This window comes from Carcharhinus amblyrhynchos, chromosome 14 (assembly GCF_965287045.1).
Source record: "Carcharhinus amblyrhynchos chromosome 14, sCarAmb.v2.hapA, whole genome shotgun sequence".
NCBI lineage: Eukaryota > Metazoa > Chordata > Chondrichthyes > Carcharhiniformes > Carcharhinidae > Carcharhinus > Carcharhinus amblyrhynchos.
This window is the reverse complement of record NC_137337.1, coordinates 39,830,766-40,119,123: the sequence shown is the minus strand read 5'-3', so window position 1 is coordinate 40,119,123 and position 288,358 is coordinate 39,830,766. Positions and strand designations below refer to the sequence as shown.

The following is a 288,358-nucleotide window of genomic DNA, read 5'->3' as shown; positions in this document are numbered from 1 at the left end:
ACCCTGCTAATCTCTCTAACACTAAGGGACAATTCAGCATGGCCAATCCACCTAATTTGCACATCTTTGCACTGTGGGAGGAAAGCGGAGCACCCGGAGGAAACCCACGCAGACACAGGGAGAACGTGCAGACTCTGCACAGACAGTCACCCGAGTTGAACTCGGGTCAAGTCAGGCTTGCAAGAAATTAGCTTAAACAAGCAAGATATTGTCCAATTTTAAAACCTGCTTTTAAACAATGATTGCAGGTAATACAGAGATGAGTTAGAGTTTGGATATAGGTTGCACAGCATGGACAGGGCGAAAAGGGAGGCACTGGCTTTGTCCACTAATTGTAAAGTCTCTGCTGGTCCTGGAAGACGCAGTGTGATTTTGTCTCTGGTGAGGGGAATAGGCGATTGAATGGTCAGGGGGAGATTTTTCAAAGTGGATCACAGGGTCTCCATTCAGTGGATACAGGGTGTCCAATGGGAGGGAGCCCTCCCCCTCGAGCCCTGGCAACCTTGCCACATGCGGCCAATCCTACCCCTGGTAAAATACCAAAGAGGCAGGAAGAGGCCCTCCAGTGGCATTATCATTGGTAAAATGCCAATTTTACCAATGATAATGCCCTTGACACTCCCAGTCCACTCACGTCCCATGCTTTTAAAGCTTTAAAAATATTCCAGAAAATAGTTGCATGGTGTAATGACACAGATTTCATTAGAAACACAAAAGGTATTTATTAATAAGAAAAACTTATTTATTAATAAGAAATACAGAGACCAGCAGCAACATAGCTGCAGGAAAGTCCCTATATGTCTCCTGTCTAAGTGAGGATCCCACCCACTGGGGTGATTAGCCAGTCTCAATCCTAATTGGGCTTCCACTCCAGGTGAATCTTACTCAGCTGTGTTGCCCTTAAAGGGACATTCATCTCACAAGGAAATGCTTCCTTTGCTGAGTCACGAGCTTACTATGTGTACAGCTTGCAAACAAAGTTCATCTCAAAGGCAAGAGTGCGCCTAATGCATTAAGGCTTGCATCTCAGTTGATGGTTGCTGGGGAAACAATATTATAAAATGTTGTTGGGCATTTCATCAAAGAAGAACCAGCTCGACTACCACAGCTCACAGAACACTCTGGGTGATTTCATTAAAGTAAGCAAATGAAGCAAATCTCCAGATATACAAATGTTGTACAGGCACATGGCCTTTATTTCGATGGATTTTAGAATAGAACATTGATGAATTTATGCTTCAGTTTGATGGAACAGTGATCAGAGTCCCCATTTAAAGTGCTACTCTCCATTTTGGGTATTGCATCTCAAGAATAATTTACTGCCCTTGGAGGGAATGTAAGGTAGAATATGAACAGATTAGAAGAATACTTTTAAAAAATCAGCAAGGCATATCGGAACTATAAAACTAAATTCTCAAGCAACATTAAAACAAAACAGTAAAATATTCTACAGGCACATAAATAAATAAAGGAAAGTCAGGTGGGAATAGAACAAACAATATAAAGGGATGGGCAGGATGAGATTCAAAACAGTGACAGCAAAATGTCAGATGTATTAAAGAATTATTTTGGCTTTAATATTTATCCCAGAGATTGTTTAAGTTTATTTATTAGTGTCACAATTAGCCTTACATTAACAGTGCGATGAAGTTATTGTGATAATCCGCAGTTGCCACACTCCGGTGCCTGTTCGGGTACACTGAGGGAGAATTTAGCATGGCCAATGCACCTCACCAGCCTATCTTTTGGATTGTGGGAAGAAACTGGAACACCCTGAGGAAACCCACGTAGGCAATGGGGAGAACGTGCAGACTCCACACAGACAAGTCAGGAATCAAACCCAGGTCGCTGGTGCTGTGAGGCAGCAGTGCTAACCATTATGCCACCGTGCCGCCCTGGATTAGGTGAACGTGACATCGGGTGATCAGGTTAGAAATAATATAACTGCATTTATCATAAAAGGAGGAAAAATATTAATTGAACTAATTAAATTCAGGATAAGACCCCTGCTTCAGGTGGTTTGTATCCATGCATTTTAAAAGAATTTAGGCAGAAGAAAGCAGAGGCATTATGCATATTTGACAATCCTTTCGAAAAGATATAGAGCGGAGGATTGTTGACACCTGACATTATATCTATATTTAAGAAAGGCAACAGTATACACTCAGGAACTATAAACCAGTCAGCTTAACATAAATAGTAGAAAAGATAGAAAGATAGAAACCAAGAAACAGGAGTTGGCCATTCAGTCCTTCGAGCCTGCTCTGCCATTCATTATGATCATGGCTGATCATCAAAATCAATATCCAGATCCCCCCTTTCTTAAGGGGGGACATTTTTAATATCGATATTGGGTTGGATTACATTTCATGAACAAAAGGGATCACATATTACTTGGAAAATAAGAGTAGGAGAGCAAAGTGGGGTACAGATAGATAAATCACTATGAGTAGCAACACACATTAATAAAGCCATACAAAAAGCAAACTAAGCAGTTTTGTTTTTAAAGAGATAGAATTAAAGAGTAGAGAAGTTGTACTAAAGTTGCATTGAAACTTGGTCAGACAACATGGAGTGCTGGGTGTAGTTCTGGTAGCCACGTTATATATACAAAACCATGTAGAGGGATTGGACAACGTGCAAAAAGCTGCAAGATTAACATGAGAACTACAAGGTCATATTTATTAGGAAAGGATAAACAGGCTGGATCGCTGATCTCTTGTGAATTAAAGCCTGAGCGTGGCAGAATAAATGTCTTTAAAATTACTGAGGGTTTTGATTGGGTACACATGGAGAGAAGTATTTCTACTCAGCAAAACTAAAGACAATTAATATCATAGCCAACAAAAGATTAAACAAGGTTAGGTGAACTGGCCATGATCAATGTGTGACGTTATGGAGATTGAGAGGGAGAGTGAGCTTAGGTAGTGTGCTCTTTTGGAGGGTCAGTGTAGACACGATGAATGCTCTCCTTTTGCACCAAAGGGATTTTATGAGATTTACGGGGAAGCTTTATATTGTTTTTATTCCCTTCTTAAAGTTACAAAGCCAATGCTCAGAATGGACCAGGCAAAGACAAATCCATTCCTTCAAAAACCAAATTCAAATTGAATCCAATTCATGATCCCCAAAAGAAAGACAAACAAGATCCAAGCTGACAAGATGAGGCATTGCACCCCATCTCGGGTTTGATCTGGCACTTGGTCTTAGCTAAAGGCCAGAGAGAAGAAAAGAGGGTTGTTAGAGTTAGACGAGGCAAGATGGGAGGAGGTTTGAGTAGAACATAAATGTCAGCATGGTTAGGCTGGACTGAATAGTCCATTTTGTGAATTGTTTTCCCAGCTTCTTTTCCCAGTATATTATTTTCCTGGCTGCTTTTCCTGGTATGTTGTTTTTCCAGCCCTGCTTCCTGGTACATTATTTTCTATGTCGCATGGCCAATCCACATACCTATACACATTTTGGAGTGTGGGAGGAAATTAGAATACCCGGAAGAAACTCACGCAGATTTGGGGAGAACATGTAAACTTCACACAGTTACCCAAGGCCAGAATCAAACCTGGGTCCCTGGTGCTATGAGGCAGCGGTGCTAACCACTGTGCCACCATGTCGCCCAAGTGATGGGGTTTCCTGGGCCACTTCTGGCCCGCGGACCATACTTTGGACAAGCCTGGTTTAGAAATTTAGAAAATTAAAGGATCATCTAATCAAATTGTTTAAAATTATTTTTTAAAAAAGAATCAACACTTTATATACAGAAAAACTATGTCCTCTGGAGGACAAATCCAGACAAGGGGACATCATCTTAAAATTAGAGTTCTGCGATTGAGATGTGATATCAGGAAGTATTTCCACCCAAAGAGCAATGGAAAGCTAGCTGGAATCCTCTCTCTCTCTCTCTCTCCAAAGACAGGATGATGGAAGTCAATTGAAATTTTTAAAGTTGAGATCAATAGAGATTTTGTTAGAGAAGGATATCAAATATATGGATCAAAGATAAGTAAATGGAGTTGAGGTGCAGATGAGCCGTGATTTGATTTAATCGCACAGTTGGCTGTGGAGGCTGTCTGGTCTCTTCCTAGTCCATTTCTACAGGTTTGTCTTTCCTATTTCTGTAATGATCTTCCCTATTTTTATATGCTGTCAGCCATGTGCTTGGCACACAAGGAAATTTACCACTGCGCTAAAGAGTGTTTTGGAAACAAAACACAAAAGAGGATTCTGCCAAATTAATGCTTCCAATTGGCTTATAGGTATTAAGTTTTGTTTTGCATTTGGGAACATATACACGTACGAATTAAGTTGAAAGCATTTGAGCACAGGTTGGTAAGAGTCAAGCCTTGGCGAATGTAAGAAGTACCTATGAAGTTTAACCTGCTAAAGCTGAACAGATTACCAGCACAAAACCCTGGTATGCTTCCATTTGTGTCCAGTCCATGAGGGCATTGACTTACAAGGTTAGCTGGAGCCAGTGGCAAGAATCCCAGCTCCCATTTTCTGATCCACAAATCTTGGATTCAGTTAAGCATTCTATTGTCCAGCTAGTTTCTCTGGTATCATTTGGATTATGGGCTGTTTCGCCTGATGAGTCTTGTTCCCACTAGTCGCGGAATGAAACTGCTCAAACTCATTATGCAAACAATTAAGGGAGGAGTCACAGATGTTACATATTGGATGACATTACTGGTGTCCAAGGTTAGAAGTGGTCACAGATAATCCTCCCGTGGTATTTTGCAATTAAAAATAATTAGTACATAAATTAAGTAATTGAATACTCATTATAATAATGATGAACTTTAATATTAAATAAATGTAGCTTCACTTGTCCATTTCTTTGGTCTGACAGAGCTTCTGTCACTTTATTAGATGTATCGATTTACTCCTGGATAATGGATTTAACCAAAGTAAATTACATGCAATTGATTTGGGTTTTCCCTTGTTACCTGCATACATATCAAAATCAGAGCTTATGTGATGATGTGTAAACGCCAAGACCACAAAATCTGACAGCTTAATGCCAAGTTTTTTTTGGTGCTTTGAGTGGTGTTTAGACTCCAAAATGATGTCTGCGATGCTCCTGTACACTTCTGGTGTGAGTAATGTCTGACTCTGTGTTAGAACATAGAACAGTAAAGCTCAGGAACAGGCCCTTCAGCCCACGATGTTCTGCTGAACATGATGCCAAATTAAACTAATCCATTCTGCCTGCCCTTGGTCCATATCCCTCTATTCCTTGCATATTCATGTGCTTATCTAAAAGGCCCCCTATCGTGTTTGCCTGCAATCCTGGCAGCGCACTCCAGACCCTACCACTCTCTGTGTAAAAAACTTGCCCCTCACATCTCCTCATCTGCATGCCCCCTAGTATTAGACATTTCAACTCTGGCAAAAAGATTCTGACTATCACACAGATCTGTGCCTCTCATAATTTTATAGACTTCTATCAAGTCTCCCCTCAGCCTACGCCGCTCCAAAGAAAACAACTCTAGCCTCTCCTTATAGCTCATACCCTCTAATCTAGGCAGCATCCTGGTGAACCTCTTCTGCACCGTCTCTAAAGCCTCCACATCCTTCTTGTGCTGTAGTGACCAGAATTACGCAACACTCGAATTGCGTAATACTCCAATAATTCTCAACACTTTGGTGAGGCTGTTGTTGCACAAAGCTTATCTGTTATACAGAGGGGGTAGACTGGAATGTTATCCAGTCTGTGCTGCTAATCTGATGCCAGTACTGTTATTTTGGAGCTCAACCCTGCATCTAATATTCTTTTTCAAGCATTAACAGTATTCAGCAGCAAGAAGAATCCCCCGTGAGTGCTGTTAAAAAAAATTATCAATGACTTTTAGGATAGTCGCCAATTGATTTCTGCTGCTGCAATTGGAAAAGTATTTGGTGGCTTCAGGAGTTCAGTAGTGTTGCTAAAGTCTACAGGAAGCATGCCACCTGCTGGAGGACTTCCTTATTCTACACAAACCACATGCTCCCTGTCCTAAGTGCATTAGTAAGAAATTGCCTTGGACTACAGCTTAACAGGGAGAATAAGAATGGACACACCACCAGCTATAACTGCAACCCCAGAGCAGGGTGAGAACAGCATTGCCAGTGGCTATAAAGGTTACTCTGTAGGAAGTCTCGCAACACCAGGTTAAAATCCAACCAGTTTATTTGATATAAATAAACTGGTTGGACTTTAACCTGGTGTTGTGAGACTTCTTACTGTGTTTACCACAGTCCAACGTTGGCATCTCTACATCAAGGTTCCTGTGTCCATAACTCTTATACATCAGGCTCTTTCAAGGCTGAATCAGGTAACATTTGCAACATTAATGGGAGGTGGTGTGGTAGTGGGCTTGCCACTGGACTAGTAATCTAGAGACCCAATGTGATGCTCTGGGAATCCAGGTTCAAATCCTAACCAGAGCAGATGGTGAAAATGGAATGAAAGTTGGAATTAAACGCCTGAAGATGATCGTGAAATTAATTTACGGATGGCACAGCGGTTAGCACTGCTGCCTCACAGTGCCAGGGATCCGAGTTCAATTCAGCATCGGTCTGTGTGGAGTTTGCACATTCTCCCTGTGTCTACGTGGGTTTCCTCTGGGTGCTCTGGTTTCCTCCCACAGTCCACAGAGGTGTGGGTTAGATGGATTGGCCATCCTAAATTGCCCCTTAGTGTCCAAAGATGTGTAGGCTCGGGGGATTAGCAAGATTAATGAGTGAGCTCCTGACACTTATTGTTGGGGAAGAGGGGTTTAAGAAGATAATCTGCAGCAGCAAAAAGAAGCCAAGGATTATCTTTGCATTCCAGGATGATCTTGGAATAGTGAACACTTTTGGCAGATGAATGGCTGAGCCAGCTGTACACCATAGCCTTCCAAGTCTGTGTCACCTGGATTTGAGGGACAGGAGTTGAGGGCCATGCTTACTGTTGAAATCAAGTCAACGTGACTGAGTGCTGAATGACATGGTGGTCACTAATATTGAAACATATCACTAGGTAGCTGGGAGGTCCCTATCTCCCCATCTTTGATGGCCAAGGACACAAAACACCACTGATCTCCTGTACCTCCTCCTCTGTGGTTCTGAGCTTCCAGGCTGCATCAAGAATCATAGAAGCTCTACAGTACAGAATGAGGCCAGTTGGCCCATCGCTTCTGCACTGATAGCAATCCCATCTAGGCCTTATCCCCATAACCCCACATATTTACCCCAGTAATCCCTCTAACCTGCGCATCCCAGAACACTAAGGTGCAATTTATCATGGACTGTGAGGGGAAACCGGAGCATCCGGAGCAAACCCACACAGACACGGGGAGAATGTGCAAACTCCACACAGACAGTGGCCCAAGCTGGGAATCAAACCCGGGTCCCTGGCACTTTGAGGCAGCAGTACTAACCGCTGTGCCACTGGGCCTCTCCAAGTACAGGAGCATCCCCTGGAACCACCAAATCAACTTTTTATCTTGGGAAAGCTATATAAAAATAAACTAATTTGTAAGGTTAAGGAGGGATATATGAAAGGTAATCATAATTTAGTGGGGTAAGGAATCTGAAGTAGTTCTTGGCTATTTTGGGAACATTAATCAAAAGACAAAATATTGTAACATTACTGTGCCTTTAAGAAAGATATTTTAAGCATGTTCTGTTCAGCTATTAGCAGCTCTAGGGAGCTGCTTATAACATGGAACAGGTGTATGTTTGTAAGAGTGTTTGTTTGGAACAGTATATTGAGCTGTTAATATATATACAGTAGCAGGGTTTTTCCTGTTTGTTATTGATAGAAGTTATTGCTAATTGTCATATTATATGTTAACTGTATTCTTAAATAAACATTGATCCCTGAAAGTTGGCACCCAGGTTAATAGGGTTGTTAAGAAGACGTACAGTGTGTTAGCTTTTATTGGTAGAGGGATTGAGTTTCAGAGCCATGAGGTCATGTTGCAGCTGTACAAAACTCTGGTGCACCTGCAGTTGGAGTATCGCGTATAGTTCTGATCGCCACATTATAGGAAGGATGTGGAAGCACTGGAGAGAGTGCAGAAGAGATTTACCAGGATGTTGCCTGGTATGGTGGGAAGGTGTTATGAAGAAAGGCTGAGGGACTTGAGGCTATTTTCATTAGAGAGAAGGTTAAGATGTGACTTAATGGAGGCATATAAGATGATCAGAGGATTAGACAGAGTGAACAGTGAGAGCCTTTTTCCTCAGATGGGGATAGCTAACATGAAGGGACATAGCTTTAAAGTCAGGGGTGATATAGGACAGTTGCCAGAGGTAGGCTCTTTACTCAGAGAGTAAAGAGGAATGCCCTGCCTGCAATAGTAGAGGATTCACAAAAATTAAGGGCACTTAAATGGTCATTGGATAAACATATGGATGATATTGGAATAGGTTAGATGGGCTTTAGATTGGTTTCACAGATCGGCACAACATTGAGTGCCAAAGGGCCTGTACTGCGCTATAATGTTCTATGTTCTATGGTCTAAACTTTGTTTGATACAAGCACCCTAGCTTTTTTTCATTGTGGCACTGACCTGTCTGGTTAGATGTCCTTTTATTGCTGCTTAAATGGTTTAGATGGGGTTTTGTTTATTTTAATCTGGGCCTAACGCACTCTCAGGGAGTTTACGACCCTTTTTGCATTGTTGTGGGAAGATTGTTTGATAGGTCAGGTGGGTCACTTGAATCACATTTGGAGTGAAACGTCTCATCCTTATCCATGCCAAAATTCAAAGTGCAAAACCTATGGTCCAGGCTGACTTCAGAAAATATCTTGGAGTTTCAGATCTGGATTATAACAATATCAATTTGCATAAATTTGGAGAGATTTTCTAAAACAATGATAAATTCTAGAATAATGTAGCAAGGCACTTGAAAAGGCAAGGTATAAAACAATTGTACATTTGGGTTCTGAATACTGCTCTGTATATTAAATCAATGAAGATTTGATTTTAAAATAGAATAGAATTCTACAGTGCAGAAGGAAGCCATTCGGTCCATCCAGACTACACCAACCACAATCCCACCCAGGCCCTACTCTAGCAAGTCCCCCTGACACTAAGGGGCAATTTAAGTATGCTAATCGACCTGACTCGCATATCGTTGGACTGTGGCAGGAAACCGGAGCACCCGGAGGAAACCCAGGCAGACATGGGGAGAATGTGCAAACACCACACAGACAGTGACCCCAAGACAGGAATTGAATCCGAGTCCCTGGCGCGATGAGGTAGCAGTGCTAACCACTGTGCCACCGTGTGCCTTAGTGAAACTCAGTGAAAGCATCAGGAAAAGCTGCCTAAGGCCAGTTTTTCCTTAACTGATGGAGCTTACAGTTTGAGGGGAAATGAATATTCAACCAAAATGCAGATCAGTGCCTATCCCTTTAATCTTCTGTTGGGTCTGAGTCATGAAAAGGCCAGTGAGAAATGCTGCTTTCAGCTGTCACCAGTGTTAAAACAGTGCGCCAACCCCATGTTTACGCAAACAGATGTAAAGCTCAGATCTGAGCTGCTGACTGTGAAGGTGAACGGTGCCATAGTACATCTCTCTCTCTCTCTGTCTGTCTGCCTCACTGTTGCCCCATCACTTCCCTTCAGGCGGCAAAAGGCTCATAGGTGACTGCTGTATTAGCAGCGATCAGCATAAAAGTTCAAACACTTAGCAGGGCATTAGTTTTTGTTATTATTCATGTCTTGTTAATTTGAGCAGAAACAATCATCGTATAAGCGGCCCTTTTCCCACAGAAATGAATGGCAGCCTCCGGAGAGAGACAGCAGCTCCAAACACTTGTGCCACGGACTCTGTACGCTTCACCGGGACGAAGCAAGGGCCTGATTCCAGCTTTCTGTCTTCCTAATTTTTTATTTGCGCGGGGCAGAAAATAAAATCCAATATTTCTCATCCCATGCTGAGATGGGTGTAGAGCAGTGTACATTCCAGACTGCAGCATTGACAACTCCTCCCGTGGAGGCCACACAACTCATGTCTCAATTTATTTGTGTGCTTCAGGATCACCTGGGCAAAGAGCAGAGGCATCTTTCATCGCTTTCATCATGCAAACTTGACAGCATCTGGGCATTGATCTGCAGTACACGAACGGGGTCAATACTCATTGAGTTCACTGAGTTTTTAATAATATTTTCTGTGTTTTCCTCCTTATTGATGTATTTAATTATCGAATTGCTTCCCTAGTCACTTTGTGGAAGATTTGGCAGCCAGCACAGCATAGCAGTTTGTGTTGTACCTTTTAATTATCCTCCTGGAGATAGTGACAACATATTTCAGCTGGTTCCTGTAATGTTCTCTTAAAGGGGCAAAGCATCTCTTTCAGTATTCAGCACTTGCTTTTACTTAAACACATTTGTTCCACTAAACCAGAGATTCTTGCTAACTGCTGTGGTGAAAAGCCACTCACTGTGTACAGAAAATATAAAATCACTCTGGCTACAGGGTTTCCGATTTACATAAACTCGCAGAGTGACTTTGGCTTCACTCACCGAACTTGCAGACCTTGATTGTTTCTTCTGGTTTTGAGCTAAGATGAATGCCCAGTTATATTTAACACTCCTGGAAATGTGTGATCTTTATTGTCAGGCACACAACAGGGTACAGTATAAATTGTTTTGCGTTCTGCTACTGAAATACACGGATCAGTATTGCATAATTCTGGCTGACTTTCTTTTTGAGCAGTTTTGGTTTATATCTTCCCTGTTCTGGGGTGAATTAGGTAATATGGATGCAGTCTGTGGAATGACACACGTCATGACGCAATGTGAAGCTCTTGCCATTGTTCTGGCTGTGATGCATATGGTGTTTGTATCTATGAAAAAAAGATTCAAGCATGAGTTCAGTGGAGACATAAAACAATCGAGTGCTTTTTTTCCCCCGGAATCTGCTGCCTTCCCTGTAACCTAGAGATATGGTCAATTTTCTTTGCTCCTCTAATCCTTTTACTTTGAAAACCTATGTATAGATCTGAATAAATTGCCTCCAGGGTGACACAAACTTCTGGCAAAATTTGCACTGCAACTGTTCTCCGTGTCGCTGTTAACCTTTCCTGTGTGTGGATTAGAACATGTGCACAAATGGAAAAAAATCATGAGTCAAAGTCTTCAATGTTAAGAGGACTAAAGGGAAGATGTCATTGTTCGGAATGTGTCAGTGATGTTGCTGCGGAGGGATTGTGCGTTGAGATGTTTTTATATGCTCTTGTTATCAAATGTTAATATTGCACTTGCACTATCTTTCAAATAAAATAGCGAACTTGCAGACCCTTTAAAATACTTTTAAATTGCACTTTGTGTAACATTTCAGTTCTCACACCAAGCTGTGTATTCCTGCCCTTCTGTACCCAGAGCTGCTTCCAGGGCTGACAGATATGATAAACCCACCATCACATCTTCACACCACCTGATCGGAGTTGCTGGATTACAAACTCAATTTGTTCATCATCTAAATATAAATTAGGAAATCTTCTGTGTTGTTACTCGAGTAATGGAAATTCAATGTTTAAATATTAATTAGCACATCATTAACGAGTCCCAGATGCCATCATCCAGGTTCATTTACCTCTACCACATTGCTGGCTGAGCTTCTCCCCGGTGAGAACACGAATGGTCACTACCAACAGGACCAGATGTGATGGCCTCACCAGGAGGATCAGAGGCCATTGAAGCCCCTGGGTGGTTAGGGGCAGGCCTGGGCATTTCCTGCCTGGCACCCTGGCACTGTCTACCAGGCACCAGAACTATGACAGGGACATTGCCAAAAAGGTGGGAGCCAGGGTGGGGACAGAGTCAGGATGGGAGGGAAGAGGGGGACTCTGCCAGGGGCAACCGCAATTGGGAAGGGAGGGGGGGGAGCTTTGTAGGGGGTGATTCCCCAGTGAGTTGAGGCTCCCCCCCACTACTGGCAAGAATCTCATCCTGACACTTTTCTGCACCAGCTACCATAAGATTGCATTTTAAAATTCACCCAAAAAATAAGAACATAACATAAGAACATAAGAAATAGGAGCAGGAGTAGGCCATCTAGCCCTTCGAGCCTGCCCCGCCATTCAATAAGATCATGGCTGATCTGTCGTGGCTCAGTTCCACATTCCCGCCCTCTCCCCATAACCCTTAATCCCCTCTCTTATCAAAAACCCATCAACCCGCGTCTTAAAAATATTTAGCGAGGCAGCCTCCACCACTTCAACGGGCAGAGAATTCCAGAGATTCACCACCCTTTGAGTGAAGAAGTTCCTCCTCAACTCTGTTCTAAACCGCCCCCCCTTTATCTTGAGGCTGTGCCCCCTAGTCCTACTATCCTTTCTGAGCGGGAAGAGTCTCTCCACCTCTATCCTATCCATCCCATTCATCATCTTATATGTCTCAATGAGATCTCCCCTCATTCTTCTAAACTCTAACGAGTACAAGCCTAGTTTATTCAGCCTCTCCTCATAGCTCAACCCCCTCAACTAAATAAATTTCTGCTGAGCACCAAGAAAGATCTCCTTAAAGATCCTCCACTGCTCTTCAGCAGACCTACCTTCCAACGCGCTCCCCCAGTCCACATTCGCCAATTCTTCTCTCATCCTACCGTACTCCCCTCTGTTCAAACAAAGGATGCGTAAAATGTGTCTGAAACTCTCCCACTTTCTCACCTATTCAGCACTTAGAATTTTTCTCATAAAATTCCGCCCATGGATTAATGAAGGGACCAACTGAAAGGGGTGACTGTAAAGAGGATAGGCATGGAGAGATGCTTTAGGAGGAAAGAAGTGAAGATGCAGTGAGATTGTCAAGCAGGTAAAAGGAGGAATAATGTACAAAAATCTAGAATTGGTGGGGTTACTCAATAGAAATTGAGCCAAAGAGGATTTTATTTACCATCATGCTCTTTACCTATTCAATCCTGACCGGTTGTGTTGTAGTTAACCAAGGAGGCTATTCCTGGGTCTGGGTCACCTGGGCATAATGAATATTGGAAAATAGGGCAGGCTAGAGGGCACACCTATAAAGAAACCTTGCTTTCTGTGCCCAGAGGGCACCTTGAGGATTGGAGCGCTTTATCGACCCCTTTAATCACATTTAGGTTTGATTTTTTAAGTCTCCCTTGAAATTCTGTTTCTTTTCTGCAGTATCCCTCTAAAAGGACTGCTCTTTCAGTTTGACCCTGAATTTTTTGATTAAGTTTAATTGGTTGTTAGTTTTACTCAAAAGAATATGAAGAAACCTTCCCATTTCCCTTGATTAATTTAAATGGAAGGAATGCTGGACTGGTTCCTTTACAGGTTTTGATTACAAGTTCAGTACAATGCCCGGACAATCTTTCTTTGTAAAATCTTTCCGTTCTGCCCCTTCTAACGGACACACTTAAATATTTGTCCTGTCATGTTTTTCTATCAGCTTAAGTTTTATCTGTCTTAGCTGAATATTGATTGAATATACTCTATAATTCTCTATTATTTTTGCTGAGGATCGCTCGATAGCAGACATCACAAAATAAATGGCGGGATTCTCCAATTTCATCTATACCTGTCCTCAGTGAGCGAGACAGGAGAATTTGGCACTCAGCCAAAATTCCATTTATTGACTTAGAACCGGAGAATCTAAGTCTTGGATGAAGTCAGAGGTTTTCGGTGAAAGTTTCCACTTGTGCACTCCATTGCATTCTTCACGAGTGTGTGGTGGGGAATTATATGCTACCCGCAACCATCCACCTATTAATGGAGTGGAAATCTCAGGCTGCATATTACAGTTAATATTATTACCTGATTATGTGCTCCAAACAAGTCAGGATCTGTGTCAGGAGTGCTGTTTTCTGTGGTTCCTCAGCTCTAATGTACACAACCATTTCTTTAAAATCTGGGGCTAATATTTTCAGAAATTTGAAAATATTTCAATTGATTTTCTAAGTGAAAGTTAAAATGTTGACTATGTGAAAGCTATAACATCTGACGACTGGAGTAATGTTTCTCTATTATGAATAAGGAGAAAATGACATTTTATATTTTCTTTAGAAGATAGTACCATGAAAGAAATCAGAAAAGCAGTCAACATATTCAAGGACCCCACGTTCCCTGGACATACTCTCTTTCACCTTTTTCCGTCGGGAAAAAGATACAAAAGTCTGAGGTCATGTACCAACCAACTAAGAACAGCGTCTTCCCTGCTGCCATCAGACTTTTGAATAGACCTATTTGCATTAAGTTGACCTTTCTCTACACCCTAGCTATGACTGTGACACTACATTCTGCACTCTCTCCTTTCCTTCTCTAGGTATGGTACGTTTTGTCTGTAGAGCGCACAAGAAACAATACTTCTCACTGTATACATATGACAACAATAAATCAAATCAAATAATTTCTGAAAGTAGCATTTGCTTCAAGATGTGATTTCTTGAGAAAATACTCAGGAAAGCATGTTCAAAACCCACCGGCTGTATTACCTCCAAGCTTCCCATTAATTTATACACTCCTGACTATCTTTTCAAAGCACAGCAACATAGCTTTCGTTAAATTGAAAAGCTACTAAATAAACTTGAATAATCACTCCAAAAATCATGATCATAAAGTAGCCATTTTGGGATAACGTTCCTCTTCCTTTAATGTTACAACAATGCCTTGCTTCCTCTTATATTTTCTGAACCCATGTATTTAATCCCATGTACTGACCTGGAGTACAATGGTGATTACATTCAATGCATTGTCAATTGATTTGTTAGCCTTACAGTTTCTCCTTTATTGGAATTATCCATTTCTTAAGAATGTCTGTGCATTTATTTGATCTTACTAATAGGATTTTACATTTCTTTGTAAAGTAGGACATCTTTTCAACTTTTACATTACTGCTTGTTCATTAGCACACATGCCTATAGGCAATGTTGAGAAAAAAATTAGGTTAAAAGTAACAAAATTATGTCCATGCAGCTCACAGTAATTTATAGTATCGTGATTCATTAATTTTACAGATTTAAAAGAGCAAGGGCTGAAATGAGATTGGATTAGGTATATCTTTGTACACATTTGTTCTAAGTACCCTAAAGGATTTCTTACTAAGTTGCAGAGTATATTATGTAAATTTGAATGCATCCGTCAGTGCCTTGCAGGCTTGATGAGGTAATGATTTTCAAACGTGACTGATTAAAATATTAAGTACCCAAGGCCTAAAGATTTGACCTTTCTCCTTTGTAAAGATGATTCGCAACGATGAAGGAAAAAATAAGATGAGTTGCATTTTGAATAATCCTGACCATGAAATGTGGAGTAGACGTGTTTTTAATCGTGGAACACTGGATTGTGAATGAAAGTAATAAACGCGGCGCACATTAAGTGCTATTCTGTACCTAGCGAATACAGCTTTTTTTTTAACTGCTCACAGAACAACACTGTAATACTTTAAACATAACCAATCCAATACAACTGTTTGTTTAGTTAAGTCAGCATTAGCCGACTGGGAAAGTGACTATCAATGTTCCATAGGAAGGTAATGGTTAAGGCAGATGTCTAAAACAACACATAGCCCACATTATTCTGAGCAACATCCAATGAAAATACAGGTGAATGTTTCTTCTCCTCCCCTCCCCACCCGCCTCCCCCCAAAAGTGGTTCATAAGTATTCAACCATTCTACTTAATGGAGCATGTTAGCCTTCAAATTGACAAGGCAACACCTAACTTCTGTACACAGCTTCTAGCTGCAGACAGAGGAACAAATTCAGCATTCCAATCTGGATACGTAGATATTCCACTAACTGATTTACATTTTTGTGAGCCATGCTCCCCGAAACTGCAGCAGGATATTAATGAAATCTTGCTAACGTGTTACTTTGTTTTGGGTTAAGTGGCAGCTGGTGAGGACGGAAGAAAGGTTGATAAATTTCTGCAACTAAAAGGGAATATAAAGTTTATTTATTGGTGTCACAAGCAGGCTTACATTAACACTGCAATGAAGTTACTGTGAAAATGCCCTAGTTGCCACACTCTGGTGCCTGCTCTGGTACAACGAGGGAGAATTTAGCATGGTTAATGCGCCTAACCAGCATGTTGTTCGGACTGTGGGAGGAAACCACAGCATCTGGAGGAAACCCACGCAGACATAGAAAGAACCGTGTGTTCTTCTAAGTGACGCAAGCCAGGAATCGAATCTGGGTCCATCTGGTGCTGTGAGGCAGCAGTGCTAATCGCTGTGCCATTGTGCAGCTCTGACGAAGGGTCATCCAGACTCAAAATGTTGGCTCAATTCTCTCTCCACAGAAACTGTCTGACCTGCTGAGGTTTCCCAGCATTTTCTGTTTTTATTAGTAATGGGTAGGTAAGGTTTGTTTTTAAAAGCTATGGTTCTATCTGAAGAATATAAAGTATCCTTGTTCATTGATTTTTTTTTGCACCAATCTGGATGAAGGGTCTCAGTGTTGAAATTTTGCTTCCAATTTTGACATGGAAGGGAATATTTTATATTTTGCTGAGAAATGGAAAGTTGTTTTTGGTAGGTTTAGTAACCACCAATCACACATTATTTATTTTCTGGTTGACTCCACAAAGCACTGAACTTAGCCATGGGAATGTTGGAGATCAAGACAATCCTGTCACACCTCTACATATCCCTTACAGGCTCCCAGCCAGCAGTGGAACCCCTCTGCTGAAATAAATGATGAAAAATGCCCACAGTCAGCTGGGAGTGAGCCAGAAAGAGCAAGACTTTGTTGTAAAAGTTGACCGTCCAGTTCGTAAAGGTGATTGTGCTGACAGGGATAGGAAGGTGATAGGTGAAAAAGTGATCAACAAAAGAAATGATATATTTGAGAACACGGCTGCCATATATCCAGGGCAAAGTTCATGACAAAACAGATTGGAGTAGTTAAGTCCGTCTTCAATTAAGTTTATTTATGCGTACATTAACACTGCAATGAATTTACAGTGAAAATCCCCTAGTCGCCACATTTGACCAACTGTTCGGGTACACTGAGGGAGAATTTAGCATAGCCAATGCACCTAACCAGCATATCTTTCGAACTGTGGGAGGAAACTGGAGCACCCGGAGGAAACCCACACAGACACTGGGAGAATATGCATACTCCGCGCAGTCACCCAAGCTGGGAATCAAACCCAGGTCCCTGGCACTGTGAGACAGCAGTGCTAACCACTGCTTCACTGTGCCACCTTTATGAAAAATTGGCAGGAAATCCAAAACTTCATAAAAATTCATTTTTTAAAAGGCCAACAAGGAAAGGCTCCATTCTTAATGGAAAGTGTCAACACCATGATGTGTTTGGATATAAATTCAATGCTTTTATATACCAACATTAGAAATGCTTGAGATTAGTGTTGTCAGATTCCTATGGCTTAATGTTGATATGATTAACATATTCAAAACACCATGAAATGTAAGGAGCCAGTTTGTCCTCTATAGTTTCTGAATTTCAACTTGTGCCTTAATCGATATTGCTCTCATTATAAAAGGTAAACATCATGTAGCTTGCAACTGGTGATGAAGTTTCCTAGAAGAAGGTGTTAACTGAATATGAAAACAAATTTGTTCTAATACGATGAGTTTGAAGACATCAAAATGTCTCTCTGAAATGTTGCTTTAGAGTGCGATTATCTGTTGAGTGGGGAGCCATCTACACTGATGCATCTATATTCTGTTCTGAAGAGGGAATTCTGCAGAGGCATTATAAAACATGGATGTCATGAATAACCCATCGCTCCAAGGAGCCCAGCCTCCATCAATCCTTCTCTTTCAATGATTCGTACTACCTCTGATACCCTCAGAATGAAAGCATTATGCATACTTTGTGACAAGCATTAGTTGCTGGTGGTGTTCATAGTCACTTGCATGTTCAAGGAATTGCTATTGCAGTAAAGCACTGTTGGTGGGAGCACTTGTGATTAAATGAATAAAGACATGATGACCTTAACATCGGAAAAGCCATCAATAATGGGAAAGGTCTCAAAGCTTCCATTAATGCATGCAGGCAGATGTGTGATATAACAGAGCCTTAGTTATTGGATTAATACATCAGTAAATGACATGGTGACTAACAGTAAGCTGTCCGCTATGGTTGTTTAAAAAGTGCCTGTGGTAGTGAATTGTGGATGTCTGACTGAGGCTGTATGTCTTAATGCACCAAGTTTTATAACTCAACCATGGAATCCTTGGTGAACCTGGGCCTCATTGTACACTGTCTCATGGCTGAGATGACAAGGTGTTATATTAGATCTGCTCCCTATGATCACTTGTTCTTCCAGCACTGCATACCCCATGGTATCTGTGCTCTACACTGTGGAGATAGCTAGCTGTCAGTGACAGCTGTCCCCAGATAGAGCTGGAAAATATTCTGTGTTGGTCCATCCAAATCTTTCTTTCAAGCAGTAGCAGAGTGATTAGCATTGCTATTTCACAGCGCCAGGGACCTGGGTTCGATTCCTGGCTTGGATCACTGTCTGTGTGGAGCTTGCACATTCTTCCGATGTCCGTGTGGATTTCCTCTGAGTGCTTCAGTTTCCTCCCACAGTTTGAAAGATGTGCTGGTTAGATGTATTGGCCATGCTAAATTCTCCTTCCAAACAGGTGCCGGAGTTTGGCGACTAGGTGTTTTTCACAGTAACTTCATTGCAGTGTTTGTAAGCCTACTTGTGACACTAATAAATAAACTTTAATCTTTGCCGTGGGAGAAACTTTGCAAAACATTTTTGTTTCTATTATTCAGTTGTTATTTTGTCACAAGTAGGTAACCAGAGGAAACCCACATAGACACAAGGAAGAACGTGCTGACTCCACACAGATAGCGTCTCTAGCTGGGAATCGAACCTGGGTCCCTGGCACTTTGAGAAACCGTGTTGACCCACTGTGCCATTCTGCCACCCCACATGGTGCACCTTTCTGCTCAGGTTTATTTGGTGATTTGTTTAACATGGTGTTCATAATTCTCTCAGCAATTTTTCTAGATTTTATTTGAATAATTTATTTGCATCAACTTTAGTTTGTACCAAAGTCTCAGCTAGTCAATTTGGTGGACAAAGAACTGTCCTTTCATCTTACGTGGCTTGCTGCCTTGTATATTCACATTTAAAAAAAAATCCTGAGGGAAAAGCAGACAATCTAGGAATATCATCAAATACTCCCAGGCTACCTGGCAGTGGCTAACTATCCTCCCTTAATTTGTTCCAGAGCAGCATCTTAATCACAAATTCTGAATAGTACACCCTGATGCACTGGTGTGTGTGATATTTATTTTCCCAAGCTCCATCCGTACTTATAGCATTGGTAAAGCATGTGTTGAGATGTGAGATTGGGGTTGAGGCTCAAACTGTGTTCACCAAGGATCCTCAGAGTCAGTAAAATGGATGTTTTAATCCTATTGGTCTGGGTTGGATGCTAACTTTAATACCAGCGCAAGTAAACTCCAACAATTGACTTTAATTTTAACTGAGACAGATCTAGAGGAAGTCATAACATGCCATTCTGCAGCACGTGGTCAATAGGATGAATGGACTAGGATAGAAAATGAGAAAACTCAAAAATTAATAATCGAGTGACACCAAATGTGTGTTTTTTTTATCTTTTGAAAGATTATGTGAGGAAGAAAGGTTGAAGGCACTACCGGGCAGCTTGAATTGAGGCATTGAAGAGGGCATTAGATGAATAGAAGGTACAAAGGGGAAAAGGCAGGAGGCTGGCACAGACATAATGTTCATTCTGCACTGTAATAATTCTGTGATCCTGAAGTGAGATTGAGAGTTTTTAGGCACTAGGTAAGATTTCATTAGGCCAAGAGATAACATAGCGAGCTGCAATGCTGAGTAAATTGGACCTATCGCCTCAGGAGTGGAGAAAAATGAGAGTTGATTTCATTCAAACTGAAGGGGTTTGACATACTGTTATTCTTGGCTGGGGCACCTAAAACATGGAGATACTGTCTCAAGAAAAGGGATTGATCAATCAAGGGTGCGATAAAGAGATGTTTGAAGAGATGTCTCTTCTCTTAAAGGGTTGTAATGCTTTGGAATTGTTTACCCCAAAGAGATGTGGATGCTTCATCACTGGGTATATTTAAGGCTGAGATAGACAGCCCTGAGGGAATCAAGGGATATGGGAAGCGAGTAGGAAAATGGAATTGAGGGAGATTAGCCATGACTGTTTGGAATTGTGAAGCGGGATAAAGGACCGATATGGCCTATCCCTGCTCCTATGCCTTATGTTTCATTTCAAAAGTGTGGATGCAAAAGGAAGCAGAATGTTTAGAAACACGTAATTATAGATGATAGTACAAGCCAGTAATGATCTGTTTTAGAATGTGATTAATCTGCCCTTTGTGTATCATAGTCAAAGCTTTGCTAAGCAGCTGTGGTTCTTTATTTGTCAGCTGTCCGTTTCCAGTTGCTTAGATTGGAAAAAGAGTTACTTTGTACAGAGCAATGGTAAATGTATTTCACCTCTTTTGCAGCATAGTTGTCAGGACCGATGTATTTATATTTTAAAAGGTGCATCTGGTGAAAATTCCATTCTTCAGCATAATGTACCATTCGAAAATGTCTGGTTGGTTTGCCACAGAGATATGAAGGGAATTTCCTGCCCTGCCTTGTCTTTGGTGGGCAGGAAGGCAGGAGGGAGCGGTGTATCCAACGGAAGTCCCGAACAGTTTTTATATCAGCAAGATTTCCCGTTGAGATTATCCCTGACGTCCACTAATGATGTAATGAGGTTCCTGCTATGAAAAGATGGCAGATCTATTAGCACACATTACCATATAGTTAGTGAGCCTTCCTGCTGGGTGATCCCCACACGTAGGGAATTGTGGAATTCGTCCAAATTGCCCCCCACCCCACACCCACCCCTAGTCCCTAGTCCCCACTCCACTGGGGTGATGTTAGATTTGTAGGATTTATAACAGGTCTTGACATACGGGGACCTGGCAAACAGAACCCACTGGGGTGCACAGGTAGGCACAGCCCCCAGCTGGGAGAGGGTCATGCATGGAGAAAGGGTAATGATTTGTCTGACCTATCCCAGATAGCTTGTCAATCAAAAAAATCTGGCAGCTAGTGTTTTAAACTCTGACAGCTTCAGCCTTTTTTTTGCTTTTAAAAGGCTAGGGATTTAAAAACTTCAGTCAATGACACTTAATTAGACCTTGTCCATCTTTCAAGAGCATTTGAGTCTACTTCTTAACTTTATGACTCCCACACTATAGATTAAGGTCCATGAACAAATGGGCCTTAAATAGGATCTGTCTGAATTTAACTCTAATTTTGAATGGCCCTGCTAAATTTGAGTGCTTCACTGGTGTGATTCATGACCCACCCCCTTTGCCCTGCTGGATGAAATGGGATCTGTGAGATGTGAAATCGGGACATTTGTGTCTTGATATCACCCATTATTTTTAATGTTCTCCAGATGCAACTTGACTCCACAACTTATCTTCCCAACTTTTCCTCCATGGTTCATGTCCACTTCTTTATCAGATATGTTTTTCTCTACTCTTTGCAATATTTTCTACATTCATTGTGTAATTGTAAATTGCTGCTTCTGTGCTTTGTGTTGGGTCTGCAGATCTACTGTTCTGTGCTCAAGAATTGCACTGCTAGCAATGGTAGGTGATGACATGGAACTAAATACCTTTCTGCGTTACCACAGGTTCATCGAGGGCATTTTAACACGTTCATTCTCTGACACATTATCAGGCAAGGATACAGTTAACTTTGGAAAGCAAAGAGGGTAAGGTTGAAAGACCTAAAGTTGGAGTGGGCTAGAAGACTGGCCAGAGTGAGAGTCATGGTGATTGGAACATGGGGTGGTATATTTCTGCCCCACTGCACTAATTGAGCACTAATTGGACAGGAAACATGAGTGAGAGGCAAAAAATTAGGCTTGCGCCATTGTGCTGGCATAATCAACCTCACACCCACTACACTAGTAGATTGGGGCACCTGTGCAATGGTGCCCCTAGCAGTCTGCAGCCAGCTCCCTGGCATAAATAGTCTCCATTTCCTCCACTGGCGGGAATCAGATTATGACTTCTGTGTTACACAGAGTGCCATAAACTCATGTAACTTACTTTGCTGGAAAAGTGAGTCAGAAAACCTCTTGTTTTCTCATCTGTTCAACAGTGAGAATTTTTCTGAGAAAATTCTGCCTATGGTATGAAATGGTTGTGAGACATATTCAGTAATGATAGACTCTAGTGGATGTATTTTTTTGAAGAAGTATCCTCAATTGTGAAGAGGTGCCATTATCTTGTCTATGCTCATTACCTTCTCCATGTGCTGAATAACATTTCCTCATATCCCATCCATTCTTATTTTAGGCTGTGGGCTGACTTGGTTTTCTAATAAATAAGTGCATCATTCAAAGGATTCCTTGGAGGTTGTAAAAAAAATAGAGACTGCCTTGGCTTTCCAAAGGGCCCTGTGTCTGAGGTTAGGATACAGCTCATGTGACAGCTAAAACATAGCATTATATTGATGCAGCTACCTTCATAGTTGGCCTAATGGTATTATTGCTAGACGATTGTTCAAATCCCGTTATGACAGATGGTGGAATTTGAATTCAATAAAAAAAATCTGGAATTCATAAGCTACTGATGACCATGAAACCATTGTCGACTGTCGAAAAACCCATCTGGTTCACTAATGTTCTTTAGGGAAGGAAATCTGTAATTCTTACCTGTTCTGGCCTACATGTGAATCCAGAGCCACAGCAATGTGGCTGACTTTCAACTTCCCTCGGGCAACTAGGGATAGGCAAAAATTGCTGGCCAGCCAGTGACACCCACGTCCCATGAATGATTAAAAAAAAGTAAACCTTCTTTGGCAAACTTGCTCCCCTTATTAAAATAGATGGCATGGTGGCACTGCTATCTCGCAGCTCCAGTGATCCTGGTTCAATTCCAGCCTTGGGTGACTGTGTGGAGTTTGCATATTCTGCCCATGTCTGTGTGGATTTCCTTCGGTTTTCTCCTACAGTCCTAGGATGTCCAGGTGAGGTGGATTCCATGCTAAATTGTCCCTAGGTATCCAAGATGTGTAGGTTAGATGGAATAGACATGGGAAATGTGTGTGAGGTTACATGGATAGGGCAGGCGGAAGGATCCGGATAAGAGATTCTGTCAGAGAGTCGTTGCATACTCAATGGGCTGAATGGCCTCTTCCTCTGTAGGGATTTTATAATTTTCTCATCAATGCTGCTGACCTTACCCAGGTCATGCATGGGGGCATGGATTTACCAATTATCCATGGCTAAGTCAGCACCCCTGAGAGGGAGGGAACCAACTGAACCAAAGATAATGGCCCTCTTTTAATGCAACTTCCTCAGCATCACCTTCAGAGTGCTCTGACCTTTTGTTTTGACACTTGAAGATGCGCAAGTAACTTGCAAGTCAGAAGTGCATCGAGCTGACGTCAAGATTTTGCAAGTTCCACTTATTTAAATAATTTTTTAGCGTTCCTAGGGCAGGATTTCTGGCACAGCAAAGGATTTAACAGAACATTTTCTGCTTCTGAGCCCTTGCACAGAGCTTTTCTCTTGGAAAGCGATTCTTCTGGATTATTCTGGACTATCCTCAAAACATCTGTGTCCATTCTAGCACATTTCCTTGCCAACATATTTCAGCACTAAGATTGCAACTGTTCTTTTAAGGCACATGTGTGAGGTTTCCACTCCTACGCTCCTGACCTGGATCCCCACCCACTGTGTGAGCATTGCAGCAGCTCCAATGGGCACAGGCCTGAATGTTCTACTTGTTAAATTCAATGAGAAGAAAGCCAAGAGCTGTGCCTGTGTAACTTTTATATTAATAATCCCAATGAGAAAAGCTCTGTGCAAGGGCTCAGAAGCAGAAAATGTTCTGTTAAATCCTTTGCTGTGCCAGAAATCCTGCCCTAGGAAAGCTAAAAAATGATTTAAATAAGTAGACCTTGCGAAATCTTGACATCAGCTCAACGCACTTCTGACTTGCAAGTTACTTGTGCATCTTAAAGTATTAAAACAAAAGGTCAGAAAATTGTGGACTAGGAACAATGGATTTGGCAATTATCCACGGTTAGCCCATACGAAGAGGACCAAAATAGAAAATCATGGATATCCATAAAGCTCTTCTCAGACTACTCTTCCACTTTAAAACAAGAAGAATAAGCTCACCAACTTCTACAGATGCACCATAGAAAGCATTCTTTCCGGTTGTATCACAGCTTGTTAGGGCTCCTGCTCTGCCCAAGTCTGCAAGAAGCTACAAAGTGTCATGAGTGTAGCCCAATCCATCACGCAAACCAACCTCACATCCATTGACTTGGTCTACACTTCCCACTGCCTCGGCAAAGCAGCCAGCACAATTAAGGACCCCACTATCTTCCACCTTTCTCTGTCAGGAAAAAAAATACTAAAGTCTGAGGTCAGGTACCAACCAGTACAAGAACAGCTTCTTCCCTGCCACCATCAGGCTTTTGAATGAACCTACTTTGCACTAAGTTGATCTTTCTCTACACCCTAGCTATGACTGTAACACTACATTCTACACTCTCTCATTTCCTTCTCTATGAACGGTATGGTTTGTCTGCATTGTGCACAAGAAACAATTCTTTTTACTGTATGCTAATACATGTGACAATAATAAATCAAATCAAATCAAAAAATCAAAAGGAAGAATAAGTTTGTCACTTGATAGCAGGGCTAGAGGGGGTTTAAGAAGGTAATGAATAGCCAATCAATTTGAGATAACACAGCTTTGGAGAAGAGTCTTCATTAATTCCCAGGAATGTCTGTCACACATTTTAGGCATGATGTGGATGTGCCGGCGTTGGACTGGGATATACACAGTAAAAAGTCTGACAACACCAGGTTTAAGTCCAACCGATTTATTAGTGAGTGTACTATCAAATAAATCGGTTGGACTTAAACCTGGTGTTGTCAGACTTTTTACACATTTGAGGCACCAGGTACGAACTGCAAGTCTGTGCAATTCCTTGCTGGGCTTTTGGGCTAGGTAAAATAGACATAGTTCCCTGTTGTAAGATTGTTTGGTGTCTCACCAAGAGATCTGAAGGCTGTATCAAGTCATAGAGTCATACAGCGCAGAAAAGCCCATTGGGTTTGCACCAACCAAAAACTACCATAAAGTCATATTAATCCTGTTTTCCAGCATTTGACCCATATGTTTGAATGGCCAGAATTTTACTGGCACGCCCGCCCCAATTCTGGGGCGAATAAGACATGTAGAACAGCATTCTCTGTTGGCCTCGGACGGGATCTTGTGAGCCTTGGGCAGGTGAGGCGGTAAAATTCTGGCACTGATGTTTCAATGCTCATCCAAATGCTTCTTAAATGTTGTAAAGTTTTCAACCTTCACTGTGCATTCCAGATTCTCACCACCACCTGAGTGAATTTATTTTTCTCAAATTCTCTCTGAAATTCCTGCCCTCATGATTGAGCCCTCAACCAAGGGGAACAGCTGCTTCCTATTCACCCTCTCCATACTCCTGATAATCTAATACACCTCAATCATGTCCCTCTCTGCTCGAAAGAAAACAATCGAAGCCTATCCATTCTCTCCTTATAGCTCAAATGTTCCATTCCAGACAACATCCTGGTGAATCTCCTCTGTACGCTCTCTAATGCAATCACATTCTTCCTATTGTGAGGTGACCAGAACTACACACAGTACTCCAGCTGTGCCAAGCCAACATTCTGTGCAGCTCCAACATATCCCCCCTGCTCTTACACTCTATGCCATGACTGATAAAGGAAGTGTCCCATATGCCTTATTAACTATCCTATTCACCTGCTCTGCAGTCTTTGGGGATCTGTGAATAAGTACCCCAAGACCCATCTGTTCCTTTGAGCTTCCTGGTGTCCTACCATTCATTAAATACTCCCTTGTCTTGTTTCTTCTTCCAAAGTGCATCACTTTGCACTTATCAGGGTTAAATATCATCTGCTACTGCTCTGTTCATCCGACCAACCCACCTAAATCTTCCTGTAACATACGACCTTCTTCTTTACTATTAACTATCTAACCAATCCTCTGCAAACTTACTTATCGCTCCCCCCGCATTCTCATCTATGTCATTTATGTACATAACAAATAATAAGAGACCCAGCACTGAACTTTGTGGTACACCACTAGAAATGGGATCCAGTCACTCGACTAACCTACTACGATCAGTGTGTGTGTTTTATTACGAAGCCAGTTTTGGATCCATCTCACCAAGTTTCCTTGTGCTTTAACCTTCTCAATCAGTCTCCCATGTGGAACCTTGTCAAAGGCTTTGGTAAAATCCATTTAAACTACGTCAATTGCACATCCCTTGTCCACACATTCAATCACATTTTTGAAAAATTCTATCAAGTTTGTTAGGCTTCCCTTGTCCACACATTCAGTCACATTTTTGAAAAATTCTATCAAGTTTGTTAGGCTTCCCTTGTCCACACATTCAATCACATTTTTGAAAAATTCTATCAAGTTTGTTAGGCTTCCCTTGTCCACACATTCAGTCACATTTTTGAAAAATTCTATCAAGTTTGTTAGGCATGACCTCCCTTTGACAAAGACATTCTGAATATCACCAATCAACTGGGATTCCTTTCCAAGTGGAGATTAAAGGTGTGAACTTACTGGCTATTCATGCCCCACTGCTGCTGCCAGTGAGGATGGAGAATTTGGTGCCTGGCCAAATCTCCATTCACTGCAGCGGGACCAGAGAATCCTGCTGAGGTGAATGTCTGAAAAATCCCCCCTTATTCTCTACTTCAGAACTTTCTCTAATAGTTTCCCTGCCACTGACGTGAGACTCGCTGGTATAATTCCTTGGTTCATCTCTATCATCCTTCTTGAAAAGTGGAAGCACATTAGCCATCCTCTAATCCGCTGGCACTTCCCCTGTGGCCAGAGAGGAATTAAAAATTTGCACCAGACCTCCTGCCTTGCCTGCCTCAGAGCCTGGGATGCAATTCATCTGGGCCAGACAATTTGTCCATTTTTACTCCTGTCAGAGCTCTAACGGGCCCTATTCTTTCCCTGGTTAACCTCTTCCCCTTAATGCATTTATAGAATATCTTAGGATTCTCCCAAATCTTGTTCACAAATCCTTTATCATGCCCCCTTTTTATTCTTCTAATTGCTTTTTTAAGTTCCTTAAAAAAGCATTTCTTACATTTCCTACATTTCTCTAAGGCCACTGCTCAGTTGCTTTCTTTGGACCTGATAAAAAGGCGAATGGGATGCTGGCCTTCATAGCGAGGGGGATTGAATATAAAAGTAGGGAGGTCTTGCTGTGGCTGTATAGGGCATTGGTGAGGCCGCAGCTGGAGTACTGTGTGCAGTTTTGGGCACCGCACCTGCGCAAAGATATTTTGGCCTTGGAGGGAGTGCAGAGGAGGTTTACTAGGCTGATACCGGAGTTGAGGGGGTTGAGCTATGAGGAGAGGCTGAATAAACTGGGCTTGTACTCGTTAGAGTTTAGAAGAATGAGGGGAGATCTCATTGAGACTTATAAGATGATGAATGGGATGGATAGGATAGAGGTGGAGAGACTCTTCCTGTTCAAAAAAGACAGTAGGACTAGGGGGCACAGCCTCAAGATAAAAGGGGGGTGGTTTAGAACGGAGTTGAGGAGGAACTTCTTCACTCAAAGGGTGGTGAATCTCTGGAATTCTCTGCCCGTTGAAGTGGTGGAGGCTGCCTCGCTAAATATTTTTAAGACGCGGGTTGATGGGTTTTTGATAAGAGAGGGGATTAAGGGTTATGGGGAGAAAGCGGGAAAGTGGAACTGAGCAGCGACAGATCAGCCATGATCTTATTGAATGGCGGGGCAGGCTCGAAGGGCTGGATGGCCTACTCCTGCTCCTATTTCTTATGTTCTTATATTCAGTTCTGAATTGTCCTAGACATCCTCAACATATTGCTCCTACATTCCCCCATGCTGGGAATATGCTGCACTCTCCCCATTTTTGTTTTGATTACCCCCACTTCTCCGCTGTAGACTTTCCCACAACGAATTGTTCCTAGTCAACTTTGGCCAGATCCTGCCTTATTTAAATAAAATTTTCCTTCTCCCAACCCAGAGGCATCTTTTGTAGGCCACTTTTCCCATTGTCCATAACAAACACAACTGTGTTGTGTTCGCTATCACTTAAATGTTCCCCCACTGCCAGATTGAACACTTGTCCAGCTCAAATACCCTCATTCCTGATTATTATTTTTACACACCTCACTGAATTGTGTACACATCTGCTCCTCTATTTCCCACTGATCTTTTGGGGGCCTATAATACACTCCTATCAATATTCCTAAGCTTTGTTTGAAGATCCTTCTAAGTGTCTTCTTATTGCACTAATTGACTCCATAATTAATAGTGCAACATCACCTCCTTTTTTATACCCTCTTCTATCTTGCCTAAAGATACAGTAAGAAGTCTCACAACATCAGGTTAAAGTCCAACAGGTTTATTTGGTAGCACGAGCTTTTGGAGGGCTTCATCAGATGACTCACCTGATGAAGGGGCAGTGGTCTGAAAGCTTGTGCTACCAAATAAACCTGTTGGACTTCAGTCTGGTGTTGTGAGACTTCTTACTGTGCCCACCCCAGTCCAACGCCAGCATCTCCACATCACCTAAAGATCCTATATCCTGGAATGTTGAGTAACCAGTCCTGCCCTTCCCTTAACCATGTCTCTATGATGGTAACTATATCACACTTCCATGGGTCAATCCATGCCCATAACTCATCAGTCTAAACTATTACACTCCTAGCATTAAAGTAAAGACCATCAGCCTTACCTTATTCTCCTGACATTCAACAAAGCTGAACTTATTCTGATTTGCTTCCTTTTCTCTTGGATGATGTGTCTCTATTTTACTAAAGTTCTGTGTCCCCTCCCCCAGCCAAGCTAGTTTAAACTCCTCCAAACAGCACTGGCAAACCTACCCACAGGGATGTTGGCCCCCATCTGGTTCAGGCACAGACATCCTGTTAGTACATGTCCCACCTTCCCCAGAAGTTCCCAGTGATCCAGAGATCTAAAACCCTCTTTCCTGTTCCAACTCTTATGGCGCACATTTATCTACCCTATTTTCCTGTTTCTATACTCGCTAGCATGGGTATGGTTGAACTTTCTTGTGAACACATAACTGTATACATCGCCAAGGTACAGCGCTGCCTGGGTGCTGCCTCCTTGCTGGCTTCTTCTAGGTTCATCTACACACATAAACAGTCTACATACAAACATATGAATTAGTAGGAAGAGTAGGCCACTCGGTCCCTCAACCCTGTTCTGACATTCAAATAGATTTGATTGCAATCTCAACCCCACATTCCTGCCTAACCCGCATAGCCTCTCACTCCCTTGTCTACCATCATGCGGCTCTCTACATTACTATGTGGGCGGTACAGTTGCCCCTGTCCCACACATATCATGGTTGCCAACTTGGCCCCTTTGTTTCCTAATTGGGCAAAGCTTCTGTTTAATGTCTGCATCCTCCCACTTGTAACGGCAGCTCAGCCCCCAATCAGCCAAACCTAATTCAGGCCTATCTGATCTCTCAGATCTAGCCCAGCTCCAAACACATGCACTCTCTCTCTCTCTCCCTCTCCCTCTTTCTCTCTCTCTCCTTCTTTGTTAGCCTTCAAAATGGTGCCTTTGTGTATTTGACCTTCCTTCACCAGAAACAAGCTATTTGCTAATTATTCATGTCTACGGCTATTTTACAGAGATTTCAGTAAGTCCTTGCAAACAATAAAAATGTGATTTTTAAAAACAACAAGTCCCCAGTTGTATTTGCGAAACAGCGTGCTCTAAATTCAACTTGGGACATTGACGGTATCATTTATTTTCTCTTACGGATTTAATCAGATTCAGGGAGCTTTGATGAGAAAATAAGAATCAAGAGCTGAGAAATTAGATCATTCCCAGGAACAGGAAGACAAAGATTTTGGGTCAAGGCAGGATCAAGGTAAATTATAATAACAATAATGTAAGCCAGTGGAATGACATTGATTTAATATGTAAAGATAAAATACTCGTATCTTGCTTCCGTTAATCAGTGTGTGTTAAATACTCCATATGTTATCCTTTGAGCTACTGACATGTACCCTAAGCTATTTAATTGTGACACAACAGTAGCCAGTGCTATTGGTGACTGAATTACAGATAAGTGTATGTTGGTTTCAGAACCGTAAATCACCACCCCTTTATCAAAACAGATATTAGAAAAAGTAAATGACACATGAGGTTTTTATGAGAATTAAAACTCTTAATTTTTGTTTTGAAATTGTGCAACCAGGTTTTATATAATCACGAATAACTGCTGTCGTGACAGTTTCTTGTTTCAACTTTTTCCATCCTACAATGTATATGTACCTTCTACACGCTGAAAGATAATTTCCTGGGAAACAGCCGGCATTATTCATACATTCATAGAATCCTTACACAACAGAAGAAGCCCATTCGGCCCATCAAGCTTGCACTGACAACAATCCCACTCAGGCCCTATCCCCGTAACTCCCATAAGTTCCATAACTCGTATTTATCTGGCCAATTCCCCTGACACTAATGGCAATTTACCATTGCCAATCAACCTAATCCACACTTCTTTGAGGAAACTGGAGCACCCAGATGAAACCCACCCAGACAAGGAGAGGGCATGCCGTTATCCCATGCATTGCTGGAACCTTGCAGTCCCCAAATTAGTTGCCACATTTCATAAATTACAGCAGTGACTCCCCTTCAAAAGTACATCATTGGCTATAAAGCACTTTGGCGTGTTCCGAGGTTGTAAAAGGCAGGATATAAATCCAAGTCTTTCTTTCATTATTACAAGCCCAATCCAGCATCGCTCGTGTGAATATTCCCTTCTTTTCACGTAACGTACCGTAAAATCAAGCAAACTTAATGCGGGATTAAGTATTTAATGACACTGGTAAAACTGCATCCAATTGGCTCAGTTTCCTTGTTCCAAACACTTTTGTAACTCTTTGAACTATACTTGCATGATTCCATTCAGGACCCTTAAGTATTACATTTCATAAAACATTCCCAGCATTGTTCCTTCTCTGTGTAGTACAAGGGGCTTTTAGCAAGTAAACATAAGCTGTCAAGTAACATATAATTTAATATTCACGTTTGAATGACATGGAACTGGCAATCTCAAATTACTTGGTTTAAAAGGACATTGCTATCTAGAAAATAAATGTAAGATAGCTTTCTGGTTTAATATAGTGAGCTGGAGTGTGTGTTATTTGGACAGAAAGATTGTTAAGAGCCAAAGTTCTTATTTAGGAAATTTATCAAAAGTGTCTAATGATAATTAGACAAATTTTTCTTGTGTAGGAAACCAGAACTTACTAGGATATGAGGACAAAAATAAATCTAATAAATCACTCTGGCCTACATAATGTGGAACATTAAAGACATCCTGAATGTAGTAAGTGAGCATACCTCAGATCAGAAAAATAAAATAGCTAACTGCCCTGTAGACTTGTGAGGTACTAAATGATCTTTGACTGGACTTAAAAAATAATATCATCGTTTCTATCAAATAAAAATAGCATTTTTAATACCGATTTACAATGAGTTGGAACAACAAGGAGAGACAGCATTTTGGAATTTTGAGTGATTCCTAAGTGAAAGATTGGAAGGACATTTTACAGAAGACGGTGCTCCAGTCTAAGAGTGATAGTCCTGTAACTCTGGAGCACAAAAGCTCTCTGAACATTTTCATCACGAATGAAAGAACAGTTGGAACACATCCATCAGACTGTATGCTAATCTATTTCTTCCATGACCATTGTTCGCCTGGTGCTTAAGATTGTTCTTGGACACCGAAATATTTGGGGATGATTCTTTTTCGCATGGATGCAAAATCATTTTGTTTGCACAAATGTGAAATATCACAGTTTGGATTTGTGGCCCAGAGAGTATCTGCAGTCAAGTATTTCTTTTTCTCTGTACTGAGAAACCACTGTGTAACTGAAAGGGTTAAACCGTTATGGGTACAAAGGAAAACTTGTGTGCAGATAACAGGCAAATTAAAGATGATGCAAAAACAGGCGAGAAGCAAGATAACCAGAATGCTTATGTTGCAGTCCTATCAAATCTACTCTTTGAACACTAACGGATCACTTGGGTTCCTGGGTAACAGATGTGCTTGACTGCTGTGTCGGCTCCTTCGGTGTCACCAGATGATCGTAGTCACCAATCAGAGCTTACTTTATGCAGAAAATTCTAATTAAAGGAGATTCATTCAAGATGATCCAACTGGAATGACACCCATGGCAAAATGCATTTTTTTTTACGTTTTAAACAAGCATAGCAGTACCTCAAAGCTGCACAAACAATGATACTGTGAGGACTTTAAACACTTAAGTGATATGTTTCCAGCATCTCGTTATGCAAAAGTGTGCTAAAAATATTAAAGTGCATAATATCATGCCGTATTATACATGGCTGACGAGATACATTACATCTGGAGCAAAAATATAATGGCGCATGGATTTAACCCTTTCTCGACCAGGCATTTCAGAAATTTCCATTATTTTTCGTGGGACCCAGTTTCAGGATGGCTTTAATGCTTATGAGTTTACTAAATTAATTTTAACACACCATCCTGCTGTCAAAAAAAAACTCTTCTCACTCCTGTGCTATGAATTTTGACAAAATGATTTATCTCTCAGTACTCCAGTAATGAATTAGTTTCTTCAGGTTCTGTGCCTCTGTGCTCTGGTGATATTTTCTGATGAATCAAAGATACTATTTACGTTCAGCATGGAATCACTGGCCAAACTACTGTACAAACATTGCCTTTTCTAATGCATCCAAGACCAGTGTTTACATTGAATGACTGTGAAAATGCCAATGCTTTTCACAAGAATTCGATAGAGTACTTGTAACATCCGGATGTTCCACCTGTGCTAAAACTAATTTGGTTTATGATATTTTTTGCCTAATGTTTATACTGTTTCTCATTGAATCAAATTCTGTGCTCTAGAACATAAAGTTTTGTCACAAGGAATGAAATGCACTGAAACAAAATATGCAATTTTGATCCCAGCCGTTGAACTGAAACTGCTCTGCCTAAAAACAAGTCCCTTTTGTTGTGGGTAAGGTGTGATTGTTGTGGAAGGAGAGGGGTGACAAACTTTTTTTAACGCCTGTGCTTGAATTGGTCTGGAAGATTGGCCTGTGTTTCTTGGAGAGCTGCCAACTTTTTGACAGGGCTTCCCTGACAGCAGTTTCAGATTCATGTCCAGGACTTAAGCTTTCAGTTGGCTCAAGGTAACGCAGAGATCCCTTGGAGGGGCATCTTGTCAGCGAGCTCAGATTCCTGCACCCTAAGCAGCATCTCTCAGTCACACACAAAAAGAACCTCTTTGCTCCTTGCCCTCCTTGTGATTGACAGCCTTGAGATGCAGGTCTCTGTTGGTTGGACTTGTTTGTACCCAAACGACAAGTTCATTATATGCTAGTATCTGGCTGTGTAGTACGGCAGGCCTGTCAGTTGTACTTACAGTGCTTTAGACAGTGAGGAGGAAAACAGGACAGAAGGCTATAATATTAGCCAACAAATTGGCTGTCATCCATTTGCAGGTGGGGGAGTTCTCCAGTGTCTGTCTAAAATGTTTCCCACAGGCTTTTTAGATGCCATTCAGTTGCATTGGCATCATTAAAATCATTATCGATGTATTTCCATAAATAATGTGCTGACAAATCTGTGCTAAATAAAGTTAAGTGCAAATTATATTTGAAAGCGACATTCTTTTTGTGATTATAAGGGAAGGAAGGAAAAAGGCATGATCACAATATGCCAATTGTTACAACAGATTATTAGATTCCACTCACTAATTTATTAGAATGGCCCTCAGAAAAACAGCAAATGAGATTTTGATTTAGCTCATTCATATATTTATTCTGATTTTCTTCATTATCGTTTTATTTACAAATCTTCAGCTAAGGTTCAGCCAACTCTTTGTGTTAACATTATAAAACTTTGATACACTGTTCCAATCTGTATGTCAGGGTTAGTAAAACATACACTGACTTTTAATTAAATGTTGTTGCCGTTTCTTTCTCATTTATGTTCAATAATCGTGCATCAGGAGTATAAATATTAGTTCTAACATGGCTCTTGCCATGTATTAGCCCAGTTTTTTGGAAAGGTGTATTACTATGCCTTGGGGGTGTAAAAATAAATCAAGCAAAAGCCTAATTTTACATCAGGATGCAATAAAGTTATTGATTAAGATACTTTGTTTTGAATGTATGTCTAGTTGTGTGAAATGTTGTGGAGATGTTACTCCAGAATTATGGTTTTAGAAAAAGATTTACAATAATGGTCTTGGTTGGATTGTTCTTCAGTTATTCAAGCAATTGAAATGACTTTCTTCTCTATCAGAAGTCTTTTCAGGAAACTAAAATTATTTTACATGGGAGCACAATTGGACGTCTTTCAAGTTAAGATTCAGGAAAGCTTAGATATTGGTGTTCATAAAATGCTGAAGCTGCTGTTCGTGGTGCTCAAGAATTGATATTTCTCGATAATGACTGTATTACATTGCTGACATTTCAATGTAAGAAGCATTGCTAAAACACCCGCAGTGAAGACCTGCCGAGGCTGCTGAACCTACTGGCTAAATTTTAAACAGTCAATATATTTTCTCAAATGTAGCTTATTCTACAGAGACTGCTCCTGATCATTCAATCACTGTGCACAAGTGGTTATCTCATCGAGTACACTGAAAGAAAATATTGAAGATAACTAGAATATCGTTGTAAAGGTTGTTATGCCAGTGATGTATTTGATTCACTAGAGGCTTCACTTCTGTTTTTTTTTGTGAAGGAAAAAGGAACAGACAGTGCATTAAAGGATAGGGGATATGGGATGGGAAATATAACAATGAAGGTATATAAATGGAAGCCTGAAACCTGCCAGCAAATACTGACACTTCCGGCCCAATTTTACCATCAATTTGTGCCCATTTTCAGGTGCGCAAACTTGGTAAAGTCAGGCATGAGGCGAATAGTACAATCTGTGACATCTCCGCAGCCATTCCCCCTTTACCAATGGCTGAGAATGGCAGCGATCGGGACCACACCCAAAACGGGTGCAAAAGCAATTTAAATACTGCCACTCTGTGTGCAATTGATGGGGGGGGGGGGTGGGCGTTGGAGGTGGTAAGGGGGACAGGGGGCTGGGATTGGTCTGGGTAGCAGGGGTTGGGAGGGAGGTGAGGGGATTGTTGTGGGGGTGGGCAATGCTTGTGGGGGCTGGGGAGGCATTATCTGATCTTGGAGTAGGGGAACGTTTTTCTATTTGTTTTATTGCACATGTGTGGTTGGAGGCGCCGATCAGAGCTGCAGGATTTCAGGCATGATAAACCCTGCCCACAGGCACCTGCAGCACGATTCGGAATCACTGTTTTTTTTTAGGGAGAGTGCGCATGGAGGCATCGGAAAATGGGTCTAAAAGTCGGATCTGAAACACTCCCAGATTCAAGTCCACCCAGCACTTAGAATTAAAGTGGTAAAATCGGGCCCTTCACTGAACCTATCAAAGCAAACTTGCTAACAAAGACAAAATCAAAATATCATGGATGGTGCAAATCTGAAATGAAAACAGTAAGTGCTGGGGAAACTCAGCAGGTCTGGCAGCATCTGTGGAGAGAAAAACAGAATGAATCTTCGAAAATCTCCATTCTCTTTCGTGGCTGGGGTTCTCCAGTGCCAGTGAAAGTGAATGGAGTTTTGGCTGAAATATCAAATTCTCACTTGCAACAGGAATGAGATTGGAGAATCTCACTTAATGTTTTGAGTCCAATATGACTCCTTCAGAACGCTGTTGTTAGCAAAGACATTACTTCAATAATCTTACTACCTTTGAGTTTCCAATAAAATAATTTAAGAATAAACATTTTTAAAATTGAAAATAAAGTATGGTAAATGTTGATTTTTACTTCTTGACTGTTCAATACTTCCTGGACAAACTGTAGAGTGGAAAATGCAGAGGGTGGTGTACACTCTTGAAAGGGAGCTTGTCTAATTTTCCTTCCATCACTTTAGGGGTTTGTAGAATCCTTTTAGTGAGGAAGAGGCCTTTTGGCCCATCAATTCTGTGACTCTCCGACAGAGCATTTTACCCAGGTCCACACTTTGCTCTATTCCTGTAACACTGCACGTTTACCACAGCTAATCCATCTAACCTACACGTCTTGGGGCACTGAGGGACAATTTAGCGTGGCGAATCCACCTAACCTTAGGCGAATCCACCTAAGTCCATCTTTGGACTGTAGAAGAAGACTGGAGCATCCTGAGAAAACCCAAGCATACATGGGAAGAATGTACAAATTCCACACTGCTATCCGAGGCTGGAATTGAACCTGGGTCCCTGGTGCTGTGAGGTGGCAGTGCTAACCACTGTGTTGTCGTGTTACCCCTTGGGAGGAGCAAATGTGAGGAAAAGCAGGGAACTTCTATTCTTGCATCCGATCCTCTCCACATTATTTACCTCTTTGTGCTCCACTTTTAATGAAAGTGAAAATCTGCCTCACTAATTCTTTTCAGGGGATTGGATGGAACTGTTGTCAAATTGTTGTGGAAAGATTGTCCTTCATGAATCTGTCGGAAGGAACACACTTTCATTTTGTTACAACAGGAAGCCTAGAGAAGAAACGAAACTCGGGTATGGAGATGGCTGAGATCCACTGGGGTGATTAAGAGAGATTAATTCTCTGAAAAGATGCAAGGAAACAAAAGCAGTGTGTCATACCAATCATGATGGGTTACTGAAGAACCTTCTCCCTCTGATAAGTAATGGGTGAAGTTCCTTTCTTAGCAATGAAGTGCCATCGGTAAAGTAGTCAACATATCTATAAAATAAAACCATAACATTCCTGACACTGCACAAACTTCAATCCAAAGTGAATAAATGTTTGGCAGGGAGAAGCACAATAGGGCGACACGGTGGCATAGTGGTTAGCACTGCTGCCTCACCGTGCCAGTAACCCAGGTTCAATTCCGGCCTTGGGGGCATGGTAGCACAGTGGTTAGCACTGCTGCTTCACAGCTCCAGGGACCTCAGTTTGATTCCCGGCTCAGGTCACTGTCTGTGTGGAGTTTGCACATTCTCCTCGTGTCTGCGTGGGTTTCCTCTGGGTGCTCCGGTTTCCTCCCACAGTCCAAAGACGTGCAGGTTAGGTTGATTGGCCATGCTAAGAAATTGCCCCTTATTGTGTAGGGATGTGTAGGTTAGAGGGATTAAAGGGTAAATGTGCAGGGATTTGGGGATAGGGCCTGGGTGGGATTGTGGTCGGTGCAGACTCGATGGGCTGAAGGGCCTCTTTCTGCACTGTAGGGTTCTATGTTCTATGTTCTTGGGTCACTGTCTGTGTGGAGCTTGCACATTCTCCTCGCATCTGCGTGGGTCACCTTTGCGTGCTCCAGCTTCCTCCCACAGGCCAAAGAAGTATGAGTTAGGGTGATTGTCCATACTAAATTTACCTTAGTGTCAGTGGATTAGCAAGGTAAATATGTGAGGTTACAGAAATAGGGCCTGAGTGGGCTTGTGGTTGGTATAGACTCGATGGGCCAAATGGCCTCCTTCTGCACTGCAGGAATCCTATGATACATCCGTGTTTTTTTACACTTTTTGTTGGTTATGTTATAGTGGTTATTACAAGTTTGGAGACTCATTCCTTCAGGTTTTCATGTTATTCTAAATTTTAAAAACATATAATGTAAAGAAAATAACTTATTATTTCGGTCTTGTGTTTCACTTTTTCTCTCTTGATCCAATCTTGTTTTCCCTCTCTAGATTTCTCTTTCTGTACCTGATTTGAGTTGAAGGCACCCATTCTAATTTAGACTCCCCTCTCAGCCCTTGTGTTGTTAATTTCACAATTCTTTTCTTGGATTGGTTAAGCCAATACCCTGTGGCTTACCCTGTTCACTCAGGTTCTAGATGCACCATTATCACCTCACACTTTCAGCAATTTGTCTTGCAAAAATATTGTTAAAACTTAAAAATGCGAGAGAAGATTTAACTAATGGCAGATAAGGTTAGATTTATTCCCACAGGAAATGAAGGTTCTTTATATAATGTACTTAATACAAGGAAAACCATTGGACCCATAAACCCTTGCCCCAGTTTTTAATGCACTCACCTCTGTGTGTCTTCTATTCTTTCTTTGCACCCATCTTCTAGGAGAAATGACGAACACAGACCAGCAAGCAACGAAGTCAACTTCTGTCGGAAGTGCCTCACTAACTCCTCAAAGATAATCAGGCAAAATTCAAAAGGCTCAATATCAAAAATCATATTTCCCTTCTGCAATGATCACACAGTTTTACAAAACCGTGTCTAATACCTTCTTGAAGGACTGGATCATAAAAAGCAGGAGTGGGAGTAGGCCATTTGACCACTTGAACTTACTTCCCCATTCAATATGATTGTGGCTTTGGCACTAACTTTACTTTCTTGAATTCCCCATAACCCTAGACTTCTTTGTTGATCAAAAGTCTGTCTAACTTGGCCTTAAATATATTCAATAAACCATGCTCTTCTGCTCTCTGGGGATGAGAATTCTAAAGACTAGTGACCCTTTGAAGAAGAACTTTCTCCTAATTCTACTGTTAAATGGGAGACCCTTTATTTTCAAACTGTGCCCTCCTAGTTCTAGATTCCTCCATGAGGGGAAACAGTATAGGCTGTAGAGTGCTGTACATTGTTCAGCAGGTCTGAATGAAGTATTTGTAATGTTAAGTAGGTTAACTTATGTATTTATTACTTAAAAGAACAAACATATACAAAAAGAGTTCAAGTTAGGAGTTATATCCATGCTTGCTTGTACACAAAGCCCTATCCAACACGAGGCTTATCCCTAGTGCGGGTCATATGTTCTCTTACATGATTGTATGGGCAGTACTGTACTTAGTCCCATGTTAACCCTACATATGATGTGGAGATGTCGGCATTGGATCAACCCTACATGTGCCAGACCCTTATACTATACCTCACCCTCCATTCTTTGTCCAATGTATTTCAAGTTATTTGAATGTACTGCATTTATTTCCATTGTTATTACTACTTTATTTTCCTCCTTCAAGTCTCCACATTCATGGGTTTAGCCAGCCAGGAGGCTTTATATTTCGTCCATATCTCATTCACATACTGTGTAGGTGTGGTAGGCCCTGTTGTTGGAGGTAAACTGTTGATTTGAAGGTTGCTCTAGGATCTGGGTATCCTTTCATCTTTTTCCATTTCTTGGTATTGAACTGCTTTTTGTCAATTTGTATTGGTAAAAGGGTACTGATTTATTCCATATTTTTCCCAGGTGGACAAATGCTGTGCTTGGCACCATGACTTTTTTTTCCTCATCTTTCATTGTGCGGTTTGTCATAACACATGTAGAATTTCACCTTTTAACAATGGAACAGTCATTCTCACTTGTCTCTCACCTTTAGCCAAACATTTGATTACTTTATCCTTTTCAAGAGTTCCTTGAGCTTATGAATCTTTTTGTTCAGCTCCACAACCACTCTGGTAAATTGGGTTATTTCAGAGTTATCTGTGGAACTTGTATACAAGTTTAACAACTGCACCTGGACATTCACAAATTTTTGGAATCTTTTCTGCATGGTCACTGATTGAAGGAATTTGAGAAGCAATCTATTTGTCAATCGGTTTTGTATAATTCCTCTTTCCTGCTTCTAAAATATGAATTTGCTTTTCAGTACTACATCCATCATGTTGCTCAGATTTGACCGATGTTCAAGAATTTCATCAGTTCAGGTTATTAATTCTGCTTTCAAGCAACTGTTATCATAGCATCCCGACAGTATGGAAGTAGACCATTTGGCCCATTGAGTCTGTACCAACCACAATCCCACCCAGATTCCATTCCCGCAATCCCATGCATTTGCCTTGCTAATCTGCCTGACACTAGGGGCAATTTAGAATGGCCCAAGCAAGCTAACCTGCATATCTTTGGATGGTGGGAGGAAACCAGAGCACCCGTAGGAAGCTCACGCGGACACAGGGAGAATGTGCAAACTCTGCACAGACAATGACCCGAGGCCAGAATTGAACCTGGGACCCTGGAGCTGTGAGGCAGTAGTGCCAACCTCTGTGCCACCATGCAACCGTGTTCTTTCTCCTCAGCAACTCTGTTTCTTTTCCCAGCATTTTATATGACGCTTCTGCTGCATGAAGTCTATCAAGCTTTGATTGAAGATCCATTTTGGTGAAGTTGTTTCTACATGTTCATCAGTTAAGCATTTCAAATCCCCTTTCAAGTGTTATATTGCGGTGAACGACATTCCACTGTTTTCACTGGTTCATCAGTGCGCTGCATTAGGATTACTTCATTTGAAAATTCACTAAACTAGTATTAAAAATGTATTAATATGGGTTTTTTCTGACTTTCTGCTTAGACCAGTACTTTAAAAATTCCCTTCTCCAGTACATCAAGTTTACCACTAGGCTTGACCCTTGGATGAGTCTGAGCTGATTGGATAAATTAGATCTACGGTTAAAAATGTTTAAAAAGTAGTGTCAGCTTTAAGAAGTTGCTGACATTCAAGGTGGTGTTCTGTTTGTGTGAAAACAAAGGTTTTTCTCACACCTGCCAGTTCTGGTGGACTCCCATTGTAATATGATTTGTGCACAGCCTTGGAAAAATAGATATAAAAATGTTGCTTGGATTGACTATCGGCAGACCTCTCCATTTCAGTGCTGTGCTTTACGGTCACAGAAGCATCGAATCCTGGTCTTTAAATCTAATGCTTTAGTCGTGAGTGTTCTGCATTCATTTTTTTTCTTTTTGGAGTTACATGTTCAGGCATTTTCTGACAGAGTTTTTAAATGAACTGTCTAACTGCTGAACTTTTGCAAAGTTTCTCAGGACTGGCTGTATCCTGGAATGTAAAAGTTATAGCTCACCCTTCTATGTCTGCTGACTGTTTAGTCTGAGAATTGAAGCTACTCTTCTGAGTGGTACTTTGGGATTTTCTGCTGCAATGAGGAATTTCATATTTCTACCTTCAGCTTCCAAGCCTGTCTTTGGAACTTTCCCCCGAGGATTTTCCTCTGCATGAGTACTTCTTGAGCTTTTCTTCAGGTGAGAATAGTTCTTTGAATTTTTCTTTAGTCTTGCACGATTTTAGGTATATGCTGTGAGATTTTGTTTTTTTCATTTGCTGTCACCATGTTGTAGATTGCTGGGTATCATTTGGTAGGTCTTAATGAAGTCTTCATAATCTTAAGTTGAGTATCTATATGTACTAATAAACTACAAAAATTCTGTATATATATATATATATAATAGATTGAACCCATAAGAGCTATATCAATGCTTGCTCATGCACATATCTCTCTCCAACATTAGACTGACTCCTAGATCTGGGTTATATGTCCTCTTATATCACTGTGTGTGTGGTACTGTACTCAGTCCCGCATTAACCCTTTCTCTGCCAGCCCCATATACTACAAGCATTTAGCCTCAGGCCCCCAGACAGGCCTACAGCCCATTAACTGCCAGCAGTCAATCCTCAGTACCAATTCTGGAATAGTGTTCAACACATTGATTACCATCTAAGGAAAATAAAACATTCACAATTTCACTCATGTTGTCCTGTTCTACATTCAAAGAGGTCAGGGTGAATTAGTATTGTTGAGACCCCATTAATAGGTGATTTAGTGCTGTCACTGGTCTCCACTACATGTGGAGACTATCAGCCCATTGGAGCCAGCCCCACCCTCTCTTCCCCCGAAGCAGGCTGGCTGTGAGAGGATTCATACCCTAATAAGGGGGCTTTAGGGACAAGGAGCTGGGATTGTGGCCACGTCTGATCCCACAGAGGACCTGATAGCCCTGCCAGTTTCTTTAACCATTATCTCTTCTGGAGGCGAGTGAAGGTGCCCCCTTGTTGAGGTACTCTTGTGGTTCCAACCTACCTGAGCAACACCTATCTACCCCAGTGGGGGTGTGCTGCAGTTCCAGAGCTCCCAGCCCTCTGATTGAGCGTGCAGCCCTTGGGAACTGCTGGCCACCCTGAATATCTGTCAAGTGCAGAGGTGGTCAAATAGAAGGCTACATCTCAGAAGATTGAACCGTTGGTGTTGCCACCAGCACGTATAGGCTCAGAATCCCCAGTGAGTCCCGACATCAGATTCGCGAAGCCTGCGGTAAAATTCTGTCCTTTGAATCTGCAGGCTCACTCGTCTGACACTCAAAACCTGAACGTTCCAAAGAATGTTTTTATTTGTAGCTGGCATTGTCTAATACATTGACTTGCTCTGAATACATCTGTCCCCCATCCTCCAACTCATATTCCTTTTCATTTCAAACATTCAGATGGATGGGTGGTCAAACTGATATGATAAAGACACATATTTACAGTAGAAGTTCAAACTAATTTGACATTAGTTAGTAGTTGTTGGATGTGAGCTATACCTTTGTATTCACTGTTCTTATAGAGAATAGATGGTGATGATTAAGCAAACTGCCTCATCTGAAAATAGAATCTAAAGGGAGACATTTGCACAGAATGGAGCAGACCTTTAGCTTTATTTATGGAATATATTCCAGAATTACACAATTTAATCAAACTGTTTTTCTCTGAGTCTGGACTGTTGGAAGTTTAATTTTGCAATTTGAGAAACTTAAAATGCGAGGTGAATTGAATGACGATGGCTGTAATGTGCAATAATATTTTGCATTGTAGTAAATCAATTCTGGATTCCAATTAGCTACAATTAGTATCTGACATATCAGACAATATTGAATTAGAATTGGGAAGTTACAGCCATTTGGCCCATTATGCTTGGACATAAAGTTGCCCTTTTGGACACAATCAGTGAAGCAGATGCAAAAAGTGAACAAAATTGCAGCCCCAATTACTGCAAATTTTGAAAAGTGTTTTTTTTTCTCTCTCATATTTCCAGTTAACATCACTACACTGTGACACAGTGGCTAGCACCCCTACCTCACAGCTCCAGAGACAATTCCAGTCTTGGGTGAATGCCTATGTGGAGTTTGCACATTCTCCTCATGTCAGTGTGGGTTTCCTCCCACAGTCCAAAGATGTGTAGGTTAGGTGGATTGGCCGTGTTAAATTGCCCTTAGTGTCCCAGGAAGTGTAGCTTAGCTGGATTAGCCATGGGAAATGTGTGGCGTTACAGAGATAGGGCAGGGGGAGGGCCTGTTCAGTGTCAGTGCTGGAGTTGATGGGTTGAATGGCCTCTTCTGCACTGTAAGAATTCTTTGATTTCACTGAATATTAAATCTACCATGAGCCATTGCAAACAGATATTTAAACTTCATTTTTTAAAGGAGACATTCTGCTTTTTAAAAAAATCCCTTAATATATTTAAAAGTGGTATTTTGGTTCAGTTTGTTTGATCCAGCTGTAAATGGGTTTAACACAAAAAGTAAGCATTTTTAATCAGAATGTCTCCCCTGCCTGTGAACAACCCAAATTGAAATGATAGGAAATTACTTCAAATAACTACACATTTGCTAGTTATATTGGTGCACAACCATTAGTTCCTTCATAAATTGAAAGAAAATTATACTCAAATGCTTGTAAATGAATACCTCAAGGACTTACAAATTACATCATCAGCAGAAACTCACAATGGTGTCTTGTACACCCCGGGGGGTATAGCCAGCTTTCTGGGCTGGGCCAGATTCGAGCTCAAGGTTGTTGAAATGAGTACAAAAGTTCACAGAAACATCATTCGCATGAACGTAGTGTAAGCCAGAAATTCCCTAGTCTTTTGGTAACATGGAGAGAGGAGCTTCAAACAATCATGGGGCGAGATTCTCTGGCCTCCCAGCTGCGTGTTCCCCGCTGGCAGGAAATGGCGTGTTGTTACTCATGGCTGAATTCTCTGGTCCCACCACCGTCAATGGGAATTCCCATTGATGTCACCTCACGCCGGCAGGGCTGTGCTGCCAGCGGGACCGGAAAATCCTGCCAGCTTGTCCAGCGGGAGGCTCTCAATGTACTTATGTTGGTACCTATTCCTGACACTGTCTGCATTCGTAATCAGTAATTTCCTATTAGTGATTATTTAAACCATCCATTTACAAACGCACAAACACATTTGGGTTTGTTTTGCCGGCAAATAGTTTACAATTCTCACCAGGAGTTTACGGAAAGGATTAAAGTCACCTTAAATAAATTTGCAAAAGAGGAGGCGAATGTCACAAAGATTATGCAAAGTTTTCAGGCCGGTGAAACATTTGAGCAGAAATGGCCAGTTATAAATGTCATGAAAAACATGTAGTGGGGTGGGGGGGGGTGTTGTGCAAGCAAAGGTTCAGAATGAAAGAAGAAACAGGCAGGGGAAAGCAATTTGGCCCTTCAAGCCCGATCCCACCAATCAATATTATCATAACTGATCTTATGGTTAGCACTGCTGCCTCACAGAGTCATTGTCTGTGTGGAGTTTGCACATTCTCCCCTTGTCCGTGTGGGTTTCCTCCAGGTGCTCTGGTTTCCTCCTACAGGCTGAAAAATGTGTGGATTGGCCATGCTAAATTGCCGTCTAGTGTCAGAGAGATTAACGGGGTAAATGTGTAGGGTTACGTGGATACGGCCTGGGTGGGATTGTGGTCAGCGCAGGCTCGATGAGCTGAATGTCCTTCTGCACTGTAGGGATTCTATGATTATATGATCTCCAAATTCAACTCCACCTACCTGTATTATTTCCATATCCCTAAATGACCTTTGTATCAAAAATCTATTGACTGAATTTTTCCAGCCGTTCCCACTGGCAGGTTGTCCTGATCCTATGATGGCCACCAACCCCCGCCCCCCACCCCCGCCAACTCCCGGGCCATGGGTTCTACGGTGGTGGACCAGCATATCCTACCACTGGCCAATAGCTGGCAGCTTCCACCACCTCTAAACATATTGCAGGGGTATGTGGAAAACCCCACCTTTAAACTTTTATCTTGAACATACTCAAACACTGAGATAAATCTGGCCAGAAAATGGTGGGGATGGGGAGAGGGGGAGGGAGGGGGGAAATGTGTCATGTTTCATAAAATATTCTAAGCACTGAACGAGTGTGAAAATGGGAGAGTTTCAGACTTGTTTATTTGGTGAGTTGAAAAAAGAAATCTTATGACACTCAGTCAGAAAACCCACAATCAAATCTTGCCAGCAGGGGGAGGGAGTGGAGCCTGGTCTCACTGGGATGCCAGCTGCTGAACTCTAGGGGCGCATTGCGCAGGTGCCCCAATCTCCGAGAACAGTGTGTACACAATGTTATGGGAGATTTACTGTCACTCCCTCCACCCACTCAACCTGGCTTATGCCAAGGGGAAGTGCCAGGGGCATTGCCTGCTACTGTCTGCCCATGTCCCTCACCCCCAGGGTCTTTTACCTTTTGCCCCCAGAGAGACCCTCACATCAGATTCACATCTGTATGACATCATGTCACCACAGTGTCAATATACAGTGGGGGGGGGGTCAATATCTGGTGGGATAATAACAATTAAATATATTAAAATTCATGATGTCATAGGCAATGGGGCAGGCAAGGATCTGAAATCACATTCTCGCCATGCTGGTATTTGCGCAGAGTGTAAAACTGGTCTCAAAATCACCCCCTGAGTATCTACAGCCCAGTATAGAAGAGAATTTCAAAGATGTACAACCATTTGAGCGAAGAGATTTCTCCTCTCCTCAATCCTAACTGATCCCTCATTCTGAGACCGAGGCCTGAATTTTGGCTCCCAAGCTGCGAACGCAGAGTAGGGAAAATTCCCAACTCCATAAATCCGACCCAGGCAAAAGTGACATCAAAGGACAAGCTTTGGTTCTGGGTGGGTGGGGTGCAGGGGGTGTGGATGTCAATGGGAGTGGGTCCCATCGATCCTGTAAACAGTGCAGAGGCAGGCACAGGGTCTGCCAGGTGCAGAGGCGGGCTGTGTGAAAGACTGATCTTTCTGCTCTGGCACTTTGTCCCAGCTGTAAAAAAAACATGAAATCAAAGAAACAGCCCTCACCTCCACATCCCCTACCCCCTGCACATTTCCCATTCCCTATCTATGCCAATTAATGGCATCTCCTACCCCTCTACCCCTTGCCATGACCCTTCATGCCCTCTATGCTAAATTATGCCCTTTTATACACCCCATTCTCATTAAAGCTCCTATGCCAACTTATTGTCAACTGATGATGCCCATGCTGCTCACCCTCCACCCTTTGCCCTTACACTCTCCATGCCAACTCACCAGTTTCCACCATGGACAGATCTCAGAACTTATGCTGAGACATGTCTATTGATGACTTCATTATTTTAAAAATACACTCTGATAGCTAAAAATCTTTTCCACTATATTTGAATCCCTTCAATTACTTAGTCCCTTGTAAAAATCAAACATTTGTATTAATTGCCTCACATCAAAGTTTTATAACCTCTTGGAACTGACAGTTAAACTGTAAACTGACAGACACCTCATTGTGATAATGATAGGATACTGAAGCAGTAATGCAGCACAAATTCCATAATTGTAGCCCTCAGGCTTATGTCAACAATTAAATAAAAGAACAAGCACAGATCTTTTTTTAAATGACAGACTTTTAAAAAAATAATTAAACATCAGGAGGTTTAAATTCCCTGACAAAGTTGCAGTTCCTGGGGGATTTAAATGCCTTGACAGTTCCAATAAGCATATCCATTTTTGTGCACATTCATGACCACTTTTAATCAGCCCACAGAGCACTTAACTTCTCCCAAAACTATCTCTGGCCCTATCCAAAAGGGCGCCTTATCTCTCCAAAGAAATTCTGGTAAATTTAGACCTCTTGCAAAAGGTAGAGTACACAAGTCGTGTTTTGGACATTCTATGAATAAAAATTTAATCTATTTGAAGGCAACTCATCTTTACGTGGAAGTGCAAACTGCAGTCTACCCCTGTTCTCCGTCTTGGAGTTCCAGATTCGGGCGAGAGCCTTCTGGAATCAGGGCTCTGGCACCATTTTTGGCTGAGGCATGAATCTTCCCTGCCATTGCAAAAATTCAGGTTTATAACTCCAGACTTCCTAGTCAGGGGAAATATACTGCCAGCATCTAGCCTATAAAATTCCTTAAGACTTTTAAAATATTTCAATGACATCATCTCTAATTGAATCCTCAAGAGATTCAAGATGGCGCTGGAGCGAGGTGACTTCTTAAAAGTTGTGCCCAGCGTACCTTCTAACTCTTTTCTCGTTCTATGCTTCTAAAACTTCACTCTAACTCTTTTAAACTCTTTCTTTCTCTACACCTAGCTACAATTGTAACACTACATTCTGCACTCTTGTTTCCTTCTCTATGTACGGTATGCTTTGTCTGTATAGCACGCAAGAAACAATACTTTTCATTGTATGCTAATACATGTGATAATAATAAATGAAATCAAAATCAAATCAAATCAAAAAAATTGTAGCTACGCTACAGTAGCTTAAAGTATGCCCTTTTATACACCCCATTACCCTATTCTAAGCTAGTATTCTAAGCTACTCAACCTCTCCTCATAGGCCAGTTTCCCTCCCTCTAGAAATTAATGTTGTTAACTTTCATTGCCCTCTTTCCATGGCATGTATATATTCCATAGATGAGGTTTGTATTTCCTTAGATTTCCTGCAGGGAAAAACCTGGGCATATAGGCTGGTGAACCTCACATCTGTAGTGAGTAAGTCTTTGGGAGGTATTTTGAGAAACAGGATCTATAGGCATTTAGAGACACAAGGACTGATTAGGGACAGTCAGCATGGCTTTGTGAGTGGAAAATCATGTCTCACAAATTTGATTGAGTTTTTTGAAGGGAGAACCAAGAATGTAGATGAGGGCTGTGCAGTTGATGTTGTCTACATGGATTTTAGCTTGGTCTTTGACAAGGTACTGCATGGTAGATTGTTGCATAAGGTTGAATCTCAAAGGATCCAGGGTGAGGCAGCTAAATGGATAGAAAATTGACTTGATGATAGAGGGTGGTTGTAAAGGTTTGTTTTTCAAACTGGAGACCTGTGATCAGCGGTGTGCTTCAGGAATTGGTGCTGAGTCCACTGTTAGTCATCATTATATTAATGATTTAGATGAGAATATAGGAGGCATGGTTAATAAGTTTGCAGATAATACCAAGATTATTAGCATAGTGGATAGTAAAGAAAATTACTTCAGATTGCAGTGGAATCTTAATCAATTGGGCCAGTGTGCTGACAAATGGTAGATGGAGTTTAATTTAGATAAATGTGAGGTGATGCATTTTGGTAGATTGAACCAGGGAAGGATTTACTCAGTTAATGGTAGGGTATTGGGGAGAGTTATAGAACAAAGAAATCTAGGGGTACAGGTTCATAGTTCCTTGAAAGTGGAGTGGTGAAGAAGGCATTCAGCATGCTTGGTTTCATTGCTCAAAGCATTGAATACAGGAGTTAGGGCATCTTGTTGAAGTTGTACAAGACATTGATAAGGCCACATTTGGAATATTGTGTACAATTCTAGTCACCCTATTATAAAGAGGATATTATTAAACTAGAAAGATTACAGAAAAGATTTACTAGGATGCTACCGGGACTTGATTGTTTGAGTTATAAGGAGAGGCTGGATAGACTGGGACTTTTTATCTGGAGCGTAGGAGGCTGAGGGGTGATCTTATAGAAGTCTACAAAATAATGAGGGGCATAGATCAGCTAGATCGTCAATATCTTTTCTCAAAAGTAGGGAAGTCTAAAACTAAGGATGTAGGTTTAAGGTGAGAGGGAAGAGATACAAAATGGTCCAGAGGAGCAATTTTTTCACACAAAAGGTGGTGAGTATCTGGAACAAACTGTCAGAGGTAGTAGTAGAGGTGGTACAATTTTGTCTTTTAAAAAGCGTTTGGACAGTTACATGGGTAAGATGGGTATACAGCAATATGTGGGCAATTGGGACTAGATTAGGAGTTTAAAAAGAAGATGGCATGGACAAGATGGGCCGAAGGGCCTGTTTCCATGCTGTAAACCTCTATGACTATGACTCTATGAGGTAACAAAAAGTGTAGCCTCATTAAGACTATACAATTGCAATGAAATGTCTTCACTCTTATCGTCCATTTCTTTTGAAATAAATCCTAAGGCCCAAGCTTAATCCTTGTGGTACACCCCCAGCTAATCTGAAAATGTTCCATTTATTCCTGTTCTATTTTCTGCTCATTTACCAATCCTCAATCCATGTTAATATATTACCCCTAATTCTATGAATCTTACTTATGGGCAATAACCTCTTGTGTGATACCTTACTAAAAGTTGCTTGAAAATTCAAATACACCGTATCCTCTAGTTTCCCCCTTATCCACCTTACTGGTTATGTTTTTACAAAGCTCGAAACAGATTTGTCAAATACGTTTCCCCCCCCATAAATAAATATTGTCTCTGCCTAATTATATTAGGATTTTCCAAGTACCCTGTGACGTGTGTCCCTAATAATAGTCTCTAACATTTTCCCAACTGTGGGGCAGCACGGTGGCACAGTGATTAGCAGCTGAAGGTGCTTGGGTTTTCTGGGCCAGTACTGGCCTGCAGGTAGGGTGGTCATGGTTAGAGGGGGCAACATTGCTGCCTCACAGTGCCAGGGACCCGGGTTTGATTCCCGGCTTGGGTTACTGTCTGTGCAGAGTCTGCACATTCTCCCCATGTCTGTGTGGGTTTCCTCTGTTGCTTCTGTTTCCTCCTACAGTCCAAAAGACGTACTGGTTAGGTGCATTGGCCATGCTAAATTTTCCCTCAGTGTACCCGAACAGGCACCAGAGTCTGCCAACTGGGGAATTTTCACAGTAACTTAATTACAGTGTTGATGTAAGCCTACTTATGACTAATAGATAAGCTTTAAAAAAAACCTCTAATTCAGGCTAGTTGATCTAGTATTCCCGGATTTCTCTCTTCCGTGTTTTTGTATAACAGGTTTATGTTTGCCATCTTCCAATCCATGGGGATGGTTCTAGAATCACCCTAATGCTTTCCCCATAGGAGAGCGCACTTAGAATTTCACCCCTACTCGTATTATGTTCCTTTTTGTTTTACTGTCAGTTTTGTCAAATATCAGGTTATGTTGACAAGATAGTGATGACATCAGGGTCAGATGGCCAAGGATCTCTAAGGGAGCAAGAGAACATTTTGAGTCCATAGCACAATGAGGGTCCTGAGTGTAAACAGTGTAAATAAATATTTTTGAGGAAACCAAATTCCAACTATCTCCGAGACTAAATGAAATTTCATTGAGCTGGAAGACAATACAGGCCAATGGCAGCAAGTCAAACTTCAATTCTTATGCATTTTCTAGTCTAATTTCTTCTTGCATTTAGTGGTGCGCTTTGATCTGTTTCCATAGCTAGTAACTCCTGGAACAGGTTGCTAGTCTGTTGCCAGGGACTTATATGGGGCATCACTCCATATCAAGCATAGCTGAGCAGGAGACTCTCCCACTCTTACCCCCAGCCATTGATGTGTTTAGGAGGATTCACAGGTTGACACACTCAACTTGTTTGACTACTTTATGAACGCATCTTCTCTGGCCATCAAGTCCTGGGTGGGACTTGAACCTGGACTTTCTGGCTCAGAGGCAGGGACACCATTGTGCAACAAGACCTTTTGTCACGCATTGCTGAATTCTAAAATCATCCCAATCTTCAAGCCCACAACTCCTTTCGGCAACATGATAAGTCTGTTCTCTCATATTACATGCTAATAGTAATCTCTCTTGATGGCCACAGTTGGACCACTTTTACTATGAACTTTTTATTCTTTAAGGGATAGTATATTTCTTGCAAATTTAGAATTAATTCTTTAAATTTTTAGCTTTGTTTATCTACCATCATGAGTTTTAATCAATTAATTTTAAAGAATGGTGACATCCCTGGTGACACGCAACAGAAAAAAAAGAGGGGTGAACCCTAAAAGGATTTTTAAAAATTCTTGGATATAGGGGATACAAGGTCAAAGTTTGTGGATGATACAAAACTTCAAAACCGTCATCATAAATCTGACTAAGAACTGCGTTAGTGCCTTTCAGACTATGGACGGAATTTTCCCATTGCTCCCACTATGGGAATTGTAATGGGCGGGACAAACCATGCAAAAGTCCGTTGACCTCGGGTGGGATTTTCCGGTCTTGAGGCAAGAGTGCCCGGAAAATCCCGCCTTATGTCTGATCCAAAGACAAAGAACTGAAGAGGACTGGTTCTTTATAACCCCCTGTTTATAAATATTCTAGATGAAGACCAATCCTGTTACACTTTCAAAGTTACATAGTGCTAAACGGTGGTGACTACACAGAAATATTGGAGTTGATTTTATGTGAGTGAGTTTGATCTAACCCTCGCAGCAGCACAGAGGTTTGGCTGCTTTAACAGACTTATTTGGATGCCACTTGCCAACATTCAGTCTCAAAGGGTCAGGAAGTCTACAGGAAGTAGTTGTCTGGTTGTTACAATCAAATGGCTCAGAGCCGACTGCGAATGGGGCAAAGGAAACTAAAGGTTTTATTGTGGGGCCCAAAGTTTGGCTTTCTAAAAGTCTCTTATGACTCCGGCTCCCTTTGCCAGCAAGTGTCGGCTGGTGAGAAGCCAACATGCACCCCCCCCACTCAGGCTTTGGACAAAAATAGCCATTGGATACCAATCATTTAATCAGAGTCCAACTGCATATTTAAGGAGAAGCCTTCTGGCTTTTGGGTGGGTGTTCTTGCTGCCCCCCAATTTAAAATTGCAATTGGTCAAACGAGGGCATGAATGGTGTAAGCATATCCCCTGCCTGGCTTACATCAGGCAAGGGAATTAAATTCCAGCAACAACACCCACCCCCAATTGATTCTAGCTTGTTTTGTTTTAATTAAGAATGTAGGAGCCACAGAATTAGTCCATAATGAAATAAATGACCTTTACTGGACGAGGGCTGTTATTATTTAGCTTTTAGCAGATAATATATTTTTCAATGTAATGTGTCGAGCTAAGTCTCCAGCACTAGCTTGAGTTTAAGGTGACATGTTCTTGCACTGTGAGAGGGAACTGATTGCATATTCAGCTGCAGATGTTCTGTGCTTGTAACAAGGAAGTGAGCTGGCTCCAATATTAAAGGAAAAAACATTTAACATAAAAGAGCTGTTGCAGTTGAAGGATTGGATAATTGGCCCCATGGCAGTTCTGTGCAGAGAAACGTTTGTTCATTTCAAAACCAATAAAGATACATTTTGGAGAAACCTTTTGGTCTGAGGCAAGATATTTGACAAATTAAAAAAAAAGATGAGGTGTGTGCTCTTTCTCATTGTTATCATCTTGTTGGTGTAGCCATTAGTGGAGTTAATATGTCTCAGACCAGCACAGAATGCTAATGCCTGATATAATGTAGTGAGCCAGCATTGCTGCAAGTGATTTATTTATAGTCTGAATTTGGTTAATTCCGTTATTTAACTGTTGTGAAACAAGGAATACTGGCAACTGAGGAAATGTACATAGGTAAAAATAATTGCTGATCCAGATTGATGACTGAAATCATGCTTTACTTTCTTTATACACAAAAAGTATTATATTTAAGAAATATTGTGTATAATAAAAACACTTGGTTGAAGGTTATTTACTGCGCTACAGGCAGAAAATCCAAGAAATACATGACAGGTCCACTGAAACGATAAACTTTTCCAATTTTGAAGGAAATGCTATGTCCATATTTTGGAACATTTATTTCCATTGGTGAAGTTCAAGTACAGATGTTTCCTTCTGTGTCATTTTTGTCAGGAGTTTTAAGCAAATGGATTAGAGCCAATTGCTGAACAATGTTTCTCGAGACAGCAACTGTATTAGCTTTGAAGGCCAAGGAAGAAATGACTGTGCTTTGTTTTGTGTGAACTTGTCATTACTGGACACATCTTTGGTGTGGATGTGACTTGTCAGTCAGTGGGTGGCACGGTAGCACAGTGGTTGGCCACCTCACAGTGCCAAGGAGCCTGGTTCAATTCCAGCCTTGGGTCACTCTCTGCATGTTGTCCCCGTGTCAGCGTGGATTTCTTCTGGGTGCTCCAGTTTCCTCACACTGTCTAAAGATGTGCAGGTGAATTAATCATGCTAAATTGCCCTTTAGTGTCCAAAGATGTTTAGGTTAGGTGGATTAGCCATGGTAAACGCACAGGGTTATGGGAATAGGGTGGACATGGGTAAGATGCTCTCTTGAAAATTTGATAGGCCGAATGGCTCCTTCTGCACTATAGGGGTTCCATTCTATGGTCAAGCCTAGATTTTATCTAGGTCTTGCTATAGGTTCACATGTGCTGTATCATTATTGGAGAGTTATGGATGGACCTGAACACTCTGGAATCATCAATGAAACAGTCCAGCTTCCTGAAAAAAAACAGAAAATGCTAAAAAAAAAACTCAGCAGGTCTGGCAGCATCTGTGGAGAGAGAAACAGAGTTAATGTTTCAAATCCTTGTAACTTTTCCTCAAAGCTGAAGAGGTGCAGAAATGTGATGGATTATATACCTTTGAAGATCAGGTGAAGCAAAATAGAAGGTCAGGGATATGTGTGAGCTCAGAAAAGTTTTGACAAAGATGCCATGGACACAAGGCAAAGGGAGTGTTAATGCTAATGTTAAAAACTATGGAAGGTGCTAATAGTGGCATAAAGAACAGATAGCAGAATGTCTGAATACAGAAGAAAGGCCAGAACTCTGTAAAAGCAAAACATAAAAACACATGGCCCTGTAGAGGAAGGGGGTTGGGGAAGAAAATTGGGAGAAAAAAAAATCAAAATGGAGGACTGAATTCAAGATCTAAAGTTGTTCAACTCAATGTTAAGTCCTGCTTCTTAACATTTGATAGAGGGAGGTAATTGATGAAGCAACTGAAGATGATTGGGCCAAGGACAATTACCTGGAGTCCTGCAGTGAAGCCTTGGGGGATGTGGTGTTTAGCCTCTGACAACCGTAGCTATCATATCACCTTATCATCAGGTATAACTCCAGCCAGAGGGCTGGCCTCCTGGAAAACCATTCCCAACAGCTACAGATTTCAACAACACTAGGGATCAGTTGAATGCTGTCTTAATGTCTTGGGCAACAATACTCATCTTTTCTCTGACATTGGGTCAATGTCTGGACCAACGTTTATGATACCAAGTTAAAGTCCAACAAGTTTATTTGGAATCACGAGCTTTCAGAGTGCTGCTCCTTCATCAGATGAATAGCGCTCCAAAAGCTCATGATTCCATATAAAATTATTGGATTTTAACCTGGTGTTGTGAGACTTCTTACTGTACCCACCCCAGTCCAACACCAGCATCTCCACCTCAAGGTTTATGATGCACGAGAAGGGTTTATTTAGAAATCTCAAATTGCAATTTACTGTAGAACGATATTTTCTGTTGGCCTCAGACAGGATCTTACGAGTTTTGGGCAGGCAAGGCAGTAAAGTTCCAGCAAATGAGTTCTATTCCTTGCTAAAACTATCAGTTGTAAAAAATTCATTCAGACCTCCTATCTTTATGGAATGAGTGACATTTTGTCTGGAAATGGTTTGCAATGACAGGATTTTATACTTTAAAAGTTATTCTTCAATTTGGCACAATACCTTTGTCAACTGAAACATAATTGAACACAAAAGTATTGGTGGCACCTATTCAAATTTTAAGATAATATATTAGAAAAAAACTGCAATACTTTGTGACTTGTGGACAGGGCATCATTGCAATTTTCATTAAATTCATAAAGTATTGCAGTTTTTTTCTAATATATTATCTTAGAATTTGGATAGGTGCCGCCAATATTTTTGTGTTCAATTATTTTCAGTTGACAAAGGTATTGAGCCAAACTGAAGAATAACTTTTAAATTAGAGTACAAAGTCCTGGCACGCATTGTCTAAAAAATTTTGGGGGGGTACTTTTCCAGTCCTGCCCATCATGGGAACTGTAGCGGGCCAGGGGAGGGTGGCAGACCATGCATAGGTTCCTCAGGTGGGATTTTCCAGTTTTGGGGCGAGTGCATGTGGAAAATCCTGCCCTTAGTCTATTTTGAAGTAATATTTCATTTTGCCAGTTAGTATTTGAAGTAGTTTAATTCAGCATATTAAAAGAACTGGTTAATTGCATTTGCTAGGATTTTATATTTTAAGTGGTTGAGAATTAGGCTTGATCTATCAAGCAGCACAGAGCAATGTGCCAATGGATACTGGCTTCTGAGAATGATCAAATTTCCCTGTATATATAAATCTAATGATCATCAAGCCTTTTGACAATAAAATGACACGAACAAAGGCGATATGCATCTCACAAATTCAATGTGCATCTAACTGCTGCAGATTGCTTTTTGTTTCACTGATTTAAAATTGTTTCAGTGGAACATTGCAAAGGTAGTAACGAAGATTATACTGAAACTCCACAGTCAATAAAACAGGGGTGGAAAAAACTTGCACAGCACAGCACTGCACAAAAGATGAAACTGAATGGGGGTGGGGATTGGAATATAAGGCGACATAAATACACCATCTACCTAATGAGAATAAGAAAGTACATGCACTTATAGACATAACTGGAATAAATCCAACTAATCAATTCTGGTCTGTAGGATGATGAGGTTCTCACAGTGTGCAGTCGCCATAAAACAAATAAAGGGAAAAATGAAAGCCCAATGGGGATCCGGAGATGAAAGAGAAATATTCACTTCACCGTTTTTTTTTATCCTGGAGAATGGACTTTGCTTTTAGACATCTTTCAATTAGAACTATCCTACATTAGCACAAAAGTTCCTCACAGGCCTCTGTTAATTGTGAATGCTAGACTTACATGTTGCCTGGCTGGTCTCATGGTAGTAAAATGAATCTCTCTAAAACCATGTCCTCAGTTCTTTCATTATTTTAAACCTCAATGCTATCTAACAAGCTACAGCCATATATTAAATTAAAAAAACAAACTTACCAAATCATATATTTAACCACTTGCAAATAATCTGGAACTTCTCAACAAATAATATAAATAAACTGACTTTCTACAGTTTGCCTTTAATTTTTTAAGATTATTTTTAGTCTCACTAATAAAATTTACTTACCACTGTAATCTAAAATTTAACAGTTGAAAGTGAAAACTCATTAAGTTACTCATTTTGGTAATAAGACAAGCTGTAGTTAATGGTTCTCAGAATATTTATTCCTGATCCAGTGGTGAAATTGCACCTTAGGTAAACACCACAATTTCAATAGGACATGATGGCATGATGGTGCCGTGGTTAGCACTGCTGCCTCACAGTGCTAGGGACCTAGGTTTGATTCCTGGCTTGGGTCACTGTCTGTGTGGATGCTGTGTCTGTGTGAGTTTTCTCCAGGTGCTCTGGTTTCCTCCCACAGTCTGAAGGACATGCTGGTTAGGTGCATTGCCCATGCTAAATTCTTCCTCAATGTACACAAACAGGTGTTGGAGTGGGATGACTAGGGGTTTTTCACAATAACTTCATTGCAGTGTTAATGTAAGCCTACTTGTGACATTAATATTTAAAATTTGTGTTGATTTTGCTTATCTGATTAGAAGATCATCCTTAGAAAGAACAAATGCTTCTTGATCGAATTACTTGTCTCCCTTTACAATGGCAATGTCACCATGTTTACACTGTTAAATTATGATTCTATAGCTTCATTAAATATTTTGATTTCCAAACCTAGGCCAGTGTTTATCTTGGGTATCTCTTTCCATACCAAAAGGCTTCATCTAGAACTTTTCTACTCGACCTTATTTTGGTTTTTAAAATTATTAAAAATCTTATTTTCAATCCCGTTTGGTAAAATGCAGTGGTACATAAATGGCTGGTAGAACGAGGAAGGATCAGTATAGGTCTGAAGGGAATCACTGGTGAGATCCATGTGGGTATCTCCAGCCTGCTTTCAGATCCATAGTAACCTTTATTCCTCACCTGTTTGCAGCCTCTCCACGATGTAACTTGTAAATAGGGGATTAAAGGGACAGTAGCATACTGGTAATATCACTGGGTTAGTAATCCAGAGGCTCAAATTAATGCTCTGGGGACATGGGTTCAAATCCAACTGCAGCAGGTGGTGAAAATTAAAATTCAATTAATAAATCTGGGATTAAAAGACAGCAGTCTTAGTAACCACAAAACTATTGAATTGCTGTTTAAACCACATCTGTTTTACTAATGTCCTTCAGGGAAGGAAATCTGCCATCCTTACCCAGTCTGGCCGACATGTGACTCCAGAACTACAGCAATGTGGTTGACTGTTAACTGCCCTCAGAAATGATCCAGCAGTTGTACCAAACAACTCCAGGCTATGTGGATTGGCCATGCTAAATTGCCCCTTAGTGTCCCATGATGTGCAGGTTAGGTAGATTGGCCATGCTAAATTGCCCCTTAGTGTCCCATGATGTGCAGGTTAGGTAGATTGGCCATGCTAAATTGCCCCTTGGTATCCCAAGATGTGTAGGTTAGGGGGATTATCAGGGTAAATACTTGGGGTTATGGGGAACAGGTCTGGGTGGGATTTCCCTTTAGCGTCAGGGGAATTTCATGGGGTTACAAGGATAGGGCCTGGGTGGGATTGTTGTCAGTGGAGACTTAATGGGCCAAATGGCCTCCTTCTGCATTGTAGAGATTCTATGATTGTATTGAAAGGGAATCAACTCAATGGAATGACATTGGCGCATGACACCCAGTTGCCCTTGCAAAGTCCTCCTTACATCTGAGGGTTTGTGTTAAAATTGGGACAGCCACAATTCAGCATCGCCTTACTCGTCGAATCATACTGACAATATCCAAGCATCTCCAACACCATTTCTATAAGCCTCCTGCCCAACTGGTAAGACAGAAATGGCAAAGATATACAATCGGGAGGGAGTGGCAATTGGAGTCCTCAACAACAACGCCTGATTCCATGAAATCTCATGGCATCATGTCAAAAACATGGGCAAGAAAACTCCCGCCAACTTCAGTGAATGAATCAGTACTCTTCCGTATTGAGCACCACTTAGAAAATGCACTGAGAATGTAAGGACACAATAGGAGCTTGGTAGCACTACTAGTGATGAGCTGGCGAAGTCCTGAAGGACATGTGGTGAGGGAAAAACCAACATGACCTTGCCCTCACCAATTTATCTGTCCCTGGTGCATCTTTCAAGGAGTGAATTGGCAGGAATGAGGATACTGTCCATTGTGTTGTGTGACAACGCCACAGTGTTAAATTGAAACATTTCAGAACAACTCCAAACTGGGTACCTATGAGAGCCATGAGAGTAATGTGAGCCATCAGCAACAGCTGAATTGTATTCAGCCACAACCTGTAACCTGATGGCCTGGTATTTCCCCCATTCTGCTCTTACCAAGAAGTCACGGGATTAGCCCTAGTTGAAGTAGGAATGCTGGTGAGCATGTCAGGCAGGCTAAAAATGAAGTGCTAACCTGGTGAAGATACAAACAGCATGCCAAATAGCAGAAGCTGCTTGCAATAGGCAGAACGAAGTGGTCCCAGAACCAACAGGTCACATTCAAGCTCTGTAGTGCTGCCATATCCAGTCATGATAAGTGGTGGACAATTAAATTAGTAACCAGAGGAGGAAGCTGCATACATCTCCGTCCATGGGGAAGCCCAGTAAAGGACAAGGCTGCAGTATTTGAAACCACTTTCAGCCAGGTGTATTGAACGGATGATCCATCTTGGCATCATCCTAAGGATCCCAACATCACAAATAGCTATCTTCTGCCAATTCTGTTAATTCCACCTGATATCACACAATGGCTGAAGGTGTTGGATACAACAAAGGTTATGGACTCTGACGATGCAGCACATTAGTACTGTAGTATTGGAGACTTATGCTCAAAAGCTATCTGCCCCCCTAGTCAAGCTGTTCCAGTACAGCTACAAAAATGTGGAAAGATGTCCTGCCCAGAAAAAGCAGGGCAAATCCAATCCAGGCAATTAATGTCCCATTGGCTGCCTCTTGATCATCAGCAAAGTGTTGGAAGGTTGAAGGTTGAAACAGCTTCTACAAAACAATAACCTGCTTCCCAATGCTCAGTCTGCATTCTGCCACAGCCACTCAAGTCTCGACCTCATCACAGCTTTAGTCCAAACATGGACAACAGAGCTAAACACAAGAGGTGAGTTGAGGGTGATTGCCCTTCACATCAGGGCTGCAGTTGATCGAGTTTGGCATCAAAGAGCCTTAACAAAACAAAAAAAAGGTGGAACTTAAACCACTTAACTTTGTGCAAAGAAACATTGTGAAATTGACAGCTGAGATCAGAGAGCCTGAGCTATAATTAAGACAGTGTTTTGGGGCAGAGCCTGTTGGGAAGACTATCCATCACATTTTCACTCACTCCCTCTTACAATATTTATTTAGTTTATTTATTTATTTGTCACAAGTAAGCTTACATTAACACTGAAATGAAGTCACTGTGAAAATCCCCTTGTCACCACACTCAGCACCTGTTAGGGTACACAGAGAGAATTTAGCATGGCCAATACACCTAATCAGCACATATTTTGGACTGTGGAAGGAAACTAGAGCACCCAGAGGAAACTCATGCAGACACGGAGAGAATGTGCAGACTCTGCACAGACGGTGACCCCAGCCAGGAATTGAACCTGGGTCCCTGGTGCTGTGAGACAGCAATGCTAACCACTGTGCCACCACTTTATCAAGCTTAATGGATGTCTGGGAGCCCAGTCCAGCTCAATGGCAGCACAATGGCACATTGGTTAGAGCTGCTGCCTCACAGCACCAAGGACCCAGATTTGGTTCCTGGCTTTGGTCACTGTCTGTGCAGAGTCTGCACATTCTCCCCGTGTCTGTGTGTGGGTTTCCTCCACGTTCTTCGGTTTCTTCACACAGTCTGAAAGGCATGCTAGTTATGGTGTTGGCCGTGCTAAATTCTCCCTCATGAATCCGAATGGTCACTAGAATGTGGCGACGAGGGCATTTTCACAGTAACTTCTTGCAATGTTAATGTAAGCCTGCTTATGACACTAATAAATAAACTTAGAATGCTAAAATATCCCAGAGAAAACATTGGGAGAATTTCACATTTACCTGCAGGTTTGTAAGCGGGAGTGAGTGAAAATATGATGGATGGCCTTCCCAACAGGCCCTGTCCAACTTCTCTGCAATTTTATACTGGGATGGGCATGGCCCCTTGCCCCAGTGGAGGTCTTTAAGTGGTCAATTATTAACCAGTCGGGGGCTGTTTTCCATCCAATCTCATTTTCAGGCTGGTGGGTAAAGATGGAGGCTGAAAATTAACCCTCGGGCAAGCCTCAATCAGCAGTCTCTATGTAACGGTGGGCACCCCCTCATCAAAAGATCTGACTCTTGTGAGGGCTCCTTCCTTCGCCCCCCCCCCCCAACGACTCTGGACTCTCGACCAACACCCAAAGCCACCTCTGTACCAACTAATGAAACATCTCCGTAGTTTTCTTTTGCTTCCAATTGCATCATTGAATTCCTTTCTGAGGAGTTCTCTTCAGTTTTATTTTAACAGATCCAGTAAGTGTGCAGTTATGACAGAAATGCCTTCTGAGGATTATACCGTCATTTGATCACTTAATCTATTCAGGAAAAGTAATAGCTTTTAGCTATGAAAATAGACAGCAGCTGAAAAGAGCATTAATAAGCCAGGGGGACGTTGTGATAGCACTTTAATATATCATTCATAAAACTGATTTATCACTCAGTTTTGCCATCAGGAAACCAAATATAGGAAAGTGTTTGCTATGTAAAATACTTTAAACCTGTCATTGCTTATTTTATTAACTCAATTGCTCCATATTTTATTATTTTCTCTTCATTTTTTTCTGATATATTTCTCAGTGTTTTATTCTGAATATAGTGTTAGTTGTTTCAATATTTTAAAATTTTCTTAACCAAAAGGAGTACTTTTCTCTTGTGTGATTTTGGTAGGAAGTGCTAATAGAATCATTGAATCCCTACAGTGCAGAGCGAGACCATTCAGCCCATCGAGTCTGCACTGTCCTCTCTGTCAGAGTGTCTTACCCAAGCCCTCTGCCCCAAACAATCACCATAATCCCCTAATTCAATTAACCTGCATATCTTTGGACTGTGGGAGGAAACCAGAGCATCCAGAAGAAACCCATACAGACACGGGGAGAATGTGCAGACTCCATATAGACAGTCACCTGAGGTTGGAATTGAACCCGAGTTCCTGGCATAGTGGGGCAGCAGTGCTAACCACTGTGCCACCTGAATAAACTCTAGTTTCATGCTGCTCTGAGGATGTGTAACTTCCAAATACATACTAGTGAGAGCAAAATAGTAGTGGGAGAAAATAATTTTTTTTAAGGTTTTTTCTTGGTCATTTTTAATAAAGCACATAGCATTCCACATTAGTATGAAGTATTTTTCCTCAACCCAATACTGCCATTTGCTAAACCACGGGGAACTACCTTTACATCAATGAGAAATGCACAGAAGATGTCTTAGTAAGAATTTTGGTGCAATGATTATGAGCAGATATATAATAAAAGAGGAGGGCTGCTAAGTGTAGAGTGCACTTGACTCAAGCTGATGTTACCAGAGTTAACAGGTTCACTGTGGCAGAGACGTATCTCTGAGAAAATTCAGGCTTATCTGGGAAACTGTGACTGAAATGTCCCATTGGCTTCAGATGTGATGGCAGATACATTTGATAATACAAATTGTTCAATAATTGACCAAGGTGTAGATGACCATTACTACTTTTACATATTTGGATGCAAGCAATGCCACAATGAAGTCCTGGATGAGAAGAAAGGCCCAGTAACATACCTGTTTCTTTGTAATGTAGGAGGCAGTGTGCTGCACCTTCTCCATGTCATAGTTCCCCAACATTTACCCTCAAAGACATTGGCCCCAATTTATGAAGATCAACATCCATCATCATTGCCCCACTGAATTAGATTACAAATTCAGGATTTAACGCAAGTAATGGTAATGTCATAAAAATACAATCTGTTATTTACTGCTCCACCACAAGCTACACTGACCCTGTGAGGTTCATGGGACAGAAACAGCTAGAAACACCCAGAATGTATAACTGCGCAAGAGAATAGTGGCTTCCTTTTTTTATTCCAGACTTCTTTTGCTAGTAAAAGTGTTTATGGTGACTTCAGATGAATAGCAAGCACAAGCACATTGCAATTTTCAATTCACTACATCTCTCATTCATTTGTAAAAGAAACACATAGCAGCTTTCAATTATTGCACTGTATGGTAGAACAGCCTCAAAAGGCTGAATAGCCTGCCCTTGCTCCGAATCTGTATGTTGGTATGATTTGTCTCCAAAATGTGATCCAAAATCTTAAGCATTCCCTGATCATTTAACTCATTACATATTCTAATTTCTGTACCAATTCAACAATGCACTCGGTCACATGCAATGAAATGAAAGATTTGTTCACCAACTGAAAATAGTTCATTTCATAACAGAATCACATATGGATGCTGGCCCTTTTCTCTCATGAGGAGGAGATTATCTAATATTAATTGTGGCCTCATTTAACTCATGTTCTTCTATGTTAGTTAGCAGGACAGCTGCTTTGTGATACACAGCTATTCCAACAGTGCAGGATCAAATCCCGTGTCAGTTGATGTTATTCATGAAGGCTACACCTTCTTACCCTTCACCTGAGGTGTGGTGAGCCTCAGGTTAAATCATCACCAGTCAGCCCTTCCCCTCCAAGGGGAGTGTATGGTCGTCTAGGACTATGGCTACTTTACCTTTAGATGAGAATGTCATTACTGGTGTTCAGTGTACCTTCAAATTCTTGAAGTGCGGACTGAATCATGGCGCTAAGATGCTGAATTGACTCGAGTTCAGTCTCTTGTATCAAAAAAGTCCAATGCGAGTGAAGAATAGCACAGGATATCTTGATTCTTCTGCAAGCTTGATTTGATGGTAGCCTGTATTGTGGTCAAGTTTAGCAAAAAGCTTTATGTTCACTGTGGCACGAGGCTGAGGAAGTATGATAGGTGGGCTAGCATTCTCTCAGTTCAATAGCTCACAAGTTGTTCAAATACAAAAAAAAAATTTAAAGGTCTTCATACGCTCAGCAAAAACAGCCTAACATATCCCTGGACGGTTAAACCATTTTCCAGGAAAACTCAACACAGTGACTCCTTCGGGATGGCACGGTCAAAACATGGGTGAAGAAGGTCAGATTACTACATTAGTGTTTTCATACAGTCTGGGATCAGCAACAACTACACAGCACATTCTTTACTCTCCAAGGCATCTTCCTCACATTCACCAAGTTGGCCTTATCCTTTAACAGGACTCAGTGTTCTGCTTATATAGTCTAGCAAGGCTACACAGCTGATCTCATTGCACTGATTCCTCATAGGGGTTTTCCATCAGTCTGCCATGTGACTTCCAGATTGACTTCCTGTGGCCATCTTGGTGGGGGGTAACTCTGTCAAGAAACTGAAGAATATTATCAGAACAGTACTGTCCTTTCAGCACCCAGCACCTGGTGACACCATAAAGGATAAAGGGTCTATTAGCACTCAATATTATCAAGATTAAATAGACACGGAAATTCCTTCTCTGTTTACTTTCTGACATTAAATGATATTCATCAGCAGTGATGCACAACTGGGAGCACATTGGTGCCTAGATGTAACTCGCATGCAGCACCTTTTGGTTTGCTACTGCCAGTGAAGTGGTCAGCAGACAATTCAAGATGGTGTATGTAAATATTGTGTATATGACCAAAATCATGTGCTGATCCATTACTATGTGGAAACTGAATACATGTCACATTCTCCAGATATGATATCGAATACAGCATTCATTCTCGTATCTTTGAATGAGACTGGTGTTTCAAAAGGACTTTTGGTGGTTTGTCACTGTTGTGAGGAAAAATTTCTGTAGTCCTTGCTTGTGAATGGGGCAATCAACATTTGTTGAATGTTTTGTCACCCATAACATTCTCCTGCATCAGTGAAAGTATCTATGTCCAAGCAGCCAATGGTCACCGTCACACTTAGCTAGTTGCTGTGTCCAAAAGAGAGCACTAAAGCATACGAAGGGTCATTCACTTTACACTGGCTAAATTCTCTCACCCTTTTTCTGTTGGACACGTGCGAGGCACTGTTCTGTTGGAATTGATCTTAGAACTTGATTTAGTGGATGAGTGATAAATGTGAGAGGGAGTGGAGCAATATGGGAAGTCAATAATAGCACCATAGAATCTATACAGTGCAGAAGGAGGCCATTTGGTCCATCGAGGCTGCACCAACAACAATCCACCCAGGCCCTATCCCCCTAACCCCACATATTTACCGTGCTAGCACCTTTGATACTAAGGGGAAATTTAGCATGGCCAATCAACCCAGTCTGCACATCTTTGGAATGTGGGAAGAAACCAGAGCATCCAGAGAAAACCCACACAGACTTGGGGAGAATGTGCAAACTCCACACAGTCACCCGAGGTCGGAATTGAACTTGGGTCCCTGGTACTGTGAGGCAGCAGTGCTCACCACTGCCATCATGTCACCATAAGATAGTTGGGTTTTCCACAGGCTATATACTGTTTGCCAGTAGCAGGACATTCTATCTGGTGTGGGTAAGTGCTGCCACAGTAGAAACATTCTTTGTATAAGTCACAAGTCTGCGAGATTGCTGTTGTTGCTTTGCAGGTGGTTTCCTGGCACTTGAACAATGAATAGCATTCGCTGGCATTGATTTTGGATTGCGATAGTTACTTTTGGCAGCTTTAATTTCAGTAGCTCTGGACTCTGAAAGCAATAGTACCTTACTAGCTCCAAAACCTTTGGCAGCTCTCTGTCTTTCTCAAATGCTTTTCAAACTACTTGACTGGACAGACAACATTTGATTATTTATATTTTGATTTCCCATTTGCCATGTTCAACATCACTAAACATGTGTAATAATGATCAATTATTTTGTTTGCTTTGTGATAGGTGGGCCAGATGATGGCTGTTTCATTTTTTTTTTGGGCATAAAATATGTTGTTAGTGCATTTTTATCTCAGCCATCATCATGTTGCTTAGTGAATCAAAGATGTATTTGAATTCTTCATTGTCATAGTGAAGGCATAAGGCCTTTCTTTCATTCTCTCACTTGTGAAGGCAAAACTCGCCATTGAACCTTTGATATTTCACAACCAGTTATGCCAATGTGCCTGTACAGATGATAGACAATGACATATTCAGCAGCAATGCAGTGGTAAAACTTCTCTGTAAAAACCCAAGACTAATGAATTTTTCTTGATCAGAGTGGTTAATTTTGTAATATCAATGTATATATGCACATGTTGTAAACTTTCCTGCTCGAGAGATCCAGGCTTGTGCGCATTTAATACAGCCTGTATATACCTCTGATTCTGCAACTTAAAATGCTGTCTTCTCTGCAGGAAGAAAAGGTTTCATATCTGAAAGAGATGTTTCTTATTTTACATCAGCCGTGTCATCATTGTGAAGTTCTTGGAATAGAACAGCCAGAGACACCCAGAATTTGTAACTGCACAAACAGACAATGGCATCCTTTTTTATTTATCTTGTTGCAGACTCCCTCTTCTGGTACAAGTGTGTGTGGGTAACCTCAAGTGAGCGCAAGTATGTGTGGTAGCCTCAAGTGAGAAAAATGTACATTGCAGTTTTCAGTACACTACAGACCCCCCCCCAACAGCTCCCTCCCCCCTCCCTCCACCTCACCTGCCTCACACTCAACCCCATCATCACCATTGCCAGGAGCTGGCAATCAGTGAAATCAAAAAGTTTGGTGAATAATTGTCTTTTTTTTGCTCTGATATTGATTCAAAATGCTAAAGGACGCTCAGTCTTTTTAAATAAGATATAACTGTGTTTTCAACAGTAAACTGAGAAATAACTATTGGTGAACAACTCATCTGACCCTGAACAAATTATTTTTATTTTTATTTTTATGCAATGTTGTTAGATGTCCCATTATGATTACTTCCTGGATTTTTTGAACATTTTTAAACATTTCTTCATGATATTTCAGATTCTCCTTAACTCCGTATGTATGTCCCAATTTCTATATCACTTGCTATATATTTTTAAATGATTTGATTTCCATTTCCTGGTTGACTGTCTGTAAGGATTGTTTCACATGATTGGTTTCTTGGACAGCTTGATAACATCACTGTAGCTCAAAGTTGGGATCCCCATTAAGCTATGTTACACTAGCATGTCAAGAGACTTAACAATATTGCAACAGAAGGACCAGCGTCTATGAGTGCAGGTCTTGCTTCAAATAAACCTTCCTGAACATCATTATCCACTTCTTCCTCAGTGTCTGTATCTTTAGTGGTGTCTAATGCAAGCAGGGGTGGTGATTATTGATGCTGCAATGAATTTACCATGGCATGATTAGAAGGCAACTATATTCTTCTCAAGCAATTAATATGTTGTGAATAAATAAACATACTTATTCAGTGGGTACTATTTTGCACCTCGGGAAACATCGGGCCTTTGCATGGTCCGTGAATTTTCTGTCCCGCCCGCTACAATTTCCACGCTGGGTGGACGGAATGGGAAAATTCCACACATCATGTCAAATATATTATTTTCATTGTGCTCTTATTTTCACTTACTTCACATGCACCGTATTTGCGAACATTTTTTGTTAGTATAGTATGTTTGCTACATATATATTTAAAAATTATACTTCCCTGCACGTGCCATGTGCTGGTCTGGTAAAGTAATATTGATGCCTTATTCCTGTTTTTTTTTAAAACAATCCCCTAATTTCTGTACCTTCCACAGATTGCCTTGGATATTTCTATGATGTATTGTTAAACTTGTGATTCTCCCATCTTGCTGCGCTAATTATTTTGCATGGTGGACTGGGAGAATCCCGGGCCAGGTGATTCGTGCTGTTTGCAGGTGTATTCACGTCCTGCCAGCATCTCCCAGTGCTGGATTTCCGGTGGTGTCTGCTCCGTTTGAATATAGTCATTTGGATATATTTTAAATTAGGTTAATGGACTCGGGACTGAAATCTCCGGGCCTGCAAGCTGCTCCCAACTGCCAGGCTGTTTCACTCTAGCGGGGACTAAAGTAGCTCCCCACTAATGGGGAACTAATGGCCTGATCCTGCTGGAATGAAGGGGGTGCAATCAGGGCCCCCCTGAGGGTCAGATGGTGGGCATGTGCCCCCTGGGCATTGGCATCCTGGCACTGCCCAAGGGGGCAAAGTGCCAATGCTTCTTGGGCATGGGGCAGTGATAAGGGACTGAGCATGTGGGGGCAGGACCTAAGTAGTGAGGCCTGATGGAGGCAGGGCCAAGGGGGGCCATCGGTGGGAGGGGGGGTCTCGTTGCCCCTCTGCAATTGGAATCAGTGGGGGATGGATGGAGGCTAACGATTGTTGGGGGGGGGGGGGGGGGTGGTCTCAGCCTCCTGGGGCTAGTTGGTACTGCGGTGGGGGGGGGTGGAATCATTGGGACTGTGGCAGGGGGTTACTGTCAGAGGGGGAAATCAGTGGGGTGGGCTTGAAATCACAGTGGGCCGGGGGGAGAGGGAGGACGGCATCAGGGCTGGGCCCTGGGAATGGTCAGGGGGCCAGCGGTTGATCTGTATGGGGTGGAGAGCAGGCGTTGCGGGGTTCACTGGGTCGGTTCTGTCTCAGCAGTGACAGATCGGCACGTGTGCAGTGGCCTGCTCAGTGCACTGATTTCAGCCTCTCCAGTGGGGAATAGTTCCTACCCCCTGAATTTTAATGATATTCGTGCTAGCAGCTTTTACAGTGCACAGAGTGTCGGAGAGTCTTCTCTGAATTCTCACTGAAAGTAACAGTGTGAATTACTCCAGTTTTCACACAAATTTGACCCTTAGAATTTTTTTGGGAGGATTCCACCCACAGCATCCTTTGCCCCTTGGTGTGTCAAGATGTATAGGTTAGGGGGATTAGCAGGGTAAACATGTGGGGTTATGTGAATAGGGTCTGGGTAAGATCCTCTGTTGGAGAGTTGGTACAGATTTGATTGACAGAATGGCCTCCTTCTGCACTGTCAGGATTATGATTGTTTTCCATGGTTCACATCTAACTTTCCTCACCAAGACTGACTCATCCGTCTCCATTGTGGCAACAATCTATAAAAAATCAGGCTTTGCAAACTTAGCACTTGAGCCATTTTTGGTCTCCCATTAGTCAAAGTCATAAACATTTACAATGGTCCATTATACCCATAACTGGCCAGTACCTTCTCAGGCCAGCCAACAAAATTAAATTCTTGGGAATCTCATTAATGTAAGATTTCAAAAGCAAGAATTAAGTTGCAAGGAAGAAATGGAATTTTGAAAGTAGCTTTATAGAGACAGAAGGAAACACACAATCTAGAATAACTTTGGCTTTCATTTTGGATATAATTATCCTCCAAAGGAAATAATTAATGAGCCATTTTATTTCACTGGATTAAGTTGTACTGTGTTTGCAGAAAGATGGCATTGGTCACACCAAAGAGAACCAAGCCCAGCTTCCTTTCCTGTCTATTGTTTTTTAGAATGTTCATTGAAAAATCTGTTTGGGAAGAAATGGAAGGCTTGGGAATGAGGACTGTATTTCTAAGGAAAGGAGGGCCAGGCTTTCTTACAACTGGATTTGCTATGTAGTTAACTCGAAAGAGCAATGTGCAATTTCTTACAATGCATTAATTAATCTCCAGTGAGGACAGAACATTGTTCAATAAAATATACCTCACTAATTACATGGTGCAGTAATGAGCTAATCAACTTTAATTGACAAACAAAACAAACAGTTTTATTAAACAATGCCTCATTATGATCTACCTAGATTTCACTATGCATATTTAAATATATAAATATTCATAACTTGCAGACCAAAATAGTGCATGTCTTTTTTTCAAATTGCACTGTCAATTTGATAATTTAACATATTATTTCACACAGATACAAATGTACATATGTTTTATTGCATTCTCCTAAATCTTTGTTCTTTGTTTACAAGGAGGCTGGTCTATATGAAGTGGAATCCTATGTGATTCCAAGTGGTGTGCTGAGTGGGTCTATGACAGCGAGGCCAATGTTGGGTGGACAATGCAGTGGGGGTCATGCAGGGGTGAAGCATAAAGGAAGGCACAGTGAGGGGCATGTTAGGGGTCATGATGGGGATGTCAGGGATCTAGCAGGGTGATCCATTGGGAGGGCCATGATACTGGTGACCCATGTTGGGCAGGGTTGAGGAAACACACCATCAATGAGGGGAGTGTCCTCATGTCCATGGGGGAAGGGAGGGGATCTCCCGGTGCACTGTGAGACCAGGGAGCCCTTGTGAAATGGTGCCTGAGCGCTCTGCAGCAAGGCTCCCCCTGTACCGGCACGCAACTTACCACTTTCTCACAAAGTGACTGAGTGTGGGACGATTGCGATCCTGAGCGCACCTGGCTGTATAACGTGGATTAGTCTGGTTTTCTCACTGTTATGACAGTTTTTTGGGAGGAAGGTTCTGCCCTTGTTCTGCTAATTCTGTGCAAGTATCCAGAGTTGTATGAGGTTAAATCCATGCCTAAATTTGAAGCTGATTCCAACTTGGTCAGCTCTGTCGACGCAAATCAAAATTGGAACATAGGAATTAGGAGAAAATGTGGGCAAATTCAGCCTTTTGAGCCTGCTCCGCCATTCAATCAGATCATAGCTGATCTCACCCTGGTCTCAATTCCTTCTTCCTACTGGTTCCCTAAATCCCCTTATCCCTTTTGTTATTAGAAATATATCTATCTCCTTCTTGAAATCATTCAACAATTCAGACTCCACTGTGCTATGGGGCAGCAAGTTCCACAAATTCACCACCCTGTGTGAGAAGCAATTCCTCCTCATCTCAGCATTAAATTTACTGCCTCTCAACTTGTACCTGCGACCCCTTGTTTGAGATTGCCCCAAACGAGGAAATAAAACTTCAAACGGCCTATGATACTGTTTTAGGATCATTGAATCCAACAGTGCAGAAAGAGGCCATTCAGCCCATTGAGTCTACACCAATCACAATGCCATCCAGACCCTATCCCCATAATCCCATGAATTTAGCCTAGCTAGTCCTCCTGAACTTAAGGGGCAATTTAGCATGGCCAATCCACCTAACCTGCACATCTTTGGACTGTGGGAGGAAATCAGAGCACCCAGAGGAAACCCATGCAGACACAGGGAAAATGTGCAAACTCCACACAGTGACCCAAGCCAGGAATTGAACCCAGGTCCCTGGCGCTGTGACGTAGCAGTGCTAACCACTGTCACTGCCACTGTGCCTTACCACCCTTTTGCAAATGGAAATTTGGAACAGGGCCAACATTTTATGACATTGCCGATTTGTAGCTAAATAACAATTTTAGACTATCCAATTTCTATAAATTGACCTGGAGATGCTTGCTGACTGCAAACTATTATAAAGCTAATACTTCAAGAGTATGTTTGTGAGTGTGCGCAGCCACAGGCAATTTTGCTTGAGAGCAGTGTATATCAGATACTAGGAGGTATATTGCCCAACCACAATGGACAGATAATTGTAGACCCATTATAATATAAGGTTCCACTCAGCAAAGCCCCATTGGCAGTATGGAACTCTAAGATCAATTCTCTTGTCTTAATTTCATAGCTATCCAAATTGATTGGCATTTAACACTTCCTGAAAGATTCTGTTAGATTCTACATATTGCTGGGATTTACAATCTTTCTCATACAGTATGGTCTGATTTCTTTTTTTCAAGTATGGCTTGTGCTCTGCCCAAGGCTGCAAGAAACTACAAAAGGTTGTGAATGTAGCCCAATCCATCACACAAACCAGCCTTCCATCCATTTGCTCTGTCTAATCTTCCCGCTACCTTGAAAAAGCAGCCAGCATAATTAAGGAGCCCACGCACTACGGACATACTCTCTTCCACCTTTTTCCATTGGGAAAAAGATACAAAAGTCTGAGGTCAAGTACCAACCAAATCAAGAACAGCTTCTTTCCTGCTGCCATCAGACTTTTGAATGGACCTACCTTGCACTAAGTTGATCTTCTTCCTCACCCCAGCTATGACTGCAACACTACATTCTGCACTCTCTTCTTTTCTTCTCTATGAATGGTATGCTTTGTCTGTATAGCATGCATGAAACAATGCTTTTCACTGTACACTAATACATGTAAGAATAATAAGTCAAATCAAATCTAAGTTATTTTGCAAACTTTGAAATATTTCAATAAGGTGTTTAAGTATCCCTTAATGTGTTAATAGAAATCTGGCTATGTTATTTTAAGCAAAGTATAGTGTGAATTAACTTTTTTTTCTATCCGTGTTTTGAATATACAGGTGGGCTAATGTGATCAAACATCTTGAGTAAGCTATTCATCAAAATTCCCCTGAAGAAATGGCTTTTTCTCTACTTTTATTACAAATCCTTACATGCCACACTTTACCACAATTAGCCCGATTTTCAACAGAAGAGTCAGCCTGTTTGTTCACTTAGTAATGCCCAAGACTCAGGGCAAGGATTAGTATCTGATGGCTTCCTGTATACCCATACTACCTGAAGGTGCAGGTCAAAGCATCAGTTAGCCTACAAAAGGGTTTAGAGGTTTACTGTTAAGTCTTTGCCCCCCAGACAACAGATTTGTTTAACACAAATTCTTATTTCCCTGTCCACTCTAGCAGAAAACATCCAGCGGCTTTGCCAAGGGGTAACACTATTGGCACCCTATCACTCCATTCCTGCTTCAGAGAAATGACCAGAGGCTACCGCATAATAGAGTCCCAGCATTACAACTTCTTCAAAGAGCTTTCTGACCACACCACAATGTTTTTTTTAAATCTACAATTATCCTTGTATAATGTAACATTTAAAATACATATATTTTGATTCAGGCAGATTGCAAATAGAATCATGTTTATGCAACTGCATTTTAATTTTCACTAAATGTATTTCTTTTTGGAGAAAAAATTGTGACAGAAGCCTTTCATTTAGCAAAAAAAACCCTCACTTATTACACACTCTTTTATAAATTGATGAGAAGGATGTGACAGATGAAGCCTCATAACACAAGCCTATTTCCTCAAGGTGAGATGCATTGACAGCAAACCTGTCAAGTGATTAAAGTTGACTCTCCTTTGCTTAATATTGCAAAAACAGATATACATCAGTCGGTAGCAATCATTTAAATGTTCTGGCATTTTGCTTTATTTTCAATGGGGATTTGAAGTCTCAAATCCTCAGGATATCAAGGAGAATAAAACAAGATATCTCACCTTCAGTTAGTCCTTTCTCCTCTTATCTGAACCTAAAACATCATACTGTCTAAGCAATCCCCCTTTGATCATGCATAAGACACAACTGAGCTTGAGGCACACATTAACACTGGGGAACATTAAATATCATTACAGGATTTTGACAGGCGAAAGCTTGTCAGAATTAACATTGTCTATGTAATTGCCAAATGTAATGTACAGTCTTGTGTTTGAAAGCTATTTTCAAACATTAGTTAATTGTAATAAAGTTCTAAATATCAAGCTACTTTTGGTGAAAAAATAAAGTTGATTTAATAGCAGTAACAAGAAATTAAGTTTCGTTTGTTATAAATGCTTCTTATTTTGTCAACACAGAAAGTGCAAGTGCTCTGGTAGTAAGAGGAAGACAATAAATCAATTGTCTGTACTTGTGTATAGTCCTTGTTTGATGGTTGTTTGATGTCGGAAAGTATCTGACCTAACACATTGCTCCACATGAGCACTTGGCTGTTTTAAGGGATAATTGAAAATGAGGGAATTCTGAGGCAGAGTTTAGCTAATATCTTCTGGAAACAATATTAATCATTGATTACTGTTGAATTGACTGGGATAGAATAATAGAATCCCAGCAGTGCAGAAGGGGGCCATTCAGCCCATCTCCAACAGAGCATCTTACCGTGGCCCTATTCCAGTGACCCATATATTTACCGTGGTTAATTCTCCTAATCTATATATCTTGGGACACTAAGGGCCAGTCCACCTAAACTGCAGATCTTTGGAGTGGAGGAGGAAATGGAGCAGCAAGAAGAAACCCACGCAGACAGGGGAGAATATACAAACTCCACACAGTCACCCAAGACCAGAATTGAACTTGGGTCCCTGATGGCTACGTGCCATCACGCCACCCCAGAATGGCCTTTTTTTTGCTGTATATTTTATGTCATACTATGCAAATGGGCAGCACAGTGGCATAGTGGTCAGCACTGCTGCATCACAGGGCTAGAGACCTGGGTTCAATTCCAGCCTCAGGCGACTATCTGTGTGGAGTTTGCACATTCTTTCCGTGTCTGCGTGGGTTTCCTCTGGTTGCTCCAGTTTCTTCCCACACTGCAAAGATGTGCAGGTTAGGTTGATTGACCCTAGTGTCAGGGGAATTAGCAAGGTAAATATGAGGGGTTACAGAAATAGGTCCTGGGTGGGATTGTGGTTGGTGCAGACTTGATGGGCTCAATGGCCTCCTTTTTCACTGTAGGATTCTATTCTTATGACAACGTAACTGATCCATACTGGTGATTATGGCCCCCATAAACTTTCCACCCCCTACATCTAACCCTATCAGTACAACCTCTCATTCCTTCCGCCCTAATGCTTTTCTTACTTCTTCCAGATGAATCTCCAGCTTCCCTTTAAGAGAACAAGGATGGTAATTGGGATTAAATCTTAATATATTGCGCAAAAATATAGGTTGCTCCTGTTTTTGGGTGCAGAGCTCATGGTTCATGATCATCCTGATCCCGGTGCCACCTCGGCACCCACACTTTGTTCAGTCTCTTCATTTCCATGACTGCAGCTTTCAGCCAAATGCAACCCACGCCACTGGCTGGGGGAATGATCAAGAGAGGACCAAAAAGTGTGTGTGCCACGCATATGTTCCAGATAGCCCGCACCTCTTGAAGGCAGCATGCCTCTATTAAAGGGCAGCTGCATTCAATAGAAGGAAGTTGCTATGACTATCCCTGCAGGAACTGGCTGTAAAGGGAATTAGAAAAACCTCCAGCTGCCTGAATTTGATATTGGAGACTTTGGAGTTTAACAGGCTTAGACAAGTTCTGCTTCTGTGGGTAGTGAAGGGGAGCTGGGGAGAGGTTCAATGGGTGGGGAGAAGGGAGGCTTTTAGTTGGCCCTCAAGAAACCATCCTGAGAAGTGAATGGGGGCAGCTGGCCATGGGGTTTTGCTACAGAAGACTCACATGAGGATTTTGATGGGACGGCATTGATGAATGTGTATCCTGAGATACTTGGTGCATTGACAGGATTGCCAAACAGTTACTGTAAAAAGCACAGATGATTCTGCCTCCAGCTTGGCAGAGGGTTTAGACAGAACTTGGAGCCAATCTTTTCCACAGCAGAAGTAGCACCCAGTTTCAAGGCAGGATTTGAAGACTCAAAACTGATGCCTTGTCAGGAAGTTGTTGCCTCAGTTTCCACTGAAGCGTGGGTAGAAGCACCTCTCAGTGCTGCGGAGGGAGGAGACGGTAAATTCCACGCTTGTTTCAGTGTAACCTCAGATTTTCTCTATCATGGCTGCAGTTTCTCAGTGGGACATGTAGACTCACACAGCAGACCCACAATCTGCCCTCTGTCAGATTATGAGGATTGCTGCCCTGGAGGAGGGAGCACCAGCGACTCCATGGAGCATGAACCTGCTGCCTATCTGTGGATCACAGCTCCCATTACTGTCACTCTGCTAGCGCCCCTGCTGTTGCCTCTCAGCCAGCCAGTCCAGACTGCCTCTGCCTGTGCCAACTTTGTGTAGTCCAAAACCCAGAGCAGCTTGAGGTTGGCCTGCCAGACCATCTGCTGCCTCGCCCAGTGTAATTCAGCAGCCTATCACCAGTCATGCTTCAGCCACTGGGTAACACTCCAAAGTAACAGGTCAGACAGAGGCACCCACAGAACAGGCACCTGGGGGAAGAGTGAATAATTTAATTCGTAGAATCCCTACAGTGCAGAAGGAGGCCATTCGGCCCATCGAGTCTGCACCGACCACAATCCCACCCATGCCCTATCCGCACAACCCCAAGCACTTACTTTAGCTAGTCCTCCTGACACTAAGGAGCAATTTAGCATGGCCAATCCACCTAACCTGCACATCTTTGGAATGTGGGAGGAAACCAGAGCACCTGGAGGAAACCCACACAGACACGGGGAGAACGTGCAAACTCCACACAGACTGTGACCCAAGCCAGGAATCGAACACAGGACTCTGGAGCTATGAGACAGCAGTGCTAACCGCTATGCCACCGTGCCGCCCTAGTTTTCTTTGTATAATTGAACGTGTTGTTGAATAAAGTTGTTATGGAAAACTTTAAGTTGGTCACTTTTACTGCAGGATTAATGCATAGATGGAAATGGATGGCAAATTGAGAAGCAATGATAATCAGGGGATGATATCTTAAGGAAGTAGGAAAATGTTCCGAGTGAAGGTGTCCTGGATGCCTCCTCTTTACCCCTTCTGTTTTGTGTGTTCTTTCGTGTGGAGTATTGTGAGCATTTTGGGCTCCGCATCTAAGAGAGGATGTGCTGACCTTGGAAAGGGTCCAGAGGAGGTTTACAAGAATGATCCTGAAATGGAGATCTTTTTGTATGAGGAACGGTTGAGGACTCTGGGTCTGACTTGTTGGCGTTTAGAAGGATGAGGGGGGGATCTTATTGAAACTTACAGAATACTGCGAGGGCTGGATAGAGTGGATGTGGAGAAGATGTTTCCTTTAGTAGGAAAAGCTAGAACCAGAGGGTTCAACCTCAGGCTGAAGGAACAATCCTGTAAAACAGAGATGGGGAGGAATTTCTTCAGCCAGAGAGTGGTGAATCTGTGGAACACTTTGCCGCAGAAGGTTGTGGTGGCCAGGTCATTGAGTGTCTTTAAGACAGAGCTAGATAGGTTCTTGATTCATAAAGGGGATCAGGGGTTATGGGGAAAAGGCAGGAGAATGGGGATGAGAAAAATATCAGTCATGATTGAATGGTGGAGCAGACTCAATGGGCCAGGTGGCCTAGTTCTGCTCCTTTGTCTTATGGTCTTACCTCTCCAGAAGTGGCCTGGTGGTGATGGCTTCACTCACATAATAACAACATTGTGAAGGACACAGCAGACCCGCCATGAAGACATCATGAGTGTTATAGGGCCTCACTCCCATCTCCCCCCCCCAACCCCCCGCCAGCCCTCAAGCAATGAAAGCAATGGAACCATTGCTTGGGAACGTTAATGGTCTTTTCCACTATGCACTCCCCCTGGCAGCATAGCCACTGTAGGCCTTCAGTCCCCACATTGTTGGGTATTTGAAGACAGTCGTTAGCCATGTGTAGAGGGGTACCTCTGTCTCCAAGCAGCCAGCCCCGCGTGGCCTAAAGAGGCTGCTTCAGAATGAAGACATGTGTCTGATCCAGATGTGTGCAGTCAATGACTCTCTGCACCACTGGAAATTTCATGAGCCTTGCAGAATCACATGTCCACTCACTCTGACTGACACTGATAGATAGAAAACTTCAATATGTTTGCAATGTCACCTGTTCCAGCCTGGACACATCTGGTCATGTCAAAGTTGAAAGCAACAATGATCATGATGGCCACTGGCAGGTCCTGCTGAGAGGTTGCAGGTTCTGCTGTGGTAGATAGCACATCCTGTGAATGCACCCCACTCCTTAGAGAATCTCAGGGCCTTTGGGCATTGTTCCTGGCTGAGGAAGGGTGGAAGAAGTGGAGAGCCCACTTCCTTCACCCTCTGCACACAGCTTCCCCTCTCTGTAGTCTCAGCTTCAGTTCCCTGCTGTGCTCCAGACCCAGAGGGACTCCAATTACCATCGCCAGGATTGTTGCAGTCTTTCTGTGAATAGGTCACAAGACTCCTCTGACCTCCCTGTCAAGATACAGAAACAATCTCATTCAAACCCAGCAAGTCACCAGAACCTCTCTATAGCACATCACAGTGCTTCCACAAACTTTGGCTGGGATCTAATGGCCCTGTTTGCTGCAGGTACAAATCCAATAATGGTGGCTAAATCTCATAAGCAGCGAAATCTCAATTTGAAATCTTTGCCAGTGATATGATGATGCTCATGCCCAGAAAGGGCGTGAACCTGATTTCCACACCTGCCTCACTACTGCCCTATTCCTTGTTAATGCCTTGCCACTTTTACTTGAGACGAGAAGTTTTGAAAGGCGACTTATCGAAGTGTTCAAAATCATGAAGGGTAGATAGGTCAGGGTAGATAGAGTGTAACTGTTGCTATTGGCAGAAAGGTTGAGAACCAGTGGATGCAACTTTAAGATGGTTGTCAAAAGAACCAAAAACGACATAAGGCAAAGTTTTTTTTACTGCAACAGGGGCTTGGGGCCCTCTATGAGTGTGAGGTGGAGGCAGATTCCTAAACAAAATGGAGAAGCCCCTGGAGAGAAAAGAACTACAGGGCAATGGGGAAAGAGTGGGCTGTTAGACTGGGAGAAAAGAACTTCAAGCCAGTGGGGAAAGGGTGGGCTGTTAGACTGGTTAAATTGCTCTTGCAGACAGATGGCATTGACTTGATGGGCCAAGTGGCCTTGTTCTGTGGAACCATGCTATAATTCAATGTTTAATATCCCACTCCTTCACTGTGTAGTCATCTGCCTTTGAACAGTCTCCAACTGTTGTCCCTATTGTCACTCCTCATTTCCCTCTCTCGCTACAGGAAGTTCCCTTGAGCTGTCTGAATTTACACCCAGAGGTGTTGCACTTAATCTCTTGAGGTACATGTAACACCGTTTCTGATCTATTTCAAACTGTAAACAAAAAAACTGTAAACTGTAAATGAAATTGTAATTGTCAAGCTTTGGTAAAATTTTACTTAATTAGGTTCAGAGTCAACAGGCAAGAGAAACAGTTTATTTAGCATAGTGAAATAACATCTTCAATTGAGTAAAACATCTAAAAAGAAAGACTGGCATTTATATTGTAATTTTTACAACTGCCACACATCTCAAAGCACTTTACTGACCCTGAAGTACCTTTGGAAATGTGTTTACTGTTGTAGTGTAGGGAAAGGTGACAGCCGATATGTGTACAGCAAACACCCTCAAGGAGCCATGTGATAACGACCAGGTAATTTCTTACTGTGGTGTTAAGTGAGGGACAAATATTGGCCTGGAGACTGGGGCTAAACCAGCCCCCCTCCCGAGAGACCGGTTCAATTCCAGCCCCGGCTGACTGTGTCAAGTTAGCATGTTCTCCCCATCCGGGTGCTCCAGTTTCCTCCCACAGTCCAAAGATGTGCAAGTTAGGTGGATTGGCCATGCTGAATTTCCCCTTAGTATCCAAAAGATTTGTAGGTTAAGGGGATTAATGGGGTAAATGCATGGGGTTATGAGGATAGCTCTTGGGGTGGACCTGGGTAAAATGCTTGGTGCAGACAGGCCAGATCTGCACTGTAGGGATTCTGTGAGAAGCAAGGTTCCAGAAACAAGGATAAGAAACTAATGATACTGGAAGGAATGTTGACTAGTGGGCCTTGGTTTAGCATTTCACCTGAAAGACAGGTGCTCTAAAACAGTGGCATACTCTTGGTACTTTGTTTTAGTGCCTTTAACATAGATGAATCTATAGCTGTGCACTTCAATAAGAAAAGCAGAAGCAACACTTACATATTCAGATTCAATAGTAATAATTCAAAAGGGAATTGGATAAATATACAAATTTTAAAAAGTGCAGAAATATAGGGAAAGATCAAATGATGGGACTAACTGGATTACACTTTGAAAGAGTTTCCTCCTGTGCTACATTCTTGAGTGAATCTATCATTCCATAAGTGCAATGGGATCTAGGGATACAAATGGACATGTCATTAAAAACAACACAAATTAACAAAGCAATTAAAAATTCCAACAAAACACTCAAATTTATTTTTGGCGAAATAAGAGTTAAATCTAACCAAGTTCTGTTAAACTAGTGCAGGACCCTGGTCTCCATATTACGCAAAAGATGTAGAAGCTGTGGAGAAAGTGTAAAAACAATTTGCGAGGATGATACCAGCAGTGGGAGATTACAACGATCAGGAAAGATTGAATAGATTGGGGCTTTTTCTCATAACATGACAAGAGAAGGCTTAAAGGTCACTTGATAGGCAGCTTTGAACTGCTGAATGATTGGACTGGGTACACACAGAGATATTGTTCCCACTTGTGGAGAATTCAAAACTAGGGGCTATAAATACAAGATAGTTATTAATAAATTCTTTATTTATTAGTGTCATAGGTAGGCTTACATTAACACTGCAATGAAGTTACTGTGAATATCCCTTAATCGCCACACTCCAGGTACACTGATGGTAAATTTAGCATAGTCAGTACATCTAACCAGAACATCTTTCGGACTGTCAGAGAAAATTGGAGAACCCAGAGGAAACCTACACAGACATGGGGAGAATGTGCAGATGATAGTGACCCTAGCCGGGAATTGAACCCAGGTCCCTGGCACTGTGAAGCAGATGTGCTAACCACTGTACCACCAGAAATAAGAAGAAATTCCTTTACTCAGGCAATAGTTTAAATGTGGAACTCATTCCACAAGAAACCATTAAGATGAATAGTTTAGATACTTTCAAAAACAATAGGCCTTAGACAGATCTGCTGAAAGACAGATGGAATGAGAGAAGACTTGTGTGGAATATAATCACCAGCACTGTTTAGGGCTGAATAGCCTGTTTTTGGACTGTATATTCTATGCAATTCTATATTAAGAACTGAAATGCAGCTATTACAAATAAAAGTGTTACCGTCAATCCAAAATATTGCTGTGTTCATTCACAGTAATATTCAAGTCCAACCTTGACACTTTTCTTGTAACTTGTCAATGTTTTCTTAATTCTTACAGATTGACTCAGTCCTGCAGACTGCGTTTACCAATGACACAAACCTCATTCACTGCTTATCTGCAGTCTACCCTTGCCAACCAAGCATGACTTAATGCTCCATCACAGTGTCTATCACCATATGAAAGGTCTCAACTGTGGAAAAAACTTTTCTGGTTTTCACTCATTCATGGATACAGTTGTGCTCTAAACAGCTGCTATAAGAAAGTGTGGAAGGTAGCATTTGTTCATTATTTTTCAATGAAATTACATCTTGTGGAATTATATGATTGCAAAAGAAGACAGGCTTTAATTAAACCTATTAGTAAAGAAGAATTTCAGTTAATCTGTTTGGCTTCTTTATTTATTGAAATGCTATTAACCTTTGCCAAGTGGAATCATCTCTTTTTGTATGTGTTACATACAATGTAAGATGTATGTCCAATGCTTAGTGTTATTTTCTGTCTGTAGTATAGTAGTACGTGCGTGCTGGACTTCACAGACTCTGTCGAGTTGTTTTAGAAGTTATGTTTGGTGGGTGGTAGGTAAGTCTTACTAATCCGATCTACATCAGTCAACTCAAAACAAGGATTAGGGTAAGATTCCAGACTATGTTAGTTCCTTTTCACAAAAGTAAACTTTATTCCAACCATCACCAAAAACCCCCTGCACCCCACCTCCCCCACTCCCCGCAACAAAGGTACTTCTTCAAGCCATGCTTCATGTTGATTGATGTAAAAATGAACATCTTAGGATGACACAGCCTTTGTAATGTAAGCAGCTGTTCTCTGATTTTGCTTTTGTGTGTTAATTCTTACCTTCTAAAATTAAAGAAAGCACGGCTTTTAAATAGACATACATTTATTCATATATATCATTCCCATAATGATTGAGATACTATCTGATAATTTTTAATTTCTTACTTAACAATGCACAACTTAACTGTGAAGCAAACAGATAGAGCCAGTTTTTGAAAATCCATATCAAGCTTAATTTTACTTGACAGTTAATTTTCGTACATATGTCTGACACAAGTAGAATTCTAATCCACAGATTACTTCCCAGGCTGGTAGAATTGATTGTATAGCGCCCATGTTTTCAGTGCTACAGGTGCCTTTTTGGATCCAAAATGGTGTCCTCACATTGTGTGCATGCTTCTGGTGCTGGCTGCGCCAGATGCCATTTTGGGCAGGTCATTTGTGCTGGAAGTAGGCCGATTAAGACATCACTCAGCATGTAATGTTAATTTGACTGTAGCAGAGCCATTTTCAAAGAACAAAGAACAAATAAAAGTACAGCACAGGAACAGGCCCTTTGGACCTCCAAGCCTGATGCCCTAACTTAACTAAAAAAAACTTCTACCCTTACTCGGTCCATATCCCTCTATTTCCTCTCTATTAATGTACCCATCCAGATCTCTTTTAAATGTGGCTAATGTGCCTGCTTCCAACACTTCCTCTGGCACCACATTCCAGGCATCCACTACTCTGTGTGAAAAATGTTCCCTACAGGTCTCCCTTAAACTTTCTCCCTCTCGCCTTGAACCTGTGCCCCCTTGTAATTGAAACTTCCATCCTTGGAAAAGGCCTCTGACTACTCACCCTGTCTATGCCTGTCAAAATTTCATAGACCTCAATCAGGTCTCCCCTCAGCCTCTGTCTTTCCAGTGAAAAAATAAAATCATAGAATCCCAGAGAAGGAGGCCATTTGGCCCATCGAGCCTGTACTAATAACAGTCCCATTCAGGCCATATCTCCCTAACCCCACATATTTACCCTGCTAGCACACCTGACATTAAGGTGAAATTTAGTGTGGTCATTCCACCTAACCTGCACATCTTTGTAGTGTGGGGGAAACCAGAGCACCTGGTGGAAACCTATGCAGACACTGGGAGAATGTGCAAACTCCACACAGTCACCCAAGGTTGGAGTTGAACCTGGGTCCCTGGCATTGTGAGGAGGCGGTGCTAACCACTGTGCCATCCTCCAGCTAATGCCCTTTCTTCATCTCGCAAAGCTGAACATGTGTGCAGCAGGAGAAGAGATGCCCAATACCAGCACTATTTAATGGAATAATCAACTACTTTGAGGGCAGCATGGTGGCACAGGGGTTAGCATTGCTGCCTCACAGCACCAGGGTTCGAGTCCGACTGTGGGAGACTGTCTATATGGAGTTTGCACATTCTCTCTATTTCTGGGTGGGTTTCCCCCAGGTGCTCTAGTTTCCTCCCACAGTCCAAAGATCTGTAGATTAGGATTGGCCATGGTAAATGCATGGGGTTAGGTGATAAATTGGATCTGAGGCTTGGGTAAGATGGTCTTTCGGGAAATCGGTGCAGTTTTGATGGGTCGAATGGCCTCCTTCTAGACTGTAGGAACTCTATCACTCTATGGTACCTTCTGATTAGTTGATTTTTGTTCTGCTAACTTTAGGTTTGGATGGTTATACTGCTACTTAACGTTAGTGAAGTCGACAGAAAATGGTGCAGCATGTAATGGGGGCTTTGACCTCACCTCAAGGATTCTGCCCATATCACTCGCTCCCAGTCAGGTTTATTGAAATTTCTAACCTCTGGACCTGCAGCAGGGTAGGAGAGAATGAGCAAAGGTGACACTGGAAGGGAACAAGCTTCTTAAAGAGGAAGGAGAGGGAGGACAAGGGTTCTCATCAGGACATCACATCCCTCCAGACTCTTTGGGAAGCAATTCTCCTATTTCTATCTCAGCAAGGAATGGTGTGTGTGCCATTACCATTTCACTAAGCATGGGTTCACTGAATCTGTCACCTGCTGCAGGTGGAACTGAATCTCAGAGCTGGGTGAGGATGGCATTGCCAGTAGCTGTAAAAGTGACCATAATCTTCAATTTCTTCATGTTGAACTCCTTCCAGGCTAGAACAGGCAATGTTTTAGTATCTTGCAGCACATCTTCTACTTCCATATAAGGGAAGTCGCTGACGTTCTGTAAGTAAAGAGAGGGGAAGATATTACATTCTCTCTTTCCAGGCAGATACAGGTGGAGTAAGCACTTGGCAATGCCAGGATAACAAATTCCCATTGTGTAAGGTGCCCATGACTGCATATACATCACTTTTTGGGTGACGTATATAAATTCAGAGATATACAACAACTACAAAGGATTCACTCTGTCAAAGCCCAACTGGTGAAGAGGAGGAAGAAACATGGAAAAATAGGAACAGGAGTTGGCCATTTGGCCCTTTGGGCCTGTGCCACCAGTCATTTTGATCATGGCTGATCATCCAAATCAATATTCTGATCCTGCCCGCTCCCCCATATCCCACGATCCCTTTCACCCCAGTAGAAATATAGAAAATATGGACAAGTTTTTGGTTCTGCCAACTATGGATTCAATGAAAGTGATTGTAATTCTCCATTCATTCTTTACCTTACCTTCCTTCTGTTATTGACCCACTTGGCCACAATGCTGAAATAAAAATCACTACAAACTGAAACCAAAACAAATCACTTTATCAATCAAACCATCCAATATTCCATGTAAAAGTCAGTTAGTCACCTCTGTGAGTGCCCTCAGTGTCTGCCTTCCCTATGCTTTTGCCTATCCCAGTTCTCCTCGGCAGTGCTATCCAATAGCTGAAGCAGGGCTGAAGAATGCTGCCAAACCTCAGAATGGAAGCACGCCATTTGTCTTGGAGGACAACCTCATGCAGCTGTGGTCAGACAAGCCCCAGCTTTGGACTGCACTACCTTGGCATGGGGTGTCTGCATAGTTGCAGTGGTGCAAGTTGAGAGAGGTCAGTGCAAGTTCGTGCTTCCTGATCCCTCTGCCAATCCCAAAAGGCAGCACCTCAGCAATCCTAGTAGTTGGTGCTGAAAGACAGATTGCTGGACTGCTCTTTGATGTTGCAAGCCTTTTGTTGTGTTTGGGGAGGGGGCGTAGCCCCTTTAAGAGGATAGGTCAGGTGACCCAGAGGGTGAAGCGACCTGCCTGGGAAGCCGCCCCTACAGCTGCTTGGGGGCCAGAGTGCGAGGAGCACAGTTCTTCAAGTAAACCTTATTGTGCCTGTGGATTGTCTTTGGCGTGACTTCTCTGGGAGCTACTTTCCCAGTAGTCTCAGGCCTTTGTCTACAGGTAACCGCGGCCAGGATGGCAGTAGTCTGAGTAATTGTAGCAGCAAGCTGAGCTTGCAGGAGTAGCACATAGATATTATTTGACTTACACTGCGATGGAAGTTGAGATATTACCTCTCAAATGCTGCATTATGGTTTAGTCTGCAATCATGGTAATGGATCAAAAAAAAAGCTCAACAGAGCTGGCAGCATCTTGTAGACAGAGAAACAGAGTCAACAATTCCAGTTGATGGCTTATCATTTTCTGCGTTTAATTTCAGCTTACCAGCATTGAGAGCATTTGGCTTTTGTGTTTCCAGTGGAATTGATCACCATTTCCACACTGGAGAGGGTGGCCTTTAGTTTCTGCTCAAAGCTTTTTTTTCTAATTTTTTATTTCAATTTTAAAGTTACAAAATCAGTTTGCAGAATGGACCAGCCGGAATCCATCTCTTTGTTTGCTCCAAAATCCAAATTCAAATTGAACCCAATTCATGGTCCCCACAAGAAAGACAAACAAAATTCAAGCTGTCAAGATGAGGCATTGCACCCCATCCTGGCCTTGATCTGACCTTCATTCTTAGCCAAAAGGCTGAGAAGGTTCCACATAAAGCCTCTGCAATTTGGTGCTGGGTTCCTCAATGCCCGTTGGCAGTGGGTAGAAACATTTTGACAGGTCTGCCAATGCATCAAACACTTCCGTGTTCCTATCTGTCAGTTCTCTACAACATCCTGTCAATTCCTCACTAGAGGCTGTTGTAGCACAGTTTGCAACCATACCCAGTGGTGAGCTGGAACCTATGCTTCCTTTTCTCTTTGCCCTGGATGCTGGCCCTTCAGACTCTGTGACTGAGCACATTCAAATCCCACCTCTAAACTGCTCTCTAAAATTCTCACTGTGTCATAGAAGATAGGACCAGGAGGAGGCCATTCAGCCCTTTGAGTCTGCTCCACCATTCATCATGATCATGGCTGATCATCCAACTCAATCGCATAATCCTGCTTTCTTCCCATAACCTTTCATCCCATTTGCCCTAAGTGCTAGATCTAGCCATCTTTGGATACATTCAATGTTTTGGCATCAACTACTTCCTGTGGTAATGAATTCCACAGGCTCACCACTCTTTGGGTGAAGAAATGTCACCTTGGTTCCATCATAAATGGTCTCCTCTGAATCCTCAGGCTGTGAACCCTGGTTCTGGACTACCCCACCATCAGGAACATTCTCCCTGTATCTATCCTGTTAGAATTTCATAAGTCTCTACGAGATTCCCCCTCATTTGTCTGAACTCCAGCAAAAACAATCCTAACCTAATTAGCCTCTCCTCATTAATCGGTCCTGCCATCCCCGGAATCAGACTGGTAAACTTTCACTGTACTGTTTCGCAGTGTCAGTTCCAAGCTGGGCTGCGAGTCTGAGAGCAAATGACAGTGTTTTATGATCAACATTAACACTGAGCAGTGCACGAGGCTAGTGATTCAGATATAAGGACTGCTAGAAGCATTCACTGACCTTAATCATTTGTGTGGTCATTAAATGCCTTGCATCACCTTATCCAGATTCTTAGGGCTAGACTGCTAGCACTGACAGTGATTGGCTTCCTGCTCCCATTGACTTTACAATGTCTGTCTGGAGGGATCTCCATTCCTCTGTGGATAGGAAACCTCTCATTTTCTTTGAACATCCTGCACTAAGGCCTTCAGTTCGACGTTGAAAATCTTAGAGCCCACTCTGCCATTCTAGTCTCTTTCCCTTTGGGATCTTCCTGCTAAAATGATGCTCAGTCAAAATGCACCTCCCATTTAAGTCTGCCTTTCATTCTTTGGGTGAAGAAGGCTAACGTGTAGCTAATGTGAACTTGTGATGGCACTGACAATTTTGCCCAGGCACGCAGCCACATGCAACTTATCACTGGTTGCATGCTACTGTTGTATACGTGAGCAGGTAGCACATACTTTGCATGCTCCCTGTATCGGAACGAATGGACACAGGCTGGTCACACCCTATGACCATTTTCAGGTCACTTGGCACTATGGTGCAAATTTTACAGATGCATCATAGAAAGCATTCTTTTTAGATGTATCACAGTTTGGTATGGCTCTGCTCTGACTAAGATCGCAAGAAACTACAAGAGTTGTGAACATAGCCCAGTCCATTATGCAAATCATTGACTCTGTCTACACTTGCTTCTGTCTCAGAAAAGCAATCAGCATAATCAAGGACCCCACCACACCCCTGGACAGACTCTCTTCCACCTTCTTCCATTTGGAAAACGATACAGAAGTCTGAGGTCACATACCAACTGAATCAAGATCAGTTTCTTCCCTGCTACCATCAGACTTTTGAACCTTTTTTAAGCTGATCTCTACATCCTAGCTATGACTATGTAACACTATATGTTATAATGTAACCAATGACAACATTGGCATTTGTTATAATGTAACCAATGGTAACATGCTGTGAGGGTCAGCTGACTGGTTGACCCTGTATATCTAGAAAGCAGATGGGAATTGTGGGGAGCTTCTATGGCTTATGGTGTAGCCCCAAGTGCTGGAATAACAAAGTTTTTTTATTAAATCTTTTGGCTTTCTGGCTAAGATCAAGTGTAGTATCGACATGGTGTACTTGGTTGAAGTCGTTAGGTTACATTTTAGCTTCATTTGAAGCAATTTTTAAATGCGGCATCTTGGCCTTTTAGCTAAGATGGAAATGAGATCAAGACTTGGAAGAGGAGTTATGCCTACTCCAATCAGCTTGGATCATGTAGATCAAGCTCAAGACAGGAGACTTGTTGAGACTCTGAATTGGACTTGATTTGATTGAATTGGATTTTTAAAAAATTAAAAAACAAAGTTTTTTTATTAAACATTTTCCTTTGATTTATTCTCTAAAGTTAGTTATTTTATTGCTTGCAACTGAAGTTTCCCTACTGCTGGCTGAACACTATATTCCTTTCCTTCTCCCCAATGTACTCTATGAACAGTATGTTTTGTCTGTATAACATACAAGAAACAATACTTTTCACTGTATTCCAATATATGTGACGATAATAAATCAAATCAAATTACTTGAAGATTTTTAAATGAGTTGATTTGCCAACCATTACCCAGAGATAGAAATGCATTGAAAAGTTTCACGAGTAAAACATATCTTTTGTCACCTCGTTTGTTTTTTGTAATGGATATTTGCAAACATTTGAAAATATTTGTTAAAATATTTGCAGTGTTAAACTCAGAATAGGTCAAATGTGCTGTGGAGTTGATGGAACTTGATGTTGTGTTTCTCCCTTGTTTTTGTCCTGGTTGATTTGATGAATGACCATGAAATATTGGATGGTGTTTTTTCAAATATGTTTTCATCTGGAGTTCAAAGAATTCATAATCTAAACTTAAAATATCTTGGGAAACCACTTTCTCAGGATTCAGTTGCACCTCTGCTCATCATAATCCCTACCCACGCCATCAGTGAAAAGTGAGAGCCAGTTCTCCCTCCTCAGTGCCATTCATTTCTATTTAATGTTTATATTGCACCATGGTCTCTACATCTATAAATCTGATGTTGTAAATGTCACTCAGATTAAACAAGGTTGATCAAACCTTTCCAGCACTTTTTAAAAATATACATCTATAAAGATCAACAGCAAAAAAAGTGACACAGTTTTGAATAAATCTGGATCAAGATATGTAGAATTTTAGTTAAACCACAAAACACAATCTCTGTTGTTGTGTGATCCACTGCTGGTCTTGTTTTGTTTGCATCAGTTCTATTCTAAATTAGATGTGTCAATGTGTTGGTTTGCAGCTTTTGAAAGCCACTGTGTACTGGGTTTGTTTCTAAGCAATGCCTGAAAATATTTATGACTAAAGCCTAGTGCCCTGTTCATGTGTATGTTTTTATGTAAATATGTTTGGTTTCTATATACATGTAAATTACAATGGAAAGTGATTAGATTGTAGCAATAATAACACATCAACTCTGGCATTTAAAGAATTACTTTATTAAAACTATTGTGTTGAATGGTGCTTGTTGCAGTTACAGGTGAAAGACAGATATAGGCCATGTTACCCTCTTTTTAAATATATATTAGTTTAGTGTGAGTTCAGGCATTGTGTGACTGCTTGGACTCTCAGACGTAGCCTTGTTGGTCATTGCAGACACACTACATGTTCAAGCTTCCTGCTGTCTCATCTGGGTGTGTAATTTTGTGCTGCATTCAAATACATTTAGGTCAAAATGGAAACTCCGAAGTGTCATCAGGGAATGAGGAGATTTACATTTACACTTCAGTTGGTGATATGAAAGTTTAAAAAAAAACACTTTTCAAAGGGAAGACTGTCAAACTGCGAGACCAGCTCAGCTTTTGTTGGTACTGATCTGGCTGAAATATCTAGTCAAGCTTAACAGGTGCATGATAAAGGAGCAAATGACAGATATCTTTCTGCCGCTTGGAATGCTGAGAAGCAGGGAAACTAGGATCAGTACACTTTAAACTCCACAGACACTTCAGTGTCTACAGAAGTAACTCACACTTTAATTTGATTGATTATTGTCACATGTATTGATAAACAGTGCAAAATTTCTATTTATTAGTGTCACAAGTAGGCTGACATTAACACTGCAATGAAGTTACTGTGAAAATCCCTTAGTCGTCACACTCCAGCATCTGTTCAGGTATACTGAGGGAGAATTTAGCATTGCCAATGCACCTGACCAGACATCTTTCAGACTGTGGGAGGAAACCAGAGCACCCAGAGGAATCCACACCAACATGGGGAGAACGTGCAGACTCCACACAGACAGTGACCCAAGCCAGGAATTGAACCTGGGTCCTTGGCATTGTGAGGCAGTGGTGCTAACCATTGAGCCACCATGTTGCCCCCTAGTATTGTTACTTGTGCGCTACACAGAAAAAGCATCCTGTTCATAAAGTACATGGGGGAGAATGAATGGAGAGGATGCAGAATATAGTGTTACAGTCATAGCTAGGGTCAGCTTAATATATGGTAGATTCATTCAAGAGTTTGATGGCGGCAGGGAAGAAGCTGTTCTTGAGTCGAAAGGAATGTGATCTTGAGAAGTTTGGATTTTTTTGCCGAAGGAAGAAGGTGGAAGAAAGTATATCCGGGGTGCATGGGGTCCTTGGTTATGCTGGCTGCTTTCCTGAGGCAGTGGGAAGTGTAGACAGAGTCAATGGATGGGAGGCTGGTTTGCATGATGAGCTGGGCTATGTTCACAACCTTTGTAGTTTCTTGCGGTCCTGGTCGGAGCTGGAGCCATACCAAGCTGAGGAAAGGAGTAACTTATGATACAATAATTTTATAGTAACAATCATAAAGATTGACTTTAAGGGGCATCTTGAAAATAGATGAATAGATGGGAAAAGGGATATGGTCCCCAGAAGGGTAGGGGATTTTAGTTCAAAAGGGGCAGCATGGTTGGTGCAAGATTGGAGGGCCGAAGGGCCTGTACCTGTGCTGTAATTTCCTTTCTTCTTTCTTCTTTGATTGAAAATTGTGATGTTTAATTTATGATCAATCATCAAATGTTTATTCATGTATTGTCTTTATTCCGTAATCAACTATTTTCAATATTTTCGAATGCAAACCACTTCATTCTATAAAAAAATGAAATTTAATTAAGATTATGGGCTGTGTAAGGTCAAATGTTTAATCAAAGAGTGACCTCATGTTTCTGGCTGTAGAGTTCACGTAAGATACCATTTGTAATTGTTAAAGTTATTTGCAGCATCAGTTACCACATTACTGTACAGAAACAGAGAAAAAAAGTCCTACTTTTAAATATCCCCTAATTATAGAATACCCCCTAGGATTACAAAGTGTTATCTCTCCTTTCTGGTTATCAGGTGTGGTAACGGCAACTGCAGCAAAGCGTCAATTGCAGCACAGATTATATAAATAAATGCAAAATATGCCCTGGCCAATATCCATTATGGGTAAATGATGCAGCCACAATTCAAACAGCGGACCATCCAACATTACTGCTGAGTGCCACATAAACAAATTAGGTGGTGTTCAAGCCTTTCCATTTGCACAGAGGATGGGCCAGCGTTTACCAACACAATCTGAAATAGAAGTTCCAAGAGCATGAATGGCTAGTTGAGATGGCCAAGTGTTTGGAAGTCCTTATACATGAATTGCGGGAAAGGAGAGTCCTGTACAAACCATAAGAACAACATTCTCAAAAGTAACTGGTTCAGCGAGATTGAAATTGCAAGCAGAATAGTGAACGTAGTCAGAGATTGGAAATACAGTAATGAGGAGGGACTTGAGATATTGGGGTTATTTCCACCAAAGCTGAAAAGGCTAAAAGATCTAAGATTTTATGAAACTTAAAAATTTGATAGAGCGATTAGTGAAAGCCTATTTCCTCTGGTGGGGAAGTCAGAGACCAGGGGTCGTCAATTTATATTTATTACTGAGAGTGAGGAGAGAGGTTATCTAAATCTTCTTAATGCAGATAGTAATCGGAGCTTGGAAGATTTACCATTGAGAATAGCTGAGTCAATTTAATATTCTTATTGTCGAACCATCCTGCACAGAATGGGGCCAGTTGACTCACTGTTTTGTTGAAAAAGATTGTCCAATTAATTTTACTTCTCTGCTTTTTCCATATAGCCTTACAACTCTTTCCTATTCACGTATCTGTTCAATCCCCCTTGGAAAGCTATGGGGTGGCACAGTGTGCAGCACTGCTGCCTCACAGCGCTAGAGACCTGGGTTCGAGTCCCAGCTTGAGTCACTTTGTGTGAAGTCTGCACGTTTTCCCTGTGAGTTTCCTCCGGGTGCTCCGGTTTCCTCCCACAGTCTGAAAGACGTGCTGGTTAGATGCATTGGCCATGCTAAATTCTCTCTCTGTATCTGAACAGGCGCCAAAGTGTGGCAACTAGAGGGATTTTCGCAGTGATTTCACTGCAGTGTTAAAGTAAGCCTACTTTGTGACACTAATAAATAAACTTTAAAAAACTACTTCTTTTCTCAACATCTGTATCCTTTGGTTACAGCAGCCGGAGAAAACAGTTTCTGTTCATCCACTCCGTCAGAACACCTCACAACTTTGATCAGTGCTATGAAATCTCCTGCTAACGTTCCCTTCTCTCAGAAGAACAATGCCAGCTTCCCTAATCCCTACACATAACTGTAGCTCCTCATCCCCGATATCATTCTGCTAAATATCCTTACACTCTCTCCGAGACCTCGACATAGCTCCTGAAGCGTATGGCCAAAGTTGGACTCAATTCTTCCGCTGAGATTGGCAAGATATCCCGGAACGAGGTATCAAAGTAATTTGTTTGCTTCTAGTAAATCCATGAAAACCACAAATCTGGATTGAGAACAAAAGTAATTCAAACGTACAGTGGATAAATCAGCATCTGCAGAGTAGGGCAACTTAATTTTTCAGAAAGGCCCCTTTGTCAGTGCTGACTGTCTTTTTGGAGAATGTGTGTCATTAAGATGCATCCAGGGGGAACCAGCAGATAGAACCGATATTTGCAGCCTCTTATCTCATGCCAAGAAAAGAAGCTGATATCAGACTGAGGTGGTCTTCGCCCAAGCTGTACAGCTTCACTGAAAAATTCAAGCTCAGTCCGATTTGCAATGTTAACATTATTATAGCTGAGTGAAAATGAGGCTTTGTTACAGAAGGAAAACTTATCGTCTCATGTAATTATCTGCATTGAGTTACAGGTTGTATGAAATATCTTTCCATATATACCCTCAGGGAAGTTTTTTTATTAAAAAAATTAAATTTCATGCTTCTACACGTTTCTAGGATGTGGAGCTTGTGTGATCTTGGAGTTGTTAAAGAAAACTCTGCAAAATAAAAAGGGGGAAGCGATTACATTTCTACTCGGCTGACTGATGTTCTCTTCAACAGCCTGGATCACTTCACTGTGATCTTCAAACTATTGCAATTGAAGTGACAAGCATTACAAAGAAGCCTCTTGGTGGCGCCCTCTGTCTACACGGCCCTTAGCACATAAGCTTGTATTAGTTCAAGACGCTAGAACTGCTTTTACATTTAACATAAATGTTTTGCTTGGTTGTAAAGGACAAATGTTTGACCTCCCAGAAACCGCGTTACAAACTGCAGCCAGTCGATAGGATCCATTTGCTGTTGTGTGGAAAGCCACCAGAAACTTCCTTTTTTTTGCAGTTCCCGGATGACTTTCAACCATCCCAGCCCAGCCCTGCCAATATCATATAAACGTTATCTTCCCTTCATTGCCCCCTCACCTCCCCCTGCGTTTGATTTTTTTTGCTGGAGTTAAGTGGATATCAGCTAACCCAGAAAGATTTTCAGCTCCCGGTTTGTGGCAGCCACAGGAGATGAGTGCTTCATTCAGGAATCTCCCACACATGCACACAAAACCTTGTAAAACCAGGTAAACCAGCTTGAGGGCACTCACTTATTATAATAGCTTAATTACCGGCTTTTTTGATTTTTTTTACAATTTATGCAAAAGGCAGCGATTTCTTTTATGTTGCACAGCCTAGCACCTGCCTATAGTTTCGGCTATAGTTTCACTTTAGAAGCCACGTAGGGTCTGTATCCGAAGCTGAATGTTACACGTCCCTACTTAAAGAGAAAGAAGTTGTGGGTTGGAATGGGTTCTGGTATTGCTATTGGTGATGGGAGAGGGTAGAAGCACATCAAACATTTCATTTGCATGCATCACTGCGCAATAAACAGCTTCCAGATAAAAATAACTTATCAACTGCTTTATGTGCCTGCATTTGGCTGGTGCCTACAATCAGTGATCACAGAATTGTGTGCTTTTTCTTTCCATGTAAAACAACAACAACCTTCGATGCTTCCTCCATGTGCACGGGTTGTAATGGGTTCCTTTTCACTGGCTTCATTTGCCTTTTACTGTGAAGTAATGACATTTCATTACAGCAGCATAATCAATATTAGGTTCATTTTCAAAAAAAAACCCATAAACCTTATTGCTCTTTAACACGAGGCTTAAAAGATATCTTTAAGCATTTGATAAGTTTGATGGAGCTTGACTTCCAGATGCCAAACTGCTAGCTTTTTGCAGTGTTTTAAAGTACAAGTCAAAAAATTATTTCTGTCAGTCTCATTATCACCTTCCTCCTCGACTTCAGTATCATATGTAACCATGTGTAGAATCATAAAATAATTATGCAGTGTACAAGCTTTCTGGGAGCATGTAGTACTGTTTTCCTAATTCTTTATCGCTCACATTGATCATGGCATGTGTGCATTGATCCAAGCCCGCCATCTGGTTGTGTGAGATAAGCATGGTAGTGTCTTTTGCATTTCACTGTCAGTCAAGGAGGGGGACAGTTTGGCTGTAGGGAATTATGGGGGTAGGATTAGCCCTCTTCCTGCGAGTAAGCTGAATTTTAAATGGTACTATTGCAGCTGCTGAGGCCACATTACAAACTCACACTTTTTGCTTATGGCCTGGTGCAGACTTTAAACTGGTGTCAGATGGAGGGACATGTTTGCAAGCCTTTTTTTAAAAAAATAAACGCAGATGCCAGTCACTGTCACTTGCTTGTACCTTTGGATGGAACCCTGTACATGCAACTACTTTCGGAGGTACAATCAACTCGTAAAACTTCTGGCGATATCATTTTGAGACCATTCAATGTTTACAATAATTAAGAACTGATTTTGTGTTTTTTTTGAAGGAGGGGGGGTAATTGTGAGACTGACAAGTGTTTTCATGCAGAAGGTCTCCATTGTTGATGCATGTGCTTGGAGTGCATTGAGTCTGTAGCAAGCCATTCCCTGAAAACGAATAAATCTGTCACAAAAGATTAGTTCCGTTTTGTCTGTTGATGCTGACTATTCATAGATCTTCAGTGTGAGGGCCAGTGTGTCACAGTAAGTTGCAGGGTTTCTGCTTTTGACTTAGAGGCGCTGTATTCTGTCACTTGCCTACAAAAGAGCAGCCAGAAGGAGAGGAGAAAAATGGTCTGCCATGTGTTGGAGCTGCACCTTCTTAGCTGCGCATTTATTTTCTTTGTTGCCTCAACTTTTATTGTTGTACAGTGAAAAAAAAACAATATTAAGCACAGGCTCCAGGCAGCAGCAAGCAGAAAAGGGGATTAGCATATCGCTAGGATCATCTTACACTGAAGCAAATTCCTTTCACAATGTATAATTAGTGAATTTGGCCCTTTTGGAACACACAGACAAAAAAAATCATTCGTTCAGATGTTGAGTCAGAGTGTAGGAGGAGAAAGGTGGCTTGCAGATGCAGCAGGCATTTTGAACATTGTAAACTTTATTTCTGCAAGTTTTAGATTACATTTTGAAGGACAAAAGCAACAGAGTACACAGGTAGAAAAGGAATTGAACAGTACAAAAATAAAACTGGAACAACGGCTTCAAACATGCAGGGATAAAATCAGCAGTACTGGCAGAGAGATGTCTACAATGTTAAAACACTTAAATTCTGTAATTGTTACATCTAACTTTTGCTAAAGATTTGTAAATTATGCACCCAGTTCCTCATTGCACTGTCAGGCATTTTAAACAGATAATCAGGACATTTTGGGATCATTAAAAAAATGTAAAATAATTTTAATTGCAGTGGATTTTGAACACAAATGTTGCTGAAAAGAATATTTGCTTGTGATAGTTGCAAAGGCGAAGACTTATTGATCTTTCGTTTGCTGAAACATCGCCTAGAATAAACTACTAGAGTAAAATGTTACTGGGTCTGGTGTGAAACTGCCATTGAGTAATTTGCCTCTGCTCCCTTCCCCCAATGTAATATTTTAAATAAATATTTGTATAGGACGTTCTTACCAATCTTACTACAGTTACAGTTTTTGTTCAGTTGGGAATATTGCAGAGGAAACAGATAATTTTCATTGTAATTGACTAAGTCCTTCAGATAAAATGGATTGTCTAGTTTTATCTTATTGACAGCTTTCCTACTGTAATCTTTACAATTACAATAACCCAGTATTAACGGGGAGTTTTGAACTAAGAAACACATCAACTCATATCGAGAGCAAGTGTTTGCAAATTTTCGAGTCAGATTTTCTTGCCTAAGTGTTCATTCCTTTAATGCTTTGTAATCAGTAGTTTGAGAGCAACTTAAACAGCAAACTACAAATAATCTGAAAAATGAAACAGTATTGCACTATGACTTCAATGACAACAGCACTGCAATAGTCATGCACCCCATTTAACAGTGTTCCCCCACCCCCCCATTTTGTGGGATAATTTGGTGCACGAGCAAAGGATCTCGTTAAATGAGGGTTTTCAATAACACAGTTCGCACATACTAGGCTCTTAAAGAATGTTTTCTTTCTGTTTGTCTTGCGTCAAATTACATTAGAGGTAGTGTTGCCAACCATTCAGAATTTCCCCAATGACTTCAGGAATTATACATTTACCTCCTGGACATTGTTACGAGCAACCCAGGAGAAAAAGACATAGAACATTTTAAAAAAACAGTCCTTTTTCATTTTCTTTGAACACGTTAATTTATTGTTCATAAAAAATATTGGAAGATGTTGGGATAGGGAGGAATAAATGCTGGACAGGAAGGGTGGCTGAAAGCAAGAGGCCATTTGATTAAATTCCAGACCTAAATCTAGTGAGAGTTGAGAACTCTGACTACTGGAGTTTTTGCTAATTCATAAAGGATACAAAAAACAGTGAACCCTCATGCAAAACTTAAAGTGCTCTTGATTGGAAGTCTTGTTTCAAATTACCCAGAACCTACCATAACGGCAAAATACTGCGGATGCTGGAATCTGAAAGAAAAACAGAAAATGCTGGAAAATCAGCTCTGACGAAGGGTCATCCAGACTCGAAACGTTAGCTCTATTCTCTCTCCACAGAGCCTACCATGTCTGCTCTGGAAATGAATGGCTGCAGCAGATTAACTGAGACTAAACTTCCTTGCTGGGCATTGCGCAGTTGCTCTGTAACACTGCTGGAGCTACAGCTGCTGAGGGTCATTTTCAAGTTAAATAAGGGGGAAAAAAACATGATTTTTGAAATGTTTATTTTTCTGTTTAATCAGAGTATATTTTATCAGTTTGTGATAAAGGATCACGCCCAAAACATTAAGCCACCTTTCCCTCTCAGATGTTGAATGGCCTGCTCTGAATTGCTAATGCTTCAAATCTTTATTTTGGACTTCCAGTATTTAGAATTTTTCTTATATCTACACTCCTCATCCAGTCGTGTAATTTTATCCACTGTGCACTTAAAGATTTGGTCGTATTTGTGCTATAAAATGGGTGCTGCAGTGTTAGTGTGTCAGATTTGGTTCAGCTGCTAGCACTCCCGTCCCTCAGTCTGAAGATCGTGGCTCTGAGGCCCACTCCAGAGACAAAAATCAAACCAGTGCAGTGCTGGTGGAGTGCTGCTTGTTGGAGGCGCTATCTTTCAGATAAGAGATTACACCAAGGCCCTGTCTGCTTTCTTGGGTGAACCACAATCGCTACAGAGCAGAAGGAGGCCATTCGGCCCATCGAGTCTGCACCAACAACAATCCCACTGAGGCCCCATGCCCGTAACCCACATTATTACTCTGCTGAATCTCCTCACACCAGGGGATAATTTATCATGGCCAACCAACCTAACCTGCACATCTTTGGAATGTGGGGGGGAAACCAGAGCGCCCGGAGGAAACTCACGCAGATATGGGATAAAGGTACAAACTCCACACAGACAATCACCCGAGGCCAGAACTGAAGCGTGGCAATGCCCAGCAAGGACGTTTAGTCTCAGTTAATCTGCTGCAGCCATTCGTTTCCAGGGCCGACATGGTAGGTTCTGTGGCGAGAGAATAGAGCCAATGTTTTGAGTCTGGATGACCCTTCGTCAGAGCTGATTTTCCAGCATTTTCTGTTTTTCTTTCAGATTCCAGCATCTGCAGTATTTTGCAGTTATAATCACGAGCAGATTAACTTCTTTGTGAAATGACGATTTAGGGATATATATTGGTTCGGGCACATTTTGTGTTGCTCTGTACTGAAAATGTGAAATAGGATTATTTATGGATGGGCAGCAGGGTGGCCTCCTGTGGTCAAAGTTGCCAACTCTCACTGGATTTAGGCCTAGAATTTAATCAAATGGCCTCTTGCTTTCAACTTTCCTGTCCGACATTTATTCCTCCCCATCCCAACATCTCCAATATTTTCATAAACAATAAACTAATGTGTTCAAAGGAACTAAAAAGAAATCATTTTTTAATGTCCTATGACTTTTTCTCCTGGGTTGCAGCAATGTTAACCACTACGCCACTGTGCCACCCACCCATAAATGATCCATCTCACATTTTCAATATAGAGCAACGAAAAATGTGCCCTGACCAATATTTATCTTTCAATCAACATTTCATAAAAAAAGGTTAATCAGCTCATGATCATGTAGTAGTTAGTGGGAGTTTGTCTTGTGCAAATTGACTGCCATGTGTCCTGCATTACTTTATTGGCTGTAAATCACCTTGCAATCTCTTGAGGTTGTGACAGATACTATATAAATGCACGGCCTGGATTTCTGCCTGTAAATCAAGCGCACAAAGTCAGGAGAATTCCGGGCTCTGCAAAACCAACTGCTAAAATAGTTGCCCAAACTTCCAATTTTTGGTCGGGGGGTGGTGAATTGGAGAACAGAGGTGGAGGGGGGTGGGCAATCTGGAAATAGTTAGAGGTCGGCGGGATTCCTGGCATCGATTGGGCAACTTGGGCACAGTTAATCTTTTTTTTCCTGTTCATTCGTGGGATATGGGCATCACTGGCTGGCCAACATTTGTTGCCCATCCATAGTTGCCCTCGGAGGGCAGCTAAGAGTCAATCACATTGCTGTGGCTCTGGATTCATATCTTGCCCAGACTGCATAAGGACAGCAGCTTTCCTTCCCTAAAAGACATTAGTGAACCAGCTGGGTTTCTCTGACAATGAACAATGGTTTTGTGGTCATCTGTATATTCTTAATTCCAGATATTTCCTCATTGAATTCAGATTCCACCATCTGCAATGGCGGGATTCGAACTTGCATCCCCAGAACATTAGCTGAGCCTCTGGATCAATCGTCCACGATAATACCACTAGGCCATTTTATCCCAGTGATAAAAATGGGCCTTCTGAAAGGCTCATTTGAAAAGTTGGTTGTCAATGACCAAGCTCCTTGAGCAGACATAGTTGACTTGTCAGGTGAGGATCAAAGCTGTAAATGTTGTCCAACTGTTAGCTGACCCTGGAAAGGATGGCCAATCATGGGCTTTCCCTGTGGAAGAATTGTCATTGTTGCTGCCTGTTCAAAGTGTTCTCAACCAAACACTGAAAATGTGGAGTGGATTCTCAGGATACAGCCATGAGATAGCATCATCCACCACGACTGGGTACAGTTATTCTGTGGTCATGTAATTCATTGCCAAGACTCAATTTTCTGCTCAGGACTGCCGTGGAAGAGATCCAGAAAAGGAGACCAGTCCTGTGCCCAGCTGGCCAACGTAATCCACTTGTAGCAACCAAGAAGGCCTGGATTCAAATTGTGGCTGTGGTGAGCGCGGCAGGAGACCATCAGCCCAAACTGATACGCTGCTATACTATTGGAATTGGATTTTGCTCCACTATTAATGGTTTAACAGTCCATAGTTGGGTTGTAAGAGTAAATCAATAGCGCCATGTACAAAAGCTGTGCTCTGTTCATAAACTGAAAACGTGTAGAAACTCACAGAGTATTGTGATTTCACTAATCTCATTAAAAAGTTCAGAAAGTTACAACTTGTTGCAATAATATTCTCTGGTTTAGCTATGGTAGGAAGGTCTTATGGTGCAGTTGTAGTGTCATTACTTCTGGGCCGGAAGCTGTGGGCTCTAGTCCCACTTCAGGACTGGATGGCCACGGAACGTGCATTCAGGATGTGGCCTGACACATTGGGTGGAATTCTGCTCGTGGCTGGTTTGGTGGCAGACAGGAGTGGAGAATCCGGTGGGAGCCAGAAAGTTGGAAACCCACCAGCATAGGAACAGTTTGAAATTCTCCTGATGTAATGGCCGCTCAGTACTCCTGCTGGTGGCATGAATGTCATTTGCATCTCACGAAAGTTCATTAAAACACCAGATTGCCAAAATCTTGGCAGGTCTTCCAATCTTACCAGCAGGGAATCACATTGGTGTCAATTCCATCTGGAAAAGAGTTGCATGCACAAGGTGGATCTCAGTTTGCTTCTGACTTTGAGGTGATTGCAACATACATAGCCTATCTACCATAGCACTGTGCTGCTCCTGTAGAGATGAATACCACTCTGCTAGGGCAGATCTCTAGCTCCACGCCTTGCTGTGGGACTGAAGGTTATCCGGAGGTGGGAGTGAGGTTGGAGGGCTGGGGGTGTGTGTAAGAAGGCAAGGGGGACAACCTGGAAGTAGATGAGAGCGCACAATCGCAGGCAGAGATTCTTTTTTTTTAAGTTTAAGTTTATTTATTAGTCACAAATGGGCTTACATTAACACTGCAATGAAGTTACTGTGAAATTCCCCTAGTCACCATGGTCCGATGCTTGTTTGGGTCAATGCACCTGATCAGTGGATGTTTCAGATTGTGGGAGGAAACTGGAGCACCTGGAGGAAACCCAAGCAGACATGGGGAGAACGTGCAAACTCCACATAGACAGTGACCCAAGCTGGGAATCGAACGTGGGTCCCTGGCGCTGTGAGGCAGCAGTGCTAACCACTGTGCCACTGTGCTGTTTGAGTACATGATGCCAAGCTGAAAATTTGATAATAGAGGGAGCTAAGAGGGACTTACTCTGGCAGAGTGGATGAAATCATTCATCTACTTCCTGTATTGTGTGGCACTTCTGCTGTGGTCAATCACACTGACCTCTCGGGCAGTGGCCTCTCAGGCTGGAGAGGTGAGGTTGATTTGATGTGCTTCCTGGAGCCTTCCTTAGGATAGAGGACATGCCTCTGTCCCCAAGCTCCTTAAATCAAGGCTTTGAGGCCTGGTGATTGAATTGGGAGGCAGACTCTTTCTTGAGCCTGCAAGCTTTCGGGCTCCAGGCATCTTGTACAATCCCAAGAAGACAGCTAGGCTGCAGAGAGTGATCTGAGTGTGCTGGACTGGAGGTTAAATCTGGTTCCTCCACTTTGAACCTGCCAGCTGATGACAGGCAGACGAATCAGCTCCTGACCCATCAGGCGATTCAGAGAGATGCTTACTTGTGCATAATTAATGAGGCTGCAAGCGCGGAATCGCACAAGGGTTCACGCCGTTCCGGCCAATGAGAACAGCACCAGCGGAACTGCCCGCCACCCAATTCCACCCATTGATTTTCAGCCAGAAATCCTTCCAATATATCTGGCAGCGGGTGGCAAGGGTGGGAGAGATTCTCGGTCAGCTGTACTGCAGAAGTAGCAAATACTTCTCCAAGCGTGATCATGGACCAATCCAATGGAAGTCCATGATCACTAACACTTCTTAGGGCCTGGTACCCGCGGGGGCAGAGATCAGATATAACATTCCTAATTCTCACCAGAATGCAAATTATTCAATTTTCAACTCATACTTGTTCTGTCAAAAAATATACTTAAAGGCGAATATCACTGATGGAAATTTAGCCTTGCAAAGTGTTTAATGCTGAGTTTTCGAATTCATTCCCAGGATATGGATGTTGCTGGCAAGGACTACATTTATTTCACCAGCTCTATTCTCTAGCTTGCTGTTCGAAGCTATATTTAACCACTCGTTGGGCCGAAGGGCCTGTTTCCTGGGCTGTTTTTGTTCTTTGTTCAGTCCTGTTTGTAGTGGTATGAAACTCAGTGCTTGCTAATCCACTTCAGAATAGTATAATCATCATCAGAAAACTCACGTGTCAAGATAGATTCTTCCTTGTGGATGACGGGACAGAAGTGAGATGCCACTGGTAATTGTGGGTTCTCAGATGGCTTATGCACCTTATCTTCTCCTTGCTGACTTTCACACAGGTGATTGTGGTTTGTTGGCTGGAGAAACTGTCCTCTCTTTCTGTCTCTGGTGCTGGTGATGGATGGCAATGTAGATTATGATTGGATGTGTGAATTCCATCTGTTGATATTATTGGAGTAGACCTTCATGGAGGTTTTGAGATTGTCTTTAAAATGTTTTCTTAGGCCCGCATCCGAAAGGGTTCCCTGATGTAGCTCTGAGTAAAACATCTATTTGGGCAGTCTGATGTGAGATTATCATAACCCCCATTCATTCCATGTCTGTGTCGTGGAGGATTATTCTTTTGTCATCAACTTGATTCACAAGGTTTTTCGAAGATAGGTTTTTTGATTCTGTCTTCATTCACTATGAAGGACACAAGTAACATCCAGAAATAATCTAGAGCAGAAATTAGAAGGGAGGAGGAATTCAAGAAAATTACAGTCAGCAGGGAAGTGGTACTAAGGCGACAGCTGGATCTGCAAGTTTACAAGTCCCCAAGTTCTGATGGACTTCATTGTGGGGTCTTGAAAGAAGTGGCGAGTGAGATAGTTGATGCGTTGTTTTTAATTTTACTAGATTTGGAGAAGGTTCCACTTGATTGGAGAATAGTGAATGTAACTCCTTTATTCAAAAAGGAGGGAGACAGAAAGCAGGAAACTACAGGCCAGTTAGCTGTCACTGGGAAAATGTTCGACTCTGTCATTAAAGACAATATAGCAGGGCACTTAGATAAATTCAAGATAGTCAGGCAAAGCTATTTCATTGGATGCAACTCATCTCCGTTCCCTTAAGCCCAAGGGGCCCAAATTTGAATATCTTTGGCAACCAGCTTTTTAACCATCTATGGACAGATCTGCCTGGACCACTTAAACTATTATTGGCTCTCCATTGCTAACAGTGATCATTACTTAAAGATTATCTAAGAATGAAAAGTTAATGCCTCGCTTTTTTTGTCCAGCACAATCCATATTCTTAAGCCACCCTCACCTCCGACAATGTTTACGAGGAGATCAGGGAACTTTTAGTCACAAGGGTGTCTATTCAACTACCTCTGCCACTGCCCTTCCACTCCTTGTCCTTAAGTAAAACTTGCCCCAAATGTTCCCTAGTACATACGCAAGCCCTGAACTCACATCTTTCTGTGGATTCTATTCATCTACTGCAATGTTCTTCCTGATGTCACTTCCTGCTTTCCTCAATCCATTTCTGAAACTGTTGACAACTAAGCTTCCCTTTGCGAGCCCTTTAATTTCCTTGCACCAACATTCCCCCCCCCCAGCCTCCTTTCAAATTTGCTTTCATCAACCTTCTCCCAAAAAAAACAATGCAAGTGTCCACTATCCTTGCAAATTACTGCTGCATCTCTAGTTTCCCTTTCCTCTTCAAAGGTCTTGAACTTGTTCTTGCTTTCCAAAGGTATTCACATCTTTTCCCCAGTTCCATGATTGAATCCCTCCAGTCAAATTTTCAGCCACAGTAATAGTGCTTGGTCAAAGTTACAAATTCTTTGTGACCATGATAAACCATCTCTTCTATTTTATCTCCTCCTCTAATGCCACTTTAATTCATTATTTTCTGTCTCATTGTCGCCAGAGAATTACCCCCAATGTTGTCCCTTTCTTCTTCTGCACTGTTATCTCTGGAGTACAGTCAACTTCCAGCATTCGTGGCCCCCTCTATCGTGAATTTATTTACCCGCGCAAATGTGATTGTGCACATAATCGCAGGTTGGCGGGCCCAAAGCTGCAGTTTAGAATGTTAAACTCTCACCTTCCCCATGTCATTCCCATGTAGAAAGCACACACTGTCCATGTGCCAACTCTGCGCGTGCACAAGTTCGTCGTTTGTGATTTCACACTTTGAGAGAATTTATGGGGATGGGACCCCTATGAATGGTAGAGTTGCCTACCGCAAAGACCTACCATTGGCTTCCTTCTGTTTCTAAAGCACATGCTACCACCTGGCAATATCATCAGGAAATATAACATCTGGTTCCACATGTGTGCCAATGGCACTATAGTCTACCTCACCACGAGTTCTTTGGACTCTCCACTAGTTCTGATTTATCATGCTGCTTGTTTGACATCCAATAATGGATTGGCATGACTTTCTTCTAACTATTGGAATATTCTAATCTTCTCCAGACTGAAGCCACTGTCTTTGTTCCCCATCATAAGCTCTATTTCCTGACCACGGTCTCCATCCCTACTTCCACTGAACAAAACTGATTGCAGTTTCAATGTTATGTTTGACTCTGAGAGGATTTTCTGACCACATATCCACACTGTCATAAAGACTGTCTACTTCTAGCTCCGTAATGTTTGCTTTTACTTCGAACCTGCCTCAGTTCATCGGCTGCTGAAACATTTGTTTTTGCCTTTGTTACTCTAGATTTGAATATTCTAATTCTCTCCAGCCAGCCATCCTTTTTTCGATCCTGCATGAACTGGGCTCATCCAAAATTCTCATTCGCCGCTCACTCCAGGGGCTAGATTTTCCCATCTAGCCCGCTGTGGGAATCATAGTGGACAGAACATGGACCACGCACAGGTCTATTGACTTCGGGCAGGATTTTCTGATGTCAGGGTGAGCGCAGTCGGAAAATCCCGTCCCTGAGCCGGATGGTCTTGATTAGTTCCTGCTCCAATGATGTCTCAGCTTTAATATTCCCCTTCTTGTTTCATGGCTTTGCTCCTCCTAGCATGAGCCTCCTCCAGCCCCACAAGCCTTTGAGATCCCTGTGTTTGTCTCACTCTGCCGTCTCCAATCTCAATCACTCCGCCGTTTCCGATCTCAGTCACTCCGCCGTTTCCGATCTCAATCACTCCGCCGTCTCCGATCTCAATCACTCCGCCGTCTCCGATCTCAATCACTCCGCCGTCTCCGATCTCAATCACTCCGCCGTCTCCGATCTCAATCACTCCGCCGTCTCCGATCTCAATCACTCCGCCGTCTCCGATCTCAATCACTCCGCCGTCTCCGATCTCAATCACTCCGCCGTCTCCGATCTCAATCACTCCGCCGTCTCCGATCTCAATCATTCCGCCGTCTCCGATCTCAATCACTCCGCCGTCTCCGATCTCAATCACTCCGCCGTCTCCGATCTCAATCACTCCGCCGTCTCCGATCTCAATCACTCCGCCGTCTCCGATCTCAATCACTCCGCCGTCTCCGATCTCAATCACTCCGCCGTCTCAGATCTCAATCACTCCGCCGTCTCCGATCTCAATCACTCCGCCGTCTCCGATCTCAATCACTCCGCCGTCTCCGATCTCAATCACTCCGCCGTCTCCGATCTCAATCACTCCGCCGTCTCCGATCTCAATCACTCCGCCGTCTCCGATCTCAATCACTCCGCCGTCTCCGATCTCAATCACTCCGCCGTCTCCGATCTCAATCACTCCGCCGTCTCCGATCTCAATCACTCCGCCGTCTCCGATCTCAATCATTCTGCCGTCTCCGATCTCAATCATTCTGCCATCTCCGATCTCAATCACTCCGCCGTCTCCGATCTCAATCACTCTGCCGTCTCCGATCTCAATCACTCCGCCGTCTCCGATCTCAATCACTCCGCCGTCTCCGATCTCAATCACTCCGCCGTCTCCGATCTCAATCACTCCGCCGTCTCCGATCTCAATCACTCCGCCGTCTCCGATCTCAATCACTCCGCCGTCTCCGATCTCAATCATTCTGCCGTCTCCGATCTCAATCACTCCGCCGTCTCCGATCTCAATCACTCTGCCGTCTCCGATCTCAATCACTCCGCCGTCTCCGATCTCAATCATTCTGCCGTCTCCGATCTCAATCACTCTGCCGTCTCCGATCTCAATCACTCCGCCGTCTCCGATCTCAATCACTCTGCCGTCTCCGATCTCAATCACTCCGCCGTCTCCGATCTCAATCACTCCGCCGTCTCCGATCTCAATCACTCCGCCGTCTCCGATCTCAATCACTCTGCCGTCTCCGATCTCAATCACTCCGCCGTCTCCGATCTCAATCACTCCGCCGTCTCCGATCTCAATCACTCTGCCGTCTCCGATCTCAATCACTCCGCCGTCTCCGATCTCAATCACTCCGCCGTCTCCGATCTCAATCATTCTGCCACTGGTGACCATGCTTTCAGCCAGCTTTCCTGTCAGCTTTGCATGGGATTCTCTCTCGGATCCTCCCCATTTCTCTACCTCTCCGCCTTCTTTAATGATGCTGTTTAAAAATCTACTTCTTTGACCAGGTTTCTGGCCACCTATTCTGATAGCTCCTTATGTGACTTGGCAACCAAAAAGGTTAAAAATATTTTTATTGCTGTCACTCTTATTAAGCACCTTGGGATGTTTTGACCTGGATTCGATTCCCAGCTTGGGACACCATCTGGGTGGAGTCTACATGTTCTCCCCATGTCTGCGTGCGTTTCCTCTGGGTGCTCTGCTTTCCTCCCACAGTCTGAAAGATGTGCTGGTTAGGGGCAATGGTCATGCTAAATTCTCCCTCAGTGTACCTGAACAGGGGCTGGAGTGTGGCAATTAGGGGATTTTCACAGTAACTTCATTGCAATGTTAATGTAAGCTTACTTGTGACAATAATAAATAAACTATGCTAAATTCAATACATAAATACAAGCTTTTTTAAAAAAAAATTGTTCCTGGGCATCTCATAGAATCATAGAACCCTACAATGCAGAATGAGGCCCTTCGGCCCATCAAGTCTGCACCGAACACCATCCCACCCAGGCCCTACCTCCATATCCCTACATATTATACTTACACATCCCTGGACACTAAGGGGCAATTTCTTAGCATGGCCAATCAACCTAACCCGCACATCTTTGGACTGTGGGAGGAAACCGGAGCACCCGGAGGAAACCCACACAGACACGAGGAGAACGTGCAAACTCCACACAGACCATGACCCAAGCCGGGAGTCGAACCCAGGAGCTGTGAAGCAGCAGTGCTAACCACTGTGCTACCGTGCCACCAACATCTCTGGCTGGGCCAACATTTATTGCTCATTTCTAATTGCGGGGGCAGTTAATAGTCAACCACGTTGCTGCGAATCTGGAGTCACATGATGTAGGCCAGACGAGGTGTGGGGCGGAGGGGGGAGGGGTGCAGAATTCCTTCCCTAAAGGACAAGTTCCACCGTCTGCAGTGACGGGATTTGAACCTGACCATTACTCTGGGTCTCTGGATTACTAGTTCAGTGACAATACCACTATGCTATCGCCACTCCTAGTTGCAGTGTGGATGACTGGAGTTTCCTGATGCTACTGAGCTCTGCTCCTGTAATTGTTTCTGCTGGGCCACTTTTCAATTGCCTGCCCCTCGCTCACTCCGATTCCCGTGATGGGCAGGGTGGTAAAATTCTAGCGTGTGGGTTTCTCAGGAAGAGGGGGGACCTGCTACTGATACAAGCAGCAGGTCCATACCACCAGCAGCTCTCCTTGTGAGAGAAAGGTCATTATTACAGTTCCACATGCTGAACTCCCACATCCCAAAGTCAACAAATGCACAACCCAATGGCAATCAGGATTCACCCAGACAAAATCTAACCTCACCTACGAATTTGTAGTAGATTTTCAGTGTGTGTAGGATGGGGAATAGGCCTTATAGCACAGTTTCTTGAACACACTGCTTGTACATGTGCACAGTGACACTTTGAGGTTTGGTGGAGATTCTGCACAAGTACAACCCAAAGTGTACAAGCAAACTAATACGCAAGAAACTTACTGCCCCGACCGCCACGGGAATTGAAGCGGGCGAGGGCCAGGCAATGGAAAGGTCTGTTGACTTTGGGGAGGATTTTACAGTTTCAGGACAAGCGAGGCCGCAAAATCCCACCCATAATGTTTGAGAAACCTCACTCCTGTGTACCAAAGCGAAAAAAGAGAGAGACAGAACTAGCTGGGTGAGCTAACAATGAGACTGACCTGAGTGCCACTGCATTTCTACATTTGTTGACTTTGGGATTTGGGAATCAGCACGCCGCTCCATAATTAATAAGGAACTTCCTCTCACAAGGAGACTGAGTGCTCAATAACATGCTTGGTAACATCACCTTGTGGAAGATCTAACAGAGTGGGTCAGCAACGATCTGCTAGTCTGTGGTGATACCTCATAATATCAACAAAAATATGCAAATATAAGCAGCATAATACTAAAACTTCAAGTTAACTGTATGGAGAAGGAAGTGACGTTGTCACCTGGTCCAGGTTTAAGCCGAGCTGCGCAGTTTCTGAGTATCTTTCCAGAAATACCCAGAATGCAGGCTTACAAATCTTTTTTGTGTCTGATACATAGGACATTTAAAAATTTAAAAGGTATTTTTTTAAAGTGCTTAATTAATTATTTTTAGTAGTTTAAGTCTAATCCAACATCTAGGGTGGCATGGCAGCACAGTGGTTAGCATTCACAGCGCCAGGCACCCGGGTTCGATACCGGCCTCGGGTCACTGTCTGTGTGGAGTTTTCACATTCTCCTCATATCTGCATGTCTTTCCTCTGGGTGTTCTGATTTCATCCCACAGTCTAAAGATGTACCAGTTACGTGGACTGGTCATGCTAAATTGCTCCTTAGTGTCCCAAGCTTTGTAGGTTAGGGGGATTAGCAGGCAAATACTTGGGGTTATGGGGAACAGGCCTGCGTGGATTACCCCTTACTGCTAGGGGGATTATGTGGGGATACAAGAATAGGGCAAGGGTGGGATTGTGGTCAGTGCAGACTCAATGGGCCAAATGGCCTCCTTCTGCACTGTAGGGATTCTATGATTCTATCTTGCCCAATTCCATAGATTGAGTAAACTGTGGCAATCCTGATCGAAAATACATTCCCCCAAACTGACATTCCTTTCTCAAGTTACCAGTGATAGGCAATGTATCAGGAGATATTTTCAAATATGTACTTCTGCTTTCAAAAGGAGCCCATTACTCGATCAATTCAAGGTGGGAATTTTTGGTCTCACCCACATCATGTGTAATGGCGGGCAGGAGGGAAACCATCACTAGAGCAAAGAAATCAATTTCCCATCAGCGTAAAAGCGGGTCGCGATTGTCCACTCCTGCCCTCACTAGTGGCATACCATTGCTACTGAACCATGTCAGTTAGGCTATTTGAATATATTAGAATGTATTAGAATATCAAGGCAGCTTGCAGAATCATGCCCCCATATTGGGTCAAAAGGTCACGTCAGCGTCTAATTAGATCAACATGATTTGCAATGGTACATAAATGATGCTACATAAGAGATGTTTGTTCGCCCACGTTGCATCACACAATGCTCACAGCACATTGGATTTTGTGCCAGTTTCACAGGCAACACCACTTTATTTTCGGGAGGGTGGGGAGGGGGATTGCAGATACAAGGCTGTATATACAGAGCAGCGTTAAGACGGGATGGATTGTAATGTGCTGCAGGGCAAGGGCTCAACTGGGATGGGGCAAGCGTGACAAGACAGAGGCAAGGGAAGGGGCAGGAGGGCAAGGGCTTGACTGGAGGCAGGGGGAAGATTGGGGAAATTTGCACTGACACATGACCTGGGGGGGAATGAATGGAGGAAGCATCCTCTGGGTCAGAACTGCAAAAAGAGTCTCTTAGAGAAGGCCAGAAGCAAGTAGGGGCCAGAGGATTGTGGAGTGAAGAAGCGCTTCAGGTTATGTTGCTGAGCTTCCAAAGACTGACCTTGCCCCAGTCCACTGTCATATTAATTCTGATACATCCCTGCAATAACACATTGTACCAATCGTAGTAATTTCCCAGTGTGATCATGACTCCAAATACAAGTGAGTGTCTGGACAAACAGGAGGAACCTCCTGGAAACCCAACCTTAGAAGCTTGCAGCTGCCTGGAACTCCCAGGCTCCCTGAATAAAATCCCATCCACTCACAGGGCATGTGCCCTCACCTAGGTTCCAAACGAGTTAGTTATAGAGTTCACTGAATGGGTAATGTTTGTCTTGAATAAATGCAGGACATCCCAGCCACTGACTGAATCCATCTCCTAGCAATAGATCTACTGAAATGGATGGGGGGGGTGGTGCTAGGGGGAAGGCATGCTGTAACATTGAGAGTGGTCACTGCAGTGGCCAGCATTGCATTTGCCAATAGGTGCCCATTCTGTAACCAAGCCCTTAAAGGCACAGTCACTCATGAGACAGTGACAGGGAGGGCTGATGTACAGTCCTATTTTCTTTCAATGTTCCTGCGGGGAGACAATCTTCAGGAAGATGGAGTGTGCCTTTAGTATTGTCTGCATCATTACATGCAGACAAGAAGAAAAGCAGAGTGCTCACAGAAGGAGTTTCACCTTTATGAGCAAGGGGCAATAGGGCCCCCTCTGGATCCAGAGGCTGAGACTCACAGAAACGCTGCACATAGGTGCCTCTCGAGATGACTGTTGTGCACAAGATGCATTTCCTTTCTAAAACTGAGTGAGAGACATTGTCATCAACACCTCTGAATGTCCACGGATCTGGTGGTTCAAATCTGCCACATTCTCCAAGGGCTGGTGCTACAGGGACATCCTTTGATGCTGGCTCTGAAAGTCACTGCAGCTCTTAAGAATGAGCAGGAAGCATGCCAGAGCAGATGATAAGGATGCCTGTGTGGGTTTTGAGTGGAGCCGTGTATGAGGTGAGGATGCAAAGTGTGCAGATTGTGAGCCCAGGCAGATGTGGGAGAGTAAGTGGTGAAGTCCCATGAGCTGGTATCATGTGATATCGCTGTGAACTGTCATCCTGCAAACCTGTGAGGGGCATGTGAGGGCGTGAGCTTATAGAGAGATGAGAAGGTTGATTTACCCTGGCTAGGTGGATGAGATCATTCATCTGTTTGTGGCGCTGTTTCACTGCTCTCCTGTGAGTTGAGATTGCACCACCACCAACCAAGGTGGTTGGTAACTTTGTTGAACCTCTGCAGGCCATCCCCAGGGTAGAGAAGGTAATGGCAGGACTGGATAGTATGCAGTAGGTGACCCAGCAAGGCATCACTGTGGTGTTAGTGTATCTTTAAGAGTTTTCTTTTAAAAAGTCATGGCTGCAATTCTCCCATCCCACTGCATTAATGTGTTACTAGGCTGGCTCACATTGGCCAATTTTGCAGGGTTCTCACGTGCGTTCTCACTCCGATAGCTCTCCTAGCACCAGATTTCTGGCAGTGTCAGATCCACACCGGAAATCGGCAGGGAGACATGAAGACCATTTAAATTATCATTTAAATATAATGTAAATTTCATTAGCAGGCCTGGGACTGAAGTTTCCGGGTCTGCTAGTAGCTCCCCACTAATGGGGAATAAATGTCCCTCCCCCGCTGGAGTGAAAGGGGGCAATTGGGGCCCCCAGAGGATTGGGTGGTGGGGGATGTCCCCTGGGCATTGGCATCCTGGCAGTGCCAGCCTGGTCCCCCCCCAGCACTGCCCAACAGCAAATTGCCAATGCCCAGGGGCCACCTTGGCACTGCCCACCAGCTTATTGGGGCATGGTGTGGGGGGAGCCTGATGTGGCTGAGCCTGGTGAGCTAATCAGTGGGTGAGGGGGGGGTCCTACTGCCATGCTGCAGACAGGATTGGTGGGGGAAGGAGGGAGGCTAGTGATTGGGGCAAGCTGGGGGACCATCAACCTGCTTGGGGGCTCAGGACTGCGAGGGGAGGAGGGTGGTCAGGAGAATTGGCTGGGTGGGGTGTGCCTGGAGATTGGGGTGGGCAAGAGGGGGGTTTGGAGCTGGGCCTGGGAATGGTCAGGGGGGCCAGAGATCAGGTCCTGGAGGGTTCAGAGGGGCGGCAATGTGGTGATTGCAGGGCTGGCTAGCAATCGGGAGGACAGCAGTGTGGGGCTACTGCGCATGCACTGATCTCGGCACTGACAGACTGACACATACACAGTCAGGAATAGGCCCTGCCTCCTGAGTTTTAATGATGTACACACGAGTGTGGGAGAGCCTTCGCTGAACTCCCACAGAAAAAAAGACATGAATTTCTCAATTTTTCATGCAAATTCATCATTTAGAACTTTTTGGGGAGAATTCTGGCCCATGTTCTCTGTAGCTCACAGCCTTAGCTGATGTCATTGTTGCTGAGCTATCTACAAGGAGTCATTTTATTATTCCTTAAGTGGATTAAATGGGGGGTGTTTATTTTTACTTTGGGAATTACTTTTATAACTCTGCATTGTCAGGAGGAAGAATATTTGCAGATTGGGTGATAGGCGCTCCTTCATTTTCAGTTCTGAGCTGCAGGCTTTCATTTTTAGAAGGGACATCAAGCCGGAAAGAGGTTTCTCTCTCCCTGGTTTTGGGAAATTCTGCTGGTTAGCTGAAAGCCTTCCTGGAGTAGAAAATCTGCTGTTGGTGTTTTGACCAAAGTCTTTCCCTGGTGTTCTGGGAAGCTGTTCTGACTTCAAACTGTTTTGAATGCATTAATAGAACTGCGGCATTCATCCAAAGGACTCCGTACCAGTATCACGTGAGCATTAGTCTTTGCTATGTTCAACCTATGGAAGGGTTTTGTATAAAGGAAGCTTTTGCATAATTGAAACATCTTAGGTATATTTGTTCAGTGTTATACATTATCGTGGTTTGTTTTTATTTGTAAATGGAAAAAAAATTGCTAATCTTTTTACCATATATGTTAACTATATTCTTAAATAGTGGAGCCCGCCTGGATCATAAGTTTTGCAATTTGAACTTGATTAGGATAAGCATGATATTTCACCTCAGGTATGATTCAAATGACCTACTGGGGAGCTTTTACCATGTTTAAGAATATAGTTAACATGTATGGAAAGAAAATTAGCAATAATTTTTATCAATTGCAAACAAACAAAATGATAGTGTATAATCCTTAATAAATGTATCTATGATATTCCAATCAAATGGTGGAGGCAGCGTGGTGGCACAATGGTTAACACTACTGCTTCACAGCGCCAGGGAGCAGGGTTCAATAGGGACCCAGGTTCAATTCCAGCCTTAGGTCACTGTCTGTGTGCAGTTTACACATTCTCCCCATTTCTACCTGAGTTTCCTCTGGGTGTTCTGGTTTCCTCCCATGGTCCAAAGATGTGCAGGTTAGGTGGATTGGCCATGACAAATTGACCCTAGTATCAGGGAGACTAGTAAGGTAAATATGTGGGTTTATGGGAATAGGGTGGTATTGTGGTCAGTGCAGACTCAATAGGCTGAATTGCACTGTAGGGACTCTATGATTATGAATTAGTTTGTAAATCAAAGTTTGGTTTCTGACATTAGTTTGAGCCTGTGAGGGATAGGAACTGGGGAAAAGAGAAATCTCCAGGTGGTAAAGGAGATCTTGTGGGTGATAATAAAGACAGCATACATCAGGTTAAAAAGGAGGTACAGGAGGGTGGAAAAGAAATGAAAAGCCTCAGATTTTTTCACTGTAATAAATTAGGCCATGCAAAGTCACAGTGCTGGTGGTTTAAGAAAAGCACTGGGAAGACTGATGTGGTAAAACAGGATAAACCAGTGGAGATTGTTAAAGTAGTAAAGGAAAGCCCAACTGAAGCAAACGAGGTGCAAAAGAATGTACAGCCCAGTCAGGAGTTGATTGATAAGATGATGCCAGATCTCTTTAAGGAATTTATTTGTGTGGGTAAAGTTTACTCACGTGTATCAGGAGGAGTAGGTAAAGGAGTTATAATTTTGAGAGATACGGAGCAAGTCAATCTTTGATGGTAAGAAATGAGGAGTTATGTTGTTTAAAAAGAGTATTGTCAGAAAAGCTGGTAATATGTAGGATTCAGGATGAGAAGAGTGGTGTTCCATGATATAAGGTGAGGTTGGAGAGCCCAGTGAAGAGTGGTGAAGTGGTAGTAGGAGAAATTATCTTGTCCAGGAATACAGTTTATTTTGGGTAACAATATAGCTCAATCATAGGAGGGTGTAATGCCTACTGTAATTAAAAAGAACATAAGAAAATAAGAAATAGGAGCAGGAGTAGGCCATCTAGCCCTTCGAGCCTGCCCCGCCATTCAATAAGATCATGGCTGATCTGTCGTGGCTCAGTTCCACATTCCCGCCCTCTCCCCATAACCCTTAATCCCCTCTCTTATCAAAAACCCATCAACCCGCGTCTTAAAAATATTTAGCGAGGCAGCCTCCACCACTTCAACGGGCAGAGAATTCCAGAGATTCACCACCCTTTGAGTGAAGAAGTTCCTCCTCAACTCCGTTCTAAACCGCCCCCCTTTTATCTTGAGGCTGTGCCCCCTAGTCCTACTGTCTTTTTTGAGCGGGAAGAGTCTCTCCACCTCTATCCTATCCATCCCATTCATCATCTTATAAGTCTCAATGAGATCTCCCCTCATTCTTCTAAACTCTAACGAATACAAGCCCAGTTTATTCAGCCTCTCCTCATAGCTCAACCCCCTCAACTCCGGTATCAGCCTAGTAAACCTCCTCTGCACCCCCTCCAAGGCCAAAATATCTTTGCGCAGGTGCGGCGCCCAAAACTGCACACAGTACTCCAGCTGCGGCCTCACCAATGCCCTATACAGCTGCAGCAAGACCTCCCTACTTTTATATTCAATCCCCCTCGCTATGAAGGCCAGCATCCCATTCGCCTTCCTGACCACCTGCTGCACCTGCAAGCTGGGTTTTTGCGACTCATGCACAAGGACCCCGAGGTCCCTCTGCACTGTCGCCTGCTGCAGTTTTTCGCCACGTAAGTAATAGACAGAAACTCCAAAAAGACAGAAACTCCAATCAAACAACTGAATTGTTGAAGGGCACATATCCTGGGATTTTTCCTTACTGTTACAAAGGTCACAAAGTCATAGGTTAAGAGGAGAAATCAAAGGGTAAAGATAAGAAAGTTGAAATCCAATGATCAGAAATGAATTTTGATCAGATGGTTGGAAAAGGACAAGAACAGGTGGAGGACGAGGTGGATATTTTTAGGTATCTCTTAGAATTTTTTTTGGATAATTGGCAGAGTTACAACAGAGAAACATAGAAATAAAACAGTTGTACCAGAAAGCATACATGGAAGAAGAACCAGAATGTTATTCCCTTAATGAGAAAGTGGAGACCTTTACATATTCAGGCAGATGAAAAGTGGGCAGAAGTTCATCAAATGGTATTGCCAGTAGGGTTTAGGAAGGAGGTAACACATGAGGCACCACTAGCAGGTCATTTGGGGGGTAAGGAAAACTCAAGCTAAAATACAAAAAACATTTTTATTGGCCTGGACTGAGTAAAGATGTAGTTAAATTTTGTCTGTCATGTCAAGTGATAGGGAGACCTCAAAAGGTGATAAAACCAACACCCTTAATACCCATTTGAGGACCCCTCTCTAAAACAAAAGGAGGAAATCAGTATCGTTTGACTATAATGGATGTGTCCACGTTATGTAGTATTACAGCTAAAAGGATTGCAGAGGAGTTACTTCAGCTTGTCCAGATTACAAACAAACTGTCCTGGTCCCCCCATGCCGACACTATAGTTAAGAAAGCCCACCAATGCCTCTACTTTCTCAAAAGGCGAAGGAAATTTGGCATGTCAGCTATGACTCTCACCAATGTTTACAGATGCACCATACAAAGCATTTTTTCTGGTTGTATCACAGCTTGGTATGGCTCCTGATCTGCCCAAGACCGCAAGAAATTACAAAAGGTTATGAATGTAGCCCAATCCATCACACAAACCAGCTTCCCATCCATTGACCCTGTCTACACTTTCCGCTGCCTCAGCAAAGCAGCCAGCATAATTAAGGATCCCAAGCGCTCTGGACATTCTTTCTTCCACCTTCTTCCTTTGGGATAAAGATACAAAAGTCTGAGGTCACGTATCAACCAACTCAAAAACAGCTTCTCCCTTGCTGCTGTCAGACTTTTGAATGGACTTACCTTGCATTAAGTTGATCTTTCTCTACACCCTAGCTATGACTATAAGACTACATTCTGCACTCTCTCATTTCCTTCTCTACGAACAGTATGTTTTGTCTGTATAGCGCACAAGAAACGATACTTTTCACTGCATGTTAATGCATGTGACAATAATAAAACAGATCAAATCAAATCATTTTTATTAGAGATGGACTACCCTCAGAAATACAATCAGATCAAGGGTTAAATTTTAAATCAAAGTTATTCAAGGAAGTTATGGATATCTTTGGATCAAAACAATTTCAATCAACTGCATACCATTCAGAATCACAGGGAATGTTAGAGCGGTGACGTCAAACTTTAAAGACAATGTTGCGGGCTTATTATCAAGATGATCCAGAGGATTGGGATGAAGGAACTCCATCTGTATGCTTTGCAATTAGGGATCCACCTAATGATTCAACCAAATTTAGTCCATTTGAATTGATTTTTGGTTATGAGGTAAGAAGACCACTTAAATTGACTTAGGAGAAATTGATAAGTGAGTGTTCTGAGACTACATTATTGGACTATATGTCAAACTTTACGGAAAGATTGAATAGAGCAGGGGAACTGGATAGACAACATTTAAAGTGGCATAGCACGTGATGAAACAGGAAGTGGATAAGAAATCAAAAATTCGTAGATTTGCTAGTCTTAGTATTGCTACCAGTGGTAGATGAACCTTTGAAGGCAAGGTTTAGTGGGCCTTATCAAATTGAAAGGGAATTGAGTGAGGTGAATTATTTGATAAGAATGCCAGATAGAAGGAAAACTCACAGTATGTCATGTGAATATGCTTAAAAGGTATTTTGATCGGGAAGGAGAGGAGAGGAGGATGTTTTAGTAGTTATAACTCAGAATGAAGAACTAAATCCAGATTACTCTGAATTTGGCATTCCTCAAATTAAATTGGATATTGAGGACGTTATTAAAAAATGGGATAAATTATTGAGTTACATTCCTGAGGAAAATCAAACTGACCTGAGTTATTCATATCACGTGGAAAACTATGTGGGACTAAGTTGGGAAGTACTAGAATGATTATACATAATGTAAATGTGGGAAATGCTGTTCCAATTAAACAACATCCTTATATACTTAACCCTTTAAAATTGGCACAGATTCAAAAGAAGATTGAAAATATGCTTGAAAATAACATAATTGAAGTGAGTGGAGCTTATCCATAATGATGGTACCAAAACTGGATGGTACCCAATGATTGTATGTGGACTAGAAGAAAGTTAATGCGGTTACAAAATCAGACTCTTATTCTATTCCATGATTGGAGGACTGCATCGAGAAAGTGGAACAATCAACTTTTATCTCCAAACCGGATTTACTGAAAGGTTACTGAAAGGTACCTTTACCCGAAAGGGTGAAGGAGATTTCAGTTTTTGTGACATCAAATGGTTTATACCAGTTCAAAGTTGTGTCATTTGGAATGAAAAATGCCCCAGTCAAATTTCAACAGCTAATCAACAAGGTCACTTCAGGATTACCCAATTGTGCAATGTACATCGATGATTTGATGATTTTTACTCAGGCATGGGAAGAACATTTGAAGCATCTGGTGGAATTATTCGATCAACTGCAGGAGGCAGGCTTAGTGGTAAACTTGGCTAAGTGTGAGTTTGGAAAAACACAAGTCATGTCCCTTGGCCATACAATTGGACATGGGCAGATATCCCCACAGTTTGTAAAAACAAAAGTTATTGGGGAGTTCTGTAAACAAGAAGGGAAGTAATGAGATATCTGGACCTGAGTGGTTTTTACCGTAAATTTGTGCTGAATTTTAGTTAATGGTTGTTCCACTGACTGACTTGCTAAAGAAGCTTGGCAAATTTTAGTGGATGGTGGAGAGTCAACAGGCATTTGATGGCCTGAAGGCTATGCTAATCACTGCTCTTGTGTTGTCCACACCAAATTACACAAAACTATTCGAGGTACCATGCTTTTACAAAAAGACAACGAAGGACTAGAATAGCCTATTGGGTATTTTTCCAAAAAATTGAATGATCACTAGAAGAAATATTCAACGATTGAAAAGGAGACCTTGAGTTTGGTGCTGACGTTGCAACATTTTAACATTTATGTCATCAGTAATTTGTCTGAGAAAATTGTGTATACTGATCATAATCTGTTGACATTTTTAGAGAAATTTAAGACTAAAAATGCCAGACTGTTTTTATAGAGTCTATTATGGCAGCCATTTAATTTAGAGATTATATACGTGGCAGGAAGGGAGAATGCAATTGCTGATGCTTTGTCACAAATGTGTTGAGAAAAGGAGTGTTTGATGCTGGAAGAAAAGAACTGAAGTGGATTAGATCACTGTTATGTTTACATATTTTGATTTTGTAAAATTTATGTATATTTATTGTTATGTACTAGTAGTGTGAAACTGACAAGGATTGAAAAATGAAACCAATTGTGAATGTTGATGGTTCTTTTTTTTCTTCGGGGTGGGCTGTGATGTTAGTTACCTTTAAGAGTTTTCTTCACATCATGTTCTCTGTAGCACACATCTTAGCTGATGTCATTGTTGCCGAGCTGCCTACAAGGAGTCCTTTTATTGCACCTTTAGTGGCTTAAGTGGGGGTTGTTTATTTTTACTTTGGGAATTAGTTTTATGACCCTACATTGTCAGGAGGAAGAATGTTTGCAGGTCAGATGACAGGAGCTCCTTCATTTTCAGTTCTGAGCTGCAGGTTTTCATTTTTAGAAGGGATATCAAGCTGGAAAGAGGTGTCTCTCTCTCTCTCTCCTTGGTTTTGGGAAATTCTGCTGGTTAGCTGAAAGCCTCCCTGGAATAGAAAATCTGCTTTTTGGTGGTTTGACTAGTCTCTCCCTGGTGTTCTGGGAAACTGTTCTGACTTCAGACTGTTCTGAGCTTTGAATATTTTGGCTTTAGCTTGTTTGACTGATAATTGAACATTTAAACTTGGAAATATCAGTAGCTACTCTGCATCCTCATGGGCTGACAGGTATTTTCAATAGATTTTTAAGAAAAAGTCAGCAATCGAGCTATAGCACTGTTCAGTGCTCACTGAGCTGGTGAAAGAAGTTCAGGACGGTGTGATGACCACCTTTTCTTTTATTATTGGTGACAAGTCTGCACCAGAAATGAGACAAGTTAACCAGCAGGAGAGCAAAGCTGGACTCGACTCAATCTCTGCTCCCCATTTCAAATCTAACAGCACAAGAGGGGGACCTTAAACAAATGTTAGCAATTAAAAACAGATTACCGTTTTACCTTTGCTGGATGTGCACAAAGTGCTGCATCAAAATCTGAAATAAAGAAACTTGAAGGCAGCTATATACAAGACTGTTGATTTTTTTAAAAAAAACTCCCAAACCAAATGTCTTAGAGGGGTTGGTCTCTAGCCAGGAAATTACAATTATTGTCACTGTTAAAATGCAAGTTCCAGCTGGAGACAAGGTTCTCCTCCAGAAGAACGTAGAGATAACAGCACCGAGTTAGAATTTACAATGCCTGTTTGCACCAGCTACTGTATTCAGTCCAAAGCCAAATTAGTTTGAGTTGGTTCTTCGAAACTGGTCTCACAACATTTGCCAAATGTAATGCTAAGTAAATTTGAGGGCTTCACCCTGTATTGATGTATTTTTATGCTTATATAATGTATAATTGTGCTGCATCAGAGCAGAAGCTGTTGTATAACTATTGTGTGTGTGTGTGGCCATCTCCAATTCTGTTGGATAATATCCAGTTTTGGAAATGTACTGAAAATATTTGCATGATTTGAAAGCTGCAAAGAATATTCAGATAGTTCATTATGATGCTATACAGTCCAAAACAGGATAGATTAATATACTCACTCAATTGTTGCTGGATAGATTAATATATTCACTCAATTGTTGCTTGCTAGACTGATTATCTATAATGTAAATATAAAAATAACAATTGCAAGGAGATTAAGAAGTTATCAAAATCATTCTAGTATGAAAAATTAGTTCAAAACTACACAAAGCAATTTAAACTATGACTGAACATGATTGGTTTTGCTTGATACAAATAATATTTTTAAGTATGTGAATGCCATTGAAGAGAAAAATAAAAGATTAGTGATTTGAGTCGGGGTTATAAAGCGATACGTTTGAAGTTTATTTATTAGTGTCACAAGTAGGCTTACATTAACGCTGCAATGAAGCTGGTCTCCACACTTTGTTTGGGTGCACTGAAGGAGAATTTAGCACGGCCAATGCACCTAAACAGCACATCTTTTGGACTGTGGGAGCAAACCAGAGCAACCGGAGGAAACCCACACAGACACAGGGAGAACGTGCAAACTCCAGATAGACAGTGACCCAAGCTGGGAATCGAACCTGGGTCCCTGGCGCTATGAGGCAGCAGTGCTAACCACTGTGCCACCATGATAAAGTCTTGCAATTGCTACTGAGGCCCAAAAACAAGTAGGTGCGACAAAGGAAGGATTTGTTACATAGTTTTAATTAAACAAATCAATTATCATTTAAATCTAATATGAGTGGTCATGAGGAAGGCTTTAAGGGGGAGAAGCAATTCTGTTATGTAGGAGTTTTACAAATGTAACTTTTTACTGCCATTCCGGGACTTTTAGACCCATTTGAAATCATTGATAGAAACTGATTACTGCTGGCTGCCACTCATTTCACTGTCCTGGGTTTACACCTACCTTGCCATTAGGATTGGTCAGAGGGGTGGGAAAACAGATAAGCTAGTCTTATAATGTTACACTGGGGGGTTGTTATCTTAAACAGAATTAAAGTAGTAGTGGGAGGAAAATCATCAGCACGTAAACTCTCGGCATCTGATGACAAAATTGTTTCAGCAGCTTAGCTATTGTTTCTCGCCCCTGCCCCAAATTCTTTGTTTACTCTCAGGCCAATGAGTTGTGGACTCTGAGACTTTAGCTGCTAATGGAACTAAACATTGACGCTAACAGATTAAGCCCTGCAAAATCATTAAGAAAATTGGCCCAAACAGAGATAGGAGCTTCTTGTTTAGATGTCAACTCTTTTTGCATAAAACCAATTGTCTGATGGACAATGGGCATGCTGACATCCCCAAAAAGAGAGTAATTGTGTGAAACTGCTGCGGAGTTTTTCATTTTTTCTCTTCTTAATCTGCATGAACTGGGGGATGGGGCAGGGGAGCAAGAGAGAAGAAACAAAATAGAGAATTATCTGGCAAGAGAGTTAAGTCAAAACTCAAACAGGCAGGTTGTCAAAAAGGCAGTCAAGGTTCTGTTGTATTTAATCTAACTCTGGTATAAAAAGGAAAGGACAACGGAAGAGTACTGTAACAAAGGATTGTGGAGATGTTCACTGAAGCAACTGCTAATTGGTGCACGAAGGGATATTTTTTCCCCTGAATCCTTCAGTATGTTTAATAGGATAAAATTAGCCTTGAGTGGCTTGGTGTTTTGAGAGGTTATGATATAATTGGAAGTGCCTCCTGGGTTTGCTTTTGGACAAGGCAATCAGGTAGAGGCATGCAAGGGCATGGGAACCTCTGAAGTACAAGGCTCAGCTCCCACCATACTAATTAGCCTGAATTAACCATGCCAGTTTTCTGCTTCTTTTGAGCTTTGCTAATAATGCCACTATCAGCACTTAAAGCAAAGAAATAGCAGACATCGTGGCACTTACTGGTACAGCGCAAAGAATTTGCAATATGTTAAATTGAGATGGTCTTGTGGAAATCTGGATAATGGATTGTAAAAGATTTTACATAAGAAACCTGTTATTGATAAAATAATTAAAACATCTTAATCAATTTAGAGACAACACCTCTATTGATCTGTTTGGCCCATTTTAAAGGCACTGTAATCTGTCCTTCAGGACAACTTGCAAAAGAACTGTGTGACAAATGGAAAACTATTTAAATTATTAAGATGTTGAAGTTAACAGAAGCTCCTGAAAGAATCATTTATTATATTCATTTACAGGATGTGAGTGTCGCTAGCTGGGCCAGCATTTATTGCCCATCCCTAACTGCCCTCCATTTCAGAGGGTATTTGCGAGGGGTGGCACAGTGGTTAGTACTGCTGCCTTAGAGCGCCAGGGATCCGGGTTTGATTCCTGGCTTGGGTCACTGTGGAGTTTGCACAATCTCCCCATATCTGCATGGGTTTCCTCCCACAGTGCAAAGATGTGTGGGTTAGGTGGATTGGCCATGCTAAATTGCCCCTTAGTGTTAGGGAAACATGCTAGAGTAAATGCATGTGGTTATGGGGCTATGACCTGGGTGGGATTGTGGCAGGTGCAGACTCGATGGGCCGAATGGCCTTCTTCTGCACTGTAGGATCTTATGATTCTATGAATCAACTGCACTGTTGTGGATCTGGAGTCACATGTAGGCCAGACCAGATAAGGATGGCAGATTTCCTTTTCTAAAGGACATTAGTGAATCAGATTTTTTTTTAAACAATCAACAATGTTTTCATGGCTATCAGTAAATTCTTAATTCCAGATATATTTTGAGTTCAAATTTCATCATCTGCCATGGTGGGATTTGAATCCAGGTCCCTAGATCTTGCACTGGGCCTCTGGACTATTAATCCAGTGATAATACCAATATGCCACCAACTTCCCAGCAATATTGGTCTAGTTGGACCAATGAGTGGCGCAGACTTGGAGGGCCGAAGGGCCTGTTTCCTGTGGTATATTGTTCTTTGTTCTCATACCTCCATGGCTTGCTTAATATTACAAGTTGACATACTGTTGGCCATATTCCTGCTGTTGGTTTTTGATTCGCAAACTGTTTAAAACATGGGATTTCACAAAACAGCTCAAAGAATTCCCTCTGTATAACTCCTTTAGGGTTTATACTTATTGTGAGTTACTAGTGGAGGAACCTGGCTAGAGAAATCACCAGATTCTGAGCAAATTATCCGTGAACAAAGCAACAGATTTTGTGGTTTTCGTGAAAAATGGACTGAAGCATGAAGTACTGTCCCCAAAGTCCAGATTTTTAACAGTTTGAAAGTAAATCAAGTAATTCCTTGTAACAATAATGCAACTTGGCTTACTCAACTACCATGAACCAATGGACCTAATTTTACATCAACAGAATTGATCCTGTAACCAGATTTCAGAATTCTAGGTAACAAAAATGAAAAGCAGCAACTAATAAGACCAGTTTCCTCAGAGGGTAGCTGAACCATATTGTCCAAAATGTGCCAAAGTTGTTGCATTTGGCTAACAGTGTGGTAAAGGATGTAGAGGCTTTGGAGAGGGTACAGAAAAGATTTACCAGGATGTTTCCTGGTATGGAGGGCCATGAGGAGAGGTTGGAGAAACTTTGTTTGTTCTCACTGGAATGACGGAGGTTGAGGGGAGACCTGATAGAAATCTACAAGATTATGAGAGGCATGGACAGAGTGGATAGTCAGAAGCTTTTTCCCAGGGTGGAAGAATCAATTACCAGGGGGCATAGGTTTAAAGTGCGAGGGGCAAATTTTAAAAGAGATGTACGAGGCAGATTTTTTACACAGAGAATGGTGGGTGTCTGGAACTCGTTGCCAAGGGAGGTAGTGGAAGTGGAAATGGTAGTGCCTTTTAAGGGCGTCTTTACAAGTACATGAATGAGATGGGAATAGAGGGATATGGTCCCCAGAAGAGTAGGGGATTTTAGTTAAGTTGGGCAGCATGATCGGTGCAGGCTTGGAGGGCCAAAGGGTCTGTTCCTGTGCTGTAATTTTCTTTGTTCTTTGTAAAGGTGCGACAACCGCCCTTGGTTAAGGAGGGAAAAATCCCCTCTGAATACTTCCAACCACTCCAAAGATGTGTGGGTTAGGTTGATTGGCCAGGCTAAATCGCCCCTTTGTGCCGGGGGGATTAGCGGTGTAAGTAAATGAGGATAGGGCCTGGGTGGGATTGTGGTCAGTGCAGGCTCAATGGGCCGAATGGCCTCCCTCCACAGTGTAGCGATTCAATAATTCTATGATTCTGTGCCACAAGCATTCATGCAGTGGATAGAGGAGAGCCGGTGGATGTGGTCTTTCTGGATTTTCAGAAGGCGTTTGACAAGGCACCTCACAAGAGGTTATTGCAGAAGGTCAGGGGACATGGAGTTGGGGGTAGGGTGTTAGCGTGGATAGAGGATTGGTTGTCAAATAGGAGGCAGAGAGTGGGGGTCAATGGGTGCTATTCGGATTGGCGGTTGGTGACTAGTGGGGTGCCCCAGGGGTCGGTGCTGGGGCCTCAGCTATTTACCATTTATATAGATGATCTGGAGGAGGGAACCGAGTGCAGGGTGTCGAAATTTGCTGATGACACCAAGATTGGGGGAAAGGCAAATTGTGCGGAGGGTGTGGAGAGTCTGCAGAAGGATCTAGATAGGCTGGGCGAATGGGCCAGGAAATGGCAAATGGAATTTAATGTTGGCAAGTGTGAGGTGGTCCACTTTGGTAGGAAGAATGGTAGGAAGGACTATTACTTACGTGGCGAAAAACTGCAGCAGGCGACGGTGCAGAGGGACCTCGGGGTCCTTGTGCATGAGTCGCAAAAACCCAGCTTGCAGGTGCAGCAGGTGGTCAGGAAGGCGAATGGGATGCTGGCCTTCATAGCGAGGGGGATTGAATATAAAAGTAGGGAGGTCTTGCTGCAGCTGTATAGGGCATTGGTGAGGCCACAGCTGGAGTACTGTGTGCAGTTTTGGGCGCCGCACCTGCGCAAGGATATTTTGGCCCTGGAGGGAGTGCAGAGGAGGTTTACTAGGCTGATACCGGAGTTGAGGGGGTTGAGCTATGAGGAGAGGCTGAATAAACTAGGCTTGTACTCGTTAGAGTTTAGAAGAATGAGGGGAGATCTCATTGAGACGTATAAGATGATGAATGGGATGGATAGGATAGAGGTGGAGAGACTCTTCCCGCTCAAAAAAGACAGTAGGACTAGGGGGCACAGCCTCAAGATAAAGGGGAGGCGGTTTAGAACGGAGTTGAGGAGGAACTTCTTCACTCAAAGGGTGGTGAATCTCTGGAATTCTCTGCCCGTTGAAGTGGTGGAGGCTGCCTCGCTAAATATTTTTAAGAAGCGGGTTGATGGGTTCTTGATAAAGGAGGGGATTAAGGGTTATGGGGAGAGGGCGGGAAAGTGGAACTGAGCCACGACAGATCAGCCATGATCTTATTGAATGGCGGGGCAGGCTCGAAGGGCTAGATGGCCTACTCCTGCTCCTATTTCTTATGTTCTTATGTTCTTATGTAGGGGCAATGATGAAGACTGAATTGGCATTGAGCCTTCCAATAACTGCTCTCAAAACTCAAAAATAAACGGTGCTTTTGTAAGGTGTCAGTGCCATCAGGAGAGGAGGAGAGAGAAGGCAGTTTGAAAGAAAAAAGGAAGAAAGCGGCCACCACTAACTAAGAAGATTAACTGAGGAATTCCGTAAACTCTGGCCTGTTAATATCAATTACAAGTAGGCCTTTAACTAACATAGATTTCAACTGTTTCCTGTGATGTGTCATTAATTGATTATAGTTAAACCAGTGGGGAATCTCGGCCATCCTCGGTGTGGTGCTTATTTGATTGTAGGTGCTTATTAAAACCAAGATTCATTTCAGATTCTTCTGAAAAGTACCTAATGCAACGGACTATAAAAAGGCAGTAAAAAGGTGGAATCCCAAGACAAATACTCTGCAATTTAGGCTCAGCTGGTAGCAGTTGTGGGGGGAGGGGGGCAGATTGATCAGATAAACACAGTAGCTGTGTCCAGTGAAGAAATATATTTGAAACTCTTGAGTTTTATGATGGGATTTTAAAGGAAACATATTCAACGTATTACGGTACTAGCATCACCATAATATTACCTGAGAGCACAATGGACTGTTTCGGCAGGATCGATGGTGTAAAGAGTTTAATTGGCTCACTTAGTTCTGTGTCGTTGCTTGCAAGCAAAACTGGAAGGAAATATATTTAGTTAAAAATCACAGGCATCGATTTGCATTTCGACATGAAGAGGCAATAAGAAATAATTGTCATCAATCAGTAGATTTCTACTAGGCTTAGTTAACATAATTCAAGTTTGTATTTACCAATATTTTAACTCAAACCTTAACTTTCTTCCCCCGCCTGGTCTCAAAGTTATTCTCTGCAAATATTTCTGGTTATCTGGGAGTCATTTTAAGCGCATGATTTCTCCTAACTCCTTCCCTCAGATGGTTTGTTCTGCTTTCTTTCCCGATGGGATGGGCATGTTCTGGGAGGAACTCGGGACTTGATTAAGGTGGACTTTCACTTGCTGATCTGTGGAACAATCTAAGCGGACTTAAATTAGCTGTTTACAAGCATGAACAAAGGTATTTCTGCAACCGCGGTTTCCAGGGGTTTCATGCTGAGCCAGTAATCCTGCTTTCATCAACTGTGAAGTGAGTATTATTGAAAGAAAGCTCCAAACTGGCATGCCATGCTCCTCAGTCCCTTCTCTATTCAGCAATGTCCGCATCAAAGTCTGGAATTAATGGTCGATGCCATCAACATCTCTAGAAAGAAGGCAATGGCAGTAAACTGAGAGGGTGGGATATACTGTGATGGAGAAGTCAGAACCTGTACATGGGTCTCACTTGCACAAATTGAGGGCAGTGAGGCCTTGAAGGAGCATCAGGTGACTTACACATGGAAATTCAGGAGAAAAATCAGGGTCGATCGAAGGGAGGAATATATGAGTAGAAGCTTGGAAAGGGGGGGAGGCAAGGGAGACATCAAAAAGATCTTTTCCCTATTGAACAATAAATGGATTAACTTATTGATAAGCTTTAATAGGTTCTTTAGAAAATAATTTTGAAGTGTTTACCTCATAAGTTTTCTTATAAGAATGTATCTTTGTCACGGAGGGAGAAACATGTGTCGAAATTTATTAGAAATTAGTTTGGCAGGGCTGCTTTCAGAGAAAATCTTTTGATCCAGAGAATTGCAGGTTAGGTGGATTGACCATGATACATTGCCCATTAGTGTCTCAAGATGTGTAGATTAGGGGGGGTTAATGGGTAAAATATGTGGAGTTACGGGAATAGGGCCTGGATGATATGCTATGTCAGAGAGTCAGTGCAAACTCGATGGGCCGAATGGATTCCTTTTGCACTGTAAGGATTCTGTGATTGTCTTTCAAACCTGAGTGATTTCTCAGACATATTCTCGCTTTCTGCATGTAAATCACAAATAATACAGGGAATATTGTTCTGTGCATTTGTTTCCCATTCTCCTTTCTGTGGTAAATAAATGTGAACAGAGATCCCTGCAGCATGTTTCGCGATGGCAGGGGCTGTCTGGCTCGCTGATCCTACCGCTGTCAAAGTGGTTTTGCATTGTATACGCCCCCCCCATTCGCTGGGAAACTCGCGGTGGGGGTTCTCACCGAAGATCTCACCGACAGCAACAGAGGAAAATTCTGGCCTACGTGACCTTTAGAAAAGGAAAAGGACTTTAGAACACCCAAGCCTCTTTTTCTGGTTGATCTCAATCCCAGTTTTTCACATTCTCATCATAATACTAAATCTCACTTTTCTCCAGCAACATCTGTTGCTACTTCCATTCTTAATATTATTTTCTAATCTTTTTGATTACCCTGTCCAGTTCTTGAACTTGCACAACTTTAATGCATTAATGTTACCCAGCCACTTCAGAATTTCCAAAACTGTGTTAGTTCAAATCCTCTATTTCAATGAAATCCAGTCCTGTTCTTTAACCTTCCTTTGTCACTTTGGGGGGAATTTTCCCATGCTCCTGTGGGGTTGGTGGGCAGAGGGGAACCATTCAGCAGGAAGCCCAGAAATCGGTTTTACGCTGATGTGAACTTCATCATGGGATCTTCCTCTGGTGTCCATCATGGCGGATGGGGAAACCTGCTGGAGTCCGGTATGAAACTCCTTTGCGTCTTGCTAATGGGATGCAGATGAAAGCCCAACCACCCACGCCTGACTCGCCATGGCGCCAGCAGGAAAACACACTGGTGCAAAACACATTTGGAACAACGTGGCATGCAGATGTCAGGACTCACTTGAACAATGCCTGAAGCTGCCTCCGGAGTTCAGGATGGAGGCTGCCAGCAACCCCGGACCCTGGGACTCTGCAGCAGCGGGTAGGGGAGGAGGTATCTGCAGGTGGGCCTACCAGATTTGATGGCCTGGATGACATTTAATCAATGCCTTGTACAATAGCAACATCATCTCTGCCTCTTTGCATTCTATCTCTTTGTGAAGATGGTGGCATAGTGGTAATATTACTACACTAGTCATCCAGAGGTCTGGGCTAATGCTGTGGACACATGGGTTCAAATCCCAACAGGGCAGTTGATGGAACTAAAATTCAATCAATTAATTAATCTAGAATTTTTAGGGGCTGCACTGTGGCACCATAGTTAGACCTGCTACCTCACAGCGCCAGGAACCCAAGTTCAATTCCAGCCTCAGTCGATTGTGTGGAGTTTACACATTGTCCCAGTGTCTGTGTGGATTTCCTCTGGGTGTTCCGGTTTCCTCCCACACTCTAAAGATGTGTGGGTTAGGTTGATTGGCCATGCGAAATTGACCCGTAGTGTCAGGGGTGAATATGTGGGGTTCCGAGGATAGGGCCTGGGTAGGATTGTTGTTGGTGCAGGCTCAATGGGCTGAATGGCCTCCTTCTACACTGTATGTGTTCTATGTTCCACATTACTACAACCAAGCTTGCTAATTTCACAGCCGCCATACACAATAATTGGTTTTCTACAGTACTCTCTGAATGCGTTTCCTGAACTTTGCCTTGTTTATGCACTCTGGGCCTGTATCCATTAGAGTTTCGAAGAATGAGGGGCAAAACATATGAAATCCTGAGGGAACTTGACTGGGTGGATGCTGAAAGGATGTTTCCTCTTGCAGTCAAGACTAGAACCAGGGGATAAAACTGAAGCGTCTCCCATTTAAGATGGAAATGAGAATTATTATTTCTCTCTGAGGCTTGTGAATCTTTGGCAATCTCTTCCCCAGGTGCAGGCAGGGTCAATGAATAGCTTTAAGACAGGGGTAGATAGATTCTTAACCAATAAGGGAGCCAAAGGGTATCAGGAGCAGGTGGAATGTGAAGTTGAGGTCACAGTTAGATTAGCCATGATCTTATTGAATGTTGGGGCAGGCTCAATGGGTCAAATGGCCTACTCCTGCTCCCAGTTTGTATGATTGTACGTATGTTTGTATAAAATAGGAGTCTGTTTTAGATGAGCATTCCTGATGCCTCTAGCCTTAGACAAACTTTGGGTGAAAAAAAATCTTTGATCTGTGTTCTGGTCTCAGCTGACTGATTCACATTGGTGATGCAAACAGTGGCGATGAAAATGAACAACGTTTAGGCTAGGAATAGGAAGAGCACAAGAATGAAGGCTTAGGACACATAGACTGGCTGCCATTTGTTAAAGATCTTTGGCCAGTGGGGATTTAACTGTACGTTTTAATCTCCAATTCATTATGCTTTAGCCTCTGCTGCTTGCTATCAACCACTGTTGCAGGGAGAGGTTGAAATCCTGTCAGCAGATATATAGCTTTGAAAGTGTTTCTTCCAGTCAGATAGGGCGACACTGTGGGGAGGCATTCTATCCTCAAGTTATATCTTCTGTTTTATGTAATCTGATGTTTGTCCCATGACCTTATGTTTCTTTAGTACTTTGCATTCAAATTAGCTGTGTCATGTACCATAAAACACAGTGATGAAAACCTGCATGTAAATGAGACACTGAAAAATGACATTATTAGATAACAGAATAGAATCCCTACAGTGCAGAAGGAGGCCATTCAGCCCATCAATTCTACACTGACCACAATCCAACCCTGGCCCTATTTCCATAACCCCATATATTTACGTTGTCGATCTCTGCTATTGTGATTCCTTTATCTAAAAAGAAAGATTAGACAGTCTAGAAACCTAAAGTACAGTTTACTTATTAGTCACATTAAGGCTTACATTAACACTGCAATGAAGTTACTGTGAAATTCCCATAGTCGCTACAATCTGGTGCCTGTTCGGGTCAATGCACCTAACCAGCACGCCTTTCAGAATGTGGGAAGAAACCAGAACACCTGGAGGAAACCCACGCAGACACAGGGAGAACGTGCAAACTCCACATAGACAGTGACCCAAGCCGGGAATCAAACCCGGGTCCCAGCACTGTGAGGTAGCAGTGCTAACCACTGTGCCGCTATAAACCCATCAGTTTAATGTAAGTGATAGAAATGAAAATGTAATTTTCACTCAACAATGTAATAGGAAAACATCTCAGGTGGGAATTTTCTCCCTCTCTATGGCATGTTTGCTGGTGGCAGGAGGCGGCATACCCCTCGCTGGCGATGGGATCTTATGGCCCCGCTGTTGTTAACCGGGTTTCCCATTGAAGGTGCCCCTCGCTGCCTAAAAACCTACTGTGGGAGTGCACCATCAATGGGACATGACGATCCCACCGGTGTGAACAGGAACAAGATTTCGGTGATTGAACCTAAACATTATAACACAGAATAGTCAAGACGGATTTCAAAAAGGGAAGTTTTACGTCAGCAGCCATTTTAAATTCTTTGAAGAAGGAACAGGAAGAATAGACAAAGGCAAGGTAGTTGATGTAATATATTTAGATTTTGAAAAGTACCACATTGTAGACTCATGACCAAAGCTAGAACATGTGGAGTTAAGGGAGCAGGAGCTAATAGATAGCAAGTTGAATACAAATGGAAAACAGGAGCTAAGCAGAGTTACTCAAACTGGCACAGGTTGCGAAGTGGTGTTCCACAAGGATCGATAGTGGAACCAGTGTTCCTGCTAAGCTGTGCAGGGGTATGGTTGACATACAAAGCATATTTCTCTATCTTTGTACTTCAATTTTGCCAACTGTTGACTTAGGACATTCCGGATAGCTGTACCTGGACTCTGTAACTTGATAAATGATGTCAGTAGTATAATGTGCTTGTTGCCATTTTGCTTCATTGGATAAGAAAGAAACTTCTGCCTCCCTGTCTAATTTAGTCACTGTGGTATATTTATCCACCTCAGTTTTAATATTCCTCTATTTATTCCCCATTTCATTTAATTCCCGTAGGAAAGTTAATTTGTTTCTCCGTGATCCTTTTTATAATTCTTGTATGCGGTTTGATTTTAATATTTCTCTCTTTTTGCAGGTTGTCAGTGTTTTAGATCAACATTCTGTTTTAGAATGGTAAATTTTTTCACACTAATGGCAGTTTTCTCCCTTTGCTTCTCACTTGTACAGGTTTTTCCGGCCACACTGAGAGCATTTCAAGATGGCGGTTAGCGTGATTTTTCCACTTTCACGGGCTTCTGTTTTTACACTTTTCCTCTTAAGTCCTGAGTACTGAAAGGCCTCACTCATTCTTTTCCATAGGACCTTGCCTTCTCTGCGATACCCTATTTTGTTTTCTGAGCTCGGTTTGTCTCGCAATTTGTGCTGTCTTAACTAGAGTTAAATCCTCTCTTGACTGCAAGAAATCTGATCGAGCTTCATCTGAGATCTCAACAACTTTTTGATCACAAATCAATTCATCCCACAGTATTCCACGGTTATAATTTTCTGCTCACCTGTATAGCTCATTGATGACCAAATCTGTGCTCTCACCTGGTCTTTGCTTACACTTTGGTTGATGCAGGCTTGGAGGGCCAAAGGGCTGTAATTTTCTTTGTTTTCTTTGTACTTGTTAAAGTTTTCCCTTTCTATAATTAAATTTTTACAAACACTGAAATATTAATCAATTGCTTGTAAGACTTCTTCATTAGAAGTTGAACTCTCATCTACCCTGCCTCACCATTACATTGTTGGCAATAGCTCCAACTGTATAGAGTAGTGTACTGACCTGACCCTTTTGTTTTTTCAGGTTCTATATCTGGAAAACCTCTTTCTCTAGTCATTGAGTCATTGAGGTGCACAGCACAGAAAAAGGCCCTTTGGCCCATTGTGTCTATGCTGGCCCCAGTGCTGAGCCTAATGTGAGCCTTCAGTGCTCCAAAATTATTGCGGGAGTGCTAGTGTGAATTCCATGCTTGCACTGAATCCTGGAATTATTACTGCTTTACTGGTGTTATTGTTTTGGGCCTGATACTCACTTCTGTGTTAAAACCTTTACATTTTATTTAGGGCGATTATATACATATTAGGATCTCTGCACAAAGTTAGAACTTCTGCTACCCCCCAGATCTGTTACTTAGTCATGTGATATTACATCAGCAACATGTGCTTCTGATGTTAACCCTTAAATCCTTCATCCACCCTCAAGTCAATATCTCAATGCTTTACATCCTCCTACAGGGATTCCTATTGTTCACTAAAAATGTTTTAGCTTTGGCAACTATAAGTATTTTTTCATATTTTTTATTCATGGGAGATGGACATTGCTGGCTGGCCAGCATTTACTGTCCATCCCCACTTGCCTGAGGGTAGTTGAGAGTCAACTGCATTGTGATTAACACCAAATTTGGTGATATAGTTACTATGGAGAAAGACTGGGACAAAAACAAGAAGGGTTGATGGGCTATGGGAAGAAGGCAGGAAAATGGGGATGAGAAGCATATCAGCCATGATCGAATGGTGGAGCAGGCTCAATGGGCTGAATGGCCTAATTCTGCTCCTATATCATATGAACTTAAGACACTCAGAAATTTGTACTATGGGTGTGTAAATGACAAATTCATTTTAATATAATCATATAAACCCTACAGTACAGAAAGAGACCATTCAGCCCATCGAGTCCTCACTGACCACAATCCCACCCAAGCCCTACCCCCATATCCATACATATTTTACCCACTAATCCTCTAACCTATGCATCTACAGTCAATTTAGCATGGCCACTCAACCTAACCTGCACATCTTTGGACTGTGGGAGAAAACCAGAGCACCTGGAGGAAACCCACACAGACACGAGGAGAATGTGCAAACTCCACACAGACAGTGACCCAAGCCAGGAATCAAACCCAGGTTCCTGGAGCTGTGAAGCAGCAGTGCTAACCACTGTGCTACCATGCCACTTTAAGGTTATTTGACATTGCTATAAGGTTATTTGACATTGTTATTAGAACTACCTCTCCAGGGACTTTCCTTCTGTCCAATGCCAACGTTATTCCCTCCTCAAAAATCAGCCATGGTCCTTGCAAACTGTTACCCAATCTTCAAGCTTCCTTTCCTCTCTAAAGCCTTTAGTTGTTATCTCACAAATCAGTACGGATCTTTCTCAGAACTCCTAGATGGGAACTGTAGCAGGCGAGACACGGACCCATGCAAAGATCCATTGTCCTCGGGCGGGATTTTCCAGTCTTAGTTACTATGGAGAAAGACTGGGACAAAAACAAGAAGGGTTGATGGGCTATGGGAAGAAGGCAGGAAAATGGGGATGAGAAGCATATCAGCCATGATCGAATGGTGGAGCAGGCTCAATGGGTAACAGAAAATCCCACTCCATGTTTGATTTTCTGCAGCCTGGTTTCAGACCCTGCGTGTGTTCTGAAATAGCTCTTATCGAGAAGTCACAAATGACATATGTGGTTGTAAGTGTAAAACATATCCTTTCTCAGTCTTCTTGACCAGACTTCAGTGTGTGATGTGGTTGACACACCACCATCCTCCAAAACCTCTCCATTGTCATCCAGCTGGGTGGATCTGCACTCACTTCATTCCATTCTTATCGATTGCAGTCTAATGGTAGCCAGATTATCATCTACACCGTTAGCTTTGATGTTTCCCAAGGATCAAGAATAAATCAGCTGGCCTGAGTTGGTTACTCTGCCGTCCATTCTATACAATACGTAACATATGTAGGTATCTAATCAAATAATCCTTTGCCAGTCAAAAAATTTAATTTTATTGAAAAATAATCTTTCTTATTTCTATAATATAGTCAGGTCATTTCCAAATAAACAAATCTTATTTTTTTCTTAAATGTATTCCTAACCGCTTCACGTTGTTCTGAACTTCCAGCATATTAATGTATAGCATGGGGAATTCTATGCAAATTTCATTTGCCGAGCTAGTAAAGAAGCATCATCCCTACTGAAGCAAAGTTTCGCATGTTTTGTTTCCATGAAGGTTATTTTCATTCACTCACTTCATACTGAAAACTCTTTGCTGTATGCGGAATGTCCTCTACTCGTTTGTTACTTCCAGATTCTTTCAGCAATGTCGTTAGTTTTTTGGCGGTTATGCAGCACGGAAGGATGCAATTTGAGACAATATTTTGACTCATTGGTTTTACTGGTTGGTGGCTATTCTTAACCCTGGAGCAAGATGAACAGCACTAGTTGTATAATAAATGGGGGAACAAGCTTGCATTGAGTTAACAAGTCTCTGCAATCTAATTATAATAAAGAAGTACCTGAAAAGTTAAGGAGAATGTCAAAGGCCGCAACTCATAAAGTATCTACAAAATTAATTGCATTATAATTGCATTATGAAAGGTCTGGATCCATTATAGATGAGCAGATTTAAAAGAAACCACTGAGCTGCAGTATTATGTTCTTCAGATAATTTTTAGTAGGCTTTGGAGAGTACTTACCAATAAAATCCAATTTGGCTGATGCAATTTATTGACCTGTAGTGACTGAGACTTAATCCTCATTTCTTAACACATTTTCTTCCCTTAATGTTATCATTCAAAGACACTTAAGAAAAGAGACACAGCAAATCGATCTGCTTTTTTGTTTTAGCAGTAATATTATACACTATTAGGGTAACATCATTTCAAGATCAATCAAAGATGTTACTTTGATTTTTTTTTCTGATTTTAAAACCATTTTGATCAAAGATTTTTTGGTAGGAAGGAGAACCAATTTTTCTCTCTTGTGTGAAATGGTGAGACGTGCCATAATGTGTGATATGTATGGAAAAGTCTGTTGGTGAAGGAATTGGAATGGTGCAAGAGAGCTCTGGTTTATATTAGACTTGAGGGGGTCAACCGTGCAACAACTTGAGATATCAAATGGTCAAGGGTCCCAAAGCTCCCAGCGATGAAGGACTTCAGCTATGCAGAGGGGCAAGACGATCTGGGATTATTCATTCTCCTTAGAGCAGAGAAGGTTAAGGAAGGATGCAACAGGGATGTTCAAATTGTGAGATAGGTGTAGATGAGGAGTAAATGTTTCCATCGGAAGGATGCTGGCAACCATGGGCTTGAGGTAATTGGCAAATAGACCAGGCAGGGAACATAAGAACAGAGGAGAATCTTCTATATGGAATGAATTGTTCTGATTTAGGGTGCGTTATCCAAAAGGATGGTGGAAGCAGAACTTTTAAAACAAATTCAATATAGAAATATTTGCAGGCAATGGGAAAGGAACAAGTTGAATGGAATGAATTGTACAGATCACTCAAAGGACTTGCATAGGCACAGTGGAATGAACAGCTCTGCTGTAAGCTTTTGTAATTCTCCATCTTACGATCAAACCAGGTCAGTAGAATGAAGGATGTGGGAGCACTTCAGAAACTTTATTCAGGCATAACTAACCTCCTAATGATCTACGTAACTCAGGATAAAGGCACCAAACCCTGGACTCTGCTGAGTTCCTGATGTTTTGCAGTTCAAGCATAGTAGACTGCAACGTATCGGATGCACAACTGCTTTAACCATCCACCGCCAGATCTTGTAGAACCATGTCACTTGAAATGGGATCTAATTTTCCTCTGTGAGAACAGTCAGCTTTTATAGTGTCATTTTGGAGATGAAAGATGGCCTCAATTTCCTTCCTCTACAATGAACAATTTCCAAAGATCTCTCCTACCTGCCCTTCTACCCACACCTTCAACAGTAGGTACAGAGGAGCGTGTGGGCCTATTTGTTATTAAGGCCAAGATTGTGCATTTCAACTTTCTACCCAGACATAAAACTGGTGATGCCAGACTTGTGGCTGAGCAGGGCATTGAAAACTATCCTCTTTTGTCCAGTTTTGTCTCTCCCACATAAAGAGGAGAATATTGAGCTCCCAACAAGATGAAGAAATGGCTGACCAGCATGGTCCATATTTATTTTTGCAGAACCTCATCACTCTCTGACCATGTGATTGATATGGATTCACTGCAGTTCTTTAATAAGGAACTTGACAATTTTGGGACATTTCAAGTTAAGCAGGTTGGGTTCTAGCTAGCTGGGATTAAGGGGAGTTGTGGCCCAAGGAACCCTTGCCTTAGACAGCCGGAGAGGATTTCCACAGAATTTCTCTGGAATTGAGTCCATTCTGCTTTTTTTTGCCTATCCCATGAGATTGCAAAGTTAGGAGGTGGGTCCCCTGATCTAAGTCACTGATGTAAATTGTAAAAAGCTAAAACTCTAGCACAGACCCCAGCAGGACTCCACTCGTCACATCCTGTCGATCAAAGACCCATTTATGCATACTCACGGTTTTCCGCCAGCCATCAAATCTACTCATGCCAATATATTATCCCACATATCATGAGCTCCTACTTCGCAAAATACTTTGCTTTTACATAGCACCTTATGAATTGCCTTCTGGAAATCTGAGTACAGTACAACTACAGGCTCCCCTCATTCACAATGCATGTTATTCCTTTAAAGAAAGCTGATAAATTGGTTAAACATGATTCCCTTCTCAAAAAACCATGCACACCATTCCCGATTACCTTGAATTTTTCCAAGTTAACACACAATTAACCTACTTAAGACTCTGAAAACTTGGAGAATGTACTTTTGTTGAGGAATTATTCTCCTTTTTATTTTAAATTTCCATGTTTCCATCGACAGATTCAATTTTTAAACCATCATTCATTTGCTGTAGGCGTCATAGCATTTATTGCCCATCCCTAACTGCCCTTGAGAGGGTTGTGGTGAGCTGCCTTCTTGAGCACAACTGGAAGGCTTGCTCGGCAGTGATGCTCAGAGGACACTGAAGAGTCAATGACATTGCTATGGGTGTGGAGTCTGGAGTCACATGTAGGCCTGACCAGATGAGGATGGTGCATTTCCTTCACTGAATAAATAAACCAGAAGTGTTTTTCCTGGAGTTCTACGGTCACTGTTAGCGATGCCAGCTTTTTATTCCAGATTTCATTTAATTAACTGAATTTAAATTCCCCCTGCTGCCGTGGTGGGATTTGAACTCATGGCTCCGGATCGTTAGTCTGGGCCTCTGGGTTACCAGTCCAGCGGCATAACAACTCTGCTATTGTCGCTCTAATGTGCTATCGTACCCGTTACAGCAATAATTTTTTGAATGGTAATATATATTTGACCTTGTGATAAAATATTATTGCTGAGTGTTTGACGTCTTTTACATTTTAAACTCCATTTTCTGCAGTGGATTCATTGGCACTGGGGCGTGCATTCGCTTCATTTAGTAATTCAATCATAGGTCAGGATTTGAATTCCTGTGGCAACACTTTACTTGGTGCAAATTATTATCATGTAGATGCAATTTTTTACACAGTACTTCACAATTATTAAGTACTGTGTTAAACTGAAAATGTATCTGAATCTAAATTATAGTGATTTGCATTAAATAAACAGTTGGCATCAGGTCAACACACATTGTAATGACTCTTGGGCCTTGCCATCGTATTAGTGTGTGAGCCAATCGATAAACAGAATAAGCTGAGAGACAATTTGTAACGTGTGTGTTTTGTCCTCTTGCACCTGCATTAATGTGCCGTCGAAGACCAACAGACTTGGAATTTAGGCCTTTCCATAACTATTTAAGCATTGCTATATTTTATATCACTCCACCAAGAGGTTGGTTAGCTCAGTTAGCTGATTTGGCTAGTGTCTGGTTCTGAATAATGGCAAGATGGGTTCAGTCTTTATACCGAACCAAGATAGCTCTTGAGGCCTGTCTCCAGAATACAGAAACAGGGATCTACTGCTAAGGCTTCATCCAACTCTAATCAGACCACATTTGGAGTATTGTGAGCAATTTTGGGCCTCGTATATAAGGAAGATGTGTTGGCCCTGGAGAGAGTCCAGAAGAGGTTCACGAGAATGATCCCAGGAATGAAAGGCCTGAAGTGTGAGGGGTATTTGAAAACTCTGGGTCTGCATTCAATGGAGTTTAGAAGGATATGGGAGCATGCTCATCGAAATGTACAGAACACTGAAAGGTCTGGATTGAGTGGACATAGGGAAGATGTTTCCATCCAAGGGCGCAGCCTCAGAGTAAGGGGACAACCCTTTAGGAACAAGGTGAGGAGGAATTTCTTTATTTCCCCAGGTTGAAATGGTCGCTACGAGAGGACACAGATTTAAGGTGCGGGGAGGGAAGTACAGAAGTGATGTTAGGGGTAAGTTTTTCACTCAGAGGGTGGTTAGTGAATGGAATCGGCTGCTGTCAGTGGTGGTGGAGGCAAACTCGCTGGGGTCTTTTAAAAGACTTCTGGATGAGTATACGGGGTTTAATGGGGTTGGGGGTTATAGATAGGTCTATAGATTGGTAGGTGTTGATGTGATCGGCGCAACTCGTGGGCCGAAGGGCCTGTTTGTGCTGTAGTGTTCTATGATCTATGCTCTATGTTCTTCAGCCAGAGGGTGGTGATTCTATGGGACTCATTGCCACAGAAGGCTGTGGAGGTCAGATCATTGAGTGTATTTAAGACAAAGATAGATAGGTTCCTGATTGGTAAGAGGATCAAAGGTTACAGGGAAAAGACAGTAGAATAGGGTTGAGAAACCTATCAGTCATGATCGAAAGGCAAAGCAGACCTGATGGGCTGAATGGCCTAATTCTGCGCCTAGATCTCATGGTTGTATGGCTTCCTTGCCTTGCTACATAGTGGTATCATGGCATGAAACATGGAGAGAACAGAGAGAGTGCCCCACCATGGGTGTCTATGCCATCAGCTCCTAAGACCCTTAGCTCTGGAATTCCCTCAGTAAACTGCTCTTCCTTCTTTATGATGCTCCCTAAAGCTTTTGATCATCTGCTCTAATATAACATGTGACTATGCGTCAAACTTTCCTTCATAGCAACCCTGCCAAGTGACCTGAGATGTTTTATTACAGTAACGGCACTATATAAATGCAAGTTGCTATTGTCAATGCACATTTATTGATCAATTTTAATTGATTTTGATCATTTTATATAATCGGGTAACAATGATAATAAATAAATCCTAATGACAGCTCTGATATGAAAATTTATAACTATGCAGAGAACTCGATACCTCCTTTATCCAGTTTCAATTTGGTCTAATATCCTTCTGACTCACTGACTTGTGTTGAAGTACCCACCCCTTCAACACTTTGCCAAAATGAGGCCCAGCAAGCTATTTTATTACTGCTGAGTTTAATTCTGTCTTCAGCTGACTTCCAGACATGGGCACTTCCCAGCACCAACAGATCACTGGATCGTGATCAGGAGCCAAAGCCTTGACTTTTCCCAAAATAATCTCAGGATTCTGAAGCCAATTATAACATCGGGCTGAGATCAGCAAACTCGGCAGTGAACTGGGATCAAAGATGGTGGGTGGAATTTTCCCACTGCGCCCGCCACGGGAATCGTAGTGGGCAGGACACGGACTGTGCAATGCTCCGTTGACCTCGAGTGGGATTTTCCGGCTTTGGGGCGAGCGCGGCCGGATAATCCTACCCAGTGTTTTCCAGGTTGGCATCATTTAAATCAGTGCCTTTTTTTAAATCGATTGGGACAGTTAAGGTTTGAGTTTGATGGAGGAGAGTAACCTGGTAATTTCCAAACGTGAGCTTGTGATGATCAAACTCACAATTGAAGTTTACAAACCTTATGTAACTAACATATTTTCTGAATTCTGCTTAGTCATATTTTAAATTCATTCCTGGGATGTGACTGTTGCTGGAAAGCTCAGTAATTATTGCCCATTACTAATTGTTTTGAGAAGAAGGTTTTGAGCTGGCTTCTTGAACTGCTTCAGTCCATCTGGTGAAGATAAATCCACAGTGCTGTTAGGGAGAGAGTTCGGGGATTTTGACACAATGAATAAAGGACAATATAGTTCAAAGTCAGGATGGTGTGTGGCTGAGAAAGGCACTTGCAGGTAATTCCATAGTCTGGTGCACTTGTTATTCCAGATGATAGAGATTGCAGATTTGGAAAGTGCTGTCAAAGAAGGTATGGCATGTTGCTGCAGCATGACTTCAAGATGATCCACAGGGCAGTCATGAATTGCCAGTAGTGGAGGGATGAATAAGGTGGTGGATAGAATGCCAATCACACCATTTACTTTGTTTAAATGGTGCTGGGCATCTTGGAGTCGTATTCATCCAGCCGCATGGTGCGTGCGTATGCCAACATAGAATCACAACAATGCAGAAGGAGGCCACCCGGCCCATCGACCCTGCACCAACAACAATCCCAGCCAGACCCTACCCCTGTAACTCCACGTATTTACCCTCCTAATCCCCCTGACAGTAAGGGACCAACCAACCTAATCTGCACATTTTTGGAGTGTGGGAGGAAACCGGAGCACCCGGAGGAAATCCACTTCTGACAATGGGGGTCGGAATTTTACTGGCCCGTCCACCACTGGAATTGGAGCTGACAGGGGACAGAACATGGGAAGGTCCATTGACCTCGAGCGGGATTTTATGGTTTCGGGGCATGTGAGGCCATAAAATCCTGCCCGGGGAGACCATGCAGACTCCACACATACAGTAACGAAGGAATTGAACCTGGGTCCATGGCGCTATGAGGCAACAGTACTAACCACTGTGTCACCGTGCCGCCCGTACTGATTTGTGCCTTGTCTCTGTTGAACAGATTTTGGGGAGTCAGGAGGTGAGTTACTTACTGCTATGAGTTTCATTTATTTTCTTAAAAGTCCAGCTCCTAATGATGTTTTAATGGCGAGCTTTGGAAAACGATTGTGTTGAATCTGATTTTTATTTCTCCAGTGCCAGGAAATACGAATGTTATAAAGCTGAAATCTCATTAAAGTTCTATTGTGTTCAGTGATTCTGTAATCTGCCACTGATGGAAGCAAAGCCTGCTGTGTGATGTGCTAAATGTATGTTGTAATGTAAACACCAAAATTCAGAACACTCGTGCCCTTTTTCCAGCTTATGAATAAATCTGCAATAAATGCAGACATGAATAATAACAACATTAAAATTAGAACATTATCTCAAATGACAGACCATTGCAATTATTTTAATTTTTGCAATTGACTTTTTCCCTCAGTTCATTTGTATGTGCTGAAGAAATTGAAAATTTGCTCCAGAATACTATTTATTTTAAGATGATAATTTTAATTTGAAACTACTTACAACAAAATAACAAGTATTCTTAAATGTGACAGTATTCATGAAGATCCTGATGTTAGGGAGCAAGTATTTATTGATATATTTCCCATTTGGAATAGGCTGTATGCCAGTATTAATCTCTCTCCCTCTCTTTCTCTCTCTCTTTCTCACTCTCTCTCTCTCTCTCGATGACCATGCACCTTGTTTCTGCAGTAAACCTAACGCGTACTTTGCAAAACTGTATCTATGTCGAGTCTGAAGATTGCTGGAGAGGTAAGGGGGATTAAACGTGTGTTTGGAGGTTGGAATAGTGATCCTACATGAGTGCGAATAAAACATAGACACACGCATGGGTATTAAATTGTTTACAACTCAAAATCTTGTCACACATACACAATTCCATTTCATCCCTCTGAGCATAAGTGCTCTTTGTTTTTATTGTAAAGAAAGGCAGTGTCCAGGCCCAAAAATAGTATACTCAGGAATTAATTGGATAATCTGAAATTGTTCATTTTGGGTCACTTGAGCTTCTTAGCACAGCGTTCACTCCTACTGATTGGACCATTTAAAATATCTGCAGTAGGTGAACACTGGGAATAATATACACACATGACTCTGACCATTTTGCAGCTTGTACTGTCAGGCCTGTGTTGGAGCTGTTGTGATTAAGCTGCCTGCCCTGTGCATTTTGATTCATGTATGATCTGTAATTACTTCATTAGTTTTCCCAATATAGCAATAAATATCCCAATCACATTACATTTCATGAAACTAGGTGCTCTGTTGAAATATTAAAAATGCCCAAGAATATAGATATGGGCGGCATAGTGGTTAGTATTGCTGTCTCAGAGCGCCAGGGACCCAGGTTTGATTCCTGGCTTGGGTCACTGTCTGTGTGGAGTCTGCATGTTCTCCCATGTCTGCATAGCTTTCTTTCTGGTGCTCTGATTTTCTCCCACACTCCAAAGATGTGTGGGTTGGGTGAATTGGCTATGCTAAATTGTCCCTTACTGTCAGGGGGTTAGCAGTGTAAACATGTGGGGTTACGGGGATAGGGCCTGGATGGGATTGTTGTCAGTGCAGGTTTGATGGGCAGAATGGCTCCTTCTGCACCATAGGGATTCTATGATTCGATCAATATAAATCACATTTTTATTATGCTGGCACTTTAGTCCAGAGGTGTGTGGATTAGGTGGATTGGCCATGCTAAATTTATCCTTAGTGTCAGGGGACTAGCTAGAGTAAATGAATGGGGCTATGGGGATAGGGTCTGGATGGGATTATGGTCAGTGCAGACTCAATGGGCCAAATGGCCTCCTTCTGCACAAGAGGATTCTATGATTAGGACAATATACCTTATATTCATATCCGTATCAATCTGTACATTATGATACACATTTCAGGCACAAACATTACCATCCCTGGATTTCCCGGATTTGATGCGCTCATCCTGTGTCCTGTGATATTTGCAACTAAAGTCCCCTATTCTTGACGATTGAATTTTGTGTATGTACAGTACCTATTCCTTCAACCCTGAGTCCTTCAACCCTAGTTCTAATGCCAAATTGTCCCTAAATTGATTCTCGGAGAGTTGGTCACCTTTTGGCAGGGGCATTGCAACATCTTCAAGGCACACACCAAGAATGTGATGGAATAGTCTTCACTAGCCTGGGTGAGGGTAGCTCTAACACTCAAGCAGTTCAACACAATGAAAGGTAAAGCAACCTATTTGATTGACAGAACCCATCACCTTAAACCATTAGGGCCAGAAAGTTACTTTCCTCATAAAATTATAGAATCCTACAGTGCAGAAAGAGGCCATTCGGCTCATCGAGTCTGCACCAACCACAATCCCACCCAGGATCTACCCCCATAACTCCATACATTTACCCTAACTAGTCCCCCTGACAATAAGGGGCAATTTATCGTGGTCAATTCATCAAAACCGCACATCTTTGGACTGTGGTAGGAAACTGGAGCATCTGGAGGAACCCCTGCAGACATGGGGAGAATGTGTAAGCTCCACACAGTCACTCAAGCTGGGAATCGAACCCTGGTCCCTGTTGCTGTGAGGCAGCAATGCTAAACACTATGCCATCATGCCGCTTCCTTTTCAGGTCTGCGGAACAGGAGCGTGCATGAGGGTCACAATTTTCAGTGTGTCCACTCTTGTTCAGATAAAGGGTGGCCACACCCAAAATACATGTGAACACATCTTCTGAATGATTGTGGCAATAGCTGATGTGTCTGTAGCATGTTCTCCACTTCTCAACGTTGCCAGCAAACTTTGCACACAGTGCAGGAGACCCCAGCAGCATTGTTTGTCAGTCGCATAGTGTAGACAACCTGTCCATCTTAGAGGCAAGCTGGATGTTAAAGGGAAACTGCACAAGTAGCATGCCGCAATGGAAGTTCTTGTGAACTGAACATCAGGGAAGACAGAAGGATCCAGAATGTCAGATGTGGTGCTGGAGACATTGGTGGTGCAAATCAGCATGAGGAGAAATGCTTCCTGCTGGGGAGCAGGAGACCTGCAAGGACCCTCCTCAGAAGAGAGTGGGAGCAGGTGACCAGAAGGATTCTTTCCCAGGGCAGAATCTCTATTTTGGGGTCACAAACTTGACATTAAGACCTAACAAATTTTGATCTTCCATCGAACACAACTAAAAGTGTGCATTTGAATCGTTAGTCTCAATGCTCTTTTTGAAACCTTTCCATGGGCAAGTTGGCCTTGTGTAGCAATGACTAGACTTCACAAGTACTGCATTGGCTGTAAAATACTTCAGGGCACCTGGAGGATGCAAAAGCTGCCACGTACATGTAACTATTTATGCCGTGGTTAGCACTGCTACCTCACAGCGCCAGGGACCCAGGTTCAATTCCGGCCTCGGATGACTGTCTGTGTGGAGTTTGCACATTCTCTGTGTGTCTGCGTGGGTTTTCTCCAGGTGCTCCAGTTTCGTCCCATAATCCAAAGATGTGCAGGTTAGGTTAATTGTATATGTTAAATTGCCTATTAGTGTCAGGGAGATTGACAGGGTAAATGCATGGGGTTAAGGTAATAGGACCCGGTTGGGATTGTTGTTGGCACAGGCTCAATGGACCAAATGGCCTCCTTCTGCGCAGTAAGGATTTTATGATTCCAAGTTCTTACTTCCTGTTGTGTATGAAACTGACAGAATGTTGACCAACAAGGTCATTTTAGGCAGATGTGGAAATGGCACATCAGTGAAAGAAAATTCAGCATGTCAATAAAATCATAGGACATAACAACAGAAGCAGGCCATTCGGCCCAGCGAGTCTGCTGTGCCTTTCAATGAGATCATGACTGATTAGTTACGATAATCCAAGTCCACAGACATGGAATGAAAAAGAAGGATAAAAATCACATCAATGAAGAATAAATATCCAAGCATGTTTTGTACGTGCTAGCAAAATTAGTACTTACTTCCCAATACCCAAAGAGTTGGGGATATGGAAAAGGAATTTGTTTATTGAAAAGTAACAGGTATGTTACAGTGAGTTCAGAGCTAGGATGTTAACTGACGAGTGTAAATGTCATTACAAGCCACAAGATCAAAGTTCAAGTCATCTGAATGTTGAAGCCCTCAATAATATTGATGCCGTTTATTACATACCACAATGACTTTCATATGTTTAATAGACTAGTATTTATTCTCAAAACACAGAAACCGCTGGTGACCTGCTACATCAATAGGAGAAAGGGAAATTTCCAGAGGACCTTTTGTGAGCTTGCAGTTTCTTCAAAGACGCCGAGTAGGCCCCGGCTCAGGTTTACAGATAGGTCAATACCAGAAGCTGGGAAGAAGTGGCTGATAGGAGAGCATTGGAGAGACAAAGGATTGAATTTTTGGAGGCGGGAGAGCAGGAAAATAAGGAAGATCCACATTGGGATGATTCCCTGATGCATTCCCCTCTTTCCCATGGATGAGTTGGGAACAGGATCAGCTGCCCACATGACAGTCCCCAGTCCAAAGATACCATAGTCCAAAGATGTGTGGGTTAGGTGGATTGGCCATGCTAAATTGCCCCTTAGTGCCAGGGAGTCTAGCTAGGGTAAATGCATGTGGTTATAGGGATAGGGCCTGGGTGGGATTGTGGTTGGTGCCAATTCATAGGGCCAAATAGCCTTCTTCTGCACTGTAGGAATTCTATGAGTCTACAACAGGGGCCACAGCCAACTAGTCCTAGTAAGACCTCACTTAGGGGTCACTTTGCAACAGCACTGGAACTTTAATGTTTCAGAGGCTCTCTGTCATGTACTGCGGCCACAGGCCTGGGGACTATAGGAACTTCAATATCGGGCACTGGAGAGGAAAGGTCACAGCTCCATCAGTGAATACACCTGCAGAGAGTTTGCTGATATCCTCATCAGCTGCTGGAGTCCAGTGCAACCCTTCTGTGCTGGTCAGTGAGGATGCCACCGTGTTGGTGATCCCACGCAGACCCGGACCAGGGTCCCACCTCTGGCAGTGGGGCTAGCAAGGCTCCAGAGCGGCTGGCTATCTGACTGAGCTGGTAGCAGCGGCAGCCTGCCAGCCATCCTGAAAAGGCCAGCCAGCTCAGGGGCAGCTAATTAAACTGCACCAGTAGTCGCAGTGCAGACAAGTGTGAGCTTGGGACCCCCATTTGTATCCAAAGCCCAAGAGAAAATCCAGCCAAACCACTGACAACAGGAAAAAGAAAAGTGAAGTTTAAGAATTAGTGCACCTCAAGTCTTATCTTCAAGCTCTGAGATTACTGCCTTCATGCTCAGTAGCAGAGACTGTCAGTCACTGTTACTCATTCATGGGACATGGCCATCACTGGCTGACCAGCATTTATTGCCCATCTCTAGTGGCCTTGAGGGCAGTTGAAAGTTAATCACATTGCTGTGGCTCTGGAGTCACATGTAGGCCAGACCAAGTAAGGACGGCAGATTTCTTTCCCTAAAGGACATTAGAACATAAGAACATAAGAAATAGGAGCAGGAATAGGCCATCCAGCCCTTCGAGCCTGCCCCGCCATTGCCAACCGCCAATCCAAATAGCACCCGTTGACCCCCACTCTCTGCCTCCTATTTGACAACCAATCCTCTATCCATGCTAACACCCTACCCCCAACTCCATGTCCCTCGACCTTCTGCAATAACCTCTTGTGAGGCACTTTGTCAAACGCCTTCTGAAAATCTAGAAAGACCACATCCACCGGCTCTCTTCTATCCACCGCCCTAGACACATCCTCATAGAACTCCAGTAAATTTGTCAGACAGATGGGTGTTTCTGACAATCGACAATGGTTTCACAGTCATCAGTAGATTCTTAATTCCAGATTTTTTTAATTGAATTCAAATTCCAATGTCGTGGAGGAATTTGAACCTTGGTCACCAGAAACGTTCACTGAGTCTCTGGATTAGTAGTCTAGCGATAAGACCACTAGGCCGCCTCCTCCCCAACATGGTGACGTGACACGACCGTTTTGTTGTCTATTCTATCTTCCAGTACGACGTACATTATAGCCTGTCCACCAGTCTGAAAAGTGCGCTATGGTAACACTTTGTACACTCGCAAAAAAAAAACTCTTGCTACTGCAAGAATTTTTCTCTCACAGGAGTGGAATCAAGCCCAGTGCTGCAAAGAGTTACACTCCATCAATGTAAGAATATTTGATCACGACCAATAAAACTTATAAGCTGGGCAAAATGTAATGAAGCCAGCCCATGTATTTTGTTTGTACAAGAGCAATACAGCTGCTGGTAATATATGAAAATGAGCAGGTACCAGTGCGTGGCATGATGAGGCAGCATATTGGTTAGATCAAGATTGAACTTACAGAATGTAAAGGTTGCAAGTGGTCTGAGTGGAGGATAGGTAAAGATGGCTTCTTTGGCATGATACTTCAAGTGGTGTTAGCAATATAAAAAGCATTTTCATTTATATAGCACCTTTCACAATGTTGAAATAGCGTATCATGCTTTATAGTCAATGAAATTGTTTTGAAGTGGGCGTCACAGTGGTTAGCACTGCTGCCCCACAGCAGTGGGAACATGGGTTCAGTACCGGTCTTGGGTCACTGTCCGTGTTTGCACATGTTCCCCGTGTCTGTGTGGGTTTCCTTTGGGTGCTCTGGTTTCCTCCCATACTCCAAAAATGTGCAGGTTAGATTGATTGGCGATGCTAAATTGGCCTTTGCTGTCTCAGGATGTAGAGTTAGGGGAATCAGTGAGGTCACGGTGATAGGGCCTGCGTAGGATGCTCTGTTAGAGAATCGGTGCAAATGGTCCAAATGGCCACCTTCTGCACTATAGTGATTCTATGCAAGTGGAGTCACCATTGCAACGTACTATATAGGAATGAGGTGGATACAGGATTGGAACAGTTATTAATGACATTTGACAAAATCAAAGCAATAATGTTATTCAGGAGTCCGGATGATATATACCAGGAGAGATGGATTTGAATCCTTTAGAACTGGCATTGGAAACCCAAGATTAGAATTCTACCTTGAATTCACTCCAAGATATCGTTAGTTTTATACAATTTACACTGCAAAGTGTAACAGAATTTTTTTAGCTCTGGGTCTGTTTTATAACTGCAATGCAGTCACTTCTGGTTCTGAGAATCAGTGTGCTTGATGTTGCTGATAAGTGACAATCCTCATATCAAAGAATTATTGAGTGTGATACAATGGCTCCAAATTTATTGAAAACCATGTATTACTGAATACTGATACCTGGTATATCCAATATACATTTAGAAGTTAAAAATGTCACTGAGCAATATGGAGGTCTGCAGCAGGGTTTTATTTGCTGAGCTCAGTCAGGGATTACTTTATCTCCAGGCATTTTTTAAAAAAAACTCCAATTGACCCAGTGTAGAGCCTCAATTAGTACTTCGTCTTCTGGAACTAATTTATTGTAACCAAACGCACCACACTCAACACGTGCAGGTTAATGAAGTACAGATCCTCATTCCTGCAACAATGTGGATTCAATACTTTTTATGGTCTAAACATATATTACTGACCTGGCAATAGCTCAAGCAAAATGAAGGCTGGGATTTTCCAGCCAAGTTTGCCCCAAAGCTGGAAAATCCCACCTGAGGTCAACGGATGTTTGCATGGTTCGCGTCCCATCCCGCTACGATTCCCGTGGTGGGCGGATGAGGAAAATGTTCTGAGGAAACAATCTTACTTAAGCAGCAAGTGAAAAATCTCTGATTTGATCTTTTCTGAATAAGGGAAGGATTTGCGTCAGCACATTTTAACAAAAGGGTGACTTTAAATTTAAACAACATAATCCTGCTTACATTAAAAAGCAAAGGTTTGCTTTTGTGACTCAATTTTGATCCTTTGTTAGCCTAAATATAGTGTTTAATATTAAAAAGCCCGGATAACACGTATGGTATTGCATCAGCCTGCAAACCTGAGAGCCCAGGATTTAAGACCACTTTCGGCAGCCCCCCTCCCCCTGCCCTTCCACAGCATACTTACCAGGAGCAGGGGGGGCCCAACATGGCAAACACTGGGGTCTCCTGATCCCACCAATGTCTACAGGGTTTTGTGTGCCTTTCTCCTGCCAGGGAATGCACCGTGGGGGGAGGGAGGGGGCAGGAATCAGCGGCAGGACTGGAGGATCCCGCTGGCAGGAAGGGCTGGAAAATTTCAGCTTATATTCACCTGCGGCCTTTAAAAATCAAGATCATCACTTCCCATTCAAGTGGCTCCACAAAACGCAAGTAATGGGCAAAGACCTTTCTTGTTTCACAGCAAAACAAAGATGACGTGTCGCAGCAATACCAAAGCAAAATGCTGCAGGTATTGAAAGTTTGTAATAAAAACAAAAAAATGTTCTTTAGGTCAGGCAGCATCTATGGAGAGAAACAGTGTTGATCTTTTGGGTTGAGATGACCTAAATATTGCAGTCTTAGAGACAGAAAGCAGACATGGGGAGCAAAAGGGCAGTTACTCAGGATGGGAAGTGGGGTCCACAGAGGTCACTGCTGAAATCAATGTTTAAGTTTGAAAGTTTATTTATTAGTGCAATGAAGTTAGTATAAAAATCCCCTAGTCGCCATACTTCAGCGCCTGTTCGGATTGATGCACCTAACCAGCACACCTTTCAGGCTGTGGGAGTAAACTGGAGCACCCAGCAAAAGCCCACACAGATACGGAGAGAACATGCAGACTCTGTACAGACAGTGACCCAAGCTGGGAATTGAACCCGAGTCCCTAGTGCTGCGAAGCAACAGTACTAACTACTGTGCCACCATATACTGTTCACAAATCATATGACTAATTTAGATTTTGGAATCAACAACTCCAAATTCAGGATGATCAGGCAACACCAAATTGGGCGGGGTAGTTAACACTGATTACAGGAGGAAACAAATCACAAGAAGACATTAATAAACTTAAAGAATGGATGTATAATTGAAAAATGAATTTTCAACACGGGTATGTGTGAGGTCTTGCCTTTTGCTAAGTAAAACAAGGAAGTCACATGTTATTGGAAAATAAGGGCAGAATTTTGAGATGTGCTCTGCCCAGCAGACGCACGTCCATTGATTTTGGCGGAACTGGAAGATCTCACTGGTGGGCGAGCTGGCAAATTCCAGGTAAAGAATCTAAACGGCATAAAGGAGCAAAGGGTATAAATGAGGGTATACAAGTGAGTATAAATGCATGGATCATGAAAAGTTGCAACTCTGGTCAATAAGATAAAAAGACAAATCAAATATTAGGGCCTAGATTCAATTAGAATAGTCATGAAAAAATTGTATTGAATCTTGGTTAAGCAACGTATGGAGCACTGTGTAGATTTCTGGTCACCATATTATAAAATGGATGTATAGGTACTGAAGAAGCTGCAAAGAAGATCTACTAAGATGATATCAATGGTGTGAGGCTATAGCTAGAATGAAGGATGAACAAACTGGATCTCTACTCTTGAAAGAAGGCTGAGGGGAGCCGAATAGAGGTCTTCAAAATTATCAAAGGCTTTGCTAGATTAGATACTGAAAATATTTCTAACAGTGGAGAAGAGTGAAAATAAAGGCAATCAATACAAGATGGTCACAAAAAAATCAACTTAAGGGATTCAGAAGAAATGTCTTTGCCTAGACTGCACTGAGAATTTGGAATGTGCCACCACTGAGAGTGGTTGAGATAAAAAAAAGATACCTTTTAAGGAGAAACTAGATAAGCATATGAGACTGAGGAGAATAGGGTGGCACAGTGGTTAGCAGTGCTGCCTCGCAGCATTAGGGACCTGGGTTTAATTCTGGCTTGGGCCACTGGCTGTGTGGAATCTGCACATTCTTCCCATGTCTGCGTGGGTTTCCTCCAGGTGCTCTGGTTTTGTCCCGCGGTCCAAAAGATGCGCTGGTTAGGTGCATTGGCTATGCTAAATTCTCCCTCAGTGTACCTGAACAGGTGCTGGAGTGTGGTGACTAGGCGATTTTCACAGTAACTCCATTGCAGTGTTAATGTAAACCTACTTATGACACTAATAAATAAACTTTAAACATATCACTTTACAACTCCAGCTCAGTTTTGCTGATAAGGGTTGGATGAGGAAGGATGGGAGGAGGCTCAAGTGAAATAGAAATGCTGGCACAGGCTGCTTGCACCGAATGGCACGTTTGTGTGCTGTTTTTTCGACATAATTCCATGTAACCATAACTACCTTCCTGAATGCAGTACCGTGTGTGCAATTTAGATTTTGTACCGGCGCTAATCCACTGCTGCTCTATATTTTCCACGGCTTTATGTGTTGGTGATTTACAAATCAAGTATTCGGGGAATGTGTATATGCAGATAGGTAGACAATTTTTCTTTCAAAGCAAATGGATTTTTGAAGTGTCAGAAGTCAAATAATTTGAGCTAAGTTAGTTTTGATATATTTCTTTATGCAGGCACACTCTGCAGTTATTAGCAAGGTTGCAGCTTACGGCTGATTTGTTGATTCTATTTATAAACCACCCACAAGGCCATGTGAGCAGTCAGACTGAAATCCCCAAAATTACTCCATTTTCAGATTCTTACAGCGGCATTTTCCTCTCTAAGTGAAATATGTAAGATGTCCATTTTTATTGTGAATGATGACACATTAATTTACTCATAGTAAGGTTTGAAATACGAAGTCCCCAAGAATATAATTTCAGTAGTAATAGCAAAAGGCCCTAGCAATGATTCTTGAGTGGCTGGCAAGCTACACAGCCAGTATAAATGTTAAATTGTTTGTCAAACTAGCTGTGTGTGTGCAATTTTGAAGGAAAATGTATTGTGATAATTCAGAAAAGTTTATATTATGGACCCTGTTGTTTATGCATTGGCAAAGCTGTGTTGCAGAAAATTCAGAGCAATATCTGGTGGGGGAAAGACAGCCCCTGGCAATGGGAACACAAATATCATCAAAAAAATCAACATGGTGTCAACTACATTGAGACATGTCTTAAAACTTGAAAGAAAGGTATAAACCGTCAAAGTGTATAGCATGGAAGGAAACCCTTTGGCCCACTGCACCCGTGCCAGCATTTGAAAACTTCATGCTATCCAAAGTGTTTTAAAACCAATGAAGTACTTTTAAAGTCATCGTAGGAAATGCATTGTAGGAATTGTCGCAAAGCAGGATTCCTGAAACACCCGTGTGATAATGACAAGAAAATCTATTTTCATAAAGCTGCTTGAGGATAAATATTGGCTGGACGGCCTTTGAGCTAAGTTCAAACATCAGATCAAGCCCAAGATGGAGGGCAATACCCCATCTCGTCAGCTTGGATCATGTTTGTCTCTCATGTGGGGACCTTGAATTGGGTTCAATTGGATTTTGAATTGGATTTTTGAAGCAAGCAAGGAATAGGTTTGGGTTTTCCAGGTCCATTCTGACTTTATAACTTTAAGAATGGAGTAAAAATTAAAAAGAAACACCAGGAATATTGCAGCCACTAATGCAGCTCCTTGACTTCAGCAATCTTTGTTTGCAGTCCATGGAAAATCCCACCCAAGGTCAATTGATCTTTGCATGGTCTGTGTCCTACCCTCTATAATTCCTGTGGCATGTGAAAATTCTACCCCATGTCTGCTCCTAGAATTTAACATAAAAGCCATGTCGCTGATAGCACTCATCTGGACTTGAAAGCAGAGGCAAAAGGCTAACCCCCTGTTACCATCAGTACCCCTTATGGTTTATAATCAAAATTGAAGTTATGGATACACTAAAATTATTGTGCTGGTAATGTTTGGAAGCTGCTTTCATTGGCTAACGTGAATGGGAGTTGATGTGTGAGTTAAGGTGCACAGAGAGGGGAGGTTTTGTGGATCTTTGTGCTTGGAATGATGAAGATGCAGTGGGCAGCTGTGGGCAGAACAGATGGCATGAGTTTTTCTTGGAGCTGGTAACAGGCTATTCCCAACATCCTCTTGCTGAACTGTTTGTTGTCAATAGAAGCATTTCTCTTCTGCAGCCTCCATGACGAGGCTTCATTACTTCCCCGTAATTCGATTTTCAAGTTTGCTGATGATACCACCATAGTGGGTCAGATCTTAAACAATGACGAATCAGAGTACAGGAAAGAGATAAAGAATCTGGTGAACTGTTGCGACGACAATAATCTCTCCCTCAATGTCAGCAAAGCAAAGGAGGTAGTTATCAACTTCAGGAAACATAGTGGAAGACATGCCTTTGTCTACATCAACGGGGATGAAGTGGAAATGGTCGAGAGCTTCAAGTTTTAGGTCACCAATAATGTGTCCTGGTCCCTCCATGCCAACGCTATAGTTAAGAAAGCCTATAAATGTCTTTACTTTCTCAGGATGCTAAGGAAATTTGGCATGTTTGCAACTCTCACCAACTTTTACAGATGCACCATAGAAAGCATTCTTTCTGGTTGTATCACAGCTTGGTATGACTCCTGCTCTGTCCAAAACCACAAGAAACTACAAACAGTTGTGAAAGAAGCCCAGTCCATCACGCAAACCAGTCTTCCATCCATTGACTCTGTCTACATTTCCTGCTGCCTCAGAAAAGCAGCCAGCGTAATCAAGGACCCCACACTCCCTGGACATTCTCTCTTCTACCTTCTTCCATTAGGAAAAAGATACAAAAGTATAAAGTCACATACCAACAGTTTCTTCCCTGCTGCCATCAGACTTTTGAGTGGACTTACCTCATATTAAGTTGATCTTTCTCCACACTCTAGTGATGACTGTTACACAACATTCTGTATCCTCTCCTTTCCTTCTCTATGTACAGTATGCTTCGTCTATATAGCGCGCAAGAAACAATAGTTTTCACCATATAGAAACACATGTGGCAATAATAAATCAAATCAATTGTTAAACAAAACTCTCTTGCATGGTATGCACCACCAAACATCTTGACTGACTACTTTGCGGATTATTCGAGATAGCTTAAGTGTTATTTTAACATGCCAGCACTGAATGAGGATGAGTTCGTAATGTGTCATGAACAAGTACAAAAATAATCAAAAAGACTAATGGAATGTTGGCCTACATATCTCGAAAACTAAAAATACAAGGGGTTACAATAAATGCTCCAACCATACAAAATCCTGATTAGCTCACACTTGGAGTACTGTGAGCAGTTCTGGGTATCACCTCCTGATGGATATTGGGGTAAGCATAATGTCAATTCACCGGAATTAAACTAGACTCTAAGGTCTAGATTTTTGTCTGCATGTCAGATGCAAAGAGTTGGGAATATTCCTGGCTCCATGAACTTATATTCTAAAAATGTTCAACCGAACATTCTGGCTGGGTGACTCGGAAGTAGCAGGATCAGAGAGAGGCTTAGCATGGATTGAATAACTCAAGTGCAGGCAAAAACAGGGTCCTCAGAAAGATCCCTTTGAGAAGTTGGTTATCCCGGTGAAGGCCCTGTGCCATGGAGGAGATAACATTGACTTATCAGGAGAATGAGAAATGTTGTCCAACTGTTAGCTTATCCTGGAACAGGTGGCCCATCATGAGCTTTCCCCAGGAGAATATTGTCATTGTTGCTGTCTATTCACAATGAACCACTTAAAACATGGAGTGGATCCTCAAGACACAGCCTTGAAGATGGCATCATCTTGCCACCACTATCTGGTACCAATATTCTTTAATCATATGGTTAGCTACCAAGACTCAGTGGATGAATGGTAAACACTGCCACGTTCATTATCCCATCCACTTACCCTTTTGCCACCCATCTATCAGAATGCATCTACGCATTGACGTTTGACGAGGTTCCTCACCCCTGCACACTGTCAGGGTACAATAGTGTGACTAAGGGAGGAAAGCAGTAGGGCTGTGAGTGGTCATGGAGCACAGCATGTTACCGTGGAGTCACAGTCACAACATACATGACACTGGGTATTTATGCAGAGAAAGTCTCTCCACCATACCATTAACAGCAATCAGTGATAATGAGGTAAAAATGGTTAAGAGAAACGAAACCTTGGTTTATGATCTAATTCAAAAACATCTGCCATTTCTGTTGCTGGTATCACAGTTTTAACCCTTTGCTGTTCCACCATTTTAAGTTGAAGTCTTCTTTTCAGTTGCTGAAGTTTAAATGCTCCCTCTTTTTCTTTTTTCCATTGCCATTACTTCTCACTCTCTCTTTCCTTTGCTTCTAATTCAAGATGTCTCATTTGCAATTGAATTCTAGCCAATTCCAGTGTTTCTGGCAAACTGAAATGCTGAGTGATCGCTGAAATTATCTCTGTCTTCCTTGCCCCTTCAGGTATAGTCAGCTGGAACTAGTTTGCCAAATCCAAACGCATTACTTTAACCACTTTTTGTAAACCACTACAAGTGACATCTTCCAGATCCAGGAAAACTTTAGCCACTGAAAGGGCCATTTTCACAAGACACTCCTTATTTAAACTAACTGAATGCCACATTTGAAAGAAAGCACCAATTTCTCAACAGCCACTGTCTTTAAATTCAATAATCCCAAGACAAACAAGTAATTATACTTTTTAATCTCAGATGAGTCCTTAATTTTCGCTAAGGTCCCAGACCAGAGCCCCAGCAATTTTTCTATTTTGGTGTAAATGTGAGAATAGGCTGTTTCACTCCAGGAGTAATTCTACTGGCAAATTAGGGATATTTTATCAAAACTAACTTTATTCATAACACAGTTTAAATATGATCCTAACAAAATGAAATAGCTTAACTTTTAAAAGTTGAACAGTAGTTTAAAACAATGAAAGAAGATAACTCTAATCTCTAACTGATCACTATTCCAGTTCCAATTAAGCAACAAACATTCCTCTTGGACACAATGGTCTTTAAATACAGTTAGCAAACCTGGGCATACTTGCTATAAACTGTGTAAACTTTCAGAGAGGTCCTGATTTTCAGAGCAGCTTTCAGACTTCTGTCTTTAAACAACCCCAGCCAGAAACGGAACAGAAAGTTGTTTTTCTCTCTCTGCTACATACGTAGCTCCTCCCATTAATGACATTATCACATGATTCTGTATACCTAAATCTTTATTCCTTTAATCAAAAACTCCAGGGGTCCTTTACTTTTGTAAATAAGAGTCGATTAGCTCTCTCCTAAGTAAACAATATGGGTGGAATTCCACCCCCCCCGCAAAATTTCTAAGTGCTGAATTCACGTAAAAACTGGACTAAATCCCGCTAATTTTTCAGCGAGACTTTCAAAATGAATTTCCCCCTCTGTATCACCGAGTGCACTAGTGTGAATCACGCTGAAAAACTGGTGATGGGGGGGCCTATTCTCACTGAAGAGGCCAGCAGCATAACACTGAGCAAGCCACTGCACATGTGCCAATCTGTCAGTGTCAAGTTCAGCGCATGTGCAGTCACCCTGGACTGCCAGCACCCCGATCACTGGCCAGACCCCTGATCGCTGGCCGATCCCGCAACACTGCACCTCTAATTGCTCCAATTGCTGGCCTTCTGGATGTTACTGGGCCGGCCCCCACCCATCCCCCCCCGGCCTGCCTCGATCTCCTCCCGCCCCCTCAACAGTCCTGATCTCCTGACCCCTCTCCCACGCAGTCCCAACCTGCCCCTCCAATAGCCCCGATGCCCCCCTGCAGGCCAAACCCCCCACCCTACTGGCCAGCCCCAATCACTGGCCTCCCTCCCTCTGTCTACGATTCCAAATGCAGAGTGGCAGCAGGATCCGCGGAGATCCAGCGGGAAGCCCACTATACCGCCTCCACTGATATCTCCCATCCTGCTGCACTACCAGAGCAGTGCAGGGGGTTGAGAGAATCAATTCCTACAAGCTTAAAATGAGTAATTATCCTGCTTTCCCAGCATCTGAGCTGAATTCCTTAGAGGCATACTGACTCCCTGTAGAAAAAAAACCGGAACTTTAAAACAGTCCCCTTAAACATAAAATATATCAATGGCGCAATAACGTCACGGACTTGTCGATGACTCAGTGTGAGTTTGTACACTACAGCACTCCAAAGAATGGTAAAATTAAGAAGGCCATTCTTATTAGTTATAATGAAGGGAGCATACTGAGATCACTGGTGAACTCTTAAGGAGCAAGAGTTTGTCCGTATTTGTGAGGCTTTGGAGGGTTTCTCCATTCTTTGGTCTATCACATTAGAATCCAGTGTTTCAATGGCTCAAGAACTGAGATGCTCCTTGCATCAAGAACGAGAGGACACAGATTTAAACAAGTTCACAAAAGAAGAAAAAGTGATATGAGAAACAAATGTTTCAACACAGTGAGTGGTTAAAATCTCACTGCTTGAGATTGTTGTGGAGGCGGGTTCAATCAAAGCACTCAAAGGGGAATTAGACTCATCTGAAAAGGACGAACGTGCAGGGTTATGGGGAGAAGACAGGAGAATAGCACAAATGAATTGTTTATTCGGAGAGCCAGTGTAAGCACAATAGGTGGAATGGCCTCCTGCTCCGCTATGCTGATTCTGTGATGTTTCCTTGCCCACACAGACTTCTCAATGATCAGACTCCACTAACAGATGCTGGGAAGCAGGTACATCTCAGGCAAGACACACATCCACAAGGCACTGTAAGTATCACAGCTCGACATGTATGCTGTTCCCCTTGCTTTGGCAGCTTTTGCATTCCAGGCGGTGTGTATGAGCCATGTGAAGGAAGCAGAGGTTTATGGATTCAGGAGAATTGCCCACTCCAGAAACTGCACTATGGAATGGATGGTGCATAAGTTTTTCAAAGACCTATTCCTGTAGGCTTATCCTGTACAGTATGTCTTAACTGTGTTTGCTGGCACAAACAATCCCATCAGCATGTAGAGGGTGTAAAATCTTAATTTTTTTTTCCAGAATGACACATCATTGATAAAAATTTGCAAGAACAGCACAAACATTCCAAAAATGGCACACTTCACAGGCATAAACTGGTGACTAAGGGCTGAACATGGTGGATGACAATTCATGTGCTCATCACATGATCAAAGTGCACAGCCTGCCATATCGATAAAGGCTTGTCAGTTAATATCCAGGGTGTTCTCCTGAAACAAATTTAAGAGCCTTTGTTTTATGTGTCTTTGAGACTTCATTTACACACTCTGCATACTTGCAGCCAATGTTGTCATCCTTAAAGAGACCTCTGAAGGCTGCCACTGGGGAGATGAGTTTGAACTTTTTTACTTAGCTGTCCATTTTGGGTAACTCTGCGCCAGATGATCTTGTTAACCGTCAGGACCAACTAACTGCTTCTGGACCTGTGACTGCTATCCAGAGCTCGCTGATAATAAACAAATAAGGCCACGGACCAATTGTACACAGTCCTGTCACCAACCTCTCTCACAGGGAATGCAGGGAAGCACACCTCGATTCTGATGCAATCTAATTTCTCGGCTCGATATATCTGTCCTATCCAGATACAGACTGTTTTTTCACATCACCACTCTCTATGTTCTGCAGGGTGTGCCAGACCAGGTGGCTGCAGTCATTCCTCTGTTGCTCTGCACTTGTGAATATGTCCTTTGCTGCTCTGCTATGTGTTGCTCTGCACTTGTGAATAAGTCAACATCGTTAACTTACAGCACTTTTTAAATTAATTCGTGATTTGTTGGTATTGCTGGCAAGTGGTGAAAGACTTCCTTGAACCATACATGATGGTATTCTCACCATGCTGTTAGGTAGGCAGTTTGAGAGTTTTGACGCTGAAGGAATGGTGATATATTTCCAATTCAGGATGGAACTTGGAGAGAAGTGTGGAGGTTCCTATGCCCTTGGAACCCCTTATTACATGTTAGATGGATTTTAAAGAAGGGAAGCGTGGCCACAACCATACAGGACCTTGGTAAGGCCACACCTAGAGCACTGTATACAGTTTTGGTCTCCTTATTTAAGGAGGTCCATACTTAAGAACATAAGAAATAGGAGCAGGAGTAGGCCATCTAGCCCTTCGAGCCTGCCCCACCATTCAATAAGATCATGGCTGATCCGTCGTGGCTCAGTTCCACTTTCCCGCCCTCTCCCCATAACCCTTAACCCCCTCTCTTATCAAGAACCCATCAACCCGCTTCTTAAAAATATTTAGCGAGGCAGCCTCCACCACTTCAACGGGCAGAGAATTCCAGAGATTCACCACCCTTTGAGTGAAGAAGTTCCTCCTCAACTCCGTTCTAAACCGCGCCCCCTTTATCTTGAGGCTGTGCCCCCTAGTCCTACTATCCTTTTTGAGCGGGAAGAGCCACTCCACCTCTATCCTATCCATCCCATTCATCATCTTATACGTCTCAATGAGATCTCCCCTCATTCTTCTAAACTCTAACGAGTACAAGCCTAGTTTATTCAGCCTCTCCTCATAGCTCAATCCCCTCAACTCCGGTATCAGCCTAGTAAACCTCCTCTGCACTCCCTCCAGGGCCAAAATATCCTTGCATTGGAGGCAGTTTAGAGAAGGTTCACCAGGTTGATTTTTCAGATGAAAGAGTTATCTTTTGATGAAAGATTGAGCAACTTTGACTTATATGAAGAATTGAAGGTGATTTTATTGGAACACATAAGATTCTCATGGGGCTTGGCAGGGTTGATGCAAGGAGGATTTTTCCTTTCAAGGAATCACAATAAGGGGTCACCCATTTAAGACAGAGATGTGGAGGAATTTCTTCTCTCAGAGGACCATGAACCTTTGGAATTCTGTACCCCAGTGAATTGAATATATTGATAGCTGAGATGGAGAGATTTTTGAATTATAAGGGAGTGAAAGGTCATAGGGAACAGGCAAGAAAGTGGAATTGAGACCAAGATCTGATCATCCATGATCTTATTGACGAGTGGAGCAAATTTAAATATGCATTTGGACCATTCCCGCTGCTTGTTCTTATGTCCTTGACCTTCCATGTAGTCAAGGGTTGGGAAGGTTTAATGAGTTGCTGCAGTGTGTCTTGTAAATGGTACATATTGCAATCAAGATGCGAATGGAACTTAAAACTATGCAACCATCTGTGCAACCATAAGCAAACATCCCCACTTCTGACCATATGATACAGGGAAGATCATGACAGTGTCTCATGGATAACCATTTGACACAGTTCTACTGCCATCCAAGTGCCCTGAATGTGAAGGTGGGACTTTATTTCCACAAAGTCTATGCAATGTTCCTCCTACTAATGCTGCCATGATCAGATGCACATGTAACAGTAGATTGGTGAGGATGGCCGCATGCCATATCTGGCAGTTCGATCCTTCAGGACTATGCCAACTCAGTCACTGGTGGTGCTATCACTCCATTCTTGGAAACAGACATTGAATTCTCCAGCCATCATGCCTTCACTTTCCTCAAGGCTTTTCCCAACAGGAGGAGTGTTGATTCATCAACTGAGGGAGGGTGGAAAGTGATAATCAGCAGGAAGTTTTCTTGGCTGCCAGTGACTTGATGTTGTGAGACTTTGTAGAATCCGGAGTCAATGTTGAGGATAACCAGGCCAACTTGCTTCTGACTGTACGCCATTGTGCCATCACCTGCCAGTGGGTCAGGACATAACCCAGGGGTGGTGCTGGAGAGTTCTGAGACATAGGGCGGGATTCTCCGGTCTTGTCCGTGATGGGACTCTTTGCAGGCGAGAATGAAAAATTTGATGTTCCTGCCAAAACACTGCTCTCAGCGGCACTGGAAAATCCCAGCAGTGACCGAGGACAGAGGACTTCAGCCATTGGCTGAAAAGGATGACTCTGCAAGCATGACTTTGTCAGGCTGTCGTTCCAGTTTTTGTACAGAAGTTCCCAAGTGTTAGTGAAGAGAAATTTGTGGGGACGACTAGACTGGGTGCACCTTTGTTATTTATGAATTTGATGCTAAAGTCAGAGCTAGTGATAAAAGAAAGACTTATTCGATTTGTCATATGTATTAGTATATAGTGAAAAATGTTGTATCCTCCACGCGCTACAGACAAAACATACCGTAAATAGGGAAAGAAAGGAGAGTGCAGAATGTAGTGTTGCCGGCATAGCTAGGGTGCAGAGAAAGATCAACTTAATGGCAGGTACATCCATTCAAAAGTCTGATGGCAGCAGGGAAGAAGTTTTTGAGTCGGTTGGTACGTGACCTCAGGCTTTTGTAACTTTTTTCCCCGACGGAAGCAGGTGGAAGAGAATATGTCCAGGATGCATGGGGTCCTTGATTATGCTGGCTGCTTTTCCGAGGCAGCTGGAAGTGTAGACAGTGTCAATGGATGATCAGCTGGTTTGAGTGATAGACTCGGCTTCATTCACAACCCATAAATTCTTGCGGTCTTGGACAGAGCAGGAACCATACAAAGCTCTGATACAACCAGAAAGAATGCTTTCTATGGTGCGTCTGTAGAAGTTGGTGAGAGTTGTAATAGACATGCCAAATTTTCCTTATCTCCTGAGAAAGTAGAGACATAAAGTAGAAGATTTGGATTTATATGGTGCTTTTCACAATTACTATAAGTTTCAGGAGCTTTACACCTGATGAAGTAGGCCAAATTCCCCAGCTATTCATGCCCCACCGTTGCTAACAGTGAGAATGGAGAATTTTGCGCTCAGCCGAACCTCCATTCACTGCAGCGGGATTGGAGAATCCCAGCTGTGGGAGAGATTGGAGAATCTGGCCAGTTGTCTGTTTTTTAGTCACTACTTTCGTGCAGGAAATGTGGCTAATTTGCACTCAGCAAATACCCACAAACAACATGATAATGATCTGATAATCTCTTTTTGGTGATATTGATATATCCAATGAGCTTATTTATGTTTTTTCATAGCGAGTTAGTACAATTGGGCATCTTGCTCGGTCACTTCAGAGATCAGTTAAGAGTAAACCATATTCCTGTGGCCTTGGAGTCAGAGGTAGGCCACACTGGGTAAAGATGGCAGATTTCCTTCCCGAAAGGGCAATAGTGAACCAGGTGGGTTTTTATGATGTTATTAGTTTTATGGCATAGTAGTTTTTTTTAAATTCCAGATTTGCTTTTCTGTGAGCATTGATAGTGTTTAATACTATGAGTATAATATAGACAATCTTTTGATACAAGCAATATTTCCTGTATTTCATCCATAGATTCTTCCAGAAGCTTTACCCCTGACCTGGAAGTTTAATGCTGAAAGCAGACCTTCTCGAAAAGGCAAGTGATTTCATTTGAGGCTATTCTCAATAGTCTTTCAGACGTGCTGCAATTCAATAACTCACTACCCACAAAACATCATCTGCAAAGGAAAGCATTAATATTGTGATTTGTTAACAGCGAGATTGTTATGTTATGCAAAAACTTAGATATATTTTTAAGAACCAATTACACCAGAACAACAACTAAACTGGAATTGGAAAAGGACCTTTACATACACAAGGGAAACATCCCACCTTGGCACAAAAGTACAAAAGTTTTGTTTGTGCCAGGAGTGCTAACCTTTAATCCTGTTAGGGACACAAAGAGCTACTTTGAGATACTTACAGTCCCCGTCTGTCCAGCCATTAGGAATTTAGCATCATGGATATACAGCGAGTCTGCTAGGCAGAAGTGCAGAAAGATGACTGCATGCTCATCCCACAAAGCATTTACCCATTTTTAACCGCAAAATAGTTCTTATATGACTATAGACAGATCTTATACCAATGTACAAACAATGTAACGTTGTGTAAGATAACAATGTGCCAACAGAAAGACCTGAATCTTCTGAGACGCAGCAGTCATCATTGGATTGCTGTTCCGCTCAAAATTTCCCCTGACCCAGTGCCGCTCCCGCATTTCTTCCAGGACTTTCCGAGCCTGGCTTTCCCAGAAAAGCGAAACGCAGCGTCCCCTCGGGGATGGAGTAGAGTCAGGGGAAGGCAAGACAGACTGCCTTTTTACAGCACCAGCTGCTGTATGGTAAGTTTAAATGCCCGGTTTGAATGTTAATGAATGAGTGAATGGGTCGGATGGATAGGAGTGTGATTTAAGTGGATAAACCAGTAAGGTAGGTAAGTAGTAGATAAACAGTGGATAAACGGTGGCACAGTGGTCAGCAGTGCTGCTTCACAGCGCCAGGGACCCGAGTTCAATTCCAGCCTCGGGTCACTGTCTGTGTGGAGTTTGCATGTCCTCCCTGTGTCTGCGTGGGTTTCCTCTGGGTGCTTTGGTTTCCTTCCACACGCCAAAGATGTGTAGGTTCAGTGGATTGGCCATGCTAAATTGCCCTTTAGTGTCCAAAGATGTGTAGGTTAGATGGATTAGCCATGATAAACGCACAGGGTTACAGGAATAGGATGGACAGGAGGGCTTGGGTAGGATGTTCTTTCATAGATTCAGTGCAGACTCGATGGGCCAGATGCTCTCTTTCCACACTAAAGGAATTCTTTGTGTAGGGTTGATAGGTGGATGAGATGGCAATGTGGGTCAGTGGGAAGGTGGATTAGTGATTAGGTGGGTATGTGGGAAAGAGAAGGTGGCTGAGGTAGGTAAATGTGGATGTGGTGGGTGTGGGTAGGTGGGTGAAGTGGCTGGTATGTGAGGATGGTAGATGGGTGATGGAAAGGTGGGTGAGGTAGATAAATTGGTGGGGTATTGAGGTGGGTGGGTTGGGTGAATGTCAGGTGGGTCAGATGTAATCTGGTCGGGGCAGGGGGGAATTGGGTCAAGAGGGCCAAGCTGTGGTGGTCAAGTGGTCAGGAGAGGTTAGTCCGCTGGGTTGCAGTGGGGATAAATGTGTGGCCAAGGGGTTAGTCAAGGGTGGGTAATTAGGTGATAACTATATAGTTAGGAGTGACCATCTGTCTGCAGGAATAATCGGGTGGTCAGGCGAGTAATTGGGTGGCCGGAGAAGTGGTCGGTGAGATAGTTAAGAGGGTCAGGGATGTTATTGAGATATAGTCCAGTGGTCGGGATGGTAGTTGTGCAATTAGGGGTGGGACAGGTATCATGACTGGGGGACAGTTTTGTACTTACCTCAAGTTGGGACGTGATTTGAATCTGTCTGACCTTTCCTGGGTAATTATTAAGGTGTGCATATCAAACTCTCCCAAGACTCTGACACTAACTCAGATTCATAGACATTCATAGAATCCCTACAGTGCAGAAGGAGGCCATTCAGCCCATTGAGTCTGCACCAACCACAATCCCATCCAGGCCCTATCCTCATAATCCCATGCATTTACCTTGCTAATATCCTGACACTAGGGTCAATTTTAGCATAGCCAGTTAACCTAACCCACACATCTTTGGACTGTGGGAGGAAACTGGAGCACCCGGAGGAAATCCATGCAGAGACGGGGAGAATGTGCAAACTCCACACAGACAGTGACCCGAGGCTGGAATTGAACCCAGGTTACTGGTGCTGTGAGACAGCAGTGCTAACCACTGTGCCACTTGTGCTGCCCCTTGGGGAATTGCATCTTGGAGGTTGGAACTTCCCAGGCAATTCCACATGGGTCACCATGTCAGGCCTTCCACAAAGCCCCAATGTGTACTGCAGTCACATGTCCAGTCTCCAAGGATCCAGAGACCGGAAAGTTTGGACCATTACATTTTAGTGCCTCCAAAAAGTGATTATAAAACAATTTAAATGGGACAAGACACCCTCACTATTGCAACAGCATTTTTAATACATTCTACCATTTGGTCTGATATTAAAATAGCACCTGAAACAGAAGTCCAATTCAGGCCCTCCATTTCATCAATTTAATGTCAGACGTAAGGCTGGATTGTAAATGATAACATTTTCCTTTCCCAGTTCAGGCACACCATATTTATATTACACATAACACTTCCAATAAAGAAGAAACCTTTGCCTGTGATTTGTCACTTGCTGGTGACACTAATCTGCGAACGTAGAGCTCATGGTTCCTTTTCTTCCAGCAATTCACCACCTTTTAACTTTTAAGATACGCAGTTTATCAATCGCCTTTTCTTCTATTGTGAACTGGTCGAGATCACCTAGAGTGAAGGAGCTCTGTTTCAAATTTAATTGCGTCAAAGTTTCGCCTTTTTTTTCCCTCCCCTTAAGAAGGTTTTCTTTCCGCATCTGTTGTGGCCTTTTCTCAGACACTGAGTAGGCTAGCGCCCGGCTGAAAAAGACTCTCATTCAGCGCAGAATTGCTCGTCTGTGCCTCGCTGTCACACTGTCAAGCTCAATCAGTCCTCGATGAAAGTGATGCAGTGGCAAAGCTTTGCCGGCAAGACCAAGAACAAAGGCAACTCATAGCTGAGCACAGATTTCACATCCAATTTAACTCTTTGGAAAAGGATTTCAGGAGATACATGGCTGAGGGTTGGAAAAAATCGAGTTGGTTGAAGTATAAAGGCTAAAAGCATTATCCTGGCTTAGATAGCGACAAAGATAGGCTGATACTATTTTCTTCCATAAACCACATTAGCTGGCATTACACACTGAGCTTTTTTACTCGTTACTTGCAAGGAGATTTGAGAAGAATTTAACAGCTACATGAAATGACTCTTTCATGATTCTAGCTTTTAACAGTGGAGTTAGTTGTACAAGGTACATGAATAGATAGCCCCTAAATCGTGTTGTCAAACAAATCTGGTTTTACAGAGTTGGGCTGAGTTTACTATTTGAGGCTCAGTTAACTGAGGAAACATAAGGTTTAGGACCTAATGCCTTGCATGCCTGATAGGAAATGATTTGGACGCTTTAAAAAAAAACAAAGGCTTCACTTTATCCAATAGCACTGCTTACGAGTTACATAGATATTTATATACAGCTGCATCATTCTAGGTTGGAGTTAGTAAGATGCGTCTTTTGGTGATAATCCAGTATTTATTGGCACAGCTGCATGTGGCTGGTCAAAGACACAGAACTATTCATGATGTATTTCACTGGCGTTCTCTCTTTGAGGAATATTTTGCTCTGAACCTGACGATCAACATTTGGGAACAGTTACGAAGCAGAACTCGTATTTATCTTGGGCTGATATTTGGAGTTGTTCTCAGGGTGACGCTGTCGTATGCCAGCAGCACTGAAATGAATGACGCCAGTGGAAAAAGAAAATGGGATATTGTGTAAAGTGGGCTGTCTCTTTACTGCCACCCGTTTCTGTGCAACCGACCAAGATCAGTTTCAGTCCTTTTATTTAACTTGTTTCTGTTTTTGCACAAAAGATGAAAAATGTCCAGCCTGTCGAGAATTATGAATTCAGCATCCAAGCCATGGTTCTGGCTATTTCAACAGTATATGCCATAACTGAGTGCGAACACTGTAAGAAAAATATGTAACAAGAAAAAATATGCACTTCTGTGTTGATAAATTCTCCAGCCAGCAAACAAGTTGGGTTTTACTGGCTACTGTAGTCTTTGGATTAAAACAAGTTTCTTTCTTGTTTATCTGGTTCATTTTTCAACATGACCCAAAAGGCTTGATGGCACATGCCATAGCGGGGCCATCCACGCTCCGCTTGCAGATTGGGAAGTGTGTTTAAAACAAAACTGCTTTCTGTAAACAAGTTGCTTATTATAGATGAGCAGATTGACAGATACCAACATTTCATCTCTGAATACAATTATGTTAATAATTGGAAATGTTCTTATGTTAATTCTCCATAATTAAGTAAGCAATTAAAGACAAAAACAGCTCATTAGTGATTTGTGACTGCCTTGCAGATGATTGCCAAGGAAGGTCATGGTGAGCAGTTGCGCAGGACAGCTGAATGTTTGCAAACTGTTCCGCTTTTTATTAGACACACCATTGTACAAGAAGGACAGCTGCAGTTACTCTCCCAGTTTTTGTTTTGAAGAAAAGCAGGTATATTTGTTTCAATGCAGTAAATATATAGTCAGACCAGGAGCAGCAATTCAAACAATCTGTTCACAAAGCACACCAAAATGGCAGGCAGGTCTGGGGATGGAAAATTTCAAATCACATTTATTTTTATTTTTGTTATGCTTCTTGATTTAACTCGATACCAATGACTAAAACCATACAATATTTGTGCAGAAAGTATAGCTGGATAAAACAGATTCGCCCAGTAGCAATAACAGTAGTTAGTTTTAAAATCCAGTGCCCTGCAGCTTATAATAATGATAGCTGGGATAAATGTCTTTTCTGAGAAATATTTTGCCATTAATTACTTTTTGAGACTCACCGGTGATTAAGTAAAGTACAGACCCTTCAACTGAAAATTTGGATATCGTAAAACTTTTTCAGGAATGTATAATTTCATTCAAAATGACAATCTTAATGTATCACCTTTTTCTATGGATGCTGGGCACAATATATTTTAATCAGACAAAGCTCACAAGTATGGACATATATAAGTCATTTGGCATCATTGCGATCCCATTATTTGGTAAGACGCAGAATAGAGAGAAAAGAAACACTTCAACAAAATGCACTGTTGAACTGTTATACTCATCGTTTGGCAATGTCTGCTCTTTGGGCAGTTGTCTTTGAAAAATTAATAAATTAGTGCAAGGAGATTTTGATTCCAGTTGACCTAGCATTTCCTTTGCCCCCCACCACCATTCCCCCCCTCCCTACCCAACACAGATTCCTGACCAAATTGAGACAGAAACCAAGTCGCCAGATGGACAAACAAAAGGTCTGTGCTTGCTCTGCACTGGTTTATCAGCCATCAACTCCAACAGGTAACTCATTCATTTCTACTACTTTCAACAATCATTTCTCCCCCCTTCCAATCAATGATATTTTTAAATAAAGGAACACAATCCATAAACATATCAGAGTGTTACTTTCTCAGTATAGATCAGGAACATTATTCAGAACAGAAAATGAAACGTGAGCAGCATTCTGTTTATTAAAGTGCTATACATCATTTTAAAGGTCCAATGAATTGACATTTGTCTTCCGCTTTTAATAAATAATCTCGCAGAAATGACGCCTTTGCCTGCTTGTGCTTCTATTGTCCCTCCACCAGCCATTTAATGAACATTTTAATTATTTGTCTGAATATTGATATCACCAATTTAACGTTTCATTCGGTTAATGAGAAGTTTGATCAAACAGTTCGTAAACCGATGGGCTGCCTTTGAAATGAATTCAGAAAATACAACATGATGTGAAGTTGGCAAATGTCTGTCCCTTCTGGGAACAGATGTTGGACAAATTTGGCAACTAGTTTTGTTCTCTATATCTGTTGCAGTTCAAAATCCTAATGAATCTAATGTTTAAATAACATGAATAAAGATAAAGTGAAAATGAATTCAACCGCAGTTTGAGCAGCAGAATAAAAATGAGCAAATTGTATTATCTCCTGCCACCTAATTTGGGTTGAATTTCCTCTGTATCTTTTTGTTTGTCGAAGGATCCTTTTTTATGAGTCTCCTTGGCCATTGACAAGGTCTTTTGAGATGAATATGAAAAGATAGATTTAAAGGTTAAGGCCAGGGTCAGATGGATGCAGATGTTTTGAGAGAGATCGTACTTTTGGTTGTTGTAGTTCTTGCCTTTAGTAATTCAAATGGAGACAGTGTCACGAACAGCATTTTCTAACGGCCTTTTGTTTACCTGTGCACTTGCTTACATCGACACAAGCACGGTTGTATAATCTAATATTGTGCTTCTGCTCCTGTCTATTGGAATGTGTATCAATTTTTTTTTAACCAGTCGGTACGTCGTTAAAACACTTAACAGCGACATTAAAGCAAAAGAGCAGCAGAGAGACCATGGAGATGTAAGAGGAATGCTGCAAATAAGGAAAAGCTAATGTGGGAGAGCATGAAAATTAAAATAGATTTTTTAAAAAAAAGGGACAGAAGATTGCAGCAAAGCAAATTAATGAAACAATTGGGAACGAAGGAACTTTTGTTTCCAAATTTCGTGGAAAGGTTTATTTTGGTAATAGGAAGGAATGATTTGATGTAAACAACAATGTAACAAGAAATGTGGGAAGTAAAGAGAGCAAGATTTCTCTGAATTTCCCAAACCCAGTTTCCCAAAATAAAGTGATTTCTTTTACTTCAGAAAGGAAATGGTGGGTAAGGAGTTAGAGACAATAATCAGGGGAGAAGTGCCAGGCCCTAGGAGAGGAGTGAGTTAACACAGTCGGGCCAGGATGGACTTGTAAAAGGCAGATTATGCTTGACTAAACGAGCTGGATTTTTTTGATGAAGCACCAGAGAAGCTAGATGAAGGGCAAGCAATGGATGTTATCCATATGGAATATTAAAGAAGCATTTGACAAAGTGCCACATAAAAGGCTGGTTAACAAACGTGAGGCTCATAGAATCGGGGAGTCAGTGTCAGCTTGAATTTTAAAAATGGCTTCAGGACAAGTTATAGTAAGTAGCTGTTTTTGAAAATGGAGAATGCAAAACTTGGAGGTATGGCAAGCAATCGACCGCAGCAGGGCACAGAAAATCTAGTGGATTGGAGCATAGGAATTAGGAGCAGGAGGAGGCAATTCAGCCGTTCGAACCCACTGCGCCATTTAACATGACCATGGCTCATCTTATCCTGGACAGAGAAATAGCAGATGGAATTTAATACAGAAATGTGAGGCAATATATTCTGGCAGATGGGTTAAAGAATGGCAATATATACTTAATGGCACAATCCTAAAGAATGTGTAAGGTCAAAGGGATATGGGGTTCATGTGAACAGATCCTTGAAGGTGGCGAGACATGTTGAGAGAGTCACTAGTTAAGCATATGGGATCGTAGGCTTACATAGTTTATGTTCGCATGTTGAAGTATTCAGCACAAGGACATTATGCTACACCTTCATAAAGTTCTGGTCAGGTCACAATTAGAGCATTGTGTCTTTCAGGAAGGTCATGAAAATCTTTGGGATGATGCCGAGGAGCTTTCCAGAATGGTTCCAGGAATGAGAGAATTTAGCTGCAAGCTTAGGTCGGAGAAGATGAAGTTCTCTATGGAGCAAAGCCATCAAGGGGAGATCTGATAGAGGTGTACAATTTAATGGCAGGTTTATTTAAGGGGATAAAGAAAAATAGTTCTCACTCAGTGCTGATTCAAGGACTGGGGACACAGATGTAAGGTTTTGGGCAAGAGATACAGGGGGATGTGAAGAAGAATTTTATCGTGCTGGAGTGGGAATAGCTTGAAACTCACTGCCTCAGAGCATCAGGGAAGTGGACATGACCAATGATTTCAAAAGAAAATTGGACCAGCATTTGAAGGGAATAAAATTACAAGGCTACAGCAATCAACTGGAGTAAGATGCTCGACAGAGAGCCAGCATGGATTTGGTGAATTGTACATCCTCTGATGTGATTCTATGAGAAATGTGAAAGAGGCAATTAGGAAATAGTAATTTGATTGTTAAAGCAGGATACACGTAAAAGTACATTAGTTGTTTCATCTGAGTTTAAAGAAATCTAAGAAATCTTGTTAAGCCCCTGACAATACAACACAGAGATTGCACTACTTCTTTACATTATTAAAATCATAGGGCTGAATTTAAATGCTGGCTTTAGGACCCAAACATTGAGAATAAATGGGAGTCTTGAGCCCATATTTGCTGGCAGTGGGACCAGCTCAGCAATCTTTCCTTCCGTGCTTGGGAGGGATGTAGGTACTATCAGCTTAGTCAGTGAGCCAGCAGCTCTGAATTCTGCAGCCCGCCCTAGCTGGAAAGCTGCTGAGGCAAATCGGGTATCAGAAGGAGGGGGGTGGATGGTAAAGGGGTGCCCGCAGTCCCCTCTTTGGGGAATGGACCCTTCAACTCTAATGACTGACCCTCTCCACCAGACGACTGCAAGTCCATGAAGATAGTGATCTCCCTATATGGGGTGCTATGTTGATCTACTGTTGGCAAAATGCCTGTGTACCAGGAACATCTCCTGTGAGAGGGCCCTGATTCTCTAAAATGACTGCCTGCTGAATGGAAGAGGGTCGCTGATCCATGTCCAGTTCTGCCACTGGAAAACTTCCCTTGCAGGGTAATGCATCCATAAGCCGATCTAATGTAACTCCCTAATATTTTGCTAAATGTATCTGGGAGGAGCCCACCAATTTGCCCAGCAAGGTGGGAGGAAGTCGCCATCCCTGCCATTACCTCAGATGGTCAAAACTCCAGGTGCCATACTTACAAGGCACTCAGACAGTCTGCACTATCTCCTCCCCATCTTTACCCAGCCATCCTTTCCTTCTAACCCTTCCTCCCTTCCTTAGTCACCCTCCACGCAACTCGAACTGCCATCACCTAGTCTCAAGCATAGGCTGGCATTTACAGATACTCCTAAGCAGGACAACACACTGAGAACTCACCGTTAACCCTGGAAGGAGACTATCTCACCAGGTGCACACCACTTAGGTGCAGGCGTGCTTGTGAACATGCCAAGTCCTTGCTGGCGGGGAACTTAATTTGAAAGGGGAGTTTAATTTCTATGAACTGTCCTTTTAATGAGCATGCATGGGATGCTAATACATGGAAAAGGGCTTCCCAGCATTGTTTGTGAGGAAGTTCAACCTGCCTTTAACGTCCCAAGAACTTAATTGCCAAAGTTCATCCCATCGATAGAAAAGTAATTCTTGGCCCCCCCATCAAATGAAGTTCTCCTGGCTGCTAAGCTTCCTGCTATTGGAAGAACCAGGAGATTTCACATGGCCACCATTCCTGAGACTAGCTTTCAACTCAATATTTAATTCCACCAACTGCTACAATGGGAGCTGAACCCATGACTCCAGAGAGTTAATCTGGGCTTCTGAATTACTAGCACAGTGACATTACTAATACATCATCATCTACCCTGTATCCCCATCTGATCTCTCTTCATCCTCTATCTCCTTCATGAGGATTGCAGCCACCTTGTCCTTGCCAGCCACAGGTACGTTTTTGCCAGTGCAGTGAGGAACATCCTCAAGCAAGAAACATGGCCTGATATTTTCATTCACCGAACTGCCCGTGGAAGCTACCGGTATAGCAGCTCATGCCAAGTGGGCTTATGAAACCCCAGGGTTAATCCCCATCAATCCTCAGGTCTCTTCCTTCTGCAGCCAAGATGGCCTGAAAATGTGTCCAGGCCAGAATCTGCCCCATACGCTCCAACTTTATATGGCATTAGCGCTGAGTTTCAACTCACATTGAAATTAATATAAATAATTCAAACATATGCTGAGATTAACATGGACACTCTAACCGCACTGGCATTAATATGTCTCCAACCTTATGTGGCCATTAATTTGGTCACATCCCCTTTCATATTGACAATATCAATATCATTTCAATTCATTCTATCATCAGGTTTACCACGAGAAGTGGCCAAAGATTTTTACCTGAATTTTAATGAACATCATTTTACTTCATAAATGCTGAATTATTAGACCAGCTTTGGGCCAAACTCAATGTCCTGTCATGGAGGGGGGAGGGGGGGTGGCTTTTGATTCCTTTCAAAAATTGCCAAATTCCCCAGGGAGTGGCACACAATTTTGTACATGCCTCTTTAATGTGAAAAGTCACATTGTTGCACATGTATATTTTCAAATTAATCTGTAATGGGTTATTGATCTATTTAAGGATTTGCCTTCTAAATTAAACACATTACGATTACAGTGCAAATCAATGCTTGTGATGGTCAATGCATCAGGCAGGTAAGCATGTTAAATTTGGAACCTTGCAATAAGGATTAGTATAAATTGTTGGCTTAACCTAATATCACAACAGTGCCCCACTAGTGCAGGTCATCTGGAGTTTCCAGACATTATTTCATTACAGATCCCTACAACATCAGTACTTTAACTGAATGGAAAAAATAGAATGTTGAATACCATTCTATTCTAAAAGTGTTAAGGAAATTGATATTTTGAGTCATAAATAATGTCAATTAAGTGAAAGGCACCAAATAAAAAGTACTGCTGTCACGTCAAAACCTGTCTAATGATGGTCAACTTATTTTTTAAAATTCTCTTCTCAGTTTTCCAATTGTTCTCCCTTTCTCCAATCTAGAAGGTGTCTGTGGTTAATCTACCATTTGAGTATGTATAGCACGTTTAATATGATACCACAGCCCAAGGTGTTTCATATAGGGGAGAATACAATGGCAGAGTGGTTAGTACTGCTGCCTCATAGTACTTGGGACTCAGATTCAATACCTGGTTTGAGTTACTGTTAGTGAGGAGTTTGCATCTCTTCCCCCTGTGTATGTGCGGGTTTACTCCCATTGTCCGAAAGACATGCTGGTTTGGTGCATTGCCTATGCTAAATTCTCCCTCAGTGTACTTGAAAAGGTATTGGAGTGTGGTGACTCGGGCATTTTCACAGTAACTTCATTGCAGTGTTAATGTAAGCCTACTAGTGACACTAATAAATAAACTTTTAAACTTTAAAATAGATCAAGTCAGAAGGGTAACCCAAAGCATGGTTGAAAAGATAGAATTTATTGTTGCTTTTGAAGGCAGGAAGGGAAGTAGCAAGGCCTAGAGTTTAGGGATGAAATTCCAGAAGATGGGAACCACATGCCTGAAAGGTCACACAGCATGACGAGAGATGCAGGTGGACTCATTTCTGAATGTCTTCAGGGGAACTGCCTTCTTTCTTCAGTGAAGTTTCTGAAATGGCCCCACCTCGTATTGGGAACCATTTGTGTGGTATCCTGTGACTATAAAATGTCTTTCCATTCAGTTCTACAAATGGTCAACACGTTGATGCAACAAGTCATTGACCTGCAAGAGAGCTTACATTTCCAGAATATTCATGTATAAGGATTCTTTTATGGCAAGAAATTGTCATTCAATATTAGCGGATAATTTTAAATGGAAAATCTAAGAAAATGTTACCCTACTGCACATGTCAGCTATAGCTCAGAAGGAGGTGCTCTTGCCTTTGAGTCAAAGGGTTGGTTGTATGTTCAAGTCCTATGCCTAGAGACTTGAGTACAACAATCTAGGTTGACACTCCACTGCAGTACTGAAGTAATGCTGCTCTATTGGAGGTACTGTCCTTTGTGTGTGATACTATCTCATGTGAGTGTAAAGGATCCCATGGCATTGTTGCAAAGAAGAGCATGGGAGTTACCCCCAGTGACCTGGCCAAGACTTAGTTTTCAATTAACATCACTAAAAACAGACTATTTGGCCACGATTACATTGTTGTTTATGAGAGATTTCTGTGTGCAAATAAGCTGCCACATTACTGACATTAAAACAGTGACAATACTTGAGAAGGATTTCATTGGCTTTAAAGACTTTGGGATACTCTAGGGTCATGACAAGTGCCCTACAAATACAAGATTTTCTTTCCTCCTGCCACGTCACATTGCTTTCACAATACCATGGTTTGGGAGAGGAGTCATAGTCAGTTTTGGTAAAGACCTGTTCTCTTGATTGACACCCCAGCACTGGACTAACATTTACCCTTTCCACCATTACTAGGAGCAATGGAGTTTAGGAAAGAGGATGAGAAGGGTAACTTAGGAGAGGCGATGGCCAAGTGATATTATCACTGGGATCCAGAAACTCAGCTCATGTTCTGGGGACCCAGGTTGAATTCCGTCACAACAAATGGAGGAATTTGAATTCAATAAAAAGTATCTGGAATTAAGAATCTACTGATGACTGTGAAACCATTGCCAATTGTTGGAGAAACCCATCTGGTTCACTGATGTCCATTAGGGAAGGAAATCTGCCATCCTTACATGGTCTGACCAACATGTGACTCCACAGCAGTGTGGTTGACTCTCAACTGCTCTTGGGCAACTAGGGATAGGCAATGAATGCTGGCCCGGCCAGTGACGCTATATCTCACAAATGAATTTTAAAAAATTGTGTGTTAGCAACAAGACCCTGTTGACTCTACCTCCCCTCCCCTCTCTGACCTGGTTGAATACCAGTGGGCAGCCTCCACTGTGCTGCACTTGCCAGTTTCAGGCTGGCAACAGGTTGGCAGAATATAAATGAGGCCAGGACTGCCATGGAGAAACCAGGGATGGCACGATGCATGGCCCATCCAGAAATGCGAGCCATGATATATTAGACATATTAAGGCCACCTCCCTGTGGAAAGACGTGTTCAACATTGGCAATTGACATAATAGTTGACTCCACAACTTAAAGAAATGATTACAAAGAAACCTGAAGGGCCAAAGTGCAGCATTGTGGATAGAGGTCGCTGAGTATTGTTGGATTCTTCCATTCCTTTTAATACCCTTTACCTGTTTTTATCTTTATAAGAAGCTGTTGTCATCACTAAATCAGAGGTGAATAGAGTGTCATGACATAGGATTACCAGCATGACTGGATACTAAATTAAATGTTTGGGATGAAAGAATAGAAAATGTGACATGCATCGATAGAATGCATTTACAGAATTCTACAAAGATACCTTTGCAGATTAATGCAGACAAAAGGCACCAACACTAAACTGAATCATATTCCTACTGCACACTATTATACCCAGTCAACCACTCAGGATTTTAAATACTATGCAGCCTCCAATCGAGTCTATCTATGGTGAAACAACAGTCTAGACAACCTAGATTACTTTGTGTTACAATGACGGTATACACAGAGATAATATTTTATATCACAACATCTTCCATATGAGAAGTTCAGATTAGGTTCACATTGCATTAGATAGAATTTTAATGACTTAAATGGAGGTTAAATTTGATATAAAATGGAATGTTTCATGTTTAAAGTCAATCCCTGAAGTACTGAGTTTCAATGGCGCATTTTAGAAAACATTGCAGTTTATCGAATACAATCTGTATAGCTAAACTGGAAATAGTGAATATTGGAAAGGCACAGCAAAGGATCAACCTGTAAGTTATCGGAATCAGATGGGTGAATGTTAAACATTTAATACATCAATTTCCATAAAATGGATGGGATCTTTCACCAGCAATCTGTAGAATATCAATATGCAGAAAACAATATTTTTAGATATGAAAAGATATCAATTGCCATTTCATTCCAAAAATATTCTTGGGATTTTGAAAGTCGTGCCTGCAATTAAGTCAAGTATGTTGGTGAGAGGCAACAGTGCACGGATAAACCTTCTAACACAGAGAAATGATAATGTGCCTCAATGCAAACAGTAACATGTACTTTTGATAACACAAAACAAAGTAACAAATCATTTCTTTCTGAATATTTAAACGAGGGCCTGTGCCAATTTGCAACATGCTTTTATATGCAAAATAATTGCAAAGTAATTAAGATGCAGTAAATAGGACAGCAAAATCAAAACTACAGCCTTATGAGATTTTGCTAATAAACAATAATTATGCATTCATTGCCATAATTAAAACAGTTTTGTCCTCTGGCCACGTGTTCTGTGTGAAATAGCCACTCAGATGCTGTGCGTTGGCAGGGAGAGTTTCCCTGCCTGCTACCTGAAAGTTTATTTAATGGTAACAATTAAATATTTCATTGTCATGACTCAATTAAATGGTTTGGCCTCAGAAAATTGGGGATTGTAACGTGAGGACGGAACATGCTTTGATCCTACTTCCAGGGTTATTGTTTCATTAATAAATGAACATGTCATTTGTCTCACCAGAGGGAGCTCATGCCCTCCAGGCTGCTTTCTTTTTTGTTAGGGTTTTATAAAGATGAATTTCCAGTGCTCTAAAATACCATGGATTAGTAGTTAAGCTTGACAGCACTTCGGGGAGTAGTGGGCTTAAAGTGTCTCATACAGGTCTCCAAAGCGCTTGTTTACTAATAGGGAAATCAACGACCGTCTGCAGCTGCTGATACCACATTACCATTTAGAAAGACGGACATAGAGATAGCAATCCGCACAGGTTTAATAATTACTACAATATTCAGGGGTTTTTTTACATAATTGCGCAGCTAGTGGTTTAAGACTGATTCTAACCGGGAGTTTCAACTTTCATTTCTAAAGTTACGTCGCCAACAAAATTAGAAATGTTTCTAGTTGCAATACTTGGCCTTACCAAGAACGTCTTTATAATCAGATAGATATTATGTATGCCTCGAGTGTGTTTGAAATTATATGTCCAATTATTGTAATATTCTCATAATGCCTGCCGAAACGTCTCATCCTCCAAGTAAAGTCCCAGAAACATTTCAGGCACCAGACAGCTCTACTGCTGATTTAGGTGGTGGATGGATTACGGTACTAAGCCATTAAAGTAGGAATGTCCCAAATCACCATTGATTTGTAATGACTCGGCTCCTTTCAGACATAGGCGTAAAGCAGCACAAGTGCCTGTTTAGAAAAGGAATAATCAAAGTTGCTGCTCTGGATCGTCATGGCAGTAACCCAGGCTGGGAGATGTATGGGTGGAAAGAGATTGGGTTTGACTATGATGCCCACTGAGATCTTATTCAAAGGGTTGTGAATCTTTAAAATTGTCGAACCCCCAAAAAAGCACAGGATGTCCAGTTGTAGAGCATCTTCAACACATATTTGATTTATTATTGTCACATGTACTGGGATACAGTGAAAAGTATTATTTCTTGTGTGCCATACAGGTAAATATACCATTCATTAAGTACATGGGGATAAAGGAAAAAGATAGGGTGCAGAATACAAGAGGTCATAGATTTTTGAATACTAAGAGAATTAAAGGATAAGGGGATAGTGTGGCAAGGAAAAGTTGAAACAGAAGATCATGTGTGATCTTGTTAAATGACAGAGCAGGATCGATGATCCAATGGCCTACTCCTGCTTCTATTTCTTATGTCCTTCTTCAAAAGCTTGCCAACACTGATTGCAGCCGATGGGCAGAGTGCTCATTAGATCGCAGCAAAGAGGCCTGAGCCACATTGAGGCCTGGTGAGTAGAGCAAACCAAACAGGAAATCAAAGTTTAAAGTTTCAAAGTTTATTGATTAATCACAAGTAGGCTTTCATTAACACTGCAATGAAGTTACTGTGAAAATCCCTAGTCACCACTCCCTGGTACCTGTTTGACACACTGAAGGAGAATTTAGCATGGCCAGTGCACCTAACCAGCATGTCTTTCAGACTGTGGGAGGAAATCCAGCAGACTCCACACCAAGAGTGACCCAAGCCAGGAGTCGAACTCGGGTCTCTGGTGCTGTGAGGCAACAGTGCTAACCACTATGCCACTGTGCTGCCCAGATGCTGTTCATTGGATCCCAGTCAGTCCAATACTGGGCTTGGGCAGGGCAGATCTGGGGCAGGGGAGGAGAGGTGGTGGCCCCATAAAAACATTTAAATCTTACCCTTTTGCTTGTGAAATTGGTTGGAAAGCACACAAGACATGGTTCAACCAGTTCTGCCCACCCCTTCTCCCCTCAAAACAAAACTGGAATGTCAAATATTCTCAATTTACAATTGAAAAGGATCTACCACCTTAAACCCAGCAGATGCTTTAGCCACCCATCAATATGCCCATGATGTAGTAAGTCCATTGAATCAATTTGAAGGTCATTACGATTCTGTTAATGCCAATTTCAGAAGGTCATCAGAAATCTTGCTGAAGGCATGAAGAGTGACAATTTGGACAGGATCATGGAGGGCTGTCACCACCTTTGGAAATGTTCTTTAGTCAGAGCCATTTAACATAAGTATAGAAAATAGAAGCAGGGGTAAGCCATTTGGCCTTTCGAGCCTGCCCTGCCACTCATTTTGATCATGGCTGATCATCAAATTCAATATCCTGATCCTGCCATCCCCACATATCCCTTGACCCCTTTAGCTCCAAGAGCTATATCTAATTTCTTCTTGAAATCACACAACATTTTGGTCTCAGTTCTTTTCTATGGTAGTGAATTCCACACATTCAGCACTCTCTGGGTGAAAAAATTTCTCCTCACCTCAGTTCTAAACGTTTTGCCCCTGATCCTCAAACTATGACCCCCTAGTTCTGGACTCCCCCACCATCTGGAACATTCTTTCTGAATCTACCCTGTCTAACCCTGTTAGAACTTTATAAGTTTCTATGAGATCACCTCTCACTCTTCTGAACCCCAGTGAATATAATCAAAGAATTGGGAAATTTGGGAAAGCATCTCCTGCAATATTTAAGTTCATTTTTGAGGAGCATTTCTGACTGCTTTGATGTTAAAAAATGAACTAGGGTGATGTTTGGTGAGTGTTTACTGAATATTTGTTAAATAATTGATTTAACCTTCACAACCCTTTGTTTTAATTTAGTCACGGGTTGTGGTCATTGCAAGCAAAGCCAGCATTCATTGTCCATCCCTAATTACCCTTGAGAAATTGGTGGTGAACCATCTTCTTGAACTGCTGCACTTGATACACTCACTGTGCCATTAGGGAGGGATTTTCAGAATTTTGACCCAATGGTAAAGAAAATGCATTATAGTTCCAAGTCAAGATGGTGTGTGGCTTGGTGGGGAACTTGCAGGTGTCCCCAGTGTAGATGTATGTTGCCCAAATAGAAACTATCTTATAACAAGGTCACGTTACAGATAATATATTATTCATAGACCTTTGTGAAGATTAATGCGGCATATTCCATAATAATAATGCTTCGAAAATCAACCAGTTGAAATGTATGTTGTGTCATCTTTGGAGATTTGTTTTTTGGTTTGAAACATGCAAAGAATTCTAATATTTAAATTTCTCATCAGAGTTTCATGCCATTTGGATTCATTCAGAGAAACAATTCTACATGTACACTATTACAATTGATTCATATTTTAATCCACTATTGTGCTTTCTTTAAGAATGCTGATTTTCTTTTGCGCTGTTGTAAGAGGCTATCTTTTGCTTAGCACTGCTGCCTCATAGTGCCAGGGACCCAGATTCGATTCCAGCCTTGGGTGACTATCTGTGTGGATATTTGTATGCTCTCCCCATATCTGCATGGGTTTCCTCCGGGTGCTCTAGTTTGCTCACTAGATGTGCAGATTAGGTGGATTGGCCTTGGTAAAAGCTCAGGGTTACGGGCCTGGCTGGGATGCTCTTCTGAAGATTCAGTGTAGACTCAATGAGTCGAATGGCCTCTTTCTGCACTGTAGGAATTCTATGGTCATATGTAAACTCAGGACTGACACATTAGATACATTCTCTGTAATGTGAAGTACACTTTACACTGTGAAAAGAGAGATTTGCTGTGTACACTGTGTCTTACAAAATTATAAACGTGTTTACAATTTCACACATAGAAGAACCTGTTTATTAGTGGGGTGAGTCCTGAAGTAGTTGACTCCAGTTTAATCTTGATCTTCCCTACAAGAGTTCCCAATGGAAGCTGGAATGATTTGGGCAGACATTGGAGCTGAATAATTTCCTTTCATGGAGATTGGAGCAGCAGAAATTGAGTCAGTTATTGGTTGGTGCTTCATTGGCAGCCTGATTTTACCCTCACTTAGAACCCATTCATTGACATCTTCACATTGATTGGGCCTGCTCAATATTAGCCCTGGCAGGAGGTACAAATGGGCCATTGTTTGACCTCTGAACCCTTAGATGGAATGTGACCCTTATGAATGTAACACTAATAAATGCATCATTTTAGCTTTTTTTTATTCAGGTGCGTCATTCACAATGCTTAGTGAGTATTCTTTTCAGTTCTTTCTCCTATTTTCGCTCTCCACGCTGTAGTTGAGTTGCTGAATTATACAGGAGTATCGTTCCATAGATGCCAGTAGCTTTCTTGTGCATTGTAGAAGCTACCTAATTTTAGAACTTTGCTATACCGGAGTAAGATGGCATATTTCTTAAGGTTAAGTTTATTTATTAGTCACAAGTAGTCTTGCATTAACACTGCAATAAAGTTACTATGAAAATCCCCTCGTCACCACACTCCGGCACCTGCCCGGGTACGCTATGGGAGAATTTGGCATGGCCAATTCACCTAACCAGCACGTCTTTCAGACTGTGGGAGGAAACCAGAGCACCCGGAGGAAACCCACGCAGACACGGGGAGAATGTGTAAACTCCACACAGACGTGACCCAAGCTGGGAATCGAACCCAAGTCCCTGGTGCTGTGAGGCAGCAGTGTTAAACACTGTGCCACTGTGCTGCCCTTTGACCATTCAGGGGGCCCCTTTGAAGTGTTTCCTTCGCTAACGACATTCTTGCTTTCTGTTCAAACTTTCTTTTGAATAAATAGTTTACATGCGATTATTTTAAAAATTGTTTTCAAGCAAAGTGAACCGTTACACTTTCTATTCCATCTTTATAACCGCATTCAATATTCACGTTATTTTTATCCGTTGAAAATTTACAAACAGTTCGGCTTCATAAAATTCTATTAATCTTAGCAATCAAAGAAAGGCAGAACATTTTTGCTTTCAGTTGGGTGACCATCAATCCTTGTTCCATTGGCTGATTAAAGAGAGCTGGTGGTTAAAGCATTACATCAAAATGATCTTAATTGGTGCAAGGTTTAGCCCTTTCTGTGTGGAGAGGGAAAAGGTGGAATAGCCTTTTCAAGTCACATGAAAGTTTCTGGGATGAATATACGGTAATTAGATTAATAAGTAGCTTAATTTATCAGAGCTGAGAATTTCAACAGCCACACACTGGAGCAAGAAAGATTAGTGCGATTTCAGTTCCCCAGATTGTACAAAAACTTCATTAAGCAGAGACAGAGAGCTTTTATTTTTTGGTCGGGATTAGAAAAATGTTGAATAATCAGAAATGTCACTTTACTGCAGTGAGAGTTACAAGGCAGAAGAGGGGAATTTTTTTTTCACTGGGGCCTCTTGTGACACGGTTCAGCATGCACAGTGCTAGTGATTGGTACATCAATGGGACTTTAACAAGAAGCTTCGGTGAGGTCCCAGGGACAGAGACAGAAACTGCTGCATTAAAATGTCTCGCTTTTTCCAACTCACCAATTTTCTTCCCATCCTTCTGGAAGACATTAATGTTGGGGTCAATTTTAACCTAATTTGCCCACCAGAAAACGAATGGGATTTGGTCCGATATGAGGCAATGACATTCAAGATGGTGCAGGAGCATGGTGACTTCTTGCGAGCTGTCCCCAGCATATCCTCTGATTCTATCTTTTGCTTGTAAAACTGTGCTCTTTACACCATATTCTGTACCCTCACCTTTTCCTCTCCCCTATGTATTCTATGAATAGTAGGTTTTGTCTGTATAGCGTGCAAGAAACAATACTTTACACTGTACCCCAATACATGTGACAATAATAAACCAAATCAAGTCAAGTCACCTGAACTTACTCCCCATTGAAGGAAGTGGGGAGTAATATCAGGAAGGTTGTAAAGCCCTGATGTAAATCCTTCATTTAACTCCATGGATGTGTTACTTTAAAAATATGAATTTAAGGAAAACAACGTTAAGGGGGGAATTTTCATCTCACGCCCACCATAGGAGTTGCAGCGGACCAAGGAGTGGTGGGGGGGAGCAGACTGCACAAAGGTCTACTGACTTCAGGCAGGATTTTCTGGTCCTGTGGAGAGCGCGGCCTGAAAAATCCCACCCTAAATGGATCAGATTTTCCCATCAGAATGAAGATATAAACTGGCTCCTCAGTAAGTCTCTCCCCAATCCTTGGTGATTCTCTTCCCAATCCTCAGTGAGTCTCTCCCCAGGCCCCAACGAGTCTCTCCCCAGTCCCGGCGAGTCTCTCCCCAGGCCCCAACGAGTCTCTCCCCAGTCCCCGGCGAGTCTCTCCCCAGTCCCCGGCGAGTCTCTCCCCAGTCCCCAGCGAGTCTCTCCCCAGTCCCCGGCGAGTCTCTCCCCAGTCCCCGGCGAGTCTCTCCCCAGTCCCCAGCGAGTCTCTCCCCAGTCCCCGGCGAGTCTCTCCCCAGTCCCCGGCGAGTCTCCCCCCAGTCCCCAGCGAGTCTCTCCCCAGTCCCCGGCGAGTCTCTCCCCAGTCCCCGGCGAATCTCTCCCCAGTCCCCGGCGAATCTCTCCCCAGTCCCCGGCGAGTCTCTCCCCAGTCCCCGGCGAATCTCTCCCCAGTCCCCGGCGAGTCTCTCCCCAGTCCCCAGCAAGTCTCTCCCCAGTCCCCAGCGAGTCTCTCCCCAGTCCCCGGCGAGTCTCCCCCCAGTCCCGGCGAGTCTCTCCCCAGTCCCCAGCAAGTCTCTCCCCAGTCCCCAGCGAGTCTCTCCCCAGTCCCCGGCGAATCTCCCCAGTCCCCGGCGAGTCTCTCCCCAGTCCCCGGCGAGTCTCTCCCCAGTCCCCGGCGAGTCTCCCCCCAGTCCCCAGCGAGTCTCCCCCCAGTCCCCGGCGAGTCTCTCCCCAGTCCCCGGCGAGTCTCTCCCCAGTCCCCAACGAGTCTCTCCCCAGTCCCCGGCGAGTCTCCCCCCAGTCCCCGGCGAGTCTCTCCCCAGTCCCCAGCGAGTCTCTCCCCAGTCCCCGGCGAGTCTCCCCCCAGTCCCGGCGAGTCTCTCCCCAGTCCCCGGCGAGTCTCCCCCCAGTCCCGGCGAGTCTCTCCCCAGTCCCCGGCGAGTCTCTCCCCAGTCCCCGGCAAGTCTCTCTCCGGACCCCAGGCGAGTCTCTCCCCAGTCCCCGGCGAGTCTCCCCCCAGTCCCCGGCGAGTCTCTCTCCGGACCCCAGGCGAGTCTCTCCCCAGTCCCCAGCGAGTCTCTCCCCAGTCCCCAGCGAGTCTCCCCCCAGTCCCCGGCGAGTCTCTCCCCAGTCCCTGGCGAGTCTCCCCCCGATCCTCAGTGAGTCTTTCCCCGGTCCCCAATGAGTTTCTCCCCAGTCCCCAGCGAACCTCTCCTCAGTCGCCAGTGAGTCTCTCCCCAGTCCCCGGTGAGTCTCTCCCCAGTCCCCGGCGAGTCTCTCCCCAGTCCCCAGCGAACCTCTCCTCAGTCGCCAGTGAGTCTCTCCCCAGTCCCCGGCGAGTCTCTCCCCAGTCCCCGGCGAGTCTTCCCCCAGTCCCCGGCGAGTCTCTCCCCAGTCCCCGGCGAGTCTCTCCCCAGTCCCCGGCGAGTCTCTCCCCAGTCCCCGGCGAGTCTTCCCCCAGTCCCCGGCGAGTCTCTCCCCAGTCCCCGGCGAGTCTCTCCCCAGTCCCCGGCGAGTCTCTCCCCAGTCCCCGGCGAGTCTCTCCCCAGGCCCCAGCGAGTCTCTCTCCAGTCCCCGGCGAGTCTCTCCCCAGTCCACAGCAAGTCTCTCCTCCAACGAATCTTTCCCTGGTCCCCAGTGAGTCTCTCCCCAATTCTCAGTGAGTCTTTCCCCGGTCCCCAGCGTATCTCTCCACAGTCCCCGGTGAGTCTGTCCCCGATCCTTGGCAAGTTTCTCCCCAGTCCCCAGCGAGTCTTTCCCCGGTCCCCAAAGAATCTCTCCCTGGTCCCCAGCGACTGTCTCGATCCTCAGTGAGTCTCTTCCCGATCCCCAGTGAGTCTCTCCCCGATCCTCAGTGAATCTCTCCTAATCCCCAGGTAGTTCCTCCCGATCCCTGGTGAGTCTCTCCAGAACCTCAGCGAATCTCTCCCTGATCCCCACCGAGTCTCTTCCCAACCCCCAGCGAGTCTCTCCTGATCATCAGTCAATCTCTCCCTGATCCCCATTGAGTCCCTCCCCGGTCCCTGGCGAGTCTCTCCCTGATCCTCTGTTGAGTCTCCCCATGGTCCTTACCCCTAACCTGACATTAACTTGGTGTTCTCATTGAATATGGGATAATTGTGTAGAAAATGAAAGAATTAGCACACTAGTGCAGCAAACGTCACTTTTCTGAGGTCTGTGTCAGACACATTGGCTGCACTTTTCCCCCAAAAATTCAAAAGTGTCTCAAAAGTGTGAAAACAGGAGAGTTTCACTCCATTTTTTTCAAACGAGCTACAACACACATTTTTCCCACACTCTCAATTTTTTTGGCAATCGGGACTTTCCTACCCATGGAGGAGGTTGGAGTTGAAACTCACCGGGAAAGCCAGTTGCAGACTGCTAGCATGTTCCCTGATCACCCATGTACTGTGTACAAGTCAACGCAGTGTATTAAAGATCTATCAACACACAACCCCATGGATATCACGCCCTACAAACCCCCATACATGCCCCGATCACCATCCCCCTACAGACATCCCCATATACATCTCCCATGTACCCCCCAACAGATCAGCCCCATGGACCACCCCCACATATCCCCCACATATGCACTCTGTTGACCCCCCAATAGACCCCTTGCCCCCACTGAGTGCCAGCCCCCGATTGGTGTCCCCAACCCTGCATCATCAGCCCCACTCCTACTTTCCACTTCCCAATGAAGAGTTCCGCACTTCCCTTCCCTCCTACCAATTTCAGCCTCTATCTGCCCCAACCCCTCGGACCCCTTTTGCACTGCCTGGGTGCCCGATAGACAGTGCTAGGGTGCCAGGCTGGCACTGCCCCAACCATCCTGGGGCATCTCAATAGCCTCCAGTTCCACCATCACATCCAGTCCCCATTGCTGTGGACTAGCTGTGATCCTTACCAGTGAGAACCTCCACCGATGAGGTTGGAAAGCCAACAGAGCCTGGACAATAGTGTCTGGAGCCCATTAAGCAGATTTAAAATGAGGTGATGAATATTTAAATCAGCCTCATGCTCTTCCCCGCTTGAATCTGATTATGTCACAAAATATGAACAGGGAAAATCGCGACTATCGGGCGTTAATGGATTTTTGTCTCTCCCACTGATATTTCCCGCCCCTCTACACTACTGGATCAGCGTAGCAGGGAGGGAAAATCGCACCCATTATTGGAGTGGAGTAGAGGGAGCTTTATTCTTCATCTGAATGCTCTGTGCCTGACTTGAAAAGTGCTTGATCCTGAGAACCTTGGAGAGAAAGTATTCTTTCTCAAATGACTAACATCTCTCACTCAGGTGAATACTAAAGAGTAATGGCCCAATAATCTGTATTCTCCTTTTTGACATTTGCTGAAGTGTTTGTTAAGAAATGCTGACATTGAAAATTCCCCTTACAGGCTGCTGTGAAGATGTCTGTGGATTTTATTCTCCTGCTAGGTGAGACTGTTGTACTAGCTGAAAGTCTCCTTGTTGATACTGGACTGGATTTTTACTAATTGAGGATGAATAAAGAGCTCATTAAAAATGGCAGGCAGCTCCCCATTCCAGGTCTCTGATTATTGGGAGTGCCTTTTAAAGGATCGGGCTGGTTCGGAATAGAAGCCCAGAACCTGGTCGGTTCCATTGTGCACGTCCTTAGCTCCACAATTTACGTTTTCAATCAGTTGTGGTTCATGCTACCTCAGAGGTGTCATGAACCATAGTCTGAGTGAAGGAGCCCCACGCCAAACTACAAAGGGTTGTGAATGTAGTCTGGTCCATCACTCAAACAGCCTCCCATCCATTGACTCTGTCTGCATTTCCCGTTGCCTCAGAAAAGCAGCCAGCATAATTAAGGACCCCATGTACCCCAGACATTCTCTCTTTCACCTTCTTCCTTCAGGAAAAAGGTACAAAGGTCTGAGATCATGTATCAACTGACTCAAAAAAAAACAGCTTCTTCCCTGCTGCCATCAGACTTTTGAATGCACCCACCTTGCATTAAGTTGATCTTTCTCGACACCCTAGCTATGACTGTACCACTACATTCTGCAATCTCTCCTTTCCTTCCCTATGTACGGTATGCTTTGTCTATATAGCATGCAAGAAACAATACTTTTCATTGTATGTTCACGCACGTGACAATAAATCAAATCAAATCAAAGTATGTTTCTCACCCGCCCTCTATGGCACCCCATGTGTCACATGCCTCCAGTGCTCAGGTATGTCCCTCCAAACAACCCCTTGCTCCTCATGCCACCATGCCAATGTATGATGCCCACCTACCTTCCATGGCTCCCATGCTAAGGATCCCCTACCCTCTGTTTCCCCTCATGCCCCATGCTAAGACACAATCCCCACCCACCCTCTGTGGCCTCTCAATCCTCTCCATGCCAAGATATGCCCTCAAGTATTCTCCATGGCCCTTCATTCCCCATGCACAGGTATTCCCATAGAACAACCCCATGTTAAGCTACAGTGCTTCCATGCCCATTCACCCACTATGCATTGTATAGAACCAATGGATCCTATAGTAACATTAGGATGTGTTTAAAATACTTTTTTAAAAACAGTCATTTATTCATAACTTTCCTCTTAAAAACCTTTTTGTGACAGCCCAATGAAAGTGCCAGTCACCTGTACTCATTGAAGTAGCTCAAGCAATAGCTGAAACTACAAGCAATTGAAACCCCTTTGTCTTGTGTAAACAAACATTGTGCAGCTGACAGCATAGATCAAAGAGCAAAACAGTCAGTCAGGTACCTGGAGCTCAGGTATTCAGACTAATGGATTTCTGGGCTCTCCGCCATGCCTGCATTTTATTATTATCAAAATGCTCACAAATGCACTTCAAATTTTAGACAATGAGTGGAATTCTCCAGTCCCTCCCCATGGCACATTTTCCTGCATTGGAGGCTGCTCACCACCGGTGGGATCGCCCGGTCCCGCAGCAGTGGATGGCAGTTTACATTCCCCGCTCACGCTGCTGTCAGGCCACCCGAAGCAGGGGCTGACTCTGGTGGGACTGAAAGATCCCACTGGAAAGTCTCCACTGGCTGGAGAATCCCCCCCAGTGTTTCTGTAGCAGCCTTTGCTAATAACTCGCTTCAAATACTTTCACTGAAATATGTAATTGCAGAATTATGAGTGGTTAACTAATAAAATAAGGAAGATTTGCATTAATGCAATCCCTTATTATGTGTCTCAGCAACATCATATTCACAGTGGTTTGCAATGTACTGTAAGCAAACTCAGCAGCTGTCTTTTTTTATTCATTTGTGGGTCGCTGGTTGGCCAGCATTTATTGCCCATCCCTAGTTGTCCTTGTGAAGGTGGTGATGAGTTGCCTTCTTGAATTGCTGCAGCCCATTGCGCTGTGAGTTGAGACTTTGTAGCGATTGATACAATTGAGTGGCTTGCAAGGACATTTCAGAGGGCAGTTGTGAGTCAACCACATTGCTGTGGCTTTGGAGTCACATATAGGCCAGACCAGTTAAAGATGGCAAATTTCCTTCTCTAAAGGGCATTAGTGAACCAGGTGGGTTTTTCTGATAATTGACAATAGTTTCATTGTCATCAGTAGATTCTTAATTCCAGATTTTTTTATTGAATTGAAATTGCACCACCTGCCATGGCAGGATTTGAAAACAAGTGCCCAGAACATTATCTGGGTTTCTGGATTAATAACTGAGCGACAATACCACGAGGCCATTGCCTCCCCACTGAATGCTTGCACACAGCAAGATCTCACATAGAGCAATGAGATGAACCACAAATTCATGCACTTATGGTGGCAATGGCTAAATAAATAGCATTGGCTTGAACACCAGGAAAACTTCCTGTTGTCCTCTGAATAATGCATGAAAATGTTAATACCAATCCAAGCCCCTGGAACAGGGCTCCCAACGGCGTAACAGCCCCTCAACTGTGCACTAGAATGTCAGGCCATATTATGTGCTCAGCTTGTAGAATGTGCTTGAATAGACAACCTTACGTGTTAGAGGTGAAATGCCACCAATTAAACAATTTCAAATGACCAAATTATGCTGAATGAAGGTGACAGAGGAACATCAAATATTCCATCAAATATTCAAAAGTAAAGTCATTTGGCGACAAAAAACAAGTTGTTCTGAATTTTGAGTGTGAGAAAATTCAATGGTTTTCTAATCCCTCGCATCTTACTTCTCTCCACCCACATTCAGTTCCACAAATAAAAGAAAGGCTTGGAGAACAATTTTTCTCTTTTCCACTTGGGTGGCTAACTGGTAGAACAACTCAACTTCCAATTCACAATTTTTAATTCTTTTGAAAGCGAGCATTAAGTTCCAGGCAGATGAAGGTGCAACGTCAAGTGTTGCACTGAAGAAAGTCAGAGTTGCACGAGAGGCCAGAGTTGGGGGAAAGCTGATTTCTTGGAGGGTTTAAAGCAGGAAGAGTTGCAGAGATTAAGTGGGGAGTCAGGGCTTTTCATGCAGATATTGCCTGGGATGGAACATTTAAGTTATAAAGAGAAGTTGAATAGGCTTGAGTTGTTTACTCTGGAGCAGAGAAGATTGAGGGGGGGGGGGTGATCTGATTGAGGTGTTTAAGATTATGAGGAGCATGGATAGGGAGCAGCTGTTCCCCTTGGTTGAAGGGTCAGTTATGAGTGGACACAAGTTAAAAGGGAAAGGTAGTAGGTTTAGGGAGGATTTGAGGAAAGGCTTTTTCACCTAGAGGGTGGTGCTGGTCTGGAATGCATTGCCTGGGAGGGGGAGCGAAGGCGGGATGACTCACATCCTTTAAAAAGTAACCTGGATGAGTACTTGGCATGCCATAACATTCAAGGCTATGGGCCAAGTGCTGGCAAGTAGGATTAGGTGGGCTGGCCAAGGTCTTTCATGCATCAGTGCAGACTCGATGGAACGAAGGGCCTCTTCTGCTCTGTAGTATTCTGTGATTCTGTGAATATGATCACAACTGATCCTCTATCTCAATGCCATACTCTTGTGATCTCCCCATACCTCTTGACACCTTTAGAATCTAGAAATCTACTTATTTATTTCTTAAATATTTTCAGTGACTTTGCCTCCATGGCCTTCTGTGGCAGATAATTCCACAGGTTCATCACCCTCTGGGTGAAGAGGTTTCTCCTCATCTTAGTCCTATGCCTATCCCTGTATACTGAGGCTGAGACCCCTGGGGCCAGCCAGCCAAAGGAAACATTATCCCTGCATTGAGTGTGTCCAGCCCTGTCAGAATTTTGTATGTTTCAATTAGATCCCCTCTCTAAACTCCAGCGAGGACAAGTCTAGTTGACCCTCTCCACATATGACAATGTTGTCATCCCAAAAATCAGTCTTGTGAACCTTTGCTGCATTTCCTCCATGGCACGTATATTCTTTCTTAGATAAAACTGCACGTGACACATCAGGTGTGCTCTCACTATGGCCCTGTGTGGTTGCTGTAACACCACAATTCTAGCACAGGAGGGAAGTGTGCTGATATGGCGACTTTAGCCGAGGCATTGTCAAGAAGAAAGCAATGGGGTCCCCAAGAGTTAATTTTTCAAGTTCAATATGACTTTTCTTCAGATTTGAAACTATAGTTCTGTGGTGGTCATATAGACTCGAAGCATTAATTCTATTTCACTCTCCGCAAACATTGCTGAGTTTATCCAACATTTCTTGTTTTTATTTCAAAACAGGCATTGTTTGATGTGATTCTACAATTGGACAACACTTGCTGAAAAACCCTGAGTTTGATAATAGCTCCACTAATAACGAATTTAAGATAATGGATTTCTGTTTGCCAATGAGGTGGGGATCACAGTTTTTGGTTCATATACTTATTCGTAGGCTGACTAGTTTATAATGACTGATTAAGCCAAATTTTGTTTTATTGCAAGATTTGGGAGATTTTGTAGTCTTCTGTGATCCTAACTATTTTTCTGTGATAACTACATTCACTGCTAATTATAACATCTATGGCTTGAATGTGCTTTTATCCACTGATTATAACATTTGTGGCTTGAATGTGCAAAAGTGAAAGGACTTGCACTAACTAAACTGTTTTGTCCATTAAAAAGGCTGAAATTGCCTACTACAGACCCTGTGGATGGGATTTTAGAGTCTTGCTCGATCCGAGGCCGAAAAATCCCACCTGAGATTAACAGATCTCCCCACTGTCCACCCCTACCCCGCCCATGCCGATTCCTGTGGTGGGCAGGGCGGTAGATGTGCGGTGTATAGACTCTGCTTCACTGAGATCTTTAGACTCAGAGTTGCCACCTTCCTTTCAATGATTTGAAGGGTATCTATCAGAAAGCAAACAATGGCCCAAAATATTATAAAAGGCGTTGCAAACATTGAGTAACTTTGTCACGATCCATGTTTGCAGCTAAAATTTTGGACTTACAGAAAGCGGAATTAAGACCCAGAATAGAAATCAGAAACCTTATTCCTAAAGATTACATTGTCATTGTAATGTTTTTGGGGTGGCCTAAAATGTTGACCAGGGCTAATATGGGGAAGAGGACAAAATAAACCAAGTTTTATATATTAACTTAATAAAACATTTCATACAAATTTTATATGAAATACACTTAAACTTACTTAATCAATATTATTTTGACTGTGCATAACAGTACTTTGTTCTGATAAAATGAAATACACTGGCATATCAATGCACTAAAAGCCATTGTGTCTCAGCAATGGCTCTAAGTTCTAATTAGAAATAAAACTGATCATCTAATTCATATAGAAATTAATTTGGTGACACGGTGGTACAGTGACTAGCACTGCTGCTTCACAGCACCAGGGACTCAGGCTCGACTCCTAGCTTGGGTCACTGTCTGTGTGAAGTTTGCACATTCTCCCCATGTCTGCGCGGGTTTCCTCTGGGTGCTCCGATTTCCTCCGGTGTTTAAAGATACGTGGGTTAGGTTGATTGGCCATGCTAAATTATCCCTTAGTGTCCCTAGATGTGCAGATTAGCAGGATTAGCAGAGTAAATACATTGGGTTATGGGGATCGGGGCTGGGTGAGATTGTTGTCAGTGCTGGCTCGATGGACCAAATGGCCTCCTTCTGGACTGAAGGGGTTCTATGATTCTATAATCTCTGGTGATGATTTCAAATAGAGGAAATACTTAAACAGGAATTGGCATCTCAAAATGATGGGGCAAGATACGCCTACTAGCATCTGATGCATTGCATTGTGTGGTAATTACAGCATAGTAACAAGCCATTTGGCCCAAAGCAATAGCAATGGAGTCTATTCTCTATATGAACAGTACTCCTCAACTGATGTGCCTTGGTCACCTGGGTGGGCTGCAAGTATGAATGAATGATCAAGAGAACCATTCAGAGGGGCACAAGAGGTAAAGGATTTGCTATTTTCAGCACCTTAATAAGATCTGACTTCCCTTTAATCCTTTGTCTTCTCAAGGGAACAAAGCTTCAATAAAGTTCATTTTTTTAGTGTAAATGAAAACTTCCATTGAAAACTGAGAGAAAATGTATCACTTTATTAAGTACGTTCTATAATGTAACCACCCTGCTTTTGTCAAAAGTTAAGCAATTATCTACAATATAAAAGTTCATTCATTGTCAGTGTTGTGTATACTATGGTTGTGAACATTTTAAATGGCTTCAAATGATTGCTACATTAACTGTTTAAATAAGACTTGCGTAAAATAAAATGTAAGAAGAAGTTGGCCACTTATCATCAATGTCAATATATCTTTGTTTGAAGTTACTAAAGAAAATGTTTTGCCATTTATGAAATAAATGAAGCTCAAAAACAACAAGAATAAAGCAGCATAATAATGAGCTTATTTTATTACTTTGCAACCATGATCTCTCTGCTTATTCAACTTGCAATTAAAAACTGCTGTTGATCAACAAAGGTGTCTCTTTGAGTAATAGAAAACATGGCTCTTTACTGATAATGTTTAGCTGTAGCATTATTTACATCAAAGCAAAGCATAAAATTGTGGATATTATTTGAAAATAATTCTATGAAGTTTATTTTGATAACTCTAAAAACCAAAGAAGATGAAGACAGCATGGTGCATTATTATTATCCATCTGCTTTGCACACACATTTTGTGCTTCAAACTATGAGAATAATTTTAAAAGATTCATTTTAAATAAATGCAGAAACTAAACCAACAAACAACTCATATTATCAGTAAGAATTATTTGTCCTCGAATAAAAGATTGTAGTCAAACTCAAAGTTGATTACGAGCATTTAGAAGATATCTCTGGCTTATGGTTTAATATAATATCCAGAAAGCTCTATCAATGAATTTGCTTTGATTATTTAAAGAAACAATATATATTGTCCTCTATCAGGAGAGCAATATCTCACCATAAATGATGATGTGGAGATGCCAGCGTTGAACTGGGGTGGGCACGGTAAGGAGTGTCATGACACTAGCTTAAAGTCTAACAGATTTATTTGGTAGCACGAGCTCTCGGAGTGCTGCTCCTTCATCAGGTGAGTGGAGCGTTGTGTTCACAAACACGGCATATATAGACAAAGACTCAATTGCAAGATAATGGTTGGAATGCAAGTCTTAACAGGTAATCAAATCTTTACAGGTTGCTATGGAGAGAGGCGTAGTTACAGGTTAAAAAACTGTGAATTGTCTCAAGCCAGGACAGTTAGTAGGATTTTGCAAGCCCAGGTCAAATGGTGGGGGTTGCGCGTAGTGTGACATGAATCCAAGATCACTATTGAGGCTGCCCTCATGCATGCAGAACATAACTAAAGGCAAAGTAGCAAGGGCCCAGATTTTCGCCAAGTCAGATCAACTTGGGAGCCATTTAAAAAGGGTGGAGAGGGCTGATTTCAGGATTCCCATTTGCATTCCTGATTCTGGGAATTTTTGCAATGCTGGATAAGGGTGCAGACAATCTGTCCACATGCAACATTCCATCATTTCTGGCTCTGTTCTGGAGGTGGGTAGTTCAAACCAGTCCACATTTTTAGTGCCATTGGATCCTTAAGTAAACGTGATTCACATTCCCTTAGAGGAATATTGAACCACAGGGGAACCCTAGTCCCAAGTGGGAAACCAAAAAAAAGCTACCAACCGCTGGAATTCTTTCATTGACAGACTTTGAAATACAAACATTTGTTCTTTCAGTTTCCATAGTAAGATGCCAGATTGTAAGTTTTATATGTTTTTACTGCAGTGATTGACTGTAGGGTTCTGTCCTCCAAGGGTAAGTTGACTGTTGCATCCATACTACCATTGTGTGAGTGTTAAGGTACATGGGTTTGCTGTTTCCAATATAAAAAATGTTCCATTATGCATTAAAAACTAAAATGCTGCTTGGGATCTCTAGTGTAATAATCTGAACTGACTTATATGTGCAGAGCTTCTTTAAATTGAAAATAAAATACCTTCAGCAGATTTCACTTAGAGAGGATAAAAGCAACCAACTGTTCCTGGCTTGTTGTGATTGACAGGCTATCTGGTGTAGCTTAGGGAAAAATCCATCAGGTTTTCAGTGTCAATAAACTCGATTGTTTATAATTCCCTGGATTTGTTTTTACAGCTGAGTCCGTTATGAAAGTTAGGCAGAGTTTCAAAAGCTAAATTTTGATTGATGGTTTTAATATATTATTAAAATATTATCTGTCTTCAATGTGAAAAGTGAATAAATGTTCATTTGGTTTTATAACAGATTGACCACTTGAGGAGATACAAAGAATTTTTTGAATGGCTTTCATGAAATATCATGTTTTGAGTATGAAGGGTGGGACAGTGGTCAGCACTGCTACCTCACAGCGCCAGGGACCCAAGTTTGATTCCCGTCTTGGGGGACTGCCTGTGTGGAGTTTGCATGTTCTCCCCGTGTCTGCATAGCTTTCCTCCGAGTGCTCCAGTTTCCTCCCACAGTCTGAAAGATGTGCGGGTGGCCACACTAAATTGCCCCTTAATGTCAGGAAAACAAGCTAGGGTAAGTGAATGGAGTTATGGGGGTAGGGCTTGGGTGGGATTGTGGTTAGTGCACACTCGATGAGCTGAATGGCTTCCTTCTGCACTATAAGGATTCTATAATGTTGGGTTCTTCTTCTTCTTTAATGAATGACAGTTCTATTTGATTGTTAATGTTTATTTATTTTTGATATCTATTTCAAGGGAGGTTTGCTTATAGTTTACATGAGGTCAGTGGCTATGGAGGATGCATGGTGGACATGGAGGGTGCATGGGGACTATGAGAGGACATGGAGGGGAAAAGAGAGAACGTGGAGGGCATGTCGGTGGGTGGCTGGTGAGGGCCTGATATTGATTATTACCACTGGGACAGTATTTCAGGAAACAGGTGAAAATTCCAGCCTGCCAGTCTCACCATCCACCCACCCACCCGTACTATTTGGAAGTGGCAAGCCTGACTCCACCCCACCTCTCCAGAATAAAAATATGGCGGGTGGGCATCTTTTTAAATAAGATGGATCTGCCAAGGCAGCAAGTTTACCAACTCAATTGTCCCACTTCTTCAATGAAAATCCAACTCTAGGCCTCAGTCCGACCCACAATCTAGTCATTCATGTTCCAAAGTGTGCACAGGTGGATGTCAGGCGAGGATGGGCTTTGACTTAGCTGCAATGGTCCAAATAGGCTGATAGCACCCATAAGGTGAAGGGAGAAAAATTGGGGAAAATTTGAAAATTATAGAGATATCACCTCACACCATTGGCCTTGTATTGGTTTAAGATTAATTACTGAATTATTCCAGAGAGAATTTAGAAATCAGAGTTTTTAATTGTATAAAAATATATATATTATCATTTTTGCTTTTTAGTGCCTCCAATTGTGCTTTGGTAATGAGTGAATCACTTGACTTAGAATAACGTATCGCAGCCAAGTACAATTTTGCCTTTAAACCTTCTGTCAACAAACTGCAAAAATAGATGAATCATTGTTTCCAGTATATCTCTGCTAGAATTTAATATGGCTTCATAGATTGCAGCAGCAGCAATTTACAATAGTAAGCATATTGGAAAGGTTTGTAATCCTGAATGAACAGAATGGTTGTCACCTACAAGATCTGGGAGTTTGCTGTGTAGGCATCTGTGTCTGAAATCCTGCCTAATGAATTTTTATTTGCTGAAAGGTTTAATGAGAGATGTCACCACGAGGGATAGTTTTTTTTTGCTCTCCTGTTTACTTTGGAGGAAGCTGGGGATTTCAGCAAATCCAAACCAAACTGAACTATAGTCAATACGAGACAATGCTAACTATTGCAAGAGGACCCATTATATAGTGCTTTCAGGTTACTGATCAGAATTTCTTTCCTCAGAAATGAACAGGCAGATCACATTCTATAGAATAGGCACGTTACATATAATTGTGTGACATTTGGAGGTTGCATTTTGTATCCTCTGAACTTATTAAGCAAAGTGTTTATGACCACCCGGCCTAAAATATTGAGTAGAAACAATTGAGAAAAGCAGACTGTTTTAAAAAGGAAAGGCAAGAAATGTTGTTCTATGTGCAGAGAAGGTTACCCTGTCTCGTCAATACACTGCCGCTGCATTTAGAAAGTGTAGCTAATGGTGTGATGAACTAATTGTTTTTTGGAGCTGGTTTCTTATGAGTTAGCCAGTTTCGCCTTTTAATTTGTCCATTGATTAACCTATTGAAATGTTAAGTGAGTCAGTTTCCTCCTAGAGCAAACAGTAACGACATACCACATTGGCTTCATTAGTTGGAAGGAGTACTCATTTGCTCGGCTAAATGTGCTGGTATTTTCAACACCTCCCTGAGCTTTTAATTAGATGAGCCAATTCCAAATGCATTTGTCTGCAGGAAAGGTTATCAGTTCTGCCGCTGACCTACAGAGGCTAGAATGAGGCAAGCAGCTATAATAGAAAGGGTTTTTTTTACACACTACGACTGCTGTACTTGATTGTATTGTAATGATAATGGAGTTGAGGCCTTGCTTTCCTCAGTGTTTTTTGTTGCAGTAACTATGCAATCAGGTGCTTCCTCTGTCATTTATATGCACTCATTAAGCACTCATTTGGCTGTAATCTGCATGCAAATAGTCAAGTGTTTCTCCGGGCTAATACTACACCATGTGGATTTGTGGTATCATCAAGCGGTTGTAAAGAAGGTAGCCCCCAGCTAATGGGGGAGGTGGGGAGGTTTATGCCAAGAAAATTGAACCTGTCAACAGAATTTAGCACCTTCATTGTGGAAAGACCCTTCTGGGGTTTCCTTACCCAAGAGACCAACTGGTTATCAGGGCAAACGACACACTAAGCAGCAATAATCGCAGTTCAGTCCACAGAAAAGCCTTCAGGTGAGAACATTAGTGAAGCTACTGGAAATGAAAACTGATGGTTTAATTAATTTGGCAGGAGTAACATTAAAGCCACTAGAATTTTAAATAGAAAATAAAAGCGAGCAAGTGAGAGAAAAAAAAACAGCAGGTAGTAGCCGGTCTCGTTTTAAACGATGCATCATTATTATACAGATTAGCGATTCAAGGAGCATTTAGGATTACATTGCAGCGTACTGGGCTGGTGGCTTCTGATAGCTAAGAAGCAGCAGAATACTGCAAAATGTGTAGACTGGAGGTTCAAGTTACAAAAATCAGCAAGGTGCCCCATCGTTGTATTTTCAAACAGGTATTTCCCACCGGATTGTGAGTGGTAGAATCCATAGAATCCCTACAGTGCAGAAGGAGGCCATTCAGCCCATCAAGTCTGCACTGACAACAATCCCAACCAGGCCCTATCTCTGTAACCTCACATATTTACCCTGCTAATCCCTCTAACCTACATATTCCTGGACACTCAGGGGCAATATAGCAGGGCCAATCAATCTACCCTGCATATCTTTGGACTGTGGGAGGTACCTATGATTATTAAACTGTAGAGGACTAAAATGAACAGATTCACTCGATTTAAGCTGTATTGCTGACTGTCTCACCAGACTTTCACAGTCTGAAGTTCCCACAGGAGAAAGATTGCCTTGTTTTTGCTGACATGAGAGGAGAAATGGTGGGGAATTTGGTCGGGGTGCTGACAGGGAAGACTCAAACTGAGCGTAGTCCAAGGAGAAGGTAAAATTGTTTGGAAAGCAAATAATTCCAGAGAATAAAGAGAGGTAACAATATATATCCAGAGGGGGGAGTGGCAAGAATTCATTTCCTACGGTAGTCAAAGCATCTCCTGGACAGATGGCTATGCCACCAACAACTCCACTCGTAAAAGGAATCTAGTGGAAAAAGGATGAAAGGTTGGTTAAAGACATATTGTGGGACTCCAGGTTGGGGGAGATGGTGTAAAATGTATGCTTGTCTGATTAAAGGGAACTGTGGTCCCTTGTGTTTATTTTGTTCTGGGAGATGCTGGTGAAATAGAATTTATTCTCTATCCCTACCTGTCTTCAGTACCTACCAGTACCTCCACTACTGAAATCATTGAGCTTAGGTGCACCTACAGTGGGTTAAGTCAAGATTTCCAAGATTCTGTCACAGAAATGATGAAGAAAGACGATATACTTCACGTCAGGATGTTATGTGACTTGGAGTCACCAGAGTTTCCATGATTCTGCTGCCCTTGTAGATAGTAACCACCTTGGAGGGTTTCCACTCTGTTGGAAGTACTATACAGCCACAGGTCTTTTGTTATCACAGAACTGGGAAGAGCTGTTGAAATAAGCTTGGGAAGTTACTGCACTTTAATGAGTAAGTGATACTGGAATCACAGGGTACCAGCGATGGAGAATGTGAATATTGAGTGCAGTAACCAAGATGCTGATGATGTGGAAACCTCTCTGAGATGTTTCCAAGTGTTTTACGTGCACCGACTTGAGGTATGGTGATAGGTTATGTTTGGCAACGAAACAATGTTATAACTTGTAGAACACAATGGAGTACCATGCTGTTCATGGCATAGGTTTAAGGTGAGAGGGGAAAGATTTAAGAGGGACCTGAGGGGAAATATCTTCATGCAAAGGGTGGTGTGTGTATGGAATGAGCTGCCAGAGAAAGTGGTTGAGGCAGGTTCAATAGCAACATTTAAAAAGTATTTGGATAAGTAAATGGACAGGAAAGGATTAGAGAGATATGGGTCAAACGCAGGCAATTGGGACTAGCTGGGAGGACACTATGATTGGCATGGACTTGTTGGGCCGAAGGTCTTATGTTCATTCATAATAGATTTTTTTATATAGGCTGATTAAGTTGGACTGGTCTTGCAACATTTTTCTGTAATATCAAACCCAGTTTGAAACTTACCAGGTGAAGAAGAGTTTAAGAACAGTTCTCTGGTTTCTCACAGATGTTTTGAAATGTAAATGCATCAAAGTGGTGGCTGACTCGCACAAACTAAACAATGGGCTACAACATTATGCAAAAGTATTTACATAGGAATAAGGGCTAGTTGCAGGGGCGGGAGTAGTTAATGGCTAGGCCTTACAAATATAAGGAAAGTTTGTCCAAACTCCATTTCAATAAAGAGCTTCTATACAGAGACAGGGCAGCTCATTGGGGCTGACAAACAGATTAGCTCAGGAATTTTATTTTCTGAGAAAACATACTGAGTGCAGTGTAAGAGATGAAACTAGAATCTGTAGCTTTGTGGAAAGAATTTCCAAATTAAAATATGAAATGAGAAGTTTCTTGTTTTCCAGTGTGAGCTAGGCCTACTGCAAAGTATGCATTTTAGATGAAGAATAAGTTTTTTAAAAAGTGAAAGGCTTAAAGTATCGCAAAGAATGTTATTTTTACCATGTGATAATTATTCTAAACGACATTTACACTTAGTGGATACTGGTCTCTTGTGTTCGGTTAACCATGAATTATTGCACTTTAGCTAATTTATGCCCCGTTATGCTATTGCCACCATTCAACTTCCCACTCAAACTAACTCAGGACAGTTGCCACTGAATATGGTCTCCCAAAGTACTACCTGATTACCATGGAGACCTTTCATCTTCCATTATTCGCCTGTTGATTCCCCTTTCTTCCTCAAAATGTTAGAATTGGACCAGTAATTTTCCACAAACAGGAATATAGGAATTAGAAGCAGAAATAGGCAAATTCAGCCTTCGACTCTTCTCTGCCAGTCTATCAAATCATGGCTGATCTCTTCTTGGTCGTAAATCCACCATCCCTTCTGTTCCCTATATCGGTTTATCCATTTTTAAATTAGAAATATATTTATTTCCCTCCTAAAACCATTCAATGATTCAGACTCCACCACGGTATGGGGCAGCGAGTTCCACAGATTCACTGTCCTCTGCGAGAAATAGTTCCTCCTCATCTCGGTTTTAAATCTACCGCCTCTCGACTTGTACCTGTGACCTCTTGTTTGAGCTTGCCCCAAAAGGAAACATTTGGTCTACATTTGCTTTATCAATCCCTTTTAAAACTTTGTGCCCCTCGATCAGATCCCCTCTTATCCAGCGAGTACAAGCCCAAGTCTGATGCTGCATATCCGAAGTAGACTTGAGAGGGTAAAGTGGGGGATCGACCAGGTGAAATGTCAGAATTGTTTTGCCACCTGGCTGAGTTTGCATTTCAAATGGGTATTAATGTTCTTGAAGCAAAATTTCCAGTTGTCATACAGTAAAAAGAAATTTAAATGTGTACAAAGTGACTGCTTCACAGGCGTATTGTAGGCGTCTGTCCATTTGCCCAGAAACATCAAGCAGCTGTTTGCAAAGAGGAGCAGTTGACCTTTTTCAGGTCAGCATCTGAAGATGAAGGCCAGCCAACTGGATTGAAGAGATAAGTTCATTCCAGTAACATTGCCGTTCACCCCGACGATCAGCTGACTCTGAGGGTTCAAAAGCTCCATTTTGTTTTGTTTTAATCCGCTGAAATAAATATGTATTAAAGAATGTTTAAAGATAATGTGGTTGATTAATCTAGATAGGTAAATGAGGCAGCCCAGCATCTTTCTAAAGCTCCGTCCGAGCTTCCTTCTGTACAAAAGAGCTGAAGCAAACATCTCATATCCTGAAAGGATGGAGAAATCGATGCTTCATTCAACGCAATTGATCAGCTCCAAATTAATTAAACTTTAAGGCTTATGGTAGTTGATAAGATAACTTGTTAATTTTGCCATCAGTAGTATTTCCCCTTAAGCAGCAAATACCCTCTTGTTAAGGGGAAAAAAAACACCTGTGGCAATGAGGGTGAAAAAGGATCAGCTTTGACCTCTTTCACCTCCCAAGATTTAACTGAATGTGAGGCTTTGATGACAGCAGACGTTTTATATATAACAAAAAATCATTGTCTCAAATGTAAAAAAAAACAGAAGGCTGTAGGTAACATGTGGCAGTGCTTTTCCTGTTGGCATGGTGGCACAGAGGGACAGAAATCCTCATGAGCTGCTCCTGGAGGCACTAGCCTGGTATCAGCAGCACTGTGAGAATGCTGATAAGCCCCAGTGAAGTGCCCACGCTTGCCTGCTCACATCCATGAAGCTGTTGAGAACCACACGTCGTTCGTGAAATAAAGAGACCTAATTGAGAATTTTTTTTTCTGTTGCACATTTTGCCTGGTTAATTTCTTTCCTCCTCCATCCATTGGGCAAGTGTGCTGTGTTGACAGCAGGGGACTGAATGCTTGGCACTATTTTGGCTAGTGTTTTTTTTTCTACTGGATGTAACACTGACTTTCAAAAGTATGAGAACAATTTTTAATTTTGAGTTTTAATTATAATGCCAGAGAACAGTGCTTATTGGAGCTCCTGAGTAGAACGGCGTCAGTTGTATATCCCCTGAGAATGACTGACAGCATTTGCTGGAATTAATACTGCGCTCCATTCTACTGTATGGTTATTTTTTTTTGGGGCCTACATTTCTGTGCCTGCAGGTGACACTTTGATGAAAAGTAAAATTAATAAATCAACAGCAAGCCTCACACTTAGTTCACTGTAGGAATTCAAAAGCGTGTACAGAAAGGGAGCTTTATGCATGCTTAGTATAAAAGCACATTACAAAAGCACTTGTCAGAATTTTCTGTTGAATTTTTAACAGTTTGTTTTAATATTTTTAACCTCTTGAAAGCTTTTGTTAATCAACAAGTTTCATGTGGCTCTAGCAGATGATTTTTGTCATTAATCTCCCATCCACTGCCTCCATAGCTTATTAATTAGTTGAAAAGAACAGCTCTAAATTTGACCCCCTCTCTCTCTCTTACAACAAATCAATTTAGTGGGTGAACATTCAATATATTCAATTGAATAGGCAGTAGTCATTGACATTGATGGCCCCAGAGCTAAAAAAATGGCACTTACAATAGACAATTTGCAACCATCCTTTGCCACATAATCCTTCCACTGTGCGTTCCTTTGGCAGGTTATGCAGGTGACTTGTGTCTAATTTTTACTATCTAGTTGCAGCCTTTTACAGCCAGCCATGGAAGACTACTCCAATACATGTACAAGTAAGTACATAATTGAAATTACCTTAGAATAACCACGGTCTTCACAATGCACTGCAAGTGGTTAGTAAACACATTATACAAAGGTAACTGATTCAGGATGACACGATGGCACAGTGGTTAGCAGTGCTGCCTCATGGCGTCAGGGACCTGGGTTCAATTCCAGCCTTGGGTAACTGTGTGGGTTTTCTCCAGGTGTTCTGGCTTCCTCCCACAGTCCAAAGATGTGCGGGTTTTGTTGATAGGTCATGTTAAATTGCCAGTAAGTGTCAGGGGTATTACTAGGGTGAATATGTGGAGTTATGGCAATAGGGCCTGCTTTGGACTGTTGTCAGTGCAGACTCAATGGGCCAAATGGCCTCCTTCTGCACTATAAGGACTCTATTCTGTTTTATAACATACACAAAATTAGGCAACCACAATATATAAGGGAGTAACACTTCAATTTACCATGAAATTTGTTAGATATTAAGCAGCTCACAGAATGTCTTCTTACTAGAAAGCACTTGATATTCAGTGGCTTCTAATAGCCCAAAAAACGTTTGTGCTTCCAATGTTAAGAGAGAAGTCACATATAACACCTTCCATTGGATTAATATGCAGCACTTTTTAAATATTTTCCAAAAAAATGTTTTTTAAGAGATCTGTTTAAAATACTTAGTTATTGACAGTATATTGATTCACAGCATTGCACGTGCTGTGGGTTGGTTCTCCAACTTGCTATGTGGTTCATATCCATTCTCCCATATCTAATAAGTTCTCTATCCAGATTGTGACATATCACAGTAATCAGAAGTATTAATCCTTACAAATGGAAAAGTCTTTTAATTACTTGTTAGAAAATGATATTGGCAGAAGCATAAGGATAATAATTTTGCTCATTATTTTAATGGATGAAAGGGGGTATTGATCAAGGAGACCTTGCAGGGAGTAGGGGGGTGGGGATAGAATTGAAGTACTCTCCTTAACAGGCCTAATTTAAGAATCACAGAGAATGGGGAGTGAATCACTGGGATGTAATATGTTGTTCATCCAGTAGGATGTGGATTAGTGTGAAGACATAGAATCCCTACAGTGCAGAAGGAGGCCATTCCACCCATTGAGTCTGCACCAACAACTATCTCACCTAGGACCTATCCTCGTAATCCCACACATTTACCATGCTAATTCCCCGAAGGGGCAATTTAGCACGGCCAGCCAATCTAACCTACACATTTTTTGACTGTGGGAGGAAACCATGCAGACACGAGGAGAATATGCAAACTCCATACAGTCACCCAACGTTGGAATTGAACCTGGGTCCCTGGCGCTGTGAGGAAGCAGTGCTAGCTACTGTATCAACTTGCTAGACCATGGAGAGATACAGTCAGGGTCCCTGTATTATTTTTGACTGGCTTTTGAGCATCTTTGCAATAGGGCAGAGAAGGCTCTGTGTCCACTCAAGCACTCAGCTGGGAATGGTGAATGGCACAAGAAGATTAAAGAAGAACAATAGGAGGAAAAATATTCCAAAATGATGGAGTGAGGGAGGAGGGCATGTTGAAAATATGGACATATAATTTTGAAGTTTACGATTGTGTCAAATATGGCCACAATATTTTACAGACAATTACTTAAGGTTCAGCTTAATGTATATAAAGGCTATGTATTCATTTACTTTTCAATTATTGGCACACAAAGCCAGAATTAAAGGGTCATGTTAATCTTTACGGGTTTATATTTCAAACTAGCCTGAGATTCCATTTTTATTTTACAGTCCCACGTTATAGTTCTCGATTTTGTAATTATTGTCTTTCAAATGCTTTTGTGCATTGCTTTATCAGTTTATTGTATTTTTTCCAGGATGAACATTAATGGATTTGCTAAGTACAAGTGCAAATGGAGCATTCTTCATATTTTCATTTTCTTCATGTGCTGAAGGACAAAATACTATTGTGGAGGGAGGGAATCCTACAGGTCCATTCTCCCCTTTGCAACTGATGTACTGTACAACTATATGCTTTCCGTTGCCTTTTCTACCCCACCAGCCTTGAACCACTTAAAGTAATTAAATGAACCCTTAGCACTTGTCATTTTCCCTTTTCAGTATGTTGCAAGATCAGATTATGTTCTTCATACATATGCAGGCCTTGGCTCTTGCCGCTCTTTCTAATGAGCTCTTACTTAATCAACAGGACAATGTCCTTCTTTTTCTTTTGTCCTCACCCGTAGGAAAAGCTGGTGGTGAAAAGCGTGAACAGAAGCAGCATTCCTTGCCAAAATATTAAAGTATGCTTTAGATGAATCCTGGTTGGTCATGCATTGTTCCTTAGAAATGTGTAAAACAAATTGGATTAATGGTATTCACTTAAGCAGCAAATTGTGAATAGTAATTAAGCTGACAGAAGTTAAAGCTGCATGCATGCTGATTATTGAACATTAGTTCATACTTTTCAACAACTTGTGTTTAAGGTGTTTTCTGTAACACAATGGCTGATTGATTGAATTTTAATTACCAAGTGTTTTAACCTTCAGCGGCATATCAATTTTGAGAGCACCCAACTTCTTAGGCCAGCATCAGAGCACAAAAAGATGCACATCCTTTATATTGCAGGCGGCTTTGTTATACCAATTATCAACAATGTTTTGGTCATTTTAGAATGTAAGACAGAGCTAAGGGATTAATGATAGCATTGCCTTTTCTCTGCATCGTAACATATTGGATGTAATTAATCAGGACATTGGGTTGCATGCAGAAGGCTCAGGTCATTCACTTAAGAACAGCCTGATCTTTGAACAAAAGCAGCTGCGTATGTCCCTCGGTGCCTTTTTGGGGCCACCAGTTGAACTGGTCAGAAGTTCTCAGCTGCAGGATTTTGCAATGAGCAATAATTTCCTTCAGTTTGCCATCACATTGTCTTGAACCTGCTGCAATGAAGCTGGGTGTGACTGATGTTACACTGTCACAGCGAATGGGGTTTGTGGGTCAGACACCTGAATTTAGGTGCACTATGGCAGAAGTTTTTCAATAGGAAGGTCCTTTCACCCCTCTGTTAGGTAGGAGCTCTGCGATGTGTGATATTTCAGATATCAGGGTCCAGGATCTAAAACTGAAACCTTACCTTCGATCCCGATTTTATTTTAATATACCAGCCAGTGCACATTCTTCGTATTTGATTTCAATCACAAATTCACTTCTATAAACAGAGATTAGTTGACATCTTATTTACTTAGCCTGGCACAAGAACTGGGAATTTTAAACTTCTTGATCCTTGTGTATTGCTGAAAAAAGAGACATGTTGTTGAAGCTTTTCATCTTGCACTCATCAGGACAGATTCACAAGACTACTAATTGTAATGGGAACAACACTTTAGGCTGCATGAGAAAAAATTGGTAGGATCCTTATCATGAAGAATGCACCATGGAACAGTTACTTAAGCTTTTTTTAATTCATTTGTGGGACATGGGCACCACTGGCTGGCCAGCATTTATTGATGTGGGTATGCCGGCGTTGGACTGGCGTAAACACAGTAAAAAGTCTGACAACACCAGGTTTTAGTCCAACCTATTTATTTGATAATATAATATTATCAAATAAATAGATAAATTGATAAATAGATAAATAGATAAATAGGTTTTAGTCCAACCTATTTATTTGATAATATAATATTATCAAATAAATAGGTTGGACTAAAACCTGGTGTTGTCAGACTTTTTACAGCATTTATTGCCCATGGTTGCCCAAGGGCAGTTGGGAGTCAACCACATTGCTATGGTTCTGGAGTCATTTGGACAAGGTAAGGATGGCAGATTTCCTACCCTAAAGGACATTAATGAGCCAGATGGGTTTTTTCAACAATGATTATATGGTCATCAGTGGATTCTTAATTCCAGATATTTTTATTGAATTCAAGTTCCACCAACTGCCATGATGGTATTTGAACCCAGCTAAGTTTCTTTATTAGTAGTCTAGTGATAATACCAAAAAGCCATTGCCACCAGGCAGGTTGACTCTGGTCAACGCATTGCTGTGAGGGATGAACCAGGGAATAATTGTCTCCCAAGCTTTTTAGCTGAAAAAGGCGGAAGATGTAACGTGCTCCTTCTATTTGGAAAGGATAAGGTTCTGTGCGAATATATGTAGCTTCTAGAACTGCAAGGCTGATTGGCGATCTTAAATTGGTAGTTGGTGTAATCTTTAGCACCATCACAATTATTTAGTAAGTGCTGTCAACTAATGGAATCACATGTAATGTTGGACATTATGTTCTCATTTTGCAAACACAGGCTAATTGAGTACTGACAGTACATTGCCTGTTGTAAACAGCTGGAAGGACATGCTGTTAGATGCAATCTACCAGTTTTTGCAACTTGCACCTCCACACCTGACATCACATCAGCACTGAAATTCATATACCACATTTGTGCAGAAGGCAGAATGACTTTTTGGCTTGACATCAACAGCCTGTTCGTGGAGAATCCCACTTGTGTTACTGTTGCATCGTATCAGTGTGAAACGGCTAGCTTCACCTGTTGTTTTGATGTAGACCCAGGCACTTTTCAGGATAGAAAGCAATGGCTTTAGCTCATTCACGAGTCTACACAATATACAGTGAGCAATGATCTGATCAGGAGAGTCATTATCCGCAAGAAAGCTTTGTGCCCTATTTCAGCATCAAGCAGAGTGAGTAAACATCTCAGGTGCTATTGTGACATTGATGTACCCAAAGTCATGTTCTCTGTAGCTCTCTACTCTCATTGGTACTGGGCTGTTTGTAGGAGTCCTTTTATTGCTCCTTCAGTGGTTTAAATAGAGGTTGTTTATTTTTGCTCTGGGTTGTTTTATGGACCTGCATTGTTAAGAGGAAGGTCATGGCTTCTGGGCAGTTTCTTTTCCTTCCCAGGGAATCCAAGGTTTCATTTTCTGTTTTTGGCTGGCAGCAGTGTTTAGTTTTCGAAGGGAGTGAACCTCAGACTGAAAGCAGTGACTCTCTCTCTCTCTCTCTCTCTCTCCCTCCCCCTAGGTTTTGGAAGTTCTGCTGGTTAGCTGAAAGCAAGGCTTCTTGCCTTCCTGCAGTAGAAACTCTGCTGTTGGTGGCTTGACCAGAGTCTCTCCCTGGTGTTCTGGGAAGCTGTTCTGACTTCAAACTGTTTTAAGTGCATCCAGAGGACTGCTAGAAGTTATAAGCTGAGAAGTCAGGATTTTCAATTCTCCAACCAAAGTACTCCATTCCAGTAAACTTGAGTATGAATCTTTGCTGTATTAAACCTGTAGAAGGGTTTTGTTTATAAGATTGGTTTGATTGGAACATGTTAGATAGATTTGTTAAGCATCATACATTATTGTGATTGATCAGTTATTGCTAATATTCTTACTATGCATGTTAACTATATTCTTAAATAAACTTTGTTTGATAAAGCTCCCTTCTGGGTCATTTGAATCATACTGAAGGTGAAATATATGCTTATCCTAGCTGAATTCAAAGTGTAAAACCTATGATCCTGGCAAGCTCCATATACACTTTGGGGTTTCTGACCTGAACAATAACACTATTTACAAGCTTGCCAAAAGGCCAATACTTTGGCATGTGGAACTGTAGAGATTGGAACCTATATATTGACCAGTGAAGGTCAGCTTCCAGTAGACAGGTGGAGGCATTGAAAGCATGCGATCACAATTAGCTCAGAACTATATTTGACCATTGCACATTTTGTATTGTGGAAAATACTTAGTGGCTTGGTTAATCAGAAATACTACACTTTTCCCTCTCAGATTTTGCTGCTATCTTATACCCAAATATGTAGAGATGACAATCTGAAGCTCGGGCATCAGAATCTTCTGCTTGTCTCTTGCTGATGAAACACTCATCCATACCTTTGTTACGTGCAGACTTGACTATATCAACACAGTCCTTTCTACTCTCCGCTGAGGTCATTTAAATTTCAGCAGCCTTCTGCACTCAATGATCAACATTGGCACCTATTTAAGCATTTGGTGGGATTCTCTGCCCACCGCACCGCACCCCCCCCCCCCCATCTACCCCTGTTCCCCCCGCCCCCACCCCCAGCATGCCAAGTATTCCAGCAATGGCTTACCATTGGCTGCCAATGGGATCTTCAGGTTCCCCCAGTGTCTACAGTGTTTTGCATGGCTCACCCATCCCACCACCAGCAGAATCTGAAGATCCCACTGTCTGGAAGGGCCAGAAAATCTTGCTTCAGGGTCTCAATTTTGCCTTCTCATCCTTGTTTCCAAATCTCTCCAAGGCCTTGCCTCTCCTTGTCTCTGCAATGTCCTCCGGTCCAACGACCCTTTAAATATCTGCATTCCTCTAATTCTGCCCCCTTGAGCATCACAATTTTAATCCTTCCACTGATAGGGTTCATATCTTCAACTGCCAAGGCCCTAAGCTCTTCAATTCCCTCTTTCTACCTCTCTTTCCATTTTGATTTCTCCTTACATGACTCAGTGTAATGCACTTGTGAAGTGAGTTAGGATATTTATTACTATAAGGAATCAGCATAAATACACATTGCTGTTACCTCACAAACATTATTGATTGGGAAGGGGGATAGGGTGATAAGTTCTGTGCTAAGTTTTGGGAGCATTAATATTCCACAATATGCAGGGGTACAGTGACATATATTTTATGAAGACTGAAGAACAGTGAAAATTGGCCCCATTATTGTAAAAAAAAGTGTATTATTGTAAAGTATACATGAAATAAATTGTGACATTTTATTTTCAATAATGCACCAACAAACGCAACACCAGGCCTGGTTAAATGAGGATGATATCCAAGTGATGGACACATGAAGCACTTTCCCAAAATTGCACAGCCCAACTTTGTCCCTGTTCACTCACTAGTGTTAAGTACCCTCCAAGAATTTGGACTGAGTTTTCGCTCTTAGGTCGGGAGTGCAAAGTTGGGACAATTCCCAGCTGACACGAAAGGAAGTTCAGATTTTTGTTTTGGGGGAGTTGGATGTAACTGGCTGCTGATCCCAGAAGGAGTTCAGGGGCTGCCAAGTTTGGAGGCACTCTGGGTGAAAGTTACCTTGATACTCTGGCACTTTTTGAAGTTGTGAAGAAGAAAAATAAAACAAAAATCAGCCCTCAATCCTCACCTGCTTTATCAGCAGCCCCCCCCCCACTCCCCTCACCAAACACACATACTTTCCATGCCACCCCTATGGCCCTCTACCCACCGTAAGAAGTCTCACAACACCAGGTTAAAGTCCAACAGGTTTATTTGATAGTAAACGCCACAAGTTTTCAGAACGTTGTTCCTTCATCAGGTGAGTGGAGAGTTCTGATCAGAAACAAGGCATATAAAGGCACACACAGTTTACAGAATACTGATTAGAATGCGAGTCTTTACAGCTAATCTGCTATTCAAGTCTTAAAGGTGCAGACAATGTGAGTGGAGATAGCATGAAGCATAGGTTAAAGAGATGTGTATTGTCTCCAGATAGGACAGTAAGTGAGATGTTGCAAATTCAGGCAAGTCATGGGGGTTACAGATAGTGTGACATGAACCCAAGATCCCGGTTGAGACCGTCTTCATGTGTGCAGAACTTGGCTATCAGTTTCTGCTCAGCGACTCTGTGCTGTCGTATGTTGTGAAGGCTGCCTTAGAAAATGTTTACCTGAAGATCAGAGGCCGAATGCCCGTGACCGCTGAAGTGTTCACCAACGGAAGGGAACAGTCTTGCCTGGTGATTGTCCAGCGATGTTCATTCATCCATTGTTGTAGCATCTGCATGGTCTCCCCAATGTACCATGCTTCAGGACATCCTTTCCTGCAGTGTGTTAGGTAGACAACGTTGGCCGAGTTGCAAGAGTATGTGCCGTGTACCTGGTGGATGGTATTCTCACGTGAGATGATGGCATCCATGTTGATGATCCGGCATGTCTTGCAGAGGTTGCTGTGGTGGTGATTGTTCTCCTGAAGGTTGAGTAGTTTGCTGCGGACAATGGTCTGTTTGAGGTTGTGCGGTTGTTTGAAGGCAAGAAGTGGGGGCGTGGGGGTGGCCCTGGTGAGATGTTCGTCTTCATCAATGACATCTTGAAGACTCCGGCGAAGATGTCGTAGCTTCTCCGCTCTGGGGAAGTACTGGGCCCACTACCCACCCCCATGGCTTCTTGTATACTGCATGCCAACTTATCCCCAAAGCCTCCCATGTCAAATTAGCACCATCTTGTACCAATCCTTGTCCCCCATCCAGCACCCATTGCCCTCATATCCTCCATGTCAGCTCATCCAGTATCGGCTTTAGGCAGAGACCTATGCTGAGATTAAACACATTCTGAAGCATCTATTGATGATTTCAATGTTTGGGGAAAACATTCATTGATTAAAAATTTATTCAATACATTTAACTTTTTAATCCCTTATCAAAACAAGCATTTGCATTCATAATCCCACTTCAAAGACTTCATTTGCACTTAGAGCTATCAATGAAACTTTGAACTGACAGGCACCTCACTGTGCTAATGATAAGTTATGCAATCAGCCATGTAGCACTAATCGTGTAATGGCAATCCTTGGGTCAATAGACAGAGTGAAATAGCAAGCACTGATTTATTTTAGAACTGTAGACATTTCATTTACAAATATTTAAAGGGCAGATGTTTTAAATCTTTTGACAGCTTGACCACTAGTTTTGACAGTTTCTTGACAGCTCCCTCGACATTTCCAATGATCTTAAGAGTTCTAGAGAATTTATGAACTTTCTTTGCATCTTCACATCTAACTTTAACAGTTCCACAGAGTATCTGACCTCTGTCAAAGGTGTCCTTGGATCATATACACACAGAACTCTGGTAAGCTTAGACTTTCTCCTCCCAGGTCAAAGGTGCACAAGTTGTGTTTTGGACATTCCAATAGTGAAAATCTGAGAGAGCTACACTTCAACATGTGCAGTTGGTCCCATGAACCAGGCTGTTTACTGCCTGCCCCCTCCCCCGACTGGCAGGAGCTGGGTTTGAGTGCAGGACTTCTGAATTTGTACCTCCAGAGATGTTTTCACTTAAGGTTGAAAGCCCCTCTATCTGCTTGAAGATTCAGGCCTTTGTCTAAAATCCCCCTTCTACACACACCAAACAATGATTAAAAGGACTTCAATTTCTCTCTAGCTGTTACTGAGGAAGAAACGCCATACTGTTATTCTCATTCTAGTTAACACTACAAAACTTCTACAGGTTATAGCACAGTTTAATAATGTTAACCAATGTCTAAACCTCTTTTCTTTCAGTTGCTAGAAGAACATGAGGAGGAGTGACAAGAGTATCTGTCACAATCACTGTTACCTGAAGCAGTTGGGTGGGAACATGGATAAATACAGGGTGCAAGAATGCAGTCAGGGAGGTGCTTTGAAACAATGGTAAAGAATCTAAGGAATGCACTTGGAGAAGAGGAAAGTTGGAACAAAGTGATAAGTTGTGTGAAAGATGAGAAAATAAGATGAATGCTAACAATCTATGTCATTGCTCTGAATTAATTTTCAGATGAGATCAACAGGTTTTACATAGCCAATGTTTCTTTTAGCTGCTTGGTTCATTTATAAAGAATCAATGCTGGTGATTGTATTTTTGAAATGCCACCAAAGAAGTACATTTTAAAGTTCAAATGTTGTATGATCATCTTGAAGTGAAATGAATACACTGAAGAAAACGTTTTTGATTCTGTAGTTCCATTTTTCCTGCGAATGTTTGATGTGGGATTTAAATTAATTTAGATACAGATTGTAAAGCTAGAGGTGTAAATGGTCCTCGTAGAGCTGGACTACATTTCAACCATTGGATTGCATTCATAGTCAAAAGAATAAAATGTAGTTATACCGATCCAATGATAAATAGGCATTAGGTACATTGTTGCTCAAAGAAGTGAATGGTGAGTCCTGCAAACTAACAAATATATTCCTCCAATTTTTGCCCTCTATCAAATCATGCAATAATGTATCATGATTATTCTGCAAAAGCAAACCTTGAGAACTGGAGTCCAAAGCTGTGGAAAACTTAACAGAATGTGAATTATTTTAAGAATAAAGGACTGACGATCACGGAAAGAATCCCTGTCTCCAAAAAGATAGAAGTAATGCCCAAGTCTGTAGACCAGTTATCTTGTTACAGTCTGATTAGGAACTAGTAACTATGGTTGCAATTTTACTGGCAAGCTGGTAAAATTGCACGAGGGCCAAAAAACCAGGTTTGTGCCTGATTTCTTGCCCCTCACGATCGTACAGGCACTGGATATCTGGCACATTCAGCTCCTCACTGGAAATGGGCCCACTGACCACAATGCCAGCGGGTGGGGCCTGAAGGGGCAGGGCCTGAAGGGGCAGTTTGGTCAGGTAGGGAGGGGGCTCCCGCTGCCAATCTGCAGGTGATTGGTGGGGGGGAGAGGGAGTGTGTTTGATCGACACGGCAAGGGGAGCACGATATTTCTGGGTGGCGTGGGGATCATAATTGGCCACGGGCCCTTGCAATATCAGGAATGGGGCAGGTGTTATGCTGGAGTGGGGCCAGTTGCAACAGCAGAGGCCTAGCAGGTCTCTCTTTCTCAGACCTGTCAGGCCTTCGCTGTTGCAATTGCCCACGTGCAGCCACAGAGGTCTGCACATGCACAATAGCTCTCTTCGCTGCTACAGCAAGCTGGCTGCTAAGTTAAGCCCCACCCACTCCATCTACTGGCTAGAAATGGTCTAGCCCATTTTTTATTTATCTAAGTGCATGAGATTCGGAGTAAAGTGTTGCCCAAAAAGCAGATCTGAAACTCTCCCGTGTTAATGCTAGCTGGACGTTTAGACTTTTTTTTCGCATGAAATAGCTCCCTTTTTGTTTAAATTAGATAAAGTTTGAAATCCCAGTCACCCACTCGGAAAAATAAAACCAAAAGGTTCCACGTGGTTAACAAATGAATAAAGCTATACTTTTTATATATCTGTTGATAGGATGTGTGCATCTTTAGCTGGGCCAACATTTATTGTCCAACCTGAATTTCCCTTGAAAAAGTGATGGTGAGCTGCCTTCTTGAACAATTGGGATCCATGTGGTGCAGGTACACCACTATGCTGTTAGGGAGGGAGTTCTAAGATTTTGACCCAGTGACAATGAGAGAACGGTGATATGGCTCCAAATCAGGATTGCAAGTGACTTGGAAGAGAACTTGCAGCTGGTGTGTTCTCATGCATCCTCTTGCATTTATTGAAGGTAATGTGTTGACATAGATTAAAGCCACCAGATTTAAGCACAACACTGCCTGAAGTCACCAGATATTGGTGTAACTGCGATTCCTGGAGCTTAGTAGCAATTATCTGATTTGAATTTTTTTTCATGCTGAGGCCTACATTATATAAACTGAAATCCTTTCAGTCCCAGTACGTTCATAGAACCATAGAAAATTACAGCTCAGAAACAGGCCTTTTGACCCTTCTTGTCTGGGCCGAACCATTTTTTGCCTAGACCCACTGACTATATCCCTCCACACCCCTCTCATCGATGAACCTGTCCAAATGTTTCTTAAATGTTAAAAGTGATCCCGCAAAGATATTTCTCTTCCATCCAGCCCAAAGTATCAGGTTAAAAGTTCCAACATCATATAAAAACAGTTCCATTGTTCAAATATCTTGTCAGTATATTTCTACCGTGTGCCAGTTGGAAAATATTCACTGAAGTTGAGAGCTCTAGTGCTTAAGTAGGGTAATCAAAATAACTGACAGTCTGACTTACTTAATATTCACAATTACCTCTTAGTTCAAAGAATGATCATTTATTATCTGTAGGTTGAAACATACAGTACTTACTTTACTGTTTATATCCCTGAGCTAAAGAAAGTAGTTTCAGGTCAATAATGTTTTGGTGGATTTTGCACTTTAGGATTCTCACATGGAACCGTGTACGCACCGCATTGTTCAGTTGTAATTTTTATACCTGAAAATTTTACTTTTGATCTTTCGTCATGCTATCAGCAACGGTTAATCAGTTTGTTTCGAATATATTGATTTTTTTTCGCAAAAGAGATTGCATTATGAAAGGAATCTCACTACATCAGACTTTGACATGGATCTGAATAATTTGTATAGACAATGGGTTTCATACATTCACTGAGAAAATTGGCTTTGGAAAATTACACTTACCAATTCTGCAGGGCAAATTACTTTCACTCTACTGAATTCAAAGCATAACACTTCACCAACTTGTAGTTATTACTTATGCATTCTTCTTTATTCACAACCACTTGTTCATTGCTTCTTTCTGTGTAGTTCCTATTGCAAAGCTGTTCCTATCTACTTGCACAACTCTCTCTCAGTATGGAAGTTCCCCTTTGGTATGCACTGCATGTGGTTATAGTTTAAGTACCAGTCTTGGGTCATGGTTACCTGAACTTCAATCACATGAAGCCTATACCAAAGCTCTAGGTCCACAGATTGTTGGTTCAAGCACCACTCCAGACTTAAGCACGGAATACAGGCTGGCACCTCCATGGAGCACTGAGGGACTGTAGTATTCTGAGGTGAGGTATTAAACCCTGGTTATGTATGCCCCTTCAAAAGGATGTAAAAGATTCCACAACAGTACTTAAACAAAAAACATTGGCAATCTCCCATAAGACTATAAGAGGTAGGAGCAGAATTTGGCCATTTGAGTCTGCTTCATCATTCAATCGTGGCTGATATTTTTCTCATCCACATCTCCTGATCTCCTCAGCAACATCTATCTCTCAACCAATATATGAAATGCATGATTTGGTCATTTATCTCATTGTTGTATAAGTGAGGATGCTCTATAAAAAGTGATTAACACGTTTTGTAAATTGACTGTAAAGCATTCTGAGTCATCCTGAGGTGATAAACATCTATATAATCAGTGTATTTTTTTCTTTTAACTGAGGAGCAGTTTAATCAAGAAAGAAAATAAAGCTTTATATATACCTAGTCTCCAGGAGACATGTACATCAATTCTTAAAAGATTGGAATACATCCTAAGTCAGGCTTTAGGTATGTTTTTGAGTTCATTTCAATTCTAGTCTTCCTTTTAAGAGATTACATTAAGTGTGAAGGAGTCAACTGTAATTTTCTTGGATAAGAAGAAATACTGAAGTCCATGTGACCTGGTGACCCTTCACCTGGAAGCAGTACACACTGGAAGTTAAGAAACAAACCCACTGGAAGTTAAGAAACAAACCAAAAACCTGTGGGCAGAGGCAAACTGGCTGCAGCAAGGGATGAACAGAGAAGAAGGTCTGTGTGTAATACAGTTAAAAGGGACAAAAAGCTGCAGAGGGGGTTAGGGCAGTGGGTGTGAATTGGACAGTTCCACTGCTATGCTTTCATTTTGCCAGAGCCAACCAGATTGTTTAATAAGCTTTATTAAAGGAGACAATTTAAGGAGCCTCTGGGAAATCTGTTCCATCAAGACTGTTGTGAACCTAGCTAAGGACATGCTTTTGGTGACAACTATATCTGAGGAACTCAGAAGAAGGAGAGCTACTGCTGCAGATGAGTTGAGGGCCAAATCCATTGAATGAGACAAGTGGGAGACTGACATACCAGGGGCCAAGTTGGAAGGACTGTGAGATTACATGTGGTGCCACATTTGTATGGGAGTGATGAGAAAATCTTTGTTATCTCTACTATTCCAAGTGTAATTTATAGTTTCTACCAACAATAGTTTGTCCGTTATTTCATATTTAATTTACATTGATTCTGATTCATGTCAAAGTAAAAGTTACAAAAGGTGAAATATTGCTGGTAATTTCTTCACTTCAGGGTTTTTAGTAAAATTTGGCTATTCTGATTTATGGTTTTCCCACAGGGTTAGTAATTAAGTTCGGGGCTTGAGTCCAGGGTTGAACCCAGACTCTGTAAAACAGCTTTACTTGAGCTTTCCAGCATTTAACCGAAAAAAGGTTTCATGTCTGCTTTTTTGCGATTTTGTTGGGTATCAATGAGGCTCAAGTCTTGGTTGTGAGCACATCTGACTCTGTGTCTTGAAATAATTCAGAACAAAAACATGTTCAGGCTATAGCAGAGCACATAAAGACTAATGTTAGATCAGAAGCTAAGAGGATTTGAATCATTGATGAATTGGCTGGGTACCTGGGCACAAGGAAGAAAGTAGCACTCCCTTTGAGTACAACTGGCTCGAATTGAAAAAGAAATAGAACTAAGAAAGATTGAGTAAGAGAGGAAAGAGACAAAGAATGAAAGGAAAAAAATAAAGAGGGAGAGCAGGAGATAGAAAAAAACTTGAAATGGAATACCAGGACGAGGGAATGGAGATAGCATTTTCCATTGTAGAATCATACAATCCTTACAGAGCAGAAGGTAGCAATTTGGCCCATCGAGCCAGCACCGACATCAATCCTATCCAGGCCCTATCCCCGTAACCCCACGTATTTACCCTGCTAATCCCCTCACACTAATTTAGCATAGCCAATCCACTTAACCTGCACATCTTTGGAATGTAGGAGGAAACTGGAGCTCCTGGAAGAAACCCAAGCACACACAGGAAGAATGTGCAAACTCCACACAGACCCATGCCTGGAATTAGATCCAGGTCATGCAGGAAAATTGCCATGAATTTGAATTGGCTGAAAGACTATGTTCCGACAAAGAGTTTTTGCAGTGAAGGCTTTAGAGATTTACTTGCATGGATAGCACACATGTGATCACATGAAAATGAAGCCTGTTATATTCAATATTTACGAGTTGGTGTTAAAGGTCAACAGGCAGAAATTTAGAAATCTGGGAAAGAATACTGGCTAAACCTATGTAACATTTTCCAGCAAGAAATGAAATGGCATCGATGGGTGGGGTAGGCCGATAGTCTTAGGAAGATGTTGTTGGTGGAGGAATTCAAAGAATAGTGCCCCTTCAGAGTTAAGGAGTCACCTGAAAGACCACAAAATTTGCAAAATAAGGGAAGTCACAATAATAGAATCATAGTGTCATTGAAGTTTACAGCATGGAAACAGATCTTTCAGCCTAATTTGTCCATGCCACCCAGTTTTAATCACAAAGCTAGTCCCAATTGCCTGCATTTGGCCCATATCCCTCTATGCCCATCGTGCCCATGTAACTGTCTAAATGCTTTTTAAAAGACAAAAGTGGACCCACCTCTACTACTGCCTCTGGCAGCTCGTTTCAGACACTCACCACCCTCTGAGTGAAAAAATTGCCCATCTGGACCATTTTGTATCTCTCCCCTCTCACTTTCAACCTTTGCCCTCTATAGTTTTAGACTCCCCTACCTTTGGGAAAAGATGTTGACTATCTATCTATGCCCCTCATTATTTTATAGACCTCTATAAGATCACCCCTAAGTCTCCTCCGCTGCAGGGAAAAAAGTCCCAGTCTATCCAGCCTCTCCTTATAACTCAAACCATCAAGTCCTGGTACCATCCTGGTAAACCTTTTCTGCACTCTTTCTAGTTTAATAATATTCTTTCCATAGTAGGGTGACCAGAATCAGATGTTGATTCCCAGTAATGGCAGATGATTATGAGTTAACTTGTGATTAATTACAGATCCCACTTTGGAAGCTCCAGAGAAACTGAAATTAAATGAAGGTTGATAATGAACAGAGGTCAGGCCCTACTGTGAGAGGATCAGAAAGTAAAGGCTGAGGCACTCCTCCAGGGAGTAGAAATGAAGATTTGGAGGACAGCTACTTTTGTCACAAGAAAGAGCTTATGAAGACTGAATGCTGGAAGTCAAAAACCAAACTGGTCAGGATTGTCCAAAGTTTTTCCCCAGGTGATAATGTCCTGATTCATAAAGTTCACGGCAATCGGGGAGTCTCCCCCACATTCACTGAGAGGGCAAAGTAGGTAATGGAAACCTCTTGAAACATTTTGCTCAAGGGTCCCCCTGTTCATCTGGTGAAATTGATTGTTATCCTTGGCAATGCAAGATGTGCCCAGTCACTGATATTGACATGAAGCTCTCCAATAAGGAGATTAAAGGTTATGGAGAGAAGGCAGGAGAATGGGGATGAGAATCATATCACCCATGATTGAATGACAGAGCAGTCTCAATGGGCCGAATGTCTTAACTCTGCTCCGATATCTTATGGTCTAAAAGATTTGCTGAATAAAAAGATGTTGATTCCCAGTAGTGAAACCAATTGTTTATCCATTCCTTTGTACAGGATTAATTCAAAATATGGCTTAGTTAATGTGCGTGTGCCATTCCTACTTTACCAACTGAAAGGCTTTGATTTCCTGCTGGAAACCAGTTTTGTCGGGGAGAAGATATCACTGTCTTAATGCTTTCAGGAAAGTCCACGGAGGCTGAAGTTTTACAGGAAAAGCCGAGTGATTTAAAAGAACCCAGGACTTGAAAATTTGCTGAAAAAAATTAATGTTTTGACCAACTATGTGTTGAACGAGACAAAAACTCAGCCTGCTAATTCGCTAAATGGCATTGAAGCATCAGGCTGAAGAGGAAAAGTTAATGGCAGTTGCAGATAATGTAATGCTAGCTGAATTAAAATGCAGAAAAAATGAGTACGATGAGGCATAGCAGATGGCAACAGTATCCAAAGCTACTGATGAAACGGAGAGAAAACATGCTTTGAACGTGCATGGAAAAGCTGAGTCCAGTGCTGATATCATAGAGCTATGAGGATGGATGTGTGTTCTTGAACATCAAGTAAAGCTTCAAACTGAAGAGGCAGTTTTTCTTGCTAAAGGGAATTAAGCAAAACGTGAACATAGTGGGAGGAAGAAAAGCGAAAAGAAGTAAAGAAAATTTGTGAACTGAATAAAAACGAATGTTGTGCTTTCTTAGCTAAACATCTGTGTAACCCAAAAAGAAAGGTTTTAAAGCAGCTAAAAAGAGGCTTTTAGTCAACAGGAAGATTAACTGCTTGTGCAAAAGTTAGCAGTGTTGTACCTTCATCTCCTGGAAAAGAGGACAGAAGGATTAAATCATGGAGAACAACTTAAAGTTAAAAATGAACCGGAATTTAAACAAAGCGAGGTGAATTCAATTATTATGAAGAACAATTTGGATGTTTCACTGATTGAGATATCTTTCAAAAGACTTGGACGTTTAAAAAAAATACAAAGAAGGAAAAAAGTTGAGATCAAGAGTTAAAAATTTGAATGGAGTGATTCAGGTAAAAGTGAAAGCCCTGATGACAGTTTTGTGTTGAGTTTTGAGGAAGGGCAAATAAAATGGCTTAATTCATTTTAAGCCATTTTATTGCAGCAATATGACAGGGGAGATGGAAATCAGCATGAGAGAAAGTGGCAGGCAGTAGATTGAAAACAGTGAGAGGAGAAGCAGTTGAGAGGTTGAAAACAGCACAAGAAAACAAATAGTAACATCACAGAAAAAAACAATTTGGTTGGAAAAGAAGATAGCTTTTGGTTTTCTGTAAGGAGAAAGGAGCCCAGTAGATAAGGGACTTTAGACTTCTGAGGCATTGCAGCCGGTTCTGGGGCAGGTAGGACTATGCGAGAAGGATGCTTTACACCTTAATAGGACTGGGGACTGTCCGTGTTGAGACAATTACTAGTGCTGTTGGGGAATGTTTAAGTTGAATTGGCATGAGGATGGAAACATGGGGAAATTGAGAGTGGAGTGGTGAAAAACTGGCAGTGCAAAGTAAAGATGTATTAACTGATGAGAAGCATTTATCAGAGAGTAGTATCAAGGTAAGTTGAACCTAAATCAGAATTAATATTGTAGCAGCCTGTGACTGCTTGAGAGTGTGGAATCATTGGAGGAAGACTAGCTGTGGATGAGCATCGGGCCAGGGGTGCAGGCACAGCAAAATGACATAGTGACTGACATAGAAATTGGTCTAAAAACAAAGGGTGCTGGGATTATCTCAGTCCAAAACAGTCTGCCTGGAGACAGGCCCTTTGCAAGATTCCAGTTTAGGCAATTGAAAACCAAAGATGTACCAGGGCACATCAGCAAGTGTAAAAGGACAGTTATACATCCCCTAAGAAACAAATCACCCCTATATAAATGGGAAAGACATGCATCAGAGAAACAAAAAGATTCAATGCATGTTAGAGGCTGAAACTAGACATGTAGGTACGTAGCGCACAAACACAAATGGTCCACTGTTGAAACTCATTAACATCCATTGAAACCCATCAGTAATGATGTGAAATTAATCACTGATAGGCCAAATCCTCGGAAGATTCCGGAAGGTAGCCAGCCAGGTATAAGAAACCCATGCTGGCAGCATTTGAGAGAACCCACCTCTCCATCTTCCCCCAGAAACACATCAGGACATGGTAGCGACAAGAGCAGCTCGCCTCCAGACCAGAGAGAGAGAGAGAGACAGACTTGAGAATTCAGTGTACTGACAGAATCACAAGGATCCAGGGTAATGTACAAATTTCTAATTGATCAATTAGCTAGAGAGAGAGAGACAATTGTTAAAGTTGTAAAACGTGAATCTTTTACTGTTTGGAATAAGGTTGCGACTTGGCTATTTACTACTGGTTTAGGTGCGTAGTCCTTTCGCTTGATATATGCTGAGGCGTTTGAGTAGAATCCATTACACACAGTGCCGGATGTGTGTGTCCACAGGATATTAGGAATACACCGGACAACAACGTACAGGTATGTGAATGCACAAACTGTGTGAATAAGATTGGTGAATTGCAGGCACAGATTGACAAATGGAGCAGTGATTTCATTGCTATAAGAGAGACCTAGCTTCAAGAAGGGCAGAGCTGGATATTAAATATTCTTGGGTACATGGTATTTAGGAGAGACACAGAAAGGAGAAAAAAAGGGAAGGGGGTTGGAGGGGGTGGTATATGGCGTGTAGCAGTATTGATTAAAGATGGTATTACAGTACTGGAGAGAGAGAATGTTCCAGAAGGAGCAAGGATAGAATATTTCCGGTTAGATGTAAGGAATGAAAAAGGTGCAATAATATTGAACTGTGTGATATATAGACCACCAACCAGTGGAAGGGACATAGAAAAACACATTTGCAAAGAAATGACAGAGATATGCAAGAATTATAGAATAATAATCAAAGAAGATTTCATATATCCAAATACAGACTGGGATAGCAATGGTGCAAAGAGATAAGAGGGCCGAGAGTTCCTAAAACCAAAAGAGAAAATGCTGGAAAATCTCAGCAGGTTTGGCCACATCTATAAGGAGAGAAAAAATCTGACGTTTTGAGTCCAGATGACCCTTTGTCAAAGCTGAGAGTTCCTGGAATGGGTACAAGATCATTTTCTGCAGCACAATGTTTCTGATCCAAGGGGAGGGCAGGCACTGTTGGATCTGGTTCTGGGGAATGAGTTGGCCCAAGTCAGATATCAGTGGGAGAGTATTTGGAGGACAGTGAGCATTGTATCATCAGGTTTAGGTTGGCCATGGAAAAGGACAAGGAGCAATCCAGAGGAATAATTAATTGAGGGAAAGCCAACTTGGATGAGATGAGGATGCATCTGAGTCAAGTGGGCTGGAATCAAATGTTGGCAGGAAGTATGGTGGTTGAACAATGGGTCACCTTCAGAAAGATGATATTGTAGGTGATGTCAATGTATATTCCCTTAAAGGTAAAAAATGGGACAAAATAATTTAGAACATCCTGGATGACGAGAGAGATACATGTATGACAGATGTCAGGTAGAAAATACAATTGAGAATCAGGCTGAGTATATAGAAGGACTGGAGGGAGAAATGAAAAAAAGCCAAGCAAGGAGAGAGCATGAACAGAAACTGGAAACTAAGGTCCATATAGGAATGTAAGTTACAAAAGGGTGGTAAAAGAAAGATAGGACCAATAGGGATAAAAAAAAGGAGGCTTGCGAGTGGAAGCAGGAGAAGTAGCGGAGGCATTAAATTAATACTTTGCATCTTCTTTACAAAGGAAGAAGATGTTGCTCAGGCTAATGTGAGAGAGGGGGTGACTGGTACACTCAACGAATTTACAATTATGAAGGAGGTGGTGTTGGAAAGGCCATCTTTATTTAAAATTAGAAGGCATCAGGGCCAGAAGAGTTGTATCCAAAGATACTGAGGGAAGTGAAAGTGAACATTTTGGAGGTGCTGGTGATAATTTACAAATCTACCTTCGACATGTTAGTTATGCCAGAGAATTAGGGAATTCCGAATGTTGCACCCTTGTTCAAAAAGGGGTGCAAAGATGATGCTAGCAAACACGGACCAGGCAGTTTGATTCAGCAGTCGGGAATCTCTGGAAACTATAGTTCGGGATTAAATCAATAGTTACTTAGATAAGTGCAGGATAGTTAAGAAAGCCAGCATGGATGCATTAAGGCAAAATCATACTTAAGTAACTTGAGTTTTTTGAGGTGGTAACAGAGAAGTTTGATGAATTTCCAAAGGCATTTGGAACTCTGACCCAAATGTTTAATTCCTTTCTTGCCAACAGGGAGGTGCCAGAGGATTGGAGGACAGCTAATGTGGTTCCACTATTTAAGAGGGGTTGTAGAGATAAACAAGGGAATGACAGACCAGTCTCACATCAGTGATAGAGAAACTATTGGAGAAAGTTCTGAAGGAGGGAATCTAGCTCCACTTGATCAGGGATAGTCAGCATCTGTCATGCCTAACAAGTGTGATTGAATTTTTTGAGGCAGTGATCAGGTATCTAGACGAGGATAGTGCAGTCAATGTAGTTTATATGGATTTCAGTAAAGCCTTTGACAAGGTCCCACACGGGAGACTTATAAAGAAAACAAATACACATGGGATACGGGGTAGTTTGATAAAGTGGATTCAAAATTGGTTCAGTTATTGGAGACAGGGTGATGACAGAAGGCTGTCTCAGTGACTGGAAGCCAATGTCCAGTGGCATACCACAAGGATCTGTGCTGGGTCCCCTATTATTTGTCATGTATAAACAATATAGATGACCAAATGGGGCTAGGATTAGTGAGTTTGTGGATGACATAAAGATTGGTTGAGGCTGTGTGTCTTGGGCTACAAGAAGATATAGACAAGATGGTCAAATGGGCAGATAAGTGGAAGATGGAATTTAACCCTGTAGAGTATGAGGTGAGGAGTAATTTGACAAGAAAGTATTCAATGAATGGCATGACACTGGGAAATTCTGTGGAACAAAGGGAACTTGGTGTATTTGTCTATAGATCTCTGAATGCGGAAAGGCATGTTTATGTGGTGAAAAAGGCATATGGGACACTTGCCTTTGTCAATCAAGGCATAGATTACAAAAGCAGGGAAGTCACATTGGAGTTATGTTCAACTTTGGTGAGGCCACAGCTAGATTAGTGTGAGCAGCTCTGGTCACCACATTTATGGTTCCTCCATAGCGATCGGAACAAAATGTAGATGAATGAAATAAGGTTGCAATGAATAGCAACAAATTAAAGAACAGCGACTAACAATAGCACAGCAGCACTCAAACTTACAATGGAGGAAGAACTAAATGTAAAAGAAGATTGCTACATAATGCAGGCATTAATAGGTTAAATCAGAAAACACTGTCTAATTTGTGCAATAAACTGCAAGTGCAACTTTTATTATTTAACATTCTGAACTAAAAATGTGTCAGATTTTCCACATTTTCACTACCTCTTTTCAAGCTGATTCTAGGCAGGTGGCTCTGACCTTCAATGCTGCTTTTGGAATTTTCCACTGGAAGTGGTATTGGAAGTTGAATACATCCACCCATGTTTGGGCGAGCCTATACAAGTTTTAAATTAATGAGAGGATATTACCCAACATATGTGCCATAATTAATGCCCAAACACTGCTGGACATTCGGATCATTATGACATTTTTGGCACCCAGCATTGCTAAAATGCGTGGGGTGGGGAGGCGGGGTGAGGGGAATGCAGCACAGGTTCAAAAATAAGAAGGCACTTTGCTGAGTGTAATCAGTCAGAGTGGGAGATTTAAAATACATTTTGACAAATGTTGTAGGGGTGACCCACACTGAAAGCACACGTTAAAATTAATGTTAAAACAAGCCTGAGCACACGATCTAAACACAGGCAAAGTCTAAATAAGTGCATCAGTTCAGTATAGAAAAGAAAATAGCAAAGTTCCCTTAGGTACCTTAGTGGGACGATGAGGGCACACAATTAATTTCATGAATGGCATATAGTTAGTACCCATCCCCCACCTCATATCTCCATAAACCCAAAAGCTGGAATACGTAATTCAGTGCCACAAAGGCACATTGCTGTCCACTAAAGAGATTAGTTAGTGTTAAAGCTTATTTCTTAGTGTCATAAGTAGGCTTACATTAATACTGCAATGAAGTTATTGTGAAAATCTCCCAGTTGCCACACTCCAGCACCTGTTTGGGTAAACTGAGGGAGAATTTAGCACGGCCAATGCACTTAACCAGCATGTTTTTCAGACTATGGGAGGAAACCGGAGCACCCAGAGGAAACCCATGCAGACATGGGGAGAATGTGCAAACTCCACAGAGACAGTGACCCAAAAGCCAGGAATCGCACCTAGGACTCTGGTGCTGTGAGGCAGCAGTGCTAACCACTGTGCTGCCACTGTCTCATCGCGTAAAAATATTTTGAAAATGAAATTAAGAGCCTAGTTTGGAAGCTACTGTTCAATAATAAATGGAGCAAATATTGAACCACTCTTAAGCTAGCTCAGCAACTGACTGGATGACTATTGAATGTATAAAATGTCATCCTGCTTGCAGTGAGCCTATTTACACAGGTAACAAAGTACAAGATGAGTGTAAATTTATGATAACACAGTATACAGTGTGCATCACCAACATGATTCTAATATTGTAAGTGGTGACTCAGTAGAGTTGAAAGACGATCGACTGATGATCTGTCTGAAAAGCTGTCATCATTCATTTATGGGCTGATTACTTACTTCAAAAAGACCAAACCAGTGGCCAATTGCATTAACTCCTTCAAGAAGAAAATAGCTGAGGCTTCTACATGACAAAGCAGAACTTCTGATGTAACCTTAAAAATGGGTTAAATACGTACAGAGATGAGAAACACAGACAACCCACAATAATATTTTATAGTAAATCTAGAGGAGCTATTCAAGGAATTAAAATAATAGATTAATACAATAGTGGTGACATCAATTCAAAAGGATTTTTTCCAGCAGAGTACATTCAAAAGGTTTTAAAGAACTAAAACCACAGAATCATCCACTGAAAATTATTTTTTCACACAAAGATGCATTTATTTTGCATTAGTCACAGTATTGGCAATTTATCAATAGATACAACTTTCCAAAGAAAATCTGTTTATACTGAGACTGCATGCACACACGGTGGCACAGTGTTTGGCATTGCTGCCTCACAGCATTAGGACCTGGGTTCAATTCCAGCCTTGGGTGACGGTCTGTGTGAAGTTTGCATGTTCTCCTGTGTCTGCGCGTGTTTCCTCCCACACTCCAAAAATGTATAGGTTAGGGGGAATTAATGGGGTAAATATGTGGGCTTACGGAGATAGGGCAGGATCAGCCTGTTGGAGAGTCAGTGCAGACTCGATGTGCCTAATGGCTACCTTCTGTAGAGCTTGTCTGGTTCTTCTATGATGTGTTTTCAATGAGCACAGAATTTTAAGCAGTAAAGTGGTGCCATTAAAGTAGAAAAAAAATTCAGTCGAAAATGCGCTGACTCTAAAATTTATTTGATTTCAAATTATCTTGTTTAACGAGAGAACCAGAATTTTATTGGCTTGTAGGAGATCCCTTTAAAATTGGTAAAGTGCATATACATGATTCTATTGCACAAATCAACTGCTTAGAGAACAGATTTTACATCATTTGTCACACTTGGATTGAATTTTGTAGGCAGGAAGGTTTTGAGAAGGTATATGTACCTTTAAGTGAGGAGGTAATTCTGTTAGTGGTTACTCAATGCAACATGTATTGTTAGTTCAAAAGTATTTTGTATGGGGAACCTCACAGTACCTTCCCAGGGAGGAAGATTTGTTGTGGACTTGCTGAGGATATCTTTTATTAGATGACAATGTATTGAAAAGTAGTTAACTGCTTGGGGGTAGGTAAGAGATGATAGTGGCTTCAAAAAAGGGACCTGACGATAGTGAGTACATAGAGTAGGGAAAAAAAAGGGCTAAGAACATAACCTAAGAACATAAGAACTAGGAGCAGGCCACTGACCTCTTGAACCTGATCTTACCTGCCTTAACCATAACCCTTAACTCCTCTGCTATCTATCCTTGCCTCAAAAATATTCAATGAGGTAGCCTCAACTGCTTCACTAGGCAGGGAATTCCACAGATTCACAACCCTTTGGGTGAAGAAGTTCCTCCTTGACTCAGTTGTAAATCTGCTCCCCCTTATCTTGAGGCAATGCCCCCTAGTTCTGGTTCCACCTGCCAGTGGAAACAACTTCCCTGCTTCTATCTTATCTATTCCCTATATAATATGTTTCTATAAGATCTCTTCTCATTCTTCCGAATTCCAATGAGTATGGCCCCAGTCTAGTCAGTTTCTCCTCGTAAGCCAACTCTCTCAACTCTGGAATCAACCTAGTTAATCTCCTCTGCACCCCCTCCAGTGCCAAAATATCTCTTCTCAAGTAAAGAGACCAAAATTGTACACAGTACTCCAGGTGTGACCTCACCAGCATCTTATACAGCTGCAACACTACCTTGCTGTTTTTAAACTTTGTCCTTCTAACAATAAAGGACAAAATCCCATTTGCCTTCTTAATTACCTGCTGCACCTGCAAACTAACTTTTTGGCGATTCACGTACAAGTACATCCAGGTCCCTCTGCACAGCAGCATGCTGTAATGTTTTACCATTTAAATGCTTTGGCACACGAAACTTTGACATTCTAGATTTGGTCTCCAACTCTAAATCATCTATGTAAATTGTAAACAATTGTGGTCCCAACACTGATCCCTGAGGCACACCACTAGTCGCTGATCGCCAACCAGAAAAACACCCATTTACCCCCACTCTTTGCTTTCTGTTAGTTAACCAATCCTCTTTCCATGCTAATATATTACCCATAACACTATGCAGCAGCCTTTTGTGCAGCATCTTGTTGACTGCCTTCTGGAAATCCAGATACAGCACATCCACTGGTTCCCCGTTGTCCACTTTGCTCATAATGTCCTCAATGAATTCCAGTAAATTAGTTAAACATGACCTGCTTTTCATGAACTCATGCTGTGCCTTCCCAAAGGGACAACTTCTATCCCGGTGTCTCATTATTTCTTCCTTGATAGATACAAGCGTTTTCCCCATTACAGAAGTTAAGCTAACTGGCCTGTAGTTACCCACTTTTTGTCTACCTCTTTCTTTAAACAGTGGCATCTCATATGCTGTTTTCCAATCTGTGGGAAGCACCCTAGAGTCCAATAAATTTTGATAAATTACCACGAGTGTATTTATTATTTCCCCTGCCATCTCTTTTTGTACCCTGGGATGCATTCCATCAGGACCAGGAGACTTGTCTACCTTTAGCCCTATTAGCTTACATAACACTGCTTCTTTAGTGATAAAGACCATTTCTAGATCCTCACCTGGCAAAACCTTCTTGTCATCAATTTTTGGCATGTTATTTGTTTCTTCCACTGTGATGCCTGACACAAAATACATTTGCCCTGGCTATTTCCTCATTTCTCATTATTAAACACCCTTTCTCATCCTCCAAAGGACGAATGTTTACTTTAGCCACTCTTTTTTTTCTTTTTATATGTTTGTAGAAACATTTGCTATCTGTTTTATATTCTGAGCTGGCTTACTCTCACAATCTATCTTACTTTTTTTATAGCCTTTTTCATGGCTTTCTGTTGACCTTTAAAGTTCTCCCAATTCTCTAGTTTCCTACTATTCTTTGCCACTTTGTATGCCCTTTCTTTCAATTTGATACCCTCCTTTATTTTCTCAGATATCCATGACTGATTATCCCTTTTCCTACAATCTTTCCTTATCACTGCTACATACTTTTGCTGAGCACTGTGAAAAATTGCTTCGAAAGTCCTCCACTCTTCCTCAATTGTCCCACCATAAAGTTTTTGCTCCCAGTCTACCTCAGCCAACTCCTCCCTCATCCCATTGTAGTCTCCTTTGTTTAAGCACAAGACGCTAGTATTGGATTTTACCGTCTCATGCTCCATCTGTATTTTAAGTTTAACCATACTGTGATCATTGTTTCCGAGAGGATCCCTAACTGTGAGATCATTAATTATTTCTATGTCATTACACAGGACCAGATCTAGGATAGCATGCTCCCTCATAGGTTCCACTAATAGCATTCCAGGAAACTATCGTGGATACATTCTATGAACTCCTCCTCAAGGCTGCCTGACCGAACTGGTTTGACCAATCGACATGTAGATTAAAGTCCCCCATGATAATTGCCGTATCGTTTTTACATGCATTAGTTATTTCCTTGTTTATTGCTCGCCCCACTGTGATGTTACTATTTGGCCGCCTATAGCCTAAGCCTATCAGTGAGAATATACGTGAGGATGCCATTTTCACGGAAGAATAATCATGGAATTAAATCCCCAAAACATCAGCAAAAATTCTGGCATATTGTGTAATGAAAATTGAACCTGTCTTTTTCAATCGCTACAAATCAATGGCCCTGATTAAAAATGGATGGAATCATAAATTTAAATTCCAAAATGCTTTAGAAAATCCAGGCAAAGCAATGGAATTGGCCTGACTCAGTCCATAAAATGGTGACAGGAAATGGAGGAGAGATCTTGGCAGAAGTATGTCATCAAAATAAAAGGTCAAACCTGAGAAAAGAGAGTCCAAAAGGGATTAATTTTGTGCAGAATCTGTGGCTGGAATTTTAGCGACATGCCAGCCCCGATTCCGGGGACAAGCTTGGCTCGGAGAATGGTATTCTCCGTTGGCCTCGGGCAGGATCGTACGAAACTTGGCAGATGTGCCAGTAAAATTCCACCCTATGACTTCACTGACATCATTATTGCCCACTTATCACGGCATGTATCTGAATTCGTTAATGTTTGAAAAGTAATCTCAATGACGCACATCAGGTTGTTGCCCCCAAAATACACTGCCAGAGAACCAATCTTTGCATTACAGCACTGGGTGGTTGCTGATTTGCATGAATTTAACTGGTTTGTTTGCAAGTGTTTCTGAATGTAGTGTTAGGAAACAAGATGCTTATATAGCCCCTTCAGTATAAAGGTAATCACCTCAGAGCAGTATTAAGACATATGGCACTTTGGTCACTCAAACAGAGTTTGGGTGTTTACTTGAGCACCCCTATGGTAATTGGGAATGCAACAATTCTTAAAAAGTAGCACTGTCAGTGAAAAGATTTAGTGAGGTGTGAAGAAATTTCTTGAGACTAGAAACATAATCTGGTGATCCAATTCTCCCCACTGTGTCCATTTCTGTGAAACTCCATTTGCTTTGGCCCAGTTGCCACTTGCTCCCCCCACCCCTCCCTACCTAGCCAATCCTATAGGTTTCCCACATTGTCTTAGCCTTTTGTCTTTCTGGCTTTAAACAGAAGAGCAAGGAACAAAGTTCTAAGGGGCAGGGAGCATCAGGAGCTGATGAAGAATGGCTGGGATGGAGGTCAGGATCCTGCCCCTACTGCCATCAGTTACTAGGGTTTGTGCTGCCCGGCTGAACACCGTTCAAAGACATTGCTGGGCTTTGTTCGACTGTGCAGGGATTAGGCCGAGCAGTCTGAGAATTTGCCTTCTAATTAAAAAGGATAAAAGATGGAAGTAGCATGAGACTAAAACGTTGCAATGTTACTTCACAGGCTGGTGCCTAGTCACAAGACTTCCCAAGAAGTAGTGAATTTCTTCAGTTTTTAGAACTGCAATTCAACCATCTTAAAAAGTGAATTCTCATTCATTTCTGAAATTAACAGGTCACGACATCAGGCATTCCAAAGGTGAAAGTATCTTTTTTAACGTGGGCAACCTGAAGCTTTTATTCATAAATAAAATGTGAGCATGCAGTTCAAATCTTTAAGTGTTTCAGCAATTTTTTGAAATCGGAGCCTTGTTCAGTGAAATACTGTTAAAATAACTATCCTGTTTTACAATATGAATGTTATCTGGCATTTCATCTCCCACTGGAATGGTATTTGACAAAAATCAAATGCTTTATTATTAGAGGTACTTGCTGTTTCCAGGTTAATTTAAAGTCCTGTTTAAGGTTTCACCAGGATTTTGGCTGTATTTGTTCTGTAAAAACTGTCTGAAGCCCAAATATGTTGAAAGGACTTGTATTCCTCTGAATAATGTGTTCAACGTCACCTGAGAGATGTATTTCAGTACAACAAATCTTGTGAGGAAACAGAATAAAATACAACAGAAACTCTTAGTTCTTGTTATTCTAATTAAAATTGAAATAGGTTTGAAGATTTCTTATTATTATGATACACATCTTTGTGTTTTTAAGCTTGTTTTAGAATTCACACTGTATCTTACATATTAGCAAGCTTGATCTAAGTTCACCCTGTCAAATCTGTTTTAACATTTGTGTAAAAGTAAGCAAATTGCTTCAACTTAGAGCATATCCAGGATGTGTTCTGATTAATCTGATTCAAAGCCTTGACTCTTCCAAGTGCGCTTAAGCAAATCCATGCAAAACTCCTATATTTATGAGCAAAGAGCTCTTGACAAGCACAAAGGCGCCACTTAACTGTCACAACTTTCCATTGGCAAATTAGCTGTGGAAGTAGTTAGACGTTTCTGAGGGAAGTTGCACAACCGCTTTATAAATTACGGTGTGTCTGACTGTATGGGATTCTTGTTTTGGTCCAGGCTTACTCAGTCCTGAAGAGGAAAACAGCAACTGCCAGTGGCGTTTTGTAAACGAATGCTGAGACAATATGAATTGGCTATTAGTGCTTTGCATGTGCTTTGCACGTTGGAGTTTTGATGTTGTTTTAGATTCTCATTCTGTCAAAAGGCAAATAGTTAGCCCCTCATTGCTGAACTTCTCATGTTTCTTTGTGGTAGTGATTAAGCAATAAGGTACACCAAAGTGTTTATTCTAAAGTGCTTCCTTCTGATATTCAGGCTTAAGGTGACATGCAGTACCAATTTGATGACGGAAAAATAAAATTTTCGAATCTAAATATCACCAACAGTGTCATGTTTTGGTATATTCATTGTTGCAATGCTTTCATGCGATATTCATGTTAATATAACATTTTTATCAACAAAGGCACCACTTTGTGTGAAAAGGTTGCTACTTCTTCACTGCAGAAACCATTATTTTACCATTCGATATTCTGAATTTACTGCAGAAAATTCTAGATGATTCTATATTAAATACATGAAGATTCTACATGAGAAAATAAATTAAATATTTTGAGGAATCATGGAATCCCCATTGTGCAGAAGGAGGCCATTTGGTTCATTGAGCCTGCGCTGACTCGCCAACGGTATATTTTACCCAGGCGTTCCCTGTACCCGTAAAACTGTACATTTATCCCACTAATCCCCTAGTACATATTTTTGGACATGAAGAGGCAATTTAATTTGGCCAATCCACCTAATATACACATCTTTGGACTGTGGGAGGAAACGCACACAGATACAGGAAGAATGTGCAAACACAGACAGTCCAAAGCTGGAATTGAACTCAGGTCCCTGGCACTGTGAGGCAGCAGTGCTAACCACTGTGTTACCATGCCACTCCTTATAGAATCATAGAATCCCTACAGTGCAGAAGGAGGCCACTCAGCCCATCAAATCTACACCAACTCTTCAACAGGGCATCTTACCCAGGTCCTATCTCTGTAACCTCATGTATTTACCCCGCTAATCCCCTCAATCTACACATCTTGGGACACTAAGGGGCAATTTATCATGACCAATCAATCAACCTAATCTTTGGACTGTTGGAGAAAACCGGAGACCTGGAGGAAACCCACACAGACGCGGAGAGAATGTGCAAACTCCACACAGTTACCCAAGACTGGAATTGAACCCAGGACCCTGGTGCTGTGAGGCAGTGGTGCTAACCACTGTGCTACTGTTGTCACCCCACTTGTATCTTGAATCGTATATAATAAATAACTTAATGAAAAGGAGCACCACTCTGCAAAAATGCAAGTAGTCTGGATTGTGTGGCAGCTGTTTAAAAGAGTTCTCAGTTTTGCTCTTTATCTTTAGAGAAATTCTACCTGAGTTTGTTAAGAAATGATTTGTAAAGCCAACCTTTGTTTTGCTTGCTCTACTAACTCTCCTTATATAAAAGTCTGGGTTTAATCAAGAGTTAACTTACTACTTTCCATTAGTCAACACATTTGGTATGAAACTATCTGCCAAAACTGATCATCAAACACTTGGCTTAATGAGAAAATTGCTGATCAAAAAGCTTCTGCATCACCGCATAGTCCACTTTATGCACATTTGTAATTAATTTCAAAGAACAAAGAAAATTACAGCACAGGAACTGGCCCTTTGGCCCTCCAAGCCTGCATCGGCTATGCTGCCTGACTGAACTAAAACCCCCTACCATTCTGGGGACCATATCCCTCTATTCCCATCCTATTCATGTATTTGTCCAGATGCCCCTTATAGGTCACTATTGTATCGTATAAAACATTGAAAAAAAAACTTTGCTTATTGTACAAGCAGCCAGGAAAGTTAAAAGTAGGAGCATATATGAAGTCACAGCATCTGCAGTTTGAAGAGTGCCAGTACTAGAACACAAATGTTCCACGCACTACGTGTCGAGTCAGGTGACATTAATCTCATAGAGCTGGGCAAGGCAGACCTGGGAGAAGATGTACTTTAACTGAGCTTGATCATATTTAAATTGCAAACGACTGAGAATATAGGATGGAATGTCAATATTGATGAGTTAATTGGCAAAATATTTGACATGCTAAAACTACACTTCAGTCAAGATGTTTTTTAACTTTGTAAATTGACAAATTTAGTAGGGGAGGTGGTGATGTAGTGGTACTGTCACTAGACTAGAATCCAGCTATCCAGGGTGATTCTCTGGGGACCTGGGTTCAAATCCCGACGTAGCAGATTGTGAAATTTGAATTCAGTAAAAGTCTAATGATGACCATTGTCAATTGTCATAAAAACTCATCTGGTTCACTAATGTCCTTTAGGGAAGGAAATCTGCTGTCTTTACCTGGTCTGGCCTACATCTGATGCCAATGTTGCTAACTCTGAAATGGAGGGCAAATAGGGATGGGCAATAAATGCTGGGCTCAGTCAGCAGTGCCCACATCTGCAAAATTAATTTTAAAACATTACATCAGTAGACAAGTAGTGGAAAAATTTGCTTCTTTCTCAAACATAATTCATTTAAAATTCTGAATCTCTCATATTTTAAGGAAAAGCATAAAATAAATAAATGGTAGAGTAACCAGGTTGTTATTCAGGAGAGTACACTAACCACAAACTAAATTAGCAGTGAAGATACAGGCAACTGAGTTTTGGACAACCTTAAGTTGTCCAACTTAAGAAAAGTTATTTCCGATTGCAACGGGATCTTGATCAATTGGGCCAGTGGGCTGATGAATGGCAGATGGAGTTTAATTTAGACAAATGCAAGGTGATTCATTTTGGTAGATTGAACCAGGGCAGGACTTACTCAGTTAATGGTAGGGCATTGGGAGAGTTGCAGAACAAAGAGATCTAGGGGTACATGTTCATTGCTCCTTGAAAGTGGAGTCACGGGTGGACAGAGTGGTGAAGAAGGCTGAATAGCATGCTTGGTTTCATCGGATAGAACATTGAATACAGGAGTTAGGACATCTTGTTGAAGTTATATAAGACATTGGTAAAGCCACACTTGGGATACTGTGTGCAGTTCTGGCCACTCTATTATAGAAAGGATTTTATTAAACCAGAAAGAGTGCAGAAAAGATTTACTAGCATGCTACAGGGACTTGATGGTTTGAGTTATAAGGAGAGGCTGGATAGACTGGGGTGTAGGAGGCTGAGGGGCGATCTTATAGAGGTCTATAAAATAATGAGGGGCACAGATCAGTTAGATAGTCAATAACTTTTCCAAAGGTAACAGAGTTTAAAACTAGAGGGCATAGGTTTAAGGTGTGAGGGGAGAGATACAAAAGTATCCAGAGGGACAATTTTTTCACACAGAGCGTGATGAGTGCCTGGAACAAGCTGCCAGTGGCAGTAGTAAAGGCAGGTACAATTTTGTCTTTTAAAAAGCATTTAGATAATTGCATGGATAAGATCGGTATAGAGGGATATGGGCCAAATGGGGGCAATTGGGATTAGTTTAGGGATTTAGAAAAAAGGGCGGCATGGACAAGCTGGGCCAAAGGGCCTGTTTCCATGCTGTAAACCTCTATCACTCTAATAGGGGTGGAAAATGGGAGATCGTTCTGGAGAGTGCTGGAATAATCAAGTCCAGAGTTAATAAAGGCATGGATGAAAGTTTCATCAGATAAACTGAGGCAGGGACAGAATCAGGCATGTTACATCGTGGAACGTCATGGTGATAGAACGGTTGTTTGGTTAGAAGCTCAGCAGGAAGTCAAGTACATCATGGAAGCTGTAAAAGATCTGTTTTAACCTGGGACAGTTGCCAGAGAGAGGGTTGGAAGCACTGACTTTGGAACAGAGTTTGTGGCAGGGATGGAAGACAATCGCCAAAGGCCTCCAGCCTCACCCGTGACTGGGGCTCTCTGGTGCTGCTGCAGTGAATGGGGTTTTGGCTGAGTGCCAAATTCTCCATTCTCGCTGGTAGCGGTTGTGGGTACGAATGAGCTTGGTGAATCCTGCCCAATGGTTTTGGCCTTTCCAATATTTAGAAATGTGACATCAAGCTCCCACAATTTGATAATGACCAGATAATTGGTTTGGGGGAAAATATTGGCTAGGACACTGGGGATAACTTCCACCATTCTTCCTTGAAATTGTAACATGAGACCTTTTACATCCACTCGAGCAGGCAGATCAGGTCTCGGTTTAATGCCTCAGAAGACAGCACTTCCTAGAGGACAACAGTCCTTCAGTACTGCACTGGAGTGTTAACCTTGATTGTTGTGCTAGACCCTGGAATGTTACTTGAATCCAGAACCCTGTGACTCCAAAGTGAGAGTGCTACTCGTTGAGCCATGGCTGACACTTAAACCAAGAAAAGTAATTTGATTGGCTATAATCCTGAGATGCAGGATATTACAATGGGAAATACTTTCCCAAAGCGTGTTAAAAATAATCACATGTTTCAGCAATAATGTCAACAGTAGGGTACTTGATGCAACAATCTCTGCTTAGCTGGAATTCATTTTATGGAAAACATGCAAGAAGACGGCTTTTTCTGCCAAATACAAACCCCTCATAAAGATGCAATGTACACATTACTGAAATGTGCAGTTCATGCAAAAAGGGTTTCAGGAATGCTAACAAATATCAAGCATTTATGATGCATGTGCAAGAATTATAATCTTAACACTTCTCAACCATGGAAGAGGCACTTGCATATAAATTTCTTCAACCTTGTGAACCCGGCTGTGAATGGCACATTTGTACTATGACGAAGGGTCATCTAGACTTGAAACATTGGCTCTATTCTCTCTTGGTTAAAGTCTAACAGGTTTATTTGGTAGCAAAACTAGCTTTCGGAGCGCTGGCTGTCCCTTCGTCAGGTAAGTGGGAGTTCTAATCACAAACAGGACATATAAAGACACAAACTCAATTTACAGAATAATGGTTGGGATGCAATTATTTACTGCTAATCAAGTCTTAAAGGTACAGACAAATTGAGTGGAGAGAGTGTTAAGCACAGGCGAATATGCAAATTCCACACAGACAGTGACCTGAGCCAGGAATTGAACCCAGATCCCTGGAGCTGTGAGGCAGCAGTGCTAATCATTTGCCACCATGCCGCATGCAGATGAATTGATGAACAGAAATACAAAAAAGGTTATGCTGCATTCAAGAGTGAAAATAAAGCTTGTTGAAAATCCGAATTCACCTATTAGTAGTACTCCCTATTTGTGTACCTTTAGTCACAGTGCAAATATTTGACTCTGTCTCACAATCAACTTTGATTTCCAAATTCGAAGAGTAGAATTTACCACATAACTGTGTGGGAGACGGTGCACCATTGACCAGCAATGGGATTTTCTAGCCCCACCATTGTCAACGGGGGTTTCCCATTGGATGCATCCCGAATGGTGGGGGCACACTGGGACTGGACAATCCCACCAGAATGAACGGCCAGAAGGTTCCGGCCTAAATGTTTGGTCAAAATCAGAGGGTAGAATTTTCCCGTCCTGCCAGCTGCGGGAATTGTAGCAAGTGAGGGCCAGATCTTGCAAAGGTCCATTGACCTCGAGTGGGGTTTTCCAGCCATGGGGCGAGCCCAGCTGGAAAATCCCACCCATAAAGTAAGGCCCCCATAGAACAATTTATATTTTTGTTAAATATTACCAGTTTTTAAAAAAAGCTTCCTTTGGAATCATATCTTCCAGTTTTTCATAGAGTCAGAGAGTTTCACAGCACAGAAAGAGGCCCTTTGGTCCATCATGTCGGTGCTGGCCAGCAAAACTTATCTATTCTAATCCTATTTTCCAGCACTTGGTCTGTAGCCTTGTATGCTTTGGTGTTTCAGGTGCTCATCTAAATTCTTCTTAAATGTAAGGGTCCTATCCATGTGGGTCATAAATGGTGGTCTCTTTCCCATCAAGTGACAATGCAAGGTTCTAAACTTTTGGCTGGCAAGCACTCCCAATCTCACCTAGTTACAGATTCTCAAAAGTGTGAAATATGGTCAGAAAAAATTTGACAGGGTATGACAGCTGAAAGCCTACGGGAGAATAACCACAAACATTTCTCTCCTGAGGAAAAGTGTTATTGCAATTTATCTCACCTGAAATGGAATGCTGGAAAGGATAATGCTATTAAGATGGAAATATGAATGCGATCACTTACAGCAAATCTGATTCCAATAATAATACCTCCTTGAGACTGACTGATGCCCACCAATGTCTCTACTTTCTCAGAAAATAAGGAAATTTGGCACGTCAGCTATGACTCTCACCAACTTTTACAGATGCAAGATAGAAAGCATCCTTTCTGTCACAGCTTGGTATAGCTCCTTCTCTGCCTAAGACCACAAGAAACTACAAAAGGTAATGAATGTAGCCCAATCCATCACGCAAACCAGACTCCCATCTGTTAAAAAAACTACATTTCCAGCCAACTTGGCAAAGCAGCCAGCATAATTAAGGACCCCATGCTCCCTGGACAAACTCTCTTCCATCTTTTTCTGTTGGGAGGAAGATTCAAAAGTCTGAGGTCACGTACCAGATGACTCAAGAACAATTTCTTCCTTGCTGCCATCAGACTTTTGAAGGGACCTACCTCACACTAAGTTGATCTTTCTCTATACCCTAGCTATGAGTGTAACACTACAATCTGCACTTTCACCTTTCCTTCTCTATGAACAGTGTGGCTTATCTGTATAGCACGCAAGAAACAATAATTTTTACTATGCATTAATGCATGTGACAATAAATCAAATCAAAGTAACTGACACATGGGAATGGAATGCATTGGAGGATCACAATGGGAATCATTTGGCCATTGCTTTAAGTACCCTTCCTGATTTGATGGTACATGAATCACTGACTCTCCTGCTCTGGGTGCATTCATATTTCCATCTTAACAGCATTACCTTTTTCAGCTTTTCATTTCCTGTTGCATGAATAGATTGCAACAATCTTCCTTGGGAGAAAAATGTTTGTGGTTTCTCTCCTATAGGTTTGCAGCTGCCAGAGTTTTTATTGTCAGAAGTCTCACAACACCAGGCTAAAGTCCAACAGGTTTATTTGGTAGCATGAGCTTTTGGAGCGCTGCCCTTCATCAGGTGAATTCTGATGTTGTGAGCTTTCTTAATGTGCTTACCCCCAAGTCCAATGCCGGCATCTCCACATCAGATCTCTTACTGACCATATTTTACCTTTTCCATCATCAATGATTGGAGATCAGTGATTCCATGTCAAAAAAACTACCAAAGAGAGAACAATACAGAGGAGTTGGGGCAAGGACCAGAAATCCATGCTGAACTGTTCTGATCCTTTTTAACTACTGGTTTCAGTGATGTTGCACTGGAAAATCTCATGATTACTGCAATAGAGCATTGCGGTGAGAATGGAAAGCAAATATTCAGGAGAGACACGCGTGGGAGAAGTATATCATCCACAGTAGTGATTATTGTTTTCGACAGAAAAATGAAGGAAATAAAAAAAACAGATTTTAAGGGAAAGTACCATGCCCAAGTCTATCATTAGAATGTTGTTGTTAATGATATATGGGAAGAGATTATATTAACAGTGAGAAATATGAACCAGTAAGTACTAAAGCTGAAAATAGCAGCTTTATGCAAATTATAGGAAAGAGAAAGTACCACAGGTCTTTACACGTCATTCATTCTGCTCAACCCCCGCTCCTCTTACATTTCAAAGCATATAACAGGGAGAGGAGATCAGAAAGTTTCAGCCAACTATAATGAGCAATAATTTATCTTTCTGAAAGACAGAGTTTGGAAGGCACTAAAGGTTAAAGGAAAGCATAAAATTAATAGTAATACAGCAATGTACTGGACTGGAAAGACTATTACTGTCCATCTGCGGGTCCCACTGGCTTGGAAGTATCATACTGCATGATGTTTCTCATAATGCTAGCCAATATCTTCTTCAAATACTTAGCCCATTGAAGCTTCACCTGGATGATACAACCACCATCCCATCCAATAGTCTGTTCCATAAATTCAACACCCACTGTGTAAAGTAGTTACACTTAAAATGGCTTTCTAAGACCATCTACAAAGTTGTTTATCATTCTTGTCTGTGAATGTATTATTTGTTCATTCTTTATTGCCATGAGAAAGTAATAGTGGACCTATCACTTGTGCTGCTTGTGAATGCAAGATGTCACATAGAATCAGAGTCTTACAGCATGGAGAGAGGCCATTCTGCCCATCAAGTCTGCAGCAGCTCTTTCAAAAAGCAGTCCAGCTTTTCGCACACTGTAATTCTTTCCTCATATCCTCACAACTTTTCCTCCTTTGAGTATTTCTCCAATTCTCTGCATCTGTATCCACCAGCTTATTGAATAATGCATTCCAAATCCTGACGACTTATGTAAAAGGCTTTTCCTCTGGTTGCCTCCTGTTCTTTTGTCAACCATCATGAATCTGTGCCCCATCATTATCGACCTTTCAAGCTTTGGAAACACTTCATGCCTCTGCTTAAATGCTTCATGATTTTAAGCACAGCTATCAATTCCCCACTTGGCCTTCTCTGCCGGAAGAGAAACAGGTTTAGCTTTTCCAGTCCATCTATTTAAATATCCTTCTATCCTCGAATTATTCAGGTAAATCTCTTCCTTAACTTCTCTTAATATGTGATGTCCAGAATTGGACATAAGTGTTTTACATAGGTTTGTTTTGGGTGGCACAGTGGTTAGCACTGTTGTCTCACAGCCCCAGGATCTGGGTTCAATTCCCACCTAGGTCATTGTCTGTGTGGAGTTTGCACGTTTTTCCCGTGTCTGTGTGGGTTTCCTCTGGTGCTCCAGTTTCCTCCCACAGTCTGAAAGATGTGTTGGTTAGGTGTATGGACCGTGCTAAATTTTTCCTCAGTATATCCGAACAGACACCAGAGTACGGCAACTCGGGGATTTCACAATAACTTCATTGTGTTAATTGTGTTGAGCCTCACTTGTGATACTAATAAATAAACTTAAACAAAACTTCCTGCCTTTTGTACTCAATGCCTTTATTTCTAAAGCCCAGGATTTCATATGCTTTATCAATTTGTTCTGCCAGTTTCACAGGGTGCACACAAACATCTCCAGATCTCTGTTCTTGGAACCTCTTTACTATTAAAACAGCTATTATGCTAGCTAATTTCTAAAACTTTTCTACATTCAATTTCACCTGCCATGCATCTGTCTGTTCATACAGGCTGTTTTCTTCACTATTTACTTTGGGTGGGATTCTCCAATCTCGTTCACGTCTTGCCCCATTGCAAGTGAGAACAGTGAATTAGGTGTCCTAGCCAAAACTCCATTCACTTCAGCAGCACTGGAGAATCCCAGCCATGAGCGAGGATGGAGTTTTTAGCCTATGTTTCCGACTTTGCGTCATCTGAAAACTTCAGATTTGGGCCACGTATCACATGGTGGCACAATGGTTAGCACTGCTGTCTCACAGCGCCAGAGATGCAGGTTCGATTCCCGGCTTAGGTTATTGCCTATGTGGAGTCTGCACATTCTCCCCATGTCTGCGTGGGTTCTCTCCTGGTGCTCTGGTTACCTCCCATAGTCTGAAAGACATGCTGGTTAGGTGCATTGACCCAAACAGGCGCCGGCGTGTGGCAGCTAGGGGAATTTCACAGGAACTTCATTGCAGTGTTAATGTAAGCCTTACTTGTGATTAATAAATATACATTAAAAAAGTATCTCTAAACTGAAGTCATTAATATGAATCAAAGGCGCAGTGATCCCCATACTGAACTTGGGAAATGCCACTGTTTACCTTACTACAGTCCAATCACCACAAATCTCTGTTCTAATATCCTTTAGACAACTTTGTGCCATGTAGGTACTGTCCCTTTTATTTCACAGATTTCAACTTTTCTAATAGGCCCAATTAATAATGATTAATTCTATCATTAATAATGATCACTGATAATTTCCTTTTCTAATAACTTTACCAAACTGCTTTTGATAGTCCAATACACAATTTCAACTGCCCTCATCCATCTTTTCTGTTAACTCATCAAAAAGCTCAATCAGGACAGTCAAACCCGACTTGCCCTTAACAAACCATACTGGCTCTTTTTCCTTAGCCCGCACTTGTCCAATTAAATGTTAATTTTCTCTAAGATTATTGTTTGTAAAAGCTACCCCACTACCAGTGTTAAGCTGGCTGCCTTTTAATTGCCAAGTTATCCCTCTCCTCTTTTTTGCAAAAAGGTATAAATTTGAACTCCTCCAATCCTTTGACAGTCCTCCCGTGTCTATGGAGGATTGGAACATTGTGGCCAGAAACTCCATAACTTCTATCTTTGCTTTTCTCAACAACTAAGAACAATCAGACCCAGATAAGTTGACTCATTAGGTGGGATTTTCCAGCTGCACTCACCCCAAAACCGGAAAATCCCGCCCCTTGGTCAATGCATCTTTGCACCATCCACCCACCCCCTCCCCCCGCACCCCCACTCCGTTTTGATTCCCATGGTGGGCAGGATGGGAAAACTGCCCCCATTTACTTTAAGTCCTGCCAGCCTTTCTGATATGTCCTCTTCATCTACATTTATCTCATCAAGTATCCTGGCAACCTTTTTGTTTACTATAGCTTTTGCAAAGTTCTCTTCCAAAGCAAAATATTCACAATGGTAGCGTCCTCCTGCCTCTACCATTAGATCTCCATTTTAATCCCTAATTGGCCCCACTGTTTCCGACAACCTACTTACTGTTAATAGGCCTATAGAAAACCCTTGATTTAACTTTATATTAGATGCCAATCTAGTCTCTTACTCCCTCTTAGCCTCTCTTATTTCATTTTCCATGTCTCCTCTGGACTTCCTATGTTCAGCCTGATTTTCTCTCATGCTATCAAACTGACATCTGTTACTTGTCTCCTTTTTCTGCTTTGTCCTACTCCCTGACTCATATAGGGAGACCTAGCTTTGAATTCCCCTTTGATGACAATGAATGTAGACTGTGCCCAAACCATCTCTTCTGAAGGCCACCCAGTGCTCCATTACATCTCTGCTTGCCAGTTTCTGACTCTAATTTACTGGGCAAGATCCCTCCTCAATATATTGAAATTAGCCCATCTCTAGCAAAGGATTTTTTTTTGATCCTAGATGCTCACTGAATAAAAAAGTACTTAACTGGATGAGGAAACCTGATAGCTGGACTATTGAAAGGTGTGGCAATACATTGCTGCTTCTGTGCAGTATATCAGAAACCTGGGGAAGGATATCTGCCCTCAGCCTCACAATATATTGGGTCGGACTTGGGCTTAAAATGGCTGTTAGGATATTGAAAGGGTGGGAGGAAAACTTTATAGGCCTTCTTTGGAAGCAAAACTGGTACAATAAGAGCATCATAGTGACAGTAGAGGTTGGCCTGGACTACTTGACACACTCAACACCCTTCCAGGATATGGTATATTCTTCCATCAATGGTATAATGAAGGACTGTTTATCAATTCTTTGGTCTGCTGTTGGAAATATGGCAACACTAGTGTATCTGCAATGTTGACTGCAAAGAAGTATGCATGGACACGATGGAATATAAAGTAGACCCATCCTGAATGAAATCTTCCACTGCCGCAGTGGATTTGCGACATTCAGAATGTATGAAGCACCTGTATTCAATTCCAGCCATCAGAGAGAGAATGGTCACAGGCTGGCATCTGGGAGGGATTGAGGTACCTTATACAGATCCTCCTCTCTACACTTTGACAGGCCAGTGGACCTCTTGAGGAAACATCCTGCAGCAGGGGTCTGAGTAGAGCACAATAGCAGCAGCTGGTTGGTATTAAGGTTAGCAGTTGTTGTGTATAATCACCTAGCTCAGGAATAAGATGCCTGTAGATGTCTTTGAAAGCCTGAAATGATCAAAAATATTCACGCCTCAAGGTTCGTTACAGATTCAAGGAAATAGGGGTTCTGTAGCATGTGTAGCTTGCAAATTGACTATGTGGTCAGCCCGCAGTGTTGGCCTCTTAACTTGTGCAATGCACAGTAGCAGGATAGTGCAGGAAGAAACACTCAGAAGTTTATCATACACAACAGCAAATTTCAACTGTGAAGCATATTAACTACACAGTGATGAGGGGGGACCTCATTGAAACTTACAGAACACTGAAAGGTCTGGTTAGAGTGGACGTGGTTTTCATTAATAGGAGAGACTAGGATCCGAGGGCACAGCCTCAGAGTAAAGAGACAACTCTTTAGAACTGAGATGAGGAGGAATTTCTTCAGCCAGAGGGTGGTAAATCTGTGGAATTCATTGCCATAGAGGACTGTGGAGGCCAGGTCATTGAGTGACCCTAAGACAGAGATAGGTAGATTCTTGATTGATAAGGGGATTAAAGGTTATGGGGAAAAGGTGGGAAAATGGATTTGAGGAACATAACAGCCATGACTGAATGGTGGAGCAGACTCAATGGGCTGAATGGCTTAATTCTGCTCCTATATGTGGTCATATGAGTCAAAGGAATTAATTGCAGCCTGTCATCCTTTTATTTTGCCAAGAAGCATCAGCTACCTGAAAGTAAATCTAACAGAACAGGGTTTCCTCCTGACGCTCTGGTTTCCCTCCACAGTCCAAAAATGTGTAGGTTAGGTAAATTGGCTACCTCAGTGTACCCAAACAAGCATTGGAGTATGGCAACTAAGGAACAGTAACTTCATTGCAGAGTTAATATAAGACTATTTGTTACAAAGAAATAAAAAAAAATGCCTAATTATTAATATGTAACTGGCTGAAACTGGTGATGTCCCTTAAAGTGGAAGATTCCATTGACACAGAAATTAGACATTCATGCATTTCTTTTTTGGCCTTATTATGTACAAATTCTAAAAATGCTAATAGTTTCTGGGGACAGGGCCAAACTGTTCAGAGTGGAGACAAATGTTGCAAGGGTGGGAGGCAAGGTACACAAGCAGGATCGGAGGTGTGAGTACCCCTTAACAGATTTCACTCTAACCACAGTATGGAACTATTCCAGAGCACAAAGCAATACTTTCAAAAGATTAGTGGAGAAAATGCGGGTAGAGCTATTAACTTTACTTACTCGTGTCAAATATTAAAATTGAAACAATGCTCAAAACTGTGTTGTGGATTTGGAATACACAATTAAATCTTTTGGTCACTAACTATTTCTGTGTTGTAATTGATAGATGACAGTGAACCCCCTTGTATTTTTCATTTACAAAGGCCTTCACTGTTATGTGAGGAAACTATACATTGATTTTTGACTGAAACACAGCTTTCTGCTGCCTGATTGCTGACAGTAAATAATGATCTATATTTAAATAAAGATCTTCACTGATGAAAACTATGGAAAAGAGTATCAAAATATAATGAAAAGTAATGAATAAACTGCTTAGGATTTCCCCTTGGTGCCTGTGTGATCACCCAGACACCTTGTAAAATACCCCAGTCAAATATTATGTTATCCTACATTACCACACTCCAGCTTCCTTCACTGAGCCTTATTTTGGAGGGGCAATAATGGAATGCAAATTTTGACTTCACCCTATCTGAATCATTTATAATTTTATTTGTCAATTATAACAGCAACTGTGATTAATTGGAATGGTTAATATACTTGTTTATGTTACCACGTGCTCCCAGTAAGACCAATTTTGACCATTTGACAAATATTGCTGTGATTTCAAGAAAGATCGGCCGTTAACTTTGTTCCGTGTCCACTATAAAAATATGGACAGCCAAGTTCGGTTAAAGGCAACTTTATCTGTTGCCTTCAATTTCTGCCACATTGATTTTGGTGGGGTTCAAGGAACAGATGCCACACGTATATAAGTTTGGTGGAAAGATTGGCAATATGTCACAGTATAAAGCAAAAAACCATATGCAGGATGGATTATACTTCAATGTAATCATGATAGCATCAGCCAGACAGCTGTTCCGCTCAACTCGGGATAAAGCTAAATAATAGGTCTCCAAACCAAGATGTAAGTTTTTACAGGCAGGGAACATATAACTTAAGAATAAATAAAAAGGCATTTAAAATAGGATTTTACAAGTCTGTACTTTCAGTGTTACACATGCTAAGATAGAACCTTAAAAGACAAAACTATCACTTTAAATACCAGAAATGAAAAAAAATATAGATTAAGATGTTTTACAATAATAGATGTTGCAATGTTTTATGTGCAAACTAATTATCACTATATGACCATTTAATGAATTATCTGGCACTCTCGGCCCAATTAAGTTGATGTAACAGCATTTAGCTTATTTCCCATTTGAAAAAGCCAAAAAGAGATCATTGTTAAGTACCATCTTGTGTTTGCTGGACTAAGGCCCACTTACGTCTTGCTGTTTTATATGTGTATTACTGTTGCTATGGAGCTGACTCAAACTAGTTAAGCCGCAAACAGTTCTCTGCTTGGAGTGAATGTTGTACAGTTCATGGAGGATGGCAGGTTGTGACTTTCATTGCTTCGTTTTGAACAGGAGAATAGAGCGGTGTCAGCAATCCACCTGATTGCATTCCAAGTGCCCATTATTGGACTTTGTAGTAGTCACTTCATTTTCTACATTTCCTTGCGTAGCTTAAGCCAGATGTTTTGGAAAGTCCAGTTGAATTGTTTCCATTAGGTCTCTTCCAAGCTGCATGGAGTGGCTTAATAATGTGGCCACAGTCCCGAAAGGGGGTGGAGGGGGTCAAATAAATAGAACCCAGAGGATTTTTCAAGGAACTAGGGAAAAAAAAGCTTTTCTTTTCTGTCTTGGCCTGAATCCAATTACCCGGGATGTGGCCATTCAACAAAAATAATCACTTGCATGCTGATTAATTATATAGTTTGCGTAACTATCAAAAGCCTATATCTTAGCCTGGAAAAGAGCTGCTCGTACAAGCTGCTTATTGTTAGCAAGTTAGCAAATATAGCCTGGCATACTGTATGCCTCAGAATGGTATAGCAAAAATATATATCCAAATTGTTTAAATAAATTCTGAACGTTTCTCTATTTCCCAGCCCCCACCCCCCATTTCTTGTTTGAGCATTTTGAGTTCTAATACCCTCAAATAGGTCCAAAGCAGTGAGTGAAAATATATAGTTACTTTGAAGGATTCCATGAAATGTGGCACTTAAGGGGCTTAAATGTAGACTGCAGCTGAATTAATTATTACTTGTGTAACTGAGCCAATAAATTTCCAAGGTACTAAATTACTTGATTAAACTCCATGGCACACGTGACGCCATTCTTAAACTTCTTTTAACCTCTTGTGCTTACCCCTCGCCACACAAGCATTCAAACTTGCATGCTCCCCCTCCCTCGCATACATTTGCACGCACATGCAAGCAAAGTGCAATTTGGGTAATTTAGAATTTTAGGTATTTCTATTATTTAAGATTTTAATTAGTGTAAAACTGAAAAACAGCTGGATTTATAATTGCCATTTCAGAGCAGTGGGTGTCCTTGAACGGGGTCACGTTATTATAGTCCCTACTTACACCCCCAGGACCTTTCTATTCCATTGGGGGTGTCTATCACTTGCCATAGAGTGTACATGTTTAGAAATTGCATGCAGAGTACCAGCAGTCTTGTCTGAGATTCCCCACTATCCCAGCCAAGCTTGTACTGCTCATGCATTTTCTTCATCATTTCAGTGAGTTCTGTATGTGAGCCAGCACATTCTTAAGCAAATGATCCAGTAAGCATGGTTACTGGCTCCTGCGTACAGGCTGTCTGAGTGTTAGCTCTTACCTCATAGCAGGAGTTGTTGGGTATTGAAAGCCACAAGTTCAAGTTATCAGTTTGATGAAAGTTGTTGCAGTAAATTGCAGTTTTATATAGGCAACTGGTGTGTTGAAAGAGGAAGGTGTGCTCTTAATGCAGGATGGAATTGTTGACAGCCTCAGGTACTCTGGCCCGATACTGAATGACTGCTGTGTTGACTTTGTCTAATTATGGGGGAGTGGCTACAGACCCATTGATGGACAGAGTCACACTTGGTGGGATGGTTGAGAAAGTCTGCCACAGCCGTGGAGAGCGAGACAAGACAGATCAGTGACTGACAGAAACATGGCTCTTCACTTGGCAAAAAATGTAGACAAATTGGCAGTGTTGCATGATGTTCCCTTGCTTTGAACTGGGACTTTGACTGATGAAACAATTGCCAAACTGTCGGTCAGATTTGTATAGTTGATATGCAGTGCCTGTTGGCATAAGCGGCAGCAGTGAAGGTTATTGTAATCACAATGTTTCTAAAATTAGGAAAAATTAAACTTAATGCTAAATGCGCAAACTTACTTTCAGAGAATGGCAATTAATCTTGTTAGATTAGATTTCAAATTACTCTCAAATGTATTTCAAAAAATACATTAAGAATCAAATCTATGCTCAAACAGTTAACAAGCTTTCATAGAGTACAGCGATATGTATAAATGTGACAAGATTGTGACTGAACAACATAGAACTGCAAAGAGTTTTCTATCAATCTGTGTCTATGGCCACTTTAGGAAACATATTGCGTCAATAAACACTTTAGGATCAGTCTGTGTCTATGAACACTTTGGGATCATTCTGCCTTTATGGACTATTTAGGGTCAATCTGTGTCTATGAAAAGCTTAGGATCAATCTGTGTCAATCAACGGTTTAGTATCAATCTGTGTCGATGAACAGTTTAGGATCAATCTGTGTCTATGAACAGTTTAGTATCAATCTATGTCTATGAACAGTTTAGTATCAATCTGTGTCCATGAACAGTTTAGTATCAATCTGTGTCTATGAACAGTTTGGGATCAAACTGTGCCTATGAACAGTTTGGGATCAATCTGTGTCTATGAACAGTTTAGTATCAATCTGTGTCTATGAACAGTTTGGGATCAATCTGTGTCTATGAACAGTTTAGTATCAATCTGTGTCTATGAACAGTTTAGGTTCAATCTGTGTCTATGAACAGTTTAGTATCAATCTGTGTCTATGAACAGTTTAGGATCAATCTGTGTCTATGAACAGTTGAGTATCAATCTGTGTCTATGAACAGTTCAGTATCAATCTGTGTCTATGAACAGTTTAGTATCAATCTGTGTCTATGAACAGTTTGGGATCAATCTGTGTCTATGAACAGTTTAGGATCAATCTGTGTCTATGAACAGTTTGGGATCAATCTGTGTCTATGAACAGTTTGGGATCAATCTGTGTCTATGAACAGTTTTGGATCAATCTGTCTCTATGAACAGTTTAGGATCAATCTGTGTCTATGAACAGTTTAGAATAAAACTGTGTCTATGAACAGTTTGGGATCAATCTGTGTCTATGAACAGTTTAGTATCAATCTGTGTCTATGAACAGTTTAGGTTCAATCTGTGTCTATGAACAGTTTAGGTTCAATCTGTGTCTATGAACAGTTTAGTATCAATCTGTGTCTATGAACAGTTTAGTATCAATCTGTGCCTATGAACAATTTGGGATCAATCAGTGTCGATGAACAGTTTAGTATCAATCTGTGTCTATGAACAGTTTAGGTTCAATCTGTGTCTATGAACAGTTTAGTATCAATCTGTGTCTATGAACAGTTTAGTATCAATCTGTGCCTATGAACAATTTGGGATCAATCAGTGTCGATGAACAGTTTAGTATCAATCTGTGTCTATGAACAGTTTAGTATCAATCTGTGTCTATGAACAGTTTAGAATCAATCTGTGTCGATGAACAGTTTAGTATCAATCTGTGTCTATGAACAGTTTAGTATCAATCTGTGTCTATAAACAGTTTAGTATCAATCTGTGTCTATGAACAGTTTAGAATCAATCTGTGTCTATAAACAGTTTAGGATCAATCTGTGTCTATAAACAGTTTAGTATCAATCTGTGCCAATGAACAGTTTGGGACCAATCTGTGTCGATCAACAGTTTAGTATCAATCTGTGTCTATGAACAGTTTGGGATCAATCTGTGTCTATGAACAGTTTCGGTTCAATCTGTGTCTATGAACAGTTTGGGATCAATCTGTGTCTATGAACAGTTTCGGTTCAATCTGTCTCTATGAACAGTTTAGGATCAATCTGTGTCTATGAACAGTTTAGAATAAAACTGTGTCTATGAACAGTTTGGGATCAATCTGTGTCTATGAACAGTTTAGTATCAATCTGTGTCTATGAACAGTTTAGAACCAATCTGTGTCTATGAACAGTTTGGGATCAATCTGTGTCTATGAACAGTTCAGAATCAATCTGTGTCTATGAACAGTTTAGGATCAATCTGTGTCTATGAACAGTTTGGGATCAATCTGTGTCTATGAACAGTTTGGGATCAATCTGTGTCTATGAACAGTTTAGAACCAATCTGTGTCTATGAACAGTTTGGGATCAATCTGTGTCTATGAACAGTTTGGGATCAATCTGTGTCTATGAACAGTTCAGAATCAATCTGTGTCTATGAACAGTTTGGGATCAATCTGTGTCTATGAACAGTTCAGAATCAATCTGTGTCTATGAACAGTTTGGAATAAATCTGTGTCTATGAACAGTTTAGGTTCAATCTGTGTCTATGAACAGTTTCAGATCAATCTATGTCTATGAACAGTTTGGGATCAATCTGTGTCTATGAACAGTTTGGGATCAATCTGTGTCTATGATCAGTTCAGCATCAATCTGTGTCTATGAACAGTTTAGAATAAATCTGTGTCTATGAACAGTTTAGGTTCAATCTGTGTCTATGAACAGTTTAGAATCAGTGTCTATAAACAGTTTAGTATCAATCTGTGTCTATGAACACGTTTGGGTCATTCTGTGTCTATGAACAATTTAGAATCAATCTGTGTCTATGAACAATGTAGGATCAATCTGTGTGTATGAACAGTTTGGGATCAATCTGTGTCTATGAACAGTTTGGGATCAGTGTCTATAAACAGTTTAGTATCAATCTGTGTCTATGAATAATTTAGTATCAATCTGTGTCTATGAACAGTTTAGGATCAATCTGTGTCCCTGAACAATTTAGAATCAATCTCTGTCTATAAACAGTTTTGAATCAATCTGTGTCTCTGATCTGTTTAGGATCAATAGGTGTCTATGAACAGTTTAGAATCAATCTGTGTCTCTGAACAGTTTAGGATCAATCTGTGTCTATGAACAGTTTAGAACCAATCTGTGTCTATGAACAGTTTCGGATCAATCTGTGTCTATGAACAGTTTAGAATCAATCTGTGTCTATGAATAGTTTAGAACCAATCTGTGTCTCTGATCTGTTTAGGATCAATCGGTGTCTATGAACAGTTTACAATCAATCTGTGTCTATGAACAGTTTAGGATCAATCTGTGTCTGTGAAAAGTTTCTTAGCAATCAGTGTATATGAAAAGTTTCTTAGCAATCAGTGTCTCTGAACAGTTTAGGATCAAACAGTCTGCATGAACTGTTTGGTTTCAATTTGTGACTATTGTGTTGATAGTTTGATGGTTGGAGACACTGAGGCTGATAAGCCAATGGAGCTTCTTTAAGGATGTGTGTTCAGTGCAGGCTGCTTCTTTAGTCTGCACTTACCCACTCGTGATTGGTGAAGTCATTGCTGATGACATATGCACATATTGTTAAATGGTGCTCAGTGTATGTTCTCTGAAATCAGCCTAAAATTATAAGATTTCCTGTCTAGGTCGAAGTCCTGAACAAATTTAAGCAAATGTAACATGAACAATGATCAAACTGCAGTAATAAATCAGCCTGATGGTTTGGAGCTGGTTGTTCTCTGCATAGTTGCCAGCAAAACTCAGCCAACTGCTTATTTGCATTATTTGTAACCTCAGGCGTCTTGGACTTGGCACAAACATCATCAGTGGTTGTTTTGACCGGTGTGGACATTGTAACTAAAAGTTGACTCTGTGCTTGATCTGAAATTGAAGCGTTGTTTGCTTCAATCAGTTCTGTCTGTGTCAGAGTTTCAGGAAGTTTCAGATCAGAGCCTAGTACAGCTGAATTCAGACTGACTACACCGTCTATCTCTGATGTATCAGTTCAGTCCATATGCCTGTTCCAAAGACATCATCATCCTCATTAGGACGGTATACGAGACAGATCAAGCCTGTGCGATGATTGTAGCAAGAACTCATTTCTCTTCTGTAGAGTAGTTCCTAGCAAGAACTTCCTATCCTTAGCGGAAGACACAATTCCAGCTTTGTTTTCTCACTGCTTGATCCAACCTTATTGTTTTCTTTGGATGATTTTTTTGTCTTTCAAAATTTCAACTTTATCATAGAAACCCTACAGTACAGAAAGAGGCCATTCGGCCCATCAAGTCCGCAACGACCACAATCCCATCCAGGCACTAACCCCATATCCCTACATATTTTTCCCACTAATCCCTCTAACCATCTTAGGGCACTAAGGGCAATTTTAGCATGGCCAATCAACCTAACCCACACATCTTTGGACTGTGGAAGGAAACTGGAGCACACGAAGGAAACCCACACAGACACGAAGAGAATGTGCAAACTCCATACAAACAGTGACTCAAGCTGGGAATCGAACCCAGGTCCCTGGAGCTGTGAAGCAACAGTGCAAACCACTGTGCTACCGTGCCACCCTTTCAAAAGGTTGAATGTTGAATGTATTATTATTTCATCATCAGTATTGCTGGAAAAATGTTTGTTGTTGAATGAGCAATATTCCAATACATGAGTAAGAATTGATTTAGACATTTGGTCAACAAATGTTTCCTGGTTGCATTTAAAGACTGCTTCATTGTTTGCATGAAACTTTCTGCTAGTCCATTCATAGCAGGGTGGTATGGCAAAGACCTAAGGACGAAAACCCCACCCGGAATCAGGGTGGCCAAGCTTCCAGATTGGAAATCTCCATTGGCCTTGGTTGGGATTTTACAAACTCACTCAAGCAAGGCCGTAAAATCCCACTCAATATGTTTTAGACTGTTCGCTTTCAAGAATCTTTTGAATTCTTGAGCGACGAACAATTACCACATTCCTATTGCTCAAGAAATCCAGATCTAGTATAGATTTCTTTTAACCTCTCAATCATCTTTTCTGATTCCGTTCACTTCCTTATGGTGACTTCTGACCACTTTCGGCATCGACAGTGACTTAGAATGTATGACCTTCAAAGGTCCTGCATAGTTAACATGCACCCATTACTAAGCCTTTTCCAGCCATTCCCAAGGATGCAGTGGTGATAATGGTGGCAGGTTTTGCACCTTTGTGCCTGAAGAACAGGTCCAAGACTGCTTCTGTATTTCAGCTTCCAATAGTGGCCACCAGAAATAGCTCCTCACTACCTCTTTCATTCTCTCAATTCCACAATGGCCCTTGTGTAATTTATTCAACAACTGTCTTCTCAGTCATGGCATAATGATTGCTCTGATCCCCCAAAATAGGCACCCTGACTCCAATCATCCAGTGGAGTACAATTTTAAGACAGATTTTGGTTCCAAGGTCATGCCTCTTCACCTCATATCCATTACGTCTGCGAGTATTGGACCACTCCAGTACTTCTTTACTTGTCCTGAGTGACAGCTGTACGATCAACCTTTTCAAAGTAGAAGATGCTTCCATTCAAACTCCTTGCTGATGAATAACTTGGTAGTGGTAATTGAGAAATCCCCATCTGCATTACAATGAAGACTTGGTTGTTAATACTTGATGGTACCTCTTTTCTCAGCCTGATGACATAGGGTGCTAACCTTGCCTGCAAGCATTTCACTTCGCTCTCTGCTTTAATCTTCAATTTAACTGTGATATCTTTCATACTTCCTGGTTGTCCATCAAACATGTGACCATGCTGCTTGAGAATATTTGTAAGACCTGATTATGCATTAGTCATCAAGCTGCCTTCAGCCTAGTTTACTCAGCTATCACTGGCCCAATTTAGTCAAATCGTTTCTCACCATGTGCGACTCAACAACGCCTGATAATTGCCATTTACTATATGTAAAGACAAGTCTGCCATCGGTCCATATAGTTGTATAGCTATGTCAATGTGGCTTTCACTGGAGCCACATCAACAGACTATGTCTTCAACACTATTTTTAAGGTTTCACAGGACTGTGTCTGAGTTTTTTTCTTTGTACAGTAAAAAGTCTCACAATACCAGGTTAAAGTCCAACAAGTTTATTTGTAGCAAGCATCACTAGCTTTTGGAACTAGCTGTGTCTTCGTCAATTGGGTGGGAGTTCTGATCACAAGCAGGGCATATAAAGACACAAACTCAGTTTACATGAATAATGATTGGAATGTGAGTCTTTACAGCTAATCAAGTCTTAAAGGTACAGACAACGTGAGTGGAGAGAGCATTAAGCACGCGTTAAAAAGATGTGTATTGTTTCCAGACAGGAAAGTGAGTGAGATTTTGCAAGCCCAGGGTGTGACATGAACCAAAGATCCTGGTTGAGACCGTCCTCATGTGTGCGGAACTTGGCTATCAGTCTCTGCTCAGTGACTCTGCACTGTCGTGTGTCGTGAAGGCCACCTTGGAGAACGTTTACCCAAAGATCAGAGGCTGTATGCCCATGACCGCTGAAGTGTTCTCCAACAGGAAGAGAACAGTCTTGCCTGGTGATTGTCAAGTGGTGTTCGTTCATCCATTGTCGTAGCATAGCATTTCTTTGTAGACAGTCTCTGGTATCAATGAGACTGTTGCCCCCGTGTCAATGTCTACTTTTATTGGCTGTCCATCCAGTAATGGAGTGACCATTGCTAGTCTCATTAGCAATAGATAACATGGTTCTGTAATAGTCTCATTAGCGATAGACAACATGGTTTTGTACGAGGGAGATCATGCCTCACAAATTTGGTTGAGTTTTTTGAGGAGGTGACAAAAATGATTGACGAGGGAAGGGCTGTGGATGTAGTTTACATGGATTTTAGTAAAGCATTTGACAAAGTCCCGCATGGTAGGCTGGTCAAAAGGTTAAATCTCACAGGATCAAAGGTGAACTAGCTAGATGGGTACAGAACTGGCTTGAAGACAGAGGGTAGCAGTGGAGGGGTCTTTTTTTGATTGGACGTCTGTGACTAGTGGTTTTCCATAGGGCTCTGTTGTTTGTAATATATATAAATGATTTGGAAGAAGATGTAGCTGCTCTGATTAGCAAGTTTGTGGACATCACAAAGATTGCTGGAGTTGCGGATAGTGATGAACATTGTCAGACATTACAGCAGGATATAGATAGGCTGGAAAAGTGATCGGAGAAATGGCAGATGGAATTTAATCCAGATAAATGCGAAGTGATGCATTTTGGTAGATCTAATGCAGGGCGAGCTATACAATAAATGGCAGAACCATCAGGAGTATAGACACACAGAAGGATATGGGTGTGCAAATCCACAGATCCTTAAAGATAGCAGGACAGGTGGAAAAGATGGTGAAGAAGGCATATGCCTTTATTGGACAGGGCATAGAGTATAAAAGTTAGCACATGATTCTGCAGTTAGTAGAATGTTGGTTAGGTCACATTTGGAATACTGCATCCAGTTCTGGTCACCACACTACCAGAAGGATGTGGAGGCTTTGGAGAGAGTGCAGAAAAGGTTTACCAGGATGTTGCCTGGTATGGAGGGTATTAGCTATGAGGTGAGATTGAATAAACTACGGTTGCTCTCTCTGGAAAGACGGAGGTTGAGGGGCGACCTGATAGAAGTTTATAAAATTATGAAGGACATAGAAAGGGTGAACAGTTGGAAGCTTTTTCCCATGTCAGAAATGACAAACATAAGGGGCCACAAGTTCAAGGTAAGGGGGGCAAGATTCAATACATATGCGGGGGACGTTTTTTACAGAGAGGGTGGTGGGGGCCTGGAATGCACTACCAAGCAAGGTGGTTGAGGCAGACACGCTAGGATCATTTAAGACTTATCTAGATAGCCACATGAACAGACTGAGAATAGAGGGATACAAACGGATGGTCTAGTTAGGAACATATGATTGGTGCAGGCTTGGAGGGCCAAAGGGCCTGTTCCTGTGCTGTCTTGTTCTTGTTCTTTGACCCAGTATCTATTTGTTGCACCAGCAAAGACAAAAAAGTTTAGTGACAATGCACCCTCAGGCTGCAAGTAGCTTCATTTCTCTCAACCCTTTTGCATGGCATCAGCATTTTTTTCGATCTGCTTACATGCTGCTTTGATTTGCCATTGCTTCTTAGTATTTTTGCTGGTAGCTTGATTTTTCTTCCAGCTTGCACACTTGTTGTGACCTTTTTTCCCACAGCTTCTGCATACAATATCCTTGCACCAGCATTCCACAGCCAAATGTCATGTTTTCGCACATCTGTTGCATGTATGAATTTGCATTTCAAAACTCTTAGGCATCAACTCAGCAGACATTTTGTGTACTAGAGTACTAGTACTGAGCTTCTTTCACAGCTGACTTCTTTGAAACAGTAATTTTCATGGCCTTTTTTTAGAGTGAGGTTATTCTTAGTTAGCAACTATTTCTCAAGTCTCGCTCCTTAGACCACAGACCAATCTGTCCTGAATTGTATCTCTCAATACATCACCAAACTCACAGTACTCTGTAAATCTTTTTAATACAGCCATGAATTGTGCAATTAAATCCCCATTCTTTTTGATTACATTTGCAAAATCTGAAGCACTCTGCAATCACTATTTGCCAAAGCCTTTAGTCTGCTTTCAGAATCTCTATGATTCCTTCATATTGCCTTAGTGTCTGGCATCTCTGGCTGCACTAAACATTTGATGGGGTTAAACTTTGTTCCATCTCTATGTTAAGGAACAAAATATCTTCTGTTATGTTGTTTGCTGGCGCAAAATAGTCAAATAAATCCAATAAAGCTAAGAGAAAAAAACACAGGGAGAGCATACAAAACATGACAGGACAGATGGTCTGAGAAAGCAGGGCAGAGAGCAAGGAAAGTTGAGACTAAACTGTATTTATTTCAATGCAAGCAGCTTGATGGGCAAGGCAGATTGACTCAGGGCATGGATGGGTACATGAGACTGGGATATTATAGCTATTACTGAAACATGGCTAAGGGAGGGGCAAGACTGGCAGCTCACTGTTCCAAGGTACATGTTACAGGAAAGATAGAACAGGAGTAAGAGAGGAGAGGGAGTTGTGTTTTTGAAAGCATCACAGCAGTACTGAGGGGAATAAATCCAAGGGTTTGTCCACTGAGTCTATATGGGTAGAACTGAAAAATGAGAAGGGGGAGATCACTTTGATAGGATTGGATGACAGGCCCCCAAATGGTGAGCGGGAAATTGAGTAGCAAATATGTAAGGAGATTACAGATAGCTCCAAGAAAAATAGGGTGATAATAGTAGGGGATTTTAACTTTCCCAAGATTGACTGGGACAGCCATAGTATTAGGGGATTGGATGGAGAAAAATTTATTGAATGTGGTTAGGAGGAATTTTTCATTCAGTATGTGGATGACCTGACTAGAGAGGGGGCATAACTTGACCTCCTCTTGGAAAATAAGGAAGATCAGGTGACAGAAGTGTTAGTGAGGGATCACTTTGGGATCTGTGACCATAATGCCATTAATTTTAAAATAGCTATGAAGAATGATAGGTCTAGCCGAAAAGTTAAAATTCTAAATTGGGATAAGGCCGATTTTGATGATGTTAGAGAGGAACTTTCAAATGTTGATGGAGGAGTCTGCTGGCAGGCAAAGGGGCGTCTGGTAAGTGGGAGGCTTTCAAAAGTGTGTTAACCAGTGTTCAGGATAAGCACATTCCTTTTAGAGAGAAGAGCAAGGCTGGAACACTGAATGACTCAGAATATTGAGGCCCTGGTCAAAAAGAAGAAGGAGGCATATAACATACAAAGGCAGCTGAAATCAAGTGGATTGCTTGAAGAGTATAGAGGTTCTTGGAGTAGAATTGACAAAGAAATCAGGAGGGCAAAAAGGAGACATGAGATTGCTTTGACAGGTAAGGCAAAGGAGAGTCCAAAGAGCTTCTACAAATACATAAAGGGAAAAAGAGTAACTAGGGAGAGAGGAGGGCTTCTTAAGGATCTACATGTGGGTCCACAAGAGATGGATGAGATCCTAAATTAATACTTCTCATTGGTATTTACTGCTGAGAAAGACATGGATGATAGGGAATGTGGGGAAATAAATAGTGATGTCTTGAAGAGTGCACCTATCACAGAGAAGGAGGTGCTGGAACTCTTAAAGCACAACAAGGTAGATGAATCCCCCAGACCTGATGAAATGTATCCCAGGATGTTGTGGGAGCCTAGAGAGGACATTGCGGGTCCCCTAGCAAAGATATTTGAATCATCAACAGCCAGAAGTGAGATGCTTGAAGATTGGAGGGTAGCAAATGTTGTGCCTTTGTTTAAGAGCTGCAGGGAAAAGCCTGGTAACTACAGACCAGTGAGCCTAACGTCTGTAGTGGATAAGTTTTTAAAAGATATTCTGAGAGATAGGATTTACAGGCATTTAGAGAGGCAAGGACTGATTAGTGATAGTCAGCATGGCTTTGTGAGTGGAAAATCATGTCTCACAAATTTGATTGAATTTTTCGAAGGGGTTACCAAGAAGATAATGAGGGCAGTGCAGTCGACATTTTAGCAAGGCTTTTGACAAGGTACTGCATGATAGGTTGTTACATAAGATTAAATCTCATGGAATTCAGGGTGAGCTAGCCAATTGGATACAAAATTTGCTTGATGACACAGAGTGGTTGTAGAGTGTTGTTTTTCAAAAACAGGCCGGTGACCAGTGGTGTGCCTCAGGGATCAGTGCTGGGTTCATTGTTATTTGTTATTTATATTAATGATTTGGATGAGAATTAGTTTAGTAAGTTTGCAGATGACATCAAGATCGGTGGCATGGTGGACAGTGAAGAAGGTTATCTCAGATTGCAATGGGATCTTGATCAATTGGGTCAGTGGGCCAATGAATGACAGATGGGGTTTAATTTAGATAAATGTGTTGTGATGCATTTTGGTTGATTGTATCAGGACAGGACCTACTCAGTTAATGGTAGGGCGTTGGGTAGAGTTATAGAACAAAGAGATCTAGGATACAGGTTCATAGCTCCTTGAAAGTAGAGTCACAGATGGACAGAGTGGTGAAGAAATCATTTGGCATGCTTAGTTTCATTGGTCAGAACTTTGACTACAGAAGTTGGGACGCCTTGTTGAAATTGTACAAGACATTAATAAATCCACACTTGGAATACTGTATACAGTTCTGATCACCCTATTATAGAAAGGATATTATTAAGCTAGAAAGAGTGCAGAAAAGATTTACTAGGATGCTACCAGGGCTTGATGGTTTGACTTATAAGGAGAGGCTGAATAGGCTGAGACTTTTTACCCTGGAACGTAGGAGGCTTAGGGGTGATCTTTAAGAGGTCTATCAAATAATGAGGGGCATAGGTAAGATAGATAGTTAACATCCTTTACCCAAAGGTAAGGGAGTTTAAAACTAGAGGGCATAGGTTATAGGTTAGAGGGGAGAGATACAAAATGGACCAGACGGACAATTTTTTCACTCAGAGGGTGGTGAGTGTCTGGACCGAGCTGCCAGAGGCAGTAGTAGAGACGGGTACAATTTTCTCTTTTAAAAAGCATTGAGTCAGTTACATAGATAAGATGGAGATAGAGAGATATGGACCAAAGCAGGCAATTGGGACTAGCTTAATGGTAAAACTGGGTGGCATGGACAAGTTGGGCCAAAGGGCCTGTTTCCATGCTGTAAACCTCTATGACTTGATGACTCTAAGTATAGGTGCTCCATTGCTCCACATTATTATCGAGGAGTCCCTTGGTGCTTAAAGCTCCTGCCATTTTGCCGTCAGATCACCTCTAGTCTGGCTTCAAATGGGAATAGGTGGAGGCAATTGCATCACTGGCCCTCTTTCCAGATCAGTCCACAGCCCCAGGGTCTCACCATCCCAGGTGCTTCCTCCCACCAATAGCCTACCCTATCCCCATCACCCCTGTCCTCCCTCCTTTTACCTCCACAGGACGCCACACCTACCAGATACTCTGGACCCCAGCACACAGACTACTTGCAGTACTGGCAGTAGCCAGAGCTCTCAATGGCACTGCTAGGAATACAGAGCTGCGAGCCAATCAGATTAGTCAGCAGCCCTCTTGAGGCCGAACCTCCTCCCTAGTTCTGGATGGGTGGGAGCGTAAATCTTGCCTGCTGCCAAGTAACACGCCTTGGAGCGTTAAATTGCTACAGGCAGTCGGCAGGGGAGCATTCCTTGCTGACTGTTTGAGTATTGAGGCAGGAAACACAGCCACCTGTAAAATTCTGCTGAGAAGAACTATTTATGAGAATAAAAAAGACTGTGTCAAAAGATGATATCAAACAGTAGAGAAATAATATATGTCTTGTTCATGAACAGTGTAGGAGCAACATGCGGTTACAGTTCAATTTGCAACTGTGGGCTATGCCTGACTATAAACAAATATCAGTTTCCTAGCTATGAAGAATGCAAACAATTTATAATTGTGTCTTTATCAGACACATTCACGTATAATTGATGTAAGAATAATTTAAGAGTTAATCAGTTCTGAAGAGCACAGGACCAATCTTCAGTTATCATTCTTTCAAGAATAATATGTGATAATAATCTAGTCGGGGCCATTTGGTCAACTTTAAAAGAAGGTCCCTTGTATTAAGTTTGTCATGAGACCATAAATATATAGGGCCAAAGTGTGGCAATGTGCAGCTAGAATTAAATGTGATAAAGAGTAAATGGGGTCAATATGTGACAATGAGTATATGGGCCCTTTCTGTGATGATGATCAATTTGTGAATATTATCAAACCAGAGCTATCTGTGGAAAAGATTATTGTAGAAGCTATTTGTGAATGTAATTGAATGCATTGGAATAATTTGTACTTATAGGACTGTTCTGTAGGTAGGATAATAGAAAAGCAACGAGGAAAGATCGTGAAATAACCCAAGATTGAACCCCATATCAGGGTATGATGATCATCATCATGAGAAAGCTAAACATTCAAAAATTAAACCTAAACTACCCATTCCTGAAGATTCTTCCCAGATATTCCAATATTCTTTGTTTCTATAAAATGTTTAGAAGTCGGTCATGGTCACAGATTGGCTTTATTTGTTCAAATCCATAGAATGCTTGTGTACAAATACAATGAGAGCAATCTGTATCCATGAACTAAATAGAAGCAATACAACAGAATGATCTTTAATTATAATTGACAAAGGGATCAATGTGTGATTGAGAAGAGTTCAAGCACTGTATGTAATTACCTTCAAACTGGTGCAACTTGTGACAATCAGCAGTGCATGAGCAATTTGAGGTCGTGAGTAAATAAAAAATACTTATATATTGATTAGATATTATTATGGTTATTGCTGAAGAAAATTGCAATGAATTTTAGCTATGAACAGCAAACAACTAATCTGTGACTGATCTTTATAGGAAAAGTTATCATAGATGAATCTTAGCCTTAATACTGTTTTAACTGAATGTCTTGTAGTTTGAAAATCTAAGTTTTTTTAAAATCCTAAGTTTGTTTAAAAGTACGTTCCTTACCCCTCCATTACAGTTAGATTTGTGACTTTATTACGTCTGCATCTTCCTTGTTTTCTTTGTATTTTTTATTTGAGAGGAGAAAAATGAAAGTTAAACTTCATTACTCATTGTTGTTGCCTGCGTCATCTGTTCAGGACTTTAATCTCACCGATGGAGCAAGGACCTACCCGACTATGAGTCAGGAAATAAATAATCCAAAAACAGATGTAAGCATTTTTAGTGGGCAAACACTTAAAACATTTATATGATATTCCTCCATCTACTATTTCAATAGGGGCATTGTCCAATTTAAAATTAACAAGGAATACGTTTGTCTTTTTATGTCACCAACACTCATTTCTAGACTTCTAATTATTTAATTTTCTTACTGGAACACAAAGCATGTTCTCATTGAAAAATACTGAATTACTGAAATGTTAAAGCCAAGTAATGCAGTTAAGAACTGTAACGTGAAAGGAATTATGAGGTTACAATTCTGCGACTCATGAAGAGTCAGTATTATGATTGGCACATATGATTGTATCTGATACATAATAAAAGAGGGACACAAAGCAAAGATAGTTAAAGAGACAACGTGGCTCTTAATAAAGCATCATTCAGTAAGAACAACCCATGTGTAAAGCTTCCAATGTTCAAATAAAGATGTTAACTGGTGACGTTTACTCAGGAATATCATATTAATCTTTAAAGTTAAATATTTTGTTGAACGTATAATAGTTGTAATAAAACTAAACCATGATTATTTGTAATACAATGAAATATTTTAGAAAAACAAAGTCATACTTCAGGTGCAGTAACAGGGTTAGCACAAAGGATTTATGAATCTGAAAAAGTCAAACTGGCAGGTTCAGAATTCCAGTTTGATGAGTTAGAAGGATGAGGCGGCTTATATATGTGAACAAGACAAAATATATTTTTCCAAAATGTAAAAATCTATCAAAAATAGCAGTGTTAAATGTAGAGAGTGGAATTTCAGAGCATGCAGAAACAAGATCAAATGGAAAATGATGAAAATAGTTTTTCTTAGGCCCTTCAAAAAGGACCAATGAAAACATTTAGCATCTCACGATTGCCTTTGAAAACTGTTGATTATATTCCGCTGCTTAAACTACGTTGTCATGTATGATGTAAAATAAATGATTCAATTTATTCAAATGTTAGAATATTAATACATTAATCTCATCCTGAAAATTGCAGCATGCATGTAATTTTGAAACATCTTTATGTTGCTTTATATTAACATACTCTGTATGCCTAAACTAGCTTAATTGTAGAATTGTGTTATGACATTAGTCTGGTAACTTGATAATTAGTAGTATGTAATTTGCATTAAACTAAAACAAGATTCCATACAAAGTAAATTTAATATTCAGAAAACAATATGTTCTAGAAAATGATTTTTGCATATCATAAATGACAGACTGAAAATAGTATTCCAGTTTTTATTGTCTAAAACGATTTGCACATTTTAATTAGATGCAAATGTACTTTTCAACTCACATTCACATTGTATCTATAAGGTTTTTTGTTTTGCTCCTTTTACAATTTATGGTTTGCAGATTTTGTGAATTCCTTACTGATTATTTTGCAAACCACATAAGACTTGAAATTGACAAAGATGCATTTCCTTCTGCTGTATTGAATTCAATTTTAACATTGACAGAAACTCTTTTGGGGAGCAAACAGGTAAACATATTGATTCTCTCTGCATTTAATTGGCAAGATTACAGATAAGCGGACTGATTGGGGGCTAGGTTGGAACAAATCATGGAACACATTTGTTGAGGCTCACTGGTATACGCCTTGCAAAAGTTTAATTACAGAAATATGGGTAGCCCTATAATAGAATGGAGAGAAACGAATTTGTGTGCTGTAGAACTATGTATAGATATATAGATATATTCAGTGGATTACTGTAACTGAAATTGTTGTTGTTTTCACATTTTTACACCATATGATTGGAGTTGCAATTTTAGCCACTCCACCATTCCTCACAGAGATCTTGAGCTGAAATTCACTCCCTAAACCTCTCTGCTTCTCTATTTAATTTTCCGCCTTTAAGATAGTCCATAAAATCTACCTCTCATCAAGCTTGCGGTCACCTGACCTAATATTTCCTGTGGTGTTGTATCATATTTTGCTTTATAAGGTTCCTGTGAAGCACCATGGGGCCATATTATTATCTTCTGAGTGCTATACAAATGCAAGTTTTTGTTGTAAATTACATTCAGGTTCAATGTGCTGGCTTCTTGTAATCTTAACATTGTGCCTATAATAACTGTTAAATGGTACCTATGAATTGAATATTTTATTATTTTGCATTTTTTAAAGAATGATATGCCTTTACGAAATAAAATGAGTGACATGTCTTCTTAGTGTTATATTTTCTCAAATAAATTTGAAATGTTGATGATATGTTCAATTTTGATTTTCTGGTACTTGAAAAGGCTTTAAAAATGTGACAAATAAAACATACACTTCCTCCCCAAAAATAAATCACCAAAAGCAATGAATGTTCAATGTTGCTCTGGCTTTAAAAGTCAATGCGAGTGTAATGCCACGGATTAAATTGCATTAAAAACAGTGAAATGTCTTCAGATAGTCTTGTTACGTTTGATGAGTCAAAGTCACACAACTTTTGAAAAAGGCTTTGAAGATGCATGGGTTAGCATGCAAGAGGATGTTGTTTACTAGTTGCTTAATGATCTTCTAGCTTTCCAATTCATAAAACCTTGCATAATAAATATTAGTGGGGGGATAAAGAATCTTCTATTTCTTGGAAAAAATCTGTCGCATTAATGGGTTACATGTAGAATTTGTAATAAATGTTATCGTATATGGTAACCTGAGGCAACATCTTGCATGGCAATCCTCCTGATCCGAAAAAGATTGGTGGTTATACAACACAAAATACAACTTAATCTCATGAAATAGTACTGTAATGAAATAGTAATATATTAAGAAATAGGTTATACGTCAAGAAGTAATGTCAAATCTAGTTATTAACTTTTTAGAATATGTGGTAAACTTTTAAATCAGAGATTCACAAGCCTGAGGCAGGAGGAATATTTGTGTGATACTCATTCAAGGGATGTGAGCTTCGCTGGCTCAGCCAGCATGTATTACCCATTCCTTATTGCTTTTGAAGAGGTGGTGGGTGTGCTGCCTTCTTGAACCGCTGCAATCCACGCGCTGTAGGTACACCCACAGTGCTGTTAGGGAGGGAGTTCCAGGATTTTCACCCAGTGACAGCGAAGGAACGGCGATATATTCCCAAATCAGAATGGTGAGTGGCTTGGTGGGGTGGGGTGGGGTGGGGAGGGCGAGCTTGTGAGGTTGGGGAGGGAGGTGGTTGACCCCCAGGTTACGGGCGAGTTTAGGCTGGAAAGAGCAGGAGGGCACATAAATTCTGTCCCTCAAATGCTGAGATTACCCATTTCTAGTGCCGGCACATGTCTGACCTCGCTCTACAACAGAAACCCTTGCTCCTACATACTACAGAAATGACACCAGGATGTTGTTTGGTATCCAACATTTGTGAATGAAGGGATTTTTTTAAAGATTAACGTTTAGACAAAAGAGAAATACAATCTTTCCTACTGGGATTTGGAATTCATATTTAATGGTTCTTGTCTCGGAAATGCTGTTTGTTAGAAGGAGGGGAAGTTCTCAAGTTATATGTGCTGCGTAACCCCCCACCGCGACCCCTACTGAGCTTCTTGTCCAGTGGGAGGAGGAGACAGCAGCAAAATGTAGGGGAACCTCTGCATTACCCCACCTACTGAAATACCACACCAATCAGTGCATTAAAAAGCACGCATTAAAACAATGGTGTTCTAATGCTTATTGTCGATACACTTAAGAGCAATTAACACTCCAGTTTGGCAGCATGTCATTACATTGTCCCAGTAACTAATAAACTTTACAATCGGGCCAGGACCAAATGAAAATTGACATCTGCAAAAGATTAAAGTGATATTCTGGCTTCCCTTTCGCTGTGTTTTACTTAGGTGCGGTTTTGTTATTTACACGTTTTTATTTTCCAACAAGCAAGGAGCGTTCAATGGTTGTATTGACAGCAGAAGTCAAAGCTAGTTTGATGTGATTTTATTTACGATTATATTTCCATACACATACAAACACGTACACGCCACGGTAATTTTGGTAACGTTACACGAAACGTCTTTATTTGTTGGGATATTAAAATTGACACTTTGTTTTAGCTTGAGTCAAAGTAGTTTTTTCCCATTCAGCCAATTATCTGGTTTATAATAATATCAATGTACAAATCAAATAGTAAGAAATCCCTATCAAAATATGTATAATGAATGTTTCCATCTTTCCTCTGTGGTTTACAGTTTTCATTGGAATAAGAATGAATATGTGTACAGTTTTGTCAGGGTTTTCCTGCGATATTTAAGTCCGGTCGAGAGCAGTAAAATTGTGGAGAAAATTCAGCTTTAAAATGGATTTAGGAAAATTGAATGTTTACAATGACATTCTTCAGAAGTTTTTGCAAGAAGTTGTATGTTTCACAGGTCTCTCTGCGCCGAAACCTAGTAACAATTTTAAAAGAAACCTTGCAACACTCGGGTGTTTGGTCATTTTTAATGGCCACGACTAAACTGTAAGCCTTTAATCTGATAAAATGACATGTACTTCTCATTTCTAAAAATGAATACAGAGCAATGCCCTGGATGGATGTTTTGCGATAGTTTATTTAAGTGCTTGTAATTGTTTTGGGTGGGGAACGGGGATGGGCAATTTTCCCTCCACCTGTTCCACTTAGGCAATAAAACAGTGATTATAAAAGTCAATCCAGGGTAGTCATTAATAAACTGAAAAGACTGTTTCTAAGAAGTGTAAACATAAGCTTGTATGTTTTTTGAAGAGGTGCCGGAGGAAAGTGATATTACAATTTGTAAATAGTTATAACGCCAGTAAAGACCTAGAATTAAATATTGTATAAACTTGAACAGGTAATTCTGTACAATCGCTGTGAAGGATTTTAAATGGCTGTATCACAAACGAATCATGAGGAAATGTTGGATTGGGAATGTATTTTTGTGGTAAATCACACCAGAGAGAGGGTTTTTTTTCTTTGCACAAGATGTTCTAAGTTAAAAGATCTGTTTTTGATTCGTTTTCTCTTCCAGTTAAACAGGATTCTTGTATCTGGATTCTGTCCCGGAAAAGTTACTTTCCTTCCACAAGTTTACAATCATGGCTGTTAAGATTCGATTTCTAATTTTTTTTTAAATTGATTATAAACTCCACATTCGCCATTCGAATGCATTGAAATCGTCGCATTCGTTACATAGTTTTGGGCTTAATTTAATTGAATAAAAGAAGAAATATTAAACTAAGCATCAATTTGCCTCATTTTGAAGGACCCGTGGAGGGTGGCTGATGCGCTTGTTTTTTCAGTTTGTGTGATAAATGTTGAGCTTCGTCTGAAATGAAGGTTGACAAAGTCGATTGCGAGTGATCTTGATGTATGAACACAGCTAAGTAGTTAGATTTTGCTCATATCAATGGAGTAACACCATGTTGCAACTCTGAAGATTGAAAACGTGAATGGTGCCAAAGTCCTCGTTTCTGAACAGTCAGATATAATAATAGCTGGCTTGAGTTTACAGTGCTTTAATAATAAAGGTAATCTGATACCCTGGGGAGGAGGAGTCACCAGCCTTAACCAAATAAAGTTCGACATTGCTGGTCTGATTCGAAAGATGCATTTGGTAATATAACTTACATGTTAATCATCACCCCTGACCGCTGCAATTGTTAATAAACTTTGCTTTAGTTGCATGGTAATTTGATTGCCTCTAAGGGTAATGGTAATATATGGCAACTAATGAAAGAGGTTTTCGAGTCTATTGTGTTTCTGGATTTTTTATATGCTATAAGAACCATTGATATTCCAAACTATTCCTGTTGGCAGATAGGGTAGCAAATTCCCAGCCACAGACAACTGAAAGGACGCCTCAAACGTTTTGTTATGTATTGACCAACGTGCTTGATGCCGGTGTTATGTTAAAAAGATCTGATTCGCGTTATGTTCCTTTTGCATCATTGATAGGCTACTTACAATGTTAATTGTTGATGCAAGATAATGGCCAGGAAGATAACTTTACCTGAAGCTGTGATCCCTAGCTGTTACAATGAAGCGACCTTTGGCGGGGGTGGAGGGGATGGGGGGTGGAAATGAGGCGAGGGTATGGATAAGAAACGTTTGCAGTGACAGAGAACATTCAGGCACACTGAAACGGAATAGAAAATCTAGGACTTGATCAATAACTGCCTGTGCCGGCATCCCCCAGCTCCCATTGCTGTTCTGTCTCCTGCCTACGTTCAAACTGTAACAAGCTGCACAAACAGTTGCAAATATTAGTGTGAGCTTTAAATTGAACACATCTTACTGTGTCGAGTTCCCCGTTGCCGGTGTTTCGTCCTATCGGTTGTGTCATTTTCATCCCCAACTTTTTAACAGAACCAGACCGATTTAAGTTCTAGCCGGGAGTCAGAAGCTCAGTGCAGTGAGAACGCTTTCTCTGTGTCATATTCTGAATTCAATTCTCTCCTTTTTCAAAAGGTTAAAGCAAACAAGGCAGATAAGGTGTTTTTGTTTTTGTTTGAAAAGAGTCAAAATCCAAGTTTACTCATCGTAATGAAATCGATCAGACACTATTTCTGTTTCGTTCATCTTTCCAAAAAGAATCATTCTGAGCATCAGCCGGTACCTGTGTGTGTGTATGTGTTAGATACTCTCCTATTTATCTGCCACTCCCCATGGTCATGTAATGTCTGCCAGTGGATTTGTTTTCTAAAATCTGATTCTGCAAGCACTTAATATGTTAAACCAGCATATTGGAGCTAATGCCTTCTCGCGTTTGGTGGGCACCCACCGTCTCAGCAGTAATTTTGTGTGTGCCTTTGGATAAACTATGTAATCATCTTTTGTCGCATTGCTACAGTAGATTTTCAACTGGAAGCCTTCCTGAGTCCAGTAGACAACATTCCTCGCGCAGAAAGTGAGTTACAATCATTCCCCCATCTTTAGGAGTAAAACTGCAGCCTATGGCGTGTGCAGCTCTCTGGAATGTTTAAAAATATGTGTGGGGGTGGGGGGGGGAGGTGTTGACAGCACAAACAGCAACCAACAAACAGCTTTGGGGGGGGGGGGGGGGGCGGTGGCATCCAGGTGTTATAAACTCTTTCTGACCAGATATCATTGATCATGAGAATAGGTCCATTCTAATTCAAATGCTGCATTGCTTATTGGAAGTAACCAAGTCAACAGTCCCTTTTCTTTGTAGATCCTTCTTTATGTATATAAAAGTTTGGCTCACTAAAAGGATATGTTTCCTGCACATATGGGAATGTGAAACAATGTTCAGTACGTTGAAATAAAACAGAAAAAATACAGGCAGGAAACACACAGCAGGTCAGGCAGCATCTTTGGAGAGAGAAACGTAGTTAACATTATGAAAGGTCATTTGCTGTTAAAATGTGGCTCTCAACATTTCCTATTTTCTTTCCCATATCCAGAATTCACTGTATTTTGATTTCGATTAGTAAGGTGCACCCTGATTCTATTTAGCAGCGATTCCATCCATGTGTTATTAATCAGAATAATCCAATGCCACAATATGATTTACTGATGGCCCCCATTTGCAAATCTCCTAAACTTCACCGAGATCCCCCATCAACCGAATTCGGGTCTAACCATCGACAAGGGCAGGTCTTTGAAAATCGGCACCTCGGCGTCGAAAGAGTTAACTAATTGAGGAGGAGAAGCAGAAATGCAGTGCAGTGCAAGCAAGAGTCCTGGAAATGGGGAACTGACAAAGCACGAGAAGGAAATTGGAAAAAAGGTGAGAAGGCTGCAGAAAGTACTGGTATGAAGTAGGCGCGGGCATAAAGTGCCTCGCACCCTCTCTCTCTCACACACATACACACACATACTTGGATTTGGTTTAGATCGCTATTTTTCCACTGAGCCCGTGTTTCGTCCTTTTTTTGTGTTGGCAGCTCGCTGCTGTGAGGGGATTAAATTGTATAATTTGGAAAAGAGGCATCTGCTCCAGCGCTGAGTCAGAGGCTGATTGCAGCGCCGCGCTGTTCATAACACAACTTTATCCCAGTGAAAAGCAATGAAAAATGAATCCTGGCAGCTGATGCCTTCCCTGCCTCCCTCCCCTGTTTTCTGTAGTAAGACAGCGCAACTTCGTGAAACCCCCACTCACTTATTCTCTTTTCTTTTTTTTTGCCTTGACGATTCTGTTTCTCCTTCTCTGTCTCGAAATATTCCTGTGAAATTTGAGGAATGAATCTCACAGTTCAAGACGCTTCTTTTCACTGCAGGTGAGGTGGGAGTTTATTTTAAGATTTCCCTGCTAATTAAACCGTGTCAGATGCTTGCACTAATCAACTTAAAAACGTCTTGAATGTCTGCTTGGAAAATGATGCCGGCTTCATCGATTTTGGTGCTTCTGATCGAACGATGTTCGATGCCTTTACCTTGAGTGTTTTTTTGGGCGCCTGAGTGGTGATAACCGATTTAGACATAAAACTATCCTGATTTTCTTTGATATATTCGACTCCTCCCACTTCTGTTCAGGGAGTGCGGTCTCTCTAAAGAGTAACATCTTGACTTCCCGATGTAAAGATACTGGACAAACGTGGTCGGATTTCATCAGGAACTGAACTACCAATTTTATATAACGCGAGGCAGAAGATTAACAGCCGCGAGAGTAAATCACCAGCTGAACTGCAATTGACTGAGGTTAAGGCACCGGGTAAAATACCTTCTCAATCCATATTTGCCAGCTAGTTACTATTTTTTTAAAACATTGCTCTGTACAAAATTACTAAGATGATCCATCTGCACGCGCAGATGTAAGATCAGCCGCCAATGCAGTATTAATATACAAGTTCGGTATGGTCAAGTATTCTCTGGTAGATATTACATATTGCAAGAGGTATGTATGTGTGTCCCGTAATTTGCAAAGTTTTTAATATGTAGTCATTTAATATTATTATGTGGAGAAGAGTTTAAGTTTTAGCCCCATAATACCCAGGCTCAGATGTCTTTCCCAGTTTTGCTTTAACGCACACTTTCCTAACCCACTAAGAGTTTGCTGACACCTAGAACATTAACATAAGTAGTCAATCAGATCCATGCTCTAAGTAAAGCACCGGCAGTTATGTAACCAACATAGAACGTTCTCTATCACTCATTCATAATAATTTTAAAACGCCCCGGAAGCTAAAATTCATTTTTTTTTAGGAGATACAATCTTTTGAGCAACCCACCGACTCAAAGTCGTGTTCAAACATGGTCAGTGCTCTAATAGGTGCCACAGAAGTGTTTTCATTTAACCTGACCATTAATCCTTAAGATAATCCTTCACCTTTCTGTTATAATTTATCATTTATACATTTAAATTGACTATGCTGCTACAGATATGCAGAATCCGCACTTTTTTCTGTTTAGCCTTCTTCTTTCCTAGCCTAACTGTTAGTACTTTAAAATATATATATATTGTTAAAAAAGATCTCTAAGGTAAAAGGGAAGAAAAAGACCCAGTCGGTTTGAGAAGGTTCGGTTACCATTTTAGACAAATAATGAGCTCAGATCTCAACCAATTCCAGATCGGAGGAAGCATTCCCACAACTCCCAAACTTTAGAAGGATTCAATGTTTGGTTCTTGATAATTTCCATCGAAATTAAAGAGATAATGCGTTTCAAAGTAAAGCTTTCCTGCGGTACCTTTCATGTGGCGGCAAAACGATTATATGTTGTTGAAAATAAATAAGTCAGCTGGAGGCGTAAAGAATGCCAATGTGATCCGGCGCGTCCCAAATAGTGTGGAGTAGGAGGTGACTTATCATGCGGGGATTCTTAAAGGTACGAGTAGATCCAACTATTCTAGTCTCTAACGAAGCCCCTCGATGTGACATGTTGTTTTATCCCTCACGGCATGATTATACGTGTCTATGATATGTACATCACACAACACAAGCAAATGACCATTCCAGGGACGACTAGCAGTCACTTTGTAGCTGTTGTTATAATTGGGAAATGGACTGCATGTCTAACAAAATGGCTTGGGCAAAGAAATACGCTACACACATGTTAAAATTCGATATTAGGCGATAACAATCCATATGGACACTACACAGAATTTCCATATAGACCATGCTGACATGTCCCTTTCCAGTTCAAAACGGCGTTTGTGATATATAACCCACGATCAGTCAATGCAGAAATAAATGCAATACACCTCTAGAACAAATCAGTTTTTAACAATGTACATCAGCGATCCGGAGAGAAGCACCTTGACTTCTGATATCATGTTAAGCATTTCATCATTTCCAATATCCTGCTTTCTGACTGCCAATTGTTTGGTGTATGTCGCTGGCGTGTGATTTCGGGTGTGCTACGGTGCTTGTCAGGAATGGGGCACCAATGTTTCGTTGACTTTGGCCTGGCGATGAAACAGCAAATTCTCCTGTAGCCTGGCTCCAGCAAGTTTTTAATTGTGGCTGGAGGAAGTTTCGTTCCGTTCCGTTAGCGCTTGGCTCGGACACTGGAAAGTGGGTTTGACCAGTGTGGCGCTGTTGTGCTCTTCCAGTTAGTTTTTTAAAAAAAAACATAGACGATGCTGCTCTTTCAATTTCTTCAGAATTTCACGATTTCATCAACACAGGAGCATAATCAGAGAAACTCTGTGAAGATGCAGGCTGAGACGAGAGGGAGCGCTCACTCATCCCTTGGCGCTGAGTTGAATTAATGCCATTTTTTTTACATTCTTGTTTCCCTCCAAATCCATTCCTTTTAACTTGGCAATGTGTCCATTTCAATCCATTTGTTATTCCTCTGAGTTGTTCCTATCATAAAATGCGGAATTGTTAACGGAGATGCTCCCATTTTAACACATCTATTGGCCCTGGGAGTTGTAGAGCGGTGGTTTCAGCAGTTGATAGCCTGCGGGAATCTCCAAGAATTTCGTATATTGGGTGAAGAAGTTGATCAGACCTGTTTCTACGATGCGTTTAAGTGTGTACTTGTAGCTGGATTATTGTTGTACATGATGGGCCTTGGGATTATACATAACATTTGGAAACTACATTGAGCACAAACTGGGAACACCATTTGTACAAGTGGGATTTTCAGAGATTTGGGAAAGACGAGTCTCAACCTAGACGAACCTTTTCATCCCTTCCCTACACATTAATCTCTCTGTTGGGGTGATCCATATTCCTCTTTCGGATATTTCCTTATGCGGATTTCTCGCCTTGTGCTCCAATTGCGCTATTTCCGCAACACCCTCCTCCCGCAAAAAAGTTTATCTTTTATTCAGTGACAATATTCAGTTACCTGTCTTCCTTGTTCAATAATTCATCTCATTTGCCACTAGCGAGCTTTTCAATGTATTATTTTATATCAGGCAATATTTGGGGAGAAAGCAAATTACTGCCGACGCTGGAATCTGAAACCAAAAGAGAAAATGCTGGAAAAATCTCAGCAGGTCTGGCAGCATCTGTAAGGAGAGAAAAGAGCTGACGTTTCGAGTCCAGATGACCCTTTGTCAAAAATATTTGGAAATCTTGGCCAAAGCCATTTATCAAACGTGGGCACTGAGAGTGAGGTGGAATTAAATGCCGCAAGCCGCTCCACATAAGCAGTAACAAGACAGCGACATAAAAATGCTCTGTCCCTGAGTTAATCGACCCAGAGTGCTGCTATTCTCCTTTCTAGTGCCGCTAATGTATTCTCGGTCTGATTTTGAAGTGTCTTTATTCTGCACGTGTGCTAGGCCTAGCTATTCGTTTTCTTCCCCTAGAAAGGTTATTTCTACTTCAAAGCACAGAAGTTGTATCACAGGGGCACAGGTTAATTGTACTGATAAAACTCATTTAATTGGAGCGGAGTTATTTCAGCCCTTTATTTATCTATCCGTCCATCCATCTCTTTATCTACGACTACCTCCCAACCATTTCACTGCAATGGAACTTACTTTAATAATGACCACTGTTGTGTGTGAGTTTACTCTGGTACTTGTTGTCCTTGGAGCTGCCCTGTCTGTGTTATTGGTATTAAATTGTGTTTTCTTACCTTGTGCTGCACAGTTCCCTGTATATCTAGGAATTCGTCACACTTTGCTTCACCACTGATGCTTCTCTAGCCCTGATGATACTTGGAGTCGGATTTGATTTTTTTTCCCGTCCCAGCTCTGCTAAATTCTTCAACTTGACGCTTCCTCACTCTTGTCGTTCAGGCAACTCCGGGTTATTCTTATCGAGATGCCTGCTCAACTCAAAAAATCACTAACCTGATTGCTTCCTCTGTTTAATACCTTCATAATTATTCTTCCTCTCTCCCCCTTCCCTCCCCTCTCTCGATAGGTGTGATTCTATGTCTTTTCTATAACCTTCAGAATTATTCTTGCTTGTCCGCCTGCCTTCTTAACATACTCTCGAATTGTCCTGTAATATGTCCTGTTTTAATTATCTTTATTTTAATCCTAGGCTATTTTAGCGGCGTCCTGTCCTTTTTTTGATTTTATTCTTTAGCTCCATACTTAAAGTTACAAAGCCAATGCTCAGAGTGGACTGGGTAAACCCAAATTCATGCCTTGCCTGCTCCAAAAACCAAATTTAAAATCCAATTCGAGGTCCCTCACAAGGGAGACAAACAAGATCCAAGCTGTGTTATTCTGGCCGTCGAAATGCGAATACTTCCAGTGTGTGTGTTTTATTACCCTCTCTGTTATCTCTCTCCTGTTCGGTAATATTGGATTTTCACTACCATTGCTTGTTTTTTTTTCAAATTTTGCTCTGGGTTACTTCTGCTTGTCTTCTCATTTTGGAGCTGGGCTTCTCTCTCTCTCTCTCCCCCCTGGTTCTGCTGAGATATGTCAATCATTCTCCCCTTGCTATTGGCTGCGGAGTTTGCGTCAAAAAGTTACCAGAGAGGCGCTTCCTCCGCAAGTCTCAGAGGAAAGAGAGAGAGAGAGAGAGACCAGCACAACTCAGCCATCTCAACCATTTCCCCACTCCCAAGCAACACATACCTGCCTTCAATAGGTTCATTCCTCCTTCTTCTCAAAACCCCAATGCTTCCGTCTTATTCACTAACGTAGGGGCATTTTTTTTCGCGGGAGCAGATTTTCCGAATCGATCATCTCAAGACTTCTAACCTATTTCTCTTATGTTTATTTTCAGGGACAAAGGCCGCCAGGAACGTGGAAGCCTGACTTGTGCAGTGATTCACTTCGATCTGAACACAGCAAAACAGGTGACTGTAAAACAAAATTAAAATCTAACCTTGTTGATGGAGTGCATATTTTAATATCGAAATGTGGATTTGATTGCGAATTGTGCGTTTTGTAGAATATTCAAAAGCTGTGGGCACATCTATCCTGGGGTGAAACCCGTTTGATATTAAAACAGTTTTCGATTACTGTTGGTGAGTGACTGGCTTGTGACGAGTTTGCAGTCTTGGTTCTTGTGTACGCGTATATTTATTTTAAATACACTCAGTTCTGGAGGATTGGATGCGAGTGCAATGGCAGCTTAAGATATGCAAGTTTAGGTTTAAAAAATCTCGCCGTTGTGTTTTGCATTTCTGATGGTTTACGCGAAATATAAATGCGTTACAATTGTTAGTTTCATCCCAGTTGTATGTGAATTGAGGGTTTTCCGTGTGTGTGTGTGTGTGTGTTGGGTTTGTAGCTGAATCTCTGTAAATTCTGCCCCCATCCCCATGAATGTTCAAACATAGGGATAATTGAGGAGGCGTGGATATATCTCGATTTCTTTCTCCTCTTGATTTCCTTGATCTGCCCCTACAATCACCTCCTCATTTGGGAAGTGCTGGGCTGCAGATGTTTATTGTCAGCGATTTATCAGGTACAAATAAACTGGAGTGAAATCGATCGCCTGCCAAGTATTGGCGAACAGCGGAGGGTCGGGATCAATAGAATACAAGAAACTTCACCGAACAAAACCGCTCTCTTTTGCCGCTCAAATTCCAGCTAACACTCGGGATATGTTTACTCCGAAGCGCTTTTTAAAAAAAAGTCTCCCCATTTAAGAGAGGAAAGATATTTTAAAAAATAACCTTGCGATTAGAGCCTCTAACAAAGTTTCCAGCCGAAACAAAAACTAATAAGCGTTCAATAATTTTGCAAAATAGAATTAGCAAATGGGAATTAGCAATCTGTACCCTTGCAAGTATTTGAACGCTGGAACAAAAGTTTAATTCAGCTGGTTCTTCGTGTTTTTCCCCCCAGTTGTACTTGGACTTTTACAAGCAAATACTTGCGACGAAAACTCTTGCGGATTCTGCATAGAGCGAGTTTAAAAATAATAGTACGCGATATTTTACCCAATTATAAAAGAAGGCTTTGAAACCAAAAATCGAGCTTTAGCTTGTAAAGTTAAAACACTAAACAGCCAGTTTGAGCTGTTAGTCTGGCGTTTCATTTACATACGAATATCACATTAAATGTTTGAACTTCAAGGCCATCTTTTTCCCCAATTAACATTTACTCAATCTCACGCGAGATAATTGTTCTCGCCTATTAAGCACTTCTTTTTAGTGTGATCTAGTTTCCTGTAAAAATCCAAACATTTGGATCAGTCATGCCTCTTCATCCGTCGATTGTAATATCACCATTTAAACCTCTTATTCCTTACCTCCAACGCCAGATAACATGGTTCTCAAGCGGGAAAGCCTATCGCTGTAAGCGTCTAAAATGAGTACCGGCTTCCATTTGCAGATGAAAGTGTAAATAGGCGCGGGTGGGCTGTGTTTTAAGAGATACTCACACCTCAGCAGCTTGTTCTGCCCGGGTGTAAGGTGAAACTCGTATCAAACTGCATGGCCTGCACTGGTTTTCCAACTTACAGACATGTACAGTGCAAATTGAACGCTCATCTTTTAAAAAAAAACTTCAACAACAATCGCCATCTAAAACAATTAACTATTTTGTATACGCGAAGGGAGGGGAAAGAATCACAACACAAATGTTAAATAAATAACTTACCGGCCATCCTTCTAACGTGCCGCGTTTTAAATTCTGGGAAAGGGGCAGCTTTTACACTTTATCAAAATGAAAGTATCTGCTCATTGTCAGAAGTCCCACGAGTCTCAAAGTTGCAGGGCCGGGCACTATCAGAGGTTAATGATGTGTTTTTTTTAATAAACACAGTTCGACTCTATAGCTTTGTTTCATTTCCATCAAGCAGAAATTAATCAGAACAAATGCAAAGCAGGGATGTGGCGGGGGTGGGGGGGGGGAAGCGTTCTGCGCCATCCCACTTTTTTTTGCAGCGTCCTGTAATTAAGGATCGTGTGCCACCCGGATTATCTCGTTAATTTATCAAGAAAACATTGATTATAATTAATTCTCGGCCGCATGCTCGGCGGGGTAATTACGATCGACCGAATGCCGAGCAACTGGTAGATAGGATTCTTTGTAAAAGTGACAGATTGTGCTGGGAAGCCGACAGACTCGGGCCGCTCTCTATATAACAGGCTGCACTTTCCTCTCAGCCGCTAAGAGAAGCGATTGCTTGGGAGGCTTCAGCCTTGCAGGTAGGGACGGTGGGATCGGCTTGCAAGTTCATTTTTGTTCGGCTGATTGTTCGAATCCACAGCTTTTGGGTAAGAGTTTGCTCTCGGCATTGACCAAGCTTCTTCCTGCGTGGGGTTTTCTTGTTGGATTGGGAGCGGTGGGACTGCAGTCGAATGAATGGGGAAGCATTAACTAAAGTCCTGGTTGCGGGAGTGATGTTGCCGAGGCTGCAGCCTTGGGGGGACAGCAGAAACACTGGTTGCTTCTCGGCGCAGGGGAGAGGTTCATCTAGGAAAAGACATATTTTAAGTCTTTCTTGGGATATATAGCAGGTCGATTTTTTTTAACTAAATCTGGTGTTTTAAATCAAAGTTTATCATTCCAGCCCCCCCCACCCCCACCTCCGCCATTTTGAAGGTGTTCTCACCCTTGTTAATCACCGCCTTGTAAAGTCAAATAGAAAGAACCCAGTGAGTCCCCGTCACTTTCTTTCAAAGTCGAATGAAATCTCCCCAGCATTGTTTGCGACGCAGGGAATTTATCGAGTGTTTCTGGGGAATGTGTCCAGGTGATAATGTGCGATTTCCGCGGCAGTGCAATCACAGACCAAAATGCAAAGTCTAAAGTTGTACAATCAACAAGGGAGCCTGGCTGCCTCCTACAGATCCAGTCTGGTCACTGAGCTGCTCGGTAAATAATGTTGGATTTTTTTAATATAAAACATCAGGTGTAACATAATTTGGTGCGAATGTTTTTATTTTGTTTTCCGGCGATTATTCTGATTGAGAATTAATGACTCATTTGCTTTGTCTCATTCACTTTGGACACACGTCGAGCCAAAAGGCAGAGAGGGAGAGAGATAGATATTTCTGTAGTCTGAAAAAACTCAGACATCCAAATCGCAGAATATACGCGTATGAAATGTTGCTTTCCAATTGTAATAGGTGAATTCTTAGTTTAAAAACAGCCTTCTTCTCCCTTTGTGAAACACCCGAAACGAATCTAAGAACTTCACTGATGTCCGGTTGCAAATGGTACACAGGAACCTCTTTTTTAACATTCTGCCTTTGTTTTTTCCCTCTATATAAGTTCTTTGTTATCAATAGTTTGCCCGTTCCCCCCGCCCGGGGGGAGGGGGGGGGCAGCAACCCATTGTCTCCACAAATGGTCCCAATCAAGTTTTGTTTGAGCCAATTAGCGTGATAACAGATTGGCGCTAACGCATGGGATCTATGCAAATTGCAATACTAACAATGCGATGTGTGCATTTGAAGCGTTTGTTTGTTTGTGTGTGTGTGTGTTGTGGAAGGCGTGCTTTAAGAATGGGTGTAGCACGTTTTCGGGACATAGTTATCTGGTCAACATCCCCCTGGTCCAAAAGGCAGTTGGGGGTCCCCGGATGTTTTAAAGAGACAGGCTGAGATCTATTGAGGGATCAGATAGTTTCCAGTGATCAGCCATACAACAGCTTCTCCGGCTCTCTCCTCTCACCGTTCTCTTTTTACCCTGAATAGGTTTAAAGCGAGGCCTCTCTCCCAGCCCTTTCGAGGACCCAAGGAGACGGACTCCGGATTCCCCTCCGCCCCCCTTGGCTTATCGCGAATTTGCTCCCCAAACGAACTTTAGCATGATGTCGTATCTCAAGCAACCTCCATACACAGTGAATGGGCTGAGCCTCACTACATCGGGCATGGATCTGCTGCACCCTTCGGTCGGTTACCCCTGTGAGTATTTGCTGCTTTTCTCTGCTCCCCCGCCCACCCCCTACTTTCAAAGCAGGCTTCAGGATCTTGACGTTCAGTGTGAACAGAAACTGAGCCAATTCTTGGGGGAAACTCCAGTGAGAATTAGCAGTAGAGTCCTGGGCAAACACAAATGATCTCACTCCCCATCGCCGCACGGGAAGTGTTTGGGTGGCGGTATCTCGCATTGTGCCCAGTGTGAAACTTTCCCGCCTGCTAACGGCGACTTTGAGCTAATCCTTCACTCTTAACTGGCAGTGAAGTGAGAAGCTGTTGAGTTTTTGACTGTGGATGGGAATCTGAGCTGTTACACCCTGGACTGGGAGTTTGTATCTTTCCTTGCCTTTACACTGAAATTCCCATTTGTTGATCGGATTCCCCGTCCTCTGTTTTTCTCCCTCTTGTTTAAAGCTACTCCGCGGAAGCAGCGGCGAGAGAGAACCACATTCACCCGAGCGCAGCTTGATGTCCTGGAGGCGCTTTTCGCCAAGACCCGCTATCCCGATATCTTCATGAGGGAAGAGGTGGCTCTGAAAATTAACCTGCCCGAATCCCGAGTCCAGGTGAGCAAGCAGCAGATTGCAACCACATTCGTTTCCATGTACAGGCACGAATCCCGCTCGCTGGGGAGGGAGGGAGGTGAAAATGGGGCGAGAGACGATGCTTAAGAGAGAGAGGGTCGCTCTGACCACGGTCAAAGCATTTCCCCCTGAGCCCTAAACTCATTAAGGTTATTTGCGGGGGGAGGGCGTGGGGGAGAGCAAGATTTCAACTTGTCAAATCCAGCATGTTACTAGACCGCCTTTGCGTCAGAAAGCGGATTAAACATAAGCACGAAACACATTCCTTGTAGATTTTCCTTGCGAAGATGCCCTGTATAAAAACATTAGCCTCAAAATCTGTTTATCAAGCAGAATGGAGCCACTGATCCCAATGCTGTACAAAACAAATATTTATTTAATAGTTTTGTTGCACCAAATCTATATAGTGTAGACACTTTAAAAACATCGTTCATTTTACTTTGTTTTCAAATTAGACAGTTTATTACAGTTTTCTTCTGTTGTTTTCAGTTATACGGTTTATTACAGTTGTTTGTGTTGATTTCGGGTTAGACGGTTTATTATAGTTCTTGTGCTGTTTTCTAGCTATACAGTTTTTACAAATGTGTTGATTTCAAGTTAGACTGTTTATTCCAGTTTTTTGTGTGTGATTTCAGATTAGATAGTTTATTGTTACAGTTTTTTTGTCAGTTTCAGGCCAGACAGTTTACTGTTATATTTCTGTGTGTGATTTCAGGTTAAACAGTTTATTACACTTTGAGTGTGATTTCAGGTTAGACAGTTTATTACAGTTCGAGTGTGATTTCAGGTTAGTTTATTGTCACTTTTTTGTGTTCGTTTCAGGTTAGACTGCACATTGTTACAGCTTTTAACTAATTCTCTTCTTTCTGAAGGTTTGGTTCAAAAACCGTCGGGCAAAGTGCCGCCAACAGCAGCAACAGCAGCAGAATGGAGGGCAGCACAAAGTCCGGCCAGCCAAGAAGAAGAGCTCGCCAGCCCGGGAGCCGAGCTCGGAGAGCGGGGCGAGTGGTCAGTTCACGCCGCCCTCCAGCAGCTCGGCGACGGTCATATCGAGCAGCAGTGCCCCGGTGTCCATCTGGAGCCCCGCGTCCATCTCGCCGATCGCCCCCGACTGCCTCTCCACGTCCTCGTCGTGCATGCAACGCTCCTACCCCATGAACTACACCCAGGCCTCGGGTTATACGCAGGGATACGCCGGATCCACGTCCTACTTCGGAGGGATGGACTGTGGCTCGTACCTGTCCCCCATGCATCACCAGCTGCCCGGCCCGGGGACGGCGCTCAGTCCCATGGGCAGTAACGCGGTGACCGCAGGCCACCTCAACCAGTCTCCGGCCTCCCTCTCTGCCCAGGGCTATCCGACCGGCGGATTAGGGTTTAACTCCACCGATTGCTTGGATTATAAAGACCAAACCGCTTCATGGAAACTCAACTTCAACGCTGACTGCTTGGATTACAAAGATCAAACATCTTCGTGGAAGTTCCAGGTTTTGTGAAGTGCTGGGACTTGTCTTTGAAATGGGACACATCATTCCAATGTCAAAACCTTTGGAATGGAGAGCACAGAACTTGTCATCATTCCTGTTCCTGTGGCCAACCCTCTGGTTCAAACTTTGGAATGGACAGGACAATTCTTGTGATCATTCCAAATGTAACCATTATTCGGTTGGCCTTTTTAATAAATGGACCATCAGGGCTGTGTGAATTGTGCGATTGGTTGTCACAGATGCACTACTTTATTTAAAAAAAATGTTTATAAGGGTTCCATATGTAGTCCTGAGAGACAATCAATGTGTGTCTTATATCAGTGGTACATCTGTGTTTTTCTTTGTGCTAGACTCAAAGCAAGTATGACCTGCTGTACTGTATGCAAGTGTGTGAACCGCTTGTCGCTGTTGAACTGGAGCGATGGGGGAGGGAGAGGGCGGGGGTGGGGAGGGGGGAGGGTGGGACTGGTTCTGCTGTTGTATCATGGAGCCAAATTCTGATGGAATAAGTACCTGCCCACTGTTTGAAACGAGAGCGCCTTCAAACACCAAATGAACTGTGCAACTCCCGTGACTCTGGCTGCAAACTTCAGATGGGCGCTTCAACTCTGTGTCATTGGGAAACCAATAGCTTAAAAAATATGGCCGCTTCTGACCTGAGGGTCAGGGTGCTCAGAAGTTGGTTCTTTTGTTTAATAGAGTGATATTAAATATGCATAAACATTAACTATACTCGAGTCCGACAGACGCATCTAAAGACATTCCAGCGCAATGTTGGTTTGTCTTCCACGGCTAGATATGAAACAATATTCAATAAAATGGAAATCACGCAGCTCGGTGGCACTTAGTGAGTATATCCAAAACTATACAACGTCAAGTCTGCCATTAGGATCCATTAGTTTACCAAATAATGTCAGTTCAGGTAATCCCACTCCCTCCTCTACTCCCCATCCCCCCCATCAGAAAACATGAGGGTGAGAATGTGCTTTTTAGCTTGCAGCCAATCTGTTAGAGTGGCGAAAATTTGCACTGTACCACGTCTATTTTCATTTTATTTTTGTTTTTTTCATTTTAGAGGCACAGATATAAGCTGTTACGTTTCTAAGTATTGAAATGAGAGGAAAACAGATTCTTGTAGCAACTGATGCACAAACGATGCCTGAATTAGAGTGTGTGTATACATATATATTATATAATATATACATACTCCAACCTGCAACTTCTGAAGCTAAACAAACGCTAGGCGCTTTACTTGTCTATTTTCCTTGAAGGTTCTGAAATTTTATCGATTTTTTTATGTACAGGATACTTTTGTATTTCTTCCTAGTGTAAAAATGACGGGCCATGATCTGGATTTCCGTCTCTACCACCTACTTTCCTTTTTATTAGCTATTGTAAGTGTTTTCAATGTAAATGTAGGTAAGATATAAAATGATTCATAAATTGTGCTTTTTACACGTGAATTTTTGTCCATTTCAGATATTTATTGTCCAACTAATTCATATAAATATTCGGTTATGTACAGTGCTTATTTTATGATAGATAAAAAGGTCTTGTGAAATTTCGATCATTTCTTTATAATAAATATCACTTTTGCTGCTGAACTGCTTAATAGTAGCTACCCACCCTCGTCCCACCCATCATTCTGTTAGCCTCCTCATTTAGTGGCTGGTTAAAGCGGATTTGGTGTGACCCTGCGTATTATATTTCCTAACACCTATTACACAGACTTAAAATTTAACTTGAATTGCATGATAGTGGCATAACATATCAAGTGTCTGAATGTGAACATTGGTTGGGGCAAAAAAAACGCAGGATCTGTTGCGAAAACAATCGGAAACATGCAGTGTCCTTCTCCATGGGCGCTTGAAAATGACAGCCCGAAGGGCCTGGTCACCATCTCCGCCGTTTTTATTCCATTCCCTTATGAGCTAATCTCATGGCCAAAGTCAACCTCAGAATCCCTCTTCCAAGTGCAGGAACGCATCGATTGGTGCAATCATTCCCAAAAGCAGGAATAATTGAAGAGATAATAAATATATTGAAAGGGAAGGAGATGCAACCAGCAGCGTCACCGCACCCCTCCCCACCCCAACACACACCCAGTTTTGTGTTTTTCTCCTCTGTTTGAACGGCGCCGGCTCACTTTGCTCCAACTGCATCACACTCCATAGCAAAGCAAAGACATAGCCTTTCAGTTTCTGAACACAGCACTGCTCCAATGCATCAAACAACCGTTTGGGCCTGTACACTTCGGATATGAAGGGTAATAACTTCTTTCGTCTGTCACACGTCCCATCGATAACATTCAAAGCAACTGGAACGGGCTTACAGCATTCATTCATCCAATAACACCTTTCTCGACAAACTCCACTGTTCCTGAACAAATTCAGCTCCGCCGAGAAATAACGCATAAATTGCTGCGCTCAAACTCCCGACGCTATTAACACAAACTCGATCTGTCCATCGACGCGTCCTCATTTCTCACTGATCGGATAGATAGCTGACTGATTAACTGCAATTTACTAACACGAAGAATGAACACCAGGAACAAGAGACAAAAACATGTTAAGCACTGTTTTCATACTACAGTAAATAAATATTCTCCCACCCCTTCTCTTTAGAACTATTTTTCCGAACTGATTTATGAATTTGGCATTGCCACAGTCGCAATTGCAATTTCAAGTTGAACTTTCCAAGTAGAATACTTGAAACTGACGCCCGGACTAAGCAAAGGTGGACAATTAGTGGGAAGTTTCTTAAAACTAATTGTGAGATGCTAACTTGTGATTCATATCATTCAGTATCTAATCCCTGCATGCTGTGGGCCTACCTACCGAACGCTACTTCTAATCAAACCCCTTAAACAGTAGAATGTGTCAAACCAACTACAATGATAAGAATTGCAGCAGCCTTAATCCCAGACACAGCCTCTACTCGCATTTGCTGCCGATTTATAATAATATTTATATAAACATATATACATATATATATTCCCCAAAGGGTTTTGGGCTTGGTGTCATTACAGCACAGAAGTAGACCCTTCGGCCCATCAACTCTGCCTTTTTGATCTCTCTTTTGGGCCGTTTCATCGAACCCTGATCTCCAAAACGCGACTCTATTTCATGCCATTGTTTACTTTCCTAATAAAAAACATGGACTCAACTTCAGTAACCTGTGCCACAGAAAATCTGAAATTCGAACCATCTTTGTGGACAGTCACCTCCCCCTCCCCTCCCCCCATACCCCTACACACATTCCGTGTGTTGCCTTGTGTTTAGACAATTGCATGTGGTTCAGTGGGTAAAGAGCAGTAAGGGATTCGCGGATATATATGTCTGGGCTTTGTGCATGGCTGTTTATGTGTGGGTTTCAAATACTTTACCGTGCCCCTTTCAGCTGAGTGCCACTTCCGCTTCCCTTTCTTGATTGACATCTACAGCTGACTGCTCGGATCGATACAATCACAACTTGCATTTGTATAGCGCCTTACAACGTCGCAAGACCCCTGTTTGAATCTAGAATTCCGAAGCAGCCAAGTCTCTTCTCTTTAATTTTACCCGCTCTTCGTATCAGGGACGACCTCGGTGCGGAACTGGCCACGTTGGGATAACTTTTGCAAAACTAATATTGAGATAAATAGTTAACTCATCGGAATTAGCATTTTCCTGATTCTGAACATCAGAACAAACAGACCTTTGTAACTTGTAAACTAATATATATTCAGTAAAGCAAGATAATGGAAACCAGCCTACCTTCTAAACAATACTAAACATTATTTTACATCTTATTATGTTAATCAATTTTAAACTTTATTCTACATTGTATTATGCTAATTATTTTAAATATTATTTTACATTTTATTATGCTAATCAATTTTAAATATCATTCTACAATATTGGCTATTTTTGGAAGGGTGTACATAATGATGCTAATATATTTTTCGATGACGGGTTAGTAAGGATAAGGTGCCTTTAGCTCGAATGGAATTCTTCTTTGCATAGAGTATTTTAGGAACTGATGCGGGTGTGAAACTCCACACTCTGCTGATCAAAGACCACAACATTTGATACTTCACATTTCTCTCTTTCTTAACCTTCCGGTATTCCTTCTATTTCTCCTTCTTGCTCTCCTTCCCGGACGAAGATGATTTCCTATTTCACACGTGATTACTTACACAGGTACCACCGAGGATAAGACGGTTAACATTTTCCCAAGTGCGACCGTGATATTTAACCACTTCCCTCCCCCTCTCACTCCAGTTATAATTCATATTTCTCTTTATCCGAATCAAACCGTTGAATCCATACCGAATAGCCCATATTCTGGATGCAAGTTCATTCTTTAGCATGCTTCGGTATTAACGTTGAACTATGTTTCAAAGGAATGCAGAGAACTATTTTGGAAAGCGGGAGTCAGGAGAAAACATCGCTCTGTCCGTTTGTGGAGGTGGCGAATTTAGAATGAGAATTTGCAATAACAATTCCTTTATTTCCCCAATCTTCTCAGCCTTTAAGTGGCATGTGATCAATCTTTCCGAACATGATTCAGTAACGACAGTGAAAGTAATTCGGCGAGAGTGGTATGCTATTAAGTAGAGTGAATAACCCGCCATATCAGCGGAACTAAAGTTAACATGGTCCCATACGAGAGATGTGATCTATTAGAAAGGAATCCGTCAGGAGATGTCAGTGATCCCATCATGGGAAGTGATAACTCAGTCTAATAAAACAAAAACGACAGACAAGGTAAAACTTAGGCAGCTCAGTCCAAATTCTCTATCTTGTGACTGTGATGTACCGATGAACTGAAGCCTAATTAAATTCCTATTATTGCTACGAATATTCCGACCATTCCAAGAAACCATATATTATGAAGTCTTGAATCTCCACCTGATCTACAATAATACATTGATTGTAACCTATTCAATACTGGAAAGGTTAACATTTAATGTTGAATTGAAGTGGTCTGACAGTAGAATTATTCACATGTCCTACAATATTGCAGTGCCACCGAGTTATCTTGAAATAACAGGCAAGACAGACAGTGTGCAGCTTGCTAATGTAATTTAAGCTAGTGTTATGTCCCAGCGATTATTCAGGTCATGTTTATTTTGAGGACAGCGCTACTGTTCGATAATCTATCCACTTGTACCTAGGTGTCATTGTTGTTATTCGACCAGGAGATCAAACAACAAGTCCAGTCCCACCAATATCAGCGGCAAGGGCAGAAGCTGGGTGAGAATGTTAAAGGTGAGTTCGCTCCTCCCAATCGTTCAACTCATCCAAAAGCCAAACCAGCAGTGCAAGCGGAAAGTCAGGCGCGAGTTGATTTGCAGAGACATTTGCAGAGACGTAAAGGTTTGGACATTAGTATGGTTTCAAGAAAATTATCAGTGGAAATTATAGAGGACGAAAGTTAAGCGGGCAAGCTGTTTGCGGACTTCAAACATTAAGAAATGCCAATCGATAGCAACACCGAATTAAACCGTTATGGGAGTCCAAAATGTGCGGTTGAGAGTTAAAATCGCGCTTGAAAATATCGGTGTTGTTGATTTCACCAGCTGCTACAGTATAAAGGGGACTTCGAATATTCCTTCTCATTCACCCGTTCTGCTATAATGCATCTCGCAAATTGAAGACATTTATAAGTAGACACTTCACCAACCAACACTGCGGTAGAATTACTCCCTCCTTCATCTGACTTTTTCACATTTAGTACGAAAGCGCTGGAATGTGTGCAGAAAGCTAATCATTTAAACGGACATATCTGGATGTAGTGAGGCACAGTACAGAGCAGCCCTTAATGTAAATGTCACACACACATGGAACATACCGACATACTTCAAACCCTGTCTAAATGTCATGAACAGTTAAAATGTGGTAAATGCGAACTTTATAAGGACGTTTAATTACATTCTGAACATTTACTAAAACCAAACACTTTTATTTACGTTTGCGAAGCAGCCTCACTCTGGAATATTTGATTCACATCTGAACATAACTTGAATATTTTTAAGCATATAATCGAAAAACGACCCCACCCCCATAAAAAAACGCAAGTAAAAGAAAAAAAGTATTGGACCAAGGACCTTATTGGGGATCCCGGTACAACTCGCGGGAGCACCTCGGTGCAGCGAAGGAGCAGAGTGGCTGCATCTGAGGGCGCTTCACATCACAGGCACCGACACAATGCTGTTCAAGGGACAGCGCCTGCTGCTGACTGTACCAATTCGCCACAACTGGCAGTCAGCTCCCAACACATTTATGAAATTACAACCTAACCGTTTGGAGAATAATTATTTACCGCAGAAACGAGCCGTAACCAGAAGAGTAAAAAAAACAATCTGGGAGAACCACGTGAATGTCGAATACAAAGTGACATCCACTAAGAAAAATCTCCCAGACTCTTAAACAACATGCAGTCAACCAATAACATTTATTATTGTTTTCCATTCAGTAATATTTTAAATAACGGTGAGTGAATTTGTTAAACACTGTTCCTTTCAAAATATAAACATTCCAATCGGGTTCATTTCTAAAACTGAAAAACAGCGACTTGAGTTGTTGTCCATTTACAGATTAACAACACGGACAAGAGCCATTTACTGCAGTTCTTACTGCAGTGTTTATACTTTTACAAGTTGTGTATCAGACGCATAATATTTAGGCGTTTTAAATGTTCCACATCCTCAGCTGTAATCTCGCTCAAGACTAATCGCTCATTCTTGCTCTGGCTGAATCCATTAGTCCAAAACATTAACCCAGAATTGATATATAACATCATTCTAGCCAAGCAAGTTTCTTTATTCGTTTTGGGGGTTTAGGATTTTTTAGGGATTGTTCAAATCCCAGCGCACTGTATTTTTCTACATATTAACGTACACTAAATTCGTAGCTTATCGAATAATTGTCTTTGGCCACACTTTTAGAGACACTTCCAATGTGATCCGGATTGTCCATTGCAGCTTCCATTCGGGCCCCTGTTTCCCGATTACAAATTCCCACTCCACTTTTCAATTGCGGGAGTAGATCTGTGCCGCATTGGGTTAGTTCAGGGAATGTGTGCAGCCGGTTTTAGTCAGATATGTAGTCTGAGACCGTGTTTCTATTTTTTTTAAATCCAATGTAAATTCCGCATTTAGTTGTATTTCATCCAAGTCACACAATTGGAAATTGATTTCCAAATATATTAAAGAACCGTTTTCACTGACAGTTGCTGCAAAATATTAACGACTAAATTGCGCAGCAACTCAGTATCTCGCGATGAATTCATATTCTGAACAAGGGGGAGATAAATTTAGTTTCTGAGTCCAGGAAATAAGGACTCTTAGTTGAATTTGCGGCATAAAGGGAATAGTTAGGTAATGAGCTCTCTTGTATCCAGGTTAAACACAGTCGATCTTTTAATGTCCTCACAGGTCGTGACTGATGTGCAACACACCTGTCTTTAACCCGTATCTTTAAAAAATTAGCCGCAAACTGAACAATTTTGCTGGTGTGCGATGGGGAATTATAATCTTATTAAAATAACTCCGATTTGTATCTTATTTCAAACGATTTAACTAACACCACAATCGACTATACTAAATTCAATAGTATTTTAGCATTTCCAGTAAATGTATATTCCAAGTCGAACAGCGAACTGTATCTCTCCAAACGGTAATAAAACGATATCGGGTCTCCTTTCAGATGCAGCACCAGGAGACTTCTTTGGGCGCAGAGACCTCAGACCTATTGGCCGTCACATCATGTTGGACATTGCTATTGTTATGTAACTTTCAGCTGAAGATTACCCTTCTGCAGATTTATCACTAATTGTACAACACTCTTCCCACCCCCCAACAAAAAGACAATTAACTTGTTGCACCGAATTCACCCTAACAGAGAAATGTCCCGATTTATAACACATCCTCCTCCAGGTGCCCCGGTTCCCCCCCACAGTCCCAAAGCCGTGCTGATTAGGTACATTGGCCATGCTAAATTCTCCCTCAGTGCACCCGAACAGGCGCCGGAGTGTGGCGACTAGGGGATTTTCACAGTAACTTCATTGCAGTGTTAATGTAAGCCTACTTGTGACACTAATAAATAAACTTTAGACTTAAAAATGGTAGCAAATATGACAGAACAGTTGACTTTCTGGACTATTAATGTTCGTTCCTGCACATGATGGTGTTTCGCTGAATGCACGAGAGAAACAATTCCCTTGGATGATCAGATCTTGGGAGAATAAAGAACACGCCCCGAAACTGACACAAGCCGCTTCACAGTATTTTCGCTCTGCCGGCTCCTAGTGAAACAAAACATATTTGTCGATGCAAACCGACATGACATACTTTGATGGCGGATTACAGGCTTCTAATGGGTGTACGGGTAAAAAAATATTTTCCGAGCGCCCAGAAAGTGGGAGCGGTTAAAAACTAGGTCAAAAAGCCCCTGCTTGATCATCAGCTTATCGCAATTTAAATCCAGCGTTCTTAATCGAGCTTGGGGTTTTTACTTGTTATTTGTATCAGTGAGTGTCCCGTTTCCTAAATAAACATCGAAAGTGGAAAATGCAGTTTGTTTTCTTCTCTCTAGAAATGTTTTGAGAGTCACGCTATTAAGCGCTAGTTAATAAAATAGAAGGGCGGGGGGGTGCTGGTGGTAGAGAAAGCTATACATTGGATAAAAACAGATAGTAATTAAATGGATTGCTTGATATTAGGCATTAGTGTTTATACTGATTGTAGCGTCCCACACACAAACACAGGAATGTTTATTTATATTGTTTTAACCATCCTCCTATTATTGATATTGTTCGATTTAATATATTCCTTTTGGAACTCTTAGCTTATAATTCAGTGTAAAATCGATGTTTTGCTAACATTGCAATTGATCAGAAGTATTCAGTCACGACGTTAGTTTTTTTTTAATTTTAAATGACGAATTCATTTCAACCCAGTTTGAATACGCTGGACTCCGGTATTTCCTTGAGTTCAACATCATTTTCCTGGTTATTTTCGTTTATTATTGCGACATGTTAGCACACGACAAATGGAGACCCTTATTCAGCTGTCGCTCTTTTCATCAATTACAGTCACTAGCTAATGAACAAATCATTCACTCCCAATTATTTATTGATGAACCTAGCAAGAAATGTGAATTAAATGACTCATTGCAGCCAGTACAAGGTGCTCATTACGCGGCTCGAAGTAATTTAGTAAACATCAGCTTAATTTCCTTACATCAAGTTTTTTTAAAAACGCAATTCTGCGATCTCTAGCGGGTGGTATGTCGTATTTGTGCAGTTGTGGGATTGGATGTTTCAGAAGAGTAATCTGGGAGGACTGGGAGGTTTATTTCTCCAGCATATTCCGCAGAGACGCTTCATTAACCCAATTAGGCAGGTGGATGGAGAGGGGCTCCGATCATTTACACCTTGCTAATGAAGTGTGCGATTCTTAATCTCCTCCAAACAAGATACAATCATGAAATGCCGCTCCATAGAAGAGAAATTAATTAGGTGGAACTATAGGATTAGAGACCAGGCGCTCCCCCAAACCCAGCGTAACCTGCCTTATTGCTTTTTGCATTAATTCCTTAGGCGATATTTGCGAACGAACAGGACTCGTACCCATGAGCTGAGGTTAGTCTTTGCTTGATTTCTTTAAAGGAATGAACTACCTGCATAGGCCGTCATGTTTGCAACATATAACACATCTACAACTCTCCATCATGTATACCACTCCTTCCCCAATACTTGTCCTATTTGAACCTTTCATTCGCTTAATAATCCTACACAGATTCGAAAATGATGTACGATTTTTAAATTTCCAACCTGTATTTGTGTTCTGCAAAAAAGATAACTCCTTTTATGATGAACTGCACGTCCAGAGTATGGAGTTAAATAGTTATCGGGGAGGAGTTAGGATAAAGTACAGAGTTTCAATGGCCCATCAGTTAACCTGATTAATTGGAGCTTTTATGATTTCAGAAGGTGATGTACAAGTAAAATTCTAAATTAATATTTATGCCTCAGTGCTTTCAGCTCAAATCCATAAATAGGGGAATAGTTAAGAGTTGAGAACATTGAAGGACTGTTGTCAGATTAACATTCATTAAATCAGAAAATGCACTTTACCCTCATTTCAAAACGATAAGCAAGATCCAAATTTAGATCTTACAATCTTTAAAAGTTTAAATATTATAGCTAATAAATAAATCAGTTTTCTACTGCTATTGCTGAGTTGGCAGAAATATTTGGTAATTTGTGCTGTCACAGTATTTAAAGTTGATTAAGTCTTCAGTGAATGTGGTGACATGTGGTGAAGGCCTTGATTCTCATTTCAAGGTCTCTGCTCCCAGTTATGGTTGTGATGGTTTCTCTTCCCCTCAGCCTGCAGCATGACAGCCAGAATAAGGAGGTGACCCAGGAGAACAAGCTGCTCATTGAAGAAGAACATGCCTCTCACAAGGAGGCCAATATCCAGGCAGGGTATCCAGGAAGAAATTCCCCTTTCCTCATTCTCTCACAGAATGTGGACATCGCTGGCTAGGCCAGCATTTTTATTGCTCGTCACCAATGTCCCTTGAGAAAGTGATGGTGAGTCACCTTCTTCAATCACTATAGTCCATGTGGGTGCCCCCATTATGCTATTAGGGAGTTTCATAAATTTTGACCCACTGACAGTGATAGTTCTGAGTCAAAATTGTGAGTGGTTTGAGGGGAACTTGCAGGTGATGATGTTCCCATGCATCTGCTATCCTTATCCTTTGATGTAGTAGAGGTCATGGGTTTGGAAGATTTCCTGCAAGCTAAGCTAGGAACAGTACATTAGATGCCTAGATTTCACAAAGGAAATGT

At 41.7% G+C, this 288,358-nt stretch overlaps 1 protein-coding gene and 1 long non-coding RNA gene across 6 annotated transcripts; one reads left to right on the top strand and one right to left on the bottom strand.

Annotated features, from left to right (window-relative positions):
* Positions 1-80,577: 80,577 nt before the first annotated feature.
* Positions 80,578-264,914, bottom strand: LOC145352250 (uncharacterized). Of its 2 annotated transcripts, none has more exons than XR_013888522.1 (4): positions 264,536-264,914; positions 124,497-124,586; positions 118,522-118,580; positions 80,578-82,751 (listed from the first exon to the last, which is right to left on the bottom strand). It is a non-coding gene; the product is annotated as an uncharacterized LOC145352250 (long non-coding RNA). The 2 variants fall into 2 exon arrangements; XR_013888523.1 differs by lacking the exon at positions 80,578-82,751 and adding an exon at positions 98,656-99,037.
* A 116-nt stretch (positions 264,915-265,030) lies between these two features.
* On the top strand, positions 265,031-277,702 carry otx2b (orthodenticle homeobox 2b). Of its 4 annotated transcripts, XM_080201991.1 has the most exons (6): positions 265,031-265,147; positions 265,665-265,990; positions 271,347-271,419; positions 275,218-275,427; positions 275,857-276,008; positions 276,899-277,702. In XM_080201991.1, exons 2-6 carry the CDS (start codon positions 265,919-265,921, stop codon positions 277,520-277,522), a joined length of 1,131 nt encoding a protein of 376 aa, XP_080058117.1. In that variant the 5' UTR covers positions 265,031-265,147; positions 265,665-265,918; the 3' UTR covers positions 277,523-277,702. The 4 variants fall into 4 exon arrangements, with proteins under 4 accessions (XP_080058117.1, XP_080058120.1, XP_080058119.1 ...); XM_080201994.1 differs by lacking the exons at positions 265,031-265,147; positions 265,665-265,990 and adding an exon at positions 266,464-266,480; XM_080201993.1 differs by lacking the exons at positions 265,031-265,147; positions 265,665-265,990 and adding an exon at positions 271,125-271,260.
* Positions 277,703-288,358: the final 10,656 nt, after the last annotated feature.

Bases quoted from the DNA above. Each gene is read 5' to 3' on its own strand.
- otx2b (XM_080201991.1), top strand. From the start codon at position 265,919: ATGCAGTGCAGTGCAAGCAAGAGTCCTGGAAATGGGGAACTGACAAAG. The intron at 265,991-271,346 runs GTGAGAAGGCTG...GTTTATTTTCAG, and splicing joins AGAAGGAAATTGGAAAAAAG to GGACAAAGGCCGCCAGGAAC. The intron at 271,420-275,217 runs GTGACTGTAAAA...TACCCTGAATAG, and splicing joins ATCTGAACACAGCAAAACAG to GTTTAAAGCGAGGCCTCTCT.